Source organism: Lucilia cuprina, chromosome 4, assembly GCF_022045245.1.
Source record: "Lucilia cuprina isolate Lc7/37 chromosome 4, ASM2204524v1, whole genome shotgun sequence".
Lineage (NCBI taxonomy): Eukaryota > Metazoa > Arthropoda > Insecta > Diptera > Calliphoridae > Lucilia > Lucilia cuprina.
The window spans coordinates 93,917-329,193 of record NC_060952.1 but is presented as its reverse complement, the minus strand read 5'-3'; the positions used below and the strand labels follow the sequence as shown (position 1 = coordinate 329,193).

Sequence of the window (235,277 nt, the reverse complement as noted above, 5' to 3'; positions counted from 1 at the left end):
ATAAATAAAAACTAAAAAAATTTTAAGTTACATTATAAAAAAAATAATAAAATAAAAGTTTAAACATAAATGCCACTGGTGTACAGTTTCTTTTGACGCTCACAGTATGTGGTTTATAATGTACTAATTTCAATTAATTACATTATACATACAAATATATAATTCTATGTAAAAATTTCAAAAACTTAAAAATTTACGGACAAATTAGGACATTGGTAATAATTTTGGAGTTGTACAGTTATATCATTGAAATCGTCTCCCAAAGACCTTTCGTATAGTTTACTTAACAAAAATCTGAAATAAATCATTAAAAGCCTTAAAAAGGACCTTTTTATCCTTTGATCCAGCTCACCAAATAATTTCCTTATGTTCCATATAAGTCTTCAATTAGCTTTAATAATAAAACGTGTTAATAATTTCGAATTTAGAGTCTGTGCCAAATATATAAATACATAAATCTCTCATATTCTTTTCATATGTGAATTGACATTCTGAAATTTTAAAAACATCTGTATCAGAGATACAAGCCGATGTAAAATGATTGGCGGCGGCGTCGCAATCATTTTAGGTCGGCGGCGGCGGCCTTATAAGCGTTTACTATATTGAAAAATCTCTGTATAATAGTCTGTTATATAGAAACCTTTTCTGCAGAAAAATGAACATTTATAGTAGTTTTAACAATTTTAATATTAGCAAAATATTGTGTGGCAACACTTTTCAATTTGCAATAATAATTTAAAATAGTGGCAACTCCGTTCAAATTGGTGAATTTATTTTCCGAAATACATTTGTGATTCCAATCTTTATCAGCGGCTAAATTTAATCCGGCTTAGCTTTTGAGGCGAAAGAAAACAACGCCGCCGCGGCTTGAAAAATATTACCGGCGGCCAGCCGCAGCCGATTTAAGCCATTTCGGCTCGTATCTCTGATCTGTATGCTATGCTCTGCTTACAAATTATGTTTCTTAGAATATTATGTTATATTGCGCCATCTATGTTTCATTAAAAATTAAATGTACGCTTATCAAATACACTTTTTATTTTTTAATTTTACACTGACTACCAGATGACGCAATTCGTAAAACATGTCTCAGTTAAATGATAATGTTAAAATGGGAGAAACTAAGGGGATTTCAATTTGGAAGTGGGGACTTCGAGCGTTAGATTGGACATATATGACAAAAATATCCTGGCAACACTGAATGCAGCAAATATGCTATATGTTATATTGCGCCATCTATGATTCATGAAAAAATTAAATGTACCCTTATCAAAGACACTTTTATTGGTTTAATTTTACACTGAATATCAGATGAAGCAGTTTGTGAGTAGGGATGCCAGTCGGGACTGATTTTTAAAAATCCCGGGATTCAGGATTCGATATCGGGATCCTGGAATTTTCGGGATTTCTAAATCCCGAATTATATAAATAAATTTAAAAAATCTTATTAATTTACAGACACAAATAACATATTCTATTTCATATTTCAATATGAATACATTAAGTATGTGTTTACTAATACAGAAAGCTTTTCCAAAAGTATTTTGTGAACATTTTGGAAAACAAATTAATTCAAAGTGTTTGACCCAAGTTCCCTTACAAAGCCCCCACTTAAAAAATAACTTTAATGTCCACAATTCGCTGAAAAACACTAGTGCCATAGTGAAATTCAGCATAAAAACATTTTATATAACCGTAAATTCATCCTCCAAATTTTATGAAAATCGCCTCAAACGGGGGTTTGGTGGAAGCCCCATATAAAGCATATTTCAGAAAATTAATTTTTTAACAATAAATTGCTCAAATATATCAAGTCAAATGCTTTATTATGAAAGCTAAATCATAATTTCTTACTTGTTATTTTTAAATATCCGATAGTATATATATATATACTTTTTTATTTTTGATATTTCAGCTTGTATGTTAGTATAGTCACCTTAAGTCTAAAAAATTACTCAATAAATAATGTAATTTGATCTAAAAATAGGCTGAAATATTTAAAATTTTATGATCCTGCTTATTCCCGGAAATCCCGGCATTTTCTATTAAAAATTCCTAAAATAAACCATCAATAAATTTATTAAGCATTTATGAATGTGGGGGTAGAATTGGAGGTCAACACCACGCGGTTTAAGCTGTATGGCCACACGTCAAATTAATACAGAAATTTGTATGCTGCGAGTTACAAGTACAACAGCGTGAATGCGTTCAAGCGTAGAATAGGTAAAGAAGATCTACTTTTATTAGCGTCACAGCGGCTCAGGAACATTTCAGCTGTTTTTGACAATTAGCGTAGCTTTGTATGCGTAGCATGTCAACAGCTACTACAATAGTCGTACTAATATTGTTGGTATTTTCTACACTGAAAAAAATCCATGCCGAATATTCGCACATTGTACGAATCTTTCGTTGTTTCGCACCACGAAATTCTTTTGTAATATATACGAAATTGTACGAAATATTTTAGTACAATGCAAACTAATCTTTAGAAATTAATTTACATAAATTGAAAAAAGTGAATTCTGAAGTGGCCAAAAAAGTAAGTTAAACATTTAAGTATGACTTAGTTCAAACTAGGAAATATTTTTTGGGAAACTTTTTATTTTTGTGTGTGAGAGAAAGAGAAAGAAATATCAACAATCTCTTTCTCTCACACACAAAATCAAAAGTTTCTCAACAAAAGTTTCCCAGTGTGAACCAAGTCTATTTTGACAAGTTTAAATTTCTCACAAGAGGGTCGAATTCAAACGGCACTCGTGGATGTGAGAGAGTAATTTCCTATATGTGAGAGTCGGATTACTTGTTACATAAAAAAATAAGTAAGACCTGGTTCACACTGGGAAACTTTCTCATCAAAAGTTTCCCAGTGTGAACCGGGTCTAATAGTGTTACTGAGAGTAAGAAATATTACTCTCTCATATGAACAATTTCTGTGTGAATTTAATAAAAAATATGAAAGTGCAAAATGTATCCGAATTCATTATACACTACCACATTGCGAGTAAGTTGCAATAAGTTATATAGTAGCTTTTAATCTAGAAGATATATTTAAGAGATTAGTGTTTGCTTAACTGAAAAATGTAGTGCTCAATATAACAATTTATAGTAACATTTTCGTATACAGTAGTTTTCCGATTTAACGACCATTCAATTCTACGAACATCGCATTTAACGAACTAGCTAATTTTTCCTATTGACTACTTTAAATAACGAACAAAACTTGTTTTTTGTACTCTGTTTAACGAACTAATAAAAATATTATTATTTAAATTAAGATAAAGTGACATTTATCAAAAATAACAAATAACCTAAGTTGTAGCAAGCGGTGCTTTTATACCCAAAACTGTAACTCATTCTGTGTTCTTATTAAATTTTAGTTCGATGTAGCTATGTCCGTCCGTCCTTCAGATAATGACTTTAACGCTCAATACTCGCTTAACAATACGAGTACGCCGAGTACTAACCGATATCTCTAACAAATTTTATGGGAATCGGTCCATAATTCACCTTACCCTCCATATAAGGCCCCCTTAAGAAAATTACTTCAACGCTCATTACTCGCTTAAAAATACGAGTATAGAGATGAACTTCGAGAAATAACTTTAAAGCTCATGACAGAATTAAAAATACAGCGATTAAATTCGACACAAATATGGTTTGAAGGTGGGTATATAAGATTCGGAATTTTGTGTTTTGTACTATTTTTATAAAAAAAGAATAAATTTTTATAAAATACATTTAAAAAATATTTTATGTACCTATTTTTAATTATTTTCCTACCAAAAACCCACGTTTTACTTAGTACTGCATATAACGAACTTTTCAATTTTACGAACAGGCCTGACAACATATGGGTTCGTTAAATCGGAAAACTACTGTATATAAAATTTTTGTGTCGAATTTTGTATGGAGCTTATTCTTGGCTGCAGCAATAAACATTGTTAAAAGTTGTGTTTTGTGCACAAAATTATTTTTTATACAATAGTTTTCCGATTTAACGACCATTCAATTCTACGAACATCGCATTTAACGAACAAGCTAATTTTTCCTATTGACTACCTTAAATAACGAACAAAACTTGTTTTTCGTACTCTGTTTAACGAACTAATAAAAATATTATTATTTAAATGAAGATAAAATGACATTTATCAAAAATAACAAATAACCTAAGTTGTAGCAAGCGTTGCTTTTATACACAAAACTGTAACACATTCTGGGTTCTTATTAAATTTTAGTTCGATGTAGCTATGTCCGTCCGTCCTTCAGATAATGACTTTAACGCTCAATACTCGCTTAACAATACGAGTACGCCGAGTACTAACCGATATCTCTAACAAATTTTATGGGAATCGGTCCATAATTGACCTTACCCTCCATATCAGGCCCCCTTAAGAAAATTACTTCAACGCTCATTACTCGCTTAAAATACGAGTATAGCGATGAACTTCGAGAAATAACTTTAAAGCTCATGACAGAATTAAAAATACAGCGATTAAATTCGACACAAATATGGTTTGAAGTGGGTATATAAGATTCGGAATTTTGTGAACAAACATTAGAAAAATACTTATATTAAAAATTTGTTAATTTATTTACATGCAATATTATTATTTTTAAAAAATACAAAAATTAAAAAAAATTCAAAATATTATTGACCTGTAAATTTTTATGAAAAAAAAAAAAAACAAAATAAATTGCATCAACAAATGTTTTTAATGCAAAAACCTAATGGACACATCGTATATCCTATTTCTTACTTCAATTACAATAACAATTGCTATTTCTATTTGCACACGTCCACAAAGACCGTAAAAAGCCATAAAATCATAATGAAATTTCTGGAAATTTACCACATTTTAAAAATTTACGAACATCTACAGGCAAACATAACTCTTTAAAGTTTACACACGCATATACATAAGTGCACATGTATGTTTACACACTTACACATAAAAAAGTTAATTTTCATTTTCTTAAGATTTACAATATTATAAAACTCATGAAATACTCTTTTGTACTCGTTTCATGAGAGAAAATTTTTTTTCCGCTCTTTAAATTTAAATATCACTCGTGAAATTTATTTTTAAAAGTCACGAGAAAAAAAGATAAATTCACAAGAAAGTAAACTATTTATTTCGCTTGAATTAATATCACTCGAAAGATAAATCAATTTGAACGCTTCCTACTCTGGTTTGGGCCTTTACTCTGTGTACTTTATGTATGTATTTACTTTTGATAATGCACAAAAACGTGCAAACAACAATATATATAAATAACAAAAGTGTATTTTAAACATACAGTGAACTCTCGATAATATGTGTACTAATTAATGTCGGGGTAGTTCATATTTTCGAATTTGTTCACATTTTCGATTGTGTTTTATAATTACTAAGTTATTCTTTCTAAAAATCATTTCTGCAAGGAATGAAAATGCAACGATTACTAAAAAACTTTTTGTAATTTATTTGGAACATAAAAAGTTTTTATAAATCCATTTTATAAAGAAATTGGATACATAAAAAACGAACAAAATATTACGACAAACAATAAATAACATTTACAATAAATAAATGTAGGTACATACATATATAATAAAGTAGGAAAATAATCGATTATTATTTTCTGTTTTTTCTTTTGTTAGACCAGCTTATTTACCGCTAATGTCAATGTCAATTTTTCAATACTTTAATGTCAGTTTGATCGAACATTTGAAATTCAGCCCATTGGACAGCTTTGTTAAAAAATTCGACAGCTTCTGTGGCTTTAATGTTTTGTTTCAGGCGCTTCAATAAGACAGATGTCGTCTAACTGCCATTTTTCTTTTAAAATGCTCAAAGGAACATTAAATTCAGGATCGTCTTCATCATTTACCATATTCCTCTAGAATAGAAACTCCGTTATCACCGATAATCTTAAGGAGCTGAATTCCGTATTTCTTTTTAAATTTTTGTTGCCATCGCTAGCATTGAAGTGATTTACGTTTTCACTTATGTTTTTGTGAATTTGTTTGGCTTTCTCTTTTAACATCAACCCACACACAACCCACCTCCCTGTAGATTTTTATTCCGCATGCAAATAAACAACTTATAAAGCGATTTTTCCATTTTTGGAAGCTCTGAAGACCATAATGTTTTGCGTTTTCAGGGTCCATAAAACGTATTGTTCACACATCGTTGAACATAAACATGAAATTAAGCATGTAGAGCCGGAGTAAATGAGAATATTTAAAAGGAGACTTTTTGGTACTGTTTCGTTCTACAAAAAGTACTTTTTATGAGGAATCTTATAAAAGGGGACTTTTTGGTATTTTTTTCTTTCTTCAAAAGGTACTTTTTGAATTTTCTATAATATTGAACCTAGAAACATGAAATTAAGCATGTAGAGCCCAGAGTAAATGAGAATCTATAAAAGGGGAATTTGGTACTTTTTCGTTCTTCAAAGGTACTTTTGAATTTCCTATAATATTGACCTAGAAACATGAAATTAGTATGTAGAGGGATTAAGTGAGAACCTATAAAAGGGGACTTTTTGGTACTTTTTCGTTCTTCAAAAGGTACTTTTTGATTTTCCTATAATATTGAACCTAGAAACATGAAATTAAGCATGTAGAGCCCGGAGTAAATGAGAATCTATAAAAGGGGACTTTTTGGTACTTTTTCGTTCTTCAAAAGGTACTTTTTGAATTTCCTATAATATTGAACCTAGAAACATGAAATTAAGCATGTAGAGCCCAGAGTAAATGAGAATCTATAAAAGGGACTTTTTGGTACTTTTTTCTTTCTTCAAAAGGTACTTTTTATATTTTTTATAATATTGAACCTAGAAAAATGAAATGAAGTATGTAGAGCCTGGATTAAGTGAGAACATATAAAAGGGGACTTTTTGAAACCTTTTCGTTCTTCAAAAGGTACTTTTTGGATTTTTGTATAATATTGAACCTAGAAAGCAATCAGGGACTTGAGTAAATGAAAATTTAAAGTGGAATATTTTCTGGTACTTTTTGAACTTAGGAATATGAAATTAAATAAAATAGGTCCTTTGGTACTTTTTCGTACTTCACTGGTACTTTTAGAGCTTTCTAAAATATTGAATATATAAACATAAAATTAAACACGAAAATTGAAAAAGCATACTCTGGTACTTTTTTGTTCTTTTACTAATACTTTTCGAATTTTCTATAATATTGAACCTAAAAACATTAAACTGGACATGTAGCTTCCTGATTGTATAAAAATCTTTATGCGTTTTTTTTTTTGGTTTCTGGTTGAAAATTAAACATGCGTCTTCCTGATTTAATGAAAATATATAAAAAAGGCACTGTCTGGTACTTTTTCGTTCTTCAACTGTTTTTTCTAATTTTCTGTAATATTGAGACTAGAATCATAAAATCAAACTTAAAGAGTTCTCTAATAGGGGAATTTTTGATATTGCAGATATATATACATTTACAATAATGATATTTATTTTATTCCATTACGATGAGGGTAGCGAAGCACACTGGGTATAGCTAGTGTTAAAAAATAAAACTAAAAAAATTATTTGGTCATTTTAAACAAGTTAACAGGATTAAATGTTTGATGATCGTAAGTATATCTAATAATCGACATATTTATCCAATGTGTGTCGAGTGTTTTCGATAAGTTTATTTATTTTATTTAAAATTGTTCATAAATAACGAGGATATAAGCAAAAATCAAAAACAACCTCTGAAAATTTATCCAAAAAAGTCAATTTATTGCATGCTTTGACAAAAAAACAACAACATTAAGAAGTTAGAGTTTATAGTCGGTTATGGCCGACCAGTACGAGATTTATGATAACATCAGGCAATAATGTGTCAAAAACCATCGTTCCAAAAATACTTCGGGATTTGACGATTTGAAACAACAAACACCATTTTCTAATTATCGATATTAAAAAAACAATAAGTAATTTAATGTTTAAAAATAAATGCAATTAAAATCGTCTATTAATTTAATTTTCATTACTTTAATATAGTGCATTACTATAATAAACTATTATTATTTTTGTTATTACGGTTGTATTCGTACATTTGTTCAACGATAAATTGTTGGTTTGAGTTTGGTGTCATCGTATATTTATTTAACAGAATAAAAAATTATGTACTAAAAGTATCACAGGCATCAATATGATAATGATCTTATGAATAAACTTAAATTAAAACGTGTGAACCAGCCGAATAAACTACAACGATAAAGGATTAACTAAAGTTTCTAAAGGCAGTAGCAGTAAGTTTTCGATTCCTATTTAATGTTTTAGGAACTTTACAGGGTGAATATTAGGTTTTTGAAGTAATGTCTTTAATTTTGTGGCATATTGGCTTCCCATAGCTTCATATGATTGTCTAAAACTTCATGAAACCAATTTTGTTTTTCTGGTTCGTTGCGAAATATAACATTGAGTGATTTTAAATCCAGCTGTAATATGGCGTCGTTCCCTAAAAGAGTGTCTAGCGTTCGAAGCAAAGTGCCGTTGCCGTGTAGTTTAAGTAGTGTAACATATTTGACAAGTAGATATTCATATTGAAGTTTGCGCCGAGCCCATCTCTCAACTGTATTATTGGCGCTTGCTGATCGTATTTGGCCCAAATGTTCTGCAACCCAGGGCGCAAATAAATGATAGAGATCTTGTTTGGATAAAGCATTAATTCCTTTTGTTTTTATGCGTTCCTTAATCATTTGATAGTTTTTACGATTGTAAACGAAGACCTGTAAATGAAAATATATGTATATTAGTCTGACTGCATCTTATATGAGGGAAAAAGTAAGAATCTTATTCATCTTAACCACACAAAATGATTCCGCATTCCAAATATTGAGGTATCCGAAATTTGAGTTCGATTAAAGGATGTTAACACGTGCCGTCGCTCAAAGTTTTAAAAAAATAGAAACACGCTTAATACTTCATATTGCACTTCATAATTTATATTATAAACATAATTCTTGTTGCTTTAAGTCAAACAGATTTCGTCTCCAAAAACGTGACCTGGCCGCGGTACGAGCATACTTAGATTCTAATGTACATAGATTTAGTATTTCAAAAAGATGTAAAATAGAAAAATTCTTAAAAAAATTTAAATGTTATTTAAAATTCCCCAGGCCATTAACGTGTTTCAGATCACTTCGTTAGGAAATGTGGAAACAAAATTAACTTATTTTGGAAAATATTCTAATAAATCTATTTGATTACATTAAATATATCTATATTTACTCCAATATAAGTTTTTGTCCATAAAAGATATCGTAAACCTTTTTTATGATCAATAATATTTTTTTCAATTTCAAACTCCATTTTAAATTTGTTTAAATCTTTTTAAACAAATTTTTGTTAAACTAATTTTAAAATTTTTGAAATATCACCAGTGTATGTAATAAAACAATTAGGTCAATACCACTTGTAGTTAAGCTGTACCTGTTACTTCTGCGAGAAATCCTAAGGCGTTAAATTTGGAGATGAAAGGTCAAATTTCAATTTGTCAATTTGTAATTCTGTTTGACTTGTTTGAATTATGTATATAATATAAATTTTGAAATACAATATTAGCTTTGTTTATAGGTACTGAGCTTGTTTCTAATACTTAACGTTCTTTTTGGTCAAAAATTTGCATTTCTTCAAACTTTAAGCGACTAGCGGCATGCGTAACGTCTTTAAATCGAACTCAAGTTTCGGCTATATAAATATCTGGAAAGGGGAATTATTGTGTTGGTTAAGACGAACAAGATTCCAACATCGACTTTTTGCGGTCACCCTAATGTATATTACCATATTAATATTATTTTTATTACTAATTATTATGCTAATCCTCAGTGCTATATTAAAACATTTTTCAAAATCAGGGTTAGATAACGTCATCGATTTCTTTCATAACGGAGCATTTTCAGACCATAACAGATCAGATAATTCAAACATTTCTCTTGGTTTTATAATAACATTGTATGCAAAAAAGCTGTGAGGTTGTCTTAATTAAATTTGTACTTATTGATTCATTCAAGTTATGCAACTTTAAAGACATATTACACATTACAAGAGTATAGCCGACTATATTTGAATTAAGTTAGATCAACACTTTTAACTAAATTCAATTCGGCCTGGAAGGCATAAGGCTTTTCTGTTTTTTGTTCTTTGATATAATTTTAAAGCTTTTAAAATAATCTGTAAAGGATTAGCTAAAAGCGATACTTTTATTTTATTTATTGTCAACTTACAACATTTTACAATTTCGAAGTTAAATATTAAGACAAATTTTAAAATTTTCTTGAATTTTTGAACACAATAATCTTTAAGAATTTTGTTGATAAGGACGTTGGATTTAATTGTAGGAGAGTAAAATTATACAGGAATTAAAAAGTAGATTGATTTTTTGTACTTTAGTGCTTTTTGGAGTTCATATGAATTATATTTTATTAATTGTTTTTACCTGATATAAGGAGTTTCCAGTTGTATATGAGTTAATATAATGAGTTCCTACATTTTCAAAAAATTTTACAGCCGTTGTAACGTTTCCAGTAACAATTTCGTTCATCCTTTCCCGCACATCATTTTCAAGTGTCAAATTATTGGGTATTTCTGACTTAAATTTGCCTGTTTCTCGAAACCGCACAACACGTACAAGAACATACGAGTAATCACCTTGTATAAAGGAAGTATTTATACCAAGTTTTTTAGCTGCATTATCAGGAAACCAGCCACCAGTAAACGCTTCCCAAGGCCGGTCTAACCGCTCTATAGTGAAGTCACGAAAATAAGCCTGGTACAGTTGACGACGATTGTCGCAAAATTCCATATGAAAATCGCCATGAAAAATACCTGGTGTATTTTGTTCCTGACTTTCATCCAAATTACTTAAATCCTGTAAGTTAAAAAACGAAAACATTATCATGATCTCTTTATAATATTCTTTCATTTAATAAAATTGTACACACTTTGTATATATTTCGGGTAGGTTCTTTAAACAGCCATCTGACATCTTCATTGGTATCATTGGTTGGAATAACACGCATCGATATTCCCAAATAACCAAATCGGACAAATACATTTAAAGCTTTTCCAACTCTTAGTTGAGATTCACGACTACTACTCAAGCGCACGCATGTTGCCACTAATATTAGTGTTAACTGCCAAAACAACCCATTTTTTGGGTTCATTTCTTCTTATGAACTACCTAGTACAATGGACTATAACATAAGTAAGCAAGGGTAATGCGATATGCATTAGTCTAGAAATATAATGTAGAATATATATGTAGAAATAAAAATTATTACTGTATATTTTGGTATGTAAAATTAAAATCTAAAAATAGTTGTCCAATTCACAATCGATGTCGTAGCGTTGTATAATATAAACATTTTTTAAATAAAATTTGTTGAAACAAAAACAAATCAATTATATAACAAGTATGAACATATAGTCGGGCATGGTGAAGTGAATTTTGACCTACAAGTCATTATCTGATGGAGAGTTTGTATGGGGGATAAGGTGAAATTTATTATATTTTTATAAGGTGAAATTTATATATTATTATATATTTATAATTACAAAAAAATATATATTTTTTTAAAATCCTTCGACATTGTTTTAACAATAAATTAATATAGTATTATTATATCAACAACATTTTCACCATGATTGCATTCGTAATTCAGCTCTGAAGATAAACGAACGCTACAAAAACGAAAATAAAAATATCGATTAAAAGAAGTATCGATAGTATAAAAAATTCGTATAAATACCATCAAATATGTTTATTATCTGTAACAAATAATTTGACGATTTAATGACGATTTCCAAAATTCTAGTGACAATTTTTTTCACGAAGTTTGACAATTTTACACACAAATCATCTGGCAACTATGATTCTAACATAGCTGTTAAAAGATGCACAAAGCAAGAAACTGTGGAAACCACTGTAATAAATAATTTGAAATGTCTGGCTGTGCTTGTATTTTTGTACTTATATTTAATTTTGTTTTTAAGCCAAAAGTTTTAACCAGTTTGGTTACCTTTCAATTTGTTTAAAAATATTTATCAGTGGTAGTATGTAGTATACTTTATTTTATTATTAAAGTGAATATGTACTTATTTACAAAATTAAAATATATAGAACAAACAGGAATCAATTTCAAAAACTTTAACCCTTAACCATAAAAAATAATTTAGAAGTGTTACATTAGGTGGTCCCCAAAAAAAGTCACCTATGTTCACAACTAAAATAGAAATTTACGTAGGAATAAAAATATTGTGAAGCTAGCTCTCAGATTTAATTAAGCATTTTAGTTGGTCAACTATTGGCCCGATCTATAGACAAAATTTAGTATTTGAAGACCAGAAAATTGTCTTGTTATAGCTTTCAAAAATATGAAATTACAGGGAGTCAGTCACATTACTAATTCTTTATCTAGTTACTTTACTAGTTAACAACTATGTTATTGACGTCTCCTAGGAGAAAGTCAAGTGTTACCCATTTGCTCTAAATATGAAAATAAGATAAAGGAAATAATAAAAAATACGTTTATTTAATATTCTAAAAATACAAATTTTGTAAAATATTATAAATGTTGGTAGGGGAAGTTAAGTCTACTTTACAGTTATTTATGTAGAATTTAAAAGTGTTATTAGTGTTTGTAAGTGAATTTTGACCCTCAAGTCATTATCTGAAGGGGAGTTTGTATGGGAGCTAGGGTCAAATGAAGCCCGATCATTACAAAAATCGGTAGTGTCATTTATAGTTCTATAAAACTAAGTTTTTCCGACTTTTGTTGACATAATAGCACATTTAACTTAATTATGAGCGCAAAGTCCCTATTTGGGGGTACGGTTGTACTGGGGCTAGTCTAAATAATGGACCTTTTTTAACCATTTTCAATTATATTAAATTGCGGTCTGTACCTTACGCACAAGGTTTACATGTACAGCCAGCCACGGACGGACATAGCTTAATCGACTCAGAAAATTCTAAGCCGATTGGCAGTGCATTTATGCATATTCAAACATGTTTACTGATGTTGGGTTATACATAATATGGTAAGAAAGTCATTTTTAAAACAACAATAGTTTACATTTTATTTATTTGTCTATCTCTAATGTAAAATTTTGCATTTCAGATGGCGACTTGTTTTCCCTAAAAACACATTAAATTATCATATAAAATTGTTTGGACTTATTGGATCCCTTTTTGACAACTTTTGGCACTTAGTAGAAGTATTCAAATAACTACAATCGTTGGCATTGCTTTTCATACCCTACAACATTTTAGTGGGGAGGGTACATTGGGTTTGTGCTGATGTTTGTAACGTCCAATAATATTGGTCCTATACCCACCTTAAAGTATACCAATCGGCTCAGAATTATTTTCTGAGTCGCAAACTACAGGTCGCAATTTTAAAGATAATTCAATGAAATTTGGTACATGATATTCTATTGTCTCAGGGACGAAGCCTATTGAAAATAGTTAAGATTGGTCCATTATTTCACCTAGCCCCCATACAATTGAACCCCCTATAGGGCATGTAAACATTGTAATCAAACTACGGGTCGCAATTTTGGAGATAATTCAATGAAATTTGGCACATGATAGTAGACGAAGCCTGTTGAAAATGGTTTACTTCGGTCCATTATTTCACCTAGCCCCTATACAACTGAACCCGCCGAATTGGGGCTTTTAAGTTCATAATTATGTTTAATATACTCATATCTCGACAAAAAGCTGCAGAAACGAAGTTCTATATAAGACTTGAGACCCTCACGAATTCCATAAAAATAGCTCAGATGACTCTAGCCCCTATGAAAAGTTCCCATCAAAAATTTACTTATATGTCCATAATTTTATTCAACAATAAACGGCTTAAGTATGTATATCTCATGCAAGGTACAATTCAACTTAAATGCTTTATTATGGCAACTAATCACATTATATTTTTGTCAAAGGTGTAGGGTATTATATAGTCGGCCTCGCCGACTATAATTTATTACTTGTTTAAAATGTGATTTCTTAACATTGAGTTTTGCATTGATGTTTTTTTAAGAGTTAGTTATATTTAAATAAACTCTCACATTTATAAACCATAACAGATTGGCAGAGTCAAACAAAATCGTTTCTAGCATTGCGATTAACCTTGTAACAGACCATACGTCCATCCAACCGATTGCATATGAATCAATATTCAAAGTACATATGTTAAACAAGTAAAATATTAAGATACTTTCATAATTATATAATTTTAAAAATTAAAGCAATAAACAGCAAACTACTAAATATCGATAAAAAAACCATTAACGTTAATCACATTTAGAATTATTTTACGAAAACTAGATTGATACTAGATGTTTAAATGTTTTACCAAAATTTAAAGAATTCTTATTCGAATACAAATGCACTTTTATCGAATTAGAATTTCATGTTAAGACTTTATAATTAATCTTATAGATTTAAAAAGAAGTATGTAAATATAAATAAGGGGCCTCCAGTTTCGAAAAAGGATTTTTTGTCTCGCAATTTGTTGCACAGTGTTATCGTAAAATATTCTCGTTAAGAATTTTATGATCTGGTCAACCAAATCTTATTCAAACGATAGTCATCATAGCATTTTGCCATTTAATGAAAACAAAGAAACAGCCTTGCTATTCTAGTTTTGATTTGACCAGTTTTTAACGGTGCAATAAACAAGTTAACGCTTCACAACTTAAATTTGAACTTAAACCGAGGAGTATACATAATTTTAAGACGTTTCAATTTTAACATGTTAAAAGCAAGTGGAACCAATTTACATACATACGTATTTAAAAATATACGTATGAACCTACATATGTATGCAGATGTAGGTATGTATATATAAATACATGTATGTCTCATATGAAACATATGTACATACTAATGCTTTTAGCATTATGTCAAAAACACATTGTACGTTATGTAGACAAGAATAAATGTTAGTATTGGGGTTTCCTATCAATGAATACGATGGTAGTTGTCAATCGCAAAGGCGAACGATTCACACTTAGCTATTTTAAATAGCCAGTCATCGAAAACACATACAAATTAACGATGTTAAAGGTCATCGTCGTTTTGTGATTAAGTCAATACGTATGAACGTTCTGAAGGCAACTCAAACAAAATAATAGATACTACAAGTGAATTTCGCCGTAGAGATATAATTACACACTGAGGCTACTATACTTAATCTATCATAAACAATTTTTTCTTGGTATTCGGTCGTCATCCGCTCGCTCTCTTTCCAACGTTTTAGTAACTTTGACTCTCTGAGCAAATAGATGTTGATACCAGTGCTGCCATTTTGACTGATTGGTGCAAAATTTGCTGCATTTCATATGTAATACATAGTTTTTAATTCAATCTAAAAAAATAAATAAAATATCACTGCTGATTATAATCTTACTTATTATATGGAGAAATAATTTGAAAAACCAAGTTGATAATTTATATCTATCGTATAATAAATTAACAGACTATAAACATGGCACTACTACATTTATTTTACGTTATACGGACAATTTTTCCATCATGCCTGGCAACACTGATACATACAAACATATCTACGTTCATATATACAGATGTAGATGCACACATCCATATGTATATATAAATGTGTATATAGATTATATGAGACGTAATGTCAAATCCCATTGTTATCATAATTGTTCATTATTTTTAATATACAGTACGTATTTGAAGAATTTTGTGATCATGGAATTGTTGTAGATTTTTTATGATGGTATTTTGTATTCAAAATTGCCTTTAAGAAAGATTTTATACACAAGCACTTCCGGGGTTTGGATTTTGATTAAAGATACCATAAATGAAGGAATAATATAACAAAAAATTGTTCTAAGACTATTGAGTTTTCTACCTTCTCAAACTGTATTTTTTAGTTATATTATGTACATATGTATGTTGAGGTTTCTTTACGTTTGAATTTAATTTTATTTTTGAGTGCTTTTTAATATGTATAATGTATATTTTTTTTCATAATTATTATTGTAAAAAACAAGTATATTTATTCACAAGTACGTGTATGGCACAATATTTATTTTTGTTTTAGCAAAATTTTTATAATATACGCGCCGTCAATTGTATGTCGACTCTCTTCGTACAACACGAAATTCTATTTAAATAATATTACAGCGATTATTTTGCAGCTACACCTGCGTTGGTTTAAAATATTTAAATCAAGAGACGAAAGACCGCGACTTTAACACACTATATGAACGTAAACACAACTTATCTTCTGTTCCGACTGTAATCAATTAAACATAACTCAAACACAAGTCCATGTATAAGGTCCCACGTATAAAAACTGTTTCACTATTTTTCCATCTATAACTACTTAGTGCTCTCACTCTCTTCGTGTTTCTCACAGATTGAAAATTGAGATTAAAATATACAAATTCGGTGCTGCCGTTTGTTTATACATATTTGTAAGACATATTTCTTATAATACAATAGGGTGGCTCCACAAGGTATGTTGATAATACTCCGCCGAAAATGACATCCTATGATCCTGAGTGAATAAGAATAACCCAAAGATTTGTTTGATCACAAGAAGTATTTTAAGATATTTTTTGAAAATGTACTTTTTAAACCTTTGACGTCCCTTAAAAAGGATACAGGATCACAAAATGAAAAACTAACAAGTAAGATATTCTACTCGGACGAGGCCGACCATATAATACCCTACACCTTTTACAAAAATAATATGTGATTGAGTTGTCATAAAAAAGCATTTAAGTTGAATTTTACCTTGCCCCAGATATATGTGCTTTACCCGTTTATGATTGAATAAAATTGTGTGGGTCACAAGTCTAGTATAGAACTAGGTTTTGCAGCCTTTTGTCGAGATATGAGTATATTAAACATAATTATGAACTTAAAAGCCCTATTCGGCTTTTAATTCCGTTAAGGATACAGGATCACAAAATGAAAATCTAACAAGTAAGATATTCTACTCGGACGAGGCCGACCATATAATACCCTACACCTTTTACAAAAATAATATGTGATTTAGTTGTCATAAAAAAGCATTTAAGTTGAATTTTACCTTGCCTAAGATATATGTACTTTAGCCGTTTATGATTGAATAAAATTGTGTGGGTCTCAAGTCTAGTATAGAACTAGGTTTTGTAGCCTTTTGTCGAGATATGAGTATATTAAACATAATTATGAACTTATAAGCCCTATTCGGCTTTTAATTCCGTTGAATTATCTCCAAAATTGCGACCTGTAGTTTGATTACAAGGTTTACAAGCCCTATTCGTACCCCCGTATTGGGCTAGGTGAAATAATGGACCGATCTTAACCATTTTCAATAGGCTTCGTCATACATAACTAAATCGACTCAGAAAATTCTGAGCCGATTGGTATACTTTGTGTATAGAACCAATATTATTGTGCATTACAAACATCAGCACAAATCCAATATACCCTCCCCACTAAAGTGGTGTAGGGTATAAAAAACATATTTCATAATATTGTATCACAATAAATTAATTTTCTTTTCCTTTTCATTATACCCTACTATTGTGCGTTATTGCCGATTGGTACGTCACTCTTTGAGGAGTCAAATTTTACTTATTTTGGAATATATTCTAATAAATATATTTTATTACATAAAATAAATCTATATTTACTCGATCACTAAAGTGGTGTAGGGTATAAAAAACATATTTCATAATATTGTATCACAATAAATTAATTTTCTTTATAGTTTTCGTCAATCTTTGTTAAACGAATTTAAAATTTTTTGAAATATCACCAGGGTTTATGGTCAATAAAACGGTGAAAAAATTAGGCCAATACCTCTTATAGTTAAGGTGTACCTGCGATTTTACGAAAAACCTTTTTTTTGTAATATTTTAGAAAATGTCCTAACACTTTACTGCTATACATTTTGAACAAAATATTTACGGAATATTATCTGTCAGATAATATAAAATATGTTCCTAAGTTATATATAAATCGGGAAGTCCTGAAGCGTAAAATTTGGAGGTCAAATATAGCAATATTTTGGAAATTTAATTAAAACATGTTGTTTGCTACAACAAAAAATAAAATTGACCCTTAATTTTTAAAATTATATTATTAAATATTAATAATAATATTATTATTTGTGGGACTTTGGGAATATATTGGACCCAAGTGCTTAAAAGGGTTAATTTTATATTTTTGCTCTTATTTTAACAAGCTAACATTTCAGAATTTTATTACATATTTAAGTATTTATAATAAGAACATCTACAAAAAAGCTAAGATTAAAAAAATTAAAATGTTTTTGTAAGAAAAGGATTATTTAATAGAAGGAACATTTGTTTATAATTAGAGTGAATGTTATGAAAATTATCTGTTTACAACTTTTAACTGATTTCCGACAGGTAAAGTTTTTGAATAAGGCCTAAAATATATAATATATGAGCTACAAGCTTAGACAAATTACATTTAGATCCTTAAAAGGCAAAATAAGATCCATTCAAAAATACAGACCAAATGACATTCGACTATTAAGAAATATAAAAAGTATAAAAATATATTAAAACATAGATATTCACCTTTTCCATAGGCTTCGTCCTTTTGTACCAAATTTCATCAAACTATCTTGAACATTGTGACCATTGAGCACCATTGAACAGATTCTTAGTCGAAGACAAATATTTTATGGTAAAAACACATAAAAGCATACTATTTAACTCTGCGATAACCTTTTTTAATGCCGGATTTAGCCTTTTATTCCATTAATTTAGATACATTTTTATTAAAAAAAATTAATTTCAGACCATAAAGCATATAGTCAAACCCATAAAGTTTGCCAAGTGACACACATAGGAGGCGTTGCATACAAAAATTAATTTTAAATACAAGAATACGACAACAAATTTAAATATAATTAAGTTCAGAAAATATGTTTAAAGTCCACTAATCGAAAAATATTAATATCAAATTAGTAAAATAGAAATAATTATAGATTGGCATTAACAAAAATATATGGCTTAATAAATTTTGGAATAGAATCGTGTACCAAAGGCTGTAGGTAAACATACTATTCCAACATATGTTCTCATATTCCCAACAAATAAATTTGATAAAATGGCGAGGAAATCCTATGAAAACATTTTTGATTCCAAAATTGTGGAAGCTTCCATAGAAAGTAGGCAGTGACGTTATTGTCGACTTACTGATAATAAAATATATCCTTACAAAATCTTCCGTATAACGTCTTTTAAGGGTTTTTGAACAATAAATGATTGCATATTTGTAGATAATCGGCCATGTTATGCGTCATCAAGCATCTTAAAGTCATTGTCGGAATGATACCTAGCTAGTATTTTTTTAATGTTCTTAAAAAGTATTTTATGAGTCCCACCTATGTTCAGTCCCGACTCATTTTTGTATCTTTCGCTTTATAGTCATTTTCTAAACATATTTTTGGTAAAATATTAAACGTACCTATGTACTTATAAAAAAATTTAACAAAAAAAGTTAGTCCGGCATGGCCGAACATATGATGTAAAAAATACATATAACATTTAATTTGTTTTTTAACTTTATTCCGGAATTTTTACTTTTTTTCCAACCTAAAGAACAATTCTAGTCACGTTAAAACTTCCTGCGGTTTAAATTGCATACAAAATTTATTTTTGTCGAAATTTGGGATTACTATTACTATATTTAAAATTAAAAAAACTAAAAATCTGTTTATTTTATTTAAGAAATATTGAAACCCTGAATCAACTGTCAGGTACCATACAGTAAAACAAACGGTAAAAAAAACAAACTTTATCATAAAAACAGAATAAAAAGTATATTTTTTATTAAGAGCTTCATTTATAATTAAAATATTCTAAACTGAAATAAAAATATCGCCTATGAAATCTTAGTTTATTCAATACCATCGTTTCTATTATTTTTTCCAATACCCAATTTTTTGAATACCAATATAAATTCTAGCGAGTTGTTTTTGAGAAAATTTAGTTTTTACCACAAAATAAGCTCGTTTCTATTACTATTTTATATTTCAATTTGAAAACAATTGGACTAATAACCGCTTTCCAAAAAATAATTTCCTAAAACAAAAAATTATGCTATATTTCATGACTCAATTTCGTGTGTCAAATTCCATGGACATTATAAGCGTTTTACAATAAAATAATCATTATTTGTACCATTATTACATTATTTAAATATAAAGTGGACAATGTGTTACTTAGTTTAAAACTACTATTTTACTACTGAAACCCAAACAAGAAATAGTGTTTCTTATAGTCGGCTATATATCTACCATCAAACATATACATATGTATGTTTTTCGGTCAAATGACATTGCTCCAATTTGCCAACACTTTTAATAAGTTCATAAATTTAAATTGGTTCTTGTTTGGCGTATTTAAAGCGAAATATTTAACATCAACTTGCTTCAGTTTTTCATGGAATTAAATTACAATAAAAATAATTCTGTGAAGACAATCACATAAGTACATATGTACGTATAAGTAAAGTACTGGACACAGCTATGAAAACGCGTTCTCTATTATATAATTAACGTTTGTGAGAAGGGTTGTCATTCCATTTGTCATTTCAACAAATACAATTTTGCCTCTATATAAAGGGTTCTATAAATTGTCTTTCGAATAATCGAACAATAGACTTTTTGTCGAAAAGTCGAAGTCGACTATAATGTTCCAAAAAAATCGATAACTCGACTTTCGTCTGTGAAAAAAGTCGACTTTGAAAATAAAAGTCGAAAATAGTTGAAAAAAGTCGAAAATAGTCAAAAAGTCGAAAATAGTCGAAAAAGTCGAAAATAGTCAAAAAGTCGTAAAAATAGCCAAACAGTCGAAAATTATTGAAAATCGTCGACAAGTCTGAAATGGTCTAAAAGTCGAAAATAGTCAAAAAGTCTGTTCTTGTCGAAAATAGTCGAAAAAAGTCGAAAATAGTCTAAAAAAGTCGGAAAGTCAGAAAAAGCCCAAATAGTCGAAAAGTTGAAAAAAGTCAAAAAGTCGACTATTTACAAAATACTAAAAGTCGAATAGTCTAAAAGTCGACATTTAACAAACTAAAAAAGTCGAAAAATGCAAAAAGTCGACTTTTAACTAAATGCAAAAAGTCGAAAAGTCGGCTTTTACCTTAATGCAAAAAGTTGAAAAGTCGACTTTTCGTTTTAACTATAGAACCCTATATAAAGTGCGGTTAATATTAGGGTTCTATAAATCGACTTTCGAATAATCAAAAACAGTCGATAACTCGACTATCGTTTATGCAAAAAGTCGACTTTGAACTGGTTCACACTGGGAAAGTTTAGTTGAGAAATTTTGATTTTGTGTATTTCTTTCACTTTCTCTCTCACACAAAAGTTTTTTTTTTAAATTTTAAAATTTTAGTCGGATAACCCGAAAACAGTCAAAAGTCTATAAATGTTGTACATATCGTTTGATACATATTAAGTGTAAACTTTTTTATACTTTTAATCAATTTCCGGCACGGGTTCCCGTTATGCGATTTGGCTAAAATATAACACCAGTTAGTTAAAGACACTAATGAACCAAATGAGACCCGTCTGAGCATTATCGATAATCTGCGCACGCTAAAGGCCGCAATTTTCAATATAATTTAATTTGACCAAATAACGAACGCTATCGAAATTGAAAAACTAAATTAATTATATAAATTATTTTTGACTTTATTTCTCTTAAAAGCAATTTTTATAATATTTATTTTATTAAATGATTCTTTTCATGTGAATTAGAATGATACCCACAGAAAATTTTCAGAGTACTCGGAATTGTAACCAATGTTGTGAGCTTTACTTTGTGTTACTTATAATTTGATTTACTTGTATATAAAATCTGGATATGAAGTTTAAATTTTTAATAATTTTTTTTGCATTACATCTTAACATTGTATATGAGAACAGAAAATTAAAATATAAAAAAATCAAGTGTGCTGTAATTTAATCAACAAAAAATTTTTCATTTATCGAAAAATATTCTTTGGATCAAAATTTTTTCAATGTTTAGATGAATTTTAAGCAAAATTTTAGTGCTTAAAATTATGACCATGATCTAGTGATGATTGGAATGGCCTTATACTTATGATGAATTTGTAGATGCATGTATTTGGGTAGCATTTTTTTTTAAAAACATACATAAGGAGTGAGATCGAAAAATTCTTAACACACGTTTTTCATTACATTTTTCAACCAAAGTATTATTTGATTTTTTTTTTGATCAAGTTACCTTTGAAAAACATGTCAGTTATTATGTGTAATGTCAATTATATTAATTTTTTTGTTAATCTGATTAAAATGAGTGACCAGAAAAAAGTGCGTACTGAAATTATTAAATATTTTCAACTAAACCCAACTTGGTCTTACAAAAAGTTGGCCAAGCATACAAAGGTCTGCGTCAAACTGTTTCCAATGTTATTAAACAGTACCGGGAGAACTTGTCAGTTAATAGGAAACCTGGTTCAGGTAGAAGGAATGGTCCACATGATGTTTCTAAAGTCAAAAAATAGAACGCATTTTCAAAAGAGCTCCCAACACATCCGGTAGGAAAGCAGCTCGGTTAGCTCAGTGCTCGGACTATTTGGTACGAAAAGTTAAAGCTAATGCAGGTTTAAAAACATACAAGGCTCAAAAAGTTCCTGACAGGAAAGCTGCTAAAAATTTAGAGGCCAAAAACAGAGCACGGAAATTGAAGTCAAGTTTTATAAAAAAATATTCTTGCTGCATAATGGATGACGAAACGTATGTTCTGGCAGATTTTTCGCAACTTCCAGGTCAAAAGTTTTATGTTGCTGATGCTCGAGGGAATGTTGAAGAAAAGTTTAGGACCCAAAAGCAGACAAAATTTCCCAGAAAGTTCTTGGTATGGCAAGCAATATGCAGTTGCGGCAAAAGAAGCCAATCATTTGTTACAACGGGCTCTATAAATACCGAAATTTACATCAAGGAATGTTTACAAAAAAGGCTGCTTCAATTCATAAGACTTCATAATGTGTCCACTTATTTTTGGCCTGACTTGGCATCCTGTCACTATGGTAGACAAGCCCTTGAGTGGTACAAGAACAATAATGTGGTATTTGTACCAAGAGAGGCAAATCCTCCAAACTGCCCGGAGCTAAGGCCAGTGGAGAGATATTGGGCTCTTGTTAAAAGAGAATTGAAGAGTACAAAAAAGGTGTCCAAAAGTGTGGTAGATTTTAAACGGAGATGGACTATATGTTCGAGCAAAGTAACAGAAAGCACTATAAAAACGTTAATGGAAGGGTTTCCGAAAAAGGTTCAAAATTTCATCACTAGTGATTAAAACTATAAAAATATGTTTTTTTGTAAATTGTAATAATAATTTGAATCAAATAAAAAAACAATAAAGCTGTAAGTTTAGTGGTTTCTTTTTTATAAACATATATGTATGTTAAGAATTTTTCGATCTCACTCCTTATTTAGATACTTTTTAATAAACATGTATTTTAATTAGAAAGTTGTTGTAGATACTTTTTGATACACTTGTGTTCCAGCTTGGAAGGTGCTGTAGAAACAATTTTACTTACTAGGTATATCGTTAAGAATGTAGGAATAGCTACTTTTCCACACACAAGTATGTTATAAAAAAGTATAATCTACACACAATATCGCAAACCAAGTATATCAGTTAGTGTGTCATTTTCAAGCGGCCATACCCTGTGTAAAGTAAGCCAGAGTGTGTGTAAGTTTGTAAGCACTTTCGAATACAAAATAAGCAACACAATATCAATGTAGTAAGCTATAAATTTTCTGCTGGGATAGTTTGACACTGAAAACTTTTTAAATAAACATAACGTATAATTTTCATGAAAATTACCAAAAAATTTTTACACAAGTGTACAATACAATAGGGTTGTGAAATGGACAATTATGTCCACAAAAATCGACAAAGCATGCTGACACCATCAAAGAAATATTAAAATATTTTTATATCACACAAACAGATGACACAATCACACCACAACCCCATACACATTGAATCGGCTTGCACCATCACCTGATTGTACCAGCATACTGATGTTGTGAACGGGCCCCTTAAAACCTATATTGAATCCGAAATGGTTTCAAAAAAATGGTGCAGCTAACTTTTTAATGAAAATAGTAGTCCAAATTTTTTAATGAAAATAGTGAACGATTAATATTATTTTTTTTAATATTAAGTAATGGAATATATCCGAAAGTGTATGGTGCATATTCCGGAAGACAACCTAATGGTTTTAAAAAATATAATTTTCTAAATCTTATTTATCTCCGTGATAAAACATTAAATGTCATTTTTGTCACGTTAAAGTGTATAAATTTAGAAAATACTATAAAAATTCTACTAATTTACGAGATAACGCGTAAAAACTTTGAGAGCTCTTTCCTTACATAAACCTACCACACTATAGTCAGTAGAGTATGTAACACATTCAAATATTAGTATACTATATAATATATAGTATACTATACTCACCGATTTAGTAGATTTATTCGTTTAAATTTGGAATACACGTTTGTTTTGACCCAGGGACGAAGTTAATTTGGAGTTAATTTTATTATTTTTACTTTTTTAATTTTTATACCCTTCACCTTCGTGAGAAGGGTATATATAAGTTTGTCATTCCGTTTGTAATTTCTATAATATAATTTTCCGACCCTATAAAGTATATATATTCTGGATCCTTATAGATAGCGGAGTCGATTAAGCCATGTCCGTCTGTCTGTCTGTTGAAATCAGTTTTTAGAGGACCCCAGATATCGGCGAGATCCGAATCTTAAATAATTCTATTAGACATGCCGAATATAGCACTCTTACTTGTTTTTCCTCATTTTTATGCTATGTATGAACAATTTTTGGTTGCTGTTTATAGAATCTATTATATATGTAGATAAAAACACAGCATATATTTTATTTATTTCAAATCAATTTATTAATTTATTCTTATTAATTTTTTAGTTTTTTTAATATTTTTTAATGTCATTTGTGTAATTTATTAGATTACTTCCCGTTTCTTTGAATGTTTTTATGTTTGTATGTATGTATGTATGTATGTATGTATGTATGTATGTATGTATGTATGTATGTATGTATGTATGTATGTATGTATGTATGTACAATGTTAATTACCCTACACCACTTTAGTGGGAAGGGTATATTGGATTTGTGCAGATGTTTGTAACATTCAAAAATATTCGTCCTATACCCACCTTAAGTATACCAATCGGCTTAGAATTGCTTTCTGGGTCGATTAAGCTATGTCCGTCCGTCTGGCTGGCTCTCTATATAAGCCTTGTGCGCTAGGTACAGGCCGCAATTTTCAAGATAATTTGATGAAATTTGGCACACACTCGTTTTTCGGCTCAAGGACGAAGCCTATTGAAAATGGATAAAATCAGTCCATTTCGCCTAGCCCCTATACAACCGTACCCCCCGAATAGCCTTAAATGTTCTATTATGTCAACAAAAGTCGGAAAACTTAGTTTAACAAAACTTTTAATGACATTACCGATTTTTGTAATGATTGGCCCTCATTTGACTATAGACCCCATATATACACTAACAACACTTTTAAATTCTACCTAAAAAACTTTGAAGGAGATGTGAATTCATCTACCAACATTTATAAGGGTAGACCCATATTTTCTTCTTCTCCCTTTTGAGTCCTTTGTAAAAAATCTCTTTTTTTGGCAAAAATAAGTAAAACCCCCATTTTTAACTTACTGACTGGTGTATGGTTTTAAGATTTAAGAAAAAATTTTACAACACACTGCACTATATTTAAGAAAACAAGTTTAAATTGATATTTTAAAAGTTATTTTGCTCTCCCAAAAACTTTACATTATTGAGTTGGCAATTTTTTAATATATATTTTGTCTATGTCTAACCCAAAATTCTGCTATCATATGAGAGGTCCTTGAAAAGCGCTGTTAATGACGCACAGCACACCAAGGTTAGTACTGTTGAAAAGTAGGTCAGACAAAAATTTTCAGTTCTATCGGTCAAGAAATGCCGGATTTAGAGGGGACATTTTGTTCATACAGGAATTTTTTTTCTTAATTTTGCAGAACTGGGACTAAATTTCAAAGTTTTTTTACAACATAAAAATCTACAAAAATTATCTTATTATGATGGGTATCGTGAATTTGATAAATGTTTGTTTGATGTTTGCTTCTCATACTTCCAATTGTTATGTAAAAATGTTATTATAATGTGTTGGTGTTATTTTGTAAAAAGAAATAAAATTCCTTTACATTAAAATAAAGTTATGAGGATTAAACAAAAAAGGCACAATTTTCAACTAAGATGCAGGACATCCAATTACTGTCAGCATAATTATAGTCTAATAATAGATAATTTTATGTAGATTAAACAACTCTATAAATATTTGTCCGGTTCTGACAAATAAAGTTTCTACAAAAACCACAATATCTCGGAAACTAGAGCTAACCGGAAATTTACCTAACAGTTTTTGAACTCAGCGGGTGAAAAAGGTGTTGAAAAAGATGCAGTATTTTCACCAGAACTAGTAACTTGAAGTGCTTATTGGTTTTTTATTGAAGCATTCGTACGTGTGACTTTTGTTTATATGCATTAAATGCTTATAGTTCCCAAATTCAGAACCGATCTTATTATTATTTATATTGTGCACATCAGCGAAGAAGTTCCTTTAAAATGATATAACTTTGGTCAAAATCAAATGTATACTGTAGGAGTAAAAAGGGTCACCAAAAATCGCTTTGCCTATTAATTATATAGATGTAGTATTTTCAATTAAAAAAAAACGAATATTTTAATTACGTATGTTGTTTAATAGATCTGAGGAAATCAATGCGAAAATTTAGCCTTTCCAATTTTAATTGTAATAATAATACTATCTAATTTTATCTGAGCGTATACTTTAGTATTTTTTGCTAATTCTTTTCTATAGCTGAATAAACTTAATTTTTTTTAATAAAAGTCTCACATATTTTCTGTTCATATTTGCATTAAATATCAATGCGTATTTGCAATATGTTCTGCATATTTATAGACTTTTACTATTTAAGCTGCAAAAGATTTCACATTTCGAGATTCACGCGAAATAAATTCACATAATTATTACTAAGTTATATAAGATGTCAACATCCTAAACGTTTTTTGGAACTCGTTTATGTAAAAAAAATATACAAACTATTTTGAATTTTATCATTTATTTAGGGTTAAATATGGCCCGATTTTTATCGTACTTTGTAGTATGATTTCTGGATATTTTAATCAACTTATGCAACATTTTATTACAACCGTTGCATTATTAAACAATTTATATATTATACAATATTATTTTGGAAAAACCCTTGTATGAGATGCCCCTAGGGACTAACCATTTTTGATAATCTAGTATACAAAATTTTAATATCATTTTACATTTTGCAAAACAATTATTTTGTATGTGTTCATGCCACTGTATGGCATATTAAAATTTTTAAATCTAGTGTAAAAATATTGAAAATTATTTATTATTTTGTATGTGTTCATGCTACCGATGGCATAAGTATTAAAAATTTTAAATCTAGTGCAAAAATATTGAAAATTTTAATTTTTTTGGGGAATTTTATGCAGCTAAATGAAAGTTGGTACATAACTTCCTCTTAAAGGGATAAAAGTCATTTAAATTTCATGTATGCTAAGCGGTGGTTTTGGAGTCAAAGTTTACAAAAACATTTTTTAGTTCATATATGTATATCTCTTATTGTGATTCCTACTTCAAATGCAACTACATTTCCGAGGACAATAAAATTTCTTAAATTTTACAAGAATAGGTTTGAATAACATTAGTTGTTTTCAAACTATTGTGAATCATTTTTCAATTGCACAGATTTTTATACCTACCTTCAAAAAGATGGAGCTATATTGTTTTTTCATTCCGTTTATAACACATCGAAATATTCGCCTTAGAGCCATAAGATAATATATATTCTGGGCCCTTATTATATTCTTACACGATCTAGCCACGGGAAAAGCTTGACAGTTGAAATTTTGAATAAATATTCTCTATTGTTTAGTATTGAATAGTCAAAATCGATACACGTCTTCACATAGCCCCCATACAAGTGGCCCCGGACAGTTTTAGTTGATAAAATCTCATTTAATGTTTGTTATGGCTACAAAACCTCCAAGGCTATTTTTATGAGTTTGGTACAAACGTTACATCTCTGAACAAAACTCATGCAATATTTTGCCCCAAACTAAAAAGATGATTATGATAGGATGCAGCTAACAATCAAAAGCATATATGCTTAACGACCCCCTTTAAGAAAAGTCCAAGTAAGTCATGATGTTATTTTCTTAGATGGCAAATGTTGTGAAGCAGGTGAACAGCTGATGTTCCCAAACACGGTACTTTTTGAAACCCAGTTTATGAGACTAAAAAATCTGGTTAAAATAAAAAATCCCAGTATATTATTTAATTTTTTTCTGAGTTGATTATTAGTATCCCAGGGATGATGCAAAATTTAAATCTATATCTTAAAATGTCGACGTACCTATAGGAAAAAAAATAAAAATATTTAATAACCCATCGGACATAGCCCTTTTCAAAAATATATGTTTTATTCCATGAGCAAACAAAAGGTATTAATTTGTAAATGAGTGTTATTTATAAAGCTACAGTAAGTTTAGAATTTGATGGCATTGTATTTTTCCATGTGTTCAATACAGGGATAGCAAAAAAGTTTAAAAATCTTTAAAACTATAGGTTAGTCATTAGACTACATTGTCAATAAACAAGACCATTTAATCAATAGGTTCTTAGACAAGACCATAAACTAGTAGTCTATACATTAGACTAGTATTGTCTAGTATAGACAAAAGTAAATATACTAGTCTAAAGATTAATTCATAGAAGAATAGAAATGCGATCGGAAAAAAATCTTAAAAATAAATATCTTTATTAAATGTTGTGTATGTATGTATGTATGTATGTATGTATGTATGTATGTATGTATGTATGTATGTATGTATGTATGTATGTATGTATGTATGCATGTGTATATGTATTTTTAAATTTTTTTACTAATAAATTTCTTTATTAAATGTTGTGTATGTATGTATGTATGTATGTATGTATGTATGTATGTATGTATGTATGTATGTATGTATGTATGTATGTATGTATGTATGTATGTATGTGTGTATGTATGTATTTTTAAATGTTTTTACTATTTTCGGAAAAAATCTTAAAAATAAATTTCTTTATTATATGTTGTAACAAGGGACAAATATTTGGTCAAATAATTGTGGCAATTGAAATATATGGAAATAACTATGTACATTTAACACAATTATTTTATCGTATGTCACCAACATACATATGTATGTATGTATGTATTTATGTGGTTGAAAAAATAGTTTTCACATTTAAACATCTCTACAATGTGGTCATAGCTTTGAAATTGAATATGATTTTTTTTACATATTCATATACATATACTTATGTAATTTTTAATTTTTCCATTTATTATTTATTGACTTGATGTGTAATTTATGTTTAGTGTTTAATTTTATTTTTGTTATATTATTTTTAAGAATCAACAATTTTATTAATTTACTTAATTTATTAATAATAAATAATATGTTTATCCTACTTATTTATTTTGTATGTATATATATTTTAATTTATTTTAAATGTTCTCTTTTCTATTATTCTTGTGTGTGTACGTGTTTTAATAAATTTCCGTATTATTACTTTTAATTATCCTTTTAACACTTAACCTTTTAAAAATTCATAAATGTCTTATTTTGCATTGTGTTTTATGTGTTCATTGAGCCATTTTTAATTAAATTAAATTATATCTTATTTTTTAATAATAGTTATACATACTGTACGGACTCGATTTGTGCATACAAAAGGGGTCGAAATCGATATGTTGCGATGGCCGACCACTAAAATCCTATACAATTCATATAATTAATATTCAACAAAACAAGCAATTAATTGTTGTTTAAGTAATCAATTAATATATTAATCAATAAAAGTTAAAATAACTGTAATGTAATACATTACTTATAATGTATTAAAATAATGCCTATGACCTATGACAAAATATATCAAAAACCAACTTTCAAATAATGTTTCTTTTACCGTAAAAAAGTTAGAGTTGCTCTTATTACGACCATTCTTTGAAAAAAGTTGCTGTTATCAAGACTGTAATGTTAATCAAATCGGTCTGTTGCAATAATAGGCAATTGCGCAAATCGAGCCCGCAATGTATATAATATTTGGTTGTTTTACTTATTAATTTTTTGTAATAGCACACGCACATACATACACTCACATGAATGTACATATCTCGTCTCATATTGGCAAAATTAGTTCTGGTTTTGTATGTTTAATAATACGCACACTGTAACATACATATACTGACTATATACTTAATATTCATATAAATACGTATGTAATAACTACATACATATGTATGTACATTTATTAATATAATGTCATACATACATATTTATGTATATCGTACATAGTATTTTTCGAGACCTCGAAGGCCTAATGTATAAAATTTGGCATCTCAATTTTATTATAAAGTATTCGATACATTTTTTAGTTAATTAATCTTAAATAGAAAATAGTACAGACTGCTTAAATAACATTACTAACAATATCAAATGAATAGGGAGGATACTTATGTTGATGGAAATGGCAATGGGAATGACGAGAATGATTATAAATATCAGTGGAGACCAAAGTTAATTAATATTCATACTGTTATTACTCAACCCATACTGTGAAACCATGGTTTCTTTTAAAAATTAAGTTTTTAATATTTTTTCCTTAATTCGTGAATGTACATATGTTTCTCATATTGTTTTTTGCTTTTATATATTTATGTATTTAAGTTGTAGTTTTCATTTATATATAGATAGATAAGCTCATAATATAACTTTAAGAAATTATTTGTGATTTTAAATATGGTTTTACATCTTTTATTTTTTTACATCATTACATTTTCAGAAAATAAAACGTATCGTCTGAACTTACATTTTTTCTTTTGCAACGTTGTCAGATCTTACAACGTTGTCAGTAAAATGTTCAGAAAATGTCTAACAATTGTCTGAACTTACATTTTTTCTTTTTCAACGTTGTCAGAAAAGGCATTACTGACAATATTGGAAGACAAAATTTGTATGTTTCAGTGTTATTAGACATTTTATGCACATTTTACTGAAAGACCTTACAACCAATGCTATGTATACAGCATTAAACCCGTATACTATTTCAAATTTTGTATGAAAAACACTAAAAAAACTTCTTTCTGAATTTGGGCGTTAATCTAATGTGAAAAAACGAAAAAAATATAGTTTTTAAATTATATGGATATGGAAAATATTAATTTGAATCAAACAATTAATAATAATTATTGCACTACGCCAATATTTTCCATTGCAAAAGAGATTTCTCGTGCAGATATACCCGAAAATACAATTTTGTTTTGCTTCCCTAATTGTGTACAATTTAATAAATTATGAAATAACTTGAAATAAAAGTGAAACAAAAATCCACAGTTAGTTAAATGACATTAGATTTAAAGATATTTTTTTTTAATATTCTGAAACTTAAATATTTTAAGTAAATTTTTGTATATAAAAATACAATAGCGAAAAATATATTCTTTGTTATTTTACATGGTGATATACATTTAAAAAATAAACTTTTTCTCCACCTGCAACACTAATAGTAAGTGCCCTTGGCCAGTTAGCATTATTAGAAAATTTATATCCCCTATCCTCAGTACAAATTTATTATAATTTTCATTAGAGTACAGTTTTGTACAGTAGGACCTTAATTATCCGTGATTCGATTATCCGGCAACATCAATTATCCGTGATGGAAAAATAATTTTTTTTTGCATCGACTTAATTTTAATTTTGATTGACTTAAATTTGTCAGCATCGTTTAACCGTGATTACCTCTATTATCCGTAATTATAAGCAAAATTATATTATTTTTTTAACAATCATGAACAATTAGATCAAATCAAAAAGGGGAATTCCCGTAAAACGAAAATACTATATTGGAAAATAAGAGACAAACAACATTAAACGATAATATTTAGAAATTATATAACATGAAATCCTTATCTACTGTTTACTGTTTTCTGACAAATTTTTTTTCTATATTTTTAAATCATTTATGAATATAAAATCTTTGAATTATTTCATTTTTATATAAATATGTACATATTCATTTATAAAATAATAAAAATATGTATTAAAAAAGTAGAAAAAGTTGGCACTCAATTAACCGGGAAATTCGATTATACAGAATGCTTCCGGTCAAGACCATCACGGAAAATCGAGATCCCACTGTATTTATAGAAATAAATTTTAAATGAATAAATCCTTTTTTAAGTCCTGTAACATTAACGTCTTGTGTACTAGGACTAACTGTATAAAATAAAAAAATATATGAATGAAATATAGGTTTTAGAGGAAGTGAGGAGTTCTAATATTTTTCGTGGTCCGGTATAGTACACATATATAATTAAAACTTATTACTAGGGAAATGACAAACATGTTGCAATTTTAGCGTTTATCTTAATTAATAATTATGGCTTGCAACGATTACATTCTCACAAATATTTTTATTTACATACCCCAGTAGAATTTTATGAGTTAACTAAAAATCAAGTTCACTTTTTGTTAACATATTAATTAATAGCTTCAAAGTAACTAAAAAATGATCGAGGGAATGGACGAACATTTCAATAATATTTAAAGCAATATATAAAATGTAATCTCATTACACGTTTGTAAAACAATTTGTATTGAAAATTTAATTGAAGAATTGATGCGAATAAGGGCGTAAATACCTCTTTGTCCAAATGACTTTTTTCGACAGTATAGGTTTTTTCTATTTCTGAAAAGGTAAATTAAAAAATCAAAAGTTTTCGTCAAATATTTGGATTTAGTAGCACGTTTTTGTAATATTATTTTTTATTTAAGGTAAAAAAATCAGAGTCATGAAGTATTCTTTGCTAAAATTTGTATAAATAATTCTGTGAATTCCTTAATATATATATATATAATATATATATATATATATATATATAATATATATAATATATATATATAATAATATATATATAATAATATATAATATATATATAATATATATATATATATATATATATTATATATTGCACAATATATGTTTTTTTGACCTTAATATAAATATGAACTACAATACTACAATACAATTTGAGTTTTGACTTAAGAAGTTAATCGTCCTTATAAAAATAGCAAAATGGCGATTTACTTTTTTTGCCTTTAATAATCAAGGACTTCCTTGTAACTTCAGCAAATTAATATATGTATGTATATATGCCCTTATTCCATTTTAGCAAAATATCAAGTGTCGATTTTTGCAAGTTGTGATTTTAATTTTTTACTGAAAGTTTACAGAAATGAAAAATAGCACATATTAATAGGAAATGTTCGTACATATTGATAACACCGTCCGACAAAAAGAGAAAAAAATTGTTAGACACGAACCGGATGATATACGTCTGATGCTATAAATTTAAGTGAAAAAAATCTGCGTTTTTAGTTTTTCATTTCGTGATACTGAGTCCTTTAAAAAGGACTTCGTAGTATTAAAAAGTACATTTAAAAAAAAATATTTTAAAATACTTTCAATAATCAAACAATGTCAAATTTTTTTCAAAAAAATTTAAAAAGATTTTTTATACATTTTTTGATCCTGACATAATAAACCAATAATAACACAAAATATTCTCTCTTTTTTTAGCTTGACATCAATTTAGCATTGTTTGATCAGTAGAAGTATTTTAAAATATGTTTTGAAAAATTTACTTCTTAAAACTTTGAAGTCCTTTAAAAAAACACAGGATCACGAAACTAACAAAATTATTTATATAGTTTCAGATGTATATTATCCGGTTTGTGTCTAATTTTGAGTGTCGTAGAGTGTAATATATACAATTTAGAATAATTATCTAAAAAATTATATACAAAAATTAAAAATTGCTCAATAGGATGTCCCGTGGATCACTTTTTTGAAAGAATGTCTCTCAAACGATGAGTATTTATGTACTAAATACCAGAAAAAAATTGAAAAGGCCCTCAGTTCCTTGATCAGTATAATATGTTAAAAATACTCTACAAAAATTTTATAATTATTATTCCCTTTATCAGATAAAAATTACAAAATTTTGAGACCCATTTTAAAATAATTGAAAATATTTTATATTTCTCAAATTGTTTGACAAATTGTTGTCTGAATTTTCAGTTGCTGGTTGAAAACTGAATATAATTCTAAAAAAAATATATATTTTTTATTTTTCTCGTATTAAGTACATTAATACTCATCGATTGAGAGGTATTCCTACATAAAATTCTTAAAAAGGCTTTTCCTCGGGACACTCTATTGCTAAATTAACTATTAGCTGAACTTTATTTTATGTCCCAGAAGCTAACTTCTAATGAGGTAATTTCTGGTTAGCAGAGCCTGGTGCAATGTGGGAAAGTACTGACACTTTCCTATGACATTACATTGAAACACTGAATAGTTTTTTATAAGCAACAATTTTAGATTTTCAGTCACCTCTGACTCATTTGTGGGGGTAACTATAAGTGAGTTTTAGGTTAATTCGAAATCCTACTTACATTATTGAGTTCTAATAAAATAAGCGTAGTAAGTTTAATAATAAATACAAAAAAATTATACAATAGATAATCTATTTACTATTAAGTTATTAACAAAAAACAAAAATTAATATTAACTCAAAATATTTCCAATAACAAAAATACAGTTATAAATACGAATAGTAAATAAAAAAAAAATTAATAAAAATAATCTAATATAATATTACAAAATATGTAAATATGTATGTAGTTTTCTTCACTTAATACAATTACAAAGAAGAAATGGGGGGAATGTTTGTGGGTGAAGTAATGTTCTTGTTCTAAATTCATCTAAAATATTTTTTAAGAAGATCTGCGAATTATTGAGTGAATAAAAACTAGTAATGGTGTGTTATCATGTTAATTACAATTACTGATTAGTTTTTTTTTTCTTGAGATTTAGTTGTGTATACATATGTGTAATTTGATTCTTTTTTTGGTTGTATAATTTTTCTATTTGTTGTATTTATTGCATTTAAATTTATTTTGTTTCAAAGGCAATAGATATTATATGCTCGAGTTGTGTGTTTTTGTGCTTTGTTGCCTTTTTAATCACTTTTATAACATTTTACTAGACATATGTAATTAAAAGTATGTGCTGCATTCATTTCTTATATTTAGTACTACTGTGTGTGGTTTCTGCTCATTTTATTTGTTTGTATTTTTAGAAATGCTGCCATTTGTCCGTTGAACATTGTCCATTTGTATAAGCTTCCCATTCGCAATCGCAACCTTCTAAGCAGTCGGGACATTCCAACTCACTATCTTGTCAGTACATCCATGACACTGGTATCCATTGTGATGTGGTTTGCACCCGTTCAATAGCAGTCTCTAAGCATGCTATAGTTTCACCGATGTCATTATTTACAATCGTCAAATCGAAGAAATGACCATACATCTGACGTAGCATGTCGGATTCTTTTGCCAAACGTTCCAAACTGCCATCATACTAAAAGAAAAAGAAGCAAATGTAAGAAGATTGATTAAGTACTTTTTTAACGAAAACTATTATACAATAATACTTTAATAAAGTGAACATATGTGTGTATAAAAAATTAACTAAAATAATCCCTTTACGTGTTTCTTATTTTTGCAGATTGTAGTTAAATATTGTGTTAATGTTAGCTTTCTACAGGTAACCACATTTTATATTTTTTCTGTTGCAATAATAAAATACTTCTATGAACAAAAGTACTCTATCAAAATTATTCAATTATTTTTCCCGCAATTTTCGCGTTCCATTTTCAAAATGTTTTTTTTAAACATATTGCACAATCAATTGTATTATTAATTGTTTTTACTCAATATTCATTAACGTAAAAATATAGATGAATGAAGTGTACTTTGCTACCTTAAAAGCGTTTTAAATAAAAAAATTTAAAGAATTTGAAGATTCTAACTATAATACCCGGAAAAAAAACTTCTAGAGAAGTGGAATTTAATTTAAGTCAAATTTTGAAGGGAGCTTTTTATAGGGGCTAGGCTCAAATGATATTATAGAATTAATGAGTTCAAAGACCCTAAGTTACGAAGAAGTCGAAATCGACTTTTTGATTGATTATGATGCACCATATCAAAATACATATTCCTGCTAAATTTTACACTAATAAAATTAAAATCCACGTCACTACCAAATTACCTTAGAATTCATGAAAATTTTAAAATTCTTTTGAATTTTTAACTTGGAAATGTTTCGGCCTATTTGACCAACAAAAACCGATTGGAATTTAGTTACAAATGTTGAACCTTACTATTTTTTAATGTAACTTACGACATTTTGGTTTTCAGAAAAAACTAATTCTCAAGGGCGTAAGATTCATATCTCCATAAGTAATACGAAAACCGAAATTTTTCTACAAATACTAATATATATGCCCAATGTAACTTAGGGCTTTTTGGATTTCATATGACGATATATGTACATTATATTATGAAATATATATTAAAATTATTCAAAAAGTTAACTTACATCTGCAATGTTTTGCAAAGAAGGCGCAGCAATAAACACAACATACGGTGTAAATTCGGAAGTTCGTAATATTTTTAACGCCTGTGGTTCTACATCAAGAATTGCCATTTTGCCTTCAGTGTGTATACGTCTAATAGTATCTAGTTTTGTGCCATACATAGCATCCTCGTGTGTACCTTTTGAAACAATTATAAATTATTTACCAAATGTATAGGAAACTGAATTACATATGTATGTAAATAATAATCAAAAACCAGTCCTGACTTGATTGGTAGGCACAGATATTATTTATGTACATATGTATGTATGTATGAATATTATATTTATTTTACACACTTACCGTACTCTAGGTATTCATTAGCTGCAATATCAGCCATCATTTCATCATGTGATACAAAGTAATAACTTCGACCATTCTCTTCATCTGGTTTAGGAGGTCGTGTAGTATCTGCAGTAAAAAAATACAAAATAAGTTTATCATATTTTGTATTAGATAATGTAATTTCATAACCCAGTTATTTTTATATCAATTAATCTATAATATTCCGAAGAGAACAACAACCCTACATTTTACTAATACACTAAGAACCAATGTTCTATTTTACGTTTTTAATCACAAACTAAAACCTATCTTTAAAAAAATAATTTAAAAAATTTTCAATTCAAAAAATAAATAATTAAACATTTTTAATTTTAAAAAGTTTCAAAAAATTTTAAAATGGTTCAATTTATGTATTTAACAACAACAAAAATAGAAAAAATAAGAATTTTATGTATGAAACCAATTATATGTAGGTAATAAGCCTGCACAAGACAACATTACATGCTCAGTTATGTTATGATGACGCACACGAACTGCTGCATATGCTTTGCTTTCAAAAAAACTTTGTTATGTTAATTCATGCATAATTCTAGCAGTTTTCGTATGTGTTTAAAATTTTTAAAATTTAGTCGACAACTCGAATAAAAAAATATTATAAGTTTTTATTCGAATATATTAACAGGAATAATTGGCCCTAATGGACACTGTGGTTTTAAACATCTATTAAATAAATAACAAAAAGTATATTCGTTTTGTTCTTTCATGAAAAAAACTTTTAATAAGTATTTTAAACAAAAGATTTTTTTAGTAAAAACATAAATTTTTGTAAATATTTTGAGTAAATACTAAAACTTCCAAATAAAAATTACGTAATACAAATGAGTCTATTATTTTGCAGAGCACTGTATGATCATTAAGGTACCCAAAAATATAAATTTTGGTTATATGGGTCTCATTTTGTTCATTTGTGCCTTAAACTAGCCAAATCGGATAATGGATATTCGTGTCGGAAAACTATATAAAAAATTCATCTTTTATGTCCTTCCTTCTGGACTTTATCGAACTTCAACAAACAAACAGATCGTATTTCGATTCTGTTTGTTGTTGTTTTTCATTTAAATCCAATTACACATAACATCTATTTTACTTACGGGGTATAGGATAAGCATATTTATCCGGATATTTGGAAATTAAAGTATTTTTGATATGACGTCGGCCTACACCATGAGCCCCTAATAAAACCAAAGTTTTTCGCTGAAAATTTGGATCGCCGACTAAAAAAAAAATTTTTTTGTTAAAAGTAATATTTACATTTTTTGTTACACTCACCTGGCACTTTTACAACCTCCTCATAGGTAACCAACTCCAAGTTATCAAATATACCACTATGTTTTGCCAGATACTTGTCACGACATTGCTTCTTCTTACGTCCAAATATAGAGCAATTAACTAAAGGATATGAACATATGTAAAATTTAAATTGTATAGAAAGATATAAGTTTGCAGAAAAGGTCTGGGTGGCGCATTATAATTCATGCCAAGTACATGCCACAAACATAGTATTACAAAATAACAATACACATATATATATACAAATTAATAACTTGTACTATGTACATACGTATACATATGTTTTTATATTTTACAGGATACATGCAATTAAATTATTTTTTATAATAAATCATTATGCATATATATGTATTGTCATAACTCGTTTTATCAAATTAAAACATATAACGTAAATTGTCACTTTCATAATTTTAAGTCAATTTAATTACAACAAATGTTCCTTTATTATACGCAGAAACAAATAAGACGAACGCAAAATAAAAGTAGTAAAATTTTATTTAAGTTTATCTAAGTTTAGGAAAGCACCCAACTAATGACCACATTTTGAAATACTTCAACAAAGCAGAATCCAAAAAGTTTACTGTGGAATTACATAACTGTCCATTTCCATGAAATCTGATGTTGATTTCAGTTTTGAAACTGATAAAACTGACAAAAGAGCGGAAAAGCTGGAAATCTTATATAACTGTCTTTTAACTATCTGTCCAACTGCAACACTCAGCGAGCGGGTTTTTTGAACAAAAATAGTGATAGTAAATAATTATTAGTAGAGTACGTAACTAAAACAAACTAAATCTATGTAATGAGATTTAAATCAAATGCCAAAAACACTACTGTCTCTATTATCCTTCCCACAACATATTTTATACCTAGTTCAATACAAAGTGTAAAGGCCCAACTATAATGTGCATAAGCTAGCTTAAGGAAATGTCAAAACCGAACGAAAAGTCTATCAATTGCTTAAGAAAATCCGAAGAAACTTCTAGGTGGCTATAATGTACTTAAGTGCATTTAAAATAATTTTGCCGCTATGCTTAAGCAAATAAAATTTGACGAAACTCTCTTAAGTACATTATAGTTTGTCACGTAAGATTTACATGTATTCGCACTAAGATTGCCACATTCCGATTCGCAAACAAAAAAAAAAAAAATGATGGACATAAAAAATGCTGATAAAATGTTCATTTTGGATTTGTGTAAATAATTACACACTGCTAATAATTTCACCAAAAAATACAGGGGTTCTCACAATACAAAAAAATATTAAGTTGCTTCAAAGCATTTAACAAAGTATGTTGATGTTGCTTTGTTTCATTACATGTTATGAAATTTATTACAAATTATGGAATACATATGAGCGAACAAATTAAAAAAAATATTTTATAGCCATTGATTATTTGCATCTAAGTTGTCTCGAAACTTTTCGAAACAGGTCATACATTATTCCGATTTATTTTTCACTCTTAACTTTATTGTCTGTTTCTTTTGTATGTGTTTGCTTTTACACATGTATTATAATCAACTGCTTTTTGAACTTTACCGCACTACAGACAGTAATCATAAAATAAACGAGTGACTTGTAAGTCAATTTTAACGCACTCGCGCAGTTGTCTAGTAAAAAGATTATTTCTTTTCATGTCAAAACTTTTTCTATATAAATAATTTATAAAAAATATTTTAACAAAAAAAAAAGTTCGTTCTCTAGGGACAAAAAAGATGATTAAAGATATGTAAATAACATCTCACAACAAACAGTTAATTCGCAAAAAAATTTTTTGTTTTTCAGTTAAAACTATTTCGGATCCTACTTCCTATGAAAAAATAAGAAAGAAATCTATGTTCGCCCGACTGTCTATGCAAACCTTGTAATTAAATTATTGGTCGTAAATTTCCCTATAATTTATTTTCAAAAAAGAACGAAACCCCCGAAATCGGCACCATATTTTATACATATAAGCATAATTCATTCTTCCGATTTTATGACTTTAGTCTCCATACAAAGTTTACATCAGAAAATTCTGCATATCTTACTCCTATATAAACATAAATCCTCCACCAAATTTTGAAAGGATCGGTCTATAATTGATACCAACTCCCATATATATATATATATATATCCTCTTTCAGATAATCAGTTTTTCATCAATAAATAGCTTAAATTTTATAGGGAATCTGGTAGCCATTCCCAAATATTCTTCTTTGTTCGTTATTTATTATTGCAAAAACTTTGTCAAAATGTGTAACTATTCAAGAGAAAAGTTAATTAATCATTAAAAACAATTATCACATTTTTAAAGTTGCTTTAAAATAAACGAGACTCATGCATGTATTTTTATAAAACATAGCTTAACTCCGCTATTTTTCACGGATTTTTATTCAATAAGTCTTTATTTGCTTTTTTTTATAAATATGTGCATACAAATGAACAAATAGTGTTTATGTTATTGAATCCTATTCTAATAATCAACTATATTAGCAAACAAAAATTTTGATCAATAACACTATGATACAAAAGTGAACAAACAAATGCAGGATTCTCACATAACAATTCTAGTCCATCGATAACGAATATACACTTCATTTTTCTCTATCAGTTCTTTTTTATAAGAAAACTTGTGAAATCACGAAATTCTTTAAGTCGTAAATATAAAATGTAAAACTTTGCTGCTTTTAAACCGATTTTCATTATTTAAAAGATATAAGTTTAAATAATATAATCAAATATTTGATATGTGTGAACTTAGCTTTAGAGATGAAAAAAAGTTAGGTTTAGTAAACTCCGAAATAACTGAAAATTATTCAAATAAAATAGTTTTTTTTTTGAAGAAAACAATTTTAGACTAATGTTGATATCTTAATTTTGAAAATAAAAATTTCAATAAATATTTTAAAATGTTTATTTTTATTTATTTGTTTAATAAACATTATATAAGAATATTAGAAAATTTCTTTATAAGCTCAATCTGGCTGGCATATATGAAAATCTTGCTTATAGTCACTTTAGCGATATAGTCTACAATTTGGGTGTAATTAATGTTTGTTGTTATAAGCGAAAAGTACTGTAAACAGATTAGGTTGTCGTCATCTTCGAGCATGTTTAATGTCTAGTGAAACTTTAACTTTTGCAAAGTTGAATGTTCTGTGCAAGTATTTATAAAACTAGAAAAGTGGTACATAGACTAGATTTTTTGCTGGGATTTTAAGCTAAAGCCTAGCCATTCTCTAGTAGATGAACTCCCATTAATAACACATAAAAATAACGTACTACGTACGTCACCCGTTAGTTCTTTGACAGGGAACTTAGATCTTTGACAATCAGCATGTTCCCAAGATGTATTAATTTACAGGTGTCAATAAGCCAGCTGAGTACTTCTTTTTATACCCTTTACCTTTTAAATTGAAATAGCTAATTCATTTAAAAGACATTATTATTTAAATGAATTATCAGTGTTGTCTAGTGTTATTATTTTATATTGAAGAACATTTAGTTCATGATTTTTAAAACAAATACATTATACGAATTTGTTCCTTTTTTAATTTAATTTTTTTAAAAATGAATAACTTTTATAAATATATTTGTAAAATCAAATTAATTTTGAAGTTGTAGAACATTGCACAAATTTTGTGTCATGTGGAAACTTCTAAATACTATCACCGGCTCGATGAAAAGTTCGTCCGTCTGTCCAGCTGGATGTCTAAGTAAACCTTGTGCGAAAGGTACAGGTCGCTACTACTACGTGTTTTTTGTTAAATATAAAAACTATTTCTTCAAAATATTTAATTATCTGTAAAATTAATTTTTGAGATGATTTTGAGATGAAAAAGTTTTATATTTGTCTACAGACAATGATAATCTACCGATTTTTGGGTAAAATTTCGAGTAATTTTTCAATAATTGGCAGTTAAAATCATTCTCGGAAGTTTAAAATGGACTGAAATTAAAAGAAATTTTGATGGACAAATATAATAATGTTGAAAAAAGTTAAATTTAATATTAAAAGTTCAACAAATATGAAAATTTTTAAAATTCAGAACTCCACAGAGATATTGCAGATGAAGGAATTAAACTTAGTACAATAATGGTATCAAAATGTCACATACAATTTTCACTTTAATTATTTTTTCACAAAATAAACGCATATTTCTGCAGAAAAGGATAATAAAATAAAAAAAAACATAAATTTTATTTCCTTTTATTAGAATTTTATGTTGTAGTTTTTACAATAAATCGTACCATTTCTGTATTAGCATAAATTACCAAACAGAAATTTACATACGGCATTCTGAATTTTCAAAAAATGTTAATTTTGTGAACTTTTTGTGTTAAATTTTACATAGTTTAGCATTATTCTCTCTATTCATCAAGATTCCATGATTTTTAAGTCCCTTTTTAACTTTCGCTGACGGATTGAGTTGCCAAAAATTGAAATTTTGCTCGAAATTTGGTCCAATGATCGGTATATTGCCGTTATCAGATGGATTTAAAATTTTTTCAGTTCAAAATCTTCTTAAAAATTATTTTTATAGATAATTTAACATTTTGAAGAATTTTTATTCATTGTTTCTTAATTTTATTTAAGAAACAAAGAAAGTAGAACCTCCGATTTAGATGTCTGGTGCTATACGACAATAAAGTGATGAAAAAATCAATTTTATCATTAAAATTTCATTTTAGAATAACAAACCTATTTCAAGCACTTGAATAAATAATTTTTGGAATGCTTATCCGGTATATTTGTATATTTGTATCTATGGACTTTAAAAACTTATAAATGGGAGAATCCATTTCCGATTTTAATAAAACTTATCACACAATTAATATAAATATAAAGTTCCACATATCTTAGACTTTTTGAATGGAATCTCATTCCAATGTAAAAATATTGCCATTTAAAATATGGTAAAATTTCCCAAAAGTATATATGCATAATTGTCCATAATTCGCAAACTGCTTAAGATATTGTCTTTAAAATCGTGAAAGTAAAATATTTTACGTCCAAAAGTTTAAAAGTCAATTTACACAGTGTATAGTCTAATGTTAAAAATGTCAGGAAGCCCCATGCTTAAATTTTAAAAGTATATGGTATGACATCTAAACTATCTTCTACATTTTTGTGAAAATTCTTCGATGGTGTCATCAACCAAAACGTAATTTAAAGTAAGTTTTTTTTATAAAAAATCGTACAAAAAAAATTTACAAACGGTAAACGATACACATAATGTAAATATAAGGTAAATTACATTGTATCTCATAAACCATAAAATCGTAATGTTTACAAAAATTGTCTTTCCAAAAAGATAGAAAACTCAAAATTGGTTAACGAATTTTTGAGTTATAAAATTTCCACCGAGAATTTTTTGATTCTGAAACAGAGGTGCAAATGAATCATTCATTTTTGAATTAATTCGTAAATTATTTGTGAATTGAATTAGCAAATTTTGAATTAATTCTGTTTAATTTGGTAAAAATTAATTGCAATTCATTTGACAAATTCATTTGAATTAGAAACGATTAGCAATTCATTTGAATTAGAAACGTATTGCAACTCATTTGGCAAATTTATTTGAATTGGAAATGAATAGATTGGAATGCATGGATTTGAATTGATTCAAATTTCATTCAATTCACATTTTTGTGAAAGGAATTAATTAAAAAGAAATGAATTCGTAAACAAATTATCATCAGAAATGAAGGTTTCATTTACAGCTCTGTTCTGAAGACTCATAAAAATAAATATAAGAACATTTTTTTAGTTTTCAAAAATTTTACAAAAAATATGTTTATCTTTATAAGATTCATAAATGCGCTAGCACGATTTTTTTTCAAATTGGATAACGCACTCGGTATAGTCTGTGGTCAAAAAAAACTTATTTTAACAGCATTTCCAAAACTCTATTTTCAAACAAAAAATTATGTTAAATAAATTTTAAACAAGTTAGAGTGCTATTTTACTATATAATTACAAGGTAATGTCAAAAAAATTTGAAGAATGATCTTATATACGTGTCCAGTTTTATTCCAACGTCGATATTTTTAATTTAAGTGATTTTTTTAAACGAGAAACGAAAGTTACACAGTGGACGAAATCTCAATAGTCACAGATTTAATTATATTTTTATGGAGTTTGTTCACCTTGTTTCTAATTTACCAATATTTCCCAATATTCAGTAGTTGGCAACTAAGAAATATTTTTGTATACATTGTTGTTCGAATCTCCTCACGATATAATAATGGGACTTTTACTAAAAATAATTACAAATAAAGATCGAAATTCTGATATGCACAAGTACTATCAAAAATAATAAATCAGCAAAAACATTAAGTGGAAAAAATCAGCCAGAATGAGCAGAAACTTTGGTGGAGGTACTGTAATGATATGGGGCGGTTTCAGTTACTATGGGAAGCTTCAGTTGTGTTCATTTCTACTAGAATGAACTCAATACCTCGATACGAAATGCGGCCACTAGAAGGCTCTGAAATTCAGTAATGTTTAACCAAAAAATGTTTTTTTTTTAATACAGACACTAATATAATTCCCAGAAATTAATTATATAAGATTTTTCAATATTTTCTTTTCCAAGATAATGCCTGGGACTCGCATTATAGTTTTGTTATTTTTTTTTTTTGAATTTTGCAAAATTTTAATTTTTGCAACCAATATTTTACAAATAATGCCAATAAATATATTTAAATACTAGGAATTATTATTTGTTTATTATACCTTACACCACATTGAAAATGGTTAAAATCGGTCCATTATTTCGACTAGCCCCCATACAATCGTAACACCCATATAGGGCCTTTAGGCTCATAATAAAGTTAAATGTTCTATTATGCCAACAAAAGTTGACAAAACTTAATTTTATAGAACTTTAAATGACACTACCGATTTTTGTAATGATCGGTCTTCATTTGACCCTAGCCCCCATACAAACTGCCCTTCTGAAAATGACTTGGAGGTCAAAAACACTAATAAAACTTTTAAATTTTACATAAATAACTTTGAAGTAGACTTTACTTCCTCCACCAACATTTATAAGAATAGGATCATATTTTACCCTCTCTCTTTAGAGCCCTCTTGTAAAACAATCTCTTTTTTTGCCAAAAAAAAGTAAAAATATTCCAGAATAAAGTTAAGAAAACAAATTAAATGCTTTATTTTTTAATTAATCCCCATTTTTAACATACTGACTGGTGTGGGGTATCATATGGTCGGCTATGTCCAACTATATATTCATACTTGTTTTTATACATATTTTAATTAAATATATTAAAATTCTATTTATGGAAGGAATAAAAATTCGCACTAGCACCTAGTCTTATTGAGATACAATATAATTAACCATATAAATTGATATTTAGGAAGAACTTGAATTAAATTATGTTTTGCTTAATAGCTTCTGAACTTAAGGTGTTATAATATATTATTATTTAAAATACTTTTTGAAAATAATACTTTGTTTCATAAAATATTTTTAATCAAAATATCTTCGAATAATTTTTCTTCTTTGAAAAATAATTTTTCATTCTTCTCGTTAATTTTACCCTTAACCTTTTGGAAGTAAAATATTTTATTTGCACGATTTTAAAGACAATAGATTTAGCTTTTAAACGAAATCAAAAATTATCCTGTACTTAAAGGAACTTTAAAGATATGGGCAATTATATTTATTTATGTATATACTTTAAGGCAAATTCAACTTATTATGTATGAAAAATTTCATTAAAATCAGAGATCTTAAATCCAAAAATAGCTGTTTTCTGTCCGATTGATATAGATTCTCCCAAATGGTATATGAGAACCCCTTCATAATTTTGGTGCACTGATTAGTTAATAAGTTTGAAAATTGCGCGCCAATCGAGAAAGCTGTTAACTACAGAAGATGGTGTTCCATTAAGAAAAAACTTTAAATGAAAATAATACTTATACTATTTATGATCTTAATAATAGAAGTATAAAGCGAAATATAGAATGTCTGTTTTAATGACGATTAATCTAAATTGTATATGACATTTTTTTGAATATGAGTGTGTGGCTTTATTCTACTATGTACCTGCGGATCCATCACACCCATCTGTGTGAGCGGAACATCCAGCACCAGGTTCTCCTGTTTATATATGGGGACAATAAATGTGTATACATATTTTACATGATGATATAAAGAGAATAAAAAATGCACAGTGGGACATTAGCTATGTTATTTATTCTCACTGTGCTTTAATCTAAATTGTGTTATGTATAAATGATAAAAACAAACAAAACAAAATGCGATGATTATTTTATTAAAATAATTTGAAAATCATGCCATGTACTAAATATCTTTTTCATCTTTTATGTATTTAATGCAAATTAAAAAATCAAAGAAAAATTATATATAAAACATGGTGGTTCGGGTATTTGTTTTAATTTGATTTCTCGACACATCTTAGGAACACAATGGTCGGGGAATTTACGGCAAATTACAACCAAATGTTTAAAATTACGGTAATATCTTAAAATTAAAAATGACCACCCTAATTAATGTACGTATGTATATGTATATTAACTATGTATGTGTATTAAATAAATAAATACATTTCCAACCACTTAAAGCTACAAGACAATAAAATTCCCACATATTGCTTATGTAGGTACATATAATAATTATTTGGTTTAAATATCAATCTGTAGCAAAAAAGAACAGGAATACTCAAATTTTTAAAAATTATTTACTTTACTTTAAAAACTTTAAAATTAAAAATCCCGTAATAAATTAAAATCAGAGACAGAAAATAATTATTATCTATGAAATTTTTGCTTAAAAAAATCAGTATGAACGAATCGTTATAGAAATGTTTTGAATGTACCAAAATATTTCCCGAACCTTTTTTAATTGATTTCTTCAATAAACTTTTTTTCTTGATTTTTATTATAAAAATTTATAATGAAAACTATTTTTGATTTTTATTCTATTTATTTCAATAAAAATTATTTATGATTTTTTAATAATACTCGCTTAGTAATTTTTATTTATTCAAACAAAAAATACAAATCAATCAATGATTTTTATTTTTCTAAACAAAATAAAAATCACCTAAAGAATTTTAATTTTTCAATTTTCGAATCTAATTTCTGCAAATTTGTTCGATTATATCAGTGGTAAAGAAATTTTACCAATTTTCTATTAATCTCTGTTTAAACCGGGTAATTTTTATTGTCTTTGGGTAGAAATACAATATTGCGGCTGCGGAGACGGATATTTTTTTTATATTGAGTTTTGACAACTTAAATCGTTATAGAAATCCGCACCAACTTAAAATTTATTTTAATTTGTTTACGGATTTTCTCTCATTTACATTTAGAGTTGCCATGCCATTCATACTTTTAATGAACAAAAACCATGTGGTGAATAAATAAACTAACTATAATACAAAAACAAAAAACAATAAAATGGCTACAAAATCCGCAACCGTAGCCGCACTCTATTTAATTTACATTTTCTCTGGGAAGCAGAAAACGTAACATAACATAACATAATGAGTTTTATAATTAATTTCAAAAAATAAAAATCATTGTCTGATTTTTATCTGGGCCTTATGGTTTAAAAATTATTTGTTTTTTATCATTGATTTTTGTTTGAAAAAATTCTCAGTAATCTTTACGAAAAATATAAAAAATACAAATCAAAAGCAATTTGTATTTTCTGAGAAATGAAATACAAACAAAATAAAATTTTTAATTTAAATTTTTTAAATAAAAATAATAACAATTACTGTCTCTGATTAAAATAACGAATTATGTATTATTTCTTCTTGCCACAGATATGTAGTAAGTGTAAATACAGTATTGTGCACCACAAGAATATTGTTAAAATTAAACTTGAAAAGAAATTTAACTATTAACATTGATAAATGCTAAAATTCTGTTAATTTAAAATTTATTTATTTATTTTTTTTTTTTTTGATTATTTTAATTTTAATATTACAATATATCAGTTTCACAATATATTTTTATATTATATAGTTAGTTAGTAAGTTAGTTAGTTTGAAAGGAGGATGTATACACATCAAATCCGAAGAAATACACCTAGGCCTCTATCGGGCCTGTTGTGCGCTCCTTAACCAGTGCCACGGGTGGGAATCGAACCCACCACCTCCGGTCTACCAGACTAGAACACTAACCACTAACCTACCGGAGGCCACATATTATATAACTTTTAAGACTTTAAAAACTTTTAGGTAATTTGTCTTTAGAAAATGTTGATAAAAATTCAAACGATTTAAAAACGACAAAAAATAAAATTCTGAATTCCGTAGTTATAAAATATATTTGTATGTATCGATTTTGTTTGGATGGATCTTATTTTGTTCAATATAACGGGAACGTGTTACGTGTTCAAATAACGGGAACACGTTTTGCGCATATGTACGATGGAAACTGCATGTCGGTATGAATTTTTTTATAATTTTCGGACTTATGAATGCCAAAAACTAACAATAACATTTTTTAAGTAATGTAAGTAAATTTTTAAATAATTTAGAATAATTTAAATGTTATAAATTGAAAGAGCTTAATACCAAGATTCATCCACAATGAAATGACATGATAAAAAATAAAATAATAAAGTTTTTGTCAGTTTTATATTATATCGTACAGAAATTCACATTCCTTTTTACATGGTAAAATTTCAAAAATTTTAATTCATATTATTTTTTGAAAATTCTCTTATTAAAATTATATTTTCTTAAAATTTAAAAATAAGAAACTTCCAAACAAAATCGATATTCTCAATAAAATAATAATAATTTTATATTTTGATATTTTAGGTAAAAACTTGGTAAACACATTTTTAAATGCCACATTTTGGGGTATTTAAAAAGGTATATCACCTCGTTATTATCCCTTCCCAATCTAAACGATTTGTACAAAATGTCCAAAAACATATTTATGTTCTACACAATACTGTATTGGGAATAGAAATTTTTGATTTAAGCAGATAATATTTATAGTCACTTCTAACAAATACACACAATTTAACATCCAATTTATAGATACAGGCGAACATAAATATTATGTAGTTGTTTAAAAATTATTTCTTGGATGTACGTATGTATGTATGTATGTATGTATGTATGTATGTATGTATGTATGTATGTATGTATGTATGTATGTATGTATGTATGTATGTATATGAATGTGTTTATGACTGACTAACACACAAAAATTGTATTTGTGTTACCCTTCCCAAATATAATACTGTTCAAAATATTTTGGCTACAGTGAGCGTTCGTTAGCGGAAACGTTTTAAAAAAATATCCCAAAAGGGCTACCATTTAGAAATTAAAAATATATATGTATTGTTAATACATCATTGGTTGCGGCTTTTATAAGCCTACCAGCAAAAATAACATGTACCAGCAAAAATAATAAGTACTTCCAAAAGAATAACATTTATCATCAATTCGAAAGTAGCACTAAGTGATTTTTTCCTTCTTTGGTTGTGATGTTTATTGACTTCCAAAGAAGCGAAAAGAATCTAATTCTTTTTTAAATTGAAAGTATATTTTTTGTACTAATTTTTTTATATATTTTTAGTTAATTGATATATTTTTTTAGTTAATTGATAAATGCGTGTAATTTATTTAATTAGTTAGCCTCTATCGGGCCTGTTGTATGCTTCTTAACCAGTGCCACGAGTGGGAATCGAACCCACCACCTCCGGTCTACCAGACTAAAACACTAACCACTAACCTACCGGAGGCCACTTAATATTTTTTAAGTCGAATTAGTTGTATTCTATAATATTACTATTTCACTTCCTAATAACTTCCAAAAAAATAACATAAAAATTACTTCTTGAAAATGACTTCAGATGAAGTGAATTTGGAATCGAATAAAAAGGACATCCTTCCTATGACAAACCTGTGTTAAAATTATAACTTTTTCAGGTCGTTTTCAGTACTTCGCTAGAGTAAATTCTACTACTTTTTCGCTTAAGAAGTTCGTTTTTGCTGTTCTTAAAAATAATACTTCTACTGAAATAAAAAAATATTTGTATGTGTGTATATCTAAATTTCTGATTCTAAAACGAACGACCATCGGAAAACGAAAAATACTTTGAGAAGAGTAACAGTGAGTTTGTGTTATGTACATATATATGAACGTAAGTTTTTTTTTAATTTTCATACATAAATGAGTTCATTCATTACCTTGTTCACTTTTTGTTTTGTCTACTGTTTGACATCGTATACGCCACTCTTGTAATTCAGGTGATGGTATTAGTCCAGCTGAACCACCAACAGCATCTAAACGTGCTTGCCACCAATGTTGATCATCTTTGCTAATTATCTGCAATGGTTGTAAATAAAAAATTATTATTAATTGTCAATACATAATTATTTCATTCGCTTTAGTTAACTAATTTTTACTTAAAAAAACAAAAACGGTGACACTGAAATAATAAACAGCTGCTTCCGGAAACAAAAAATGAGCACATGGCTTTTCATTAGCATATTTAGTAGGAGATTAGAAGTCACTTAGGGCGGGTTTTACTGATAGAGATAATCTTCATTCTTTGGTTAAACCAGACTTAATAAAGGTTTCGTGTTTTTCAATTATCAGTAAAGTTACGTATTATCTTAGTTTAACTGAGTATAATTGGCCAATTAAACTCAAGTTATAAGTGAGAAAACATAATTAACAAAAACGATAAAACAATGATTTCGGAAGAACATAAACTTAATATTATAAGTAAATTGCAATTTTCTGATTTGTTTTGTTTTATTTATTATTATATTTATTTAACATTTTTCTAAAATTTCACTGTTCACAGTTTATGTTTTTTGAAAATACTAAAAAAGTTAACTGAACTTAAATCTAAAACTGGAAAAAACAATAATCAGTTAAAGTTCGCCTAGATGTTTCTTCATATAACTTACTTGTAATATATCGCCAACTTGAAAAGCTATTCCTGCTTGTGCACACGGTATTAGCTCATCATCCAGCGGGTTGTAATCAAATTGTGCTCTTACAAAAATCTATAAAAACAATCAAGTACAATAAATAAGAAGTTTAAACTCACTTAATCAAAGAATGTTATTAATATACCCCATTTCCATATACCCAAAATTGAACTTCATCCGAATCAAATTAGTTTTGTTAGAATTTAACCAGATACAATATATATAGTCACAATATGTATGTATGTATGTATGTGTGTATGTATGTATGTATGTATGTATGTATGTATGTATGTATGTATGTATGTTTGTATGTATGTATGTATGTATGTGTGTATGTATGTATGTATGTATGTATGTATGTATGTATGTATGTATGTATGTATGTATGTATGTATGTATGTATGTATGTGTATTTAATAGTATTCCAGCAGTTCGACAAACAATCAATGAATGTATGTATGTATGTATGTATGTATGTATGTATGTATGTATGTATGTATGTGTATTTAATAGTATTCCAGCAGTTCGACAAACAATCAATGAATCCGAAAAATACAATTCATCACGCTATAAATCGAAACATAAAATTTTTAAAAATTTTGTTTAGATTTTCTGTTATTTATTCTCATAAAAGAAGTAATGTATTCTTTTACGAGAATCAATAAAAAAATCCATGAATCGAAAGATTTCGATTTGGGCATAAATGGGATCTACTATCATTTAAATTAAAATATAAAACTATAAATGTTCATTAAATAATTAGATGTGTTTTTGTTTTAAGTACATATTTCTTTCGAGGCACTTACTAGAACTGGTGCTGGTCTTATCCTAAAAAGCTGCATGATGTTAGAGTATTTTATTTATTTTTGTGAAAGAAATGAGAATGTTAATTTTAATGAGAAACAAATATATTACAAAGTAATTAAAAAAATAAAAATGTAAGTGTTTACAAACAACTACATAAATCTTGAGTGAAATATGAGAATGCTAAAATAAAAAATATGTGCATTTAGATTTAACTTATTTTATTTAAAAAAAATTTAACGGGGTATGAAATGTTAAATTTTAAGATATTTTTTCCATATAAATTAAAATTAAATTTCCACTTATGATTCACTTTATAGACATAATGAAATGTGATATACCGTTTCTAAAATATCCTTGACTCAATGATTTTTTGATAACATCAATCTTATTTTAAAACTATAATAGCCCAATTCACAATATAGTGCCAAATGATCTTGTATCATTGTATTTGCAAATAGTTTAGTATATTTTTACAATTATCTAACAAAATATACTGAAATGTCCATGCTAAGGTTTATAAAACATACTACACTTAAATAAATAGTTTTTATTTACTCAAGATTTTGAATTACAAATTGGCAGCTCAAAAAATAAAAATAATTTAAAAATGTTACTTGGGCGAGGCCGACCATATAATACCCTTCACTTGTATACGAGTAAAATGTGATTTAGTTTTCATAATATTGCATTTAAGTTGAATTGTAACTTGCCGCAGTTATACTTAAACCATTTATTGATTATAAAACTGTGGATATTTAAGTAAAATTTTGTGGGGGGCTTTTTATAGGGTCTAGGGTCAAATGAAGCCCTATAATTATAAAGTTCATGAGGGTCATCAATGCTTGTATAGAACTTGGTTTTGCAGCTTTTTGTCGAGATAAGGTAATTATGAAAAGACCTATTTGAAATAATGGACCGATGTTACCTATTTTCAATAGGCTTCGTCTACGGTACCATAAAAGATCATGTTTCATTGAATTATCTCTAAAATTGCCACCTGAAGTTTGATTACAAGATTTACAAGCCCTATTCGAGGGTTCAGATGTATGGGGGCTAGGTGAAATTATGGACTGATGTTAACCATTCCCAATAGGCTTCGTCTATGGTACCATAGAAGATCATGTGCCAAATTTCATTGAATTATCTCCAAAATTGCGGCATGACATATGATTACAAGATTTACAAGCCCTCTTCGGGGGTTCAGTTGTATGGGGGCTAGGTGAAATAATGGATGGTCTATGATACCATAGAAGATCATGTGCCAAATTTTATTGAATTATCGAATGTTTTGACAACTTTACATTTCTCACAATAGAGTAAAACTCACACAGTGCTCGTAGATTTGAGTGAGTAATTTCCTATATGTCACTTCGTTAACTTACTGTTTAATAGCAAAAGCTGTGAAAAAGATAAATTTTTTAAGTTTATACTTTGAAAAATTATAAGTTTGGTAGTTTTTAACCGATTTTAAAATCTGATATTTTGTTTTAAGGATACAAGTGTTGTCTTTTAATCCAAAAAAAGAAAACGAAAATTTATCGTCAAATGTCTGAGATACGGTTATCTTGCTTCTTTTCACATATTTTACTCTTAACAAGTAACGAAACGAAGTAATTGGGAAAAACTAAACGTATATTCGTAAACTATGGACAATAACGAAATAAATCACTGTGTAATTTTATGCAAAAAATTTAATAATCCTAAAAATTTTCCGAAAAGTTAATAAGTAATCATTTTTGGAGTCGTTTACAAAATCGTGTTATGTCGTAACAATCGCCAAACACCTTTCATATGTCACTAAATTTGGATATAATTTATTTGCAAGAAATATGAAAAATATCATAAAAACCAAATATTGAGAATGAAAAGAACTAAATTTACATCTAAAATTCACCCTAACGTACACACGCAGAGAAAAAACATAGTTCGACATGGTTATTATAACTAAACAATGTTCACTGTAACAATATATTGTTATCAAAAACATATAATTCTATTTAAACAATATTGTTGTAACTGTAATAATTTTCATGTTTATGAAAATTCTAAATTTGAGTATGATTCACTGAAAAATAATAATTTTTTCAATAACTATGTAATGGTAACTATGAAAACATATTATGTTACTAACAAATATTTAAACTTACAAATAACCATTATATGTTATTTTGCTATATGTTATATAACCATTGCATGTTATGTTGTTATAAATAACCATTATATGTTTTGCTGTTCTATGTCTGTTGCTACAACAACAAGAAAACTTTAGCCACATACCTCACAAATATTATTTTTTGTGTGTGTTGTTTTAGTGAATCAAATTGAAATTTGTAAATCGTGTTGTGTAATGTAATGAACGATATATATTTTTTAACGAGATTTTGTCACAGTACATAATAATATAGTCATGTATAACTAACAATATTATGGTAAATAAAAAATATTATGATAAAAAATTGTATCTAATTTTAATCATAATATGAAAATTGTTTCAATAACCATAATATTTCATAGACTATAATCATAATTTTAACCATAATATGTTGCTCTTAGAACATGGTTACCACAACCATTTTTTTTCTCTGCGTGCATATTCTATTATTGGACCAAAATTGTTCGAATTATTCTTTATTCTAAATTTGTTATTCGTTCGAAGGGAAACAAAAATTTTTCCTCAATTAATTGAATAATTTTTATTCGAATGACAACCCTAACAGTCGTACACAAAAAATTACATGGTTCTAATATTTCGCTCAAAATAATGTCGGCATTTTTGGCACTTCTGTAGTTATACACAGAGAGAAATAATACGTTTTAAAATTATACACGAGTTGTGAAAAATTTACAATTTTTCAATAATCTAAGCATGTATGTTGTCAAATCAACAATAAAAATATACAAAATACACGACGTTATCAACTTCACAAAAAATAATGTGTTGCCAAAGTGACAACGTTATGTTGTCAAACGTTGAAATATTGTTGTAATGACAACGGTGATTATCAAAATGTTAACTTGGTTTTCTCTATCTGTGTACACATGTACATTCAAAATAATAATAAATAAACAATTTTAAAGTATTAAATAGTAGTAAATAATTACCTCACATGGAGGGGGAGCACTTCTATAAGAAGGAACTATTTTAAAGGTTACAGAACCACGTGCTTCACGCTGCGTTTAAAAGAAAATTAAAAATAATCATTAAATATACGAGAAAAGGATGTAATTTATAAATATTTATTACAATTTCAAATACATATACACGCTTTATAAATATTTATTACAATTTCAAATACATATACACGCTTTAGACTGCTCCAAATTGAACAAAATTGAAAAAATATTATTTTTAAATTACTACATATGTACATGCATGTACATATTTATCACTTTATGATAATATTAAAAATAAAATATTTAATTTAGTCAATTCTTTTCCTGATTTATTATTTATTTTATTATTTTTTCTTAATTAACATATTTTTTTCTTCAAATAAAAACATTTAGATTATTATGATGGTCAATTGAATGGGCGAATTTATTTAAATTAAGGGCATAATAATCATATTCAAACAAGTCAGTACGTTTACGTCGGCTATAATTTTTATAAATAAGTTTTCCTTTGGAGCACTCTAATACACATGCAATGCACTCGAAATTATTGCTACAACATTCTTTTTCTAAATAGTTTAATAACTTACCAGCATTCGTTGCAATTGTCCCACGGATTGATTTTGCACTGATTGACCATTAATTTCCCGTATTTCATCGCCCACATGTAATGTTGCCTGCCGATGTATCATGCCACCGTGCATTATACGTGCTACTAAACAACGTCCATCTTCGGTCATTTTAAGAGTGATGCCCTGTTAGGAACAATAGAAATACGTATATAAATCGTGGTTAAATATAATAAGAATTAAGATATGAAATAAATATTGGGATTTATAGTATAATTAAAAAAGTAAAATTTTATTCATTAACTTCAAGTAGCTTCAATAAACAAACACTGATTAAATGTAGAATTTTATTTAACGCCTCTAAAAACCTCCAATAAGATGACAATGAAGATATCTGGATTCTTCAGAAAACTGATTTCAAAAGACAACAACTTACTTATGTCAAATATTTTTTGTTGTTTATTTATTGAAGCATAAAAATATATATATTTTTTTTTTAAATTAAATTTTATAGAGGTCGTCACGGATTTTAATTGGAAACTTATGGAAAAGATCCATTTTTATGTCTGACAGAATTATTGAAGATTTGGATCGCGAACATATCTGGATTCTTCAGAAAACTGATTTCAAAAGACAACGTCCATCTTCGGTCATTTTAAGATTGATGCCCTATTAGGGCCAATAGAAATACGTGTATAAAATGGACATGGTTTAATCGACTCTGTTATCTATAAAAATTCACAATATATAAACTATATAGGGTCGGAAATTATATTGTGGAAATTACAAACTTGTATATCGTCCCTGTTTTGAATATTTGTACTATCTGGATTTTAACAAAGTTTTCATAATAACAAAAAAAAAACGCTTTAATTTGGCGATACTTAAGTAAAATGTGCTTCTTCGCGGATTCGTTAACTAATATATTTAATACGTATTTTGAAAAATTAACGAGTTTTTAAAGCACTTTAGCGCAATTCGAAAAACTCCACATAGGACTTTTTGGAAAACAGTTTTAATGTTGAAATGCTTTTCTCATTTTATGCACAGATTTAAAGATTTCTTTCGAAATAATTGTTAAGCGACCTTGTGGGGCATATTTGACCAATTATAATATCATGTGGCGAATGTTAGCATTGCATCCATAACTTTAGGGATATTTACCTTGTGTAAAGGCAATCATCCACATTCGCAAAAGATCTGGCTAAAATTAAACATTTAACAAGATAAAATCGTTTTTTGTTTTCGAATTATTTTGTTTTCATGTTATCTTTGAATATCAATTAGATTTATACTAATAAATATATTTTATATTGCTATTATTACATAAATTAGCAACAAATTCTAAATCGTTTTTTTTCAGATTTCCGACTTGTAAGCACATCTATTTTCAAAAAAGGTCTAGAAGTTGCAATTGCACTTGGAATTTGAAATTATATTTTGTGGACTTAATATACTCCTACAAAATTTTATAAAATTCGGAATGGTAGACTACCTTGTTTTTTCATATAATTATTACACGTACTTTAATTAAGAGGTTCCTATAAAAATATTAACGGAAGGACGGACAAAATTTGTTCACTCCAAAAACTGATTTTAGTTGATCAGTGCATCAAAAGACGAGTCCATTATTTACGGTGTCAGATTAACAAGTATAAATAAAATATATTATGGTTATGGTAATTTTATGATTTAAATCAATAAAATTTGAAACACGTAGGACTTTTTTCTAAAAGAAATCAATTTAAATGTTTAAATTACTCTGTTCAGAAGTAATCAGAAAATTATCATTAAAATATTGTAAAAACTATTAAACCAGACCATTTTAATTAAATGTTTAAAATAGTAAAATAAGAAAGAAAAATGTGTGTAACTAAAATATTGCACACATGATATAAATAAATAATTATTTTTTTATCGGAATATTATAATTTAAATATTAAATTTTGAAATAACTTGATCTTTGGCCTCCCCAGACATTACTTTAAATTTGTTCAGTGAAAACTAATGTTTTATAGATAATACAAAATATTAGTATGGCTTCCATGTTTATGGTACTTAGTTCAAAAACGTCATACTTTATTTTATGACCCCATGAATAGTTTAGATTCCATTGAACTAGTTTAGTACCACTGTATAACTTATGACCACAAAATTGTGCTATTATGGGTAAAATATGCGCTAACAAATCGATACCAAAATTCTAAAATTGTTCTAAAACTGGTACATATCTTGTCCTTATTTCCATGTGTATGACAAAGCACTAGTTTCTCGAAATAATATTAATTTTTTATTTTTAATCGCAACTTTTTACGCGGATCAGTGAAAATAATTATCAATTTTTAATCATATCGACAAAATTGTTTAAGACAAATAAAAAAATTAAAAGAGATTAATTGCAATCCTATTTTGCTTGATATATTCATCTACACAATTGTAACTTACCATTGGTTCATCAGTGTTCTTTTGGAATTGTACTAAACGCACGCGTGTGACATGCTGCAATTCAGCCGCATCTGTGTTTTCCAAATCTTCTCCATTGCAATAAAGAGGCATTGGTGGAGGCGTTACCCGTAAAGCTTCCTCTCCGTAAACATCACGTGCCACAACATCATGAGTGTGCAATAATGCCTTTAAACAGTAGGAAAGAATGGAAATTGATAAAAATATTAATTAATATTCATATTATTAGTAAAAATAATAATTATAATAATAATAATAATGTAAATAGGAAATTTTCAAATAATACTCTCGTTTTTAATTACAATTAAAATAAAACATAAAACTATTGCTTTCCATTACGTAGTTTTTTAACATTATACCTTACATCTAAACTATTTCCGATAAATATATGAAGAAACAGTGATAAGATTTTCTTAAAGGAACGAACCTTTTGAACTTTAGATCGACAATTCCAATTCATTTAAATTAAAATTAATAAAACTTACATTAATATGTAATTAAAGTGCGAAATTTTTTATAGTAAATGATTATTTAAAAATGCTAAATAATCATAAAAACGGAGAATCCGATTTTAATGAAACTATACTAAAACATATAGTATATATAATATGTTTCACACATCAACTTTTCGGATGAAATCTCAATCCAATGTAAAAATATCGTGAATTGAAAAATATGTTAAAATTTCAAAAAAGTACCACACTTTATTGCCCATAACTCTGAAACTATTTACAGTGTAACATAATTTTTGATTTCGATTTAAAGTCAATAATATTGTCTTTAAAATCATGTAAATAAAATATTTTATTTCCAATAGGTTAAAGGTCAACTGTCATAGTGTATATATCAATGTCAAATAGGTCAGACAGCCCCGTGTTAAAAATTTCTTCTTCATTCTAGTGAAATTTGTTCGATGGAGACTCCTGTAGTTTAGGAGTTTTTAACCAAAACGTAATTTAACCGTTATGTTAATACCCACATATCCGGGTACGTTTTTCATTTTTGATATATCTCGGCTTAAAATATTTGGGTTTAAATTTTAAAATTATCAAATAGGTCAGTAATAACTTCTTGAAGTAAAAATTTTACAAATTCAAATTCTGAATAATATACATTATATGTTATGAAGGCGTTTTGTTTAGGTTTTTGCACATGATATGGTTTATAGTCAAAAACTAATTAATATATATGCAGACATTTTATTAAATTAGTTTTAATCATATCTGAATTATACACTGGGAATGTATAAATAGATAAATTGTATGACATACCCGGGTATGTTTGGTATTGATGTACGTAATTTTGCTAGGGTATAGACGGACAAAAGTTAAACAATTAAACTAAACTAAAATAATCTTAAATTTAATTTTTAGCTTAGTACTACCATAATACCCATAAAGTTTACTAGAAGATGGTAAATCCTAAAATTGCTATTTTTTGTCCATTTTGAAATGGATTTTTCTAAAATAAAGTGTAAATTAACATAAAAAATACCTATCAAATAGTACCAGTTTAAAGTTTCAGTAAAGAAAAATTATTTCGTACAACTTTTCAATAAAAAAAATTTAAGTTTATTTTTTTAGACATGTCCTACTTTAAATCTCCACTTCACTTTTATTTGTTTTTGATTCGCAGCATTAAAAAAATATGCTTTAGAACTTTTCGAAACTTCGAAGAATAACTGAACTGTAGTTTATTTAAATGTAGTAAATATTTCCAGTACATAAAGAAAATATTGTTGCCAAATCCAGAGGTGAATCTCAAAAACCAAGACACAGTCTTACAGTTAACATTGGACTCAATTTACACAACATTTGCTGTATGACTATGTCGCAGTAATTGAGTAATATTATAACACTTCTTTATGCTAATACACTGTAAACACTCTTCACTTTTAAAGTTCTTGATACCTGAATACAAAATCAAGACTTGCGGAATCTAAGTCGGAACTAATTAAGCAATAATTCATCCATGTTGATTGTTTTAGAAAACATGGTCGTCTATACCTATTATGCATTAGATAGGACGTTGTCACATGAATACACGCAATTATAGCAAAGATGTGATGTTGAGATTAGACTGTAATATAATGCATGTGTAAATTACGTGATATATACATATTTATTGCGATCAATTTTGAACCAGGTCCTAGTTATATGCGAATAACTCTTTTCTGGGAATTTTTATGTAAAACATGGCAATGACTTGTACGTACTCAACAAACAAACTATTCAATTACATTTAACCGGACAGTATCCAACTTTATACTTTAACGTAAAACAAAACAACTTTCTTAACCACATTTTATACCTTTTTGCTTTTGAATATTTTTCTACTTTATATTTATTAATAGTAATGCATTTTTTAAATCTAAATGAGGAGAAGATGGCATGGAGCATTTTAAGTAAATTGTAAGTACAGTTAATCACAAAAATAAGTATACAGAATGATGACAGTTGCACGCAGAGAAAAAAACATGGTCGTGGTAACCATGTTCTAAGAGCAACATATTATGGTTAAAATTATGATTGTAGTCTAAATATATTATGGTTATTGTAACAATTTTAAAATATCATATTATGGTTAAAATCAGCTAAAATATTTTATCATAAAATTTTTTATTTACCATAATATTGTTTGTTATACATGACTATATTATGATCCAATGTGATCAAATCGTTAAAAATATGTATTCGAAATCAAATTTATTTTGATTACTGAATCAGTACAATAACAGTTACTAAAAAAGTAAAAACCTTCATTACTCAAACCGATTTATAACAAAGTGAAATACCTATACATATAATGTTATAAACCAAATGAGAATTATTTCAACTCATTTTATTGTGTAAAGTTGTTTTGTTGTTGTAGCAACAGACATAGAACAACAAAACATATAATGGTTATTTATAACAACATAACATATAATGGTTATCAGTAAGTTGAAATATTTGTCAGTAACATAATATGTTTCAGTCGTTACAATTACTTAGTTATTGAAAAAGTAATTATTTTTCAGTTAATCATACTCAAATTTATAATTGATTACAGTAACAACAATATTGTTTAAATAGAATTAAAATAACAATTATATGTTTTTGATAACAATATATTGTTACAGTGAACATAGTTTAGTTATAGTAACCATGTCGAACTATGTTTTTTTCTTTGCGTGTGGTTTTATACAAAAAAGTTACACATTTTTTTCTTAAAAACAATTATGATAAATATTTTTCACTATGTTTTTATTGATATTTTTCTAATTTGAGTTCTTATTTAAGGTGAAGTTAAATAAGTGCAAACATTACGTCACATAAGTAAGTATACAGGTCGTTTTAATATATAATTTTTGAAAATTTTACCTGTTTGAATATAATTACTTTAAAATTAAAATATTTTTAAACAAACAGTTTTTCTCACTTCTACGAATTTTTTTCTCTATTTTGGATCTGACGGTCATTGGACCTTCCAAATGAAACATTAGAAGTGGAGTTATTAACTTAAAAAAATGTTGGATTTTTGAAATTAATGCGATATGCTTGGATTTGTCCATTTTGGACACAGTACGTTCTTATAATCCGAAATTTTACTCCGATTTCTTAGGACTTATAACATATAGATAAAAATCTTTATAATTCCATATATTTCCTTTAATTTAAAAAAGAATTTTCGAATCCTGTAATTTCGAAAGTATAAAAATGCTACTAATCATACCTTGATATTCCCGAGACAATAACCATATTTTACAGATCGGACATTTTCATCTCTAGCAACAAATTAAGACGTATGCGTGTTCAAAATTGTTCAATTCGTATTCATACCACTAATTGATCTAATTTAATGTAAAAATGCTACTATTTAAGACAATAACCAATTTGTTATTTCCATGGTAACCATTTGATGATTATTGATGGTGTTTAAAAGTCTGTAATGGATGATTAGAACCATAAAACTTGTTTTAATTAATCGATACTAGTATAAACATTATTAATTTTGCATTTCAAGAAATAAATTGTTGGAAAGTCGCCATTAAATAACAAATATTAAACTTTATCTGATGCATGGGTTTAAGTAGCAAAATGGCTCTAAATATGGAAAAAATGCTCTTATAATTAATATGTAGGTAATTACCAAATACCAAAATTTAAATTTATGGAACTAAAAGCAAAATTTTAAAAACTTATTGTGTAAAATATATTTTTTTTGAAAACTTTTATAATTATTGCAAATTCCTCAGGCCATTAACGTGTCAAACAGCACATAAATTCGAAATGTGACAGAAGAATGTACTTATTTTTGAGATCTATTCTAACAAAAAACTTTGCTTACTTTAAATATATTTATAATTACTCGAATAATAGTTTTTTCATATATAATAACGCGATAACATGTTGTCACCTATGGTAAATTTGAGTTTTTCAACAGCCATTTTAAATCTCGGGAAAATATATACGAATGAACACACGAATTTTTTTTAGCAAAATGCCGCATTATTGTTGTCTTGTGCATGCCTTTAATACGTACACCATGGTATATGAGTTCAATATCAATGTTATCTTTTCCAATTGAAATTAATACATTTTGCAAATTCTGAAGGCAGATGATTTTATAAAAATATGGAGCTAATTTTCAAAATGTTTTAAGTAAATATATATACAGTGTCTCTCATAAGTATTCGAATTTAGGTATAATATGAATAACATATTTTGTATGTAAAATTAATAAATTAATTTGTTAAATTCACTACAGACCTTAGCTTTGATACGCTTTTTAAAACTTTAAAAATTCACATTTACTTAAATTAATTTAGCTTTATTTAAAAAAAAGTCCATAAAATTTCATATTTGACTATATTATACGAAACACAAAACTTAGAATCGAATGGTTTTTTTGCTAAAAATTGTTTTAAGGGGTAACTATCAACCGAATCGATATTATTTTGGATCATTTGGTCCACAATTTTGTGGTATTTGTACCATCTTTTTATGTAATATCATTAAAATGGCGGTTTTTGGCAATATTTGAATTTTTTCTCCTTTTTCTCAGAGATATAACCAAAATTTGTTATTGGGATTTAATATACCCCTTGGGGCATCTAAAAATAATATTTTTTTATTACAATAATATGTATTTAAACGTTCCAAGATATATTATTGGAATCATTCTTCTATCGCTAATTCAATTTACTGGAACTCAAGTCCATTTTTAAAATACTAGGGTCAAAAATTTTCGGGGAAACTTGTCTTCTATATAGATATCAGTTGTTATACATTTTAAGTTTTCAATATATTGTGGAAGTTTATAACTCCAAAGCATGCCTCGAAGAAACGCCATTCAATATAGTGGAATCATTCTTTTTATAACCAATGGCCTCTAGGCTGAATGTCATCATATTATTATGGTCTAACTTAAAAATATTCATATCTGTTTAAATATTATCTACTATGATCAAAATAAGCCCAAAATTTTTTACATACAGTGTTGTTGTAATGGGCAACATAATCGTGAATATTATGAGTTGTAAAAACTAAAATCTACTGTATAGGATGACGTTTTGTTAAGGCATGTTTTGGAGTTGTACACCGCTACGATGTCTTGAAAATTTAAAATATATTAATGCTGATATTTACAATTTTATATACTAGCCAACTTTGTCGGAAAATATCGATCCTAGTGGTACGAAAAGGGACTTAAGATCCAGATAATTCAATTAGAAACAGAAGAACTATACCAAAAATATATCTTGGAATGTTTAAAAACAGATCCTTATAACAAAAATTATAATTTTTAGATACCTTAAGGAATTTATTAAATCCCAATATTTAATTTTAGTTTTATCTCTTAAAAAAATAGAAAAAATGGCAAATAATGTCAAAAATCATAATTTTAATGATATTATATAAAAAGATGGTACAAATGCCCCAAAATTGTGGGCCAAATGGGCCAAAAAAATATCCTTTCGGTTAATAGTAACCCCTTAAAACAATTTTAAGCAAAAAGACCATTCGATTCTAATTTTTGTGTTTCGTAAAATATGGTCAAATATGAAATACAGGAAAAATTCGAATACTTTTGTGAAGTAATTTTATGGACTTTTTTTTAAATAAAGCTAAATTAATTTAACAAATTAATTTATTAATTTTGCATAGAAAATATGTTATTAAATTTGGTTTCTTTTCACATTATACTTAAATTCGAATACTTATGAGAGACACTGTAGGTATTTCCCGGACTAAGTACATTGCCACATATGAGCAATCAAGAACGACATTAAAAAAAGTATGAATGTATACACAGAACAAAATTTCATCATAAATATAATGAACTGCTTTCATTGACAAATGTTAATAATATTTAGGAATAAGTCCTTGTTTGTAATTTTCTTTGGAAATTTTTTTTATTTCTATATGATTTTTAGATTAAAATCGATGAAATGTTCGGAAATTGGCCGGATATTATGAAGAATATATGTTTTACTATGTCTGCTGGTGTTTTGTTGTTTAAGATTTTGTTTTTCAATATTTAATTTATATTTTTTATTATATAAAATTCGCAAATATAGGATTAATACCTACCAAATATGGTAACATATTAGTAGATAATAGTAGAAAAAGTAAAAATTCATGTACAAATTCATACACATTATAAACTTTTAATATTCCGAATGGAAATGGTTTGGGAAATAAATCATGTTCGATTCATAATAGTTCATTCCAGATATGAATTCATTTTTTTGTGTAGTTCTTATAAAAATAAACAGTAAAATATTTTAATGCTTGATTAGTACTAATTGAAGACACTGTTTTGATAACAAAGAGTGACGTTTCTGTTGTTTTGTATGGCAACACTGTTTAATCTTGTACTCAAAAACATCAAAGAGGGTTAACATTAGAATCAATTTATTTTTAGATTAACTGATTTCATTATTAATGGGGACTTGATCGCCAACCCAAGAAACACGCATAATCCCTCCCCACTATACAATGTAATATATGTAAAACAATTTTTTTTACCACTTTCTGCTATTTATAAAAATTTAAATAAGAACAAGTAAGAGTGTTATATTCGGCTATGCCGAATCTTATATACCCACCATTAAACCTCGTTTGACTCGAATGAAACTTACTTATGTCGCATTTCATCTATATACTCGTATTTTTAGGCCAGTTATAAGCGTTAAAGTAATTTTCTGTAGGGAACCTTATAGGGTAGGGTTAATAATGGGTCGATTCTCATAAAATTTGGTAGACATAATTTGATTCGTATTAAATTTATTTGTGTCGAATTTCATCGCTACACTCGTATTTTTAAGCTATTAGACATAATTTGATTCGTATTAAATTTATTTGTGTCGAATTTCATCGCCACTCTCGTATTTTTAAGCTATTAATGAGCGTTGCAATCATATTCTGAAGGGCCCTTATATGGAGGGTAGGGTCAATCATGGGCCGATCTTCATACAATTTTTTAAATAGATTTTGGCTCGTATGAAACTTACTTATGTCGAATTTCATCTATATACTAGTATATTTAAGAAAGTAATAAGCGTTAAAGTCATTTTCTGAAGCGGACCTTATATGGGGGGTAGGGTGAATTATAGTGATTTGGATCATAAGGAACTTACTTATGTCTAATTTAATCGCTATATTCGTATTTTTAAACAAGTTATGACTGTTAAAGCTGCTTTTCGAGAGTCCACTTGCATGGGGGCTATCCGAAAACGTGGAGACGATATTGCCCGTTTTCAATACCAATTAAACCTTACCTATATGAAATATTTATGTGAAATTTCAACCCTTTAGCTCTTTCCATTCGGACTCTATCGTGCTTTCAACAGACAGACGAACAGACATCAATATACCCCCATCTTTTTTGATGTTGGGTATAAAAACAAAGTAATAATAACTTATCTTCATACATTTTACATTTTTTTGAATTTAAGTAAATTTATATAAAATTTTTTAATATCTTTTGTTAAATTTTTACTTTGTGTATATTTAAAAAAATGTACGAATATTGTCTGCCCACATATAGAGCGAAAATTTTTTTGATTTACAGTTGGAGCTAAAATTTAAACGGATATAAAAAAAAGATTCAGAAGTTAGTATCATTGCAATAATCAAGAGATGTACAAGATGTAAAATATATTTGTATATAGAGAACTTATAAATACTCATCATCTAAATCAATATAAGACAAGTGTTCCACCTGTTTATTTCACTTAATTAATGTGAAGTGCCGTTTGCAGTATCCCAAAATTACGCAAATAAAGCGGACTACAACTAAAGCAATATATTTTTTACAGATGAAATAACTGAAAACACTTTCGGATCAGAAAACCGAATTGCATGGCCTAAAAAATACAGCTTGTAAATAAAAAGTCATAAAGCAGGTGTAAAATCCGTTGGTGGTAGAATAAAGGTAAGGTGTAATGTCCGTAGGATGTTTCGGCAATATCATATTCGTGAAAGGACAATGGACAGTATAATTAATTAAATATTTTCAGTGAAATTAGTCATAGCAGACTATTTTTAGTTCATTAATGATCGCAATATAAACCTCTTCTATATGGGGAATTTTGGAGAAAAAAAGTTAATATAAAACTTATAAGAATCCAATGTTAAAAAATTTACTGCAATTTTTATTGTATTACGAAAATCTAATTTATCGATTATGAAAATCCTGTTTTTTGACTTCATTTATAAAATCCGCTATGTGGTCTAAAATTCCAATCTGTATACTTTAAAATAAAGATTTTACAAATTGAGACAAATAAGTTTGAAGCAATTTCGTAACGAAAGATTCGTACAATGTGCGACATTTTTCGCATATATTAGGCATGGATTATTTTCATTGTACGAAATATTACATAAATATGTTTCTTCTATATAAAAATATTTTTATTATGATAAATAATTACTCATTAAATGATGTTTAGGTTAAAGAGTATCATTTAAAAGTTTTTTTTAATTTCAGATGATAAAGATTAAATTTACAAAAATTTTGTTGCGAAAAAATTACATTGTTTTCGTAAAATAAAATTAAGAATAAAACAATAATAATTCGTATTACACAAAATTTTCGTTAATATTACAAAAGCAGTAATTAGAAAATTTTTTTTTGCTTGTGTAGTCTATTTGTCAGCTTCATGAATTCACCTTATTAATAAGTACTTTAATAATTAAAAAATACTATCTTTGTTGTAAAAATAAAAATAGAGAAAACAAAAAACAATGTCAATAATGATTTTTTAATATAAATAATGTGACACCTTTATTCTTTCGACACACACTATTATATTTGTTTAGCATATCAGCACTAAAAATTCAATTTCCAGATACATACATTTTTTTTAAGAAAGAAAAAATACTATTATTTACATACATATATACCAGTGTTAGAAAAACTAAGTTTGTTACCAAGTATTAAATTATTGCTTTGACAACTGCTCCAGACAATTGTCAGAAGTTGTAGCAGTAGCATTTGCTTTGTTTTGTAATTAAACGTTTTTAAAACTATTGCTACTTATAAAAAGGTAAGTCTCAAAATAAAGCAGGTACTTTTGATAAGAAGCAATAGAAAACAAAAAATAAACTAACAAATAAACATATTACAGCGGGAAAAATATTCAGTATGGGGCCTTACTAAAGGCATTATTCTAAAAACACAGTTACATCCAGCCGCTTTGCAAAACCGTTTCAATGTTACACGCTTAATTAGTAAGGTCTGTAGGTGGTCTTTCGTTGAATGCTTTTTAGAAGATTTCAAATCGAAGGATTTGTAAAATGTCCTTATAGGAAATTAGGTTTCTAATCATATTGACTTATCCATTAGAACTTTTAAAAATCCTATAAAGCAAATTTTAAATACAAAATTTTATATATAATCCTTTGATAAATATGCAGCAATCCTTGTAGTAGAGGAAATAAAGTCCTCCTAGAATATCCCTTGCGAAAAGGCAATGAGAAATGAATATCGTATCTTTATAATATGTAAATATGTCTTTAAAAGGCCCACGTTATTTTTGTATTATTATATCCTAATTAATTTTTTTGTTTAATAATTCTTAACAAACTGTTGGTATATGTGTTGGAGATATTGTTAGAGGTAATGATAATCTTACGTGTCTTTGGCACAATGTGCTCTGTGTAATTGTAGAATACATTCCAATAAAATGTTGTATGTAACCTTACCTGTAAAAGAAGAACAAAGCAGAACATAAATATGGTGTTGGAAACTTACACTCGTGAAATGTAAAGAAAAATAGTTTAGGCAATATTTATATGTATAGTTGATTATGGCAAGATTCTTCTAATTTAACTTAATTATGAATCATTCACTTAATCAATAAATCAATCAATCAATAGTAATTTATTTAACTTGATTTCAAATATATTTACAATAACACTACGATACCGCAGAACGATAATAGAATTACCTGATGTCCTGAGCAAATCGAGCCGTTTGGGGCCCTTATCCGAAATGGACTATGAACTGGACATGATGTTCTTGGACCCCAGCGTGAGGATGAAGGTCCTTGTATAGACATGCTACTTATGCTATTTGAACTACATGGATTGAAAATTGGAGGCGGAGGCACAGGAGCTGCGGGAAGGCCTAAACTTAGAGTATTTAGACCGCTCATACTGCGGCAATGGCCGCCACCCGATGTACTGGGTGGCAAAATGTCATCCAAAGATCGGCCCGAAATTGCAATACCGCTTAATGAGATGTGGGAACCTAGTATATTTCCATTGTGGCCGTGGCCGGCGCCACCGGACATCATCGACTGTGGCAGTGGCGGAGGCACAGCATTTCCATGTGGACACATCGATCCCGTCGTTGGGGTAATAGCTGAGCAACCCCCCACTCCGCCAATGCAACCTGCACCTACACCAGCGGCTTCCGTAGACGACCATTGCACACAACCACCACCACCGCCGCTGCGAATTCCTGACACCGAAGTCGCCGCTGCTCCACGAAGACTATTTGATTGATGTGAATCGCAATAGTGATCCACGGCAAAACTGTCCTGGCTACCAGAGCATTGCAATCTGTGCGGTGGCGGTGGAGAAGACTGACGTGAATAAATGTTTGTTTATTTGTGGTCACGCGTTTGCTCTCAACGTAGACGTTTTAATACCAGTTCTTTTACAAATCCTTAACAGTGATATTGTGATATGTCCACGAACGATTATCCCGCTTGACTACTCCTCCCTTCTCTTCGAACACTTCATAAATTTAATCGCACTTATTTTCGTATGCGAAAAATTTAAATTTAAAGTCTCTAACATTTGCATCGTTTGTGAATAGACTCCGTTCAACACAGCCCTTTATAGCAATATTGGATTAAATCACAGTTATAGTACTTTACTTTTCCTAGTGTTCATCTATTCCCAATCATTAGCTTTTATTTTATATAGTATGTTCTAGTTCCAATTCATTTCGATTCGGGTAAACTGTAACTCATTTTATTTTTGTTTAACAATGATGTTCTAGTTTTTAACATTAACAACAAACTAGTTCAACAAGTCTTAACAATTGTTAAAGAATTAATCAATAATTTGTATACAATTATTTTGTTTTTCTCTACTACAAATACAATTTAACTAAAATATCACTGTACAAGTAGGCTTTGTTTGGCATTATAATATTATAATTACATTACATTAATTTAATTAAATTTAATTTCATATTATTTTATTTTATTAATTAGTGTTCTTCGATTTAAATTTCGTTTATGGCTTTATTAATGTTGTGTTAATTTTAGTTACGATCTTCATTTAATTTGGAAAAAAAGTTTAAGTATGTGTTTTATTATTCTTTTTTAGTTTTGTTTTATTATTTATTATTTTTTATTTTAATCACAATAGTTTTAATTTAATTTAATTGGAGTTTTTAGTTTAATTATTTTTGGTTAGAATATAAGAATGTATTTTAAAGAAGTTTAACATGCGATTTTGGATTATTAACTCTGCAATTAAAACGTGAAAAGCAAAACCATCCATTAGTTTATTTCTAAGCAACATTTTAACTACATAAACAATAGAAACTAATAAAAAAAAAAAACAAATATGAACATGTGTAATCCAGAGTTGCTCAAGGCCAACATGAATATAATATATTTTATTGAACATAAAAAATTACTTGAGCAGTTTTGTTGCATTTTTGCTTAATGATTACATTCATAAGGCGGGACGAATTTAATTAAACTTATTTCATGTTTTATGGAAAGGACTTAAAACAATTAATAATTACAACAACTGAGAAAATAATTATAACCAAAAATCATTTCATCAAACCGAAAAATCTAACTTAACTGCAAGTCTTTGAGAGGAACCTTTAAATCGGTGTTGACTAGGGATGCCATTCACCTTTGTATCTTAAAATCATTATTTGAAGCCCAATAAAATAGCAAAGTAGTGGTGCAGTGAGTAAAACATTTAACTAACAAACCGTAGTCCTTGGTTTGTATTCTTACTGTCACCTATTTATTATTAAAAACAAAACAACTTACACAACAACTTCTTGTAAGCAAAATATACTTCTTTAACTCCCTATTTCAAAGCGAGTACTGGATACTCTTACTAAAAATGGAAAATTAACCAAAAATTTTATTCTTCAATTCTTATCCAGAGTTCGTTATGGTTAGGCGGGGGTTTTCATACTGTAACAGCTTTCTTTTCACAATTGCTCATACATTTTCTATAGGATTTAAATCAAGGCTTTGTACTTTGTACTGTTTGAAAACTTAGCGATTCTAGCTGTTCTTTAACTATTTAAATCAGGGCTTTGTACTGGCTACTTTAATGTTTGAAAACTTTGCGATTCTAGCCGTTCTTTAACTATTTTAGCTGTATGTTTGGATCTTCATCTTGTTGAAAACTTATTTCATTAATGGGATAAGCACATTTATCAAGGAACTGAAGTAAAGTCGTCGCAAGGTTAACCGAGAATCGCCATTACTAAGCGTCCTTAGTCGGCCACCAAGGGTTTTGGGTTGGTTTATATATTTTTTTAAAACGCACAGCATGCAGAATTGGATCATGGGTCATGGGTCATGTAATTGAAATGTTTATATTTATTTATGAATCAACCTATGTTGTATTATTTGTTACTTATAACAAAGAATATATACTTGTAACAAAGAATATGCATGTAAAAAATAAAATTGTTTCCATGAAATTTTCTGAGGTTGTCTCAGATTTTTGCTCAAATCTCCGTTATTTATGAACCGATTTTATTGATTTTAAATAGAAAACTTATCAAAAGCATGTCAGATAGAATTATTGAAGACTATTAAATGTGATAAAATTGATTTCAACACAAGTTTTTTGTTATTAGAACACCAGTGGCTACACTACTGTTAGAACTTAAGAAGAAAAGCAAGTGTAGTTACATACACACATACATACATACATACATACATACATACATACATACATACATACATACATACATACATACATACATACATACATACATACATGCATATGCATACCTTTTACTTAAGAGAGAATAATAATGTGTAATATTCTATTTGGAGCAAGGGAGGCTGGCAGTGAGGGTAAAAAATATATATTAAAACAATTAAGAATAGAAAATGACAATGAACAAGTATATACTTGTATTTCAAGATGGAATATACGAATATAATTAAAGCACTATTCAGCACGGAGAGTTCGTTTGGCAGCATTGAACTCCACTCGAAATCCATTTATTCACACAGTTTGAAATGCAACAAAAATATATATGTATTGGGAGGAATTTTAAGTTTAACAGAAGAGAAAATTTGGGACGCAACTCTGGATACACATTTTAAAAATCCTTTGGAAAATTTGAGAAAATAAAAAAAGTAAATCTATTCATTTGTATACTTACAGCAGAAGTAAAACCTAAAGATACGACGAAAAATTGTTAATAGCCGAGTAACACGTTTGGTATCTAATAAGAATAATTTCAATGATGATAATGGTGATATAGCATCCACTGTTTTCTATGATTTTGTTTTTTTTTTTTTTAGTTTTCTTCTGCTGTGATGAAGGATGCTGTCGTTCGTTTTTTTTGTATTGTTGTTTTGCTTTCGTTAAATACAAAGCTGTAGTGCAAAATCAATACTTGTATATGTAATAATTTGCCGTAATGTTGTTTCAAGTTTTCTGATGCTTAATTATCAGCAATTATTTAAACGACAATTCATATTTAGAAGCCGCAATAATTACAGAACAAATAATATTTTCGCATGATGTTTCTTGTCTATTCCCTACAAATTTACCAATATAAAATTGTATCATACGTACATATGTATGTGTATACGTATGTGTATTTTAATAAAAGTATATGTATATTGTATAGTATGTGTAGATATCTTCATATGTATGTAATTGATCTTAAAAAAAATTTAATAAATAAACGAATAATATACTAACAAAGTATTCCTAAATGGATGGTATTAGTTTTGAAGTTTGCAATGCCACACCATAAATGTATATTTTTTTGGACTAATTGAAGTAAATTGTCTATATCCAAGAAATATATTAAATGGAAGACAAAAGAATAAACTTAGTAGAAAGGGATTTTTCAATTTTATGAACTATTTTTTTTTTTTTTTTGACACACACACATACACGAAAATTTTTTTATTTTCATACATTGATATCCGACAGTAAAAGCACGTTTAATAATCTTTATGTACATATGTGTATAGTGTGCCATGTATGTACATTTTTGTACATAGGTATGTATATTTTATAAGAAAAAATTAAAGCAAAAAATATACTTTTTACTAAAATACTTATACATCCAGAACTGTGATTGTTGCTTTGTTTTACTATATGAGTGTGAGTGAATGTATGTGTGTTACTTATAGATAGATGTTTGCGTGTTTCTATGAAGTTGTGATGCTCTACATCGCAGCGAGCAACTCCTACATACACGCGCAAAATAGGAATTATATGTATTATAATAAACGAACCGAATACTTTCACGAAGTGAGTACAGAAATTACGGAGTTCAAATACAAGAACACGACCGCAACATGCAAATTTTTACTTCAAAAATACATACATAAAAAGGACCCACACATACATATAATGTGTTAAATACATATGTACATACATAAAGACGTTAAAATAAAATTTAATTTAAAAAAAAATTCATTTCAATAATTATTATTTAATTTTGGTAACATCCATTTGAATTATACACAATTCTCTAATGTCTAAAAAATGAACATCCACACATACACATGTAGAGTATAGAGAGAATAATAGATGGACAAACACTCAAACAATTTCATTATTGATTTATTAAGAATTATTAATTTATAACGGTTACTTAAGACATTTTTTTGGTTTTTTATGTTCATTTTTTTTTCTTTGATAAACTTTAATTTTTTTTCAAAAAGCAGATACAATTTTTATATAGTTATATACCGTGCACAGTTGGAAAATTAACTTTATTTAATTTTTTTTTAGTTGTACCCTTACCAGCCAAGGGCTCGCGTTATACTGCCATAGTTTAATTGTACAAGGTGAGCCAATATAGATTCATTATTTTACATCGCAGACGGAAAATTTCATAACATTTCCAATATGCTCTCTTATATTTTGCTGAATGCAGATAAAGCAAACATAAGTATTAATCTGCATTTCATTGATATGTTTCTTACTAATGTCGCCTATGTCAAATAAGGACAACCATATTTCTGTACAAATCCTGAATACTGAGTGGGTGGTGGATGCTGTTATATCCCGAATGCTTATTCTGCACAAACCGTTCGTGAGGTTTCGTTTCGTAATTTCAAACATTTTAATCGAGCATGCGTTGTACACGTACATACATACATATATGTGTGTTTTAATGAAATGTCACTTCTACAGATGCTGTCGTTTTTACTACTAGATATGTCGACTAAATCTTTCTAGAGCTAGAATAACAAAAATGACACTACTATTGCCTCACTTTTAACTTTTATTCGTTTAAGTTAACAAAAATATATTTGTAGTAAAATAAATAACTACATATACATAAATACAAAGGTACATAGGTCTTCCATATATTTGTCAGAAGTAAGAGATTTGTCGCAAAAATTATTTATGTCATGGTTACATTAATTAAATTTCAATAAATTTTAAAATAAGCATGTGTAAATAATGAAAGTATAAATTTATTTTAATATTTTGAGCCAACAACCATCGATTACGCTTATTTTTTAAATAGTATGTAATATTCACTGAAACATTTAAAGTGCTCAAAAAATATAAATTATTCTTGTCTGGGTTGAAGAAAGATTTGAAATGAAATTATCTATATTTTGATGCAGTATGAATGGTCTATTTTAAATAAATAAATTTCACCATAGCGGCTCAAAAATAATATATACATATCGAGAAAAAAACTTGAAAAAATTAAATATCAAATAAGGAGTGAGATCGAAAAATTCTTAACATACATGTATGGTTATAAAAAAATAACCACTAAACTTACAGCTTTATTTATTTTTTTATTTGATTCAAATTATTATTACAATCTACAAAAAAAAAAAAATATTTTTATAGTTTTAATCACTAGTGATGAAATTTTGAACCCTTTTCGGAAACCCTTCCATTATAATAAATTTCACCATAGCGGCTCAAAAATAATATATACATATCGAGAAAAAAACTTGAAAAAATTAAATATCAAATAAGTAAATTTAAGATCTTCCAATATTTTTTATTAATATTGTTTTGTAAAATGTTTTCATACACATGTATCAATACAATAGATTTTAAATCTGTATAGTCTGATCTCCTTAAATACAATTTTGTAGGCCATTGCTGTTTTTAGACGTTGCACAGTGGTATAGGACACTGTGCAACGTCGGTAACTTCTAAACGGTTAATCTGATTTTAATGCACAAAGAGGAGGTGTTGCCAAGTTTAGGTTTTGAATTTGGACCTTATAGGCCAACCAGGGGCCCGGCGGGGGGTCCTCAAATTAGGACATCTCGGCTATGTTAAATTTTTAAAAAGAACCTATTTCTTCATTTGAGTTCCGATTTAAAAAAAATGGTATATAGAATCTCCTCATTGAGCACTATAAAAATTTTATTATTTTCATCGACAACACCTCCTCTTTGTGCATACCAAATTTCATTGAAATCGGATTAACCGTTTAGAAGTTACCGAATTATTTCCCTCTTTTTTTTGTCCTATACCACTGTGCGTTGTGAAGCACTTTTTAAAAAGTAGTCAAATAATCCAATATTGAAGTAATTTTTGCATACCATTAGTTCTTATATCGTCACATGAAATCCTAAAGGCCCTAAGTTACGAAAAAGTCAAAATCTACTTTTTGATTGATTATCGTATCAAAGTTTAAAAATTCTTTTGAATTTTCAACTACGATATTATAAAAATTACAAAATTACATTTTAGGTTTATTTATCATTTTAGGTTTTTTGCTTCTCCTAAAAATTTTTTCAATGTAACTTAGGGCTTTTTGGATTTCATATGACGATATTCTGTTGCTGTTCCACTTAAAAATATAAATAAGATTACTACCAGTTATAAAATTTCTTCAGCGTGGAAAATTTTATCCACCATTTCACATAATTATGTCATTTGCTTTAGTTTTGGCCACCAGTGTATGTATGTACATATGTATGTAAATGTAGGTATACTCCCAACTAGGACGAAAAAGATAAACAAGACCCACATTTTATTTGACACAAGAAAGAGTATTTCAACATTTATTTAATGTAATTTTATGCTGGCCAACTCATCAACACAGATGTTGAACAAAACTCTGATTTGTTTATTTTGCAGGTGGATAACTGATAATGATAATGTACATAGAAACTAAAAAAAGGTACATACATATGTATGTGCAGATTTAATAAAATACGTATCGTTGCACGGAAATGAAGATTCTGAAGAAAATTTTTTATCCCCCGATCTTATCAACAACGGTAAACAATGGCGTTTGCTCTACGATGCGTTTGTGCTGAAGTTTGTAACGCACAACAAGTAAGAAAGTATAGTCGGGCTTGGCCGACTATATGATACCCTCCACCAGTTATGAATGTTAAATGTGGTTTATTTTTCATAATAAAGCATTTATTCTGAGTCGATCGGTATGATCGGTGGGAATAGTATTAATATTTTAATGCGTTACAAACATCAGCACAAACGCATAATACCCTTCCCACTATAGTTGTGTAGGGTATAAAGAACCACGCACAAAAAGAATCGTATTTTTTGGCCCAACGCGAAGCCTATCGAAAATGGTTGAAATCGCTCCATTATATCACCTAGCCCCCATACAAAAGGGTTTTTGAGTTCATACAAAAATCGGCAAAACTTAGTTCTATACGTCTTAATAATACCACCGATTTTCGTAATTATCGGACAATGGGTATGTATGAAACAAGTAATGCAACTATTTACTTATAATTTTTGAAAACAATGTACGCCCTCACAAGTTTAATTTTGAGTATCTTTATGTACGTATTCGCAATAGAATATAATTACGTATATTCAATACGCGTATTAAACATGTATGGACTTATTCACTAATCACTATTCAAAAGGTTTTTTCTTTTCCTGGAAATATTATAACAGAGAAAAGAAACCGGTTGGAGCCTAAAACTGTAGATAGCATATTATTTTTAAATTCTTTATATAAAAAAATGTTTTGTAATTTCTTTATTTATTTATTTATTTATTTATTTATTTATTTATTTATTTATTTATATTTTATAGTTATAATTTTATTAATATTCGGAATTAAAAGTTACAATAATATTTCAGGCATATTTTTGTACCTTTAGTAGCATTTGCTTTTAATAGTTTTTATTATTTTAAAGGCTAATATTTAAATGGACTTTTATCGGAAAACATTTGTTGAAATAATTGTTATCTTAAAACATACAAATATAAAAAGATAAAGATCCTTAAAAGACAAATTTTCGGTTTTCTTTCATAGACTTTTAAATGTCACGTTCGTCACGTTGAAACAGGATTTATCTCGATAACTTTTTAGTTGGCATTCAGAAGTATTCAAAACTTTGAATCTAAATCAAGTTTAGTATATAGAACTCAATTTAAAAAAAATAATTCTAAGCGGGGTTATTTTTTATAGAATTTCAAAGTCTGTCACGTCACATTACATAAATTTGTCACCTTCCGAACTGGTTCTATGGAAACGTTATAAAGCCGACACTCATTCTTTGGAACGCTTTTGGAACTAGTTCTTTAATCAATGATTTTTGTTTTATTTTGTCAACCTCGGAACTAGTTCTAGGGAAGCTTTAGAAAACGTGAACAATGTTATTTACAAAACTTACATACATATAATATAATTCTTCCGCACCTCTAATCTTTTAAAATATTTTCTGTAAGAATATACGTTACAAGCAGCTAACTTTCCCTTCTCTCGGTACCATTGAATTAGTGAGCTCTTTAATATCTTGTAGTTCAGTAGAATGCAAAAATATACATTTGAACGCGTTTTCAATTTCTATAAAAATAAGTTTATAAATTTTTATTTTTTGACATTTTTTCAATTGATTCCAAGAAGTTTTTTCGTTTTTTCGTTTGGGTATTTTTTTGAAATGTTTGTTTTTATTCATTTGAGCTATGCTTTTGAATAGTGAATAAGTCCGTACATGTTTGATACGCGTATTGAATATACGTAATTATATTTCATTGCGAATACGTACATGAAGATACTCAAAATGAACGTACATTGTATTCAAAAATTATGAGTAAATAGTTGCATTACTTGTTTCATACATACTCATTGTCAATCTCTGATACGTATATTTATTTGTGTTGAAGTTGGTATGAGTATGCTGAATATGACTGTGCGCTTTGTGTTTCGCGATACATACTCATACTTGTTTGGTTGCAATACATTACGATTACTACTTTTGTCATTCTCTGATACTATACTTTCCTAATTGTTTCACTTTGAATTTGTTCTTTTTTTTAAGTGCCCTTCACATGATCACAATTTACGTACGTAAAGTCTAATGAAAAAGATTAATAAAATTCCATCCGTATAACAAATGAGAATAAAATTCGTATGATTTACATATATTTTCCAAATTTTCCATTCGTATTTCTCTCAAAGTGTGAAGGTTTCATTACATATTGCGTTTTGACGATCCTATCCGTATTCACTTTACACACAATTTTGATAGATCATATTACTTGTGTGCTCGTTTGAAACCAGCTTTAACGATACTTAATCTGTTTCAAAAATATTTAACGCCGTTGGTAATTGATTTCGGGATCCTTTTGCAGTTTTGCTTATTGTAAATAAATTATTTTGATTATATTGGAGAAGTTTTATTTTAAATTAAGTTAAATTTTATTTGTTGTAAATTTTTCAAATAGTTAACGAATACTATATGATTTTTATCCGCATACGTATATTTTTAATAGTTGGATGTTCTATCATTAATTTTATAAACCTTTATTTTTCGCTTATAATAAAGTGGCAAAATCTTTAGGAAAGTTGAAAACGTACAACAATCCAAAAATTGTGTCTGGTTTAATTAAAATTCCTTGTTTTGTTTAAAAGTTATTTACAAATTGTAATTTTACTCATTAAATATTCAAATCAATTTTTCTTAAGACGACTTTTTTGTAGTAAATGAGCGATATGTATTGATTTAGCCTTAGTTGTAAGATACAACAGTATTCTATACAAAAAGAAAAACTCCAAATAATTATTTATTACAGAAAATTATATTAAAAACAAGTAAGAAATTATAGTCGGGCGAGGCCAACCATATAATGCCCTACACCTTTGACAAAAATATGTGATTTAGTTGCCATAATAAAGCATTTAAGTTGAATTGTACCTTGCCTTAGATATACAGTGGACGTCCAATAGTACGTACCCTCTTTATTACGAATGTCCAATAATACGAATGGCAAAATTGTTGCATTGTCTACTCTATAGTACAAATAAAGTCACAATTTTTCTGTTCGATAGTACGAATAACGCATTTTTATGGGAATTTTGGGTTTATTTGCGTATGAATGAAGTTTTTATTTTGTTTTTATTTTGTGATTTCGATATCTTTCACCTTTAGCTCAGTAATTTTGAAGTTTTTTGAATTTATTACAAATGTTTTGTGTTTTTAAAAGTCCTATACACACAATTTACTGTATGTATATTTACAAATCAACAATTATTTAGTGTAATTAATTTATTTATATATTCTAATAAGTAAAATGTTATTTATATATGTATGAACTGTCAATTTTGAAAGTAGTATGACTCCACATTCCAATGGTATTAAACATTACTATATGTGATCCTTTAACTATTCCAATTTTTTAAGAGAAAATTTTAAATTATAGAATTGTAATTGAAAGTATATTCCATCCGAAAACGGATTGCATATTTGAAAAATTTGCGGTCGAACACTTATAGTGGCGTCCTTAACACTTAAACTTAAACGGGCGAGGGAAATATGTAACTAGAAATTAATTTTTTGGACTCGCATTTTTTCTGAAAATATTGATTCTGAACCAGATGAACATGGTGAAATGTTTTACAAAAACATATTACAAATAAGAAGGCGATACAATTGAATACGGTCAGAAGGAATACTTGTGGATTTTTGCTAGTATAATTGCGGTTATACATCAGTAAATAGAAAAACAACCACAAAGTTGAAAGTTTTTTAATTTTGCATTAAAATTATATTTCAGGGAACGCAAACAATAATTATTATTTAAATTTTAACATAAAGAAATCAAAATAAAAAAGACATTGTCAGGCCATAAAAATGATATACCAGCATGTCCATGTTAAATGGATTACAGTTATATCGGTCGGTAACTGCCGGACTTAGAGGGGATCAAAGTTGGACATTTTGGTTATACATGGCTTTATTCGAATGAGTGTAACTTTTCACCATTGATCCTAGCAAAAATTTTACAAAGAAGCAAACAAAACTTTTATTGCTTAAAAATCTGTATTAAAACAATTGAATGTCTGTATTAAAACATGACGGCCATTTTTTATTAATTTTTTTTAGTTAAATCTAATTTTAATAAAAAGTTTGATTGTAAATTGGTAAATATTATTTTAAATTAAATGTTTAAGAAATTGAGCATCAATATTTTTGGAGAAAATAGGCCAAAGAAATACTTCTGCCCAGAATAAATCCATTTTTGAAATTTATAACACTTGTAAATCGTAAAAGGATATAGGACAACAGCCCTATTGTTTTAAAAAATAATTTAGATAATTTATCAACAAATATGACACTGATACTAACACTCCACATCAAAATTTTTCCGAAAAACTTTAGCCCACCCCAACCCGGAATATAAGACGTATCTCCAAAGATGATCCAATGAAATGATGCAAGAGGTAAATCTGAGAAAATTGAATATAACGTTACTTATCCAACTTTTTCGCGAGGTTTAGTGCAATCGGGGCATCATGGAGGAGAATCGCTAAACAATCCTTTACCAACTAAATTTCGAAGAATTTTAGTTGGAAAAGGTTTCTTGCGAGATTCTTTCCCAAGAAGCCCCGATTTCACCAAATAGTTGGCTTAGATAACGCTTTATTAAATTTTTCTCAAATATATGCCTAGATTCCCGTGGAAGATTTCTTTGGGTCAGCTTTGGAGATTCGTCTTATCTTCCAAGTTGGTGTGGGCTGATGTTTTTCTGAAGATTATAGACGTGGAGTGTTAGTATCAGTGTAATATTACTTAACATGTTATAAATGACTAAAAATATTTTATTTTTGGACAATAGGGCTGTTCTCCTATATGCTTTAATGATTTACAAGCTTTATGCAGTACATATATGAATTTACTTCGGGCAGGAGTATTTTTTTGGCCTATTTTCATTATTAGTTCTAAAAAAATGATGTAAAATTTCTTATACATTAAATTACAAATAATATTTTCCATAATACAATTAAATTTTTTAACAAAATTAGAATTATCTTAAATTCTTTTTAATAAAATATGACCATCTCCAATTAATTCTTGTAATTTCTTTGATTTAGCTTTTGGTTTTTTTCATCAAATTTAAATTTGAACAATTAAAAGTTCTATATTCGGCTATGTTAAATAACAGCCATTACGAATTGTATTACAAAAAATCAAAAAATACCAATTGTATCCCATTTTATACGATCTAAATTAATCCTAGGTTATCTAGGTTCAATAAAAAAATTTTAAAAAGTATCTTTTGAAGAACGAAAAAGTACCAAAAACATCACTTTTATGGGTTCCCACTTATCCAGGCTCTACATAATGTTTCTGGGTTCAATATTATAGAAAATTCAAAAAGTACCTTTTGTAGAACGAAAAAGTACCAAAAAGTCCCTTTTTGTAGGTTCTTACCTAGTCAATGCCCTACATGCTAAATTTCATGTTTCTAGGTTCAATATTATAGAAAATTCAAAAAGTACCTTTTGTAGAACGAAAAAAGTACCAAAAAGTCCCCTTTAATGTATTCTACATACTTAATTTCATGTTTCTAGGTTTAATATTATAGAAAATACAAAAAGTACCTTTTGTAGAACGAACAAGTAGGCAAGTATAGTCGGGCATGGCCGACCATATAATACCCTACACCATGAGTATATTTTTAAAATGTTTATTTTTCATAAAGAAACTTTTATGTTGAATTTTACCTTAATTCCAAAGTATTTAAGCAATTTATTGATAAAAAACAAAATTATCTAAATGAGGCTTTATATAGGTCAAATATGGGCCGATCCTTGGTAAATTTAGGAAAGGGATTTTTTAAATAATAGTTGTATTGAGTTTCATTGTGATACAAATGGTTACAAGTCAATTTTAGACGTTTAAGACATTTTTTGAAGAGGGGTTTGTATGGGGGCTAGGGTCAAATAAGGCCCGATCATTACGAAAATCTGCAGTGTCATTTATACTTATATAAAACTTATTTGTGCCAATTTTTAGAGGGATAATAAAATATTTTACGTAATTATGACATAAAAAGTCTAAATCGGGAGGTACAGTTGTATGGGGGCTAAGTGAAATAATAGACTGATTTCAATAGGCATCGTCCCTGTGCCATAAAACATACTTGGAAATTGCGGCCTGTACCTTGCGCACAAAGTTTACATGGACAACCAGCCAGCCAGCCGGACAGACGGACGGACGGACATGTCTTAATCGACTCAAAAAATGATTCTGAATCGATCGGTATACTTTAAGGTGCGTATTGGACCAATATTTTTATGTGTAACAAACATCAGCACAAACGTATAATACCACCACCTACACCACTATAGTGGTGTAGGTGGTGTATAAAAAGTACCAAAAAGACAGGCAGATGGACATGGCTAAATCGACTCCGCTATCTATAAGGATCCAGAATATATATATACTTTATAGGATCGGAAAATTATATTATAGACATTACAAACGGAATGACAAACTTATATATACTCTTCTCAAGAAGGTGAAGGGTAAGAAGAAGTAAGAAATGAAGTAAGAAATGTTTCACAACAAAATGCATTCTATTTTATTATAACAACATCAATTTCATAGATAGGCACTTTGCAGTACTAGTAAAAATGCAGTAACAAAATAAGTTTTTACTGTTTACTGAAAAAATTTTCAGTATTCAGTAAAGTTTTACTGGTTACTGAAAAATGCTTCAGTATTCAGTATGTTTTTACTGGTTACTGAAAAAAATGTTAGTATTCAATGAATTTTACTGATTACTGCAAAAATGACATAAATTTACTGGTTACTGCAAAAAAATGCATTTTTTTACTGATTACTGAAAATGTGTTTACAGTATTCCTTACAATCTAATAATTTACTGAAAATTATATTTTCAACATATTTTTGAATGTTATAAATATTTATCATCACAAGTAGCTATAGTGAGATTAATTTTACTTTATGGGATTGTAAATCTTTTCAAAAGACAAGAACTTAGCTATGTATAAATTTATATAAGAGGTCAAATATTATATTAGTATTTTTACTGTTTATTGCAATATTTTTCAGTATTCAGTAAAATTTTACTGAATACTGAATTTTTTTTTTCATTAAACAGTAAAAATTTTTTCAGTAACTATTAAAAGTTTACTGATTACTGAAATGTGTAATGCAGTAAAATTATACTGCAGTATGCCCATGTATGATCAATTTATAAAATAAAAGTGTTTGGAATTGAAAATCAAACGTAGTATTTTCATAAATTTCCAATTAACTTACAACAGCTGTATATGGAGAATTTTATATCAACTCAAAAATTAGATTTTGATGAAATTTGCACAAACGTTAGTATTATTGTATTGAACAATACCATGTATGACCAAGATGTCCAACTTTGACTCCAGTTCATGACCGATAGCGTTGAATATGTGTGTCTGGCCTACTATCTAATAATACTAACGTTTGTGCAAATTTGGTCGAAATTGATTTTTGAGTTAGGTCACTTGACATGAAATTCCCCATGTACATATACATATATGTATGGCATGAAAAATAGCGAATTTTTGTTGTAATGTAATTTCACTTTGAGTAGCTGTTTGTTCATAGTTTTGTTCGTATTATGTAAGCCTTCTGAACTGCAATAAAACAACTTCCGTCCAACTTCCTTATAATTTTTGGTTTTTAGGTTCAATATTATAGAAAATTTTAAAAGTACCTTTTTTAAGGACGAAAAAGTTCCATAAACTCCCTTTTTGTGGGAGAATGATTATTTTTTGTTTCTAGGTCGCAATGAAATTTTCCCTGTTTGGAGCTGAACTGTTTTTGAGTTGATTGGCAGTTGTAAGTGATCGAGGGAAGAATGCGCCAAAAATCCAATTATGATCTGAATGAGTATAAATTTAAACTATTCCTTGGAAAGGTCTACAAAAAATACGCTTAGATGTGGGATTATCTCTTTTGCTTAAAGAAATTTAGGTCTAAATATTTTTATTCTTGAATTTTCCTGATCTATTTTTAGTTTTTTAAATGTAAAGAACCTACGGAAAGTCATACATTTTTTTAATATTCTTTAGATTTCTGACAAAATTGTAAATAAAAGAAAAACAAATTATTAACAATTTTGCAACATGTAAACTTAATGTCGAAGAGTGTAGAAAAAAATTAATTTAAAAAATTTGATTTGAAATTTAAAAAAATTACTACTTTTGATGAGTTGCAATTTTTTCAAAAAATGATGTAATAAATTTCAACATAAAAATTGAGGGTGATATTTGTAATACCAAATAGCAAGTTTAACTAGAGAAGAGTTGAGTTGTAAACCACAATAGGGTCATTATGATCAATTATTATATTATACATAATATCGTAACTTTACATTTTTATTTTTCGTCGCTTTGGAGTTTTTTAAATAGTGTTAAAAATAAAATAAATAAATAAATAAATAAATAAATAAATAAATAAATAAATAAATAAATAGGAGTCGCAATTGTTATACATACAATCATATAAATACTTTACTCACCTTCACGTGTAAATTATTGTAGTATCGTATAATGTAGGACGGTAAGTTTTCAGCAGTTTCTAAACCAATCCATTGAATAAAATATGGTTCTATAGAGAAATCCAAATCTTCGCAGACATCCATTCACATTAAAACAACAACAGACAACGAATCATACATCAATCCAATTCAATAATTGTAAAATATTACACAGAAGCAATGCATATATAACAATTATTTTAGTTTCTTATTTCAATATACTCATTTATATACCCTTCACCAATGTATTTAAAAAATGGTCAATATGTATTTTAGTTCTCAGTTAAATGTTTTGTGACACTAAATGATGGAGGAATCTGTAAATTAGATTTCAAACCAAAATTTTCTACCAACATGTTTGTAAAACCTGTTTTCCTCTTCGGAGCCGTGAATATATACAGTGTGACAAAAATTTGTAAATGATGGTGAAATATTAAAACTTTCGGTCTAATTTTTTAAACTAAAAACGATTTTTAAAAAAGTTTTATGTCTTTTAAATCTATATTTAATGAATATATTTTTAAACAAAAATAAATAAAAAATCTACTTAATTATGCTTTAGAAAAATAAAAATAAATAAATAAATTTAATTCATTTACACATTTTTGGGGCGTGGTACTAAAGGAAATTTTTATTATAAATTAATATTTTCTAATTCAAAAACTTTAGCATTTCATATCTTTCAAACGATAGTTTGAACTCTGAAATGCATTATCTCGATCATTTGCCACACTCTTCTTGTGTTATGAACGTCCTTATTTCAAGTCAGCTCTACCAGAAGTCTGTTGTGTTTTTACATTAGTGTTCATATATGTAAACCCGATTTCACCATAAATTCTTTATCGGGTTAAACTCAGACAACAGTAGGGGCTAATGTACTAATGCGACTTGAACAGTTGCAAGTAATCGAGAGCTTTTACCTTATATTTGGGGTCATGCAGTTTATTCAACGTATTTTTTTAATCGTCCAAATCCAAATTAGGTATGTCAATGTACTGACAATGAAAAATTGCTATGACCTGGTTCACACTAGGAAACTTTTTTGGGAAAGTTTCAAAAGTTTCTCAACAAAAGTTTCCCAGTGTGAACCAGGTCTATAAAAACAGATGAATTGTCAATTTAGACGAGGTCAAGAAAACATTACAATTTCATTGCCAGACAATTCTAAAACAATAAATTTATCTGAAAACAAAAATTGTCAGTTTACACTATTGACAGGTTGTTTATGGGAAATTTTAAGTGCATATGTTCTTTTAATGGACCGTGCTGTTAATAAAAAACATTTATCTGACAATGATTTCATTCTCAGATGCATTAAATTCGCTTAGATGGCAATAAAACTTGTCAGACAATTATCTGGCAATGACGACGTAATGTGTTAACACGATTGTTAGGCGTCAGAAAATATTGTTCACACGGTTGTTAGACTTTTTCTGAACATTTTTCTGCCAACTATCAATACGTAGCTTTACCATTTTTTAGTAACTTTAACTTATAGTACAATTATAATAGCAAACAACAAATTATCTACACTATAGGAACAAGTAATTTAATGCGATGTGACGATCAAAAACAAACATCAAATACTTATATAATAATACAAGCCCAATCATATAGAAAATTTATGGTAAATCCTGAATCAATAACTATTAACTCCTATTAGCGGGTTGAGCACGAGAGAGAAAGTTTTTAAATGCAGTAAATTAAATTTTAAATTAATCGTAATAACGGTATCATACAAAATTTTCAAAGTACAAAAAAAATTTATATTAGGATGGTAACGGCAGAAAATTTTAAAGCATTTACCGCGGAAACTCTTTAAAGCTCGGAAAAAAGTGATACTATTTCGACGTAATTTTATATACATTAGTGGCTGATTTGAAATTTTCAAAAATTATATAATGTTATCACCCTTATGTGCATCCTCCTTTTAAACTAACTAACCATTAAAATATATATTTTTAATAAAGCTTGTAGTAGTTACACTCCCTAAGAAATAATTAAATGTCGAAAAACATTCAAAGTCATTTTTCTTTTCTTGTACTAACTAAAAATTCAAAATCGATTTAAAGAGAATTAATTTTATAACTTTCAATCGATTTCATTATATTTATATGATTTCATTGTATTGTTGACCAATAGAAACAGAAATACAATTTGCTGGAGTACTCTATCATTGCAAACGTAGCTTAATAAACAAAATAAGACCCATCTGAACAAAATCGATATTCTTTGGACACCTCTAATGTACATAATACGTATGTACATACATAGGTTTCTTAGATTTGTATAGTTGGTGCGATGCGCATTATTTGCTAACAAATATGGCGTTCTTTTAATTCCAATTATATCGTGAAAGGGTGCGGCGTACAATGACCACATTGTTTATTTATTTATTTTTATAAAAGAAATGCTTTTTTAAATGTACTTTTAATGACGTGGAAGGATAAATGGAATTTATTGAATGAATCAGATGATTAAAGAACATCTTCTGAACGATAAATAAATTAGGAAAATATAGAGAGTATACTTTACACGTGACTTAACTTATAACAAATAAATATTTTTTTGTTATTTGGAATACGCTCTTGATAACTTTTATACACAACACTACATACATACATATATATGTATAACTTAACGAATGAACGGAATATGGAATAAACAAATCATAGAGAACCGAATGGATGCAGCCAACACACAATTTATAGTGCGACATAAAACAATATTCTTCTCTCAAAAAACTTAAGGCACAAAATACCGCGGCGACTTTTTTACCGATGTTACCAATATAAGTGTTGGCAGTTGACTTGTTGTTGTTGATATAGAATTCATATGAAATGCATTAGATCAAGTGACAGCAGCCTAGACAACCAAAAGCATGTAAAAATTCAAAATGTGCCTAAAAGCCACCTTTTATCCCACACTCACACTTTCAAATACTGCATATATGCATCATTAAAATGAGAGAGTATAACCGATTTATTCAGCAGCAGCTTTTATATTGCAATCCACTTATTTGTCATGCTTTCTTCTTCTTTTAAATTTGTGGTTCTGTTACCTCTGTATTCTTTTTTACGTAGGGTCATTTCATTTTTTATTTCTTTAGGTTTTCTGTTTTTGCAATTTATCAGCTTTGTAATAATCAGCTGCACTAACTATTCAAACAACTACATACATACATGTAAAGAGACACATATTCAAGAATTTCTTACTCCATTTGTAATTTTATATTGCTTTAACGAAAATAAATTCATAACATCGAATCCATCGATGTATTACAACTGATAAAAGTGTTTTCTTTGAGTGTCAACAATGTGCCTTAAAATCAATTTCTGAAGGGGTTGTTATATGGGGGGGGGGGTTCAATTATGGATATTTTTCAGCAAAATGCATAACAGGGGGTTCAATTATGGATATTTTCAGCAAAATGCAGAACAGGAGAAAATAAAATACTCTAACTATTATTTTCTAAATCAGGTTATTTTTAACCATCAAAATTTCAATTTAAACATTGATTGTTCACAGAAGAACATTTCAGCATAAATATACGAACTGCTTTTACCGACAGAAGTTAATGATATTTAAGAATAAGTTTTATAAAGAATCTAGAAGCCTTTTCTTAAAATATTTAAAATTTATTTTTAGTTGTTTATTTGTTAAATACATACTGTTTGATTTTTGGGGGAATTTCTTTATGATTTTTAGATTAAAATCGATGAATGGATATTAACTATGTTTGCTGATGTTTTTCTGTTTTAGATTTAGTTTTCTAACATTTTAATTTCAATTTTTATTATACAAAATTCGCTTATATTTGATTACTATTCTGTTACTATGTAAACAGATTGTTAAGCAATTATTTCATTAATATTGTTAAAAAAAAGTAAAAAATTCAAATTCTGATTCTTATGACATACCGACCGTATTTTTAAGCAGGAAACATTATCTTTTTATTATTGCAAAATATAAATTTTTATAAATTATTAAAAGTAGTAAGAGATTTGTTTTTTTAATATTTGTATATTAATGTAATTCTTTTTTCAGTATTATAATAAAATATTAGTAAAAAGTAACATTAAAATATTATTCGATTATTCGACAAAAATTGTTCGAATCATTCTTTATTCTAAATTGTACTTTTTTATTCGTTCGAAAAAACACAAATGATTCTCCTCGAATAATTGAATATTTTGTATTTGAATGACAACCCTATTCTTATTTAATACAATTTCCTAACCAAGCATAACCTGGGTTCTTGGACACTAAATCTATCCCAAACACCCATTAAAATAAATCTATCCCAAACACCCATTAAAATTTAAATAAGCTCAACATGCTTACTACCATTATAGATAGTTTTGCCAGATTGCGATTCACAAGAAGCTGGACAAAAAAATTTTCGATTATTCGAACGAATAGCAAATTTTTATTCGAATAATTTAAAAAATATAAATAAAACTTGCCAAACACCTCAAAAATCTTAAGATATGGGTAAAAAAACGGGTTTGCGTACAATCAGGCAGTCACCACAAAATTAAGAGTAAACAAGTAGGAAAGTATAGTCGGGCATGGCCGACCATATAATACCCTACACCATGAGTATATTTTTAAAATTTTTACTTTTTATAAAGAAACTTTTATGTTGAATATTTTTCCAAAATATTTAAGCAATTTATTGATAAAAAAACTAAAGTTTCTAAATGAGGCTTTATATAGGTCAAATTGGGCCGATCCTCGGTAAATTTGTGAAAAGGATATATTTTTAAATAACAGTTAGTTTTGTTGAGTTTCATTACGATACAAATGGTTACAAGTCAATTTTAGACGTTTAAGACATTTTTTGAAGGGGGGTTTGTATGGGGGCTAGGGTCAAATAAGGGCCGATCCTTACGAAAATCTGCAGTGTCATAAATACTTATGTAAAACTTATTTATGCCAATTTTTAGAGAGATAATATAATATTTGACGTAATTATGGCATAAAAAGTTCAAATCGGGAGGTACGGTTGTATGGGGGCTAGGTGAAATAATGGACCGATTTCAACCATTTTCAATAGGCTTTGTCCCTGTACCAAAAAACATGCTTGGTCCAAATTTCATCAAATTATCTTGAAAATTGCGGCCTGTAAATTGCGCACAAGGTTTACATGGACAGCCAGCCAGCCGGACGGACGGACGGACATGTCTTAATAGACTCAGAAAATGATTCTGAATCGATCGGTATACTTTAAGGTGGGTATTGGACCAATATTTTTGTATGTTACAAACATCAGCACAAACGTATAATACCCTCCCCACTATAGTGGTGTAGGGTATAAATATAATAATGTTGTATGACAAGCATTTGTTGTGACCCGTTGTAGAACTTGCAAAAATATCAAAATATTTTGATATTTCGTACATCCAAGTCACAACTTCCTAAAGCAATCCATAACACATTGCAAATATAAATTTTTATAAATTGCTAAAAGTGGTAAAAGATTTGTTTCAGTTATAACAGAACTTTTTGATTTAGTATTCATTTTACAAAAAAATAATGTAATTTTTTTCTATATTATAATAAAATAGTATGGGTAGAAATAACATTAAAATTTAATTCAAATATTTTACAAAAATTGTTCGAATTAATCTTTATTCTAAATTGGAAATTTTTTATTCGTTCGAAGAAAAACAAAAAATTTCCCTCGATTAATAAAATAATTTGTATTCGAATGACAACCCTAGTTCTCATATAACAATTCCGTTTTGTTATAGTCCATAGAGTACGAATATATTTTTGGATTTCCTGTTGTTAAATTTAAATATCTAGTTACCAACATATATAAATATGTGTTATTATTTAAAATTATTACAATTAAATAAATTCATTGCATTCTTTAAAATTTAATAATTATCTAAACTTAATTTTTTTACAATCAGTGTTGGCTAACATGATTTAACAATGGTTACATAAAAATTATTGTAAAGTTATTGCAGTGCACTAAAAATGTCTTTTAAGCTGGACAAACTAAATTTTAGCTTGAAACAAAACAAAAGCTGGACTATCCTGGCAAGTCCAGCCAGACTCGCAACCCTCATTGTACATATTGTTTTATAAATAATTTTTGGTGCTTAAATACATTTAACTTTTGAATGTAAAGAATCTTGCCGCTAAAAGGTTTTGTTCTGTAACATACCTGTAAATGAGGTGAAACCAATAGTAACATTAATTCGTCCTTTAAGAATTTATTGCCGCCTATGGAAGATAATAGTTCTATTACATCACGACTCCTCGCTACAGCATCTGCAGTTGGAGCACGGTTAGGAGAGACTACTGTGGAACTTATGCGATCAAACAACTAAATTAAATTGAAAAATTTGATATTAAATAAATTCTAATATTTCAATTTTCGAGACGTACGTGCAATAGTTGGTGCAAACGGTTATCCCTTAACATATCTCGCAATACGTCTGAATCAACATGTGCATCTTGTAGAGCGTAAATATCATCTAGACAATCTAAAATTCGTTGTACAGCTTCTATACCAGCCTCTTCATCAGCCCATTCATTTAAGATATCAGATGCAACCGGCACTGAAATTTTATTTGTTATATTTAAATTGCAAACTAAAATTCCAAACCTACTAGAATCTGTATCGGTTCCAAAAAGAGGATCTAAAGTTGTGCCACCGGCAATGGCCTGCACCGCTCCTTTTAGTTTACGTCGTGCATTATAACGCTTTAATTCTTCCACCGTATCAGCCAAGTGCTGACGTTGAAGTTTATCTCTATCCTAAATATATGAATATGTAATAATATTGTCAATTTATTTAATTATATAATATGCTAGCTTTTTAATATAGATTACTCTTATCCATGGATGTTCCAGAACTTGCGCAATAGACAGTCTGTGATGGGGATTAGCAGCCAACATTTTAGACACTAAATCTTTCGCTGATGCAGATATTGATTTCCATTCTGGTGCTTCAAACTAAAATAATTAAACAAATAATAATAAAATTATTATTGAAGTAAGAGGATGTAAATAAAACAAATACCGTTAATCTGCTTCTTGCTATTGAATTTTGTAACCGTACACCCGATCCCAGGAAAGGTAGTCGCCCTGAGAGCAAAACATGCAACATTACTCCAGCGCCCCAAACATCACATCCTTTCCCATAGAGACGTCTTGTTACAACTTCTGGAGCCATGTAATGCGGACACCCTACTCGACCATGAGTTTCTAAAGCTTCTCTACCTCCGGGCAGTTGAATGGCCGAACCGAATCCTCCCAATTTTACAGGTGCAGAGTTGTCGACTGTTGCTAAAAGAGCACATGCTGGTCTAACATCACGATGCAAAATATCATTTTCATGACAGTAACGCAAAGCCTCTAGAATCTGACGCATGTAATGGCTAAAGTAGAAGACAATTTCTTTTATAATCTTGCACGTACACATCGACGCCTACAAACTAAATCATTTTATCAATATAAAAATTGGTTTATTTCTGTTTATGTAGAATACCTCTTGGACGATGATGATTATTGTACTAAATACGAGAAAAATAAAAAATAAGTGTTTTTTCTCGTAGTAAATGTTTGCGATCCATTTCAAAAACATTGGATATATTTTATCACAAATTATACTGAGGTCTATCATTCCAGAGAACCGAGCACACAAGTAATATGATATGTTAAAATTCTATGTAGAAGAGGACAAATAGGATCCTCGTGATATAATTAAAAAGCAAGAAAGACGCATTAGATCAGGGATGTATGCTGATGTAAACAGCTGTTTTCATCTTACTTTGTTATTCATATGTGTTCTGTAAATCGAATTGATTTAAAGCCCCAGAAGCTTCTAAGCCCGACTTTGAACTTAAAATTCAGAAAAATATTTTAAATGACGAGGAATCAAAAACATCGCGCACCAACACTTATTTCTGAAATAAACACACTTTTATCCTTTTTTTACCAATTTCATACTTTTTCCAAAATAATTAAAAATATGTAATGAAAAACTTATTGCGTTTAATGCTGAACTATAAAAAATAATTCCGTGGTTTTTCATATTTTTAATGCTATGCCAATTCTCATATTCGCAAAAAACGTCAATGTGCGTTATGGTTATAATAACATTTTGCTTTATATAGAATATAGAAACAAAATAATTATAGAAATTGCTTTCGATGTGGGAAGTTTTTTAATAAAAGTACCCAATAAACATCGATTCAAACCTGTGAATATTTTTGAAAATTTTCTTTACTAAATAATGTATTTTCCAAATTGTTTTCAAATTTTAAAGTTTAGCCTTTGAAATAAACATGATAATTTCCAAAAACGTTTAAAAAAATATAATGTGTGATATTTATAAAATTTTCAAAGTTTTGTTTGAATTGAACTTAGAAAAGTTTCTTTCAAAAAATAAATTATTTTAGAAAAATAAAAACAGAACATTTTTTCTACAGCAAGGGAGCGAAAAAACGTTAAATATAGGAGAAATAATCGGAGATTTAAAAGAAAAATATGCTAAAATAAATGTATGAATGTTTTATTTTCAGGTGATGTAAAAAAATATATGAATTTTGCAATAGTTAACATTATAATTACGGTTTGAAATATGTATGAAAATAATAATAAAGAATACTTGAAATACGTTTGAAAATTTTTTTAGTTTCAAGTTTTTTTTAAATTTGAAATACATTTGAAAAATACGTTTGATTTCTAACTGCCTTTTTCCATAATTTTCCATTTGAAAACAAAATTTTTCAAATTTGTTCTCAAAGGCTATGTATGAAATTTGAATAGGTTTTCAAATACATATTTACATCATTTGAAAGGTTTTTGCTCATTGGGTATTTATTATCTGGAAAATATTGATATTTAGCCACACTTTATAAAATAAATGATATGTAAATTTGTTTTTATCGGATCGGCGGATCTAAACCAAATGTTAACAAAATTGTATAACGTAGATTTTATATACTCATTTAAATAAACTTGTAACTTTTTAGTTTGTATGCGTCGATATACATATAAGGTATTATTACAACTTACCAAGCAACAGCTTCACTATAAACAAATCCTGCCACTGCCCTTCGCACTACTTCGAAGCATAAATCTGAACCTTCCATACTTTAAAAGAACAAATTAAGGCTGTTTTATCTATTTTTTTTTTACATATACATAGACTAGACTTAGATTAATTCATATTTGCACATACCATTTATAAAAAGAAGCATAGTCCAAAATGTGAGCAAATTGATCGTGTTAACTGTTATTTTTTACCTACATTTCATTCCATACGCACACCTATCAAATATTTGACCGAATGACGTGACCCCTACAAATCGACATTTTGATATCTTTTAAATATATATTTATTTGCATAAACATAATATGCAACTTCAAAAATCATGCAGAATCAAAAATAAATTTACAAAAAATATTGGATATGTCTTTTCGTCAAATATTTAATAGGTCTAAACATACCTTAAGTTTAAAGAGCGCAGATTTTTATGAAAATGTGCACTCCTAGCCACTTAAATAACACAGGGCCAAAAAAAATGTTACATTCTAACATATTTTTACGAAATACAAAAAAATTAATAAAATTAATGGTTTTTAAGAAAATTAAAAAATACAAAACGGTAATTTCAGGTACTTTGCAAAAGCATTTGAATTTTTTTCTAAGAACATTTTTGTTTGATCTATAACTAGTTACATATTAAATTATTCGAAGTGTATAAAACTAAATCTAACTTTACTTTGTAATTTGTTCTGTGTTAATTAGAAAATTTTCAATAAAATATAATTCATATTTTCTCTGCTAAACTTAACAGTTATAGGCCCAGAAAACTAAGATTTTTAATATAATGTTAAAGATTTTTTAATATAATGTTAATGAAAAAATTAATGAATGGAAAATCAATTACGATGGGAAAATTTTATTTTTGGTTCTATTGGGCAGACGAAAGCAAGTGTTATATGTGAAAATGGTATGTACATATAAACTCCCGCTCACTTAAATAGTTTCACTGCTTGTTTACATTCAAATATTTTTTTTCAAAAAATAATGGACTAATTGGTTATATTAAATTTTTATTTTAAAGCTTGATAGCTTATGTATTACTAGATATACAAAATTTTTTTTACTATAACAATACGTTTTTGAAAAATATTTTTTTTGGATCATTTCAATAATTGATTGATTAAAACAACAATAAAAGGCATTTTTAGTAACTGTTTTGTTTTTATAAACATTTTTACAAGGTTTTAGAAAAGAATTAGTAAGGAACATTTTTACATTTTTACATTCTGGCTTTGAATCCATCCTTTTACAGCGCTGGCGATATGGATCGGGGCATTATTATACCCTTCACCTTCGTGAGAAAGGTATATATAAGTTTGTCATTCCGTTTGTAATTTCTATAATATAATTTTCCGACCCTATAAAGTATATATATTCTGGATCCTTATAGGTAGCGAAGATGATTAAGCCATGTCCGTCTGTCTGTCTGTCTGTATGTTTGTTGAAATCAGTTTTTAGAAGACCCCAGATATCTGCGAGATCCGAATCTTCCATAATTCTATCAGACATACGACCGGCAAGAACGCTATTTAAAATCAGCAAAATCGGTCCATAAATAACGGAGATATGAGCAAAAAACCGAGACAACCTCTGAAAATTTCATATAAAATTTAGATTTTTTATTCATGCTCAGACAGAAACTGCAAAAAACAAAAACAAAATACATAACAATACGGTAAATATTGTTATTGTAATTTGTTTATAAAAGCAAAGCAGAGCAAGAGCAGCAGAGCAAGAGTAGCAGAGCGAGAGCAGCACTAATGTTTTGTTATTGGCTAGAAATATGAAATTAAGTATGTAGAGCCTGGATTAAGTGAGAACCTATAAAAGGGGACTTTCTGGTACTTTTTCGTTCTTCAAAAGGTATTTTTTGAAATTTCTATAATATTGAACCTAGAAACATGAAATTAAGTATGCATGGCCCGGATTAAGTGAGGACCCAAACAAGGGGAGTTTTTGGTACTTTTTCGTTTTTCAAAAGGTACTTTTTGCAATTTCTACAATATTGAACCTAGAAACATGTAATTAAGTATGTATGGCCCGGATTAAGTGAGGACCCCTAAAAGGGGACTTTTTCGTTGTTCAAAAGGTACTTTTTGCAATTTCTACAATATTGAATCTAGAAACATGAATTAAGTATGTATGGCCCGGATTAAGTGAGGACCCATACAAGGGGACTTTTTGGTACTTTTTCGTTTTTCAAAAGGTACTTTTTGCAATTTCTACGATATTAAACCAAGAAACATGTAATTATGTATGTATGGCCCGGATTAAGTAAGGACCCATAAAAGGGGACTTATTGGTACTTTTTCGTTTTTTAAAAGGTACTTTTTGCAATTTCTACGATATTAAACCTAGAAACATGTAATTAAGTATGTATGGCCAGGATTAAGTGAGGACCCATGAAAGGGTACTTTTTGGTACTTTTTCATTCTTCAAAAGGTATTTTTTGAAATTTCTATAATATTGAACCTAGAAACATGTTATTAAGTTCGTATATCCCGGATTAAGTGAGAACCAGTAAATGGGGACTTCTTGGTACTTTTTCGTTCTTCAAAAGGTACTTTTTACAATTTCTACAATATTGAACCTAGGAACATGTAATTAAGTTTGTATGGCCCGGATTAACTGAGGACCCATAGATGGGGACTTTTTGGTACTTTTTCGTTCTTCAAAAGGTACAAAAGGCTTTAAACACATCATGGTGAAGGGTATAAAAGATTCGGCACAGCCGAATATAGAACTCTTACTTGTTTTTTAAATAATATATTCACAAATTTTACATGAAAATTCTATTGACAATTTCTGAAATAGAAATGGAAAATTTTGAAACACAAATGGAAATTTCTGAAACACAATTAGAGTTAATATTTAAGTTAAAATAAAATTTTCAAATTATTTTATTATTATTATTATTTTGAATGTTAACAAAACAGTGAATACGCCAAAATCCCATCAAGCATTTAATGCCAGTGGCAAGGACTCTGGCACATCTCTATTACGATGGTTTAAAGCTAATGTCAACTCTTTGAATAAGGAGTTATGTCACATGCAGAACTTATCACAATATGGTCACTGAAATAATTCTGGCTAATTAAATATATATTTATGTAGATCGAACCCATAGGTTTTGATTGGGCGATTCTAAGAGATCCAATGCACTGACGTGAATAGCTAGATGATGAGAAAGTTGTATAGAAATGACATTTTTCATAGCATCAATAGAGTATTTTCATGACACCTGTCATTGGCGGACGGAGCTACTATCGCAAGAGGTTGAATATCTCTGTTACTTGAGCAAAGTACTTGTAAATGGACCGCTACAGTAATGTAAGCGGTCCATCCGCGTGTAAGACACACAATGAGTCGGTGGTGAGAGGCCAAAGAAGCTCATCCAGTGGTTGAAAAAGTCCACCGTGAAGTAGATCAACAGGCAGGTATTTACGTTAAGCACTTCGAAATACAAGAACGAAATAATTCTTATAAGTCTCCCGGAAATGAAAAGCTATCCATATCCATGATTTTTACATTTAGTTTTAAAATATAAAAATCATTGTGTGATTTATATTTTTGATTTTTATTTGAGTTTTTATTATTGTCTTTTATTTGAAAAAATTTCATTAATTTTAAGGGAACTATTTAAATCAAAATTTAATTTTAAGGGAAACATTTTGCAGTAACTCGAAAATTACTAAAATTATAAATTTAAAAACCTAAATTCCTAAATAATCAAATTTTGTTAAATAATCTGGATTCCTAAATAACGCCTTTAAGTTCATATTTTCGTTTAATATACTAGCATCTCTAAAAAAATCTACAGACCTATAATTTATCTGATCGCCAAATGCCGTTTTTTTAATAATTTTGTTTGTGTTCAAATTAGGCATAAGTATGTTCTTTTCATGTTTAATCCTTCAAGACTATTTATAAATAAACAAAATAATTCACTGGTATTTGCGCACTTTTGGAACCAAAATAATTTTTACTAAATGGTATGTGGACAGCATCGGAGAACCTTAGACGTAAGATTTAAATAAATAATAGCAATAATAATAACAACTTACAATTCGAATACCATATAGAGCATGCCTTCGGAACTGTACGTCTCTAAAAGCTCCACTATGTGTGGATGTTTCAGCATATGACATATTGTAGCTTCACGTTTCAAATCTGCAACAAGTATATTTTGTTCTATATATATTTATAATATCAGTTTAAAAATGACACAAATACTAAACTAAGAAACTAAGATAAAATAAACTAAGTTAAACTAGGCTTAACTTGCTGTTAGATTAAACTCAGAACAAATTTAGGCGGACTTTAACCGATTAAAAACATAAACAATGAACAGCTGTTTTTTTGCAAACAATGCTTTTGTAAAATGGAAAATTTTGGAAAAATGTTAAATAAACATTTAAAACAATAATAAATAAAACAAAACAAATCAGAAAATGGCAATTTACTTAAAATATTAAGTTTTTATTCTTCCGAAATCATTGTTTTATTGTTTTTGTTAATTGTGTTTTCTCACTTATAACTTGAGTTTAATTGGCCAATTACACTCAGTTAAACTAAGATAATAAGTAACTTTACTGATAACTGAAAACACGAAACATATATTAAACCAGGTTTAACAAAAGAATGAAGATTATCTTTATCAGAAAAACTCACCCTAAGAAAAATTTATTTAAATCATTCTAATTGAATTATTTTGGAAAGTTTGCATAATTTTAGATTTTTCGTAAAATAATTAAAACATTTTTAATTTTTGCAGATGTTTTGATAGTACCTCAAAACATCTGAACAGATAGAATGCTAAATACTCAAAATATCGCTCATTTGCGAATAAGGTTCATGACTCAAAACTGTTCTTTTTTACACTAGTATGGATTTTGCTTGTCAGCAAAAAAAAGTTCTTTTGCTTACAATTTAACGTTTTTAATGTTTAAATGTTATAATTATTTATTACTCTTTTTTTAAATTTCAATTAAATTAAAATGTCCTTTTGCTTTAAATTTAATTTTTTTTAATTTTTAAGTATTATAATTACCACTATTATTATTTTTAAAAATTTATGTTTTTTATATAGTTTTGAAATGTTTATTATTATTTTGTGAATGGTTTTAAAAATAGGAACTTTTTATAATAATTTCGAGTTAATTTCAATGATATTAAATTATTAATTAAATTACTTGATTTCAAATTAACGAAATTTCCCATACATTTTTATTACTTAATTCGAGTAGATTTTGTCGAAATCACCAAATAGCTTAATTTCGTTTGGTCTGAATGGGCTACAAGGTGAGAGCTCTTTGGCAACTAATACAATAAATAAAGTAAATTTGTTATTATTAAGAAATGAAATAAATACAAAAAACTATAATAATTTAATTTATCTATAAATATTTTATAAGAACCCAGCAAAAAATGATTGATGTCATACTTTACAGACGACATCTTAATACATCAAAGACTTCCTTACAAATTAAAGCCCAGATAAAAGTGAGGAAAGAGATATAGAAAAGTAACTACAAATAACATATTAACAATAACATATGAAATTTACATAAGCATTGAAAGAATGTGGTTTATTTTTGGCATCTAAATATCTAATTTTTACTGCTTCTAAAAATAAGATTAGAAGTAGTTAAAAGTTTTCAAAATTGAGCAAAAATTATGTTATTTGTGGTGAATATTCTACTTCTTTTTCCTCACTTTTTTGCAGGAAACGTATATTTGCTTTTTATACTGCTGAATTAAATTGTTATGTTATGTATAATATACTTTGTATATTGATTGTATTTTTTGTTAATTTGTTTGTTGATTTTTCAATTCTTATTATATGGGCATTTCCACCGAAAGGTCCACCGTGGCTCAAAAACTAAAAGTCATAAAAATATAATTTCAACTTCTATTATTATAGAAAATATTCAAATTTTATTAAATTAAAGACCCCAAAGCTTTTATTAACCACTATGATGAGAAATCGTAATTAAAAGTTACAATAATATTTCAAGCATATTTTTGCACCTTTAGTAGATTTTTTGCTTTTCGAGAAATGTGAATCCTGCATTTATGGAAATTATTTCTTAAAGGCGTTCAGGCTTGTGTTTGTTGCCTGGCTTTCGACAGTTTTGCGTCTCGCTCGCACTGGTGTAGTGTATTACTTCATATAACTGTTCAAAGTTATATGTTATCTTCATTAACCTCGTGCTTTCGTATCACCTCAAGTAAGGTTATGTTTTATTGTTGAAGGCCATAGAATACTCAAACGGTTTTAACTGGTGAAGACCATAAAATACTCACGATATAACATGGTGGAGACCATTTAAACTCAAATATAAACTGGTGGAGACCATTAAAACTTTGGAACTTTTTTCTGGTTGAGACCATTAATACTTTTGATGAAATCAAGTCCGGATGCTACAACTTCCTATATGAAGGTATAGGTCGGTTGGTGGGGTTTTCTCTGGAAAGACGTGTAATAACCTGGCAATATGAATGCTTAATGGCGGTGCATCCTAATTAAAACCCAAAAAAATCTCTTTTGACCGTTTGATTATGAAACACATAAAAGCTTAGACATTTTTGAGATGTTAATTTTTTAACAAATTGTTGCAAATAATAAATAATTATTGTTTTATTATAAACAAATTTTCAAAATAGTTAAAGGCACTAGAATATTATGTCAGAATGAAAATATTAGCTTTGTTCCAGAACTTTTCTGGAGAATTAATGAATTTTCTCTTCGTACTTATAAAAAGTACAGGAACAGAAAAAACAAAATTTCTCTTTCAATAAATTTGTATTGATGTTTATTCTTATAAATTTCTGTTGAAATTAAAATAAAATTGAAAAACTACAATCACACATACCATAGTAGAAGGTAGTGTCAATCTCTCATAATTTTTTTAAATTCTCTTTCTGACATGCTTAAGGATTTTGAAGTTTTCGTTAAATTAGTGATACCATATACAATTTAATTTTTCCTAATTTGTAATAAAATTTCTATATCTTTAAAAAAAATATAAAAATAATTTCAAATCAGTTAGAAAATATAATAACCATTTTTTGAATCAAAATCATATACATATTTAAATTTAAAAAAAAAAATAATTTGTAAAAAAATTGTCGCCAGGCATTGGAGAGAAATAAAAAATTTTGTACGAGGAAGAGAAAAAGGTAATTACAATAATTGTAAGGAAGAGATAACAAACAAAAATCATGTACCTGATTTCGAAATTAAAAGGAAAAAATTTTTCGACGAAATTAATAAACAAAAAAATTAAGTTTTAAACGAAAATTTAATTGAAAAAAGTGCGTGTGCTCCCTCCATAGACAGTCGCAGCCACCAGCAATGACAAACAACTAAAGTGTTTAGTGTGTATTAATAAAAGTGTTGGCGAGATTATAGAAACAAAAACCAACTTTTTAAACCATTTGGAATACCTAAATTCATTTGTTAAATATTCATTGTCAATTAATACAAATTATATGTCAAATTTGTTAAATTTTTCTAAAATAGATTTAGGTAAGAAAATTTTTAAACGATTTTATCTAGGTCGAATATTTTTTCCGAATTAGGTTTTAAAATCTTTTGAAGGAATACAAATATTCACACAGTAATAAAAAAAGTAAAATAAATATCACTTAATAAACCCGAAATGTCTTTTATTTGTAAGTTTGTAGAGGAAATCATTTTTATTTAAATAAATTAACTACATATTTTTGTAAAATATGTCTGTAAATCCATTATTATTTTTAGCACGTGGCAACTCTGTATATAAAGTTTAAAATAAGGAAAACGTCAAAAAACCTTATTAAAATTTAATTTTTTTGATTGAGATAATAAGATAAAATAAGGAAAACGTCAAAAAACCTTATTAAAATTTAATTTTTTTGATTGAGACTACCTTCTTTATTTCTACTATGTACTTATTTATGAAAATAAATAAAAAAATATGAAACATTTTTTGTTTTCAATGTATTTTTTTAAACAAATAATTTATTTGACAATTTTTTTTCTATTTGCCAGGAAAAAATGTTCTGGCTAAAACCTGCAAGTTCTGGCAAAGAGAAAATAATTTTAATTGCTCAAATTTGTTCTCTTTTACAATTTCTGGTAAAAACCTGCAAACTTGACAAGTAAAGGAACAAAGCTATTATTTTTTAAAAATATTTTTTTATTTATAAAAAAAATTTATTGATATTTGTCCAGGGATGACAAATGATATTTTTAAATTGTATAAAACCGCATTTAAAAGTGTATTTTTTTGGATCAGATTGTACCAAATCTATATTTTTGCAATTTTTATATCAATGTAGAACAAAAGCATTTCAAGCCGACTTTTGTACAAAATGGGTCGTTAGTGTACCATTGTACTTTTGAGGATCAAATTGTAACAACAAAAGTACAATTGAACCAATTTTTCCAAATCACAGACACACCAAACTGTTACAACTTTTTAAAATTTTCAATATTTTAGGATTTGTGTTAGTAGAAATAACTTCTTTTGCTCCAGTAGAACGTTTATTTTCTTTTAGCGGAATAGTGGACTCTCCTCGGAGAAATAAACTAAGTGATTCCAATTTCGAAAAACTTGTTTTACTTAAAGCCAATAATGGCTAATTTTTACTGTATTACGTTTTGTTTATTTCTGTTTTTATTGTAATTGTGTAATTTTTGTATTTAAACACCTTTTATACAACTTTTTTCCTTAAACATAATAACCTATTAACTTAAACTTTCAATTGAGTGAAACATTTCTCTGTTGAAAACAAAAATAGTGCAGGAATATTTTTTGAACTAATAATTTAGTGTAGAAAAATTTATTTCACTAGACTGTAAAAACAAATATTTTATCTATTTTTAAAATATTTTAAGCTAAAAATTTTAAATATCACTATCACTATTATTGAGTGAGGCTTATATTTTTCAAATCATCACTAAACTTAAATAAAAGTAGTGAAAAATAGTTAAAAATTAGTGCACTACCCCCATCTCTGATGTATTTTAATTTTATTTAACATAAATTGCTTTTGAAAAGCAATTTGTACTTTTTAGGATGTTTTTTTAATTGAGAATAAATTATTTTATTTTTCACGCAAAGTTTTAATCAGAGTACCATTAACAATCCGAATACATTTTATTACAAACAAATAATAATAATAATAAAATTATGATTTTAATTTTTTGACAATTAATTTTTGTGTGTTAAAATTGAAAAAATCATGGTATAAGTGTTTATTCTTTGGTATAAGTCATGGTATAAAGAAAACAAGGTAACTCCGTTCTCTCTCAATGAAAAGTTTTTTGACGTAAATAAGAATTACTGAAATGCATGGTACAACCAGTGTACACTAAACAGGTATATGCAATCGAACAGCTGATAATGTTTTTGTTTTCTTATTTGCATACCTTCTCTGTCAAAATATGTTTTTGTTTATTTGAAACAAAATAAAATTTTAATAATAAAAAAATTTAAAATGTTTAGTTTGTAAAAAAATAATATTGTTTGCACAAAAAATACATTTCAACCATCTTTCGCATTGCGCCCTTTCTGAGGTCCGTTGTCTTTAGCCAAACTTCATCCGTTTAGAATAGAACTTTAATGGCACAAATCAGGTCATTTCAGATATCAACTATCCCCCGTATTGCGCACGTTGAGAAGGCTGTTGTCTTTAGCCACACTTTGGTAGCCACAACACAACTTTATTGGCACAAATCAGACCAATTCAGATATCAGTAGTATTGCGCCCGTTTTCGCCCACTTTCGTTTGCCAAACTTTTGTAGCTTAAGATACAAATTTCGTGGCACAAATCAGGTTATTCCAAAATCTTGCTTTTGTCAGGTCCTCTGCCAATTCCTCTGTAACATTTACCAATAGCATCCACCTTAATATAAGTATATAAACATGCATATCCCATAAAATTCCATTTAAAATCACTGCATGTTTTTTGAAATAAAATTAAGAATTTTTTTAAAATAAAAACATCAAAAAATATTTTAATTTATTTTGACATTGAGCTCATACAATTACAAAAACAAAATACATGTTGTTTTTGTATTGTCGTAGTGATGCATATACCTGTTTAGTATACCCTGGGTACAACCATAGAAAGGTAGAATCAGTAGGGAGAGTTGTCAATTCTCTGCCCTTGTTAAGTCAAATAAAAAGGAACTAAAAAGAGAAAAACTTCAAAATCTTCAAATGAAAAGGCACGAAAAATACCATGAAATAATCCTTGAATGGCACTCGCAAACAGCATTCTAGACTTATGCATCCTGTTCTTGATTTGTATTGGTTTTGGAATCTTTTTCTATACAAATTATTAAAGTTTATTTTCTTCACAAAAAATTTTTCAATAATTTGTTTTTAATGTTTTTTTTTAATATTTTTTAAATTCTTTTTTGTGACAATTCAAGGCATGTACCTACCTACCTTATTATTGTTATATTACGACTGAAATGTATTTTTTGTAAACAATTAAAGAAAAACGTTGCCACACATGTAGTAGGGGAAATCATATTTAGGAAATTAGAAATAAAAATGTGTATAACTTTTAAATTAATCATTTAAATTGTGTGCACTAACGATATTTTTATAAAAACAGTCCAGCTCATAAACGGACTACACTAAAACCAACAAGTTCTTGTTGAATTTTATCTTAATACCATGATTTATTGACATTAAACCCCAAAATAAGACCTCTTGCAGTTGTTTACGTTGAAATTTTGCAAACAAATGACAGAGGAAGACATCTTCTTTCGAAGATTCATATAATTTTCTTACTTGGACATGTTTGACAGCGCAAGATATGTTCATCCGAGAAATGTGAGAACTGTGAACAATCTTACCGTACACATCTTGGCACTAAAACAAAATATCAGCAGAAGTTCTGCTGGGAATTTTTCATTAAGCATTAAAATTTCATTACCATTTATAGGAAAAATTGTAATGAAAAATATTTTACATAAGTACCATTTAATGAAAATTATATTTTTTTTTATTATAACTTTTTTTGATAATGGTAATGAATTTGATAATGAATTTTCAAAAACGAATTTAATTAGTATTTATAATTGTCGAAAAATATATTAAGGAAAATTTTTCGAAGATTCGAGGTTTGAAAGCTTTTAAAACCAGTTCCCTTAGCCCAAATTGGCTGAAATTTTGCAGTCATAAGTACATCAGATGACAATACAATAATATGTTCGAATATTCGAAATTAAGTTCGAAATTTCGAAGTTATTTTCGAATTTTCTTTTATGTTTTTAAATTAATCTCTGAGTCATAAAACGTACAAAAAAATTTCGAAAATTCGAACTCGTGTTCGAAAAATTTTTAAAGCTGTTAAAACTAGTTTTTTCTAATCCGAATGTGCTGAAATTTGCCATACATGATTTCACCTAATGACAATACATAATAATGTTCGGATATTCGAAATTCGAACTAATGTTCGAACATTTTTAAAATCCATTGAATAATGGCAATGGAAATTTATTTTTAAATAATTACTAATGAAATCGTTTCATTAAAAACCATTACCATTAGACAAAATAATGCTAATGAAAAAAAAATAATTATAATAATTAGAATTTTTTCAATTTAATGCTAATGAAATCGTCAAATAATTAATCGATATAATTAACTACTCCCGTGTATGAGCAGAACACATCACTTATAAGAAACTTCTGCAATTGGACACAAGATGAAGTAATGAATTTATGTTTTTAGGGAGAATGGCCCGCACTACTTACAAGCAAATTTGAAACCAGCGAGGTCCGTCCGCAATGACCTTTTAACTTTTTTATTATTTCCTTTGCTATTAAAATTTTATGTTGATTAATATTTTAATTTAGTTTGAAAAATATTTTCCACTTTATATTTTTAAATTGAAAAAATAAAAAGTAAACAAAAAAACTCGGATTTATAAAGTAAATACGGTAGCACATAAAATAATAAATCGCTTAAACGTCAGAAGTTTATACGTTAATCGGTTATACGTTAATTTTTTCTACTATGGTATAACTAATAGAAGGTAGTGCCAATTTGCCGTTATGTTAGTATGATTAATCATTTGACAATAATCGAGATTTGAAATTTATAAGGAAAATAAAGCTACCGTATTGAATAGCAATCACACTTTTGCTTATACATACTCCAAATCTTGTTTCAAACTGAAAACAAATATTTTTATTTTAAATGAAAAAATTGTAATAGCATAATGTTTTAGTCGCAATGAGTTGCCTTTTTCTGGACTGCGAGAGCACAAAGCACCATTCCAAAACAAAGATAATAAAATTTTTGAGAATTCCTACACTGCCTTATATGCGCAAAGAGTGGCTAAAGGTTCATTGGGGAGAATCGATGTGAAAGCGGACAGCAGTCGGATTTACCATCTCCAATTCAAAAAAATAAATAACCAATATTTTCATTCACTGCCATAAAAAATTCCATTAATAACACACAAAGAATAACGTCCAAAAAAACATTTATTATTTAGTACCTTTAGAACAATTGTGTTTACTTTTGTGCTTCTACTAATACATTCTCACCAGTTAGGTCTTTGACTGGGGACTTTTAGTTTAACAATTAGTTTCGCCTATATACTGCTATATGCTTCTATATTTTTTAAATCATGGAAAAAATTATGTAAATTTTGGTATTGAAAAAAATAACATACATATTTCATTTCACTTTATGACAAGTCACTTAAATAACAAATTTTAGAATGATAAACATTCTAAACTTTGCGTGCCACAGTTCGCATTAAAATAATGGGTCAATATCGATAGCAGCCGAATCTCAGTTGAGTTGTCAGTTGCCAAAAGTAAATTACAGATGGCAACTGTCAATCGACAGCTGCAAATATTATTTACTTTAATTCAAAAGTACCGGGTATTCACCCAGTAGCAAGGTTCATTAAACATTGTTAAATAAACGTTGCCCGTTAGTTGGGAAAATTCTGAGTTAGGAATTTTTAATGGTTCATTAAACATTGTTAAATAAACGTTGCCCGTTAGTTGGGAAAATTCTGAGTTAGGAATTTTTAATGGAAAATTTAGTGTCCTTAAGACCTTCTTCTTCAACATAAGTTGTAATACAATTTAAAAATAATGCTGTTGTATGCTTATGGCGTTTTTTTATTATTTTGTAAAACACTTCACCTTGCCTTGAAAATATTTTTTACAAATTGAAGTGAAGTGTGGGGAAGGCATTTACGAAATAAACCCCTTAGCACATTTTCTTATAACTTTAAAGATAATTTGACAAACATTTTTGCTGTTTTTATTGGACAAATTGTGTCTATTAGGGGGCTATTTCTTATAGCAATCTACAAGTGGTTAAAACAAAATTTAATATGTTGATCGTAATCAAATTTGGAGCAAGTTGTTTTTTTTTTAATTTAAAAATTATAAAGTAAAGAATGGCGGGCACTGAGCTGTTTTATCGTAGCCCCCGTATAAAGTCTCCTGGAGAAATTTTTGCTAAATTTCAGCTATATTTAAAATTTTTTTGGACTATCTGAAAGAGGGTTTAAATGTGTCCAAAATTTAAGATACACAGGTATTTTATATAAAAAGCCAAAAATATTTTTTATTATTTTTTTCAACTAAATTATGCCAAAAACATTTTGCATAACTTTCATTTCCTCTCAGCTAAAAGTGTTCTTAAATAAAAATAAAATAACTTTTTTTCAATATTTTACTTTACTAATTATGGCTTTTTTTAAATTTTAAAGAATGTAATTTATTGCAGACAAATCTATCTTTTGGAGTTCACAGAATAGCTAATCACTTTTTATTAAAATACGTATTAACCTTTTGGTTATTTTTTATTTTTAAAAAGAAATATTTTTCATGCCGACAACTCAAGTCTAGTAAAAAAGTAAGACTTAGATTGTCTAAACATTTTATAGCCATAACCAAGTGTTTTTAGCTTATAGGTGATTATTAATTACATTTAACTTTTTAGATTTACCTGCTGTGCTAAGTCCGGGACTTGCTGTAAATTTAGCAACGTCAACTATTTTAACAGCAAACTGTTGATTAGATTCTCTATGTATACATCGTCGTACTATGGAAAAAGGTCCTCTGTAAATAATAATATATTAAATGTTAACTTGTATTCGCAGTTCTATTTTTGATAACAATTTACTTACTTGCCAATAACTTCACACAATTCGTAAACATCATCAAACAGTATCTCGTCGTCTGCCATAATTAATAATTAGTTAATTTATTACAAATCAAATGCAGAAAAAGGATGCGAAATTATTGTGGCTTTCTTTGCAATCTTTAGGCCAAATTATTTTGCTCTATAAAATAAAAATTTACTTCATTTAAATATAAAACTTTTCTTATTTAGAAACAACAGTGAAAACAAAAAATATTATTTACTGCTGTCCAAAAACAATCGGCTTAGTTATCTTAAAACATACAAATTTAAATTAATTTGATTTATTTCAATATTAAACCTAGCCTGTTGGCCCTAATCGGTTACAAATTTCTGCTTAAAATATAGTTTTACATAAATCATAGAAGCTCATTAAAAGCCGTCTAAAAAAACAACTTCCACCAATGTCAAAATACTGCATGCCTATCATAAAAATATTCAACCAATTTAAAAGATAATAGGAATGAATACCTAACAAAACAAAGTCACCAAATTTTTTATAGAATTTCAAAGTGTGTCACATTATGTACTTTTTCATAAGTGCAACCTTCTGAATTGTGCAATACTGTTATTTAAAATAAAGTGATACAATTTATTTAAATGTGTGAGACTTTTATGATTTTTATAGTTAATAAGCACAAAATTTTAACAAATGATAATTTTAGGGAATGTATAAAAATTTAAGTTGTTTTCCAATGTGGACTTTATATTTTTTAAATTATAGTGCTATTTTACCATTATCATTGCGGCCAATGATTTTTGTCCGACATTGTCACCTTTGGAACTGGCTTACGACAACAGTGAATATTTTTAGTAAATTTGGCTGATTTCCATTGATTAGTTTTACCGTTAGCGTGTTATATTTAGACAGACTGATAGACATACAGATAGACGAACACAGCAAAATTAAATTCACAATTACCCAGAATTCATCTTTGACCCCTTGTTGGGTCAAAGATGAATATTTCTTGGTGTTACACATGGAACTACAAACTTATACATATGTATAAAAAATAATTTTTATAGTTCAAACAAGATATAAACTTAAAACTTGGTGCAACACCGGATTATAAACTTCGATACAAATTGAAATCACATAACTACATACAAATGTACCTATGTATATGAATGCATATTAATATGTACACATCCATATATCTAATAGCCATATCTACATACATATACATATATGGATCTATATATATTTATGTTGTTCATATTGCCATTCATCATTTGTCCTAATAAAATGTTTCTTATCTTTTAAAAGTCACAGAAAATATGGGCGGATTCGCAATTCTTTATCAAAAAATGGGTATTATGACAAATTATTACTATGTATGAACTATGAACTATGCGAAAGTAGGAATTACTTTAATGCAAAATCTAAATAATTAAAAAAGTATAAATTAATCAATCCTCGCATCCATGCACATACATTCATACATATATATGCATGTAAATATTTAAACAAATATTGTTAAGAATCAAATGGGACACACAAGTGGTGAAGTAAATCAACTTCGTGAAGGGCGGTAACGGGTCCTTGATATTTAATTACCACTTGAATGTGCATGGGTCGTAATGTCAATGTGACCATGATCAGACTTTTAATATAAATTTTTGTCGTTGTATTTTTCGCCACAAGAATTATTAAAGATAAATTTTTAATGAAAATTCCTTGACATCACCACCACATACAATGCGCTCTCGCGCAAATATTCAACTCTTCATTTCTCCACCCTAAATTAAAAATTGATTAATCACCTTTTTATTTTATCTTTTAATTAATAAAATGTACTTCAGTTGGCAATTTCCATACATCCATTACTATTTTCACTAACTAATTTTTTAAATTTGTTGCTGTTTTTTTAACATATAAACATTTTTTATTATATTTGTTTACACAAAAAATGTTCGACCGTGAACAATAAATACACAATTACTCTCTTCGAGCACCAAATAAAATACTACTTTCGTGTAACATTGACTTTTTTGCGAATGGATATATTTATAGATGTAGTAACGCCCATTAAATGTGGACCGTAAATAAACAGTGGCGATAATTTAGCGATTTAACGACTAGTCCTTAAAAAATTTTGATACTTTTTCATCCTAAAAGTATGCTCATGTTAGTGCCGGTTCACACAATACGTAAAACTCAAAATATGCAAATAATTGTTTACAAAAATCTAAACACAGAAATAATTAATATTATTTAAATCAAAAATAGTTCTTAATAACATTTTATTAATTGTTTTTTCATTTTGACAATTTTTTTTGTTATTGCTGTATAATTTTATAAAATTTCAAACTCTTATTACTTCTATATATTTAAATAACAATTTTTTTTATTTTATTTTGAAAATAATAAGTAATTTTGAATAGGATACATGATATAATAGAAAATCAATGGATTTAGACCTAAGTATAGGAACATCATCGTATACAACATGCTAAAATCTTGATTTTCTATCTCATATTTTTAATGTTTTATTTTACGAATAAAATGCAGTATGCATATTTGGATCTGGATATTTATTTTTGATTTGGGTTTTAAATATACATACGTGTATGTGTTACATTAGATCCTATAGGGCCAATATTAAGGTGAAAAATTTGGTATTAAATTGAAAGCAATCCTCCAAAGTTGTTTTTGAATATTCAACTTTTTAATTTTGTTTGCTAGTTTTAGAGCCCAATGGAGGTGTTTTAAACTTGAGCAAAAAATGCAAAAGTGTAAACATCTGAAGCAAAAAAATAATATAATTTTTACTAAAATAAACACAAAAATGTTTAATTTATTGATTAGTATAAATTATGGGGACTTCACAATATATATATTTTTTGTATTAAATTTAAGTTTTCATTAATTTTTATATTACATTTATAATTGTCTTCTTTTTTATGAAACATTAATCGTCGACTATTTATAAAAAAAACTTGAAGTCGTAAAGTCTAAAGTCGACTTTTAATTAAAAGAAAAAAGTCGAAAAGTCGACTTTTCCTTTTAACTATACAACACTAAGAAACAGTGACGTCTTCTGTTGTTTTTTATGGCAACCCTGCGAATTCTAGTTTAATCTAGGGTTCTATAGTTGAAACGAAAAGTCGACTTTTCGACTTTTTTCATTTAGTTAAAAATCGACTTTTCAACTTTTTGCATTTTATGAAAATTCGATTCTTCGACTTTTTTCATTTAATTAAAAGTCGACTTTTAGACTTTTCGACTATAAGTATTTTATAAATAGTGACTTTTCGACTTTTTACGACTATTTTAGAATTTTTGACTTTTTTACCACTTTTTTAAATTTTTTGACTATTTTGGACATGTTTCTAAAATTTTCGAGTTTTTGACTTTTTACGAATTTTTTATAAATAGTCGACTTTTCGACTTTTTCCCACTTTTTGACTTTTCGACTTTTTTCGAGTTTTTCTGACTATTTTGGAGTTGTTGACTTTTTTCCACTTTTTTAAATTTTTCGACTATTTTTGACATTTTTCGACTTGTTTCTTCGAGTTTTCGACTTTTGACTATTTTGTTCCAAAAAAGTCGATAACTCGACTATCGTCTGTGAAAAATTCGAAAAGTCGACTTTGTTAATAAAAGTCGATAAGTCGAAAAAGGGTCAATAAGTCGAAGAAAGTCGAAAAAAGTCGAAAAGTTGGAATATGCCGAAAAAAGTCGGTAAAAGTCGAAATGTCGGAAAAAGTCGAAAACTCGAAAATTGTAGAAACAAGTCAAAAATAGTCGAAAATTTTAAAAAAGTGGAAAAAAGTCAAAAACTCTAAAATAGTCGGAAAAACTCGAAAAAAGTAAAAAAATAGTCGGAAAAAAGTCGAAAGAAGTGGAAAATAGTCAATAAGTCGGAAAAAGTCGAAAAGTCGAAAAAAAACAAAAAAAGTCGAAAACTCGAAAAAATTCGAAAACTCGAAAATTGTAGAAAAAAGTCAAAAATTTTAAAAAAAGTGAAAAAAATCAAAAACTCAAAATAAAACAGTCTGAAAAAATCGAAAAAAGTTAAAAAATAGTCGGAAAAAAGTCGAAAACAGTCAAAAAGTCGAAAAAACCGAAAAGTTGGAAAATGTCGAAAAGTCGACTATTTATAAAATACTTATAGTCGAAAAGTCGACTTTTGACTTTCAACTATAGATCCCTACTAATTTATGTATAATAATATATTATTATAATAATAATATTATTAAATAAGGTTAATATATTTATTAAATTAATTATTAAATTAAATTTATTATTAAATCGCCCTGCAGAAGAGAAATGATTTAACTTCAAACTTGGATTGTAGATTTCGTTGAAGCTTGGTTAACCCAAAATAATTTTCTTTAATAGTTTTATATAAAACCCAACCATATGTCGAATAATAGAAAAAAAAACAGAAATACGAATAATAACAAAAGACTCTTAATTTAAAAAAACAATTTACCACATAATTTATTTGCATAAGAAAAAAATCATTTACTCCTTTAACTGGTTCAAGAGAAGGTGTCGCATTTGGCATTAGGAGTGTTTCTTCAGCTCAACACCGCAAGCTTCACTCTATTCTCTAATTTTATTTTCATGACTTTTTATAAATCTTTCGAGATTCTGTTCAAATGAACATTTACACAAAGAACATTTAACATGCATGTTTCTTATATTTTTACACCCTACACCACTTTGGTGGGGAGGGTATATTGGGTTTGTGCTGATGTTTGTAACGCACAATAATATTGATCCTATACCCAACTTAAAGTATACTAATCGGCTCAGAATCATTTTCTGAGTCGATTTAGCTATATCCATCCGTCGGTCCATGTAAACCTTGTAATTAAACTACACGTCGCAATTTTGAAGATAATTCAAATTTGGTACATGATATTATATTGCCCCAGGGACGAACCCTATTGAAAATGGTTAACATCGGTCCATTATTTCACCTAGACCCCATACAAGTGAACCCGCAAAATAGGGCTTTTAAGTTCATTATTACGTTTAATATACTCGTATCTCGACAAAAAGCTGCAAAACCAAGTTCTATACTAGCCTTGATGACCCTGATGAACTACATATATAATTATAGCCCCCATCAAAATTTTACGTAAATATCCACAGTTTTATTAAACAAAAAATAGCATATGTATATCAGAGGCGAGGTGCAATTCAACTTAAATGCTTTATTATGAAAACTAAATTACATTTTATTCGTATGCAGGTGTAGGGTATTATATGGTCGGCCTCGCCCGACTATAACTTTATACTTGTTTAAATAAATTTTAAATTATTTCTCAATTTAGTTTTAATGTTTGACGTTTTATTTCAATTGTACTTTTGTTTTACTAGGAGTCTGATAATTCAAGGCATGCATGTTGTTGTTCTTTTTGCTTAGCTTTTGATGTAATAATAATGTAGTCGGGAAAAAATTTAAAATTTTTAAAAGATGTTTGAAATACACTATGGTGAAGGGTATATAAGATTCGGCACAGCCGAATATAGCACTCTTACTTGTTTATGTTTATTTTTTATAATCCACCATTCATTCCGAATTGGATGATCAGGAACAAATAGGAAATGATTGCAGATAATATTAAAAGTATAAATTGATTATTGAGAATAAAAAAACCTAAAATATTAATCTCGAGGTTTTCTGCTTTGCGCTGGCTGAGGAATCTTTCCACCTGGTAAAAAAAAAAAAAAAACATAAATCTAACATAATGTTTATATATTTGTATTATGAAAAAAATCGGGACTTATTGTCAGTAGTCCCAAGATTTTGAAAATTTGAATCCCGGTGTTCTTAAATATTCCGATATCCGATAATTCCGAAATACTGTTGGAGTTTTGATGATGCAGTTAAAATAATGGCCTTTCTGACCACAGGATATTACAAGAAAGCGTAATTCAATTTGAGCAAACATCTTGTAAAGATAAACATTTTTTAATTATTTAAAACTAAAAAATATTCATTTTTATATTTCATTTTGTGTCTCCAGAACTACAAAATTTTTGGGGAAATATTAATAACATAAAAACGTTTTGACCAATCTTAAGCGCATTACGATAAATTAATTTTTAATACCGAAAATTTAAAAGTTCCCATATAAACGTGATTGTTTCAAAATTTTACTTACACTTATGTCCCATCGCATGTCAAGGTCTGAACAGACGATATCAAGATTAAGTTGGTTTGGAATCTCTGATTTGTCAACGACGTGATTCGCACACATTATGATCAATGCTAGGTTTGAAATTTTTACTATAACCATAAATATTTTTATAATATCGACATATCCATTGCGAATATATTGCCAGATGCTATGATTTAGCAACAGAAAAATTATCATAAAGTTGTAATAAATGTAATACAAAACAGGCCATTGAAAAATATGTATATATTCCTTGCTGATCCTGTATATACAGCTATATATTTGATCAACACTATCCAACTTATCTGAATAATCACATACCAATCTTAAACGATGATACTTTGTAAGTGAAGTCCCACATTTATTTCCAGTTTCAATACTTTTCATATTTTTTATAATAGTTTGCAAATAGCTTCCCAAGTTATCGTACATAAGTGACATTATTAGAAATCCAATATAACATGCATCTAATACAAACATAGAACCCAGCCATAGAAAGACTGCAATGGTCATACTAAACCATTTGTTTAAATTTGTCGATTCAAGATTTAGAAGGGTAGGCAATTCATTCACGTAACCCAATATAGTGATGATACCTTTCAAACAAGATAATATCAAGAACTGCTTACAGAATAAAGTGTTTTTATTTGTTATTGCTGCAATTCCTTTATTTAGTTTTAAAAATCGATTTATTATTTTAATTAACTTTCCATTATCTCGTACTCTCAATATAAGTAGTGCCGTGCTTAATAAAGCCACAGAAATGATTTGCTGTATCGAAAATAAACGCAGAAAATTGCTTGGCGTTATTTGGAAATCAAAATAAACTGATGGCATAACGTCCCAATATGCAATAATTATTATGAAATGCACAATTGTCCTTCCGATATTTACCCATTTGTTGCCAGCATACACAACAATGTTCTTGCGATCTAAACGACAATCAAATATATCTAGCGCACGTCCATATTCAAACATGCTTAAAAGTATCCAAATGGAATATTGTTCAATACGCTTGACTTTTAGTTTGGTCATATTTCAAAATTTTGTGCGAAAAGTGTTTCTAACTTGAAAGCAGTCGACTTTTTATTTTTTGGCTTGCTAGTAACATGTGAATCTAGCACACTCTTTATCGTTCATTTACTGCAGGACTGTCATATTCCAAAATTCGATTTTTTTTTTTTTAACTGCGTTTAAGATATTTTCAAAAGTTTATATATTTTTTTCGATGTGTGATTGATTTTTAGTACACACAAATTTTAACGTATATTTGATAAGTAAAAATTTTGTTTAAGTTCAAATGAGAAACCTTTGCTGCTTTAATCAAAAAGGAGTTTTTGATTTATGCCGGTCTTGTAGTAAATGATAATGTGGTATCAATCTAGATAAAAAATTAATGTGTGTTTTTATTTATGTGCTCTGAGTACTATATCTAAATAATATATATATAATTTTATATATATATATTTTTTCAATTCAATTATTTTCGGAGCCACTTTAGTATCAACATGAATATTTAATACAAAAATAGGTGGACAAGTAATACAAAAATTTGATTATCTCGTAAAGCTTTTCATAAAAGCCACTTTTTGATAATCTTGTTTTAATATTATATTTTACTGCTAATAGCTCTATGGAAATGCCCACATGCAATTCTTCACTTTAATTTGTCGAACATTAATGATAAAATCGAATCCTTAGCAATTAGTTAATGTACTCACATATATGTGTATAGTTAGCGAAAAACTTAGTTTTTAATTTACATATTTTCAATTATTAAAAAAATTTTATTAAAAAATTTTATTATTGTGAGAATATCCCGATGTTGGAAATATTTGTTGACTTACTTAATTCGGCCTCTGAATGGTGATAGCCATTAACCCTTTATTTCGAAACATTCGCTTTGACAGTTCATCGCCATTTCTTTTTTTTTTCATTATTTTGTAATTTTTTGGAATATTAGTGTTTGTGTATAATACAAAATACGTTTGTTACATTATTTTAACTAATTAAGGTATATATTTTCTATTTATTTGCATTTGTTTGTAATTTTATTTTTTATTTGTGTCCAACCAATGAAAACAAACAGTTGATTTTGATAAATACTCTAGTTATTTGCATTTGTTTGTAATTTTATTTTTTTTTTTTTTTTGTGTCCAACCAATGAAAACAAACAGTTGATTTTGATAAAAATGACAGTAATTCGTTCGTAATTCAAACTGAATTATGTACAGCTTGTGTAATTCGCAGCAGAAATTTTGTATTGCGAATCAATTAATTCAGTACGTAATTGGGGGTTGAATTATGAATGGAAGCGTGAATTACAAATAATTGTAATTAAATAACTTCCACTTATTTTCTGAGCACTCTTATTGTAAAAGTATAAAATTTTGAAATTTACATTTTTTAGTGAAAGATTTAGATTTTTAAATTAAAAATCTAAATCTTTCACTAAAAAATTAAAAATTTTAATTGAATATTTTTATATGTAATTTATTTCTTTAATTTGTTCTCTAATTGTTTCTCTAATCATTATTATAAATATTTAAGAAATTGATTTATTTTTTTTTTAATTTTTATACAAAATCTATTTTCAAAATAATAGGACTATTCGATTTAAGTTCAAATATTTTAAAATAAAAACAAAACAGAATGGACTTTCATCTAAAATATTATTAATTAATCTGTAGCACTATATATCATCTACTTTTGTCAAGATTTTATTTAAAATTTGGGTATCTGAGCCTCCAAAACATAATGATTTTCCACTATTTTAGAATCAATAATGTTTTCATACGACAACATCGCCATTTTATCAAATTTGTTTGTTGGGAATATGAGAACAAATCTGGGAGTATTTTACCTACAAACTTTGGTCTACAATTCCATTCTTAACATTTTTTTATTAATGGACTTCCAATATATTTTCTGAATTCATTTAGATTTAAAAATATAATTTGTTGTCGTATTCGTGCATTAAATATTCATCCTCGATTTTTATCGATTTCACTATATGCTTTATTGTCTGAAATCAAAATTTTCCTAAAAAATTGTGTTTAAAAATTGATCTGAACTAACTGAATATTGATCACAATGTTTAATAACTATAATTTGGTTTAGTTTCACTAATTTCCGAACTGTCGGACATTTTATCAGACTTTCGTACGAAATGTCGAAAGAATGTCGCACATTTGTTAAATTTGTTTGTGAATAAAATGCCACATATCTGAGCATAATTCTTACAAATTCATGTAATTGTCACTATGCCATTGCAATTTATGTGCCATGGATTTACTCATGTTCTATAACTTTTTTTTATTTGATGACGTTGTTATTGTAAGTGCTGTTGCTATTTTTTGATTTTGTATTGCGTTCGTTTTATGAATGCGGAAACGTAATCGGTACAACTTAGTATAATTTGATTTTAAAATCACAAGCATTTAAGGCATATTTTTTAAACATATTCAGATATTTTATGCTTTATTTTTTATTTTGTTATATTATATAAATAAAAAATGTTTGGAATTTGTTCTCTTATACACCAAATATGGGGGTTATTCATATTATTTATTGGTTATATGAGCGTAAAATTGAATGTTACTAATTTCTAGAATTCTACATTAATTTACAAATTTTCAAATGTATTGAATATATTTTTATTGTAAATTCGTTCAAAAATTAATTATTAATAAAATTGAGGAAAATTTAAAAACATTACTTAGTTTTATCTTAAATTTTTTATCTAAACAATTAATTTTGATAAGTTGTAATAAATTTCAACTTAAAATTTTAAATTGTTATCGATAATACCACAAGTCAAAATTTCATCTAAAGAAGAGTTGAGTTGTAAACCATAATAGGGGCAAATATACAATCGATTTCGTATCGTTGTAGCCAGGATGCACTAAGTAAGGTGAAATCGTTAAGGCAGCTGATTTTAATTTGTTTATTTAATAAGTTCTTGGGTTGTGTCAAAATAATCTAAAAAAAATAAATTTAAAATTATGAATTAAAATGTTCATAAAAAGTTTTCAAATAAGAAAATTCAGATGAAGAAGCTTTAAAACATTGTTTTGTATGTAATATTGTGAAATACACAAGAATTATTTCTTTCCAATGTTTATTATTTTTCAACTCTAGACAACAAAAAATTATTGTGTTTGTTGCCAAAACGCTCCCACCTTACCTATTACATCATGGTTGTAGCGTTGTCATAAAAAATTTTCAAATAAAATTTTTTGAAACAAAAACAAAACGATAATAAAACAAGTATGAATGTATAGTCGGGCGTAGCCGACTATATGATACCCGACACCAGTCAGTATGTATGTATATTAAAAATGGGGATTATTTTTTAACTTTATTTTGGAATATTTTTATTTTTTTTTTTTTTGCAAAAAAAAGAGATTTTTTACAAGAGGGATCAAAGGGGAGTTGGACAAAATATGGCCCTATCCTTATAAATGTTGGTAGAGGGAGTTAGGTTTAGGTTAAGTCTACTTCAATATTATTTATTTAGAATTTAAAAGTGTCATTAGTGTTTGTTATTGATTTTTGACCTGCAAGTCATTTTCGGAAGGGGAGTTTGTATGGGGGCTAGGGTCAAATGAAGCCCGATCATTAAAACAATTGGTAGTGTCATTTAAAGTTCTATAAAATTAAGTTTTGTCGACTTTTGTTGACATAATAGATCATTTAAATTAATTATAAGCTCAAAGGCCCTATTTGGAGGGTACGGTTGTATGGGATCTAGTCGAAATAATGGACCGATTTTAACCATTTTCAATAGGCTCTGTCCTTGGACCAAAAGAAGCGTGTGTGCCAAATTTGCGGTCTGTACCTTGCGCACAAGGTTTAAATGGACAGCCAGACGGATGGACGGACATAGCTTAATCGACTCAGAAAATGAATCTCTATTGGTATACTTTAAGGTGGGTATAGGACGAATATTTTTGTATGTTACAAACATCAGCACAAACCCAATATACCCTCCCCACTAAAGTGGTGTAGGGTATAAATACGACATACTAAGATACTACCGTACAACACTGATTGAGAATTGGACAACTGATTATTCGGGAATATAGTTTTCAGCCCTTTGATAAATTTAAAACTTTAAAAGAAATGTCATTTTTATTAAAACCTTAATTTTTAATCATTTCACAAATGGGAGAATCCATATCAAAACGGAGAGAAAATCGAAATTTTTGGATTTACCATCTCCGATTTAATGAATGCCCATATTATGGTTTACAACCCATAATATGGGCATTCATTAATCACTGATTTCGAATCATTTACGAAACAATTTCATAAACTTTTCACTTTATTTTGTGGCAACATCAACACAATTACAACTGAAATTAGTTTTAATTCATAATACCAAAAAAGTTGAGTTGTTTTAAAGTTAAGTTGTTTCAATGTAAATTTTTTGAGTTGTGTTGTAAACCGTAATAGGGGTGGAAATTTCCAACACATATTAGGTTTGACTTTTTGATCGAAAGCCGTTCTAACCAAAAATATCGCGCTTTGAAATTTTAAAAATACATATATTATATTACGTAAAAGTATATTCATATTATTGCCCAGAACTATGAAATTCCTTTAAGTACAGGATAATTTATGATTTCGTTTTCAAGCCAAAAATGTTGTCCTTAAAATCATCAAAATAGAATATTTTACTTCCAAAAGGTTAAAGGGAATTAGTGTATAATTTAATGTCAAATAGGTGTGTGGTAAGTTTCATTAAAATTGAAAATGTTAAATCCGTTTTCACATTACTTCTCCCTAATAATTTTTATTTTGATTAATATTTGTATCATTCTATGCAATAATGTAAATAAACCAATTTCTATGAAAAATATAATATGATTCCTATACATTTTAAAATTAATTATTAAATCAAATTATTAGGGTATTTTTTCAAAAGTTAACCCAATATGAAAAAGTAGTGGAAGATTTTAAATCAAATTGCATGAAGGATTAGTCTACATTTGTATATTACGCATTCAAGTAAAACATAATAAATAGTTAATATATATTTATATATTATGTAAAAACGTATTTACATTAATAAAATAAATTAATAAATAAAGCAGAGCTGTAAATGAATATTTTTTTTTTTTTTTAATTTGTTAAGAATTAGCTAAGTTTTTAAATAACTTTCTTCACAACAAAAAAATTAACTAAACATGGTGTATTTCCACTCTATTTGATAAATACAAAAAATTTTTGATTAATTTACCAAATTACTAAAGTTATAAAATTTTTGTAGGATTTTCGCACATACCTAATAATTCAATTCCTATTCTGTCGCTTTACAACAAAAATAATAATAATTGAATAACAAAATGACAGTAATGCTAAAGATTTACTTAAAAAATCTATTCAAATTTCAATTAAATTATATTGAATTAAATGATTAAATGATTCGTGACTTAATTTAAAGATTAATGATTCGCGAATAATTTCATGAGTGATTCATTTACAACTCTGAAATAAAGTTATCATAATTTATAATAAAATTTACAATAGTCCAAAGTAAAATAATTTTTTTAAATACAAATTGATAGCGTAAATGGTACTCTTTTTATTGCTACAGTGGTTTTTATGGACACTGAAGTAATTTTACATAAACCATATTGGTATTTAATATAATTATAAGTTATTAAAAATAGTTTGTTGTTTGCATGTAAATGAGATCATTTGAAAGTTCACTTCAAATGTATAAAATTTGAATTCCTGTAAACTATTAGTAATTTGTTTTTAGTTAAAACAAACAATTGCAATAATAAATATAAAATAAAAAAGTGAATTTATACTTTATAAAGAAAAACTCAAGCGTCCCGGCGCATTTGTTTTTCTTATTTTTAGAACAATAAAATTATTATATAATATTTTTATAATTTAACACAATTTATAATATCTTCTGCTCGAATATCCAAATATTTAAGAATTGATGTTCACGTAACATTATGGGGTGATACTACAAGTTGTAATGAAATTGTTGTACAGTTCTCATTGAAGCGATTTGCTGTGTTACGATCTAAGTCCACTTGACCCAGCTCCAGTTCACTCACATCATCATGTGTTGATGATTTGATTCCATTGTTCTTAACTTCGCATGTGTTTATGGGGATTTGACAATTTATGGGTTGCGGTAACTGCAGTAATTCGACATTTCGATGGGATGTTTGATTATTTTCCAAAGACATTATTTCTTCATTACATTGTTTGCCAATTTTAGTCGTACATATTTTATTTTTTCGTATGTTAAAACGTTCTAAAAATAAAATAATAAATTAATATAAGTTATAATTTCAATGTGTATTTTAATATAACTTCAATAAATCCTTTAATACATATCCGCTACCAATTTAGTTGACATTCGGATTATGACTAATTTTTAGAGTATTCAATTATTCGGGTTTTTGTCTTATTCGGTTTATTCGACAAATAATTATTTGGGGTTTTAAGTTGGCCTTTTAATAATCGGATAATTAAAAATTATTCGGTTAATCGAATAAGAGGAAAGTGTATGTTGTTTTAATAGTTACATATTTCATTTCTACAATATTTTTCTTCCAATAACAAACAAAATTGTAATGTTCCACTACTTTAAATTCATTTCTAATAATTTTTTTTTCACAAATATTACAAATTATTTAATTAAGTTTATTAAATTTATGTTTTTGAGATTTATCAAGGAGTTCCAGAATTCATACGCTCCAATGAACTAGAGTATAACTAAGTATTGCTGAAGAACTTATTAGAAATACTATAGATACTGTTCCTCAAAACTTAATGTAGAAGTAAAGGCGATATCATTATTTTTAAGATTTCTTTTCAGAAATCTGAAATGATTTTGCATGAACCCATTCTGAGAAGTAGATAAATCAGAACAACTTATAGCAATGTTTCTGAAGTATTGCTATAAAAATTGTTTATTATAAAAATTAATTAAGAAATTAATACAGAAAGTAAATTTATTATAAATCAAATATAAATGTATAGTCGGACATATGATACCCTACACCAGTCATTATTTATTTATTTTTTATTTATTTAACAATATTCAAAAACATAGCCTATAGGCCATAAGCGGTTACAAATTTCTACTTCACAATAATTCTTCCAATACAAAATACATAATTATATATAAATAAAATTACACCTAATTTTTTTAAAAAGATAATATACTATATAAAATAATAAAAAAGATAATATACTATATAAAATAACGATAGGACATTTAAAATTTACCGCATTGATCATAAATAAATTCCTACATAATTTGCAATCAAACAAATGTAATTCAAAGAAGCAAAACAGGTTAAAATAAAGAAAAGTATGAAGAAATCATAAACAATCCCAAAAATGAACTCGCAGAACGAATCAATATGTCATACAGCAACTATATGGCAAATAACACTCCAGACTGTAAAGGACATAGGTAATACAAATCAGACAGAAACATAAAGCTATAAAACACCTATCAGTTGAACCTTCTGTGAAGAAATATAAGTCAATTGTATGTAAGTTTTCAACTACCCCAAAAAAATATCGACTCATGTAAAAGAATTTAAATACCAAAATTACCAATTTATTACATAATAAAAATTTCAAGACTAACTTTAAAAGAACAAAGTGAAAGACAATTCCTTAAGAGCAAAAATATATAATAGCAGAATAAATCTACACAAACACAAAACTCCATGCATACAATAACAGTCGCAAATCATCTTCCACCAAAACAGTCACAAAGTAAATTCATCCAAATCAGCAATATTGACTGAGCAATCACAACATCCTTAAAACACACAACATTTCCCCATTTCTAAGCTAACTGAAATTTCCCAATATTAGCAAACTATCTCAAAAAAAAATAATATCACAAATCAGTCAATACTAGATAAAAAACCTATGCATAACTTGCAATTAAAATGATATGAGCCAAAAACAATATTTAGGCAACCAATAATACCAAAGCAACAGTCTAAAATACTTGCATTATAACATACCTTAATAAGAAACAAATAACAGTAATTAGTGAGTAATATGAGAGACTAATACAACATAAATCAAAATCTTATAAAAAAAAAAGGTCTCACATAAAGAACACAATGAACTACAAGAAAAATACCAATTTAAGAAACCCTGCATGTTAAATAAAATAATCAGTTAAAGAAAGTAAAAGAAAATACAAAGTTCCAACTTTTAATAATATAACAATAAGATATTAAAAACAAGTAAGAGTGCTATATTCGGCTGTGCCGAATCTTATATACCCTTCACCATAGTGTATTTTAAACATAATTGATCTTACAGTTTAGTTAATAAAAACATTAAAAAAAAATTGAGTCGATTTAAGCCGAATGTTTCGGCGGCGGCTCAAGCAACTAAATATAGTTCGGCGGCGGCTAAGCTCCGACTCGAAGCCGGTCGACTTCGACCTCTGATTCATTGCTGGTAAACAGCAAACAGACGTAGATTTTGTTTTTGTTTATCGTAAAAAAAATTGTTTTAAAAAGCACTTGGAAAAAATTTGTGTTAGTTTTAAATTTCAAACTTACATTATTCGCATAAAAATTATTGTACAATAACTCACAATCTACTCTCATATAATTGAAAACGTTTTAAATACTTTTTTCTATTCATCAAAAAATATATTTGCAAAACAAAAGGGAAAATTATTTTATTTTAACAAAAATTGCATATCATATTTTTTTGCTGTGTATACTTTGTATGTTTGAATTCCAAACATACGAAAAAATACACAGCTGAATAAAACCAAATACAACTACACACACACGTGTACATCTTTTTCTATGTACAGTGTTTTTAGTGTTTTTGTTGCTTTTTTAACAATTTTTTGATGAAATTTTCAGAGGTTGTCTCGGATTTTGGCTCATATCTCCGTTATTTACCGACCGATTTTGCTGATTTTAAATAGCGATCTTCTCGAAAGCATGTCTAATAGAATTATTGAAGATTCAGACATCGCCGATATCTGGGGTCCTCTAAAAACTGATTTCAACAGACAGACAGACAGACGGACATGGCTTAATCGACTCCGCTATCTATAAGGATCAAGAATATATATACTTTATAGGGTCGGAAAATTATATTATAGAAATTACAAACGGAATGACAAACTTATATATACCCTTCTCACGAAAGTGAAGGGTATAATAAACTTGAATAATAATAATAATAAAAAAACAATGAAGCAAACAACATCAACAATGTTCGAGTTGTTGTGTAGTTGTTGCTGAGCCGTCTCTACATAAACCAAAAGAAAGCAGACTGGCCCGGCTTCAGAGAATTCACTGATCGCATCTTCAATGATCTTCCAACTCCTAGCAACGTACACCAAGCAGAGAGCAAGTTCCGCGAAACCGTCATCGCAGCAGTAGCCCGTTTTATTCCTGCTGGTCGACTATCCTTAGTGCGACCGCACTTCCCAGCAGAGGCAGCGAGACTAGCAGATGAGCGCGATGACCTCCGAAATATCAACCCCAACGACCCACGTATTGTCCAGCTGAATCATGATATCAGCAGGTTGCTAAATGAGGACAAGCGGAATAAATGCTTAGATCATTTGAAGAACTGCAACTTGAGCTCAGGTGTTAGTAAGTTGTGGTCTACGGTTCGGTCTCTCTCCAACCCGACGAAGAAGGATGACAGGGACCCTGAACGGTGCTCGCGTGCATTTTTGCCGACTTTTTATTGAGCACCCAGAGAGAGATAAGGCGAAACGAAGTGTTGTGTGCAAACTTCACAACCTTCCACTCTCGAACATTCCACAACCTTTCACCCCGTCTGAAGTGGCAGTGGCCATCAACGCAGCCAAACCATCTAAGGAGATTGGCCCCGACGGCATATCCATGCTGATGCTGAAACACCTTGGCGAACGGGGAGTCGAGTACTTGACAATGGTTTTTAACCTGTCAATGAGCAGCCTGATAATACCCAATGCCTGGAAAAAGGGTAGAGTCATCCCGATTCTGAAACCAGGGAAGAACGCGACAGAGGGTCAATTCTACAGGCCGATTTCCCTCCTGTCACCAGTCACGAAGACTCTTGAGGCGCTCCTCCTCCCCCCGCTGTCCTGCCATCTTACAGCAGCTCGCCACCAGCATGGATTCCGTAAGATGCACAGCACCACCTCAGCATTAACCGCCATAACCACTCAGATCTCACAAGGCTTAAACCAGCAGAGGCCTTGTGAAAGGACAATCCTTGTGGCGCTAGATTTATCGAACGCCTTCGATACAGCCAGCCATGCCACACTCTTCCAGGACATCCTGCAGTCCACCATGCGCAACAACTTGAAGAGATGGATTGTAAATTATCTGAGTGGCCGTCAGTCGTTCGTTGAGTTTTGAGACAAATGTTCCAAAACCCGTAGAGTTAAACAGGGAGTACCACAGGAGACTGTACCATTATGGCGACGGGCCAAAACGTTGATGATCTATGCGATCGAGTGAATGGTTATCTCGGAGAAATACACAACTTCTTCACTGGACGTAACCTGAAACTATCACCAGCGAAATCTTCAGCTACACTTTTCACCACCTGGACGAAGGAGGTAAACATGAACTTAGGCGTCGTAGTCGATGGAAACCAAATTCCGACTGTGAACCATCCAAAGATTTTTGGGGTCACCTTTGACAGCCTGTTTACTTCCTCAGCTCATGCCACTGCAATTACGCACAAATTGCGAAGTAGAAACAAGGTCCTCAAAGCGCTAGCCGGCAGCACCTGGGGAATGAACAAAGAAACATTGTTGGCTACCTATAAAACTATTGGCCGGTCAGTGGTCAATTATGCTGCTCCAGTATGGTCTCCATCGCTGAGTGATTACCAGTGGAGAAATATTCAAAGCTGCCAAAATGCCGCCCTAAGGACTGTAACGGGCTGCATGCAAATAACCTCAGAACACCATCTACATGAGGAAACGAAGGTTCTCCCAGTCAAGGAACATAATGTCATGCTGACTAAACAGTTCCTCCTGGGATGTCACCGGAGGAGTCATCCCAACTTTAACATCACACAGTTGGATGCTCCCCGAGGCATGTCAGGAAGGACCTTCGTGTATACGAAGAGAGCATACGAAGTTATGTTCAGGATCCCTTAGATCGGACTTCGTATACAGCAGCTTTGAACGACATTCATAGAGACGCCATCAATACCGCGGTTTCAGGTTACCGCATGAATGTCGTTCTTGGAGGCGCCCACCGCCCATTGCAGAAATAGAGAAGAACCTGCCGCGGAAAACAAGAGTTGCTCTGGCACAACTGAGATCGGGATGGAGCAACAGGCTCAACGCCTACTGGTCCCGCATAGATCGTGCCGTCCCCAATATATGCCCATCTTGTGGACAGGGTCCTTATGATACCCACCACATTTTCAACTGTCCAGCCCATTCTACTTCACTTAGCCCAATGGATTTATGGACTAACCCCATTGAAGTAGCCCAATTTCTTGGCTTGGACCTAAATACAGAACCCCCGGATTAAAATTGTATAGTTTAAGCTGTTACAACAACAACAATGTTCGAAGTATTAATCCAAACAACACCAATAATCCTCATCCAAGCAATTACAAGAAAAACACTAATGATACCTCATTTTCATATACCCAGCAAATTTTTATCAGTCAACAAATATTAATGATGCACCCACATATGAAATTATGTTAAAAAAGTGGATAATTTAAAAAAAATTAAGCATTTAATTTGTTCTTGAACCGTATTGTGCAATATTTTTACGTATTATTGACAAAAAAAAAGAGATTTTCTACAAGATTGCTCAACTAAGTTTTGCATTTGTTAACATAATAGAACATTTAAAGTAATTATGAGCCTAAAGGACCGATCCGGGGGGTACGGTTGTATGGGGGGTATATGCCAAATTTCATCAAATTATCTTGAAAATTGCTAAATTGACTCAGAAAAAGATTCTGAGCCGATTGGTATACTTTAAGGTGAGTCTAGAAACAATATTTTTGGGTGTTACAAACATCAGCACAAACGCATAATACCCTCTCCAATAATAGGTTTTTCTTAATCGGTTAATTGACTCAAAATTTTCGGTTTATTCTTTATTTGAAATTTCTCGATTTTCATTTATTCGAGCGATTAATCGTCAAAAATTGATCGATTAACCGATCGACGATTAATCGTTTGAATACCCTACTAATTTTAAATAAACATTTGATTAAAATTTGTGATGGGCAATACTAAATTAATAACAATACTTTTGTTAGCAGCTAAAAACATTTTCCGTATGATAAAAAATATATGAAAGACTTTAGTACGGCGCTTGTTTTGTATACCTTAGTAGTAATCGATATGTTTTAACAGTGTCTGGCAAAATATATTGGTTTGTTGGATCAAAAAACAAAAAAATTTGAATTTTACATAAACGTATTGAATTTTTGTCAATCCGTTTATATTGTTTATATTTATAAATATTTTTTTACAAAATTTACATTTTGAAGCGAAATTTACATCCGTATCTTTGCAAGTCCACAAAAACGTAAATGTTTGTGTAGTGTGTGTTAAAACAAGCGGCTTGACCGCTTGTTTAGTATATTTGGCCCTTTATAGATTGTACTAATAACAAATTTGACAAAAACAAAGAAACATTTTAATAAGTACATTAATGAGTACATTTTAATAATAAGTGTAAATTACTTGAGAGTAAAAAAAAATGTGCGTGGTTGTTAAAGGAAGTGATGTTTTACATGTCGGAAGTTAAGCAACGGGACAGCAATTGTCAGAGATTAGATAGCTCAAGTACCTGAGCAAAGTGCTTTTTAAAAACATTTAAGTTTTATGATTGTGATAAACAAAATAGATCAGTTCTCTTTAAATACATATTTGTATTATTTGCAACCTTTAGCACACATAATTTCTAAATTAATGAAAGTGGGGACCATTTCGTACTTTTTTGATCTTAAAATGGAAGTTTTTGAATTTTTTATAATATTGATCCTAAAAACATTAATTGTTTTTGTTGCTAACGTTCAAAAGGAAATTTCAAATTTTAACGTCGACTTTTTGGTTCTTCGAAAGGTACTTGAATTTTCTAAAATATTAAACCTAAAGACATAAAATTACGTATGCAGGATCCGGAGTAAGTAATAAGCTATCAAATAGAATTATTTGTTAGATTTTCCTTTTCAAAGGGTACTTATTGAATTTTCTATAATATTGAACCAGAGACATAAAATTATGTAGGCAGGGCCCTACTTAAAAAAGTACTTTTTGAACTTTAAAACATGTAAATAAGTAGAGCCCAGATTAGGTGAGAAACCATATAAGGGAATTTTTTTTCATACTTTTTCGTTCTTTAGAAGATAGTTTTTGAACTTTCTATAATATTGAACCTAGAAACATTAGGAGAGAGCTAACTATGCATTTCTTTTTATTAGATGTTAAATAAAATCCAAAGATCACAAACTTTTCTATGTGTTAAGAAAAATCTAACCTATCATCTATAATAATTTCTAAATACATACTTCATATCAGATGCAAAATTCAGTCCTAAACCACCCAAATAAACACTCAACTCATCAGAGTTAAATCCAAAACAAATGGCTTTTGTTTAATGAGGGTTTAATTCAAATACATTTTCACTCATCCAACATATCCAAAACCATGCAAAACCAAATATTTTCAACCAAGACATCAATAAAATATCTTTCAGCGGTAAATAACATCAAACAGAAGATGGCAGCCCTGTCTCCAAACTAGACTACATCAGGCTAATCCCCTACTATAGTTAAATATATGTAACTAGGATTACAAACATGCGAACACAGAGAATGAACACACAATCAAGCACCCTGATGATAACCCCCGCACGCCTCCCTGATAAAATTTGCTGCATGAAACGTTAACCCTTTCTACCAAGTGGGAAAATTAGCACAATTAACAGCAAAATGTAATAAGCTTAATATATCGGTTCTCGTTATCAGCAAAATGAGATGAACATATTATGGGGAAACACAGTAAAGTACATATATATTTTTTTATTTAATACATTTATTCTAACAAGAAAAGATTTTTCATAGATAGAACTGTTAATACGAGGATATATTATTGGTGGATTTCTAACAGTTCTCGTAAATTTAAATAATATTCTACAAATTTGTTTTTAAATATATTAATTGGGAAAGTAAAACTCCTTAAGCTCCTGGTAGAGAATTCCAAATCCTAGTAGTTCTAACACGAAAAGATCTTTCATAGATAGAACTGTTAATTTAAATAATTGTACCAAGTACTCCGGAAAACCTTCGACAATAATTTTATAAAATTTCAACATTACCCTAATATCAATAAAACTCCTAAATTTACACCCTAAGCAGTTACATGAGATCTAATGTATCTCATGTAATGTACAATTCTATTGAATGTACAATTCTATTGAAGAGAAGATGACATCTACGCATTAAACGACCACAAAATTCAGTAAAAACTTCAGCAGAATACAACATGTTAGACATCAATAAAGCATAAGCAATGTTCTTATGTAGGCAAATATAAATAAATATATATCCAAAGAATACAAACTACGAAGTGTATAATTTATTCTGTTACATAGCCAATAAATATGATGTTCAAAACTAAGGTGACAATCAATATAAACTCCAAGACATTTAACATACTCTAAAAACTCAATACTAACATAATACAAAGAACATACAGAACGACATTGACCACACTGAACAAACTGATATCTATTATATTATAATCTTAAAAAACTTTAGAGGCAAACCATCGGGACCATATGCATTCGATTTTATGCTACAAAATGCTAATACTAACTCATTGATATCAATTGCATGAAAAGAAAACCTACTATCAACAAAAGTAAGTTTTAAGTCAAAAGGATCATCTGTATCCACAATCCTTAAACTCAAAAATTTCCTTTCAATTCATCAGCATCTAAATCCTCAACAGATGTCTCATTATATAATACTAATATCCCATACAAAATAAAATCTAGTTTATATTGAGATATCAACAAAATCTCACATTCGTATTTTGCAGTGAATTTATTTGTTATACATCTACCCATCATGTCAATCATGTGAATACTTTACTAGTTTTAAATTTACAAAACTTTATTAGTTGACATTAATGATATTTTCTAAGTTAATAAAGTTTAGTATAAATGTTTACACTTTAAAAATTAGGTATTTCATAAAATATTTTATTAATATTTCCCTTCCTTTTTGTATATTAAAAATTAACTATAAGCTTGCCGCCCTTCCAACAGTAAAAAACAGTATAATTTTTATAGCGTCTCTCAAAGGCTTTTCTCAAATTTGTAAAAAATGTCACTAAAAGCGACTTATTTAAAAATGTTTTTATAAATATTATACCTAACTACGATGAATAAATTTTCTCGGTAATGAACATGTACGTACCTTTTAGTAAGGCTTGTCTGGTGTAGGGCTTCTGGCGTTCAACTGCTGTTGATGGAGAACATCTATAAGAAACTTTCGAACAACTTTTTGTTTCCTTGGGAATTTTGTCAATTGGTATATTAGACTCTAAAGACCGTTTTAGATTATGTTCTTCATCATGTAAACGTTGTTCATGTTGCACTAATTCTTCTTGAATTAATGTGGGAAAATTAGTGGGTTGAATTGCGTGGTATGTAGTAGTCTGGCTGTGGTGGTTTTTATCTGTAGGTTGTAGTTCTTTGTCATATATAGGTTTTAAAACCTTTGTATCCAAATTATATCTTTTTAAAACATAAGAATGTTGTCGCTCAGACTCTTGCTGATAAAGCTTTGTCATTTCATCCCGATCAGGAGTACCAAATAAATTACGACTTACTCCTTTTATTTTGGCGACGGCAGGGCGAGAAGAATTCACAAGTTTACCAGAATTTAATGCAGAAATGTTCTTAATAGTTAACCGTGGTAATCCTATTAATTGCACTCGACATGGGGAAAAGTCGATACTACTAGCCGTCATTTTACAATATTAGTGTAATAAATACTACATTCACTTTTATATTCAACATTTGTTTATTTAATTATTTTTTTTTAGACATATGTTTGTATGTATGTCTGTATGATAATCAATGTGTATTGTTTAATTGTGATTTTATGATATTTTAGTTATTTTTTATTAAATACTAATATTTTTGGTTTATATGTCTTTTATTCTCGTACCAATGTTAATATAATACACATATTCTTTTCAAATCAATTTTAATTTTCAACATATACTGTACTTTTCGTGACTTTTCATTTTGTTTTTTTTTTTTTGTGTATACTTTTATATATCAGTCTTTTTCGCTCACACTATAGCATAGTCTTGCGCCGACAAAAATAGAGACGGCGGTAGCGTCGCGGCGGCATAAATTCAAAAGTAGAGTTCTTTAATTTATTTCAAAAGTAGAGTTCTTTAATTGATTTTTATTTTAAAAGTCGACTTTTAGTATATTATAAATAGTCGACTTTTCGACTTTAGAGTTGAATTATGTTCTTTCTCTGTCTCTCTCTCTCTCACGCAAAATCGAAAGTTTCCCAAGAAGTTTCCTAGTGTGGACCGGCAGTTACAACAACAGTGACAGTCAGACCTGGTTCACACTGTCAAATTTTTGTGGGGAAACATTTTATTTTGTGTGTAAGATAAAGAAATGGTTGATATTTCCTTCTCTTAATATTTTACAAACAAAAAAATATTTTTAATTTTTTTGACATTCAATTTTTGTTGTTAAAATTAAAACTGAAAAAGAACAATGTTGTAAATATTCGTATGGTACAAGAAAAAAATATTTCAACTAAATTATATATTATTTCAATAATGCAGATTAATAAGCAAATACACATTTATATATAATGTTTATAGATTAATTAAGTTGCAAAATGTTTAAAGAAATCTTTTAAAATATAAACTTAAATGTAATAATTTTTTACATATTTTTAAATCTGATTTTTTGCAACTATGTTGGCTTGAGAATTCTTCTAATACATTTATAGAGTTAGGTACCGACTGACAGTAGACTTAGGTACTTTTTGACAGCGTTTCACTTCTTAGTGTTCAGTAGTAATAAACATAACAAACGTTTAGCAAAATATTTAGTATTAAAACAAATTCTCTTCTCCATCCCTGATTGAAAATGTTGACAGTTCCGAGAGAAATTTAAAAGCGTTGTGACAACAAGCTGTTCATAGTATTTGTGAATGGAGTTTTAAATATTGTTTATACATATACGGAGGAAATAATAAAAAAATAATTTTTTATCAAATCCACTTCCTGCTTTCCGCTAATTTAAAAAATTTATTTAAAATAAATTGTTGTATTAGACACTACTTGATTACTATAAAGTTTTAAATAATATTGTTCAATGAGTAATTACTTTAAAAAAGGTGGAGTGGCTAGCAGCTGCAAACATATACTTCATTGTGGTGATCAATGTGAAGGAAGATGCAACAGGTTTACATATACAAAACACTTTAAAAGCAAAACTAAAATGGTGCCTCTAATCTCTCTCGCACTCTCCTTAATGTGTTGTAAGTATTATATTTAAAAACAAGTACATACATATGTATGCCCGCTGGTGGATAGATCTCCTGCTGATATTTTTAAATAATATATCAACAAATTTTTAATTTTTTTGACATTCAATTTTTGTTGTTAAAATTAAAACTGAAAAAGAACAATGTTGTAAATATTCGTATGGTACAAGAAAAAAAATATTTCAACTAAATTATATATTATTTCAATAATGCAGATTAATAAGCAAATACACATTTATATATAATGTTTTTAGATAAATTAAGTTGCAAAATGTTTAATAAAGGTTTACATATACAAAACATTTTAAAAGCAAAACTGAAATGGTGCCTCTAATCTCTCTCGCACTCTTCTTAATGTGTGGTAAGTATTATATTTAAAAACATGTACATACATACATATGTATGCCCGCTGGTGGATAGATCTCCTGCTGATATTTTTAAATATATCAAAAAAAATTTTTAGGATTGTTTTGCTTAACATACAATATATATTTCGTCTTTAGAAGGAGTTTTGCGATCATTTGAAATTCATTGTTCTTCAAAACATGCAAATTAAGTTATTATTCCTATAATAAATTTCAATGATATAACATGTTCATCCATTTAATTTAAAATATATCCTAATAAAAAATTATTGATGTCATACTTTACAAACTACATCTTAATTACATTTAAAAAAATTTTGCAATGGCTTCTTTTACAGATCATAATATTATTTTCGTCCAAGGTATGCTGATTGATTCAAATGACTTTAAGACTGAAATATATTCTGAATTAACAACAACATATATGCCTCAAATTTTGCTGGATCCACACATTTCCGAAAGCAAAGAAAATGTTATAAATAAATTAAACATAATTTTAAATCCGACACCGGAGGCTGAGTCATATAAAAATATAAAATTTGAAGAGAAAATCGAGGATAAAAATATAGATATAAAATCAAGCATTGATTATCCTGCTGGCCCACTTACTGAAACAATTCAAAATACAACTAGTCAGTATTCGTACCCTTCACCAACATTGGACAATTTAAATGAACAATATGAAAATGAGTCAAAAACTGAATCTGCAACAATACATATGCCTCAAATCTTATTAGATACACACATTTTAAAAATTAAAGAAAAATCATTAGATAATTTTGAAAAGATTTTAACAAATACTCCGGAGGAAGAATTATATAATAATATAAAACATGAAGAAAAAATCGGGTATAAAAATATAGAAAATAATTCAAGTGTTGATTCTGCTGATTCTTTTAATGAAACAATACAAAATTTTTCTAGAAAGAATTCGAACACTTCGGCAGCATTGGAAAATGTTAATAGACTGTCTGCATCAAAAAGTGAAAAACATTTTTTATCTGAAAAAATTGTTTTGGAAAATTTTGTAAAGGATATCTCGGAAAATACATACTCAAGCGAAGGTAATATTTCTAAATCTTTCAAAATAATGAAAATAAATACCTCAAATTATCTAAAATTCATAAAAATGTTTAAAAAAATTGTAATTAACATTTTAATTTTTTGTTAATACAACTGTGGTTGCCACGATAAGATTAAATTATTTATTAACTATTTTAATGTTTTTGTATGCCAACATATATAACGCAATTATTTTTCATAAAACTTAAAAGCTAATTTAAGAACCATTAGATGAAATCAAGACAAAGTTGTTTAAATAATACAGGTCAATTAAATAAGGGTTTCTAAAAACTTTAAAATATCGGGTTTTCTCTATCACCCACAGTTTTCTCGGAATATGTAATTGAATACATATTTATTAAAGTGTTTTAACGTTTACTCTAATGCACCTGATAGGACAATATTTTAAATATATGTTTCAGGGATCCAAATTGACCATTAATATACAGTTGGAAAGAAGTTAATATTAAGTATTGCTGTATTATCTTGTAGTAAAGATCAAAATCGTCACCTCAAATGCAAAAAGGTGTAACGACAAATTGAAGGTTTTGCAGGAAAATCAAAAAGCTTAATAAATTGAAAAGTAATTTTCTTACAAATATTGTATCCCAACATCGATAAATACGTTTGAATATAATTGATCCGACAGACATTGTCTATTATGTTGCTTTTAAGAGCTTTCTAAAGAAATAATAAACTTTTGATTACGTTATTTTGAATTTTATTTTAATAAAGCCGGTGTTATTGGCAATCGAGTTCTTAACAAAATGTATTTTCATGCAGTGGACCATTTTCAAAAAAAAGTCGATTATAATTTTTCGTTGTTATCCTTTTTGTATTTCACTGACGATATGTTTTAGATTTTGCTGTTAAATAATGTTAACTTTATGTTACATTTTTAGTAGATATACATATGTACATTTTATAAATAGTATTTTTTATTTATTGTAGATTCATTTCGACAACACCAACAAATCATACAAAATTTTGAAACAAATTACTCATCAGATGTGTCAAAATATATATTCAATCAACAAGAATTAAATAAAACTTTCGAAATATCCGAAATTAATCTACCACAAAACTGTATGGATTCGGTTTGCGAAGTTAATACAACTAAATTTGATGTTCATATCATTAAAAACAATAGTGCAAAATTTAACAATACAAAAGTGGTTGAATCTGCATCAGAAATTACAAATGATTTGCCAAATATTACTTATACACCCCTTTCATACGAATCAATTGATTTTGTTACACAGAATAATGATAGCAATTATAATGACAATATTTTATCTGTGGATTTGCATGAGACTATTTCTATAAGCCCAAAAAATAGTAATGAAACAGATGTTTTAAATATTACGGAATATCCTAAATTATATTTTGAAGAAGTGACTGAAGAAATAGAAAATGCTAATGACTCATGTGTAGACGAACACGTGGTTATAAAAAAGGTATTAGTCGAACAAGATGTTATTGAATATTCATTTAATAAGACAACTTATCCGGATTTACAAAATGATGAGAAAAATCTACTTCAGTTAACCTATACTGATCAGAATGCACAGGAAAATAAAACAAAAAATGGAAGAACTAATAAAAATTATACACTGGATTCGAAAACTATAAACGAACACACAAAAAGTAATGCTTTAGATTCAGAGAACATTACAGATTGTACATCTGTAGAAAGCAGTGAAGAAAATACATTTAATGACTATCAGTCAACGGAAGTGATTAATCAATATAAAAACAACGTAGTTAAAAACGAGTCTATGCAACATCTAGAGCAAGACAACTTCATTAATTTAAACAAAGAAGTCGACGAATTACTTTGGAAAAGTGGTGAAGAACGTTCTATGAATGAACTGCGCCATGAAAAACCTGCCGAAGATGAAACTAATCAATATAATAAAACTGATAAATACAATGATATTGGGACAAAAAAGTTCGAAAATAACACTTATCTCTTTAACCAAATTGAAAACGAACAATACATAACAAGAATAGAAAAAAATAACAATGAAAACCATGAAACTCATGAAGTTAGATCAACAACTTTAAAAACCATAAATGAATCTGAAGCATTCGAAAGCAATATTTCTGAAATTGATATTACTGATAGTAATAACACAACGGAGAAATACGAAAATAATTATAATATATTTATTATAAAAAACGAGCAAATAGTTCAATCGAACTTGACAAAACCTGTAAACGATTACAATTCAGTAACCAAACAAGTAACGCCATTATTAGCGGATGACATAGCTGCAACTTTATTCGAAGCATATCCCCCACAAGATGTTGGTCAAACGTTCAATGATAATTTGGCAGATGAATCAGTTGGTTTTGGAAAAGCTCTACCCATCTCCATTACTGAAGGCTTCAATAGATCTACTATAATAATTGCAATGAGTTCTGTCACTGCTATTCTTTTCATAATCATTTCTGTAACAATATTTCTTATTTCCTTTCAACATCAACATGGTACTTTAGATATAGAAATGCAAGAACGTAATTGTGGTAAAGATGACTTAGATGATGAAGATGCGCAAACTTTTGCAAAGTTATTAGAGGTCGAACTTCCACCATCAGTAGCCGTAGCTTTAGACGAATGTGAAGAATGTTTGTAAGAAAAAATATTGGAACTTTCACTAATATTCTTTTTGTAAATATTAATTCCGATAACATTTATTAAGTTATTACTCAATTTTATAAACATACAAGTATTACAAACTATGTAAATGTTTTCTACAAATTTATATATAAATATAAACACTATAGTGTTTATTGTATATATCAAGAATAAATTTAAGACATATTCATAGGAATAAATTTTAAGATTATCAGGTTAATACAAAGAAACACCGAATTCAATTAAATTTTAATTCACATTAATTGGTTCACCAAATTAAATTTGTTTAAAACCCAAACTAAAGCTGTTAAGTATTAAAATTTCAACTAAAATGAATTATTTAATCATATTATTTCATTTTTTAGAGAAAGAATATCATTCATCTCAACAAAAGTTTCCTAGTGTGAGCCAGGTCTATCAAAATAAAACAAGTTTCCCGTACGAGAAACTCCGTACCGCGAGAGAGATGAATTATATTCTTTCTCTCTCACGCAAAATCAAAAGTTTCCTAAAAAAGGTTCCTGATGTGGATCGGCAGTTAATTGCATCCAATTATTGTTGTACGGATGAGAAGAATTACTGTCGGTCCACACTAGGAAACTTTTTTTTGGAAAACTTTTGGTTTTGCGTGTGAGAGAGAGAGAAAGAATATCATTAATCTCTCTCGCGGTACGGAGTTTCTCGTACGGGAAACTTGTTTTATTTTGAGATGAATGATATTCTTTCTCTCTCACGCAAAATCAAAAGTTTTCCAAAAAAAGTTTCCCGTACTCGGAAACTTGTTTTGTTAGACCTGGAGAAAGAAAATATCAATCATCTCTTTCTCTCACACACAAAACCAAAAGTTTCTCAACAAAAGTTTCCCAGTGTGAACCACGTCTTATTCAATTATTACGTAGTTTCTGAAACAAAAGTTTCTATGTGTGGACATTAAGAAAATTAAGAGAAAGTTTCTCAACAAAAGTTTCCTAGTGTGGACCAGGTCTAAGGAAATGTCATTCATCAATCAATGCAATTATTACGTAGTTTCTGAAACAAGAGAAAGAGAAAGAAATATCAACCATCTCTTTCTCTCACACGCAAAACCAAAAGTTTCCTATTGTGGGCCAGGTCTATTATATATCTTTTAAGGTAACAAAGCTTTCGGGATATAGCTAGTATGACCTTTTTCACACTAGGAAACTTTTTTGGGAAACTTTCTCTTTCTCTTACACACAAAATTAAAAGTTTCTCAATAAAGATTTCCCATTGTTTCTTTTTCTTTCTCTCACACAGAAAAATCAAAAGATTCCCAAAAAAGTTTCCTAGTGTGAACCAAGTCTAATAAGACCTTTTTTTGGGAAACTTTTGATTTTTGTGTGTGAGAGAAAGAGAAAGAAATATCAACCATCTCTTTCTCTCTAATCAAACATTTGTCGAAATGTTTGTTAAATATCGACTTGTATGTAAATTAGACCGACTCACTCTGTATAGAAAGCAAAAACGTGTTTTTGTTAGACCTGGTTTACACTGGGAAACTTTTGATTTTGTGTGTGAGAGAAAGATATTTCTGTCTTTTTCTCTTACAAACATAAATCTAAAGTTTCCCAAACAAATTTTCCCAGTGTGAACCAAGTCTTAGCTTCTCAAAATATACCTTGCTTTGTTTTATGATGATTCACAAAATAATTTATGTCTAGCGATGACCGATCGTGAGCTGCAAATTAAAAATATATTTTGGAATTAAATTTTTGTTTTGTTTTGAAACAAATTATCCAATATGGGGTATCGTTTTAAAGGGGGTTTAAGCCGCGTCCAATAATGTATTAATCATTGTATGAACGTACTGTTCGAATGAATGTTTGTAAGACATTAAGAGTTTATTTAAAATCAATGATCTTAAGAGCTAAATACAAAAATCTTAAAACTAACTAGAACTATGATAAGACATCTTGTGCACATGTGTACTTTCAGTCTTATCAGTGTAATGTTTCTATCTTAGCATGGGGTAATAACTGCATCAGTGATATAAATATATTTCATGCCTCATTATTAACTCTAACATATGGTTTATGCGTCACATAAACAACAGAATTAATGTGCATCTTAGAACTAAAGTTCTTATCACTGCTACGGCTTGTCCTAAAAACAAAGCGATAATACATATTTATTTGTAGTACAAACAAACGTATATAATATTTTTTATGACCTAACCCATGCACTTGAACTTATAATTTATGATCTTTCTTATTTTACTTAAACAAAATTAAACATAAATAAATGCGTGTTCAATTCTGAACATTCTGCCGGGCCCGCAATGGCAATGGTGTAGAAAAATCTATCTTAACTACTTCTTTTTGTTTACAACATTTGTTCTTGAGAACTAGACCAATAAATATAAATATAATTATAATAATTAAAATTAGAGATGTGTGTCCAGATAACATGTGAAAATGAAGCCGTTTTAGATCGATTTTGGTATCCTTTATATTAAGCACTTCCTTCATTAGATGGTTGATATCTTTGGCGTTATTTATAATTGTAACATCAAACGGTTTTACCAACTTAGCTTCTATTTTGTCTGGATCTACACCCCATGTTGATACCTGAATATCTGAATTTACTTTAGATTCGAAGTGTCGAGAAGCTGACAGAGTTATTCCTTCATAAGTTGCTGTACATTCTTCTGCTAGTTTTAGTACACCTTTTGTTGGTAAATTAACCCAGCTTCGATTATTTGGACCACAATCTACTGTTAATACTAGATTGTCGAATACTGTAAATATCCACTGATTTTCTGTAGAAAGCTGCTTCCACACACTTTTCCTTGGGACAGCTTCAAATTCACATTCAGCATGCCGGGATTGTTTTAGCGCTGATACTTCACAAGACCGCTCTATGGCTGGCTTCCAGGGTATATTTCCAATACAGTTGTACTGACCTTGAAGACTCTTCTCACACATATTTAATTTTGATTGTGACATTAGGAAGTACATATTAGTTGCGAAGTTATACACTATGAACTCATCCTTTACTCTTGGCATAACGGCGCTATTGTTAACTTCCACAGGAAGTGTAATTATTTCGTATACCTCAGAATTATGTTTCTGTATTAAAGGTATTTCTATCTGAACCACTAGTCGATCATCAATTATAGTACCCTTCGCCTTCATTCCATGATATACTTCTTTTAGTTCAGTACTAGTTGCCTTTCCAGGAAGAACTAAATTATTTGGCAACACGTTTTCTATGTGTAATAGTTCTTTTTGTAGTTGGGATGGTGTAAGAAGGTCAGTATTTATATGACCGTGATTGATATCAATCAGCATATTTATTACAGAAGATTGTATCTTCTGACACTCATCAATCATTAAATTTAATTGGGTGGTCAATACGGAAAACAGCAATGTTAAACGCTCTTCACTCGTTTCATTTTTCGTTTGATCGTAGAATAACTTTAATTGGCCGTACATTTGTTTAAAGTTGTTATTGACATCTTCTGTTGTCTTTTTCAACACATTTACTGTCGAATCAATAACGGAAGTTTGTTGTTTTATTAATTTATTTAAGTCATCTTGGTTACTGAAAATGTTTTTCATGTTTTCCTCCATCTGCTTTCGATCGTCTGCGTCCATCATTCCAAAGAGAATATGATAAATAGATCCTACGAACTCAAAGGGTGCTCTTTTCTTGCGGCTTTTATTTATTAGAAGTTCGTTATTTTGATCAAGTAACTTATATCTCCTTTCCATCACTGACATCACCATTTCACAGGAGTCCTTAAATAAATTTAATTTCGGACATTCTTCTCTTACTTTCCCCATCAGTTTACCAATCCTCTCCAGTTCTTGGTAATACAAGGATAAATCATAGTAAACTACTAGATTCCACTTCGAATTTATGGCGTTTAGTTGTCCAACCTTATCCAGATACAGTGCTGTATTTGCTGAAAGGTTGCTTATCGAGACTACGTTGTTCATGTTAATTGGTAGTGCTTTGACTGGGTTCATTATCATCAACATCATCAATATAAATTGTAACCAACATAGTTTTTTCTTTTCTGGCTTCGTCGTTGTTACACAGCTCATTGCTGGTGCTGAATTCTCTTCTTCTGTATCCGTAGATACTAATGGACACAATTTGCTAATAGGTCTTTTCAGCGAGCTATTTGCTAGTTTCAATGTTGCAACTCTTACTTTGCCATCTTTGCCGCTATGTACTTCTGTAATTCTCGCTAGCGGCCAACTTGCTGGATGAGTATTTTCATCCTTGATTAGTACTACTGTACCTTCTTTTAAATTCTCTGACGGAAACTTCCATTTGTTCCTTTGCTGTAGCGTAGTCAAATACTCCTGTTTCCATCTGACCCAAAAGTCTTTTCTTAGTTTCTGAATTAGTTTCCATCTATTTAGCGAATTAATATTTGCTTCTTCAACTAGTTCGGCACAGGCATTCAGGGGACGTCCTATTAAAAAGTGTCCCGGAGTTAAAGCATCAAATTGACCTGGCTCATCATTGTTTAGAGCTACTAGAGGTCTGGAATTCAATACTGCTTCAATTTGAATTAAGAGAGTACTCATTTCCTCATATGTAAGTTTGGCTTCACCGATTGTCCTTTTTAAATGATATTTAACTGATTTGACGCCAGCTTCCCAAATACCTCCAAAGTGAGGAGCTGCCGGGGGAATAAAATGCCACTGAATTTTCTGCATCGCCAATATAGGAATAATCGACTCATTATTCCGAACAGCAGCTTTAAAATCTTTATCTAATTTTTTATTTGCGCCAACAAAGTTCGTTCCATTATCTGAATAAATATCCGAACTAACACCTCTCCTTCCAAAAAATCTCTTTAATGCTTGCATGCTTTCGTTTGTAATACTCAGCAAGTTTCTTAAGCTGCTGCCCGACATTATGTTGGTACTGGGCTGATCTAATATTTTATCCACTAATTTCGTGAACAAAATCCTTTTATTACCAAATCTCTGGTTTAAAATCTCCCAGGCAGCATCATAATTGTTTTCCGTTATCGGAAGGTTTTGTATAATTTTCAGAGCTTCTCCTCTGACGTGCGTTTTTAGCCTCACTAGCTTCTCCACAGCTGGAAGTTTACTCATATGCACAAACCTGTTGAACATATTTTGAAACGAGCACCACTCTTCCATTTCTCCACTAAATATTGGTATTTTTATTGTCTCCAATACCACCGCTTTTTTCTCTTCTTGCATTGTGGAAATTTTTATTAGTATTTCCTTTAATGCTTCTCCATATAGCTTGTCAATCAACTCCAGCTCTTCATCAATATCATCTTTTACGGAGTGATTGACCACTAATTCACGGTGGATTTGTTTTATATCCACCATGATTTTTTCCCAAGAGCTTTTTTTGTGCTCAAGTATTAGAATGTTTTCTGCTTCAATGTCAGATAAACATTCTTCTAATTTTTGAATTTCTCTACGAAATTGAATGAGCAAGTTGGACGTCACTTCCTCATCTTTTCTTATGCCGGCTTCATCATGGGTTTTTACCTTCTCTTCTTTGTAAGTATTATCTTCCTCTCCTGGAGCATTCTCTGGCTCTCTTGGAATATCTGGCTCTCTTGGAGCATTCTCTGGCTCTCTTGGAGCATTCTCTGGCTCTCTTGGAGCATTCTCTAGCTCTCTTGGAGCTCTTTCTAACTCTTTTTTAGAGTTTTCCGCAAAGTTGGGTTTTAACTGATGCAACAATTCTTGCATCATAAATCTCACCTGCTCCATCACCTCATCTTTTATAGAAATCCTAATTGATTCTAATGATTTCTGATGGCTGGATTCCATTTGGCTTTCTTCTAAGTTTTCTGCTTTTTTGGGCGCCAATATAGCTTCTGCAGAAGTTTGGCCATACTTCTGCATCGCAGTTCTGCACAGTTTAATAAGATCAATGCCATTTTGGAAGAACTTATTTTTAAAATAGTCCTCTGATGTCTCTCCAAGCTTATTGAGAACAGTGTCGTTCTCATAAAATTGTCTTTCTAAGCTATCGATACGGTTTTGATATTGTGCAATTGATGCACTACGTATCTCTGTGCGTTCAATCTTCGCCAAAATTGCAGTCAACTGATCTGTGATCTGCTTTTGAGATTCGTATAAATTTTGTCTCTGAGCCATTTTTAATGTTTTTTTTTATTATTTTTTTTTATTTATTTAAGTCGACTTTTTCTTTTTAAATTTTTATTTATATTTTTTATTGTATATATATTCTTTAATTTTTTGCGCTGGTTTTTTTTTATCGAAGGACCATGTATGAACGTACTGTTCGAATGAATGTTTGTAAGACATTAAGAGTTTATTTAAAATCAATGATCTTAAGAGCTAAATACAAAAATCTTAAAACTAACTAGAACTATGATAAGACATCTTGTGCACATGTGTACTTTCAGTCTTATCAGTGTAATGTTTCTATCTTAGCATGGGGTAATAACTGCATCAGTGATATAAATATATTTCATGCCTCATTATTAACTCTAACATATGGTTTATGCGTCACATAAACAACAGAATTAATGTGCATCTTAGAACTAAAGTTCTTATCACTGCTACGGCTTGTCCTAAAAACAAAGCGATAATACATATTTATTTGTAGTACAAACAAACGTATATAATATTTTTTATGACCTAACCCATGCACTTGAACTTATAATTTATGATCTTTCTTATTTTACTTAAACAAAATTAAACATAAATAAATGCGTGTTCAATTCTGAACAATCATAAATAACCTTCTGCTCATAATTGTCATATTCCAAAATATTTAAAATTTTTAGGTTTTCACTAATAAAAATGAAATGTATAAACAAATTTTACGTACACTAGACATGGCTTCAAAAAACGTTTCAAATGTAGGTGTATCTTGTTTAAGAAATACTGTAAAATTTAAAAACATAACAAAGATATTTGAAGTTTGGTTTAATATTGAAAATTAACATGAATAATCGTGTCCTTCATACGATGTTTCTTGAAAACTGCCCAGCTCACGAATAGACAACACTTAACTGAATATATTTTGGGTAACATCATATTTCATAACAGTGAATATTTTGACCGACTCACCATTTATTTTTTTTTTGAGTCAGTCTAATGTACATACGTACATATTTGTTTTATTTTCTTTTAAATGTGGAAACCAATATATCCATTGATAAAGTTTAAACAAACCGTAGCTCATAAACATATAATAATAAAATGCTGTTGTACGTGACAGTTTAAAAACTGTTTGCTATTGCTGACGCACAAGTCAGTAGCTAGCCTTACGCCGGCATCCTAAATAAACAAAATATAGATGTGTATGTTGTAATGTTTACGTACATACTACATAAATGTATGTATGTACGTTTATACATTTACGTTGATATGTACTTTATGTTGGACTTTTTTTGTTGGCAACAGGTTTACAGTACCGATCATGGGCTTGTGTTGTACATACGATACAAGCCCTTCTATTTATTGTTAAGAAAAACGGATTGCAAGCTAAATTTGTTAAGGCGATTACTTCCAGTCGTTAAAAGTCATTCGATCGTTGATTGTCATACGCTTATACAAATACCTACGGAGGTATATTCGCTTAAAATATTTTACATAATAACGCAGTAATGCAATATTAGGATAATATGCATTCTAATAACAAGTGGAAAATTAAAATTTTAATTGCATTATTGAGCATATGAAGTAAAAAATATTAATCAAGCATGTGTTTTAAGCGAAATAAACGTCAAATTAAAAAATGCATACATTCATTTACTTGGCACAAGAAAGCTAAAATGAATCGAACAGATTTATTTGTGGTGATAGTAAAATTTGCTAATATTTTATTAAACATTATCATATTAATTTTCTTAAATAGCTTCGGTCCGGCACAAGCAGTTTTTATTACTCTCCGTAATAATAGAGAAGTTATTATAACTGATGCGGTATGTTTTAATTTGTTTTTAATTTTGTCAAGCTCTAAATAAAAAACTTAAAATTGAGTTTTGAAACTGCCGTTGAAACAATTATTCACGACATCTTTTAAGGACAAAAACTTATATTCGAGTAAATATAGATATATTTTATGTGATACAATAGATTTATTAGAATATTTTCACGTTTTCGGAGGCAAAATCTGTTGTAACTCTGTTCGACATAAAGTAATATGTATATAATATAAATTTTGGTGTACATTATTGGCATTGTTTTTGAGGTACTAAGCGTGTTTCTACTATTCACCGTTCTAGAGTTCTAGCTTCATATGGGTAATTCCATGAAAAGGTAAACCATGAAAAAAATAAACCCCTTATAACTTCCCTTATAATTCAAAAAATTGGTATATGATCTCGTAGCACCAAAGACGAAGACTGTTGAAAATTTTTGAAATCGGTCTAATTTTACACCTCGCCGCCATACAAACGGTCCGAAAGTATCACTTTTTATCTCATAATTCTGTTAATTATAATACAATCCCTTCAACAATCAGATATAAAAAGTTTATTAGGATAAACGTTAATAACATTTCCAAAAATATAAAAAATATTTTTTGCCACGCCTATAAATACCGCCCTTTTTGTTTTTCGTAACATATCCTTGCGCGGCTTCTGATATCTCGGATCCTTCCCCAAATCTAAAATTGTGGATATACTGGAAGAAAGTACATTTAATTACATAAAATTTTATTAGTCATTTAATTCTATTATTTTATAACAAAATCACGTAGGTACATAAAAAAACATTTTATTTTATAAAAATCGATGAAAAATTATGTGTTATGCTAAGTTTTATAAAAATGATTTCATGAATAATCGGCAATGGCCGACCATATGATATCAGATATGATCATAACTAAAATATGATTTATTTTTTAACATAGTATTTATATTGAATTTTGTCTTAATTTCCTATTACTATTTGAGCAACTTATTGATGAAAAACTGATTTTCTAAAAGATCGATCGATCGTATTAAAATTTGGTGGAGGGTTTTATATAGATGTGCAAAATTTCATCGTAATTGTAGTGTTTATGAGGAAATTAACGACTTTGAAGCCATTATTAAGAGCTCCAAAGCCAAAGGAGTACGGTTGTATGAGGGCTAGGGATGTAATCGACCGATTTAATCCATTTTTAAACAACTTCGTCCTTGGGTAAAATGAAACATAACAGCCTATTTGCATCGAAAACTTCGACTTTTAGTTTGAGTACAGGTCTGATGGACAAGGCTAAACCACTATAGTGCTGTAGAATATAATAAACTTTCCTCTTTTTATGAAGTAGAATCTTGCTGGGTTTTTAACTGAAAAATAACAGTTTTATAATTCATTTTCAAAATAAATGTTTATGGCGGTTTTCCTGGCAAATTAATTATATGTTATGAGAACAGTTGATTATGAATATATGGAAAGCAAAAACGCGTGTTTGTTACCCCTTTCAAAATTTACCTTGCTTTGTTTTGTGATGGTCCCCAAAATATTTTAAGTCTAGCGATGACCGTTCGTGATCACGACCAAATTAAAAAAAGGTATTTTTCAATTATTTTTTTAAAATTGAAGATGTATTGGAACAATATATCCAATATGGGGCATTGTGTGAAAGGAATTTTAAAGCCTCGGAAACTGCCGGCCCGCACTAGGAAACTTTTTTTGGGAAACTTTTGATTTTGCGGGAAAGAGAAGGAATATCATTCATCTCTCTCGCGGTACAGAATTTCTCGTACTCGGAATGACCTGGTCTATAAAGGAAACTTTTGTTGAAAAACTTTTTCTTTATTCTGGTTCACACTAGAAAACTTTTTTGGGAAACTTTTGATTTTTGTGGAAAACTTTCGATTCAGAAACTACGTATTAATTGCATTGAGTTGTTCTTGTACGTATGAGAAGAATAACTGCCGGTCCACGCTAGGAAATTTTTTTGGAAAACTTTAGATTTTGCGTGAGAGGAAAGAATATCATTTATCACTGCAATTAGTTGCAGTCTTAGATTTGTTCTATCAAAAATGTAATATTTAGACCCTGTTCCTCTAAATGTGAACGAACAAGTATTTTCTAGATTTATATTGAAAACAACAAATAAATTCGAAAATTTTTTATTGTTTTCAATATAAAATGGGAAAGAAATTTTAGTTGGCATTTAGAGGAACAGGCAGTTAAAATAAATGTCTTACGTTTTGTTAATAGCATGGCAAGGATAGTATATATTTAATTTCTGAAAGTGGAAAGCTTGATAGCAATTCTAATAAAATTTTGCGAATGAATGTATTTTTGTATAAATTATATTTCTTCCGAATTTTATCGTTTGGTAATGTTTTTAAGTGAATTATGTATGTGAGAGAGATGTAAGAACAAAATTTTATCAAGTTATCTTTTTATATGGACACAGAGATGGACAGAATTAGAAATTGTTACTGAACCGATATTTTAAGGACGTTACAATTAGCAGCACAAATTTAAAATACCCTCCACACTATTGTGGTTTTAAAAATTAAATACAACTATGTAAAATTGTATTTCATAGAACATAGTATTTTGTTGTTAAATCGAAAATTGTTGATATTTATTTAAAAAAATCTAAATATGTAAATATCAAATTTGTTGTAAAAATATTAAATACAGAAATATCAAAGCAAATTAAAAAATATGCTAAAAATGCAATAAAGATTTTGGAAATATGCGAAACATATGCAATTGAAAGCAAAATATGCAATTTATGCATTAATAACAAAATATGGGCATTTCCACCGAAAAGTAAACCGTGGCTCAAAAACTAAAAGTCATCAAAAATAAAATTTCAACTTCTATTATTATAGAAAAAGATTAAAATTTTATTATATTAAAGACCCCAAAGCTTTTCTTAACCACTATGATGAGAAATCGGAAAAAAAGTTACAATAATATTTCAGGCATATTTTTGCACCTTTAGTAGCATTTGCTTTTAATAGTTTTTATACCCTACACCACTTTAGTGGGGAGGGTATATTGGGTTTGTGCTGATGTTTGTAACATACAAAAATATTCGTCTGGCCGGCTGGCTGTCCATGTAAACCTTTTGCGCAAGGTACAGGCCGCAATTTTGAAGATAATTAGATGAAATTTGGCACACACGCTTCTTTTGGCCCAGGGACCTATTGAAAATGGTTAAAATCGGTCCATTATTTCGACTAGCCCCCATACAACCGTACCCTCCAAATAGGGCCTTTTGGCTTATAATTAATTTAAATGGTCTATTATGATAACAAAAGTCGACAAAACTTAGTTTTATAGAACTTTAAATGTCACTACCGTTTTTTATAATGATCGGGCTTCATTTGATCCTATCCCCCATACAAACTCCCCTTCAAAAAATGACTTAAAGGTCAAAATTCACTTACAAACACTATTAACACTTTTAAATTCTACATAAATATTATTGAAGAAGACTTAACTCCCCCTACCAACATTTTTAAGGATAGGGCCATATTTTGCCCTACTCCCCTTTGAACCCTCTTGTAAAAAAAATCTTTTTTTGCCAAAATAAAAGTAAAAATACTCCGAAATAAAGTTAAAAAAAACAAACCAAATGCTTTATTTTTTTAAATAATCCCCATTTTTAACAAACATACTGACAGGTGTAGGGTATTATATAGTCGGCTACGCCCGACTATACATTCATACTTGTTATTATTTTAAAGGTTAATATTTAAATGGACTTTTGTCGGAAAACATTTGTTGAAATAATAGTTATCTTAAAACATACAAATATAAAAAGATAAATTTCCTTAAAAGGCAAATTTCCGTTTTCTTTCATAAACGTCATGTCACGTTCGTCACGTTGAAACAGGATTTATCCCGATAACTTTTTTGTTGGCATTCAGAAGTATTCAAAACTTTGAATCTAAATCAAGTTTAGTATATAGAACTCAATTTAAAAGAAAAAAAATAATTCCAAGCGGGGTTATTTTTTATAGAATTTCAAAGTTTGTCACGTCACGTCACATTACATAAATTTTCTCAAGTGCAACCTTCGAATTATGTTATATTGTTATTTAAAAAGATTTGATATTTATGCAATTTAGTTATGATTTTTTAGTTGATAATTGGACGAAAAAGCACAGAAATTCAACAAATGATGTCTAATCATAGACCAATTTTTAAAAAAAATAATGTGGATGTCAAAATTATTTGTGTTGAATTTTATTTAATTTTTTAATAGTTTTATGTTAATTAATGTTAATTCTTATATGGGAGCTATTTTCAACTAAAATGACTTCAAAAACTTTCAACAATGTTCGTCCAAAATAAATCTATTGATTAATTTTCAATAATATTTCAAATTTCATCATTGGAAATTTTTGTCACATCACGTCATGTTACGTCACGTCACACATAACGGCTTGTACAAAAAAATCTTAATACTTTTTTTTAGTTCTAAAAGCTGAAAAACAATCAATAAATATTCCAAATTACAATAAAAAAGGTTTTAACCAAATAGCGAGGTGAAACTCGCAGATTTTTACATTTTTGTCAAAAAAGAAATAAGCAACTTCTAACTACTTATATCTTAGGGCCATTAAGATCTTTCAATTTCTTCTTTCGACCAGTTATAGAGCTATTGAAGCCCTATATAAAAATACAAGTGTTTTTAAAAAATATGTATGTATACATATATATTTTTCATCTCTTTAAAACGTACGACCGTCACGTTCGTCACGATGGAAATGCCCTTATGCAACAACAAATAAATGCCATTTTGAAGCAAATTCTTTGATTCGAAAAGAAAACTAGTTAAAAGTTATTTTGAGCAATTGCATAGAAATCCTTGCCCTAGTTATCAGTATTCCTTTAAAATTGTTTAAGTGTTTCGTATAATATTAAATGACTATTTTTGTTTTTTTTTTTTTTTGTATAAGATAACATTGCGAAATTATATAAAAACTTTTTAATTTTTATAAACATGTTTTGTATTAGGATTTTCATTAAAAAAAATTTTTTCGAGGAAAAATTTTTCTGAAATTTTGCATTTTTCCTACATAAAACTTTTTTTAAAAATTAGTGAGTTTACTGTTCGAGCAAAGGAACAGCGTAGCGAAATGTGTCACTTTTAAAAACCGAGTAATCCATTAGATTTTACGGACTAAAATGAAGTTAACATGTTTCGGCATTTTTATGCGTCATTTAAAAGTTAAAATTTTACTTACAGTATAATTAAAAAAAATGTATAATCGATTTGTAACAGCATTTATAACGTATGTACATAATATGTGCGTTTAGTATTACATTATGCCGCGTGTAGGTATTTGTTTACATTCCCTGTCAGCAACCTAACTAACTTTTAATGCATTATAAGTAAACTTTTTCTCATTTAGTTGTGGTTGACACTTTGATTATTTTCAGTGAAGCCAACTGAGTATTAATATACTAATTACACCGCGCTTTATTGAAGTATTATTTTTTATAATACTTGATATGCAATATGATATGTTTTTACAAGACATGACATTAGTTCATATTTTAATTTTAATATATTAATATAACAACGTTAATAATTGCGGAAAGTTGTGGAAAGTGAAATTCGCAAGCCAAGTTATAAAAATATACGAGCTTTTTGTGGAAATTTAGTGGTCATGCAGAAAATAGTCATAATTAATTTAAAATGTGTGCCGGAAGGAAAGATTTTATGTCATGATCAGGACAAGAAATATATCTAGTTAATAAATATATAAATAAAAGTGCTAATAACATAAGAATTTTCTTCATTTTCTTAAAAATGCAATTTAATGTAAAGAAACAAAAATTTTGATAATTTGGCTTGAATCTGCTGATAAGAGACAACCTTGTGTATGAACATTTTAGAAAATTATATCAATTTTATTTTAAACGCCAACGTTTCTTTTTGTATGAAAATTTTAAAATACCCTTTTAATATGCAAGCCTTAAAAATATTACATCATTAATTCATTACCATTTTTTAACGATTCAACAAACGTTAAAAATGTCAACAATATTTGTTGCTTGCAGTAACGTTCAGTTTTATATTTTTATTCACATAGTGCCGGTCCACATTAAGAAACTTTTTTGGGAAGCTTTTGATTTTGAGTGGGAGAGAAAGAGAAAGGTTATCATTTACATCTCTCGGGGTACACGGTTCTTGTTTTGTTTTGACCTGGTCTACACTAGGAAACTTTTGTTAATTAATTCTCTTTTAAAGTTTCCTTAGACCTGGTTTACGCTGGGAAACTTTTTATTTTGTGTGTGAGAGAAAGAGATGGTTGATATTTTTTCTCTTTCTCACACATAAAAATCAAAAGTTTCCCAGTGTGAACCAGGTCTAACAAAACAAGTTTCCAAGTGCGAGAAACTCCGTACCGCGAGAGAGATGAATGATATTCTTTCTCTTTTTCCTCACCCAAAATCAAAGCTTCCTAGTGTGGATCGGCACTTTGTTAGACCTGGTTCACACTGTGAAACTTTTTTGGGAAAACTTTTGATTTTTGTGTGTGAGAGAAAGAGAAAGAAATATGAACCGTCTATTTCTCTCACACACAAAATCAAAAACACAATAGAAATATTATAAGAATATTCGATTATTCGACAAATATTGTTCGAATTGTTCTTTATTCAAAATTTAAATTTTTTATTCGTTTGAAGAAAAACAAAAATTTTTCCTCAATTAATCGATTAGTTTTTATTCGAATGACAAGACCAATATACATTCATATATAGCAATACTAAAAATTGCTAAAATTTTATTAAATATAACCAAGAACCAAGAAAAAAAGAACTTTCAAATATTATGTTATTAGATTTTGAAAATTTCCATAGAGAAACGCTAAGACCTGGTTCACACTAGGAAACTTTTGATTTTTGTGTGTGTGAGAAAGAGAATGAAATATCAACCATCTCTTTCACTCACAAAAATCAAAAGTTTTCTAGTGTGAACCAGGTCTAAACAAACGACCAGTTTATTTTTTAAATTACATTAAGATCATTAGTGTTAAAAACTTATTGGTGTAAAATTTTAGACCGGATAACGAGAACCCGTGACGGAATTATAAATTATAAATAAATTTGTTGGGAGAGGAAAATTATGAGGGGTTATATATATTATTACAAAATTAAAATATCTTGTAAAAGTACAGCTCACGATGCTGGACTCAAAATATTTTGAGAATCATCATAAAAACACTTTTGTACTTTCCATACAGAGTGAGTCGGTCGAATGTACATAGTGTATAAAAGAACTTTTTTACTTATAGGTGAAGCGAATACATCATGATGGATTTCCGTCTGAACATCACACAGTTCAAACAAAAGATGGTTACGTATTGACATTGCACCGAATACCATTTGTGCAGAAATTACCTAATGATAAAACTCACGTTTTGCGCAGACCTGTTGCACTTTTATTGGCTGGAATCTATGCCTCCTCAGATGCATGGTTGTTAAATGGACACGAGAATTCATTGCCATATTTGCTTTCACGTAGTGGTTTTGATGTTTGGCTTGGTAACAATAGAGGCAATATATATTCTAAACAGAATGTATTTTACAATACCACGGACCCGAAATTTTGGAACTTTAGTTGGCATGAGATGAGTGTTTATGACATGCCTGCAATTGTTGATTATATTCGAATGTATACAGGTGAACAAAAAATGCATTTCATTGGTATATCACAAGGTGGCACAATTTTTTTAGTGCTCAATTCTATGTTACCTCAATATAATAATGCTTTTAAAACAGCAACATTGCTGGCGCCAGTGGCTTACGTAAGTAATACAAAAGGTAGTTTGGCCAAAGTATTTGGTCCGTTATTGGGGACACGAAACTATGTGTCAAAGGTATTGGAGAATGTAGAAATGGTTTCCACAAATAAGTATGTCAAAAAATTGCTTTCGATGGCTTGTTTAGAAAATGAAAAACCTTTGGTTTGCGTGAGCCGTTTGTGGCCAGCAGCTGGTTATGATACTCAACTGTTAAATAAGGTAAAGTGAATTTAATGTTTATTTTTTAATTATTTATTATTATTATTTAGGAAATAACAAAATGTATTTATTTTATCTGCTCTTTGTAATTATTACGATCATATACGTTTGTGCTGATGTTTGTAACATACAAAAATATTGGTCCAATACCTTAAAGTATACCGATCGATTCAGAATCATTTTTTGAGTCGATTAAGACATGTCCGTCCGGCTGGCTGGCTGACTGTCCATGTAAACCTTGTGCGCAAGGTACAGGCCGCAATTTTCAAGATAATTTGATGAAATTTGGACCAAGCCTATTGAAAATTGCTAAAATCGGTCCATTATTTCACCTAGCCCCCATACAACCGTACCTCCCGATTTGAACTTTTTATGCCATAATTACGTCAAATATTCTGCTATCTCTTTAAAAATTGGCACAAATAAGTTTTATATAAGTATAAATGACACTGCAGATTTTCGTAAGGATCGGCCTATATTTGACCCTAGCCCCATACAAACCCCCCTTCAAAAAATGACTTAAACGTCTAAAATTGACTTGTAACCATTTGTATCGCAATGAAAATCAACAAAACTAACTCTTATTTAGAAATATATCCTTTTCCCAAATTAACCGAGGATCGGTCCATATTTGACCTATATAAAGCCTCATTTAGAAATTTTAGTTTTTTATCAATAAATTGCTTAAATATTTTGGAATTATTGGTAATATTCAACATAAAACTTTCTTTATAAAAAATAAAAATTTTACAAAAAGTAAAAGCAGTAGCAGTAGTTATAGATGTAGCAAAAAAATAAAAAATTTGATAGCAGTAGTAGAATCATTTGTAATTTAAATATATTAGTGGCAATTTGGTAGCAATAGAACGATCAACTAGTACTAAAGATTTCTATTGCTACTTATCAAGGGTAGCAATAAAATAATTTATATTATACAGTTGTTCAAAAGGTACTAAATAAAAAATGTATTTTCTGGAAGTGAATAAAAATATTAGTTAATTTTTTTTTTAAAGATATTTTATCTTAAAACATATTTTAAACACGAATTTTTGTTATTTTATTCTGCACTAATGCAAAATACTTTTTTAATTTTCAATACGAAAATGTACAACTTTTCTTTTTTCAGTTTTAATTATAAAAAAATAAAATGTGAAAGAATAAAATATATATATATATATATATATATATATATATATATATATATATATATATATATATATTATATATATATATATATATATATATATATATATATATATATATATATATATATATTATTTTTTTTTTTTTTTTCGTTTTATTATGTTTAAAAAAATAAAATATTCATACAATTTAGGAACTTATTCTTAAATATTATTAACTTTTATCAATGAAAGCAGTTCAACAATAGTTTTAATTTTATTTAGTTTTTTGTCTCTCCTGGAAGTGTTGTTACGCCCTACCAAAAATTTTAAAATTTTAATTTTGATTGCAAATGATACATATTGTCAGAAATTTTCAGAACTGTATTATCAAAAACTCCGACTTTATTAACGAAATTCATAGAGCGTAATAATAAATTATTATTTTTATACCCTACACCACTATAGTGGTGAGGATATTATTCATTTGTACTGATAACACACAAAAATATTGGTCCAATACCCACCTTAAAGTATACCGATCGATTCAGAATCATATTTTCGAGTCTATTAAGACATGTCCGTCCGTCTGTCCGGCTGGCTGGCTGTCCATGTAAACCTTGTGCGCGAGGTACAGATAATTTAATGAAATTTGGACCAAGCATGTTTTGGGTTTTTTATGCCATAATTATGTCAAATATATTATTATCTCTTTAAAAATTGGCACAAAAAAATTTTATATAAATATTAATGACACTGCAGATTTTCGTAATGATCGGCCCTAAGGGCCGAACCTAGACCCCATAGGTTCAAATGTTAAAGACCAAATGATCTGATCCACATTAAATTTAATAGAGAGGAACTAGAGTCAAATTTAAATTAATCTTAAAGATACTTTAAAGGAGGCTTATGTGTAATTTGTTCATGATCGTTTCCTAGTAGACGTACTTTCTAGTAATCAAATACAAGGTTTATTTGAACCTAGACCCCATAGGTTCAAATGTTAAAGACCAAATGGTCTGATCCACATTAAATTTAATAGAGAGGAACTAGAGTCAAATTTAAATTAATCTTAAAGATACTTTAAAGGAGGCTTATGTGTAATTTGTTCATGATCGTTTCCTAGTAGACGTACTTTCTAGTAATCAAATACAAGATTTGTATTTGCAATAATTAAAACATATGTATGTACACAATTCAGTATAAATGCTTTCAAGCTATAAATACTAAAGCGTTGTAAGGCCCTTTTGAAAAGTTTTAGAAAAGTCGAATTTATTTACATATCGATCATTTACTAGAAGATTGGCAATTCGCATTTTTTACTGAGGACTATCACACTAATGACTTTCATATAGATTTATCAAATTTTAAACTTGTCTATTATTTTCGGTGTGAGATCGATTTTGGGTTGTCAACGTAAAAACTAAAACTCATATTTCGCCGTTTAAATAAATACAAATTTCTTTAAAATTATTAAAAAAAAATTGCAAAATGTCAACATATTTTCCTTTCATTTTTAGTACAAAAATGTAACTCAAGTTCTCCAGTTTCATTTTACATTAAACATTTGTTGACGATTATTTTATAATAATTTTAAAAAAAATTCTTGCGGCCACTATATCACTATTTGCTTTTGTACAAATTTTTCTTAATTATACCCTACACCACTTTAGTGGGGAGGGTATACTGATGTTTGTAACATACAAAAATATTCGTCCTATACCCACCTTAAAGTATACCAATTGGCTTAGAATCATTTTTTGAGTCGATTAAGCTATGTCCGTCCGTCCGTCTGGCTGTCCATGTAAACCTTGTAAATATCGGTTGTTAATAAATAAATGTCTTAAGTGTTATGATAATCTACCTAAAAGTAGAAACAATTTCGACTAGTTTCCATCAAAAATTGTAAATATTACAAAATTTGACCTTTGACCTTTAAAGTTTATAGGTTAATGGCGTCTAAATTGCACGAAACTCTTGATTTTTATTTAGAAATATGTGGACTAATAAATTTACAAAAGGTTCCATTTAAAATACACAACAATATAATAAAAAGTCTAATTTTGCAAAATATTAAATAAAAATAGGTTTTTCTCGAAATCCGCTGAATTCAAATTGCAGGTACAGGCAAACTATAAGAGGTATTGACCTATTTTTTTACTGTTTTATTCCCTAATCTGTTGTCCATAAATCCCTATGAGTTCTCCCAAAAATATTGAAAATTGTTTAACAAAGTATCAAAAAAACTAAAATTTGAATTTTGAAACGACCGTTAAAAATATCAAAATTTTTCGACCTTATTCTATAAGGACAAAAACTCATATTCAAGTAACTACAGATGTATTTTAAGTAACACAATTGTTTTATTAGAATATTTTCAAAAATATGTTTATTTTTTTTATCACATTTCGAATTCAAGTGCTCTGAGACACGATAATGGCCTGGGGAATCTTTAATAACTTTTACATTTTTCAACCAATTTTTGTGTTTTTTATCTTTTTGTAACGCAAATTCTGTGTACATTACGGTTCTTTGACAATAAAATGCAAAACAAATTATTTAATGACAAAACTTTTGTGAAAACTTAAAAAATGCATATTTTCCCCTTGTAATTTCATCTTCAAACTTCAGAGCCGTTGCGGCACCAGTTAACGTAGTCCTATTGACCTAATTTTTTGCACGACTTATTTTTATAACCCGTAGAACAATTTTAGGGGGGGGAGGTTCAAAATTCGAAACTTAGTTTTTTTGAAGCACTCTAATAAACATACATGAATTCAATTAAATGATCATTCTTATATGTTTAATTCCTTTTATTACAAATTGAATGAAAGAAAATTGTTTAATTCAATTTTTAATAAACAGAATGCTTTTGAATTATAAAGCAAAACTTTCATTTAATCTGTTTCAAATTGAATGGTTGAAAAAATGTTTAATTCAATTTGTAATAGATTGAATTCAAACAAAATTTTTATCAAGATAAGATAATCGCGAGTTTTAAAAAATAATTGGTTGCTAGCATTTTGAACACCCCTGAAAATCTTGCTAGCATTGTGAATCCGGCTTAATTATTCAGTTTTTATTCACTTATTATTAAAGTTTTTATTATTTTTTTATTTAATTGTTTTTTCGAATAATTTTAAACACGAATACTTGAAAACCATAATTATTATCCATACATAATTTTAATGTTTCTGTTTTTTGTTGTTTTTTTTTCTGTCACAGACACTTATTCCTGATATTATGGCAAACTTTCCGGTTGGAGGATCATTTAAACAAATTATGCACTACTTTCAAGGCTACATGTCCAAAAAATTCCGTCAATATGATTATGGACCAGAACAAAATTATTTAAACTACCGTCAGCTAGTACCACCAGAATACACTTTGGAAAATGTCGTGGTGCCAATTAGCATATTCTATGCCGAAAATGATTATATTGTGTCGGTTGAAGATATTTGGAAATTAATTAGACGATTAAAAAATATCAGTGCGATATACAAGTTACCACCAAAAAGATGGAATCATTTTGACTTTATATGTGGATTAGGCGTAAGAGCATTTATTTTCGATAAAATAGTTAATAACTTAAGTTTATATGAACTGTATTAAATTTTTAATGTCTTTCTTCTTTATTTATTTAAATACATATTTGATTTTCACAAAATCTGAATATTTTCGGAGCAATAAATGTAGATAGATTAATTTGTGTTTTTTGCTTCACAACATTTTAGGTTCACATGTTATTACAAATTTGGTATTCCCGTTTTCACTTCGTTTCAAATTTGGTTTTGAAACAAGTTTGGGGTAACCTCCATATTCATAAATGCTTAGTAAAGTTATTGATGGTTTATTGTAAGAATTTTGTGTGGAAAATGTGCATAATAAACCTTAAATAAGCGATTAATATCTTTATGATTAATTTCTGTCATTCCATTTACATATTTTTTGTAACATTTCTTCGATTTTTTTTTAACTTTTGACAAGAATCAAATAAATTGTTGAATAGTACAGTAACACTGTATGACATAAATACAGAAATGTGGTTTGTGAATTTGAAAAAAATTGAATTGAAAAAAATTTAATTTGTTTGAATTATCTTGATTTGTGGTGAAACTAAACAAAAACTGAATTATGTAATACTTAAAATCTTTTTTAATAATCTTGATGTTAAATGTTTTCCATAATTAAACAATTTCTGATCACCCATATTAAAAAATAAAAACAAGTAAGAAAGTATAGTCGGGCGTGGCCGTCCATATGATACCCTACACCAGTAATAAATATTAAATGTGATTTATTTTTCATAATAAAGCATTTATCTTCAATTGTTCCGATACATTTAAGCAATTTATAGATGAAAAACTAATTTTCTGAAAGATGCTTTATATGGGGGCTAGGGGCCCTTTTCGGGGGTTCTGTTCTGTGGGGGCTAGGTGAAATAATGGACCGATTTTAACCAAATAAAACGTGTGTGTGTCAAATTTCATCCAATTATTTTGAAAATTGCGACCTGTACCCCATTAAAGTGGTGTAGGGTATATATTCCCAATTAATATCAAACATTTTACTATGCGTATTAAAAAAGAACAAAGACACACCAATACACACATGCTTTTTAGGGACCAAATGTGACTTTTCTTTTGATTAAGAGAACGAAAAACGTAACAAGTAGATATTTAAAAAAGGGTTAACCGGTTCTTGATTATTAATAAAAAAGTTATTTTAAAAAATTGCAAAAATGAATAAATGAGAACCTATAAAATGGGACATTTTCTAAAAACATAAAATTCTTTTTTTCTGACGTCCTGACTTTTTAAACACAGTATGATAAGAATATAGAACTCATATTTGATTTTTTTAAAGATCGTTAAATTATTTTTTTTAATTTCTTTTATTTTCGATTACAAATTTTCTTTTAATAAACATTTCTTTTAATTTTATTTTAATAGAAAATTGTCGATAAAAAGTTTTTTTGTTGTAGAATTGGAACTACCTGTTGCATTGTGACTTCGTAAACATTAACTTTTAATAAATTGATTGAATACTATAAGACAAATAATATTTAGAAGGAATTTTTAATTTCATACTCCTTGCACATTTGTATTACTGGATCATTTATTGTTTTCTTTACTTGACGAGCAAATATGAAATCCAAATGACCCCAATGAGAATCTGGCACTTCATAGAACAATTTTATATTAGGCAAGCGATAACGAAGACGTTGAATATCTTTATAATGGGCCGATGTATCAGCAAGACCATAGTAAATATACATATTTGAAGTGATAAGCTCAATTGGGTAGGATGGTGGTTCTGTCTGTCCATATTTTTGCTTGTTTTTCCTTTCGCCATAGTCAAATTGTCTAAACTCATTACTCACATATTCTTGTATATAATGTATAGCCTGATTTGTTGAAATTCCAGCCGGATGGGTTTCCGCAAGCAGTGGAAGTAATGTCTTGTACAAAAAATATATATATTGTAAACATATCGTTATTTGTCTGATGTAAACTTACCATATTTAAATTTTTATTTTCTGGTCCAGCCCATAAAAGAAATAGTGTTGAACAATACTTTGGAAATGCTGAGTTACCTCCACATGCAGTATCTAACAATCGCTGTACAAATGGATTATAGGGTATAAATTGTTGATTACCCAAAATATTAGATCCCTTTCCAGGAGTACCAACATAAGGGGCTAGACCCACTACAAGATTATCTGTAACGTTACCCATAAATATTGGTGGAGCTAACATATGAGCAGTTTTTATCTTTTTATTATATTCGGGACGCGTTGAAGCCATTACAAAGAACACTGTTGTTCCTTGAGAATGTCCAACGTAATGGACTTTGGTTTCTCCAGTTTTGTTTAATATGTAATCAATCATTTCTGGAATGTCAATGTTGCCGATTTCGTGCCAACTAAATGACCAAAAATTTGGGTGGTTTAACGATAGTCTCGTATTGTTTCGTGAATATATATTGCCCCGGGCATTCCCTAGCCAGACGTCGAAACCGTTATCAGCAAAGTTAAATGCAATAGAATCATTTGGTCCATTCAATATGAAAGAATCTGAGCATGAAAATAGGCCGTGTTGTAAAAATACCACTGGATTTCCTCTACCTTTATTGTTTAATTTTGGAGAATATGGTATCCTAAACATATTCAAAACATATCCATCAGAAGTTTCAATAAAATGTGATTCAGCAGGATAACCATGTTCCCGTATACGATCAGCCTGTAATTAAAAACACTTATAACATAATCTTATAGACGAAAAGTACAACTTACTGAACTCTTAATTGGTTTAAAGGGAATATCAATAAATGTATCAAACTCTGTAAATTCTTCTGCAGAAGAAGCAGCAAATATAAACAAAAAAAGCAAAAATTGCTTTATTAAGACCATATTCACTTTTTAGCTGCAAATAACTGTTAACAATTAATTTTACCTCCACGTCAAGTACTATATATACTATAAAGTTAAATCGCCAATCGAAGCGGATGAACTTGATTATCTTATCAAAAAACAAAAAAAGAAATGAAATTATTTTATAACCTTTTCAGATTAGTTACTCTACATGCTCAAAGTTGAGCATGTAGGTTATAAAACAGTTTAATTCCTTTTTTTTTTTTGATAAGATAATCAAGTTCATCCGCTTCGATTGGATTTGTGTGATTGACGATTTTTGTTTACATTTAATAGGGATTTTGAGAATTGACATATCATAGTCGAATAGAGCATTAACAAATAAGAGTGTTATATTCGATTATACCGAATCTTATATACCCATCATCAAACCGTATGCATTAAATGGAATGCTTTCCTATAAACATTATTATGAGATTCTGACTTGTAAGTGCCGGTTCACACAGGGAAACTTTTTTTGGAAACTTTTGATTTTGTATGTGAAAGAAAGAGATGGTTAATATGGCTTTCTCTTTCACTCACACACAAAAATAAAAAGAAAGAAGAAACTTGCTTCTGTGTAACGAATTTCATGGCGTAGGGTCAATTATGAACCGATAAAGAGATTTGTGCTCATAAGAATCTTATAGTATATATAGTATAGTATATAGTAATTCCACAAAATATAAGCAAACATAGTTAAATACCTATTCTTCATAACAAATAAAAAATAAATATAAATTTGAAATATTTTAAAAATTAAAAAATCTTATCATTTACACAACCTGCAGTTATCGTTTAACTGGCAGTTATTCTTCCAGTTAAGACAATTTTTGTATAAGAACTGTCAATACATGATAAAGTTAAAAAATAATTTATAAAAATGTAGTTTAGGAAGTATGTAATACCTGGTTCACACTGGGAAACTTTTGCTTTTGTGTGTGAGAGAAAAAGAAATATAAACCATCTCTTTCTCTTACACACAAAATCAAAATTTTCTCAACAAAATTTTCTCAGTGTGAACCAGGTCTAAGGGGAGGAAATTTTGCATTATAACCACTTCCTACTTAGACCTGGTCCACACTAGGAAACTTTTGTTGAGAAACTTTTTTTAATTTTCTTTTGAAGTTTCCTTAGACCTGGTTCACACTGGGAAACTTTTGATTTTTGTGAAAAGAGAAATTTTTTCTCTCACACACAAAATCAAAAGTTTCTCAACAAATTATTTAAAAATGTTAATTTAGAAACAGTTCATAACTTTAATAGTCAGTTAATTAGATTAAAAAGAAGATGTATATACATCAAATCCGAAAAAATACACCTAGGCCTCTATCGGGTCTGTTGTGCGCTCCTTAACCAGTATCTCAGATGGGAAACGAACCCACCACCTCCGGTATACCAGACTAGAACCATAACCACTAATCTACCAGAGGCCATATTCAATATGAGTTATTACAAAAAAGAGATTTTAAAGCTGTATCCATATAGTAGGGTCGTCAATTATTCGTGTTTAAAATTATTCGAATAAAAGCTTACAATATATTTTTTATTCGAGTAATCGACTAAATTTTAAAAAGTATTCGATTATTCAAACGAATAAAAGTAAAAAATATAATAAAATATAAATAAAACTTGCCAAACTCCTCCAAAATCCTAAGATACGGATAAAAAAAAACGCGTTTGCGCACATTAATGTAAACTAATAAAGTTAACTAGTTCAATCTAAACCTATTTTAAACTTCTCATTAGATTTCAAGTGTAGACCTTTATAATGATATATGTATACGATGTTTAACTTAAGTATAGAAATATGTGTGCATTTCATCAGCTGCAACATGTTTTATACCCACCATCAAAAAAAATAAGGAGTGTGTTTTATTTGTCATTCCGTTTCTAGCACATCGAAATATAGGGTCCTTATTAGATTCTAAAACGATCTAGCCGTCTATCCACTTGCCTGTTGAAAACAAGATAGGACGAGCTAGAGAGTTAAAATTTTATACAAACATTTTTTGTTTGGCAGAAACTACTTTAACGCAGATAACTGGCTTATAAATGCGCGGATGGCCATGAAATTCGAAATGTACAAATTTTTAATGAACTAAAATGTTTTTGTAAAATATTATGAGGATCGGTCAATAGTCGATCCTACCTCCCATATAAATATCACATCAGAAAATGACATTAACTCGCTTAAAAATACCAGTATAGCAACTAAATTCTACATAAACAGGTTTTTTAGGAACTATTTGTTTCACTTATTGCAAACATTTAAAAAATCCATAGAATGACTTCAAAAACAGAAAGCATTCTACTTTTAAAATTGCTAAATAAAATTTTTTATAAAAACGAGTATTCGTGTATTTCTTTGTTGAATATTATAATATATTATGGGTAAAAAGAACATTAAAATTTTATTAAAAAAACACGAATGTTTACAATTCACTTATAAACACTAATATCTCTATGAAATTCAATACAAAAATAAAAAATGTATGAAAAAAAGTATAAATTCCGGAGTATTTTTAATTATTTTTGGCAAAAAATATATTTTTTTACAAGAGGGCTCAAAGGGGAGTAGGGGAAAATATGTGCTTATTCTTATAAATGTCGGTAGAGGAATTCACGACTTCAAAGTTATTTATGTAGAATTTAAAAGTATTATTAATGTTTATATGTGAGTTTTGACCTTCAAGTTATTTTCTGAAGGGAGTTTGTGTGAACATTTAACTGAATTATGAGCCCAATGGCTCCTTTCGGGGGGTACGGTTACATGGGTGCTAAGCGAAATAATGGACCGATTTTATCCATTTTCAATAGGCTTTGGGCCAGAAAACAAAACAATGTTACAGTTTCAAATTTAATGATTGACCAACATGAATATTGAATTATAGTTACACAACTAAAGTAGTGTAGGATATAAAAATGTTCAGTAAGTAAATTTTATGTTCTTTTGGAAGTTATTAAGAAGTGAAATCGTAGTAGAATACAACTAATTTGACACAAAAAATATTAACATAAATAAATAAATTACACGTATTTATCAATTATCACTAAAAACGTTTAAGTTGAATTGTACTTTGCTTTATTGTTAAATAAAATTGTGAACATTTAAGTCGAATTTGAAAGGTATTTTTTTTGAGTCCTCCTTTTATTTTTGCTGGGAATAATATTATAGCCTAATTCACAATACATATAGTGTAAATGGTCTTGTATCATTGCATTTGCAAATGGTTTCCCTAAATTACGAAAAGTGCCGATTTGCACCTTTCAGTTACATTACAGCATTTCTAACTAACTAGTTACCTGTTTTAAATGAAGTGGTCGATATTTTGCCTAAATGTAAACTACATTTCACTATTGTAATCAATAGTTCATATTTGATACTTTTGAAGTGGTGTTATTCTTTAGGAAGTACTTCTTTTTATTTCAGTATTATAAATTATAATTTATAATTAATAGAAATGTATATTTTACTACAAATAGTTACTAATATATTATAAATAAAAGAGTGCTATATTCGACTGTGCCGAATCTTATATACCCTTCACCATAGTGTATTTTAAACATCTTAGTTTTATAAATTTTAAATTTTTTCCCGACTACATTATTATTACACCAAAAGCTAAACAAAATAAAAAAAAACAACGCTAAACGAAATAAAAAACAAAATACACAAGGCTTCTAAACCAACAGACATCTAAACATACATAACCAAAAACATATGAACGTTGTTCATATGTTTTTCGTAATAAAACGAACCCAAAAGAATTGCTTGCATGTTCACCAGTATGTTTAACAGTAAATATCTTCCGAGTAATACAAAGTTATTACTATATAAAGTGGCAATCAGGTCCGCCTTGGTATACGCATTTCCGATCTGGTTTACTATTTCACCAATAGTGGCAAAAGAATTGGAGGTATTCGAGACAAGGATCCTGAGAAAATGTATAAACAAGAATTTTGCAAGCCAAGCGAAGCGTTATTCCAACTCTTATATCTATGAGAAATCAGAGGTTGTGCCTTTTTGTAATTATGCAATGTCCCTACAAAGGAAATTTGTGGATAACCTGGCCACACATGAAAACAATCTAATGAATGAAATTTTCGAGATGGAACGAAACGTGGATTGGTCTGGTGTAACATACCTCTCCCCAATTGGTATTCTAGGTGCTCCGGGCACGAATGGATTGGATGCGCGTGTCATCCCTGAATTCTACGCGAGGACTTCCCCCGGCTCGCACAGAGGCTAGGGAATTGTTATTAATTGACGCATCACTGTGATAATTTTTCGTTGTTAATGTTTATTATTTAATACAATTTTGTATTTTTAATTTTGTTTCTAGTCTATGAAACTGTGATTTTAACTGTTAATTATGATTTGATACTCAGTATTAGGTCTACCGACTTGTGATTTTTTATATTTGTTCACCTTTTAAATTGGACAGTTCGTTTTACTCAGTGTTAATCTCAGTTAAGATACCGTAATTTATCTGTTTTTTTATTTAGTTTTAAGTGTTGCCTATTTGTAGTTTTTTATATACAGAATATAACTCTGTACGTTAATGGTTATGCGGGAGCAAGCATATGTTTAATATTAAATGTAAAAATACTTTTTAGTATTGTATCTTCTCTGTCTAGCAAGTGCTTTTTCATTATTAACTTTTATTAGAGCAAGATGTAAATAGTTCTAAGAATAATATTATTCTATCGTTTAGTAAAAAAAATCATTGTAATTGAAAGAAGAAAAGACTCAATAAACATTTTTACTTACTTACTAAAACGAACCTACATCCAAATATACGAATAGAATTCACAAAAACAAAATACATAACTCAATGACGCCAACAGCATTGAAACATACAAAGCAAAATCACAGCTGGATAAAACCAAAAGATGTACACACACGTGTACATCTTTTTCCAATATACAGTGTTGTTGTTGCTTTTTTAACAAAGCATGAAAAAACATGTAAGAATGCTATATTCGGCTGTGCCGAATCTTATATACCCTTCACCATAGTGTATTTTAAACATCTTTTATAAATTTTAAATTTTTTTCCCGACTACATTATTATTACATCAAAAGCTAAACAAAAAGAACAACAACAACAACGCTAAACGAAATAAAACACAAAATACACAAGGCATCTAAACCAACAGGCATCTAAACCAACAGACATCTAAACATTCATAAAACAAAAATAACAACGCAATGACGCCAACAGCATCCAAACATACAAAAAAAATACACAGCTGAATAAAACCAAATACATCTACACACACACGTGTACATCTTTTTCTAATATACAGTGTTGTTGTTGCTTTGCATGAAAAAATATGACATTTTTTGATGAAATTTTCAGATGTTGTCTCGGATTTTTGCTCATATCTCCGTTAATAACCGACCGATTTTGCCGATTTTAAATAGCGATCTTCTCGAAAGCATGTCTAATAGAATTATTGAAGATTCGGATCTCGCCGATATCTGGGGTCCTCTTAAAACTGATTTCAACAGACAGACAGACGGACATGGCTTAATCGACTCCGCTATCTATAAGGATAATTATATTATAGAAATTATAAACGAAATGACAAACTTATATATACCTTTCTTACGAATGTGAAGGGTATAACGATGTTACCTATTAACATAATTGCCAGACTCATTTCTTTATTCTGGCCAGTCGTACTGGAAAAATAAGTTGGCATTCTGAATTCTCGATTCGAGATAGTCTTAGCTGCAGGAACTGTTCAGCAAAATTAAAATATATTACATACAAAGAAAAAACCGACTGGTAGTTTTTAATTTTATTAAATTTAATATCGTATATTATTTTGAAATTCAATCAGATCCTGGACGTAAAGTAAGTTGTTGATGTAGCAGAAGCCGGCGCCATTGAAGTTTGCAGTTTTTTGAATGTAGATACTTTTTGTGATACTATAGGGTGAGTACAAGTATTTAGAAGATTCCTGGCCATTTCAGCATCGCCTTGTAAAAATATAGCCACTGCCAAATTGTAACGAACGATATTTTGAGCAGCATCCACTGATTTAACTTGCCAATCTTTTGTTTCAAAATCAAATATGTTTAAGTTCGAAACTGATGTAAGTTCCAAATGGGATCTGGCATCAGATAATTTATTCATCATAATAAAAGCTTCACCAGCATACATGTGTGCCAACATTCTTGAAAATAAAAATAATGTAAAGAACCGAATTTTAAAAGAATATAAATATTTTATATGTTATATGTTAACTTGTTCTAGTGCAAGTACTGGAACAAGTTTATTATTATTTACTTACTTATGAGCGTCGGAAAGAGATTCCGTTTTTAATAGTTTCTCAGCCATTTCTAATGCTGTGACATAATCACCTAATCTCAACGAAACATAACTATAAGCCGCATAAATAGATGAAAGTAAAATGCAAAAGGTTTGTTTTGTTACCGGACGGGATGGAGGACAGAAATTATTATCTGTAATTGTGCGCCAATTGTGACTTTCCAATGTACTACTAATACACTCGTCATTCTGTGACACATCTAGTTTTGTAAGGAAAGATTGCGTTAGAGTCAAAGCATTACGTAGACTTAATGCAGCAAATTCCATGGTAGGTTCTAGTACAGCTGACGATTGACTATTCTCTCTAAAGCAAAATAATTAATATGTTTAAAAATTTGTATATATGATTTTATTTATATTTAAACACTTCATTTTGAAGGTTGTATGAGTCTACTTATTACTAAAATGAGACATAAGAGTAATTATTAGGGCAAGAGTTTTTATGCAAATGCATGTTTGTAGTCAGTAACTCAAAATAAATTTTAACTAGTTTTCTTTTCGAATCAAAGAATTTGCTACAAAATGGCATCAATTTTTTGTTGCATATTTTGTTATAAATGCATATGTTGCATATTTTGCTTTAAATTGCATATATTTTGCGTATTTCCAAAATTTTTATAGCATATTTTGCATATATTTTAATTTTTCTAAAACAAATTGTTTTATTTTCTCTGTACATATTTCATATTTTTTACAACAAATTTGGTATTTATTTTTTTTAAATAAATATCAACAAATTTGGATTTAATAATAAAATACTAGGTTCTTTGAAATTTAATTTAATTTTTATTTAAGTTTTAAAACCTGCTGCTAAAGGTATTTTCAGACTACAATACTGAATATTAACACATTTCAAAATTAAAATATTATAGAATTTTGTCGGTATGTCAAAAAATCTGTAAGAAAAATACATAAATATTTTAGACATACATTTTATCAATTCTTACCTTTATAAATTCAATGATGTTCCTAGTGTTTTCGTTTATTTTCAATTTATTTTATTTTTCTGTTTATTTTTATCACAAGGAAATTGTTTCTAAAGTTTCTTTATTTTAAATACAACTTTGATACATATGAAAAATCTGTATTTTTTAAAAATTTTCAAAAACTTAAAAATATGTCTTAAGAATCAGAAGTATTTTTTGTCATAATCAATCAAATTGTATTTAGACTACGAAATTGTATTATACTACATGATTTTTTGACAAGTATTAATACTCAGTATTGTAGTCTGAAAATACCTTAATTGTAATGTCCAAAATATTGGACCTTAAAGTATCGTTTCAGTATCAATTTTTAAGTCTATCCATCTGTTTGCCCATATAAAAAGATAGCTTGATGGAATTTTGTTCTTACATCTTTCTCACGTTCATAATTCACTTAAAAACATTTCCACTTTCAGAAATTAAATATATATTATTTAAAGTTGTTTCTTAGTCTTTATATTTGTCATTCTCGTGGTCTTGGTTCCGTTAAAGTGGTATTATAGCACAAAAAGCAGTAAAAACCTGTATATTTGTTGTAAAAAACTTAAGATCTGAATATCTATTAATATGTACCTTCACAAAGAAATATGTTTTGGTGCATATTTTTCACATTTTTAGCAGAGTAGGGATTTTTTGTACTCGTGAATACAATTTTATTTATTTCTCTCGTTTTACAACTCAGTTTCACGAGATTTTTTTTTAATCTCGCGAGATCTACTTTTTTAAACTCTTCATTTTTTATGTTCACTTCATGAGCGATATTTATATATGTATATTGTTTTTCTCTCACAAGAGATATCAAAATAAATAGAATTTGAATAAAACTCACATACAGAAAATGTGTGCACGAAAACCGGTTTAATGGCGGTGGTAAAAAATTAATTTAGTAAGAAGGATGTACGTACATATGTATGTGAAAGATGGATGTATATGCGGAGAAAAAGTGTTTATGGCGACAAACAAATGTTTTAAAAAATAAAAATGTTTATTTGCAAAACAAAAACTTGCATATATATTATTGACCTGTAAATTTTTATGAAAAAAACAAAATAAATTGCATCAACAAATGTTTTTTAGTACAAAAACCTAATTGACACATCGATGTCCTATTTCTTACTTCAATTACAATAACAATTGATATTTCTATTTGCACACTTGCACAAACATCGTAAAAAGCCATAAAAGCATAATGAAATTTCTGGAAATTTACCACATTTTAAAAATTTACGAACATCTACAGGCAAACATAACTCTTTAAAGTTCACACACGCATATACTACATACATAAATGCACATGTATGTTTACACACTCACACATAAAAAAGTTAATTTTCATGTTCTTAAGATTTACAATATTATAAAACCCATGAAATACTCTTTTGTACTCGTTTCATGAGAGAAATTTATTTTCCGCTCTTTAAATTTAAATATCTAAATTTTTAAAATTCACGAGAAAAAAATAAATTCACAAGAAAGTAAACAATTTATTTCGCTCGAATTAATATCACTCGAGAGAGAAATCAATTTGAACGCTCTTCCTACTCTGATTTTTAGTGCATATTTTCCCATTTTATATTTTTTTAATTCTTTTTTTGGGAAATCATTTTGTTTTAAAAATTATTTCCCAGATCATCAATTTGGGTTCGACATAAACACGGAACGCCTTTGGTAGCAACATATGCAGACGACACAGCAATGCCTGCAACAAGCCAATCTAGAAGTTTTATTTCCAAACGGGTCAACATTTTCCTTTCTAAATTCAGACAGAGTATGCGAGGCTGAAGGAAATATTATAACATACATCGGAACTCGCCGTTTTAGAAAACATTGTAGATAAATTATTAGAACTACACTAATAATTAATCTATTCCATAAGGGTGTTTGGAACTCAAATGGACCAACGATTTCAAAAAGTTTCAAACAGATATTTTTGGAGTTGATTCAGTAATTATTTCTTTATAACTCACAGTTTTGTTATTATAATGTAGCCACATAATATTATACAAATCAATCAAATTTTAAATTTCAATCAAATTTAAAATAATAAAATCAAAATAACCTAGCAAAACATATGTGCAGACCGTTAAATATCTGAATGATACATATGGTACAAAATAAAAACCTATTTTTGTAGTTCAAATGTCTGCATAACTCGCTTTAGAAAATGTGATAAAGAAATTTAAAATCTAAGTTTTCAAAATTAATAATGCAATATATTTTTCAAAAATCAATACCATTTGTGTTAAAATATAAGTCTTAAATATTTTAATTATATAAAAAACTTATTTATTTAGCTTAAACAATTTTTTCCAACTGACAAAAATTTTTCTACAATTGAAAAATATATAAAAAACTAATATGATAAAGAATTTATATTAAACATAAAGTATAAATCATGGTAAAAATATCATATTTTTATCATGGTATAAATTGTTTAAAGTATTTCTAACAGTTTGATTAATCAACTTTTCATTTTTGCTCACTCTCCCCCTTTTTTTAATTTTCCCAGTTTTAAATTAAACCCTATGTTTGTCGTCAGTGCTCAGCACTTTTCCTGTGTAACCTGTCTCTTATAAATAATATTCAACCTCTGTATATCTATATACATCCCAAAAAGTTATTATTTCCGTTTTTTATGTTTTTTATTCAACAAAAGTTTCCAGATTATGTGCAGATTTATCGGATATAATTTTTAAGAGATTTTATATTTTACTTCAGAAAATGTACAGACTATTCTTCTTTATATATAAAGAAGAATATAATAATAAAAAAACAAATTGTTCTCCGCCAATATGCAGAGTAGTCTCATAATTGCCGTAACACTAGGGTTGCCAGCCTGGCTGGACTTGGCTGGATTGTCCAGTTTTTTTGGTGCTTGACCAGTATCAAGCTAAAATTTAATTTGTCCAGCCAAATGTACAATTTTTAGTATACTACAATAACTTGGCAATAATTTGTATGTTGTACTTTTGTTTTTAGTATTTATGTGACAGACTAAACCGAAAAAATGTATGTTTAGATAATTAAATTGTAAAGAATGCAATAAATTCATTTAATTGTTATATTTTAAAATAATAATACATAAAGTCTCTGTTTTAAATATTATTACTACTACCTTTTGGTGCACTGATGAGCTTAAAATCACTTTATGGGGCGAACAAGTCTTATCCGTCCTTCCGTTAATATTTTTATAGGAACTTCTTATAAAGCACTTATGGTACTTGTATGAAAAAACCATTCCAATTTTTATGAAATTTGGTGGGAGTAAATTAAGTCCACAAAATTAAATTTAAAATTGAAAGTAAAAATGCAATTTCTAGACCTACTTAAAATTCTGTATAAACAGATGCTGTGATAATAAGTCGAAATTCTGAGATAAACCAAAATATATTTATTAGTATAAATCTAACTAATATTCTTAAGTAACATAGCTAAGGAAAATGAAAACAAAATACAAAAGTTGTAATAACATTTAAAATCGTACGACGATCAATAATCGCGATACATGCAAATATTTGATACCTGTGGCTTCAACTGTATCATTGGGACCGCGACTTTTAGTTCTTTATTTTGATTTTATGAATAAAGCTGAAAACAAGGTTTTATCTTGTTAAGTTCTTAATTTTAGCTAGTTCTTCTGCGAATGTGGATGATAGCCTTTACACAGGTAAATAGCTCTGAAGTTACGGATGCAATGCTTACATTCGCTACACGTTATTATAATTGGTCAAATATACCCCATAAAGTCTCTTAACTCATATTTCGAAAGAAATCGTCAAATCTGTACTTAAATGGGAACTATTTTTAATAAAAAACTGTTTTCTAAAAAGTCCTGTACGGAGTTTTTTTAAATTGCGCTAAAGCGCGTAAACAATTGAGTAATTTTTCAAACTATTTATTAAATATATTAGTAAACAAATCCGCGAAGATGCATATTTTTCTAAAGTATCGCTATATGTCAAAATAACAGCCAAATTAATATGTTTTTTGTTATTCTGAAAACTTTGTAAAAATTCGGAAATATGGTCAAAACAAAAATTATTAACAAATTATATTTTATAGAATTTTTGGTTATGGGATGTCGAATAGTATATTTCCATAAAAAGTCCAGAGATATAGGCAGTGTTGAGTCGCGTATCACTGTGAAATTATTTATACAAAACCAACATTAAAATTTTCTCAGTTTTTTTATGTCCAGTTTTTTTTTTTGTTTTGTCCAGCTTTTTACAACCCAATGTCCAGCTTTTTGTGAATCGGAATCTGGCAACCCTACGTAACACTGATATTTCCTTTCGACATTGTGCAGAAAAGTCTAACAAAAACTTTGTCGATTATTCTGTAAAATGTCTAAGGGAAATTTAGAAATTCGTTAAAAATTCTGATAAAGTAAAAACACTATTTAAAAAAATTTTTAAGTCCTGGTTCACACTAGGAAACTTTTGATTTTTGTGAGTGAGAGAAAGAGAAAGAAATATCACCTCAACAAAACTTTTCTATTGTGAACCAGGTCGAACTGAGTATATACACTGAAAATAATCCATGTCTAATATACACGATTTTTTAAAGACAAATATTTTAGTTCTTTTAAAATAATTATTGTAAATTTAGAAAAAGATTGCGAATTAAAAAACTAATTTTTTTATGTTTTTTAAATTAAATTTTACAGGAAATTAGACAGCTAATTTCCTGTAAATTAAAAATAACGTTTAATTTAACTCCCTTAAAATTACGAAAATAACAAAAAAATCGTAACAAAATAATTTTTTTTGTAAAATCAAAAATAATTCTTGTATATTACTAAATAATCTTGTTACGAAAAAAATTCGTTACTTTCGTTGAATATTACATGCCTTAACGAAATTATTTTTGTAAAAGAAAACAAAGTTTCTTAATATATACGAAAAAAGATATTACGACAGGTTTTCGTACTTTCGTAAAATTAAAAAAAATTGAAATAAACAATATTTCGTATTATACACGAAATTTTCGTATATATTACGAAAAAAGTAGTTACGAATTTTTTTTCGTAAAGTTAAGCATGGATTATTTTCAGTGTATTAAAGGCAAGCACAAGACAACAATAATGCAAAAAATTGTTAAAAAATATCGTGTGCGCCATCATAAACTCACGAAATATTTTAACAAATTGTCGCATTATTATTGTCTTGTGCAGGTTTTTAATAAATATCTACATCCAAACATTCTTATAATAAATAATAAGTCTATCCCAGTTAGCCCACAAAATTTGAAGGAGCGCAAAACAAGCTTTTTTTGCAGGCCAGTCTTATTCAGAACACTTAGGAAAGGAACAATTTAAGAATTTATTTAAAAAAGAGATCTAAAACAAGAGTTCTATGCAAACGAATCTGCTTTAAATTCTTGAAGCGAAACAGTCGTGGAACATTTTTGTGATTCAAAATTTATTGTAAGAAATTTGAAGGAACTAGTTCTTGAACAGGTTGTGAAACTAATGAAATTGTTTATCGATACTTACGTGTAGGATACTCTATTTGATAATAAATTTATTCCGCCATTGATTGGATATAGTTTTTCCGCAAAAGATTTTTTCTAAAAAAAATAAAATATTTAGTTATAGTTTAGATAACTATCTATATAGTACAATTTATATTAGTTTAAGTATTAAGTACAAATTATATTTTGTTTAATTTTAAACTTTAATTAAAAAATTCATATATCTGAGAAACTATTGGAGCTAAAATCTGCAAATTTGAATTGAAGGCGGACTTAAAAAGACTCTTCTTATATCTGAGAAACTATTAGAGTAAAGTAATGTAATTTCTACTTGAATTAAATAAAGATAATTATATAAACACAATATTGGTGTCAGAAGTGGGATAAGATAAGTATATCACCGGGGCAGATGAATGCAATTACGGGTATTCTAGGAGGCTATGCGAAGCGCGATGGGTAGTTCTACGTCGTCTGCGTCTTCTCTGCCCCGGAGATTTTACCACGAACACCACAGTTCTCCATTTCCGAATACAGAGAGGTTGATGGCACAACTGTAGCGGATTACTTTACTAGGTTCGACTGGGCATTAGATTTGTCTAAAGTGGCGGAGGCCTATTTTGCAAATTATGCCCGTTTTCTGGTAACATCTTAATATGGGAAGTCAGTTAAATGCCGCTGTCAAAATCTTGGTGAGACCAAGAGTGCTAATAAACCATTTTGATGGAAAGCGAATAGGTGTAAAATTTAGATCTCTAAAACAGCAGTCGGCAGAATCCATCGCAAATTTTGCATTGCGGTTAAAACAGGGTGCAGCTTTTTGTGAGTATGGAACATTCTTAGACCGGATGCTCATTGAACAACTGTTGTTGGGGCTGAAGTCTGCAGCGATATGTGACGAATTAATTGCTAAGAAACCGTCGACATTTTCGGAAGCATACGAGCTTGCGTATAGCGGGGAGCTGACTCCAAACGCGACAAAAGAGTTGAATTCAAGCGACGACCTTTACACTGAACAAACATGCAAGCACGGTTTTGCGCCGGTTAAGACAAAAAGTAGTAAATCATCTGTACCACAAAGGAAGAATATACAGTGTTATGGGTGTGGTGGCAACCACATTAGAGCAGAGTGCAAGTTCAAAAATTCGAAATGTTTTGCCTGTGGTAAACTGGGCCATATATCAAAAATGTGTAGAAATAAAAGTAACCAGGTGTCTGTGGAAGATCACGAAGTAATGGAGCAACTAAGACAAGTAGCAAAAGCTGGTAAATCGAAGGGGGTGGAACGTAAACTTTTAGATGTGTTGATTAATGGTAAGTGTGTGCAAATGGAGTTAGATACGGGATCGTTAATAGAAGAAATTTATATGCTATCAAGAGCAAATGGAATTTCGTCAAAGCTGGTAGGAAATTCGTTAGCTATACGAGTCATAAAATAAATTGCATTGGTAGAGTGGTTGTCAACGTCAGAATTAAGAAAACCACAAAATTGTTGAATATCTATGCTGTTGAGGATGATCTTGACACGCTTTGTGGCCGGGAGTGGATCCAACATTTTGCGCGTGATATTAATTTTGCTGACCTGTTTGCGTCATATGACAGCGAGGGTTGTTCCGATGTTGACATACATATTATCAACAGTATAGTGTCAAATGTTTATAACCTTACTACTAACGAGAAAACTCAATTACAACAAAAAATTCAGCGCTTTGAGGAAGTCTTTGCTGAATCCGCCGGAAAGCTGACAGGTCCACCTGTAAAGGTACACATGAAATCAAATGCTACCTATTTTTTTGCGTGCAAGAGAAGTTCCATTGGATGCTTACGCTAGGGAGATTGATGCAAAAATTGCTGCGGTTTTTTTTTGAAAGAGTAGAATTTTCAGAATGGGCATCTACAACGCATGTAGTCACGATGAAAAATGGTATGATACGCATCACTGGAAATTATAAACCGACTGTGAAGCCCCAGATAATTATTGACGATCGCCCGATACCAAAAGCGGAAGATATATTTAATAAAATGCAGGGTGCTACGATTTTTGCACATTTGGACGTAACAGATGCGTACACCCGCCTGACCATCGACGACAAATTTGCCCACGTTCTTTCTCTTAACACACCCACCCATGGCCTCATAAGACCAAAGCGAGCCATGTACGGAGCAGCCAATATTCCTGCAAATTGGCAGAGGAAAATGGAGTCGGTAATACAAGGAATTCCAAACGTTCTTAATTTTTATACCCTTCACCTTCGTAAGAAGGGTATATATAAGTTTGTCATTCCGTTTGTAATTTCTATAATATAATTTTCCGGCCCTATAAAGTATATATATTCTGGATCCTTATAGATAGCGGAGTCGATTAAGCCATGTCCGTCTGTCTGTCTGTCTGTCTGTTCAGTCAGTTTTTAGAGGACCCCAGATATCGGCGAGATCCGAATCTTCAATAATTCTATTAGACATGCTTTCGAGAAGATCGCTATTTAAAATCAGCAAAATCGCTTCGTAAATAACGGAGATATGAGCAAAAATCCAAGACAACCTCTGAAAATTTCATCAAAAAATGTCATATTTTTTCATGCTTTGATGTATTTGGTTTTATTCAGCTGTGTATTTTTTTGTATGTTTGGATGCTGTTGGCGTCATTGTTTAGCTTTTGATGTAATAAAAATGTAGTCGGGAAAAAATTTTAAATTTATAAAAGATGTTTAAAATACACTATGGTGAAGGGTATATAAGATTCGGCACAGCCGAATATAGCACTCTTACTTGTTTTTGATGATTTCTTAATTTTCGCTATTGATTTCAAGGAATTAATTAATATTTTAGAAACCACCGTGGTCAGAATGAAGACATGTGGCTTGAAACTAAACAGGAAAAAGTGCGTCTTTGCACTTTACAACTTTTTTTGGTAAAGCATCCTACTACGGAGCATTCATCCTCGATTTATCCATGAGAGAAAAGCCCCTACGGGAAATGTTAAATGGATATGACTTGGTCTACAGAAGCAAACAGGGTATATACGGACATCAAGACCATTCTAATGTCACAAGTTTTAATTCCATATAACCCTAAGTTGCCATTGTTGCTGGCAACAGACGCAAGCAGTACTGGGCTGGGTGCCGTGCTGTCGCACCGATTGGACAACGGTCAGGAGCGTCCTATTGTCTACGCCAGCCGAGCAATGAGTGATACAGAACGTCGATATTCACAGATTGATAAGGAGGCATTGGCCATAGTGAGGGCCGTTCAGAAATTTTTTAAATTCCTCTATGCAAGGCGATGGACGTTAATTAGAGATCAGATTTATCAGACGCAGATTTTGCATCCGGATAAGTCACTCCCCGTGCTGTGCATTTCACGTATGGCGAATTATGCTGACTTCAATTTCAATTTTGAATATTGTGTATAAAACATCGAAACAAAACGCTAACGCCGATTACTTGTCTCGTTTAACGCCACATTGCACATTGGGGCAGACCTATATGGATCATGGCGATAAATAAACGGCTGAGGTTTAGTATGAATTATTGGTATCACTGAAAAGGTAATTTTGTATAGATTTTCAATATGTAAGAAAAAATAGTTTTGACCTGCCAAAAAATCGTAAAATTACAAAAACATTTTTTACAGAAGTAAATAATTATAAATTTTTTTTATAATAGTAAATATTTATATTTTTAGGCGAAAAAAGTAAAATTAGTATTGTTAATATAATGTAAATATAAAAATTAATTAAAAACTTTTGGATGTAAATTGTAGTTTATTATTCAGGAGGAATTTTATTTAGAGCTATTATCCTCATTTGCTGAATCACATGAATCACATTCAAAATCAGATGTTATTTCATTCGGTATTGCTAAAAACTCTTTTACTTCTTGGGGTAGTTCTTGTTTATTTTTCTTTGGTATTTTTCGTGTTTTTGTTATTATTGGATCCGAGTTAACAATTAAAAAGTTGAAAATATCTTCTAAGTTTTCTTTTCGGCCACATCTTCTCGCATTATTTTCTCTGACTTTTTTGAAAGTTTTATTACAAGCTTCTTGAGCCTCTTCTGATAAAATGCCAACAGGTAACTTGGAGTCACAAACTATATCTGGGCCGTGTATGAGAATTTTGTGGAGAGTTGGCGACCAAGGATATTTAGATACATACTGCGTGGTATCTTTGTTTAATTTTAAAATTGAATGCAAAAATCCAAAAACTAAGTGATTTTGCTTGATATTTCAATATTTTTTATTTGCAAATTTGGCAACTCTGGCGAAAAGAAAATTTTTAATCTTTATTCTGAATAACTGCAAAGGTTTTTATTTATAAAGAACTTTCTTACATGATATAATACCTCCATTTGTTTATTTTATATAAACTATTAAACTTTATATAATTAAAATTTTAGTATGGAATGACATCTTTTTTGGTCCGCCTGTGTCCCAATAGGCAACTTTTGGCAACCTTTAAAACCAGAATCTATTTCAAAACATTTCACCGAGTATTTTGTATAAAAAATTTATGGAGAATTCGGGAGAATTTCATACTTTTCTTACTTCTAAACTTTTAAATAATAATAAAAAATCCAAAAATATATACATTTTCTTTAAATTATGAACCTGGCCAAGTATTCTTCTGAATTAATTCCAAAATGTTATCTGTTTATTCACGACATATTGTTGTATTGGAATAAGAGCAAATTTTATTTTTTTCCTGGTTTTAATACATAAATTTGCATTAATTTCAGGTGTATGAAAAAAGTATATTAATAAAAAATATTTCATGACAATTTTTTCTTAACTTTGAAAAGAAATCCGACTGAAAAAATCAGATTACGGTTTCATATAGAGAAAACTGTCAGCTTTCCGCCAATATAATTTTTTCGCCGAAAAAATCAATTTTCATTTTCGAATTATCGCCAACCGTCTCCATATGTCTGCCCCAATGTGCATTGCCCACAAATTCGTCAAATAAAATCGAATAATTCCACCACATCTGAGCTGGACGAATTTGATACTTTCATAGTACGCCAAATAGAGCAATTACCAATAACTGCAGATAAAATAGAGCGCGAAACGAGAAAAGACGTGGAGCTGGGGAAAATAGTTCAACTACTAGATAAGGGATGCTGCTTACTTAAATATGGATACAAGTCTCCTGAGGCGAACTACATGTTGTCAGATGGCTACTTAATATTTGAGCATAAGGTGGTGCTACCTAAAAAATATCGAGTTTGTATTCTAAATAGTTTACATGCTGCACATTTAGGAATAGTGAAAATGAAGGGAATTGCCCGCTCATTTGTATATTGGCAAAAATAGATACTGATATAGAGGGTATGGCTAAAGAATGCGACAGGTGTTTAAGAATAGCTAATAGACCAAAAGTTTACGAGAGTCACCACTGGGAATACCCTAGAGCACCATGGGAGAGGGTCCATATGGACTACGCCGGTCCAGTTGATGGAATGATGTTGCTCATTATCACAAGACTTGATCTAGTACGTCCTGAACATGTATCTACCAAGATTAAGGCTAAACAATTTCTAAAAAGCTCGCCTAACTACAGAGTGTTCGACATTGGTGACGATGTATATTTTCTACCTAATAACAAAAGAAATACACCATGGGTAGGAGGAACAATATTAAACCGAATTGGTGATATACATTATGAAATTCGCAGTTCAGTGCCAAGCGTAAGAAAATCGTTCCCAACGGTTGGTTCTGAAACTTCCTCTTCGGAACTAATAGGGTTCGAACACCACCATCTGTTACAACGCGATCTGGGGATTCCATTTCGGGAGAAGTCCTCTAGGCCGCGCAAACAAAGAGTCTTGTTCTCTCCGTAAGCTTTCTGAGAAGGAGGGGAAAGGTGTTATGTTTGAATTATTAAATACTCAAATATGATTACTTAGTTATCTTAATTTTATCATTTTGCAACACTGTTGCTCATCTTGTATTAAATTGTCAAATCATTCATTTTCTTAAATTGTAAAGTAATGTAATTTCTGCTTGAATTAAATAAAGATAATTATATAAACGAAGTAAACACAATAGCTAGAATCTTCAAATTCTTTGACATTCATATGAACTTTCACATTTAGAGAATAACGGTCGAAGGGGTCATATATTTATTTATTTATTTATTTATTCAAACAAAGTAATATAAAAGCCTTAATAGGCCAATTAAACTATATTACAGAGGCAAATCCTGAATAGCATACATATGAAAAGAAAAAAAAAAGTTTACTAATACTATATATAAATATGTACATATGAATTATGTTAAAAAGATGAAAATACAAAATCCTAAAAATAAAATAATATACAAATGTAACAATATATCTGAGAAATCTGCAAAATTTAATTGAAGAACTTTATTATACATATATCTGAACATTTTGGAGAAAAAGGGCGGACTGTGAGTCCTCATATGAATTAAACAGAAAAATCCTTATATCTGAGAAACTATTAGAGCTAGAATCTTCAAATTTTAATGAAGAACTTTGACATTCATATGAACATTTAGAGAATAATGGTCGGACTTTTAATAAATACAAAAAAATTGTTTATCTGAGAAACTACAAGATTTTTTAAAATTTTTTATCAATTAAATTAAAATCTTAATAAAATTTGCTAATTGTTACAAATCATACATTTGGAAAACTATTATAGTTAGAATCTTCAAAATTCTTAATTGTGTTTTTTTTATTTTGCTACACTGGTTATAGCTAGTTAAATATAAATAGAATTGTTAGGTAAATGTATACAGAACATTTTTTATTTTAATATTAATTATACCCTCCATCACCATCAACTTTGTCATTCCGTGTGTAGCACCGTGATATATTCATCTGAGGTCCAACAAAGTATATATAATCTGGGTCCTCTGGGTCTGTGTAAAACTCGCTCACGACTAAACAAAGCAATATAACTTAATTTTCATTTTCCTAAGTTGTATGGGATTTAAAATTAGCTAAATCGGTTCACGTCGGGAGAAGTTATGAACCAAAATGTAAACAAACTTCAAGAAATTTACGCTATTTTTAAACCTTATAATGTAATTTTCACAAAAACTGTGCAGTATAATTCCACAAAATATGCCACAATTATTACTTCTTAATACAAAAATGTTACCGAATATAACTTAAACGCCCATAACTCACTACCTAATTAAGATATTCGCATAAAATGAAAAATATTACTTATATATACGCATATATAACTGTTAATTTTTTTCTGTTCCGCCCACAATTGGTCATAGCTCCCATACAGTGCAATACTCATTAATTAATTAATTAATTATTCGGTCTCTTAATAGCCAATTAACCCGTTTCTACAAAAATAAGTTTCTTTTCACACTAGGGAATTTTGTTGAGAAACTTTTTCTTAATTCTCTTTTGAAGTTTCCAAAAAAAAAAGCTTCCTAGTGTGGACCGCACTTATTTTTCTCCAACGTACAACTACAAATCAATGCAAATACCGGTCCACACTAGGAAACTTTTGATTTTGCGTGAGAGAGAAAGAGAAAGAATATCATCCATCTCTTTCGCATTGCGGAGTTTCCATGTGTGGACATTAAAGAAACTTCAAAAACGAATTAAGAAAAAGTTTTCTAGGACCTTTCTCTCTTTCTCTCTCAATACAAAGTTTTCTAGTGTAGACCCGCACTAGTGTGGACCAGGTCTAAGAAGCGTTTTTAAACTTCTCGTAATTGTAGTAAAACAAATAAGAAAAAACTAAACACAGTGAAGCAAAAACAAACCCTGTTCTAAATGAAATTATTTACAGGGGTTGTTGCATATATCATCACAAACGCATAATAGCCACTCCTCCTTTTAGTGTTTAGTGGCCTTTTTCGAAATGGAATGTTTAATTAATATTACTTACTATTTCATATTCCATTATACAAGCTTCTGCTACTCTAAACCATAGTCTTGGATTGCTATGATAGGTTTTTAAAGGCACAAGAAAACATTGGAATGCTTCTTTGGGTCGCCTTAAATGCAGCATAGCAATTCCCAAATTATAGAGAATTTCACAAGACTTCACTGAACTCATATGATGTAACCGGATATTACGAAGATTTACTGCTACATGTTTATCAAATGATATTGCATTTTGAAAGAAGTTGGCTGCAATTGCATAATGCCGGACACGTAAATGTATAACACCCATGTTGTTGGCGATCAGGGTATTCAATTCCTTATTATAAAAACTAAAAAAAAATATAATTAGGTATGTACATATACTGTTTATATACAAAAGGAACTTGGCAATTAAAATTTACAACTTTTTATGAATAAAAAATAATCAAAATAATAACATATGAATAATTTTTAAGATGAAATTATTTGTCTGCTTATGGCCTATAGGCTAAATCAGAGCTAAATTCGTCTGTTTTAAATAACAAGAACCCATCCATTTTTTCACCACGGAGTAAGTGATTTCGAGGGATTGTTGTTCATTTTTGACAACTATGAACTATATCTAATCTTCTTCATAGATGCAATAAAAATCCGATATTTGGATGTCAAAAATAAACCGAATTCGTTCACTGACATCCTTATGTTAATTTTATTGGTTTTTTACCAAAGTTTGATGTACTTCGGATATGTTTGTAAAGTATGACATCAATTATTTTTTTGCTGGGAATAACAGTTTCTGCTTTCAGTAACATAGACCTGGTCCACGTATTAATTGCATTGATTTGTTGTTGTACGAATGAGAAGTATAAGTGCCGGTCCATACTAGAACTGGTCTACACTAGGAAAGTATTGTTGAGAAACTTTCTTAATTCTCTTTTGACGTTTTCTTAATGTCCACACATAGAAACTTTTTTCAGAAAGATATGGTTCACACTGGGAAACTTCAGTTGAGAAACTTTTGATTTTGTGTGCGAAAGAGATGGTTGATATATTCAATTTACACGTAGTTTCTGAAACAAAAGTTTTTAGGAAAAAGTTTCTCAACAAAAGATTCCTAGTGTGGACCAGGTCTTTGTACCCTGGTTTACACTAGGAAACTTTTGATTTTTGTGTTGATGGTTGATATTTCTTTCTCTTTCTCTCACACACACTAGGAAACTTTTTTTGGGAAACTTTTGATTTTTGTGTGTGAGAGAAAGAGAAAGAAATATCAACCACAGCATATCATATCATGTGAGAGAAAGAGATGGTTGAAAAATCAAAAGTTTCCCAAAAGTGTGAACCAGGTCTAAAGAATTTTTGATACTTATTTGACTTTTTGTATTACATATAACTTATTTTAGCATATTTTAAACTATTTCTTAAAATACCAATTAGAACCAGAGAAATCAAAAATTTTAATTACCAAGTACTGAATCTTTTATATTTTCTTACTCATTCACATATCGGTAACCGTTAATCTTGTTTAATTGTTTTGCCGCCATTTGGAAATCTTTCATTATGTAATATTGATGTGCTTTTAATGCCGATATCTCAGGAGACTGAAATTATATATAAGTATTATATTTTTTATTATTATTATTCGATATTATGTTTATATAAGCATATATCTTACAACATCCTCTGGCACTAAAACGGGCTTTTTGTTAACAACCTGTGTTAACAATGACATCAGTTTTAAACCTTTTCCTAAGTTATCGTCTAATCTAGGTAAAGACTCTTGAATATTACAATCATCTGAAGTTATATGTAATATATTTATCCCCAATTTATGCAAAAATTCTTCGAGAAAAAAATATGCCTTTTTAGGTTGGTTAGACGCCAATAGAAGTCTCAGCTCTAAAATACCCAGCATTGCTAACACGTTTTCATCATAGGTGTTTATTTTGTTGAATAATGGCTCCATTACATCCAAAGCCGCTTTATACATGTGACGATGATAATAAATTACTGCTTTATTATATGTTGTAAAAAATGATAACGGAGATAAAACAATATCTTTTTCAGAAGTATACTAAAAATATAATTTAAAGAATTTTTATTTTTTTTTTTATTTATTTGTTAGTAATGCTAAAAGCCTACAAGGCCAAAGTGCATTACATGGTATCTTATTTTATTTCACATAGTTTGAAACTTAAAATTAAAATTAAAATGTACACCCTTAAATCCTTGATATTATATTTATCAGAGACTCCCTATCAGTGACGACGCAACTTTTGCATAATTATAAGTATTGACATAGAAATTGTCCATTACTGATTACAAAAATTATATAGAAGATGCTTTTTGAACAACTTGCATGAAAAAGAAAATACTTTTAGTTCTTTTGATAAGATATTCCAGTACCTTGCAGATCTTACAATAAAAGATCGTTCAAAGATCGAACATGTTATATGTGGTATAATAACTTGTGGATTTCTCGTAGATCTTGAAAAAATAAATCTACTGTGAAGATAAGTGGGTATGCCATATTTAATGATTTTATAAAAGTATATTAAATTACGTAGCTGTAGGTATTGTTTAAATGAACATGATAGAAAGTTGCTAATAGCATTAGATATGTGTTCATAATATCTAATACTATAGACAAACCGTACAATTTTCTTAACTGCACGGAATATTCTGTTTAGGATTTGTGCATTGGCACCAGTGTAAATCTCAATACAATAATTAACATGAGACATAAGCAAAGCGTGGGCAAGAGTAAACTTCACTTTCATCGGCAAGTATAAACCAGAGTGGTAAAGTTTTCTGAGTCCTAAGGTTAACCTGTATGAAACAATATCAACCTGTTCATCAAATTTCAGAAATTGATCCATAACCACACCAAGACACTTAATAGAATCTACATAATCAATTTGTTTGTTACATAGTTCAATCTATGGGTACGTATAATCCCTACGAGCAGTGCGAAACATAATAGCTTTGGTCTTGTCAGCATTAATCACAAAAAAGTTTTGCCCCATCCAAACAAGCAGTTTATCAAGCGTACATTTTATAACGGCCTCCAAAACATCCGGAAACTCCCTAGTGCAGCCGAACAACAGCTGTATATCATCAGCGAAAATGAATGGCCTTACTAAATCTAGATCAAAACAGTCAATGCAATCATTCATATATAAAAGAAACATAATTGGACCAATAATGGATCCTTGTGGGACACCACATGTAATATCAACAATGTCCGAATAAATATCTTGTACACCAACATATTGTGATCTTCCTTGCAAATAAGAATTTAACAGCTTACATGCCATTACAGATAACTTAAACTTTTCTCTTAACTTGCAAATAAGAACAGAATGATCTAGACGGTCAAAAGCTTTAGAAAGGTCTAAGGAAACCATAACACAATTCATGTCTCTGTTTAAATAATCTCTAATAGTTTCCGTTATTCCTAGAAGCATACCTGTAGTGTTATGCCCTGTTTTATATGCATACTGAACATCACTAATTAGATTGTTTTGATAAATGTAATTAAGAAGTTGTGCTTTTAAAACATGTTCCATGACCTTTGAAAGAGCTGGTAAAATGCTTATTGGACGAAAATCACTATTAGAATTACTTTTAGGAACAGGGACCACACGTGAAAGTTTCCATTGGTTGGGGTAAGTGGACGTGGTAATTACCATATTAAATAAATGTAAAACAGGCTGTATAATACACGGGAACCCATCAGTTCCAATGGAGTTAGATTTAACTTTAGACAAAGCATACAATAGTTCATCACTATATATATGTTTAAATGAAAATCCGTCAGTAAGTCCACTTAGAGATTCAAAATCAAATGCATTTGTATTATTGTTATTATTTACAACAAAAGACCGATTTAAAGCATTAACGTCAATTTCTGAATTGATTGATAGGTTTCTATTGCCATACCCAGCATTATTTAAAATTTTCCACACTTTCTTACTGTCAGCGCCATCAAAGATTTTAATATAATGAAGTCTTCTATATTTTCGTATTAACGACTTCAGCTTATTACGTAAACGACAGTAAATTATGCGATCATCCTCCATACCACTATCCCTAAAAACCCTATAAGCGATTTCTAAGAGACCTTGCCACAATTACCTCCCTTATCCTCATCCAAGGATCTTTATTCCTCCTAACTCGGAATCTAATAATAGGTACCAACTGATACAATTCGGTCAGAAGCATATTTAAAATATTTAGTTTATAATTCACACAACTATTATTGTAAAATGAAGAAAAATTGAATTGATCTACATGAGATCTAATGATGTTGATATCTACATCGTCAAATTTTCTGTATTCTATATAACTATCCTTCTTAGATGTGGTGAATGGCAATGAAATATAAATTAAAGCATGATAAGATTGTAGAAAAGGTAGTGACGCCTGACCAGATACGGAAATATTATTTTGACCTCCAACAAGAAAGAAGTCAATTAAAGAAGTTGTGTCATGACAAATATCCCAGTGGGTGGGCATAGAATTATGAATATAAGATAATCCTAACCTCCTACATGCAGACCTAAAATTAGATGCTTTAACTTGATCAAATAAATTGCAGTTAAAGTCACCCATTATCAATATATTTTCGTGTTGTGAAAATATTCCATTGCCTCTAGATCACCACTTGGGAGATAGACAACACCTATTAAAAAAGAAGTGCCGTGACTGTTTATTTCAATTAAAATAGCTTCACACAAGTTATAAGCACTGGATGAGAAGACATGTCTGTACTTTATCTTATTTGAAACTAAAAGTCCAACACCACCACCTCTAGTGGGGTAAGGTCGATCATTTCTGCATAACCTATAATCGGGTACATGCACTGACTCATCAGACATATCTGGTTTAAGCCACGTTTCAGATAGACCCATTACATGTATATTGGAATTAGTTAAAAAGTCTCTTAATTCATCCATTTTAGCATACTGTGATCTAGGATTAATGCTTTGACAATTTACATGGCCAATATTCAAATGATTATTACTTTGGGGGAGAATTCGCCCTAAAGTAGCGCCATCACTGATAATGGGCCCCATATTACTATTATGGGACATCATAATAAACAAACTTAATAGTTAATATCAATATCAAAAAATTAATTGATTGATTGATTGAATTGATTATATTTTCATCATTAGTAATATTATTAGTTTTTTTATTTTTATGTAAATTAAATTGTCCAGAGGAACAGCATTTTAAAGAATTTTATGTAGAAATACCTCTTAATCCATGTCTATGTATGTAATGTATTGAACACTTAAAAAATAGAAACAGATTTTTTTCGAATTGTTCTCAGTTCCCTACCAGCGATTGAAAATTCTTATCTCAGAAATAAATTACATATTCATTCATTTTTGTGAGCTGAATAAGGGAAAAATAATCTTAACATATTTGTTGAATATTTTTTGTCCACAAAATAATTTTTAGTGGGCTGGAAAAATATATTATTTTCTCTTTTTATAGAAATAGGGATTTGGTTGGTCCATTTCAGAATTTTTTGTAATTTTTGTTCATATACCTCTCAAACCAACTAAAAATTATTTCATGGACCAAAAATACTCCACAGGCATTTGAAAATTTACATTTTTAATTTTTACCGAAACGTGGTTGACTTTTTTTCGAATACTTTTGTAAGGTAATTTTATTTTTACCAAAACGTGGTTGACTTTTTTACAAGACCTAGCTGAGTGATTTCCAAAAATATAAAAATCATTGGAATCAGTTGGGAAACAAAAAATGACGCGTTAAACAATTTTACATGTACGCTACTTTGAGCCCCATAAACTCGAATACTCCTTGACTACACCCATGTGAAAGTTTATCCTTATCATATGAAATCCAAAAAGCCCAGGAGAAGCAAAAAACCTTTTAAAATGATAAATTAACCAAAAATGTTCAACATTTTCTGAAGTTAAGCTTATTTTTTATAAAAAAATTTGTATTTGAAGAAAAATTTAGGTAATTCTATATATTTCCTTTAATTTAAACAGGTTTTCCAAATACTCCGATTTCCAAAGCTCGATATACTCGATACAATAACCATGTTTTATGGATGTTCTAGCAACAAATTAAGATGTGTCCATGTTCAAAATTGTTTAATTCGTATTCATACCACCAATTGAGCCTGATTTAATATAAAAAATCTTACTATTTTGGACAATAATCAATTTCAGAACCGATATGTAGTGTAAGTTATTGACATGGTCACCATTTAACAATTATTGGTAGTATTTAGGAGTGTGTATTGGATGATTGAAACCAAAAAACTTGTTTTAATTAATGGATACTAGTACAAATATTATTAATATCGCATTTTAATATATAAATTTTATGAAATCGCCATTAAATATCGAATATGAACGCTATACTATGTTGAAAACGTCAACGTTCCGCAATGGATTGCAATTATTGTAAAGAAACAATTTGTTAAAAAGCTAAAATATCGTCTTCCAATGCATCCTAATGAAAAAACGATGGATATTATTGAATACCCGATCCAAAACTCCGTGGGTTTAAATAGTCAGATGTTCTTAAATAGGAAAAAATGCTCCTATAAATAATATTCAGATCAATTACCAAACATTTCAATTTTTCGGAACTAAAAGTGAATTTTTTCCATGTTATATTGTACAGAATATTTTATTTTAAAATAATTACTTTTAAACAAGTAAAATTTTCATGAATTTTGTTAATATCATCAAGCCAAATACATATTGAAATTATCTGTATACCTAATCCTGAGACGTAAATTTTGAACCTATGTATATAACTACACCTTAAATGAAAACTCAAGTAACCAAAATAACCCGGAAAAAAGTAATATTTACACAAGTGTTGACACTAATAAAGAGCAACCCAAACAAAATTGTTATTTGTTGGTAACGTCTGATGTACACATGTTAATAGAATGAAAATTAGAGATAAATTTATATCTAACGTATGTACAGTGAATCAATTAAGTAATTTGTTTTAGAAATCTAAACTAATTTTTTATATCGAAATTGCCTCATTATATCCTTTAAACATTTTAAGACAAATAACATCTCATTTTCACCCAATGAGGATACGATTTTTGCAAATTGCAATTGAAAAATACTTAACACTCTTCCTTTTAACAATAAAACAATGAATTCTAAAAATAATTAAATAATAATTTGAAAAACCCAATGAAATTAACCGGAATTCTCAATATGCAAAATACTTTATTGACATGCAAATTCTGATGAAAAATAACAAATGCACCAAAATGTGTATTTTAATATTTTTTCTAATTTTTTCCATTTTTCACAATCTCTATTTTTAATTGGAAAACTTATATTTATTTTTACCTGTTTTTTCGAATTTTATTTATGAACAAAAAACAAAATTCTTTTTAAAAAATGTAGGCAAAAAACTTAGTTGATTAACTGTATGTACATACGTACGTACGTACCTCTTTTGTGTCTAGTTTCTGAAGATATTTTAACAAGCTCACATAATCCCTACAATTACCCTTGTAAAATATAGCTACCGATTTGTTGTGCTCCAATTTAATGTCGTGATTCTTGAACTCCTCAAGTTGTTCCAAAATGTCGATACAGGAATCATAATTCCCTCTAAAAATACACTTGTATTAAATAATATTTAAGTTTTTAATATTTGTCATACCTATCGAATTCGTCACTAGCTTTTGTTATTAAAACGTAATCATGACCATCAACTCTTATTTTATCTGGAGTTGATAGCAATTCTGGCATATTCAATTCCACAGTTTGCTCCATATTTTTGTAAAATAAATAATTACAAATTCTTGTGCCAATCAGAACCAGAACCCTGCGCCAACAAATATTAACGACGGCGGCGACTGACACTAAATATATCGGCGGCGGCTTAAAATCGACTGTAAGCCGCCCTACAAGAAATGTATGACCGTAAAGCAGGCTTTACACGATCACACAAGTAATATGATCTGTCAAGATTTTGTGTAGAATAGAACGGATGGAATCGTCTAAACGATATATGTAATGAAACCATAACATATTGAGAGAGAATACAGATGGAAAATTTGACAGTCGTATGGCTCTCTTTATTTTTTGAAATGATTCAAAAAAAACAAGCAGGTCGCATTAGATCTGGGATGTATTTTTATGTAAACACATATAAAAAAGTGAAACAGCTGCATCCATCTTACTTTTTTATTGTTTTATACCAATCGTGTAAACACGAAAAATATATATCAAACGACTTTTATTCTCTTTTTTTGTCATACGGATGGAATTTCATTTTACTTTTTCATTAGACTTGTAGTACGTAAAGTGTGATCGTGTAAAGTGCCCTTAAAAAAATAATTAATAGATAATTCCATCAATAATGACGGTCAAATGACCGCAAAATGACTGTTGATGTACTCAATGTGTGATAAAGGGTTTCATTTGCATATAAAAGAGTGAATCAACTACATTTGACTGTTACTGTGTTTTCCGTCGTATAAATTAATTATTTCCGTGAAAGCCAAATATATATGGATAAACTAAATTTCAAAATAAAAAAATGTAACGTTTATAATGTTTAAATGAAATATTTCAAAGTTTTAATCATTTAAAATGATCGGCTAACAACATAAGCGGCGGTAAGTAGGGAAAGGAATGTTTGCAGGGTAAATTTTGGGAATCCCTAATATTAGGATTTTTATTTTGTTTATTTCTAGCTGGTATGATTGTTTTATGTGTGTGTATAGATGTCTAGAATGGTAGCAAGAACCACCCCCATCCGGCGAGCTCCAAGCCCGGCAAACGCGCCACTACCACTCTGGCAACACCAGTTTCTTTTTCTATTAATTACAGGGTTTTAAAATTCAAAATCGCGAGCACAATTTTAATTAGAGTTTTATGTGTTTTGTATCAGAGGGCGAAGTCGACCGACTTCGAGTCGGCGCTTAGTCGCCGCTGAACTATGTTTAGTTGCTTGAGCCGCCGCCGAGACATTCGGCTTAAGACGACTCAAATTTTTTAATATTTTCTTTGGACATTAACTAGGCTATAGACTATAAGACTGTAATTATTTTTGGTTCTGAAACATAATGAATTATTGTTGGACAATTATATTTTGAAAACGTACAAGATTTTTACCAAGGTATATATAACAAGCGATATTTTATAATTTTCAATACTCCCGATACATTTTTAATACAAATGTGATAATTTTTATTAAATTATTTAAAGGTTTTTCTTATTTTTTCAATTCGTTGCAATAAAAGAAAAATGTATGTCTTTCTAATTTAAATATTTTTATTTCCTAATATGTCTATACTTGATCCTCAGTCTTTTAATTTTTATATTTTATTAGTTTTGAACATAACTTTTATATAAAAACGATCGGCTCTGACCCGACTGTAAGCCGCCGCCGACTATTTTAAATCGACTTCGCCCTCTGTTTTGTATTCGCTTCGTAAGCGATATTTACATGTTTTTGTTTTTTCAACTCGCTTACGAGCGAGTGGAAAACGAGTTGAATTCGTGCCGAAAATCAGCAAAATGTGTGTGCAAGAAACAGGTTCTGTTGTGATAGTAAAAAAGAAACAATAATATGGGAAATAATTATGTATGTGTGATGTAGGTTTTATGACGGTCTGACAAAGCAAAAGTGGGAAAGTATAAGAAATATATTGTCTACCTTTTTATTTAAATGTGTGTGTTTTTTATCTGTAGTTATGTATGTACATACAGTGTCTCTCATAAGTATTCGAATTTAGGTATAATATGAAAAGAAACCAAATTTAATAACATATTTTGTATGAAAAATTAATAAATAAATTTGTTAAATTCACTAGACAGTCCTTAGCTTTGATATTACGCTTTTTAAAACTTTAAAAATTCACATTTACTTAAATTTAGCTTTATTTAAAAAAAATCCATAAAATTACCTCACAAAAGTATACGAATTTTTTCTGTATTTCATATTTAACTATATTATACGAAACACAAAACTTAGAATCGAATGGTTTTTTTGCTAAAAATTGTTTTAAGGGGTAACTATCAACCGAATCGATATAATTTTGGATCATTTGATCCATAATTTTGGGGTATTTGTACCATGGTTTGGAAAATTTTATTATGAAAATAATGACACGTGTTGAATGATATATGTATGTACGAAGTGTCTACTACTTCGCAGCAAATAATGAACGTACATATGTATTCGCGTACATAATTTTAATGTTAAACTTATTTGGTTATGTCATATTTATATATAAATTGATTATGTCTTATAAATTTTAATTTATTCTATTTACAAATACGATTTACAATACGACTCGATGAAAAATTAATAAATGAAGTGAGTTCTATTTTACGCTCTTTAAATTTTCAACTCTTATCGCGAATAGATTTATTCGCCGGATAATGCGAATAAGGAAATTATCAGCTGATTGATTAACACAACCTTATATGAATTCGCCTTGCCCTAGCCCAAGATATATTAATTATAACAAGGCGAATTCATATAAGGTGGTGTTAATCAATTAGCTGATAATTTTTTTCTTAATTCGTCTGGTTTTCCTAGCTGTCGTAAACAAATATTATTTTATTTAAATAATGGCATAATTGGTATGTCTACAAATATGTTATTTAAGAAAAATATTTTTTCTATTAAATGTTAACATATTACACAATATTGTTTTATAATTTATATTAAAATTGTGTAGATGACGTAATTAACTAAAAAAACCCTTCCGGAACACTTAATATTAAGAAACGCTTATGAAGTGTTTACCAGGTTGGCGGCAACTGACTTCTACGTTATGGCTTAATTTTGAAATCTATTAAATGTTAACAAATATATGTTAAATATATACTATGTAGATAAAGAGATTAACTAAAAAAAGTCCGTTCCGGAACGCTTTATATAACAAAACCCATATGAGGTATTTACCCGTCCGGCGGCTGCTACATTATGGCCAAATATTGAAAATTACTCCGCCGGAGTAGAATTATCCATTCGCTACAAATATTCATTCAATCGTAATATAATATTTTCATGAATATAAAGTACATATTCATGTTTATTTAAAAAAAAAATAAGTTTTACTGAACTTAAGGCAATTACTTAAATTTTGCAAATTAAGCTGCCGGAATAGAATTTTTCAATGGAAACAAACATTATTCAATTCAGAATATATTTTCCTCACAAATTTTAATATCTTTATCTTTATTTTTTAATATACAGTAGTTTTCCGATTTAACGACCATTCAATTCTACGAACATCGCATTTAATGAACAAGCTAATTTTTCCTATTGACTACCTTAAATGACGAACAAAACTTGTTTTTTGTACTCTGTTTAACGAACTAATATAAATATTATTATTTAAATTAAGATAAAATGACATTTATCAAAAATAACAAATAACCTAAGTTGTAGCAAGCGGTGCTTTTATACCCAAAACTGTAACTCATTCTGGGTTCTTATTAAATTTTAGTTCGATGTAGCTATGCTATTTTTATAAAAAAAGGAATTAATTTTTATAAAATACATTTAAAAATATTTTATGTACCTATTTTTAATTATTCTCCTACCAAAAATCCACGTTTTACTTAGTACTGCATATAACGAACTTTTCAATTTTAGGAACAGGCCTGACAACATATGGGTTCGTTAAATCGGAAAACTACTGTTATAAACATTTTACAAAAATTTTTCATCAAATGAATTCGCCGTACTTATGGTTTTTTACATTTACGAAAACCAAAAGCAAAAACTAAATACATGGAAAATGTTGTTGTTGCAGAACTGCCACCACCTTATCTTAATTATAAGGTAGTGTAGTCGGCGAATACAGAAAAACAGAGCGAATTCATTTTATTTTTTATATATGGAGTTTGACAGTATGCCAACACTTAAAAGTGCCAGCACACTGTCAAAATACATATAAAAAAATCAAAAGTGTTTAAGCAAAAAACAATCAGCTGCTCTGTTAACACTACCTTATAAGTAATATACCATGCTCTAGCCCTTTAGGGTATGACATAGAAGCAATGTAAAAAGGTGCAGCTTGGTTGATGTTAACGAAGTTGGTTTGATGTCAACGAAGCTGGTTTGAGGTAGCAGCGACTAGAATTAGGCGCGTAAAACACGAAAATATCTGCGGCGAAGCATATACATCGAACGTTGTGGAATGTTCTACAACGGCCAAATTTCAATGAGCGGCTTATTATAAGATAAAAGAACACTTGCTTGAATGAAAACAAATTAATTTTATATTGTAAAATTCCATAAATTTAGCGAAAGTGTTCTGTAAATTGTACAAAATATGGCGAAATTTTCAAGCCGTATTAAGCTGAAAAATTTTCGGCGACTGTGGCTTTCACATTTTGTTCGACGGCTAGACTCAGTCATCTTAAGCCGAATCGGCGCAAGTCTCTGATCAGAACCCTGCGTTGACAAATATTAACGACGAAGGTTTAAAATATTTTATATGGAAAATCTCGTCGAATTCATACAAGGTGGTGTTATTAAATCAGCTGATATTTTTCTTAATTCCCCTGGTTTACGAAGCTAACAAAGTTTGTTATTGTTTACATTTTTATATTTAAACATTTCCGTTAAATGGAAACTTCGTTCATATTTTAAATTATTCAAGTAAAACATCTACAAATACCAAGCACCTCGTGAACAAATTTAATATTATTTAAATAATGATATAATTGAGATGCATAGACCTGGTTCACACTGGGAAACTTTTGATTTATGTGTGTGAGAGAAAGAGAAATAAATATCAAACATCTCTTTCTCTCACACACAAAATCAAACGTTTCCCAAAAAAGTTTCCGAGTGTGAATCAAGTACAAAAATTTTATTAAAAAATCTTTTTTTCAAGGTATATTAATTATAAGGTAGTGTCAAAAGAGCGGCTGATTGTTTTTTTTTTTTTTTTTTTGCTAATACACTTTTAATTTTTTTATATGTAGTTTGACAGTGTGCTGGCACTTTGAAATGTAGATAAACTGTCAAACTTTTGATTTTTGTGTGTGAGAGAAAGAGAAATAATTATCAAACACACAAAATCAAAAGTTTACTAGTGTGAACCAGGTCATATATAAATAATAAAATGAATTCGCTCCGTATTTCGAGTCGAAAAAAGTCGAAAAAGATCGGAAAAAGTGAACCAGGTGATATATATAGTCGAAAAAAGTTGAAAAAGTCGAAGTCGGAAAAAGTCAAAAATAGTCGAAAAAAGTCGATATGTCGAAAAAGTCGAAGAAAGTTGCAAAATGTCTAAAAGTCGGAAAAAGTCGACTTTTTATAAGATACATATAGTCGAAAAATCAAAAATCATATAATGCAAAAAGTCGAAAAGTTGACTTTTAACTAAATGCAAAACGTCGAAAAGTCGACATTTAACGAAATACAAAAAGTCGAAAAGTTAACTTTTAACTAAATACAAAAAGTCGAAAAGTTGACTTTTCGTTCCAACTATAGAACCCTAATTTTTAACATACTGACTGATGTAGCGTATCATATGCTCGACCATGCCCGACTATATATTCATACTGTTTATGTTTTAAATTTTATAATCAATATTTTCTTTCCCTTGTCTTACCCATGTTATATCGCAAATAAATGTTGGCTTAACCTGATGTTATTATCTGGTCATACAAATAAAAATGTATCTCATATGGACAGGATTTTAAGCCGCCGTCGAAATTTTATAGTTAGACGCCGGTGACATTGATGCTTGTTGGCGCAGGGTTCTGTTCCTTTGTTTTACATTTTGTATCACTATAAAAATACGAGCAATTTCTTAATTGAAAAAAAGAAACAAAACATTTGAGAAAATAAATGGAAAAACATAATTAATTTTAAAAGTTTTAATCTCATCTTATTCAGTCTTAATATTTTGTAAATAAAAGTGGACCCATCATAAAACCAATTTCGGGCTTTCTAGAAATATTTTTATAAAAATTGTCAAATATTGGAAATACGATTTAACGATATGATGGTGGAATCCGATGGTAATACTGATGCCACTCGCAGACTAAATGTGAAAAAGCAAACGTTGGATGATGCTTATGCGGTGCCTGCCAATTTTTTGGAAATAGATGTTGTAAATCCTCAAACTACCATGACAGCAGGAAAGAAACGATACACCGATTATGAAGTGAAAATGAGAGTAAGTATTCTCTCAATATTGTGCACATATCAATCTATGTATATACTTATATTCATACATATGTATTTACGTACATTTTATGTTCATATGTATGTTTGTATGTATGTACAAAGAGGAACCATGAAATGAATAAAATTCCAAACAATAATATACTTTTTACAAAGGGAGGATAAAAAAACTTATCTAACAAATTTATGTATAATTTTAATATGGTTGGGCGTAATGGAAGTGTATAAAAAATGATAAGATTATTTATTATAAATATTTCACAAAATTCTGAGACTGAAATAACGTTCACAAAATATTAGTCATATTGAATTATCTGTAATCAATAGTATTTTATTATTTAAAGTCATTCATGACCAAGGAAACCAAAAAATGCAAATGCTTGTTTTTATGGTGCATAGTATTGTTTCAGACCAATTATTATTTTCGCATAGATTTGTTAAACCACATTGTTGCATATACCCATAAAATAATAATTTGACTTTAGTAACCTATTTAACCAGTACTCATTAACATCACATCAGTTTCAGTTAACCAGAAGTTACCTTATTTTGAGTTAGCTTATGGTGCACAAATAAAAGTATATAAATTGATAATTGATTATTTTTGAATATCGCAAAAATGTAAACAAATAATAACTTAAATATATATTTTAATTACCCGTTAAAACATCTTCTGATCAATCTTACATTACTCACTGTATTTTCATCCCGACTTAGGTTGCAATTAAATTTTTGCAAATAAATAGCCTTTTCTTTTTTATTAATCTTCTTAAAATTCTGTTGCTTTCCATATACATAACTTACGTTGCAGTTTTTACTATTCACAATTTGTAATGTTGGTTATTGTTCAATTCAATAGAAAGTTATAGTTTATATTTAATAAACACGATTTTATAATGAAAATATAAAATATTAATTAAATTTTTATTTATTTCATTTTTCACAATTTTATAACGAAAACTATTTCAATGTTGTGAGCAATCGTTTTTAAACAAGTTTATAAAAATCCTACAGGGTATTTATTATTTATTTATTTACATTTGTATGTTCTGGTTTTCAATACATTTTAAATTCACAGGATATCAAGACATCACACGAAATTAAAAATCTGCTTTTACAGCCAATTTGGCTGAAACTTGGTACACATAAAGACAACTGAAGACAATGCAATGTTATGTTGAAAAAAGCATGATTAAGAAGAATTAAAATTAATAATTTTAAAATATTTTTGTACACCCTTTGGTTTTTGAATAGAAAAGTGGTTTGTGAATTTGAAAAATTTCAAACAAATTGGATGAAATAATAGCAACATCCAACTAAATTTCAGCCTCAAAAGATAGTTTTTTTTTTAAATAAATAAGTCCAGTGGTTAAAAATGGCCCTAATAGAATAGGTCTGCACAAGACAACAAATTGCGACAATTTATTAAAAAAAGATCATGTACGCCATTATAAGCACACGAAATATTTGAACAAATTGTTTCATTATTGTTCAAAAACTACTATGATAAGAAGTGCATCTATTCTCTATTCCCGTTATTAATTTACAAAAAAGAGGTTTGAAATTCTTTATACATTAAATTAAAAATAGCATTACTTAAAATTTTTTAATATAAAATTGCCGTTTCCAAATACATGCCACGTTTCTTTGATTTCATCTTAACTCGATTTTTTTCAATGTAAAAATTGAAAAGGGAATATGAAGTGCTCAACGACATTTTATAATAAGGACTGTAATTCTTAATGCAAGTGTTTGGAACTGAAAATCTAACGCTATATTTTTATATAAAAATAATCAAACAATAATAAAAAGAGAGCGCAAATTACAAAATTATTATGTTATCTGTTAACAAAAACTATAGATACAATTAATCTTAAATGGCATATAATTGTTACAAACTCTTAACGTACATAACATTAAATTATTTTTATTTCTTCTTAGCCGCTTTTTTTTCATAAAACATACTAGAAGATTAAATTAAATATGTGTATTTTTAATCGAAATACAAAATAGGTGTAATTACGTCATTCTTTGTAAATGTGTTATATTAATAATGTATATAGGTATATTTTCTAATTTTAGAATTTATTTCACAAAAATATTTCAGACAAACCTTCCTGTATTTAAAGTTAAGGATTCCAGTGTTCGCCGTCGATATAGTGATTTTGAATGGTTAAGAAACGAGTTGGAACGTGATAGCAAAGTAAGATTGCATCTTTATTAAATAATTTCCTTAAATTTAACCTCTAAATATATATATATTTTTTTTAGATTGTCGTACCTCCATTGCCCGGCAAAGCTTGGAAGAGACAAATGCCGTTTAGAAATGACGAAGGCATTTTCGATGAAAATTTCATCGAAGAACGACGCAAAGGTTTGGAGGCTTTTATCAACAAAATTGCCGGTCATCCTTTGGCTCAGAATGAAAGGTGTCTACACATGTTTTTACAAGAGAGTGTCATTGATAAAAATTATGTTCCCGGAAAAATACGTAATACTTAAGAAACTATGCAAGGAATATACACATATAATTACATATGTATATTAAAGATTTTTACAGAGAGTGTAAAGATTTAAGAACTAGTAACTGCAATCTACAATGTATTCATTGATAAAATAGTGGATGCGAACAATGTTTGAATAAGAATATTTTTTCTCTTAATTTAGGATATGCTACATATACTACATTTTATATATTTTCGAATTCCAATGTTAAATAATCTAATTGTATTTGTCTTAATATTAAATATACATAATAATAACAATAATATGGTTTTCAAATATGTTTTATGTATTCTTTATTGAAATATTTGAATCAAACTTAAATTTATATAATAAAATAGAAAATTATCTGAACTTTTTAACACCACCTATAATAAGATTGACACATTTTAGATATGAGACAGCCAATATTGCGACAACACAAATTTATATTATCTGGACTATAATACTCTGAAAATACTTTCTTTAAAATATACAGCAGTAAGGAATTAAGACGAGTTCTCTAAAATATTACAATACTTATTGAAGTTAACACTCAAATTGCCAGGTTGTTGTTGGAGATTCGACTGTATTTATGGGATAAAGGTGATAATTTACCTTATCTTGAACACCTGAGGGCACAGGTTCCGGATGACACACTGGTTGAGTTTTCCAGATTTTTACTAGATTTGAACTGGATAACGTTTTGGAAAATATAAAGTCAAGATCGGCTGGTGGATGTGATCGTGTCACTTATGTCATGTTAAAAGCCCTATCGATACAATCCAGATTCCCTATTTCACGCTTTTAATGTCTACTTTTGCATGGAGGAAAATAAAAATTGTACCTATTCCTAAAAGGAATTAGAACTTGGAGAATTATATTAATTTTCGCTAGATTGTCCGATTTATTGAATGAAAATGGTTTGATCCCTATAAGATCATTTACATATAGAAAAAAATTTACCTGCACCCATTTACATCAAAGAGCTACCCTTTAGGATGACTCTTTTGAAATCCCAATGTTTTAAGGTTGTGTGAATGTCGACACCCTATGTGGTATCATGGAGGCTAATGGCATTCCTTTTTACATTATTGACTGTACTTTAACCGTGACCTTGAGTTTGCAGTTGAAAACCGGTCAAGGAAGATTTTGGATTGATTGCAAATCCCTCGATCTTTCAATATTTAAAAAAACCAAGGTAGCTTACTTTGCAAAAGGAGGTCGTCATCTCGGTCAATGGATGTACAATTGAGCAAGTGTCTTCATTGGCTGATGAATTAGCGAAGATGGCTCTTGATCATGGGGCTCCTCTTCGGCTGGATTACTCGGGCTTTGTAACGTTGTTGAGTGTGCCACTGTACAAAATTTAATGACATTCGTAGGAAACACAAAGTTTTTGACAATTATACAAGTTTTTTTGACTTGCTCAGAAACTATGAAAGGAAAGATTTTCATGAATTAATTAAATTTATTAAAGAGTGTAACATTGATTCGCTACTTTAATCTGGATTGTAATTTTGTCTCTTGTTAATTCATAAATCTATTAAATGCCAACAAATTAAACAATATTGTTTTATATATACACTATGTAGATGAAGAGATTAACTAAAAAAGTCTCTTCCGGAACATTTTATATAACAATACCCGTATGAGGTTACCCGTCCGGATGCTCCTACTTAATGGCCAAATATTGAAAATTACTCCGCCGGAGTAGAATAATCCATTCGCAACAAAGATTCATTTATTTGTAATATAATTTTTTTATGAATACCTATGTACCTTTTATGTTTATTTTTCATAAAAAAAGTTTTATTTGACTGTAAGTGCCTACTTAAATTTTGCATATTAATATGCTGGAATAAAATTTTTCGTTTAAAACAAACATTCATGATGTAAAAAGTAAGGTGGGAGCGTTTCGGCAACAAACACAATAATTTTTTGTTGTCTAGAGTTGGGTTTTGTCAAAATGAAATTTCTAAAATTGAAAAATAATTTACATTGGAAAGAATTAGTTCTTGTATATTTCACAATATTACCTACAAAGCCGTCGTTACATTTAGCTTGTATCTGCAGCACGACAATGTTTTAAAGCTTCTTTATTTGAATTTTCTTATTTGAAAACTTTTTATGAACTTTTTAATTCATAATTTTAAATTAATTTTTTTGCTTTGAAAACACAAATATATTTTTTTAGATTAAAAATAAAATTATTTATTTCGACACAACCCAAGCACTTTTTAATAAACAAATAAAAATCAGCTGCCTTAACGATTTCACCTTACTTAGTGCATCCCGCAAATATTATTCAATTCAGAATATATTATTATCGCAAGTTTTTGTACCTTTATCTTAATTTTTTAATAAAATATAAGCATTTTACAAAAAAATTCATAAAATGAATTTGCCGTTCGTATGGTTTTTGACATTTACGTAAACCAAATGCAAAAACAAAATACATACTTACAATGTTGTTGTTGCAGAACCGCCACAACCTTGTATGACTTCGCCTTGAAAACCACCTTATATGAATTAGCCTTTACCACCACCTTATCTGATTTCGTTTTGAACAATACCTTTTATGAGTTCGCCTTAATCACCACCATATATGAATTCGCCTTGGTAATTTGTTCTTTTAGAGTGGATGCAAATTAAAAATTGAGGGATTTTTTATATATTTTTTTCTTTGATCTTACAATGCTGGGCTAGTTTCATTTTAAAAGGTGTATACAATTTGTGAAAAACGACCTTTTATTCTATGAAGAATAAATTCTCATCAATAATAATATTTTGAATAGAAATAAAGTAAAGTTCATCACTATGTCGGAGACTGGTTGTAAACATTTTCAACAATTTGTCAAAGAGCACGGTTTAGATACATATAGAATAATAGATGCTTACTTTTCGGCTTGTATAAATAGAGATGCAAGGGAAAAAAAGGTGAGATATGGTATGAACCAGTTTTCAATAAATTTTGGAAGGAACTTAAACGATACGAAATTTATTTTAGGCTTTAACTTGTTGCTGCTTCGAATGTGGCAGTTTTGGTATTCAGATTATGGCCTGTCTTCATTGTATATACTTTGCTTGTCGTGGCTCACATATCAATTCACATCTTCGTGCGAAGAAACATTTCATAGCTTTGGAACTTTCTCACGGCACATTATTTTGTTGTTCATGTCGGGATTTTATATATGACGCAAGATGTCGAGATATTGCTTCCGTGAACCGAAAATTAGAAACAAAGGATTTACAAAAGAGTCTCAGCTGGACACCTTGGATACCAACACCAAAAGAAACAAATCTGATGTTGGCCAATCCAAAGCGTAGACATGTTAGAGCAAATGAAACTATAGGCTTGAGGGGACTTATTAACCTGGGATCTACTTGTTTTATGAATTGCATTGTTCAGGTATCAGACTTAGTTTTACCATTATTCTTTGGTTTTAACATTCTACCTACATATATAATTTTTACAATTTCTTACTGTTATCATAAAGTGAGTGCTAAATAATGGCTTAATCATTTAAAAAATAGAAAACCCTATTCTAATTCATTTTAAATAATGACAATAGAATGTTAGAAAGTATAGTCGGGCATGGCCGACCATATGATACCCTACACCATGAGTATATTTTTACAATTTTTACTTTTATAAAATTTTTATTTTTTGTAAAGAAACTTTTATGTTGAATATTACCATAATTCCAAAATATTTAAGCCATTTATTGATAAATTTAAAATTTCTAAATGAGGCTTTATATAGGTCAAATATGGGCCGATCCTCGGTAAATTTGGGAAAAGGATATATTTCTAAATAACAGTTAGTTTTGTTGAGTTTCATTGCGATACAAATGGTTACAAGTCAATTTTAGACGTTTAAGTCATTTTTTGAAGGGGGGTTTGTATGGGGGCTAGGGTCAAATATAGGCCGATCCTTACTAAAATCTGCAGTATCATTTATACTTATATAAAACATATTTGTGCCAATTTTTAGAGAGATAGCAGAATATTTGACGTAATTATAGCATAAAAAGTTCAAATCGGGAGGTACGGTTGTATGGGGGCTAGGTGAAATAATGGACCGATTTCAACCATTTTCAATAGGCTTCGTCCTTGTGCCAAAAAACATGCTTGGTCCAAATTTCATCAAATTATCTTGAAAATTGCGGCCTGTACCTTGCGCACAAGGTTTACATGGACAGCCAGCCAGCCAGCCGGACAGACGGACGGACGGACGGACATGTCTTAATCGACTCAAAAAATGATTCTGAATCGATCGGTATACTTTAAGGTGGGTATTGGACCAATATTTTTGTATGTTACAAACATCAGCACAAACGTATAATACCCTCCCCACTATAGTGGTGTAGGGTATAACTAGTGAGATATATTCGGCTATACCAAATCTTAATTACAATTCGCCTATTACATACTTAGTTTTTTATTTATATAGTTACAGAATTCTTAAATACTATTACCCCTTTACTTATTTTTAATTTTTATAGTAACAGAAATATTTACTAATCCCACATTCAATGCATACATTGGTAATTTAAGAACACAAAATAGAATTCAATGGGTCAAAACTAAAGTAACATTCTTATACATACTTTTAAAACTTAGAATATTCTATTTTTTATTTCATGAGGTCATTTGGGAGTGATAGGATCCATTAAATGTCTTATGTCACATTCAATGCATTCATTGGTAATTTAAGAACACAAAATAGAATTCAATGGGTCAAAACTAAAGTAACATTCTTATACATACTTTTAAAACTTAGCATATTCTATTTATTATTTCATGAGGTCATTTGGGAGTGATAGGATCCATTAAATGTCTTATTTGATAACTTGAGAAGCTGTTCCTTGCGTCCTAAATATATTACATTTATAACTCTCCAATATTAAAAAAAAATTACCTATTACAGGCCTTTTAGCATTGGCGTAGAACGCGTGGTGTGTATACCCAATGTATATTTGTTACGGTCTATTGCCATTGGTATTTTTGTCTCCTTGAATAATCTGATCTACAATGATCAAATATTTCGCAAATGAGGCTTATTTAATTTTTTTGATTCTTCCAAGCATTATGAGCCTGGGTATTTGAGGTGATATTTTGCTCGGAATTTTTTCTCTTTCATTTGGTAAAAATATTCAAACCGGAGTAAGTAAGTGAATAAGACTAATTGTATGTCATACATTAGCTCTGAAATGCTTTCAATAATCACTTATATTAATTGCTCTTTTCTCCAAAGAGTTTGTAATTTCTATTATATAATTTATTCATGCTCAGTTTTCGGAAGATCTCCAATATCATACGATCGAATAGAACGCTATCTAAAATCGGTTCATAAATAATGGAGCTATGAGCAAAAATCCGAGGCAACCTCTAAAAATTCTATCAAAAATTTAAATTTGTTATTCATGCTCAGACAGAAATTGCAAAAAAAAATACCAAGGTTGGCAACCGTTTCAAAACGGTGATAAACAGATCAAGGATTTCTTTGCAAATATACGTTTGTAGTCAGTAACTCAAAATAACGTTTATCTAGCTTTCTTTCCGAATCAAAGAATTTGGTACAAAATGTCATTAATTTCTTGTTGCATATTTGTTATAAATGCATAAATTGCATATTTTGCTTTAAATTGCATATATTTTACATATTTCCAACATTATTATAGTATACTTTGCATATCTTTTAATAAAAAAGTGTGTACTGCACCTTTGTTAACTTTCATAATCAATTTGGCATAAGGCGGTTAGAATATTTTATTATAAAATATTTTTCTCAAATAAAAATATCAGACAAAAAAATAATAAATTTTCTTTAACACATTCGTTTGTACGCAGCTATGTAATTATAACTTTTATTGTAATAAATGATTTCTTATAAGAGAGTATTGGGCATATAGTAGTACATCTAGGCGAAACTGAAGCTGTTTTCTAACAAAAATAGAATAAAACAAACTTGTGAGAACTAAACGCACTGACAAAACTTCAAATTTTCTTCGCAAAATTGCGAGGATATTAGCATTTATTAGTTTTTCTTATCACTTTAACTTAATGTTTATAATTTTTTTCCACACATAATTTACTAATATTTTCATTCAATAGCATTTAAAATTCCATTAATAACACACAAAAAATAACGTCCAAAAAATACATTTTATTTAGAACCTTCTGAACAACTGTGTTTATTTTTGTGCTTCTACTAATATATGCTCACCAGTTAGGTTTTTGACAGGTGACTTAGGTCCTTGACAATCAGTTTTGCCTATATACTACTATATGGTATTGGGGTTTAGATGTAATATTAATATACAAATTATAAAAATCTTTATAAAGATATATTTTTTTGTAAAAATTCCGATTTTATCTCTGTCGAAATTAAATTAAAGAAAAATTTTATCAAAACGTCAGAATTAAGGTTTATTTTATTTTTTTTATTTTCTTATAGATACTAATTCTGTATTAAAACTAACATAGAACGATGGAGAATGGTGAAAAATTGCTTAATTAATCGATTTTTCAAAATTAATGTTACAATAAAATTGAAAATTATGACATAAAATCTAAATTTTCTTAACAAAATAAAGACAAAAATTATACTGCTTGGAGTAAAAAGATCTACCATCGTTGCTTCCTGCTTGATTTAGTCACTACTGTTTCAAAAATATCTTTTTATCCAAAATTTATTAAGAGTTGTAGAGAGATAAAACTGCTTTTTAAATAAGGTCTGACATCGGATATGAATAGATTTAAAGAGTTAATATTTTCAAGTGAAAATAAGATAAACTTCTATAGTTTAGGTCGTTACAAGGCTTTATTGTGCGAATTGAACCAAAACACCGTAAAAATACAAATTATATATTATTGGAAACATAGGGCATGTCATTCCTACGATGTTCGCTGAAAGGATTTATAAACAAAAATATACTTTTTAGCATTTAAAGACGATAGCGATTTTTTAAGTACGATCTTAAGAAATTCTTTTTGAAGTACTTTAAAATTTTACCTAATAAAAAATTACAGATGCCCCACAAAATGCTAAGATAAGAAAAAGACAAATTTACAAATTATGTTTTTGGTAATTGTAAATTATGTAAAGTGCGTACAAACGAATGTCTTAGACAAATTAGATTTTTTTTCTCCGGAATTGCTACTAGTGCCAAAAATATTACAATTTTATTTTATTATTTTTTAACAAAAATATTATCAAACTATATCTTGAAACACTATTTACTTTCTTTCAAAAGTTAAATGTGTTGCGTACAAACGAATGTCTACCATTGCAGGTTCTATGGATTTTTTTTTAAATAGTTTTTTTTTTAAGGTCCTTAAAGTATCGGTTCAGTATCAATTACTGAGTCTGTCCATCTGGGTGTCTATTTAAAAAGATAACTTGATGAAATTTTGTTCTTACAATTCTCTCACGTCCACAATTCACTTAAAAATATTACCAAACGATAAAATTCGAAAGAAAAATAATTTATACAAAAATACATTCATTCACCAAATTTTATTAGAATTGCTATTAAGCTTTTCACTTTAGGTCCTAATGTTAACGAATTAAAGTTGTTTCTTAGTCTTTATATTTGTCATTCTCAAGGTCATGGTTCCGTTAAAGTGGTATTATAGTACATCAAGTAGTCCTCAAAAACCTTTATATTTGTTGTCAAAAGACCAAGATCTGATTATCTATTAATATGCACCTTCACAAAGAAATATTTTTCCGTGCATATTTTTCACATTTATAAGCGCATATTTTTAATTTTTTAGTGCATGAAAATCCTTGCACTGGTAATAAGATAGCGGTAGTGGTATTTTGACTTATCTTAGACCATAGAGAAATAATAGAGGAGAAACATGTCATTATTTTTTTGAAAACATAAATTAGGCTCTTCACACCTATTGGTACTGTGAATTCAACATACCACCTGTTAGAGTTCCCCACAGTCATTTGTCAAAAAATTTAAAAAATAAATTAAATATTTTAATTAATTTTAAATAAAAACTTTCCTGGTTATTCGGATGCACGCGGTGGCTGTTGTTTAAATCCAAAATCGTGGAATGATAATGTTGATAAAAGGACTGATGAACGGTGAAATTTGTATTTCTGGATAAGTTCTCTGCTGTTACCGGAAAGACAAGAGATACGTAAGTCGAAGCGCTTTACGAGAACACCTGCCGTGTTGGCCTTATTTAACGGTGACACCTATAAAACCACAGGGTGAGCTTATTCGAAAACACGCCACCGCCCCTTCGTGCTTCTTATACATCGGTGGATATACGCGCGAACTGTCAAGTAGAATCTAAGAGACTCCGTTTTGACCAGAGCAAAGTCTAGTATGCCGGGACTAGTTTATAGTCCCGGCATACTAAAAGTATTGTTAGCCCCTCAAGATGATCAAGGTAACATGCCCCGGGAGACAAAAATTATTGTGGGGCTGAAAGTTGGAAATGAGTTAAATGAATAAGATACAGAATGAATTAGGAGTACATGGACTCCCATCCATATATGTCACAGTTTTTTTCTTGAATGTATCGTAAGAATGAGAAGTAATGAATATGAATATTCCCTTCCTTGTTCAGGGTGGGATTTAAATAAGCATAGAAAAATATCCTGTGGATGACACAAATCGGTTTAGTAGTTTTTTAAGTTTTGAGAACATAAAAATAAATAAACAATTATTTCCCCTTTTCTGCATTTTAATTCGAATCGAAATTTTCTCTGTTTGGCAACTTTGGTATTCTGCATTTTGATTCAAAGTTCAGTCACAAAAATAACAACTTACAAAAATGTAATTACGATCAAATTGCAGAATACACATAATCGTTAAGCATTGAAATAAAATGAAATTGCTTCTTTTTTTCTTGCGATTCCGTTTTTTCTTGGAATACCAATTTTCGATCGTTGCGTAACTAAATGCGGAAACGTAATCGTAATGCAGAATATGGATGATTGTGGTAAACATATCAGAATAATAAACTTAAATAAAATTGTCGTTACCCAACAAACAAAGTAGAGCGAGAGCAGCAACAGTGTGTTGTTATTGGCTAGACCTGGTTCACACTAGGAAACTTTTCGGGAACCTTTTGATTTTTGTGTGTGAAAGAAAGAGAAAGAAATATCAACCATCTCTTTCTCTCACACACAAAATCCAATGTTTCCCAGTGTGAACCAGGTCAAATTAAATATGTGGAGCCTGGCTTAAGTTAGAACCCATAAAAGGTACAATTTCGTTCTAAAAAAGGTACTTTTTGAATTTTCTATAATATTGAACCTAGAAACATTAAATTAATCATGTTAAGCCTGGATTACGTGAGAACCTATAAAATATTACTTTATCGTTCTTCAAAACGTACTTTTAATTTTTTTTTTTAATGTTGAACCTAGAAATATAAAATTAAGCATGTAGATCACGGATTATGTTAGAACGTTCTTCAAGAGGCACTTTTTGAATTTTTCTCGTATTAAACATGTATTTAAGTATGAATTGCCCGGATTATGTGAGAACTAATAAAATGGTCCGATTTCCTCAATGTCTGATAATATTTTCATTTAATTGACAACACTAAAAAATGTTACAAACTTTTCTTTCAGTGCAAAGAATGTAAAAACAATAATGTGGATTTTTATGTGTATAAAAACATCATCCATGATGTTTTATACTCATATGGAGTGCACTAATAAATGTCAATAAATTAAGATATTATCAGGACATTGACGGAAATCGGCTTATGTGTCTGAAAATGACTTAGTAGCGGATATTGCATTTGTTTAGGAGTTAGTGTCAATGATTAAACTTTTTTAAAATTTTCATTATTTAACTCATTCAAAAATAACATTCGGCAAACAGGAAATTATCATCAATCAAAAAAACTTCAAAATTAAGAAAATGACGTATGAATGTGTGAATGAGGAATAACCAGAGAGCTCTGACGATGGCTCTACGCGTATGTATGTTTTAAAACATGTTATGTTGTGTTTAAAAACTTTGCATTTAATAATATCGCTTCGCGCATTCGACAGTAAAAATGTGATATGTGTTTCTATTTTATTAAGTTTTATTAACAATTTTTAAATATTTAGGCTTTAATACACACTCCCCTGCTAAGTGATTACTTTTTATCAGACCGCCACGAGTGTAATGCAAAATCATCCCTGAAATGTCTAGTTTGTGAAGTTTCAAGACTTTTCCAGGTATAATAATACGTTTTAATTTATCAATATGCTTATTTATAAAATATATTTTTATTTCAAGGAATTTTACTCCGGGTCTCGATCGCCGTTATCGCTACATCGATTATTGCATTTAATATGGAATCACGCAAAACATTTGGCGGGATACGAACAACAAGATGCTCATGAATTTTTTATTGCGACATTGGACGTTTTGCATAGACATTGTTTAAAAGCAAAAGCTGAGTCCGAGAGTACAAATAAATCAAGCTCCTCTTCAACGCATACGAATTGCCTAACCCAATGTAATTGCATAATAGATCAAATTTTTACAGGCATGTTACAAAGCGATGTAGTTTGTCAATCTTGCAATGGAGTATCGACAACGATTGACCCTTTTTGGGATATTTCCTTGGATTTGGGTGAAACGGCACATGGCGGTGCCACACCAAAGTCATTGATAGATTGTTTAGAACGTTATACGCGTGCGGAACATTTAGGGTCAAGTGCTAAGATTAAATGTTCAACATGTAAATCTTATCAAGAATCAACTAAACAGTTTAGCTTACGCACTTTACCCAGCGTGGCTAGTTTCCATTTAAAACGTTTCGAACATTCATCACTGATAGATAAAAAAATTTCAACCTTCATATCATTTCCTGTGGAGTTTGATATGACTCCATTTATGTCTGATAAAAATAACGCCTATGGAGATTTTCGTTATTCATTGTACGCGGTTGTAAATCATGTTGGAACTATAGATGCTGGTCATTATACGGCTTATGTCCGACATCACAAGGATACATGGGTAAAATGCGATGACCATATAATAACTACAGCAACTTTAAAGCAGGTCTTAGATAGTGAAGGGTAATTTATACATTTGAACAAGTCGATTTTAGTTATGACACTAAGCATAATTGTTTTCAAACTTTACAATACTTTTAATATAAGATTTTTTACAATAACATACATACATACATACATACATACATACATACATACATACATACATACATACATACATACATATCGTCGTTTCTCCGACAACATTTATGTGAAAATTTTCAATAATTTCTTTATAACATAACCAAACTTTGTAAAGATATATTTATTTGTTCCGAAATTCTCATGGTATTTGATCATATAAAGTACAAGTTTTACGAACAAAATTAGTTATGTGTAATAAAATATTCAAATTTAACAATATTTTGCTTCAAAATGCTTGAAACAAAATTAGTGGAGTTGTAAGAGAAGTAGAGTTGGCAGAGAAGTTGAATATGTGGTGGGTATTATATCTGCACGAAACATAACCGCAAATGCAGTTCTGTTTTTGTAGGAGAAACGACGATATGTACATACAGTATTGTTCGAAACCTAAGCAACTTTTTTTGGCATTGTGTACAAAGTGCTATAATTTCTATTTTAATTGATTTATTTAAAATTATATAATTGATAATAATAATATTATGTGTCTACATTATACTAACAACAACAAAAGTTTAATTCTATTTCGCCGTGAGTTACAAGAAAATAATAACTGAATTAACTCCATAAATAGCTGTTCAAAACTTAAGCAACTTTTTGATCTTCTTATAAAAATCTTTGGTCCTTTTGAGTTCCAAACACCTTTATGGAATAGATTAGTTACTAGTGTAGTTCGTAATTAATCTCATGCGGATTTTAAGCCATTCGAAAGCTGCAATGTTTTCTAAAACTGCGAGTTTCGACCCAGTGCTACAGAATGCTGAACAGCATCTCTAAGGGACTTGAGACGGGCGATTTTGATGGACAATCAAAGAGTTTGGGCCCCATTACTCGATAACTACTCTTAGATCAACTTTACCAAAGGTTTTGGTTCATTATCATGCTGGAAATCGCAATAAAGTAAGTTGTTCTGTTCAATGTACTTAATCCTATGGTTCATTTTGTTGGCCAAAAATGTACCAGAAAGTAAAACAATCCAATTTTATTTGCATTTCAACATCAGGACTTTCTCTACTCATCAAAAATCTTGCCCACAACCTTAATTGTTTGACCTGCATGTTTTTTAAGCCTTTAATGTACGATCATATAACCGCATATGAATCCGGCAGTGACATGGCACAAAGTTTACTTAAAGAAATTCGATTTTTTTTACAAATTCTGTACAATTTTGGTTAGAATATTGAAATAGATTACACAAGACTAATAAAAAACAATTTTATTTATAAACGGGTCCATATTTTCCTTCTTAAATGCAGGCAAAGTATGTGAGTCTCAAAGGCTGAAGGAAATATTATAACCTTATGAATGTAGAGCAAATATGAATGTAGAGCAAAAATTTAAGGGTGCGGCCATGATTTTTGAAGAGAAGCGTTAGTCCTGATGTTGAAACACAAACAGAGTTGGATTGTTTTTCTTCTTGGTACGTTTTTCGCCGACAAAATGAATTATATGATTTAGAACAACGAACAGAACAACTTACTTTGTTGCGATTTTTAGCATGATAATGTACCAAAACCTTTGGAAAAGTTGATCTAAAAGTAGTCATCGAGTAATGCGACTCAAATTATTTGATTGTCCATCAAAATCTCCCGACTCAAGTCGGCATTCTGAAACGCTGGGTCGAAATTCGCAGTTTTAGAAAACATTGCAGCTTGCGAATGGCTTAAAATCCGCTTGGGATTAATTACGAACTACACTAGTAAATAATCTATTCCATAAAGGTGTTTGGAACTCAGAAGGACCAACGATTTTCATAAGAACATCAAAAAGTTGCTTAAGTTTCGAACAGCAATTTATGGAGTTAATTAAGTTATTATTTTCTTGTAACTCACAGCGAAATGGAATTAAACTTTTGTTGTTATTATAATGTAGACACATAATGTTATTATTATCAATTATATAATTTTGAATAAATCAATTAAAATAGAAAATATAGCACTTTGTATACAATGCCCAAAAAATTTGCTTAGGTTTCGAACAATACTGTATGTGCCAAAGCATAACAAGTAACATGTGTTAGTGAAAAAGTATCTACCCTGCAGTACGACAAAGGCGATATCAACAGCCACTACGAACTACCAATAGATAATTTTCAACCCACTATGATGGGATGTCATTGCGAGTGGCCGATTGACACCTTATGCATAACATGTTTTCATTAATATCACTAGTTCAAATTCTCCAACAAAACAGAAAAAATAAAAAGAAAAAAATAATTTTGAAAACGGGGTTGAACTTGGTAAATTTTAATTTGATATGAATAGCATGTAATTTTTGTAACATTTTTTGCGTCGTTTAATGCAAACGGATACTTTCAGCATTACATTTCGTCAGAAATGTGCTGTGTTTTTTTAAGAACTACATCACAGTCGCATTTTTGGTACATATATTAAACATATTTGAAATTTATTTTCATAAACTTCATTCGAAAATGTGCCAACTGTGAACTATATATTGATTATAAAGGTGAAATGTAGTTTACGTTAAGACAAAGTATGCACCACTTTATATATTACGGAGAATAGTTAGTTAGAAATGCGGTAAGTGAATGTTGCAAATTGTCACATTTCGCATGAAGTTTATGAAAATAAATTTTAAATATATTAAATGTTTTAAAAATACCACTTTCATAGTCACATCATGGCGTAGAAAATATAAAAAATTTTACAAAAATTACATGTTACTCAAAACAACAATTTGAGCTTCGTTTGAACAAGAGGTCGGTAGCCCAGTGGTAAGAGCTTCTAACTACAAATTGAAAGACACCAAGTTTAACCACTGTCTGAGAATTAATTTTTTCTTTTTATTTTTTAAATTTTGTTGGAGAATTAAGAACTAGTGATATTAATGGAAACATGTTATGCATAATGTGTTAATCGGCTAATCGCAATGACATCCCCATGTTAAATTCAACAGTAAATAACATTGCTAGTGGATTGAAAATTCACTAGTGGTGGTTCTTAGTGGCTGTTGATATCGCCGTTGTCTAAAATATACAATATTATGGCGATTTATTTAAAAAAAATAAATTTTTGCAACTCTCCGAGTTTGGCTTGTGTGTAATTGTGCAGTTTAATTTTTTTTAGTATATTTAAGCAATGAAATTCAATTTTGAGGATCATATATAGGGAGAAAAAATGTCGGAAACTTGTTTGTCTTAACCCCACAAAATAATTCACACGCGTTACTATTTACCGTTCTAAATTTATAGCTTTTTCTGTTAGTTTTTTGACCAAAAATTAGTTTTTTTTTTCAAAATTTGAGCGACAAGCGGCATGTGTTAACGTTTATAAATCGATCTCAAATTTCGGCTATCTCAATATCTGAAAAGGGGGGAATCATAGAAAATAAGTGTTTTTATACATCTTAATACATTTAAAGCTATGTATTCATAAATAAATGTTTTAATGTCGAATAAACTAAAAATTACCACAAGCCATCAACTTGATGTTATAAGTATGATTTACAAGAATTACAGACCCATAAATATGATTTTTAATTCAAAAACAGATTAATTAACCCATATATTTGAAAAAAAAAATACTAAAATTGACTTGTGATTTTTTTTTCTTATTTCATATAACGTACAAGAACGGCATAATCCAAAAAAAGTCGTTTAATAACACAAGGAATTTTAAATATTTAAAACATACAGTGTCTGTCATAAGTATTCGAATTTAGATATTCTATGGAAAGAAACAAAATGTAATAAAATTTTTTGTGTGCAAAATAAATAAATACATTTGTTATATTATCTAGACAGTCCTTAGGATTCATATTACAATTTTTATAACTTGAAAAATTAACATTTACTTAAATTAATTAAGCTTTTTCAAAGGAAGTCCATAAAATTACCTCACAAAAGTATTCGAATTTTTCCTGTATTTCACATTTCATTATATTATACAAATCATACAATTAGAATCAAATGTTTTTTTTTTTGCTTTAAATTGTTTAAGGGGTTACTATCAACCGAATGGATATATTTTTGGCCCATTTACCATTGAACCATCTTTATAAGTAATATGATTAAAATGTCGGTTTTTGACCACATTTTAATTTAATTGTCATTTTTTCAGAGATAAATCCAAAATTTATTTATGGGATTTATTAGACTCCTTGAGGTTTATAAAAATAATATATTTTGTTGTAAGTAGTATCTGTACTTCCATGATGTATTTTTGGTATCGTTCTTCTGTTGCTAATTGAATTATCTGGATCTTAAGCCCCTTTTCCTTCCACTAAGATCGATATTTTCCGGCAAAATTGGCTAGTATATATTTATGTATATATTAGCACATATATATTTTCAATTTCTCCGAAATTGTAGTGGAATACAACTCCAAAACATGCCTTAACAAAACGTCATCCTCTACTGTAGATTTAAGTATTTACTACTTATAACTTTCACGCTTATGTAAGTCAAAGATTTTGGGTTTATTTTTATCATCGTGAATAATATTTAACCAGATATCAATATTTTACAGTTAGACTATAATGATATGGAAATATTCAGCCTGTAATCCAATGGTTATATAAAATATGGATTCTACTATATTGAATGGCGTTTCTTCGAGGCATGTTTTGGAGTTGTATACTTCTGCAATATACTGAAAACTTAAAATGTATAAAAGCTGATATCTAAATGAATACATACCAGACAACCTTAACCGAAAATGTCTTACCCTAGTATTATAATAATGGACTTAAGTTCTAAAAAGTTAAATTACCTACAGAATAATGATCAAATATATATTGGAAATTTTAACTACAGATTCTTGTAAAAAATATTATTTTTAGATATTAAGGGGTCTATTAAGTCCTAATATCGAATTTCGGTTTTATCTCTACAAAAATTTGAATGATATTACATAAAAAAGATGGTACTATCCCCCAAAATTGTGGTCGGTTGATAGTAACCCCTTAAACAATTTTAAGCAAAAAAAAAAAAAAAAAAACATTTGATTCTAATTTTATATTTCGTATAATATGATGAAACGTGAAATACAGGAAAAATTCGAATACTTTTGAGAGGTAATTTTATGGACCTTTAAAAAAAGCTTAATTAATTGAAGTAAATGTAAATTTTTGAAATTTTAAAAAGTGTGATATGAAACCTAAGGAATGTCTAGATAATATAACAAATTTATTTATTTATTTTGCACGCAAACAATTTATTAAATTTGGTTTATTTTCATAGTATACCTAAATTCGAATACTTATGAGAGACACTGTATGTATATTGAAAAAAAAAAACTAAAATTTACTTGTGAAATTTTTTTCTCATTCCATATAACGTACATATTTTTTACTATTTTATAAATAATTTTTTAATAATACAAGGAATTTTAAATATTAAAGTTAGTTACATTTTGATACTTATAATATTAGTGAAAAACGATTTCACAACAAAAATCCTAGACTTATTTGATAAATCTATATGAAAATTTTCCTCAGTTCAAAAAAAAACGAATTTTTGGATTTTTCCAGTCTTGTGGTAAATGAGCGAAATGTATGTTGTTATATATTTGTTTTCTTTTTTAGATATTTGCTGTTTTACCACAAAAATATTTTGGAGTATGAATAGATCGGCAATTCAAAATCAACAAAAAAATTAAATCAGAAAAGGAACATGCACTAATTTGTATTTTTTAACTTTGCACTTGGCTGTTTATTTATAATAACTTCCTACAAAAATAAAAAAGAAAAAAATATTGTTTTTACAAATTTTATTATTAGTCATTGTAGTTAAAAAATTCTAAAATTCTCTTCGGTAGCTTAGGAAAACTGCCAAGCACAAAACATTTACGAACTTGGGCTCGTCCGGGAATTGAACCCGGGACCTCTCGCACCCGAAGCGAGAATCATACCCCTAGACCAACGAGCCATGCATACAGTGAGCAGATAAACATGACCTAATATATCCCACATTAATGTGGTGAAATTCTGTATAAATTCAACAAACATGTTGAAAACATTTGCACAGCTTTAAATTCAATATGCATTATTAACCAATATGTGCAACGTTGTATTTAAAAGGAACATATAAGAAAAATGCCGAAACAATACGTAATAAAAAAATTTCTCCACATAAAACAAATATATGTATATTTCAACAAACAAATTTAAAATATGTGTTCATCTTTTTGTGCATTTTCATCATAATAAAATTTTAATTTTTAATATATTAAAAAATTTTGTTTAAAATGTGATTTAATTATCACATGTAAACAATAAAAATTGCCAAAAAAAATAAACCATAGGAATATGTTATTATGACGTGTAAGAAATACACATCTAATTTTTATAAAGGTTTTACTACAAAAATAATTTAAAAAATAAACTTATTTCATTGCGCGGAAACTTTGTTTTTTATTACTAGACTAGAATTTAAACAGTTTTCAAGAAAAATAATAGTGATATACACATAAATATTTAACGTAAGTTTTAAATATATAAACAATTACTCTTTAAATTTTAAATTTAAATAATTTTAGTATCCTGAAAATGAAAGTAATACCTATGCAAATTAAAGATTTTAGTGGATCTGGCAACTCGAAATTGTACAATTTGACAGTTGTATACAACTTTCATAAAAAAATTACGATCAGCTGTTAAATTGACTTCACTTTATAACTGCCGGTTCACACTAGGAAACTTTTTTTTGGGAAACTTTTGATTATGCGTGAAAAAGGCAAAGTGGTCCACACTAGGAATCCTTTTTTTGGGAAACTTTTGATTTAGCGTGATAAAGAAAGAGAAAGAATATCATTCATCTATCTTGCGGTACCGAGTTTCTCGTACTCGTAGACCTGGTTCACACTGGGAAACATTTGAAAACAAAAGAAGTTTGACCTGGTTAACACTGGGAAACTTTTGTTGAGAAACTTTTGAATATGTGTGTGAGAGAAAGAGATGGTTGAAATCAAAATTTTCTTAGCGTGAACCAGGTCTTTCCGAATACGGGAAACTCTGTACTGCGAGAGAAATGAAATTCATTCTTTCTCTCACACGCGAAAGATTCCTAGTGTGGACCAGGTCAATGTGGCTTTCAGTTGATTTTAAGCCGCCAGCATTTTTAAAGTCTGGCGCCGTTGCAATGTCTTTCCGTCGGTGCAGGTATTTATAGCAATGTACATATTAAATAATAACAAGATAAATAAAATAGCCGAATTATAAATAAAATTCATAAAAAGAGCTTACTAAAATTTTAGAAAATTGAAATTTATCCAATGATATGTGTAATAAAATGATATCAAACGAGAACAATAAAACACAATAAAAATATATTGCAAAATTTCGCCAAAAAGCATGTGATTTCCAGTAAAATATTACATCAGATCTTTTGTTGTTCTGATATATTAAATAAAAATTATATCGTATTTTTATGTGTGGCAAGTACAACATACTCTGGATATGAAATATTTCAGTAATTGCTCTTCAAATAAAATAATTATTTGCTCTTTTATTAATGTTTCCAAACATCCAAACCTGCAGAAACAAAAATAATTGCCGCAAATAAGCGGGAGTAGTTTTTGCTATAAAAAAATAATTTATTTGTGCCCAAAATCAACTAACATGGACGAAGTATTCTCATTACATACGGAAAAGTTCGACTTATACGATGGTATGTATTATTTCTTCTTATTAATGCAAACAGAGATTTATAATTCTACACACATATGTATATCAAACTAGCCGTAAAATTTTAATATTAATGATAGTTTTTATATTATTATTTTGAGATGTAAAAAATTTCCTGCACCGTTTTACTTTAGATACTAACGACTAAGGTTTTAGACCTAGATAATGTGTTACATTATATATGAGATAAAGAGTATTGACTTTATTAATATTGTGATGTGGAGACGTAGTGTTGTATAATGTAATTTTAGAACCAAAATTCCATTTATTAATTTGTGAAATAATCGTGTGAATACCAATACGATTAAAAGCTTTTTAAAGTCTATTGAAATAATAGACAGATGATTTCTGTGTGATAGAGATGATACACAAAGGTAGTCAAACCCTTATTGGGTTTAAATGCAATGGTTAAACGCTTAAGAGTTTAATTTTTAGGAGTGACCTTGTAATTCTGGTAGCAACAATTGTTTTCCAATGTTAGTTACTTTGAAAGGAGGATGTATATACATCAAATCCGAAGAAATCCACCTAGGCCTCTATCGGGCCTTTTGCGTGCTTTTTAAGCAGTGTCACAGGCGGGAATCGAACTTACCACCTCCGGTCTACCAGACTAGAGCACTAACCTACACATTGTGTTCCAATAGTTTGGAAAAAAAGATTAATTGCTTTTTCTGAATCGATTTAGCTATGCTAGTCTGTCTACGTAAACTTTGTAATCAAACTATAGGTCGCAATTTTTTAAAGTAATTTGATAAAACACAAATGTATCTTTTAGTTCAAGGACGAAGGCTATTGAAAATGGTTAAAATCAGCTCGTTACTTCACCTGAGCCCATACAACCCATAATTGTGTTAATGCTCTAGTATCTCTACCAAAATTAGCACGACTTAGTTTTGTGCAAGTCTGAATGTTACTGGTTATTTTTTTTTCTTCTTATTAATTCTTCATTTACATAACCGAGCCCTTAGGGCCTTATATGGCTAATTAAAGCTACTAGCTTTATAAAAACTACAAAACAGCAAAAAATATATAATATAAACATTTGCAAAGTTTTAAATGGTACAATTAAAATAAAATAATATTCAATGAGATCTATAAATGTTAAGTAAGATCAAAAATAAGTAAGTAACATATAAATACATACATATGTACACAAAAATGAATGCTGGCATACATGTATTCAGGTCCAAAAAAAATATAGAAACAACATTTTAAGGTGCCTATTCTGCCTGTTCCAATAATTTCAATTTGAATTGATTTAGCGTAAATGAAAATTTTCTTAAGTCTCTAGGCAACGCGTTCCAAATTTTAGAGATTCTAATTTGAAAAGATTTCTGGAGACAATTTAAGTGCCTTATAGGAAATATAATTTGGGTATTTCTGGTTGAATGAGAAAACTGAAATTTGTCAACAATGTAAATAGGATAACCTCTAACAATTGATTTGTAAAAAATAATAATAACCTAATATCAATAAAATAATCAAAAGATGAACCAAGGTAATTAAGGGTATGTTGTGTTACATGATCCTGTATTTTCAGACCAAAAATGTAACGTATAATCCTATTGAAGATTTGTTTATATTTCCTAAGCATCTGAGCTCCTGTACCCGTAAATATTTCAGAACAATACATTATATGGGGCATTAAGATAGCCGAAGCGACCCGTTTTCTTATTGAACAAGGCAAATTAAAATTTATAGAATACAATCTTCTTAAGAGAAACGATATTCGAGAAGACAGATTATTGATATGTGGAGAAAAATTTAATAAGTTATCAACAACAAGACCTAAACATTTTATCTTATTAACGAATACAACAGGTGAATTATTAATCATAACATTCATTCTATTAGTATCAAATCCAAACCCCATTAATTTAGTTTTACTTGGGTTAACAAGGAAACTATTTTCTGATGCCATGATGCAACAACATGAAGTATATAATTAATACCCTCATTTAATACATCAACAAATTCATTATCAGAATAACAAACAAATTGGACATCATCAGCATATACAAAAGGCAGACAAGAAACACCACTGAACTTGAGCAAAAGGTCATTAATATAAATCATAAAAAAAAGTGGCCCAATAACGGATCCTTGTGGGACACCACTAGTTATTCGTCGAGTGTGGGAAAGCGAAGTTCCAATTGAAATATACTGTTGTCTATCATGTAGGTAAGATTTAATTAAATTACAAGCTTGAGAGGAGAATTCAAAATTCTGACACAACTTAATAAGTAATCTAGAATGTATTACCCTATCAAAAGCTTTAGAAAAATCTACCGAAATTAATACAACATTCTTACGACTGTCTAAAAACTGTCTAATAGAATCAGTCAAAGAAATCAACAATGAAGTTGTGCTATGGCCACGTCGGAAACCCGATTGTGAAGGGTGAATCAATGATCTACGTTCAAGATGTTCAATCATTTGGTCCTTTAATATATGTTCCACTACCTTAGAAAAAACCGGAAGAATTGAAATAGGGCGAAGATTTTCAGTTGATTGTCCTTCTTTTGTGATTGGAACAACCCTAGCAATTTTCCAGTAGGAAGGAAAAGTCGATGTTGTGATAATGGTATTTACAAGGTGAAGCAAATGTGATGAAATATAAGGAAAAATTATTTTCAAAAATTTTAATGGAATGGCATCATGACCAATGGCATTTGATTTTATTTTCTTAAATGCCAGGTATAGCTCATCATGACTAATGCATGAGAAGGAAAAATTGGAAACAGATTGATTACCAACACTGCCATCATAATACCCTGGGTCTTGTATTTGACAAGCAGTAAAATAGTCATTTACACTATCTGGATCGGACAAATTTAAATGTTCCCGAGATTCAAGACATCCATTCTTTCTTAAGAAGCCCCACAAATTTTCAGGGCTAGAATCTTGAAAGATTTGAGCATGAGCACGACTTCTAAGTCTCCTTATAACGCTTTTAACCTTATTTCTGTATCTACAGAAAATTTTCCAATTCAATGAACTTTTACAACGAAGATAATGAGCATATGCTAAATCTCTTAGAGAAATGTGGTAACATATGTCCCTATTGTTAAACCAGTTATCTCCATTCACACTAAACCTACGACGAACTATAGGAACTAAATCATGTAAGGCGTTAATACTCGACATTAAGATCCCAAGTTGTAAATTAACATTATTGGTCAAATACATACCACTAAAATCAAAATTATTAATTGAAAGCTCAATATCCTCTAACCTTAACGATTTATAATCTTTGTACGAAACAAATAACGGACAAGATGGCTTTGGAATGTCAACGGCCATAAAAATAAGGGAATGTCTGGATACTCCTGGACACTGTATTTGGCCGGATATATCAGCGGATAGTTTATTACTTATAAGGAAAAAATCAATCAAAGATGTTCTATCGCAACCAACATGATAATGAGTGGGCAAAGAATTATGATGATATGTCAAACCAAGTCTTTGACACATAGAACGGACTAACAGCGAGTCAATGGGAGAAAAGAGGTTTGTATTGAAATCACCCATAATGACACAATGAGAATATTTGATTGTAAGGTCACCAACAGAATTCTCAAAGGTGGTCAAGTACATACCACTAAAATCAAAATCATTAATTGAAAGCTCAATATCCTCTAACCTTAACGATTTATAATCTTTGTACGAAACAAATAACGGACAAGATGGCTTTGGAATGTCAACGGCCATAAAAATAAGGGAATGTCTGGATACTCCTGGACACTGCATTTGGCCGGATATATCAGCGGATAGTTTATTACTTATAAGGAAAAAATCAATCAAAGATGTTCTATCGCAACCAACATGATAATGAGTGGGCAAAGAATTATGATGATATGTCAAATCAAGTCTTTGACACATAGAACGGACTAACAGCGAGTCAATCGGAGAAAAGAGGTTTGTATTGAAATCACCCATAATGACACAATGAGAATATTTGATTGTAAGGTCACCAACAGAATTCTCAAAGGCGGACAAATCACCATCAGACAAATAGCAAACGCCAACTAGTATTTTAATGTCCCCTAAAATGATCTCCACGAATAATGACTCACAGACGTCACCACTATCTGAAATAAAAACTGTTCTGTATTCTAAACTCTCTGATAACAGCAGCGCAACACCTCCACCTCTTCTCCCATCCGATCTATCATTTCTACAAATCTTGTAACCCGGTATATTTATCGCTTGTGATAAAATATAAGGCCCTAGCCAAGTCTCACTCAATCCTACAATATCCAAATAATTCCCTTCCAGAATATGCCTTATCTCATTGAGCATACCAGAACCTGCAGATGCACAAAAACTAGTTATATTCCAATGTCCGATTTTTAAGAAACTTTGGAAGTTGTTTAAACTATTACATATAAATGAATTATTACTGCAAATAGGACCTAAATTTTCAGCATTCATTATGAGTGTGTATAAGTATAATACAGAATAGAGAAATTAAATAAATTAGATTTTACAAGAAATAATTTCAGGCAATAAATTGTATAGTAAATAGTACATAAAGTTATTAAGAAAATATTTTAAAGAAAACTAAAATAAAAGTAACAGCCCCGAGTATATAATACATCATTGCCAAGTTGAGATACTAAATAATATGCAAAATGCAACAAAGCATGGTGAAGAAAAAAAGACTATTTTGGTAATAGTCAGTCTTCATTTGACCCCATACAAATTATTTTTTAAGTCGAAACCAGGTTATCAATTCTGTTGCCTTTCCATGAGAATAATATTACAAACAAATTTTTGATTCGGTTTCGCCGAATTGTACCTGTTAATAGTATACCTTGTGAACGCAATACACCAACAATGGTATTGTTGTATACAAATTGACAAAGTACACTACATAATGTTCAAATCTGGGTACTTCACGAAGCAGGCGCACAACTGTGTTTGCAGAAAGTTCAAGGTCTGGTTCTGCTTCAGCACAAGTTTCATTTGATCCACTATATATTTCAAATATCGCAATAACTTAACATTTAAAGCCCCACTTTTTGGGTTCATTAGGCATATATTTCTTTATATAACTACCAATTTGGTCGCTCCCATGATAATTGGATCTCCGCTCCGGAAAGGCCAAAGATTGTCAACTGAGTAACAGCTGTATCAACAGGAATTTTTTTGCCGACATTGAGCAAAACACAGGAACAAATATCTGGATATGCTGAGCGTGTCATACCTGCATCGCGCGAAAAACCACCTTAGTTCGATGCACCGTCTGCAATAACTGGTGTCACCTAAAAAACTGCTCAGATCTCACCAATCACTGCAACTAGTCTCCCAGCTTCATAGCTAGATTTATAGTGCACAACCAACAATCTCTAATACAACCCCTCCCACATCCCGTGTACGGACACCACTTTCTGTACACAACAGTTCTGAATGTCAAGGTGTTATACGGAGAAATATAACATGGAATTTCAGGGAAGAACATCCAGTTGACGATAGAAAATCAATTTTTTTTATCCCCTATAACAATTTACAAGAAAGTCCCTCAACAGTTAACCAGACCAGACCAGATGCATTCGATTTTTTTGCTACAAAATGATAATACTAATTCATTGATATCAATTGCATTAAGAGAAAATTAAGTTTTAAATCAAAAGAAATAAACACTAAATTCGCTAAAACTTATGTTAAAAATAATTTTAATTGCACAAAAACAAAATTCTATAAAAAAAATTACAATACATACAATGAAGTTTGTTATCAAGACAACGTTGTCTAAACAACTGTTACAGGTTGCCATTTAGAAAATTACTTACCACTCATTACTGACTTATAAATACGAGTACGGAGGTGAAATTCAACATAAACAAGTTTTGTAAAAAACAAAATCTTTCTGTCAAAATTTTTTTGGAAATCTTTATAAGATATGTGTTAAGTTCAATTTACGTCTGCTATACAATTTTTATTGTTAGTTAATTTATTTTAAAGTTTGATTAAAGCATTAACACTATTAACTTTAATTATTTTAACTGTTTTTTTTTCTTCTTTTTACTACATACATTTCTAGTTCTTCTTTTGGCTGGCGTTCTTTCAGTTATTATATTGCTTTCCATTTAAAATGTGCGGAAGGACGAGAATTTTATTGTTTATATATTTTGAACCAAGGATAACAGCTGTGTTGTGATATAAAAAACAAATATTTATTAAGTGAAATAAAAAATATAATGTCGTATATCTAATGTATATAGTATCGTGCTGGATTTTTAAAAATTTCAGACAATAAACTATTAAGTATGTACACTACAACAAATGAATGTTTTACTTGCACATTAATAATGTGATGACTATTCAAATATACTACTCATTAGTCAGACCTAAGCTCGGAAAAAATTATAATTAAAAAATGGTAGTGTGATAATTTTGAATAATTTTACTAAAACGGTGGACGTTCAAGAGTTCAAACTAAAAAAAATAAAACAAAAAAAGCGTTACATGTAACTGCCAGACCACACTAGTAAACTTTTGATTTTGCGTGAGGGAGAAAGAAAGAGATGGTTATATTTATTTCTCTTTTTTTCACACACAAAAATCAAAAGTTTTCCAAAAAAAGTGTTGAGAAACTTATGATTGTGTGTGTGAGAGAAAGAGATGATTGTATTTCTTTCTCTCACACACAAAAATTAAAAGTTTCCTAGTGTGAGCCAGGTCTAGTTAGACCTGGTTCACACTGGGAAACTTTTGATTTTGTGTGTGATAGAAAGAGATGGTTGTTATTTATTTTACTTTCTCTCCCACACAAAAATCAAAAGTTTCCCAAAAAAATTTCCTAGTGTGAACCACTGGGAAACCACTTCGTCTAAAATAAAATTTTGCGAAAAATATAAATTAAAAAAATTAATGATGAACATGAAAAAGTAAGTATTTTTTAATTTTAAATAAACTAATTTATAATTTTAAAAAATTTTTATACATTAAAAAGACAGCTTTGATTATATTTATAGATTATGTCATATGGAAAAACACAGTCAGGAGTTATAGCAAAATTGTGAAGCGTATGTAAAATAACAATTTTGACATACATTAGGAATTACATATGGATAAAATAAGACTTGGTTCACACTGGGAAACTTTTGATTTTTGTGTGTAAGAGAAAGAGAAAATATCAACCATCTCTTTCTCTCACACACAAAATCAAGTTTCTCAACAAAAGTTTCCCAGTGTGAACCAGGTCTAAGTGACAGTAAATATGTAAAATACATATCAAGGCGAATTCAGATAAGGTGGTGGCAGTTCTGCAACAACAACATTTCCCATGTATTTTGTTTTTGCTTTTGGTTTTCGTAAATGTCTAAATCCATGTGTACGGAGAATTCATTTGATGAAAAATTTTTGTAAAATGTTTATATTGTATTAAAAATAAAGTTTAAGGTATTAAAATTTGTGAGGAAAATATATTCTTAATTGAATAATGTTTGTTTCCATCGAAAAATTCTATTCCGGCAGCTTAATTTGCAAAATTTAAGTAAGTGCCTTAAGTTAAGTAAAACTTCATTTTTTGTGAAAAATAAACAAAAAAAAGTACATATTCATGAAAATATTATATTACGAAGGAATGAATACTTGTTACGAATGTATAATTCTACTCCGGCGGAGTAATTTTCAATATTTGTCCATAATGGTGCAGCCGCGGGACGGGTAAATACCTCATATGGGTTTTGTTATATAAAGCGTTCCGGAACAGACTTTTTTCAGTTAATCTTTTTATCAACATAGTGTATATATAAAACAATATTGTTAATTTGTTAACAATTAATAGATTTCAAAATTAAGCCATAACGTAGAAGTCATTTGCCGCCAGCCGGGTAAATACTTCGTATGCGTTTCTTAATATTAAGTGTTCCGGAAGAGATTTTTTTTAGTTAATCACGTTATCTACACAATTTTTATATAAAATATAAAACAATATTTTGTAATATGTTAACATTTAATAGAAAAAATATTTCTCTTAAATAACATATTTGTATACATACCAATTATGCCATTATTTAAATAAAATGATATTTCTTTACGAGATGTTTGGTATTTTCAATTTTCTTACATAAATTATTCAAAATATTAACGAAGTTTTTCTCTGTTTAACGGAAATTTTTAAATATAAAAATGTAAGCAATAACAAACTTTGACAGCTAGGAAAACCAGGCGAATTAAGAAAAAAATTATCAGCTGATTGATTAACACCACCTTATATGAATTCGCCTTGATACATATCGTCTAACAGCATTTGGTTTACGTAAATGTCAAAAACCATACGAACAGCGAATTCATTTTATGATTTTTTTTTTTTGTAAAATTTGATATTTGTTCACGAGATGCTTGCTATTTTTAGATTTTTACTTGAATAATTCAAAATATAAACAAAGTTTTTCTCTGTTTAACGGAAATTTTTAAATATAAAAAGGCGGCTACATTATGGCCAAATATTGAAAATTACTCCGCCGGAGTAGAATTATCCATTCGCAACAAATATTCATTCATTCGTAATATAATATTTTCATGAATATGTACTTTTTATGTTTATTTTTCACAAAAAATTAAGTTTTACTTAACTTAAGGCACTTACTTAAATTTTGCAAATTAAGCTGCCGGAATAGAATTTTTCGTTTAAAACAAACATTATTCAATTCAGAATATATTTTCCTCACAAATTTTAATATCTTTATCTTTATTTTTTAATATAATATAAATATTTTACAAACATTTTTCATCAAATGAATTCGCCGTACTTATGGTTTTTGACATTTACGAAAAGCAAAAACAAAATACATGGGAAATGTTGTTGTTGCAGAACTGCCATCACCTTATATGAATTTTTCAGATTTTTTGCATAAATAATTCAAAATATTAACGAAGTTTTTCTCCGTTTAACGGACATTTTTAAAATAAAAAGCAAAGTAACAAACTTTGACATCTACGTAAACCAGGCAAATTAAGAAAAGACAATCACGTTATCTACACAATTTTAATATGAAATGTTAAACAATATTGTGTATTATGTTAACATTTAATAGGAAAAAATATTTTTCTTAAATCACGTATTTGTATACAATTATGCCATTATTTAATTAAAATGATATTTGTTTACGAGATGCTTGGTATTTTCATATTTTTTTATACAAATAATTCAAAATATTAACGAAGTTTTTCTCCGTTTAACGGAAATTTTTAAATATAAAAATTTAAACAATAGCAAACATTGACAGCTACGTAAACCAGTCGAATTAAGAAAAATATTATCAGCTGATTGAAGAACACCACCTTATATGAATTCGCCTTGTGGCGCATTATACTGACAGCCGACGAACCAATTTGTAGTGTTTTTATTTATTGGCTAGTTGAAAATTGTATTTGCATTTGCGGTTTATATAAATAAGATTTAACACAAATACAATTAATTGGATACTTTATTTCTTCTTTTTCTGTCTAAATTAAAATGGTTGTAGGGTAAGTTTTAATGGAAAGTAAATGTTGTGTAGAGTTTACGTAATATGTGCAATACATACATATGTACGTATGTATTATGTTTGTAAAATTATTTTTTTTGCAGATTTGTTGTACGATCTGGACTATTAATAGGAACAATATATTACACAAAGAAAGCCGGAGTATGGGGTAATCCTAATGAGACAGAAATTCTTTACAATAATATAAAAAATGAATTACGACCCCATATCCAAAACATCGAAAAACAAATGCCTTTCGACATTCCTGCACTACCACAAAGTGGAGAATTGTGTTTCGTAGCCAAACACTATTACAATGAGGGCATTAAAAAATCGTTTAATTTTATTGAGATGCTTCCATGCTACACTGGTCAAATGTTAAAAAAGGCTAAAGATAAATTTGAGGAGTTTGCAGAATCCCCAAAGTCGACGAATTAAGGAATTAAATCAATTAAATAATGTTCTTTTAAAATCAATAAAAAATCAAGTCAAAAATTTCGCAACTAATAGACATTTCAATTGTGGGTAAAATGACATGTTGTGTCGGCCAATATATGCAGTGGTGGAAAAAATAATAGAAACGACTTTATTTTGTCGTAAAAACTATTTCAATTGGAAATTCGTTGATGAAATAATACTGTTTTTGGTGGGTTGGAATGTTTAGATTGGCTTTGGAATTGTGTTGTCATTCATATTGTTATTACTATTCCAGAGTAATTGTCTTTTTGATTATTCAATATGATGAATTACTGATATGATCTCTCACACACAAAATCAAAAGTTTCTCAACAAAAGTTTCCCAGTGTGAACCAGGTCTTATAGGCTCCCACTATGATGTTGCATTTTTTGGAATAAATATTTTTTTACATCACTAAAAAGAAAAAAGTATTAAAAGTGGCGTAGAAATGGGAATTTTAAAATTATTAAATTTTGAGCCAATTTTTATTAAATTTAAAAAATAGGTAGATTTAGTTACACTAAATGGTATGCTATTTGGACTTTGGATTCCAAAAACTGTGCGTTCCTCTATAGTTTTTCTATAAAAGAACTAAATTCTTAAAATTTTGCACGAAGAAATTTAATATTCATCTGATAATTTTTAAGGAAAAATAGCGGACTTTTATCTGGGTTGGCTTGAATAAAATAGAAAAATTCCTATATCTGAGAAACTATTACAGCTAGAAACTTTAAATTTTACTTGAAGAACTTTGACAGTTATCTCAACATTTAGAGTATAACGGGTGGACTTCTAATGGGGTACTTGGTACCTCCCATATGAATTAAAAACAAAATTTCGTATATCTTAAAAACTGTTAGACAATTCAATTCAAATTTCATAGATATAAAAAATTGGCGATGGGTAGAAAATGGCAAACTTGCAATAATTGGCAACTCTTATATGTGTTACATTGTTAATCTTTAAAACTATTGTAGTTAGGATATAAATTATTTTTTAAAAATAAAAGTAGGTATATATTAAATTTTAGCAAATAAGAAATAAATAGATCATAAATGTATTATTTTAGAGTTTAAATAATCATCAAATGAAATTATAATAAACCTCTAAGAAAAATTGCATAATTTAAAAACTAAATAGATATTTTTTTATACCCTACACCACTTTAGTGGGGAGGGTATATTGGGTTTGTGCTGATGTTTGTAACGCACAATAATATACCCACCTTAAAATATACCAATCAGCTAACAATCATTTTCTGAGTCGATTTTCTTCTATTGTCATAGGGACGAAGATTATTAAAAATGGTTAAGATCGGTGCATTATTTCACCTAGCCCCCATACAACTGAACCCCCCAATAGGGCTTGTAAACATTGTAATCAAACTACAGGTCAAAATTTTGAAGATAATAAGAAAAATACAACTTCAGCCAAATCGGTCCATATTTATTTTATTTATTTATTTATTTATTCAAAAACAATGGCCGTAAGCCGATAGGGCCTAATTGGCTAGTCTACAATTAAATATACTTATAATACAAAAATATTATTGGTACATTATTTAGTAAGAAAATATAACATATATTTATAATTTTTTTAATTATAATTTTCTTATTTTTAATAGTTAGACTTGAAGTTTTGCACACACTGATTAGGATTCTATAAATTGGTGAAAATAAAGATAATATTATTAGCCTAAAAATGACAGTAAAACATAATAGGAGCGAAATGCAATAAGGTTATATAAAAGATTTTTTGCAACAAATGAGTTATACCAATTAAATATTTTATAAAAACTTAGGGGAAATGGCTGTACAATATACATTTACATAGTGGAATATCATTAAAAATAGGCTCAGGGTTAGTTATGAATTCGACAAAAAAATATTTTTAAATGCATATAATGAATGTGAGAATTTACGTTCCTGGTAAGGAATAACAGTATTCCATAAGCGCGCTATGTTAACTCGAAATGATCTCGTCATAAATAATGAAACATGTGCTGGACATATTAAAGAATGTGTTCTATTTGAAATAGCAAAGTTAAATTTATTCTGCAAATAGTCAGGTTTACCATATTTTATAGTTTTAAAAAAGAAAATCATTTTTCTCAACTGAACATATCGAAAGAAACTACAACCAAGTAAATCAACGTAATATTGAGAAACATGATCACTAATCCGAAGTCCATAAATATAACGTACTACACTATTAAAGGATCTTTTTAATCTGTCAATGTTGGAGTTTGAGGTACATGAGTAAACTTCAATACCATAAATTAATAACGGTAAACACAATGATAAAGCAACACGACGTTTTATTGAAGAGGGCAAGTAAAAACCAATATTATATAACTTTCTCAATGTCCAAGATATTCGTGAAATTACTGAATTTATATGAAAACTAAATGTTAGCTTATCATCCAAAATAATACCAAGTGTTTTATAATGAGGAACAATTTCTAATACTTCGTTATTCAGAATAATGTTTAAAGAAATAGATTGTTTAGAAAATACCATTACCTTGCATTTCATGGCATTTAGTTGTAAGAAGTTACGTTTTGACCAATCAACTAAAAGATCAAGTTCAGAATTAATATGCGCCTCAGAATTTTGTAGAGATAATAAGTCAAACGTTGATAAAAGCTGTATGTCATCAGCATAGGTATAACATTTCAAGAAATTTAATTCATGATAAATGTCATTAATATATAACAAAAATAATAATGGCCCTAACATTGACCCTTGTGGCACACCTCGGTAAATTGGAATCCTACTAGAAACTTCACGTTCTATTTGAACAAATTGACTGCGACCATGTAAGAAAGAGTAAATGAGTTTACAGGCACTTGAACTATAACCAAATGTATGTGAGAGCTTATGGATCAACAATGAATGATTAATCGAGTCGAATGCCTTACAATAATCCAAAAAAATTAAAATACTAACCAAATCCTTGTCGAAGTTTTCCCTAATAGTTTCCGTGATTTCCAGAAGTGTGCCAGTAGTACTAAATCCTTTCCTAAAACCTGATTGATGTGGATGAATCAAACTACAACTATTTAGATGATGTAACATTTGTTCCCTAATAATTAGTTCCAAAACTTTTGAACAGACTGACAAAATACTGATAGGACGATAGTCCGAACAATTCCTAGGAATCTTAACTTTAGGAATCGGTACAATCCTACCAACCTTCCAAATTTTAGGAACTACCGATGTTGTCAACACCCTGTTAATAATAAATGTTAAATGTTTTAAAATAGGCAGTATTATGAATTTAAGAAATTTAATATGAATTTGATCAGCACCTACCGCTTGAGATTTGATACTTAAAACTGCATTTAAAACATCAGTTTCCGTAACATTTGCAAAAGTAAATCCTTCAGAGGAAGGTAAATGGTCAAGACCACCATCAGCAGTTCCAGCCATACGGGAAAAATCATTAAACTCGTTCAGTGAAATAGGAAACCGTTCATTTCCTGGTGATTTCACAATTCCTATAGATTTAATCTTGCACCATAACTGTTTCTGATCACATGTAGAAAAAAATCTTAAACAGTACTTCCTGCGAACACCTCTTATGATGGTTTTTAATCTGTTTCTAGCTCTGCGATAAGCTTCAAAATTCCTATCAGACCTATTTTCCCTGTAGGCACGATATGTCAGATCTCTAATACGCTTAGCACTACAAATACACTCTTCATTCATCCCAATTATGTACAACGCTTTTAACTACTCTACGATTTGGTACATTATCCTCAAACAAACGATTTAAATTGGAATTAAAACATTCTACACTCTCGTCAACATTCAAACTATCATAGACGCCAGAAAAATTCATAGATTCTAATTGAAGTAAACATTGGTCGTAGCTAAGATTTGAATAATCCCTACAAAGGTATATATCCGGATTTTTAAACTGAGAAATATTATATGTTATAAATATTGCCGCATGATAGGAATTTAGAGCAGGTATTTGAAATTGATGTTTACTACTAACTAATTCTATGTCAGAGACTAGATAAAAATCTATAAGTGATGTAGATAATTGTTGAGGAGAATAATGTGTGGGTAAAGAATTGTGAACTATATATAACGACAGTCGCTCGCAAATTTCGCGAACAATAGCACCATTAATAAAAAGGTTTATATTAAAATCGCCCATCAAAATTATATTATTATACCTAGAAGAGAAATTTTCAAGGACCCTTTCACAACAAAGGAATTGACCATTAGGAAGATATATAACACCTAACAAAGCTACTGAATTGTCCTCTAAAATTATCTCCACGAAAAGTGATTCAACATTAACATCATATTGTTCATCAAAAATATTACCAGTCTTTAAATTATTCCGTATGTATAAGCAAACCCCCCCGCCTCTACAACCACTTCTATCCTTTCTAAAAAGTTTAAAACCAGGAATTGACACAGCCGAATCATAAATAAACTCCTTATACCATGTTTCCGTTATACCAACGGCATCAATATCGCAATCCATTATCAAGTTACGAATTTCATCAAATTTAGTGCTATTTTCTCTAGGAACCAAACTTTGTGCATTGAAGTGTAGAATATTAAAGTTTGCAGAGTTTATTACAGCATTAATTTTACTGCCATCAGAGGCAATTTCACCTAAATTCTCACCTAAATTCATCATAAACCCTAAAGTGTGCACGAAAATCAATCATCCCTATTAAAAACAAATTTAACTTATTTAATATATATAAAGGCAACATAATATAAAGGTCGCAAAAAAGCAAAAATAAATTTAAAAATATTAAAACATTCAAAATTCATTAAAATTCAAAGTATAAAAAATTAAAAGTTTACGAATGTAATAATTATGATTTAGTGATAAATAATAATAATAGTATTTAATATTACAATAAAATAACTTAAATTTCGTATTTAATTTTTTTTTTTTTTTTTCTTTTTTATATCAAATTAATTAAATATTTAAATTTTAATAATAATTGAAAAAAAAAAAAAAAAAAAAAAAAATAGAGATCATATTTCAAATTTTGTTTTAAAAATTTTAAATAGTTTTAGTAAGTAACAACTACAAGATAACATTATTGTTAAAAAAGGCACAAATTGTAATTGCATTTTTTATTTTATTTTATAAAAAACTAATAACAAATCATCATTATTGTGCTCAAATATTTAATTTTTTAATTTAGTTAATTTTTTATTATTTTGTTTTTCAATTTAGTTTGTAAAACGATTCAATTATTTTAAATTAGCATTTGTATGTATTTATTATGTAGAAAAGAGAAAATACAAATTAAAAAGAAAAAAAGTTTTATTAAATAGTTTTATTTATTTAAATTCAATTGATATTAATTGTCTTCAAATGTATTTTTTTCCTTTTCAATAATGTTGAATTTCTATTATATACTTTAAGTTGGCATATGTATTAATTATGTATTAATGGGTACACTAAATTATTTACTTTTTATTTTCATAATTGTATATAGATATATCAAATACATGTAAATTTATCCAATTTACACTGAGTTAATAATTTTAATTCTAATTAGTTTAAATTATAGTTATTAATAAATTTTGAGTAATAAGGTTTTTATTTGTATATTAAACAAATTAAGTAATTAATAAACATTAAATTAATATGGTAAGTGTTTCAGATTCTATTATTAGTTCAGTTTTGTTCAAATAAGTATTTGTAATTTCCATTTAAATAAAAAAATAAAAAAAAATATCAATTTAATTGTGTACAAAAATTATTTTTATTATCCTCTGAAAATTTTCTATTATAAATTTATCAGTTGGGCAACTAAAAATATGTTATATAACAATATTTCAAATTATTAATTAAAATGTATTTAATTTAGGCATTAATAATCAATAAATATGAAATATGTTATAAAATTAATAATAAAGAAATACAAATACAATTTAAGTTGAATATTATTAATAAAATAACTTTAATAGTATTATTACTTTAAAAGTATTATTAATAACTTTGATTAATTACTCTCAAGATTTGCAGTAAATATGTAATTAATATTTCAAAATAAATATCTAATATTACGAAGGAGAAAAAAAAATTAAAAAAATTAGAAAAAAAAAAAAATATAAATATATTAGTGTACACCTAGAGAAAAATACATATGTTTTATAGAATGAAATTATTAACTACATGTGTGATTATACTACACATGAGAAAAAATATCTAAATAATCAAATGCCAATTTTAAGTACTATACAAAAGGATATAAGTATGAATGATATAAATGTATAATTTTCATTTTAAAATAATATAATAATTGCAATACAATAACTATAATATCAATATAATAATAATTACCTGATGATAACAATAATTTATAACAAATACAATTTATTTTATATTATTAAATTACACTTATTACTAATTATTATCATCTTCAGGAAGATTCAAACAGCCATCCAATAGGTTTGCACACTGCTGGCTATCCAACAAAATATTTTTTCCGTCCAGCATAAGAATTTTGGCTTTAGGGTTGTCCATATTTAATAGATAAAATTTTTTTATTTTCTTCTCAGACAAAAGTTTGCGACAAAGATAATTTAGTTTGCCAGACGATGGGGACAAATTGTCGTTCAGATAAATTCTGGATTCAATGGTTCCACCTATGATTTTATTTAGCAATAACGGTTCTGATTTGTGGTAATTTTTCATGATGGTGTCACGTAATTGCACGGAATTCAATTTTACTATAAAGTATTTTCTATGTTTTATGTAACAGCAATGATTAATATCTGAGAGGCTAATATCCACTCCAACAAATTTGGCTATTTTAATTGTGTTTTCACGTATCTTTTCGATGGTACAATTTAATCCACTTATCAAAATATCCGATCGATTTAAGCGTCTTTCCAACATATTGTTCTTGTATTGAAGTTGATGATATTTGTTCTCATACGCTTTATCTGTATTTTTGACACAAGAGTAACAATTAGCAACATCCGATTTAATATTAGCAATTTCAGTATTGACTTCTTTACGAAAATCATTAACCATCTGGACTACTTTAGTTTCTAGGTTTAAAAATCCGTTATCCATTCGATGCTCAATATTTACAGATTTGTGCAGATTTGTGAATCTTTAATATATTTTTGTAATCGAAGTACTCTCATTTAATACCACGTACCTCACCTTCTAGATCATTAATGTATTATTTTAGAGTTTAAATAATCATCAAATGAAATTATAATAAACCTCTAAGAAAAATTGCATAATTTAATAACTAAATAGATATTTTTTTATTCCCAACACCACTTTAGTGGGAGGGTATATTGGGTTTGTGCTAATGTTTGTAACGCACAATAATATTGGTCCTATACCCACCTTAAAATATACCAATCAGCTAACAATCATTTTCTGAGTCGATTTTCTTCTATTGTCACAGGGACGAAGATTATTAAAAATGGTTAAGATCGGTGCATTATTTCACCTAGCCCCCATACAACTGAACCCCCCAATAGGGCTTGTAAACATTGTAATCAAACTACAGGTCAAAATTTTGAAGATAATAAGAAAAATACAACTTCAGCCAAATCGGTCCATATTTGCAGATTTGTGAATCTTTAATATATTTTTATAATCGAAGTACTCTCATTTAATACCACGTACCTCACCTTCTATTTAACAGGATGGTAACAAAGTAAATTTTCAATAATGCTAAATCATCCTTTATAATTTTTTAAATTTAAATTGATCCTCAGTTTAAGAGATATATATTTCCTATATAAACTGAAATAGATTCCACTGTGTATTTTTTCTGTTTGTTTAATTTCAAAGTTATTTCCTAATAAGAGCGAACCAATTTCAGACATAAATTCTTTTCCTCTAGAGCTTTAATAATAGTAGTTTTTTTTTATTAAATATAACTACTACTTTTATAATAATCGCACTGTATAATTTTTTTATGAAATTTCATAAAAAAAATAAAATTATAAATTGAATGTTATTTCATTGCGATCCATTTTTTGTTGAGAGAGAAAAAGTTTCTCAACAAAAGTAATATCTTTCGTGTAATGGTCAAAAAATATATAACTTTTCGATTCAAATAACTCCTTGAATCAATTTAAGCATAAAAACCATTTGATTGTAATTTTTCTATAATATGGTCAAATGTGAAATACGGGAAAAATTCTAATGCTTTTGTAATTAAGTTGTATGGAGTTTTTACTAAGCAAAATTGATTTGTATGTAAATATACATTTTTCAAGTTTTAAAAAGTACGAAATCAAACCTTAGGAGCCTTTAAACAATATAACAAATAATTTATTCATTTTCCACACAAAAAAGTATTAAAAAAAATGTTTCTTTTCAAAGTACACCAAAATTCGAATACTTATGAGAAACATAGTACATACATATGTATGTACATACAAACTACCTTAAGATATATATTAAGCATATTCACCACTGACCTACTGCGTTGTAAAAATGCCGATATTTTAATAAAAAAACTTGTCAAAGGTTCATAGACAAGTTCAATATCAAGTACAACCAATCTAACTGTATAAGCTATTGAATCTGATTTTAGTTATAGCCAAATACGGAAATAACATTGAGCACAGTTTATATACAAGATTGGTTAAAAAATATCTAACGTATGCATAAATATTAATAGATTTTGTGTTGAACTAGATACACACAGCAAAACAAAGCGAGAATCTATGTGGATGTGTACATCACTGCCAAAAAATATAGCACACAATATTTTTAATGATTTGTAAAATTTTAATATACATTTTTTATATTTTTTTGTGAAATTGAATTATCGTAAAGATTATTGAAGAACAATTGAAATGCAATAAACTCTAAGATATGGCACTGAGGAAAAACTTATAAGTGAAAAAAGCAAGCTTTTACCATAATTAAAAAACATTTTTATATGGCATTGAGGAAAAACTTATAAGTGAAAAACAAGCTTTTACCATAAAATTA

At 28.8% G+C, this 235,277-nt stretch overlaps 11 protein-coding genes, 2 long non-coding RNA genes and 1 other non-coding gene across 37 annotated transcripts; 6 read left to right on the top strand and 8 right to left on the bottom strand.

Moving 5' to 3' along the window:
- Positions 1–7,937: 7,937 nt before the first annotated feature.
- On the bottom strand, positions 7,938–16,300 carry LOC111686016 (torso-like protein). Of its 2 annotated transcripts, none has more exons than XM_023448314.2 (4): positions 16,158–16,300; positions 10,944–11,236; positions 10,439–10,870; positions 7,938–8,729 (listed from the first exon to the last, which is right to left on the bottom strand). In XM_023448314.2, the coding sequence occupies exons 2-4, from the start codon at positions 11,163–11,165 to the stop codon at positions 8,322–8,324; spliced, it is 1,062 nt and encodes a 353-aa protein (XP_023304082.1). In that variant the 5' UTR covers positions 11,166–11,236; positions 16,158–16,300; the 3' UTR covers positions 7,938–8,321. The 2 variants fall into 2 exon arrangements, with proteins under 2 accessions (XP_023304082.1, XP_046804755.1); XM_046948799.1 differs by having other exon boundaries at positions 15,885–16,288.
- Positions 16,301–35,255: 18,955 nt separating this feature from the next.
- On the bottom strand, positions 35,256–110,113 carry LOC111686014 (peripheral plasma membrane protein CASK). Of its 16 annotated transcripts, none has more exons than XM_046949951.1 (22): positions 109,764–110,106; positions 107,986–108,141; positions 107,805–107,917; positions 97,883–98,009; positions 93,785–93,862; positions 91,785–92,142; positions 91,595–91,717; positions 91,372–91,519; positions 91,148–91,320; positions 90,924–91,085; positions 58,239–58,424; positions 55,815–55,979; positions 55,216–55,284; positions 52,113–52,142; positions 51,283–51,381; positions 50,554–50,692; positions 46,419–46,472; positions 38,343–38,462; positions 38,165–38,287; positions 37,032–37,139; positions 36,692–36,867; positions 35,256–35,671 (listed from the first exon to the last, which is right to left on the bottom strand). In XM_046949951.1, exons 2-22 carry the CDS (start codon positions 108,042–108,044, stop codon positions 35,492–35,494), a joined length of 2,790 nt encoding a protein of 929 aa, XP_046805907.1. In that variant the 5' UTR covers positions 108,045–108,141; positions 109,764–110,106; the 3' UTR covers positions 35,256–35,491. The 16 variants fall into 16 exon arrangements, with proteins under 16 accessions (XP_046805907.1, XP_046805908.1, XP_046805906.1 ...); XM_046949952.1 differs by having other exon boundaries at positions 97,883–97,988; positions 109,764–110,104; XM_046949950.1 differs by having other exon boundaries at positions 91,148–91,519; positions 109,764–110,113.
- A 167-nt stretch (positions 110,114–110,280) lies between these two features.
- Positions 110,281–116,637, bottom strand: LOC111687722 (gustatory receptor for bitter taste 93a). Of its 3 annotated transcripts, XM_046949965.1 has the most exons (3): positions 115,032–116,637; positions 114,123–114,908; positions 113,010–113,669 (listed from the first exon to the last, which is right to left on the bottom strand). In XM_046949965.1, the coding sequence occupies exons 1-3, from the start codon at positions 115,170–115,172 to the stop codon at positions 113,514–113,516; spliced, it is 1,083 nt and encodes a 360-aa protein (XP_046805921.1). In that variant the 5' UTR covers positions 115,173–116,637; the 3' UTR covers positions 113,010–113,513. The 3 variants fall into 3 exon arrangements, with proteins under 3 accessions (XP_046805920.1, XP_046805921.1, XP_046805919.1); XM_046949964.1 differs by lacking the exon at positions 113,010–113,669 and adding an exon at positions 110,281–110,743 and having other exon boundaries at positions 114,123–116,637; XM_046949963.1 differs by having other exon boundaries at positions 114,123–116,637.
- Positions 116,638–119,902: 3,265 nt separating this feature from the next.
- Positions 119,903–131,454, bottom strand: LOC111687724. The gene is made up of 2 exons (XM_023450197.2): positions 130,578–131,454; positions 119,903–121,419 (listed from the first exon to the last, which is right to left on the bottom strand). Exons 1-2 carry the CDS (start codon positions 131,131–131,133, stop codon positions 121,100–121,102), a joined length of 876 nt encoding a protein of 291 aa, XP_023305965.1. The 5' UTR covers positions 131,134–131,454; the 3' UTR covers positions 119,903–121,099.
- LOC124419532 lies at positions 127,082–129,876 on the top strand. Its single transcript, XR_006940674.1, has 3 exons — positions 127,082–127,124; positions 128,852–129,160; positions 129,219–129,876. It is a non-coding gene; the product is annotated as an uncharacterized LOC124419532 (long non-coding RNA).
- An 868-nt stretch (positions 131,455–132,322) lies between the features above and the next one.
- LOC111687726 (probable serine/threonine-protein kinase clkA) lies at positions 132,323–136,984 on the top strand. 3 transcript variants are annotated; one of them, XM_046950524.1, is made up of 4 exons: positions 132,323–132,680; positions 133,390–134,115; positions 135,065–136,534; positions 136,616–136,984. In XM_046950524.1, the coding sequence occupies exons 1-4, from the start codon at positions 132,515–132,517 to the stop codon at positions 136,750–136,752; spliced, it is 2,499 nt and encodes an 832-aa protein (XP_046806480.1). In that variant the 5' UTR covers positions 132,323–132,514; the 3' UTR covers positions 136,753–136,984. The 3 variants fall into 3 exon arrangements, with proteins under 3 accessions (XP_046806480.1, XP_046806479.1, XP_046806481.1); XM_046950523.1 differs by having other exon boundaries at positions 135,065–136,984; XM_046950525.1 differs by lacking the exon at positions 132,323–132,680 and adding an exon at positions 132,877–133,047 and having other exon boundaries at positions 135,065–136,984.
- Positions 136,985–143,469: 6,485 nt separating this feature from the next.
- LOC111687725 (lipase 3) lies at positions 143,470–157,506 on the top strand. Its single transcript, XM_023450198.2, has 3 exons — positions 143,470–144,678; positions 151,966–152,694; positions 157,041–157,506. Exons 1-3 carry the CDS (start codon positions 144,457–144,459, stop codon positions 157,425–157,427), a joined length of 1,338 nt encoding a protein of 445 aa, XP_023305966.2. The 5' UTR covers positions 143,470–144,456; the 3' UTR covers positions 157,428–157,506.
- Positions 157,507–158,680: 1,174 nt separating this feature from the next.
- LOC111687723 (lipase 3-like) lies at positions 158,681–160,326 on the bottom strand. Its single transcript, XM_023450196.2, has 3 exons — positions 160,111–160,326; positions 159,335–160,057; positions 158,681–159,276 (listed from the first exon to the last, which is right to left on the bottom strand). The coding sequence occupies exons 1-3, from the start codon at positions 160,225–160,227 to the stop codon at positions 158,881–158,883; spliced, it is 1,236 nt and encodes a 411-aa protein (XP_023305964.2). The 5' UTR covers positions 160,228–160,326; the 3' UTR covers positions 158,681–158,880.
- Positions 160,327–166,004: 5,678 nt separating this feature from the next.
- On the bottom strand, positions 166,005–195,756 carry LOC111687203 (CCR4-NOT transcription complex subunit 10). 2 transcript variants are annotated; one of them, XM_023449627.2, is made up of 8 exons: positions 188,570–188,762; positions 188,355–188,517; positions 182,556–182,954; positions 182,375–182,481; positions 180,903–181,230; positions 173,051–173,124; positions 166,533–166,874; positions 166,005–166,415 (listed from the first exon to the last, which is right to left on the bottom strand). In XM_023449627.2, the coding sequence occupies exons 1-8, from the start codon at positions 188,680–188,682 to the stop codon at positions 166,076–166,078; spliced, it is 1,866 nt and encodes a 621-aa protein (XP_023305395.2). In that variant the 5' UTR covers positions 188,683–188,762; the 3' UTR covers positions 166,005–166,075. The 2 variants fall into 2 exon arrangements, with proteins under 2 accessions (XP_023305395.2, XP_046804019.1); XM_046948063.1 differs by lacking the exons at positions 188,355–188,517; positions 188,570–188,762 and adding an exon at positions 195,735–195,756.
- On the top strand, positions 194,654–197,844 carry LOC111687207 (sorting nexin-12). Its single transcript, XM_023449631.2, has 3 exons — positions 194,654–195,068; positions 197,184–197,279; positions 197,348–197,844. The coding sequence occupies exons 1-3, from the start codon at positions 194,892–194,894 to the stop codon at positions 197,576–197,578; spliced, it is 504 nt and encodes a 167-aa protein (XP_023305399.1). The 5' UTR covers positions 194,654–194,891; the 3' UTR covers positions 197,579–197,844.
- On the bottom strand, positions 197,403–199,361 carry LOC124419316. The gene is made up of 2 exons (XR_006940480.1): positions 199,205–199,361; positions 197,403–198,993 (listed from the first exon to the last, which is right to left on the bottom strand). It is a non-coding gene; the product is annotated as an uncharacterized LOC124419316 (long non-coding RNA).
- A 778-nt stretch (positions 199,362–200,139) lies between these two features.
- On the top strand, positions 200,140–214,452 carry LOC111687202 (ubiquitin carboxyl-terminal hydrolase nonstop). Of its 3 annotated transcripts, XM_023449624.2 has the most exons (6): positions 200,140–200,280; positions 200,356–200,497; positions 200,568–200,969; positions 207,657–207,767; positions 207,829–208,616; positions 214,278–214,452. In XM_023449624.2, exons 2-6 carry the CDS (start codon positions 200,378–200,380, stop codon positions 214,318–214,320), a joined length of 1,464 nt encoding a protein of 487 aa, XP_023305392.1. In that variant the 5' UTR covers positions 200,140–200,280; positions 200,356–200,377; the 3' UTR covers positions 214,321–214,452. The 3 variants fall into 3 exon arrangements, with proteins under 3 accessions (XP_023305392.1, XP_023305393.1, XP_023305391.1); XM_023449623.2 differs by having other exon boundaries at positions 200,177–200,497; XM_023449625.2 differs by lacking the exon at positions 200,568–200,969 and having other exon boundaries at positions 200,176–200,497.
- Positions 214,453–214,548: 96 nt separating this feature from the next.
- On the bottom strand, positions 214,549–214,620 carry Trnap-cgg. Its single transcript has one exon. It is a non-coding gene; the product is annotated as a tRNA-Pro (tRNA).
- An 11,075-nt stretch (positions 214,621–225,695) lies between these two features.
- LOC111687208 (MICOS complex subunit MIC13 homolog QIL1-like) lies at positions 225,696–226,359 on the top strand. The gene is made up of 2 exons (XM_023449632.2): positions 225,696–225,857; positions 225,961–226,359. Exons 1-2 carry the CDS (start codon positions 225,847–225,849, stop codon positions 226,292–226,294), a joined length of 345 nt encoding a protein of 114 aa, XP_023305400.2. The 5' UTR covers positions 225,696–225,846; the 3' UTR covers positions 226,295–226,359.
- The last annotated feature ends 8,918 nt before the right edge of the window (positions 226,360–235,277 follow it).

Coding starts and splice junctions, on each gene's coding strand:
- LOC111687207 (XM_023449631.2), top strand. CDS start 194,892: ATGATGGTGGAATCCGATGGTAATACTGATGCCACTCGCAGACTAAAT. Junction 195,069..197,183: donor ATTATGAAGTGAAAATGAGA/GTAAGTATTCTC, acceptor AAAATATTTCAG/ACAAACCTTCCTGTATTTAA. Junction 197,280..197,347: donor AGTTGGAACGTGATAGCAAA/GTAAGATTGCAT, acceptor TATTTTTTTTAG/ATTGTCGTACCTCCATTGCC.
- LOC111687202 (XM_023449624.2), top strand. CDS start 200,378: ATGTCGGAGACTGGTTGTAAACATTTTCAACAATTTGTCAAAGAGCAC. Junction 200,970..207,656: donor TTATGAATTGCATTGTTCAG/GTATCAGACTTA, acceptor TTAAATATTTAG/GCTTTAATACACACTCCCCT. Junction 208,617..214,277: donor CAGGTCTTAGATAGTGAAGG/GTAATTTATACA, acceptor TTTCTTTTTTAG/ATATTTGCTGTTTTACCACA.
- LOC111687723 (XM_023450196.2), bottom strand. CDS start 160,227: ATGGTCTTAATAAAGCAATTTTTGCTTTTTTTGTTTATATTTGCTGCT. Junction 160,058..160,110: donor TTAAACCAATTAAGAGTTCA/GTAAGTTGTACT, acceptor TTTTAATTACAG/GCTGATCGTATACGGGAACA. Junction 159,277..159,334: donor AAAATAAAAATTTAAATATG/GTAAGTTTACAT, acceptor TTTTTGTACAAG/ACATTACTTCCACTGCTTGC.
- LOC111686014 (XM_046949950.1), bottom strand. CDS start 108,044: ATGGCAGACGACGAGATACTGTTTGATGATGTTTACGAATTGTGTGAA. Junction 91,520..91,594: donor TGGAACATCCATGGATAAGA/GTAATCTATATT, acceptor TCATATATTTAG/GATAGAGATAAACTTCAACG. Junction 55,285..55,814: donor GACAATTGCAACGAATGCTG/GTAAGTTATTAA, acceptor TTTTAAACGCAG/CGTGAAGCACGTGGTTCTGT.
- LOC111687725 (XM_023450198.2), top strand. CDS start 144,457: ATGTGTTTTAAGCGAAATAAACGTCAAATTAAAAAATGCATACATTCA. Junction 144,679..151,965: donor AAGTTATTATAACTGATGCG/GTATGTTTTAAT, acceptor TTTTACTTATAG/GTGAAGCGAATACATCATGA. Junction 152,695..157,040: donor ATACTCAACTGTTAAATAAG/GTAAAGTGAATT, acceptor TTTCTGTCACAG/ACACTTATTCCTGATATTAT.
- LOC111687203 (XM_023449627.2), bottom strand. CDS start 188,682: ATGGAGCAAACTGTGGAATTGAATATGCCAGAATTGCTATCAACTCCA. Junction 188,518..188,569: donor GCTAGTGACGAATTCGATAG/GTATGACAAATA, acceptor GTGTATTTTTAG/AGGGAATTATGATTCCTGTA. Junction 166,875..173,050: donor TCAAATAGAGTATCCTACAC/GTAAGTATCGAT, acceptor ATTTTGCTTTAG/AGAGAATAGTCAATCGTCAG.
- LOC111687724 (XM_023450197.2), bottom strand. CDS start 131,133: ATGACGGCTAGTAGTATCGACTTTTCCCCATGTCGAGTGCAATTAATA. Junction 121,420..130,577: donor CAGACAAGCCTTACTAAAAG/GTACGTACATGT, acceptor TTTTATTTTTAG/AACGTTTTAACATACGAAAA.
- LOC111687726 (XM_046950523.1), top strand. CDS start 132,515: ATGAGTAATTACTTTAAAAAAGGTGGAGTGGCTAGCAGCTGCAAACAT. Junction 132,681..133,389: donor CGCACTCTCCTTAATGTGTT/GTAAGTATTATA, acceptor CTTCTTTTACAG/ATCATAATATTATTTTCGTC. Junction 134,116..135,064: donor AAATACATACTCAAGCGAAG/GTAATATTTCTA, acceptor TATTTATTGTAG/ATTCATTTCGACAACACCAA.
- LOC111686016 (XM_023448314.2), bottom strand. CDS start 11,165: ATGAACCCAAAAAATGGGTTGTTTTGGCAGTTAACACTAATATTAGTG. Junction 10,871..10,943: donor CTACCCGAAATATATACAAA/GTGTGTACAATT, acceptor TTTAACTTACAG/GATTTAAGTAATTTGGATGA. Junction 8,730..10,438: donor CTGGAAACTCCTTATATCAG/GTAAAAACAATT, acceptor TTTCATTTACAG/GTCTTCGTTTACAATCGTAA.
- LOC111687722 (XM_046949963.1), bottom strand. CDS start 115,172: ATGACCAAACTAAAAGTCAAGCGTATTGAACAATATTCCATTTGGATA. Junction 113,670..114,122: donor ACATGCGATGGGACATAAGT/GTAAGTAAAATT, acceptor TTTTTTTACCAG/GTGGAAAGATTCCTCAGCCA.